The sequence below is a fragment of the Mesoplodon mirus genome (genome assembly GCF_964341445.2).
Source record: "Mesoplodon mirus genome assembly, chromosome: 17".
Classification (NCBI taxonomy): domain Eukaryota; kingdom Metazoa; phylum Chordata; class Mammalia; order Artiodactyla; family Ziphiidae; genus Mesoplodon; species Mesoplodon mirus.
The window spans coordinates 67,468,626-67,724,976 of record NC_138993.1 but is presented as its reverse complement, the minus strand read 5'-3'; the positions used below and the strand labels follow the sequence as shown (position 1 = coordinate 67,724,976).

At 43.3% G+C, this 256,351-nt stretch overlaps 5 protein-coding genes across 9 annotated transcripts in view; 3 read left to right on the top strand and 2 right to left on the bottom strand.

Moving 5' to 3' along the window:
• Positions 1-16,661, bottom strand: part of TM9SF2 (transmembrane 9 superfamily member 2) — a 56,592-nt gene extending 39,931 nt beyond the window's left edge. The window contains exons 1-3 of the mRNA XM_082602504.1: positions 16,312-16,661; positions 2,296-2,363; positions 151-244 (exon numbers count right to left, since the gene is read on the bottom strand). Of these exons, the coding sequence (XP_082458630.1) occupies positions 151-244; positions 2,296-2,363; positions 16,312-16,476 (327 nt within the window). The 5' untranslated portion in view covers positions 16,477-16,661. The remainder of the gene's footprint in view (positions 1-150; positions 245-2,295; positions 2,364-16,311) is intronic.
• A 55,568-nt stretch (positions 16,662-72,229) lies between these two features.
• LOC309792612 (G-protein coupled receptor 183-like) lies at positions 72,230-73,436 on the top strand (the record flags this gene model as incomplete). Its single annotated transcript, XM_082602336.1, has 1 exon — positions 72,230-73,436. One exon carries the CDS (start codon positions 72,230-72,232, stop codon positions 73,298-73,300), a length of 1,071 nt encoding a protein of 356 aa, XP_082458462.1. The 3' UTR covers positions 73,301-73,436.
• A 14,204-nt stretch (positions 73,437-87,640) lies between these two features.
• Positions 87,641-252,513, bottom strand: UBAC2 (UBA domain containing 2). Of its 3 annotated transcripts, XM_082602505.1 has the most exons (10): positions 252,078-252,512; positions 226,441-226,512; positions 225,249-225,376; positions 222,975-223,094; positions 221,997-222,106; positions 152,724-152,847; positions 149,200-149,247; positions 127,305-127,550; positions 99,769-99,891; positions 87,641-88,840 (listed from the first exon to the last, which is right to left on the bottom strand). In XM_082602505.1, exons 1-10 carry the CDS (start codon positions 252,421-252,423, stop codon positions 88,733-88,735), a joined length of 1,425 nt encoding a protein of 474 aa, XP_082458631.1. In that variant the 5' UTR covers positions 252,424-252,512; the 3' UTR covers positions 87,641-88,732. The 3 variants fall into 3 exon arrangements, with proteins under 3 accessions (XP_082458631.1, XP_082458632.1, XP_082458633.1); XM_082602506.1 differs by lacking the exon at positions 149,200-149,247 and having other exon boundaries at positions 252,078-252,513; XM_082602507.1 differs by lacking the exon at positions 226,441-226,512 and having other exon boundaries at positions 252,078-252,509.
• On the top strand, positions 159,090-172,395 carry GPR183 (G protein-coupled receptor 183). 3 transcript variants are annotated; one of them, XM_082602509.1, is made up of 3 exons: positions 159,090-159,135; positions 166,607-166,692; positions 170,589-172,395. In XM_082602509.1, the coding sequence occupies exons 2-3, from the start codon at positions 166,637-166,639 to the stop codon at positions 171,688-171,690; spliced, it is 1,158 nt and encodes a 385-aa protein (XP_082458635.1). In that variant the 5' UTR covers positions 159,090-159,135; positions 166,607-166,636; the 3' UTR covers positions 171,691-172,395. The 3 variants fall into 3 exon arrangements, with proteins under 3 accessions (XP_082458635.1, XP_082458636.1, XP_082458634.1); XM_082602510.1 differs by lacking the exon at positions 166,607-166,692 and having other exon boundaries at positions 159,101-159,135; XM_082602508.1 differs by lacking the exon at positions 159,090-159,135 and having other exon boundaries at positions 166,484-166,692.
• Positions 213,922-217,910, top strand: GPR18 (G protein-coupled receptor 18). The gene is made up of 2 exons (XM_082602050.1): positions 213,922-214,054; positions 216,844-217,910. Exon 2 carries the CDS (start codon positions 216,856-216,858, stop codon positions 217,870-217,872), a length of 1,017 nt encoding a protein of 338 aa, XP_082458176.1. The 5' UTR covers positions 213,922-214,054; positions 216,844-216,855; the 3' UTR covers positions 217,873-217,910.
• Positions 252,514-256,351: the final 3,838 nt, after the last annotated feature.

Below are 256,351 nucleotides of genomic sequence, written 5' to 3'. Positions count from 1 at the left end.
TCTAAACTGTGACTTTTAAGAAATTTTTCCTGGATGCAAAAGAGAAATGAATTCCTTCTTAGCTAAGTTATCACAGGCTTTTCTACAAGGTGGGGAGAAAAAAGAAAAAAGATGCAACTAAATAACTTTTATATAACACTGAATACAAACCTTATATGGTGACGGTTCAATTCTTTCCCCAAATAATACCTGACCTAGATTTTCAGACGGCCGTTTTCCTTCTGATGCTTGGCAAAAATCAAACCTGCAGGCAAGAATATTTGAGTTTTTAAGCATAAAAGGAAGCAATGAGATATCAAACCCCTAGCCAATCTAGAGGACAGATTAGGTACTGATCAGTCCAGCAGCTCTACTAGATGAATAAGAAATATATTCCTACTCCAAGTTCCACGTACCGCATCTCCCCAAAACAAACAAACAAACAATCTGAAAATCATGCCTTAGAATGCTTTGATTTTTAAATAATATTTTATTAAGATATAAATTATAGAATTTAAAAACTGACACATTGTAATTTATTGTTGTTCATTTCAATGATAAAATTATTTACACCCTAGTGTTCAAGGGAATTTTGCGTAACTCACCTCCTTTTGTTATCTTTCTAATTCAAATATTTACTTAATGCCATTTCAAGAAGATGTGTCAACTACATGGGTTGCTGTCTCATCCCAATATACTGGCCAACATGAAAAGCAGGCTAGACAGACCCTCCGAGAACATGGAGCTGTGGAGAAGCCATAACCAGGCAGCTGTAAGCTTCTCTCTGTGCTATAATTTCCTTGTATTACTAACCAAATTTTCATAAAGTTTTGTTTGAACGTTACAGCCTAATTTCAGCCTTGCTATAGAATATTAAAGGGCAGTTCTGTGCTCACCATGGTCACCATGGTTGAGACCAGCACAGTGAGGGCTACAGACTAGTTAGATCCCTAAGAGGAAGATGAATCTTGGGTGATAAAAAACTGGGGCTGGGAAGTCCCCAAATGAAGATTCTCCATCTACTGGACATAAGAGATTCACTGAGTTTTCCCAATAGCCACAAAGATTTAAGGAGAGAGATTTGTTTATTTAACAAAACAAAAACTAGAAAAAGTCTCCAATAGTTACATATATTATGGTCCATTCATTCATGAAATTTGTATTCTCTTCTTACACATGTTTAGGCACATGGATTCTTGTAGGATAGTCAAACTTTTTGTGTGTGTTTTCTACAGTAAACATATTTTCTTTCAAAACTCTTAGATACCAGAGAAATTTAGAAGCCAACTAAAATTTAGGAACATATTTTATACCCAATATAGAATATAGTGCTCAAATGAACAAAGGATATTTATGCGGCATTTTTTTGTAATATCAAAAAATGGAAATAATGAAATGCTCATAAATAGAGAATTAGTGAAACAAATCATACACAGACTCTATACGATCTCTACAAAGGGATAATAAACAGCTACTAAAAAGACTGAGGAAGCTGTGTATTAATATAGAAAAGATGTCCACATAGATTCAGTGAGAAAAACAAGGTGCAAATAAAATATATAAACCCGCTTTCATTTAAAACAAAAATGGGGCTTCCCCGGTGGTGCAGTGGTTGAGAATCCGCCTGCCAATGCAAGGGACACGGGTTCAATCCCTGGTCTGGGAAGATCCCACATGCCGCAGAGCAAATAAGCTCATGAGCCACAACTACTGAGCCCACGTGCTGCAACTACTGAAGCCCGTGTGCCTAGAGCCCGTGCTCCACAATGAGAGAAGCCACTGAAATGAGAAGCCTGTGCACCGCAGTGAAGAGTAGCCCCCGCTCGCCACAACAAGAGAAAGCTCGCACACAGCAACGAAGACCCAACACAACCAAAAATAAATAAAATTTTTAAAAAATGTATAAATGTGGTTGCGTATGTTAGAATAAGTAGAGAAAAAATGCAGGGGGCAGACAACAAAGCAGTTATTTCTGGGGACTGATTATGTGGGACATATGGATTTTGTTGAAAACTATGTGGGTTTTTTTATAATCAAAAAAATTAAAACAAAATGGCTATTTGTCCAGTCAGGTAAAAAAGGAAATCCATTGTTTTCGTTGGTGCTTCTGTTGCATTGCAAAGTCACATCAACAGATCGCATTTCACATTTTAACCCTACCTGAGAAATAAACAATACCCCTTTTAAAAATGTATTCAGGCCCTGTACATTTTTTAAATGCATATGAATTTATCCATAACTGTGGAGAAAGTTCTAAATGTACAAAATTCTGATGAGTCATAAAATTTCATATAAAAACCAAGCTGAAAAACTTACGCTGTATATTCATAAGGAAGAACAGATTCCACCGAGTCAAGCCTGTTCACAAATAGTTCTATTTCAGCCTGAAAATGAAGAAACACAGAATTAGAATATAAACAACTAGAGACCAACTTAGGTCATGCCTAGAATTAAAAGGGAATTTGACTTTTGAAATGAGAAATTTTATGATACCCAACTCACTTTAAAGAATTACTTATAAATCCATTCACTGAGATTTATATGCATTTAAATTACAAAAAAATAATTTTCAGTTGCAAATGTCTCCAATAGTTTCTAAATGCTTTAAGTTCTAAAAATTTCTAAAAAATTAAATAAGTATTTAAATTAAATAAGGTATCACTCACTACATCAATATAGATTGTTTTTAAAAACCTGGTTTTCAAATTCAGTATTTCATTCTGCAGCACAAAGATAATTTTTATTTTTAAACAATTTAAAAAAAACCTTCTCAGGGCTTCCCTGGTGGCGCAGTGGTTAAGAATCCGCCTGCCAACGCAGGGGACACGGGTTCAAGCCCTGGTCCAGGAAGATCCCACATGCCGTGGAGCAACTAAGACTGTGCGCCACAACTACTGAGCCTGCGCTCTAGAGCCTGCGAGCCACAACTACTGAAGCCTGAGTGCCTAGAGCCCGTGCTCCGCAACAAGAGAAGTCACCGCAGTGAGAAGCCCGCACACGGCAACAAAGAGTAGCCCCTGCTCACCACAACTAGAGAAAGCCCGTGCGCAGCAACGAAGACCCAATGCAGCCAAAAATAAATAAATAAATAGATAAAAAACACAAAACATTCTCACAGCATTCAAGGAATGCTGTCAACAAGAAGAAAAAGAGAAATGGATGCATCCACGAAATATTTTGAAAATAAATTTGATAGGACTGATGGGTTTTATGTGAGAGTAAAGATAACACGCCTTAAGCTTAAAGACGAGAGATGCTTTAATTTTCTGATTTTGACAAGTAACAAAAGGGACACTGGAAGAGGATTAGGTTTGAGGGGAGAGATCATGAGTTTGTCTTTAGACATGTTTTGTTTGAAGTGCCTTTGAGATACCTAAGTGTAGAAGGATAAACAGTCATGGCATTTAGAAAAAAATCTGGAGATACGAATTTGAGACCCATCTGCGATTAAATTCAATATGAGACCACTAAACTTTGGCTAAAAGTTTTCCAAAGCTGTAACACCTGTGGCTCTTTGAAATGTGAAGTGGTTACAGCCTTTTGGAAAGCAAAATACATACATTCTTCCACCCAGCAATCCAACTTATGAGAACTTAACTCCTAGGAATAAAATCATGTGTGCACAAGAGATGTATAAGAATATATACTGCAGACGTGTTCATTAAAAGTCTAGAAACATACTGTAGTATGCCTGTTGATAGTAAATTAGCTATTAAAATAAACACCATGGGACCATTAAAAAAAAGAAATGTTGCCAGGTAGGTAAGAAATTTCTAGATCAATTGTACTAGAAACACAATCTCATGCTCTTAAGCAGACAGGAGACAGACAATGACAACATGGTTTAATTCTGGAGGACTGCTTTGATCAATTTGAGAATGCTTAACTACAAAGGTAGTAACAGAGAAGAAATTCATAAAGACCAAATCAAGTTCAACAACAGAGGAGAGGGAGAAAAGCTGTATCAACTTCCTAGGAAATATGGGCTAACTCAAAGCCACACCTTCCTACTGAAGCTCCCAGGATTTCTTCAATGTATATTTGAAGTTCCAAAGGAACTTGTACCCAGGTACCCACTCTCCCAATAGGGGCTCACTGCTACTCAATACAGAATTCTTTAGTTGAAAATGTCAGTAAGTAATCTGTGCCCTGAAGTACTTTTGGTACTAACCAAAAACAACTAAATAGGAGCTGTTTACCTGTATTTTATAGGGTTAGATCACTATGGCTGCCTCTGGATTCTGATCTGAGGCTACCTGGAAGAGCATAAAGCCACACCTGCCATTTCGATCTCATTTACTAGGGCGGTCAGCAGCCCTCTATACCTGTTAATACCCCCAAAGTGAGACAAGATGTTCAATGTACAAAAACTAATAATACACTGTCATTGGAAAAACAGCAAAACACAGTGGGCAAAAGTAGACCTCTGGGGCCAGTTTGCCTGGGTTCAAATCCCAGCTCTACCACTTATACTTGGTCAAGTTATTTAGCATCTCAGTTTCCTCGTGGTGCTTCAGTTTCTTTATCTGCAAAATGGGGATAACAGTAACTACCTCACAGAGGTATGAGGATTAAATGAGTTAACATTTATAAAGTATGTCAAACAGTGCCTAATACATGAAGTGCTATGTATTTGTTAAATAAAGAAAACCAAATTTAATGATATTCAGAATAGGGAATGCCTAAACTACACTGCTCATCCACTAAAATGCTCATCCAATATTCACGATATACAATGGAAGACATTAGCCTTTGCACACGGTACTGAAAACACACATAAAACCCCTAAAACCGTACTAAAATAAAATGACAACTCAATGGTAACACTGTCTCAAACACAAAAAGAGTTTAACTGTGTCTCCTTGTACAAAATATTCAAGACTATATCACTGGTCTTTTTGGCTAAGAAGATAATGGGACATGATATTTAAGCTTACAGAATGCTTGAGTAATTATCACAAACTTACATAACTGTTGTGAAGGCAAAATTCCCCGTTGATAGCTTACTCTGCCAAAATAATTTTCACTAATTATAAGGGGTCAACACTGCTATGAAGATATACCAGAATCCAAGCGCTCTATTTACTGTATTTTTTTTTTTTCCGGTACGCGGGCCTCTCACCGTTGTGACCTCTCCCGTTGCGGAGCACAGGCTCCGGACGCGCAGGCTCGGCGGCCATGGCTCACGGGCCCAGCCGCTCCGCGGCATGTGGGATCTTCCTGGACCGGGGCACGAACCCGTGTCCCCTGCATTGGCAGGCGGACTCCCAACCACTGCGCCACCAGGGAAGCCCTAGTTAATGTTTCTTAATGAAGACTGAAAGTTCCTATAAAGCTAATCCAGTTCACATCTTTAGATTTCTTTCTAGGGAGGAATGCAGCTATTATATTCTACACAACTTTCTATGTTTCGAGTCTCAAAATCCATAGATCCACATTTTCATCACATAAGCTAACTCCCTTGTGCCACAATTAAGCATATTCCTTACTCTCAGTACAAAGAGATTAAGAACATAGACTCTGAAGCTAGGCTGCCTGGGTTTAAATCCTGGCTCTGACATTTACTAGCTGTGTGATTTTGGGGAAGTTTCTTCACTTCCCTGTGCCTTGGTTTTCTCATTTGTAGAATGGAGGTAATAATAATCCCTGTTGCAACTGGTTTTTGAGAAGATTCGAGAACAGTGCCTGTCACAAAGTACTATATAAGTATTTACTATTAAGCAGTAACATCCAATAGAACTTTAAGCAATGAAAATACTCTATCTGTTCTGTCAAATACAGTAGCCACTAGCCACACGGGGCCATTGGTCACTTGAAACGTGGTCAGTGTGGCTGAAGATCTGAATTTAAATTTTTATTTAATTTTACATTTAAAAAGCCACAGGAGGGCCTCCCTGGTGGCGCAGTGGTTGAGAGTCCGCCTGCCGATGCAGGGGATACGGGTTCGTGCCCCGGTCTGGGAGGATCCCATATGCCGCGGAGCGGCTGGGCCCGTGAGCCATGGCCGCTGGGCCTGCGCATCCGGAGCCTGTGCTCCGCAACGGGAGAGGCCACAACAGTGAGAGGCCCGCATACCGCAAAAAAAAAAAAAAAAAAAAAAAAAAAAAAAAAAATAAAAATAAAAAGCCACAGGAGGACTTCCCTGGTGGCGCAGTAGTTAAGAATCTGTCTGCCAATGCAGGGGACATGGGTTCGAGCCCTGCTCCAGGAAGATTCCACATGCCACGGAGCAACTAAGCCCGTGTGCCACAACTACTGAGCCTGCGCTGTGGAGCCCATGAGCCACAACTACTGAAGCCTGCAAGCCTAGAGCCTGTGCTCTGCAACAAGGGAAGCCTCCGCAATGAAAAGCCCACACACCACAAGGAAGAGTAGCCCCTGCTCGCCACAACCAGAGAAAGCCCACACGCAGCAACGAAGACCCAATGCAGCCAAAAATAAATAAATAAATAAATAAAATTTATTAAAAAAAAAAAAGTCACAGGCGTCTAATGGCTTCTATATGGGACAGCGCAGTAATGGAAAAGAATAAAATGCTGCTTAGTACCCTTTATAAACCCTCTTCATATACTTAATATTTTACTCTAGTCATTGCAATCTTCCCTTTACTTGGAAAAATAACTCGAATGTTAGTCTATCCCAGAGGTTGGCAAATTTTTTTCTTAAAGGGCCAGAGAGTAAATATTTTAGGCTTTGCTGGACCAGCAGTCTCTGCCATTGTAGTACAAAAGCAGCCACAAACATTACATAAGTGAATGAGCCCAGCTGTAGCCTAATAAAACTATTTATGGGGATTGAAATTTGATTTTCATGTAATTTTCACTCATCCCTAAATATTCTTCTTCTTCTAATTTTTTTCTAATCACTTAAAAATGTAAACACAGTTCTTAGATTGAGGACCCTACAAAAGAGATAGCAAGCTGGACTGGACTCCTAGTTCATCCGTGAGCTCTGTTTACTAGGTATTTTTCAATGTTCTTTAAATTCATGTCTTAGGAAACCCAAAACAGGGCAAAAGGTTCAGAGATTTGATGCCATTTAAAAAAAATTTTTAGGACACTGCTGAAGAGCATATAAATTTAGGGTAAAAGTTTCTTCCATTTCTACCCAATGGATGAGGCAAGAATTTCTGCTTAGCCTATGATGTTCTCTCTGAAGTTTCATGGTACATCTCTTAGCTATAGGATTGTAAGATTGAAGGAAAACCTTATTCTCATTTTCTGACTTCTCTCATCTCTCCTTTGAGTCTTAATCTTTCAAAACGGAAAGGTCTTAATCTTTTGAATCATCTATCTCCTTGATCATGCCAGCTGCTTTTCTCGGGACCTTGCCCTACTCTCACATCTTTCTTAAAAGGTATAGCACTGAGAATTACAGGCAGAATTCAAGGTATAGACATCAAAGCTTCATATATGTATAGAATGACATTGTTACTTTTCATTAGCCTTTTTGGCCAAAAGCATAAATTCTTCAATGACACTCTTCATCTCTTTCCAATGTTCTGTAACTGATAGTTTAAAGCTCATCACCTCAAATATATAATTGTTAACTGTTTTTCTTCAAATATACTTTAACTTGTCCATGACCAGATTAATTTACTACCTTTTGTTCTCTCATATAACTTTAAGAGAGCTTCTGGAAGTATATTCCCAGTGGCTTTATATTATGTTGATACAAGAGTTTAATACTACTAGCTAATTAAAACATTTCACATTCATTCTTTTTGCTAAATTTAAGATCCAAATTAGCCTCAGGGACTTCTGGAAGTCTGTCTCCATTTTTACTACTCCCCATGGTTTATTCCCTACCCCCGCTCGCCCCTAAGCTAACCCACACCACTTGAGATTCCAATTTAACCTTTTTAAAAACAATCTTGTCAAAACTTTAGACATCAAATTCACTGGCTCCCTCTAAGTCTACTTTAAGTCTCTGAAGCAAACTCTAGAAGCCAGGAAAATTTCTCTTTTAGACACCATGCTAGTCTTCTGCTTATATAATTTAGTATCATTTAAACTGATTATTACCACACTTATTCCATTTCAGTCTAGAGCCCAAAGACCCACACACCCTCCCCTCCCTATTTTCTTATTTGTACATTATTAGTTTTTATCCATCTCACACTTGGCATTTTGTCTACTATCAACTTCCCATTAAATTTACCGTATCTATCAACTTTTCCTGATCTGGTGACGTAGCTTCAAATTCTACTCCTAATGACAAAAACGTTAACGTCACCGAAGAAGCATGTTTCAGCCTTGCTGTGTGATTTATAAGGATGTCTACAATTATCAAGGTCTGTCCACAAAATTTTCCAAAATATTGACGGCAAAATTCAAAAACAATTCTTCTCACAAATCTTTCACCCAAAAACAAAACTAATTTTAGCACACACAACATATAAATAGAGAACACAACTTCAGTTTGGAGGGAGAACAGAGTCAGACCGCTGGGTTCATTTCAAATCCTAGGTCTGTTGCTAATAAATATGTGCTTATGGGCAAGTAATTTTGAATGTGAGCAATGAATGAGGTAATAATAAAACAGAAAACGATACAGAAGCTGGTTTATAGCTGGCACACGATAACTGTAAGTTAAATGTTTAACTGTAAGCTAGATAAAGATAGCTGTTATTACCTGTTATTTCAGAGAAGCTGGACCTTCCTCAATCCAAATATGTATTAGTATAAGGATAACCTTGAGGGGTTCTGTGAGAGGCGCTCCTTCCTCCCTCCCATTAAAGGACACTAAGCACAGTGGCTTCTGATCTACTGTTTGTGCCTCTTCATTACTCCCTTCCTGGCTATCGGTCTCGGGAAGAGGAAGATAATAACTATCAAGCACAATTCTCATAGTAACCTTATGAGCTAGGGATTACTTGCTCTACTTTAAGACAAATAAGTTCAATAAGTTCAAAAACTGGACCGCTGGCTCAAAGAAGTGAGTCAACTCAACGGCTGCTCCCACTTTTACGTTTTGCTGCTCTCCTCCACTTTTCTTCCTTCTAGTCTCTCCTGACACTTTTCCACACTTACTTTTACAGGAAAGTTGGTCCATCATAGATATCACCACTAAATCGTGGACCTTTTTCCATCGCTTGGTGAACTAGTCAAAACACACCTTGGATATTCAGTTCATTTTGGCTATTTCTGTAGCACTTTCATTCATTCTTCCTTTTTTAAACTGTGAGAATTTGAAATTTTAGTATTTATCTCATTTAAAACATGCTAAGAATTGTAAATTTAAACTGATACATTTAACACAGAATAGAGCAATTTACAACGAATTTGCAAATATGCTACATTTACAACACTCTATTTTAAATATTGACCCTTATAGTGAAACAGGAAAATTTCAAAAATATTATAAGTATTATAAGAATAATATTACGAGATCCTCGTACTATGACAGTAGGACAAATGTTAAAAACAAGAAAGAAGAAAGGAAATGAGACTGCTAGTGAGTTTATGTGGTTTCATGAAGGGCAAAAGTATGTTACAAACATGACATTCATCCCTAAAAAATATAAATATACACACAGATAAAACAAATAGAAGAAAATATAAACAACTGTTGGCTCTAAGGGTCTAGGTGGATATACAGGTGATCATTATATTATTCTTCCAACTTTTTGAATTTTGAAAATTGTCACAATTAAAAGTTGGAAAAAGAAAAGGCTTGAAAGATGAGAGTAGACTTTAGTCATATTATGAAGTGACAGAAGCCAAATCAAAGCACTAAGAAATAAAGACTAAAGAGTAAAGTTTAGTGTGGGAAGACGTCAGAAGCAGGAAAGATGACTTCAAAAGAAGTAATAAATAGGGGGAAATAGCAGAATTTGCAATATATGTGAAAACCCAGGAACATTCACAACAACAAACCCTGAAAAACCATGGGAAATTCATTCAATCAACACATTTATTCAAAGCCCATAATGTCCTGTACTAGAGACCGTGAATGCCATAATAATATAAAACCCATGAATGGTTGCCTTTCAAAGAATTTATAATCCAGATGGGGAGATAGGGCACACATTCAAGGAAGTAAAAGAGAAAAGTGGCAAAGCTATTTATGTGTTCTTAGGGTAGCTAGTGGGATTTAGTTTTCTTATTAAAATAGCAATCGCTGTAAGAGAGCAATACTTGATTCATTTTAAGGTCATTTTCCATTCTAAACATCTTCTTTATTCCCCATCCAAGAGTTAATTACGTGCATCTCCTTCTGGAGATAGCCAACTCCAAGATATCACTTACATGACTCAAAAGAGCCTTCCTTAAAGGTTACTTTCTTCACATTCCCACTTTCAACTGTCCCAAAATGAGTTATTACAAGCATGAAAAGTTGTGACAACATTAACCATTTTAAGAAATGTACAGATTAATCCTAAAGCAAGACTGTAAATTCTAAAGCAAGACATAGACAAAACAAGACTGATTACAATACCACCCTAAGAAACCTTTTATGGAAATGCTTTTAATTAATTTAGAGTTCTATCATCTTCCTTCTAAATCCTTCTCCCAAATGTACAATTTTATTTCTAGTCCCCATCTGCCCACTCTACTTCTGATCCCAACTTTGGTCACAACTACACCCTATTTTATTACTTCAAAGCATGCCATGCTATAGGACTGCATTTCCCCCCATTTCCTTGTTCCTTTGTGGGTTTTTTTTTTTTTTTTTTTTTTTTTTGCGGTACGCGTTGTGGCCTCTCCCGTTGCGGAGCACAGGCTCCGGACGCGCAGGCTCAGCGGCCATGGCTCACGGGCCCAGCCGCTCCGCGGCACGTGGGATCTTCCCGGACCGGGGCACGAACCCGTGTTCCCTGCATCGGCAGGCGGACTCGCAACCACTGCGCCACCAGGGAAGCCCTGTTCCTTTGTTTTGATTCTGCTTTTACAACTGCCATCATGTATGTCCCACCCGACACCTACAACTGTTTTTCAAGGTAGAAAGAAATCTCAGTGAAGAAATGTGACTTTGTACAATGATCAAAGCAAGTGACTAGTCACAAAAGTGTCTGAGATACCAAGGTACAGCCATAGAAAAGGAAAACTATGGAAGCTTCAATTACTTTAATATTGGAGAAGCCCACAGTGGGAAAAAGTCCGAAGAAGGAAAACCTTAGCTCAGATACAATTTTAAAATCCCAATAGAAATGCTGGAACTCACAAATGGATGTTCATGAGCTTTGAGTTACCTGACCAACAATGCCCAGAAGCTGATCTCCTAGATACTAAGGTTCTTCCTCCACTTCCCATCAAAAAATAAAATTTCAACTTTAAAACTGTATCAAAGAAAGGAATAAACATAAAATGGTTAAAAACTGATGACATAGGTAAAGAGCTTTCTGTTGTAACTGCAATAACTGTGGAAGTCCAGGATTACAAGCAGCCCAGGATCGGCAGGGCAGGGCAGGAGAAGAGGTACGGCGCTCAGTCTAGAAGATCCAGGAGTACCCCAACGTGGTGAAGAGCCTAGACTTCGGACTCACACACTCCTGGAGTTGCATCTTAGCTTCGCTACTTATGGAGGTATGTTTGGTTGAGAGGGTACTGCATCCTACCCAGCTTCAGTTTCCCTATCTAAAAACCACAGGATTGTTTGGAGGATTAACTAAGATTAATATACAACTGGCACACATAAAGTACACAAATTGTAGTTTCTATCACTGTAATTAGCAAAGGGCACTAAAGAGGTATGAAAAGGTGAGAGTAAGAAGAACAAAGAAAAATATATTTCACAAATTTCTTACAAAGCCTTTCATCAACACGTAGTTAATTTTCATGGCAATGGCCAATGGCCTTGTAGAGTGCATATATTTAGGTAGCTACAACTAACTACAGTACAACACTTACTACGAGGACACTGCAGTAGAAAACTGCAAGGAAGAACAGAAGTAGGGGTTTGGGAAACTGGGCTCTAAGGCTGACTGAGCTCAGACCAGTTTCTAGAACTTATGTGTGTCTGCATGTGGAGCACCTGTCTGTGGTTTTGTTTCAGATGTTCAAGAACACACCTCTTGAAAAGGGCTTCCCTTTGTAGACAGCAGTAGGACAGTATTTTATCTGTATCAACAACGCTTGCTTTTCCTAATCCTAGCTCTCACATCCACTATAATGAACGATCACAGTTTCAAAATAGTTTTATTCGAAAATTTAATTTCTGAACGCAAACCTTCTAACTCAGTTCCATGTACTTTTTCACAGGAACAGAGAACAATCGTTGGAATGTGGATTTATCCAAAGTCGTTCTTTCCAATGACAGATTTCATGCCTGAAACAATATCAGTAACCCTCACACACTGATTACTTTCCAGTAGCTAAGAGTCAATACTCTTCTTCCAGAAAAAAACTATGGGGCTTCCCTGGTGGCGCAGTGGTTGAGAGTCCGCCTGCCAATGCAGGGGACATGGGTTCGTGCCCTGGTCCGGGAAGATCCCACATGCAGCGGAGCGGCTGGGCCCGTGAGCCATGGCCGCTGAGCCTGCGTGAACGGAGCCTGTGCTCCGCAACGGGAGAGGCCACAACAGTGAGAGGCCCGCGTACCGCAAAAAAAAACCAAACAAACAAAAAAAACCTATGAAAACATGAAACTAAATATCGATAAATATATACCAATTATATTGTTAGGTACACATGTAAATTATATTTTTTGTTCAAATATTTCAAAATCTTCAAAATCTCTATGGTCAAGTTAAAGCAGGTAAATAATACATTCATTCCTGTGTTTGTGCAGAGCAACGTTTAGAACTGTTTTCTTAAATTTGACTAATTCCATATTTATAGGCAACTGCTCCCAAAATAATAGACACAAAATTTATTAAAAGCTTCTAAAAGTAACTACTGAGAAAGGAAAGTTAAAATTGTGATTCTGATTTTTTTAATAAAAAAGTTGTTAAACTAATCCATTTAAACTTTTTTTTAACACCAGGGGGGTATATTTGGTCATTTTTCCTTACTGGACAGGAAAGAAAATCTTACTCTTTCATCTAAGAACATGACCTGTCCGTGCACACACATCATCAAACAGTAAAAAAGTGGCAAATGTTTTCCAGAGCTAGTTGTTCATGTTGACAAGCCATTAAATAATTGCTTGAAAGTTAAAAGCAGCAAGGGTGAACTGCTCACTAATCTTCAGTTATCAGCCATTAGAATGCCACTTAGCACACTTAAGACTCAATCTAAAGGTAACTTCACATTTATCTATTCACTTCTGACCAGGGCTTACTCTACTTACTGCAGTCAACATATTATCCCCTTAGCTTAAGAAAGTAAAATGCTAGCAGAAAGGAATACCATGGTTCAATTCTTTAATACTGTGGTTTGAAAAACTAACAAAATAAGACAAATAAGAGAATTGAAAGATGGAGAAACCTCAACAGCAACAAAAGCAATGCAGCATTAAAAAATGTTTAGGTACCATCACATAGCTATTAAATTGATAAATAAAAACTATAAAATACTGTGAAGACACATGGAATCATTCAGCTAATGGCACTGTAAATCAAACCTACTTTTCTTCAAAGAAACCTGGTAATATTAAATAGAGCTATAAAATTGCTTCTTCCCTTTGACCTAGTAATTTGTGAATATGCAATGAATTCCTGCTAAATACATTCTAGCAAAATTATTTACAATATAGAAAAATCGGGACCAATCTAAATGCCCTACAAGCAAGAAACAGCTAAGCAAACCATAGTATTGTAACACTACAATGAAATACTGTACAGTCAATGAAAATGTGCACTATGTTGATACTCAAATGTACCTGTAATGATAGCAAGCTAAAAAAAAAAAAAAGGCACAGAACACAGTCACACTGTTTATTAAGGCTAATGAAGATCATAAATCAGAAGTTAAAGGAATATGAATATGACTGTATGTTCACTGGACTTCTGTTTCTATGTCAGTAAATTGAACATAAAATAATTTTGAGAGGAGAAAATGACCAAATCCTCAGGGTTCTTTTGATTGTCTCTCAATATACATGGTGAGCTAAATACAGGACATGGACTTCACAGGATATGTAAAGATTATACTCCATAAATTACACTTATGCTGAAGATAAACTTGGTTCATCTTTACACTTATGAATATTGTATAATATTGCAACAATGATAAATATTGTACTTTCCCTCCAGGAAAGGCAAAATATCTTTCAAGGGGAATATATAGTAAGCAAATATGATTATCTCTATCTTACAGATGGAAAAACTGATAGAAATAGTATGAATGACCTACCCAATTCATCCAACTCCTGATTCCCTAACCTAAAAGCACCTCTGGAAATAATTATTCCCATTTCACAACTCCCATTTCCAATTTTTAAAATAAGTCCTTTCAACTTTTCTGACAGTGTAGACAAGACTGTCTTCCTTAACAACTATGAAATGGATGAGAAAAAAAGTATTAATACCCTGATTGAAGTAATGGAAATTTAAGTTTACTGTTTGAGAAGCAAAGAGAAGAAATATTAAAGTGTACTTCAAATTCCCTACACCAGTTAGTCAAATTCTAGGGAAAAACTGCTAAAAGTGCCTCTTTCTACTGGTCTAAGATCTGTTTCCACTGACCAAGATGTGAAAGTAGCTGGCAACAAAGATGAAATCCAAACACTTCAGAAAAATGATCTGTCTTGCCTGTTTTATCCCTATACCTGTGAAAACTAAAAATCCAAAAGGATTCCCTGAAATTAATTGAAAGTTAACTAAAAGGTAACTACCTAAAGAAGGACCTGTTGAGGAAACAAAATTATCTAACCAGCAGACCACCTGTAAATTCCACTCATACTCATGTCTGAAGTCCATCTCAAATGTTACTTCCTCTCTGTAGCTTTCGCTGAAGACTCCAATCCGCAGATGTTTCCTTATTTGTGTTTTAGAGCACTTTGGACAGCCATCTTTTATAACATATCAGATTTTGATAATCTGTCATAAGCTTATGACCTTTGAGGTTCCTAGGAGACAGGAATATCTTTTTTGTGTCTAAGGCACTAGTTAGACAATATACGATTGCTGTTAAATTTAAATTTAAAGACCAAATACTAAGTTTTAAAGGCTGATTACTAAAATATTTAATGGAAAAACCTGTGTGCTTGTGAGACTAGCTCTCTTCCACTTGGAAGCACTATTTTCTTTCAGTCAGAACTCTCAAAGAGTGAAAATTTCTTGCACTGCAAGGTACGAGAGTTACAGTATTCAAGCACTAACTGTTGATGTGAGTACACCTGAAAGATTCTTAGACATTTTTAGAGATCCAAGTTTTTAAACAGAAACTGTAAAATGCCATGAAAAGTTTAATAGCTTCTTTAGTGCCCTAAAATAAGCTCAAAATTCACAACTATAGTAAAGCTAGCAGGAATAAAATAAACACCAACTTAAAAAAAACCAAGCTTAGTAAATAAACCTACTTATAGATTGTAAAAATTTGCTGAACGATTATTTGAACTGTTAAAAGTATTGACGGTTTCAAAGAGTTTCTTGCGCCCCAAAGGGTAAGTTTTAGCAACTAAAATAACTGTGTATGTATACTTTCCTGCCCTCTACCTAATAACCTAAAAGCAGGTTACTCTACCTACGTCTCTTTTACTAGTGGTTAAGCTGAAAACCTTGAGTTTAAAGTGGTACGAGATCAAAGTTTTCAAGATCTGCCCTAGGAAGAAAACGCCGGTTTCTCCTGTTGTCTGCTCCTTTTAAGTGTTTAAAACAATCTCAGAGAACCTAGTGGGGTCTTACATATTTTTTGCATATTAATTTTTTTTTTTTTACACTTAAATGGTAGACATTAACTGTCTCAACCATCACAGCGACTCCTTATTAATGCGGTTTACGCGGTTCTGGGTGTTAAATCCCACAAACAAGGAAGCGACTGCTAACCGTGAGGTTAAAACACCTAAGTCCTAGAAAGAACAAGTCCTCATAACCAACCAGGGTTCCAGAAAAGTAGAAGTAATAAATTTACACGTTACTAGAAGACCTGGCCGTCCCCTTCCTTGGAGGCAGGACACGGGGCTGTGAGTGGACACTCGCCCGTGGAACGCTCGCTGACCCGCACGCCTCCAACGCCAAAGCGAGCGCCGTACACACACAGTCCCTGTTCCGGGAAAACTCAGCCCACCTGCTCGTGCTACCTGGCCCGCCGAGTCCGCCAGAATCTACCCCGGTACGGAGGCCGTTCCAGAGCCTGCGCCCCACAGCGCGGCCAACCCCACGCACTTCTGGGGACACCCGACCGCACCCACTGCTACGCCCCCTTCCCCTGAGACGCCGGCTCCCCCTGGCAGGGGGAGGCTTCCTCTTCCGACTGTGCACCGGGGGGTCCGCCAGGCCGCACCCACCTTGCACTCGTCGCTCTTTTTTTCTTCCTCGCAGAAGTTGACGGGCGCCAGGCCGGGCAAGTAGAAGGCGGCGCTCCGACGCGGGCCCGGGGCCGCCCCCAGCAGGAGCAGCGACAGCAGCAACTGCCACCGAGGTGGAGACGGCGCCGGCAGCCTCGCGCTCATAACGGCTGTTTCGGGGAAAGGGCAGCAGAGCCGCGGGGGGTGAAGAGGGAAGGAGGGACGGGGAGGCTCGGCGACGACAACCAGTCCGCCGGAGCTGAAGCAGGCCGGCCCCGCGACGGATAGTTCCGGTTGCGCTAGGAGCCACCGCGAGTTCCGCAACAGACTCCGAAGCGGACTTCGACGGAGCATGCGCAGCGCCGCCTGCACATGCTCAGTGAGAGCGGCCGCAAGCGCCCCGAGGGGTTTCCGGGAGGGAGAGTGGCGGAAATCCACTTGCCAGGTTTTCAGCGGGTCGGCTGGGTGTTTGCAGCGGGAGAGGGTCCAGCGCTCCCGTCCTGTTCCAAATTCCGATCTAGAGGCCCCTTGGGGCGTCGTAGAGCGTCTCACTTGTCCAGCGCCCCGTGCTTGCTGCCTTGCCCTGGTTTTCCACGGTTTCCTCACTACAGTGCCCAAGGCACACCAGCCCCTATTACAGAGGTGGTGCTCCAAAAAGTACTTGCCGATGAAGGCTGAGTTGGTGGAGGGAAGGAGAAGTTTGGGAGACGGTTGGGTGCAGGATAAGGAAACCAATGGGGAGGAACTAGCCACAAATCTTCAAATAGACAGCTACTCAGAGGTGTGTGCACGGACAGGTTCCCAGCATTGGATGCAGTGACTCATTCTTGCGTGGGACAGTGATTGTTTGCATAGACTAAACAAGATCTCTTTAAAGAGGTGAGTGGAAATGAGGTGGGGGGAAAAACGGGAGTAGACAAGTAGGAGAAGGGAGTGTTGACATTTCTTTGCAACGGAAGACGGGAGCACACCTGAGAGCCCAGTGAGAAATGTAGTTCCAGCAAAACAGAAATCTGCTATGATCATCCCTGGGCAAGTTTCTGTCACTTTTCCTATTGAAGTGATGCGATGTCCGTTTGTATATGCACAGACGTACTTGTGTGTGTTTGTGTGGTGCATTTTGAGTATTTTTCAAGGAGAAACTTGCTTTTCGTGACAAAGGAAAACACACAACATAAAAGATGTGAGTTAAATTTTATTCCGGGACTTTACTGAGGACCATAGCACAGGAGACCGCCTCTCAGATAGCTCTGAGGAACTGTTCTGAAGAGGTAAGGGAGGAGCCAGGATATATAGGAGTTTTTTGGCTGGAAAAAAACAGGTAGGCCAACATCAAAAGGCTACTGCTAGGGCCTCCCTGGTGGCGCAAGTGGTTGAGAGTCCCCCTGCCGATGCAGGGGATACGGGTTCGTGCCCCGGTCTGGGAGGATCCCATATGCCGCGGAGCGGCTGGGCCTGCGCGTCCGGAGCCTGCCCGTCCGGAGCCTGCGCGTCCGGAGCCTGTGCTCCGCAACGGGGGAGGCCACAACAGTGAGAGGCCCGCATACCGCAAAAAGAAAAAAAAAAAAGGCTACTGCTAAACACAGAGAACAGACGTCTCAAGTTAAAGGTTTTAGTGCTTTTGTATGTATGAGAAGATGCAAGAATCTGAGTTCACTGAAATTATTCCTTAGATACGCATCTTAACTATCCAGGGCCAGTATATGAAGCACAGAACATTCCTGTTGTTTCCTCCGTCCTGAAGTCCCCTCAGGGTGCACTGTTGGTACACGACTGCAGTAGCGAATAGCCTGATCCTTGTAGAACTGGCCTGGTGGGCAACAGTCTTTATGAAGTCAGTTCCTCTGAGCTTTAGCGTTCAATCGAATCTGCAGAAGAGGGCACCAACTTAGAGTACATAAGCAAGGGATCATAACCCAGAACTACCTCCCGCTCAGAATTCAAGAATTGGCAAGTCAGGACTTCCTTGGTGGTGCACTGGTTAAGAATCCGCTTGCCAGTGCAGGGGACACGGGGGTCGATCCCTGGTCCGGGAAGATCCCACATGCCGCAGAGCAACTAAGCCGAAGCACCACAACTACGGAGCCTGTGCTCTAGAGACCGCGATCCACAACTACTGAGCCCGTGTGCCACAACTACTGAAGCCCGCGCGCCTAGAGCCTGTGCTTGGCCACAAGAGAAGCCACCACAATGAGAAGCCCGCGCGCCACAATGAAGACTAGCTCCCGCTCACCACAACTAGAGAAAGCCCGCACGCAGCAACGAAGACCCAATGCAGGCAAAATAAATAAATAAATTTAATAAATAAATAAAACTAAACTTTCATAAAGTTATTTTTAAAAAAACGAATTGGCAAGTTTGCTAAGTGGACAATTCAGAAAAATGTGGAGACCCGTGCAATCCTATCTAAATTCTTGTGGGGATGTGCACATTTCCCCCCTGGAAAGTTTATAACATTTATTAAGTTTTCAAAGGAATCTATGACCCTGCAAAAAAAAGGCTAAGACCCACTGTTCTATACTGTGGCGTAACCAGAACAATGAAGGAATTCTTCCTTGCAAAGGTAGTCTGCACTATGAACTCCAGCTTTGGAACACTACTATCTAGTTATGTGGACCTTGAGCAAGTTAAAACACCAAGTCCCAGATAATAGGGGAGAACTGGGAAGTAGAGAGAAAAGGATGTCCATCTTCTTTAGTTTGTTGTGAAGTTTAAGGGTGGGGGGGATGCACATTAAGTGCTGGGCAGAGGAAAGGCAGCCATTTTTATAACCCAAACGGGGGTGAGGGTGGGTAGGCAGGTGAGGGGGGCCTGAGCAGTGGGATCGTGTCTAGGTCACTTCTCCCTCGAGCAAATCAACTAGCATATTTGTTGAACTTACTTGGGCCAGGGAAAAGAATTTATAATATCCTATACTTGAAGTCATAGAGATTTCCAACATAACAAGAGGAAGCAATGTTCTCTCCATTTAGAAAGGAAAGGGACAAGACAATTAACATTTTTTGTTCGCTATCTTCTAGTTACCTGGTGCCACTAAATACTTATCTTCACTATCTCACCGCTCCCATCCCAACCTTTTCCTCCTCCAGTGTTCCACAAAGCAGAAAATGGGCACCGCTGCCCACCTGCTTCTCAGGCCAAAAACCTGGGAGGTAACCTAAATTTCTCTTTCCCTCACTCCCCGCATACAGTCCTTCAACAAGTTGTGCTCGCTGGGCCGCTAAACTAGACTAAATCCTTTGAATACTTTCCATGTCCACAGCTACCCCCTAGCCCAAGCCAAAATCTTAGTTCTCTCGCACTAGTACTTACTGCTATAGCCTCTCAGGTTCCACTCTTGACAACAGCGATCTCATAAAATCTTTAAATCCCTCAATTCCACTCTTCTGCTTAACCCTGGTATCCCACAGTACTTATCACTACCTGGAATTAACGTGGTTATCTGTTCACTGTCTCACTCCCTGTTTACACGTAAACCCCATGGGAGTAAGGACCTCTTCTCTACAGCCCCAAGCCTAGAGCAGCGTCTAGCACATAAAGGAAGGGCAAGTAACCGCAAAGCACTACAGGACTGGTACTGGCCGGACCCCATAAATCCTAGATCTGAATTTAGAATCGCGGACTTTCAGCGCCGAAGTAAACCTGAGGTTTTCCACACGCGTTTAACCGCCTCTGTTCACAGAGGAAAGAAGGGGGACTGACTGCCCGCAGTCAAACGGCCACTCATTGAGACCGAGCCCGCTGCAGTGGGGATGTCTAAGGGCGGGGGGATCCCTGACCTTCTTCCTTCCAAACCAAGCCGCCGCCTCTATCGGCCGAGCTCAGCATCAGCAAAAACCCGGAGAAGTGGAGTCTTCCTCAACAAAAATGGTCACCGGACTCCAGGCGCAATCCGGTCCGCCCACTGCGCGAATCGCGCGTGCGCACGGCCAACCAGCCGCACCTCGCCGCTCCTACCCCGGCGACCTCTTCCCCGCTTCCGCCTCCAGAGTTCAGACACGTCATCCCGCAAGGCCGGGCCTAGTGGGAAGGGCCGAGGGGCGGGGCTTGGCCGCGAGGCGGAGCGAACTCCTTACTTCCGGATCCGGCCTGGCCCCGGGTTCTCTCCGTTACCTGGCGTTGCTGTCTGCCAGGTATCCCGGGACTGGCGTGGGAAAATCGCCGGGCTCCTCAGCCAGGCCGCAAAATGGAATCCCTTCCTTGTGGGCGCTTTTACCCTGGGCGCTGCCACGCAGAAAGGCTGAGTGGGGATTCTAGTTCCAAACTAGGAAGAAATGAAGTTTTGCTTCCATCCTCCCCTTGACTGTGACGCTCCCTTTCTTCCAATATTAATACTTCTGACTCGGCTGTAAAACTTGAGGGATAAGATTTTCTCCTTTCCTCTGCTACAGGTAGCATTTGCCGGCTCCGATTTAAGGCTGTTAACAATCTGGCCTTTGTTTCTTCCACCCCTTTACGCCAAAGTTATTTGGACAGTGTGCTTTTCTGCATTTCCCACGTCTTCTGTGTCTTTACTCGCAAATGAAATATACGATGCTCAGTTAAATTTTAATTTCATATGAACAATTAATAATTTTTTAGTCTTTGTACGTCCCAAATATTCCATGGGACATGCATATATTTAATGGTCGACTTTATTGCTCGATACAGTGAGGGAGGATGCACACCATGGGGAACCATGGGGTGTCTCAGTAAGAGGGTGTTAGAAGGAGACTCATTATAGGATTTGGGGCTTGTGCTGCATGATCTGGGGGAGTGTTTAAAGAAGTGGAGCTTGGCTCTGGGTTGGATGCTGCCAGGAAGCAGTGGTAATTCTTAAGACTGGATATCTTAATAAGTCTTATCTAGAGGAGGGCAGACTAGACTGAGGCTAAAGTTATATAACTGGTAAAGAAACAGCAGGCATTACTCTTAGCCAGAGTAGGGGGATGTCTGGTCATTTTGTGGTTTGGACAATGTTCAGGGTTTTGCCTGTTGTTTAGACATAATTACAGAGGGCTCCTGTTTTGTCTTGAACATGATCAGAGAGTCCTTGCTGATGTTCATGTTCTGTGAAATTGTTTATACTCAACAAGGCCTACCTGTGATTACCAGGCCAACTCCTCCTGTCAGGGGCTTCTTTGCACTTTTTCACCAAGATAATGCCATCTAGTGGGCACTTTGTCTGGATAAACTAGCCGCCCATTCACTCCTCTGTGTCATTAGATACACTTGCCTTTTTCCTGAAACTTCTGTGAAAAATATTAGGCCACTGGGTAAACCCCAACCTCAAACTCAGATTGTGATAATTTTTATGGATTTTTAAATAGTTCACCTTCATCTCGTAAGTGAGGCAAGTGAACAATATTAGTACTCTAGTTGTTTGCTTTCTTTCATGACCCTGCATCTTTTAAATGCAATTTAGCAATAGTTGCTATGCATATAACCAACAAAAGTTTCCTATCCAGTACATAAGAACTCTTATGAAAGACAACTAAGTAGAAAAATGGGCAAGAGATAAAACAGATACATCAGAAGAATAGATAGCCAATGGTCAACAAAAATGAAAACATGTTCAACCTCATTAATCATGAGGAAATTGCAAATTAAACCTCAATGAGATACAGCTACACCCACAGCAGAAGAGCTAAAATTTAAAAACCGACAATATCAAGTGTTGACAGGGCTGTGGAACAACTGAAATGCTCATCCACTGCCAGTGGGCATGCAAATTGGTGGAAAGTTGTTTTGCACACATATTCTATAACCCAGAAATTTCACTCCTAGATCTAAATGCCTATTTGCATTCACCAAAAGATGTATTCACCAAGATAGAGCTCTAATGTCCATCTACAGTAGAATGGATAAACACATTGTAGTATAGTTCTACCATAGAATACTACACAGCAATGAAGACAAATCACTGTTAAACACAACAAGGTGTTTTAATCTCGGAAACATATTAAGTAAAAGAAAGACAATGAGAATACTTGTATGATTCCATTTACATAAAGTTCAAAAACAGGCAAAACTAATCTATGATGCTAGAAGTCAGGGTAGTGGTTACCTTTTGGGACCTATAAAGAGGTAGTGATTAGGTGGGCATGTGGTAGGGCTGCTGCAGTGCTGGTAACGTTCTATAGCCTCACCTGGGTGGTGGTTACCTGGGTGCAGTCACCTTTTAATAGTTCGTAGAGCTACACACTTATGATCTGTGCACTTTTCTGTATGTTACACTTGAAAAAAAGCTTATTAAAAGATATAATTATTGTGGACTTCCCTGGTGGCACAGTGATTAAGAATCTGCCTGCCAATACAGGGGACACGGGTTTGAGCCCTGGTCCGGGAAGATCCCACATGCCGCGGAGCAACTAAGCCCGCGCGCCACAACTACTGATCCTGTGCTCTAGAGCGCGTGAGCCACCACTGCTGAGCCCGCATGCCACAACTACTGAAGCCGCATGCCTAGAGCCCGTGCTCTGTGACAAGAGAAGCCACCGCAATGAGAAGCCCGCACACCTCAGTGAAGAGGAGCCCCCACTCGCCACAACTAGAGAAAGCCCATGTGCAGCAACAAAGACCCAACGCAGCAAAAAAAAAAAAGAGATATCATTATTGTGTGCTCGCTTCAGCAGCACATATACTAAAATTGGAAGATATCATTATTGTGAATAATGTCATTATTGTGAATAATATTGTGAAAAAGTTGGTTATCATTGAAGTTGGGTGTTGGGCACAGGAGGGTACCCTTCTCTCTATTTTATGCATTTCAAATTTTCCATGATAAAAAGTTAAATATATATGTATACATATGTTTCTGTGTATGTATATTTGTGTACCTATATATTTATGTATGTGTATATATGTATATATATTTATTTGTAAATGTTTGAGTTGCTCCTTGACTTGCCAATCTCTTCAAAAGTAAATAAGATTTTCCAGAAACCATAGCAATATGAGAAGAGCCATGTAATTCTTTTATACCATGTTGGATTTAGAAATTGGCGTTAAAGAAGTTCAGCATATTTAGACAGTATTAACCAATGAAAGCAATATATCTAATATGTGAAACAACCTGAGTGAACATTTTTATACACATATTAATGGAAATATGTTGAATATATATGTATATTATAGATATACATATAAATGAAGAGAACAGGAGACAATATGACAATGTCTTTTACTACAGGTCAAATCCTATTAAAATGAACTTTGGCAAGGATTACAAATTTTTTATTTCATCAGAATGTTTTAAATATGCTAGAAATAAATGAGATTTGAATGTCATTTGTGAATTGTGTTTGAGAGAAATAAATACATCATTCTGTTCATTTTGCTTTGGGCTCCTGATTAATGATTGGTTTGAAACTTCTGAGTATCACTAGGTATAGTTCCCTAAAGTAAAATGTTGGACAAAGTTTTCAGAAAAAATGTCCAGAAAGGGAAATAAAGAGAAAGGGTGCAGGAAACAGGACATGATTGCTCAACAAACCATATGAGGCCTGTCACCATGATTACTCTTAAGTAGCTGCTGAATGATCCAAAATATACAAGTTCCCCCACAAGAAAAATATTTGAGTAACTTGGGGTTAGAATGTTTACTGAAAATAAAATGTGGACTGAGGGAGTTGGGGAGTGTGGATTGAAGGGTAACTGTATAAAAACAATTCAGTGGAGTCACAGTGTGGTCATGTTTTCTTGAGCACTAACTTTAGAACATAATACCCATGTGGGATGAACCTCACTATTGAATCTTGTTGAACCACCACAACTACCAATAACCACTTCTTTAAACATCTTAGAAGGCTGATACAAAACAGAAAAAGCCTGTAGGCAGACAGGAACACTTTAACATCCTCCCCTTTTTCCTCCCCATACCTACTGACACAAGAGGGAAATGGTTTTAATGACCAGCCATCTGCCCAGGGACTTTTCTCCTATTCCTGAGAGGTTCTTAAAGTCATGGAGCATAAGAATTACCGTATAAGGTAAAAGGCAAGACTCCACGCATTCTGACTTTGAAAGCTACTTAAAGGACTTTTTTTTTTTTTGGTGGGGGGTACGCGGGTCTCTCACTGTTGTGGCCTCTCCCGTTGTGGAGCACAGGCTCCGGACGCGCAGGCCTAGCGGCCATGGCTCACGGGCCCAGCCGCTCCACGGCATGTGGGATCTTCCCAGACCAGGGCACGAACCTGCATCCCCTGCATCGGCAGGGGGACTCTCAACCACTGCGCCACCAGGGAAGCCCTACTTAAAGGACTTTTAAAGCCACTTTCAGCCTTATACAATTTTTGCCAATTGTGCTGACTTTAGAACCCAACACGCAATTCAGCCATGTTCCATGCAGTTTTGACTCTTAGCTAGGGTTGAAGGTAAGATACAGGGTGCCCAGTTACCTTTACACTTCAGATAGTTTTTAGTATAAGTACGTATGTCCCATGTCTATCTGGAGCATATTTATTTAAAAAGTATTTGTTGTTTGTTTTTATTTGCCAAATCCAGCGACCTTAACACTGATGGATCTTTGATTTACAAGGATTTGAACAAGGACTCAAAAGGGGCCTGCACAATTAAGGTACATTGAAATAAAACCAGGGGAAAACATTTGCAATAAAATATAGTTATTATAGAACAATAAGAAAAAGATGAACTACCCCTATATAAAAGTATACATGAAGAGACACTTCACACACACACACAAAGATATACAAACAGCAAAAAGCATTTAAATAAATATTCAGCATTATTTGTAATGAAAGAATAACATATTAGAAAAAAGACATACTTTTTTTTTAAGCTACCAAGGAAGCAAAGTTAAAAAGCAATGAGAGTACCCCATGTGACTTCATATCTGATCATGAGACTTAAATATCCTTTTTGGAGGACAGTTTGCATTGTGTATTTTTTTAAAGCCTTTAAAATGTATATAATATGAAAGAACAATTCTGCTTCTCAGGATCTGTCCTAGAGAAATACTTAGAATGTGAAAAGATTTAGCTCTAAGTATGTTCACCAGTGTAATGTTTTTAAAAGTAAAAAATTTAAAAACAACCTAAATGTTCAACAGAAGAGTTTGTTAAATAAATTACAGTAGTACACCCATGCAAGGCAATACTGTACAGCCATAAAAGTTATATTGAGAAGAAGTAATAACATGGAAAGATGTTTAAGATACATTGCTAAATGAAAAAAGTATATTATAAAACAGCATGCACCTTCTGATTTCAGTTTTGTTTTTAGAAAATATATACACCCTGTTAACAGAATGAAAAGACAGACTATCGACTGGGAGAAAATATTTGTAAATCACCTGGCCAACAAAGGACTTGATTTCAATATAAAGAACTCTCCAAACTCAACAGGAAGAAAACAAACAACACAATTAAAAAATGATGAAAGGCTTGAACAGACACTTTATCAAAGAGGGTGTGTGGCTTGCAAATAAGCACATGCGTTCAACATCAGTATCCAATAGGAAAATGCAAATTAAAGCCATGATGAGATACCACTACGCACCTATCAGAATGGCTAGAATTAAATTCACTGGTAATACCAACTGTTGGCAAGGATGTAGAACATCTGGAAACCTCATATATTGCTGTTGGGAATGCAAAATGATACAGCCACTATGGAAAACAGTTTGGCAGTTTCTTACAAAGTAAACATACACTTACCATATGACTCAGGAATCCCACTCCTAGGTATTTAAGGTCTAGAGAAATGAAAACTTTTGTTCACATAAAAATTTGTACACAAATATTTATAACAGCTCTATTCACAATCACCAGAATTAGAAACAACCAGATGTCTTTCAATCTGTAAATAAACAAACCATGGTACATTCATACAATGGAATACTACTTAGGAATAAAAAGTAATGAGTTGTTGATACATACAACATCTTGGATAGATCTTATACACACTGAGTGGAAGAAGTCAATCTCAAAAGGTTACAGACTCTATGATTCCATTTATATGACATTTCCCCAAACCCAAATCTATAGTGACAGACAAGTGCTTGCTAGCTCCAGGGATTAGTGGTGAGGGAAGGTATGACTACACAGGGATAATGAGGGAATTTGGGGAGTGATAATATTGTGTACCCTGATTTTGGTGGGGGTAACACAATATAAGCATGTGTTAAAACTCATAGAAATAGGTGTTCAAAAATGGGGAAAAAAATCGTTTGTATGTGGAATCTAAAAAAGTGGTACAAGTGAACTTTTTTACAAAACAGAAATAGTCACAGATGTAGAAAACAAACTTATGTTTCCCAAGGGGGTAAGGGGTCGGGAGGGATAAATTGGGCGATTGGGACTGACATATACACAGTACTATATATAAGAGAGATAACTAATAAAAACTTACTGTATAGCACAGGGAACTCTACTTAATACTCTGTAATCACCTATATGGGAAAAGAATCTAAAAAAGAGTGGCTATATGTTTATGTATAACTGATTCACTTTGCTGTACAGCAGAAACTAGTACAGCATTGTAAATCAACTATACTCCAATCAAAATTAAATAACTAAATAAAAATAACTAAATAAAATAAACAGAAAAAAAGAATGGAAGGACACGTGAAAATTCTTAGAGTGGGTTATTTCTATGCAGTCAGAAGCAGCTGATATCCTCCCTCTCAGTTCTGCAGTATTTCCATTTTAAAAAATAATGAACATATGTTTCATCTGTAAAAATATTTTATATAGACAGGTTATATGTATTTAAACACACATATATATATATATTTACATATATATGTAGAAAGATATTTTTTATAGGAAAACTTGAGTGATACCTGCCATTATTTCTTTTTGGTTCAGCCTTTTGGGGGCAAAGAAACTTCACCGTGCTATTGGAAAAATATCTTTTAGATAAGATGTTTCTTTTACTTATGAAAGAACTGGCAGTGCTCTCATCTTTCCCATAAATCCTGTGCACTGCCCTGGGCTATAGCACAGTATACTGGCCTCTGCTGCACCGTTAGGTTTGTCATTAGCATCCATTAACCAACAACTTCCACTTTGTGGTATGAGGCCAGAATTCCTTCTGAAATGGAAAAATGTTGGTATGATGATGTGATCATAGACTAAGTACTGTATTTGTTTCCCTTTCACATCATTCTAGTGTGTCTTACAAATGGATCAGAGTTCTCATCAAGAATTAAGCATTAGGAAGCTGCCAGGCATTCCAATAGCACTTGGCTTATTTGATTTTGCTCTACAAAAGTAACCAAGTTATGCTAGGTGAAGTTTTTAAATGGCTTTATCCAAAAACCTAGAGAGAAGAACTTAAACCAAGTGGATGAGGCCTCCTTAGTCATTATTTACCTCATCCAGGACAGAAGCCCGAGATTCTGACCGCAGACTGAGCAGCAGGCCCCTACAGGGCTGTGGCAATCAACACTGTAATCACTCCTTGAGGGATCCCAGTCTCCCTTATCTATTCCTACCATGGCCACCAGCAGGAAGTGAGGCCACAGTCATCCCACAGGCCAACTTGTTTCTCAAAAATCCACAGCTGTTATCAGACACTGAGCCTCTGTTTGACAGCTTGACCGTGAGCAACTGGCTGTCTTGAGAGCTATACCATACAGGGCAAGGATATTCCAAAAGGCTAGGACAGACAGGTTATAACTTTTTAGGGGTTTGGTCTTGATTCCCATTAACAGTTCTAGAGCTCAAACCAGGACCAAAAATTCTGTATATTTCCACTGCTACTCAAATATATAGGTACATGCGTAGAAAATGATCTAGAAGCAACAATAGTAAGCTTGAGGGGGGTGGGGGGAATTTAACTTTGTAACTATCGAAGTTTTTATAACTTATATTATCTATGTAATTTAAAGTAATTTAAGTCTTAGAATTCTGGGGTGGGTGGGGTGGGGAAAGATTGATAAATTCACCACTTTGTCATTTTATAAGAGCAGTTGTTGGGCTTCCCTGGTGGTGCAGGGGTTGAAGGTCCGCCTGCCGATGCAGGGGACACGGGTTCGTGCCCCGGTCTGGGAAGATCCCACATGCCGTGGAGCGGCTGGGCCCGTGAGCCATGGCCGCTGAGCCTGCGCGTCCAGAGCCTGTGCTCCGCAACGGGAGAGGCCACAAGAGTGAGAGGCCCGCGTACCGCAAAAAAAAAAAAAAGAGCAGTTTTTCTGAAGGAGTTAAGGGCAGGAGAATTTGAGAGAAGTGAGGGTCTTGCATTCTCTCCTTAACTATGGAAATCTGGAAGCGAACACAGCACCTGAAGAAGGAATTGGGCTCTGAGTAAATCTGAATAGGGAAGGTAGCTTCGTAGTTGGGGAAAGAAGCTTCGAGAAATGGGGTTTGACGGTCTACTGATCCAACGGTTCTCACATTGGGTTATTTCTGTTCTAACTGCTGAGTGAATGAGAAGCGGAAAAAGATCCAGAACAAAGAGTGACCACATGACTGAAGGAAAGAGATGACATCTGGAAGGGTGGACATACACTGGACAGTCCATGGAGGCAGGAAGGCAAGCTGGGGACGAGGGGCAGGGGGTAGGTGCCGAACTGTCCACCACCATATTTTCTTGCTAGTTGCATTGGCATAAATATTGTTCATTTTGCAGATTCAAGATCTTTCAGGTTGCAAGGAGCAAGGGCACACTCAGTGTAGCTCGAGTGCTAGGGAATGCAAAACTAGGATGAGGGAAATGTCTCAATAGCAAAGCCAGTAGGTTTCAAAGGAAATCAAAGCAGTACGAAAATCATTTGATAGGAGCTCAGAAGACACGGAAGTTGAGAGTCTGTTGTCCCCTAGGTTAGGGCCCTGTCCCCATGGATACTCATCAGCGTCTCCTCATCCATTGCTCCCGTAACTTTTTTTTTTTAACATCTTTATTGGAGTATAATTGCTTTACAATGGTGTGTTAGTTTCTGCTTTACAACAAAGTGAATCAGTTATACGTATACATATGTTCCCCTATCTCTTCCCTCTTGCGTCTTCCTCCCTCCCACCCTCCCTATCCCACCCCTCTAGGTGGTCACAAACCACCAGGATGATCTCCCTGTGCTATGCGGCTGCTTCCCACTAGCTATCTGTTTTACATTTGGTAGTGTATATATGTCCATGCCACTTTCTCACTTTGTCACAGCTTACCCTTCCCCCTCCCCATATCCTCAAGTTCATTCTCAAGTAGGTCTGTGTCTTTATTCCCGTCTTACCCCTAGGTTCTTCATGACCTTTTTTTTTTTTCTTAGATTCCATATATATGTGTTAGCATACAGTATTTGTTTTTCTCTTTCTGACTTACTTCACTCTGTATGACAGACTCTAGGTCCATCCACTTGACTACAAATAACTCAATTTCGTTTCTTTTTATGGCTGAGTAATATTCCATTGTATATATGTGCCACATCTTCTTTATCCATTCATCTGTCGATAGACACTTAGGTTGCTTCCATGTCCTGGCTATTGTAAATAGAGCTGCAATGAACATTTTGGTACATGACTCTTTTTGAATTATGGTTTTCTCAGGGCATATGCCCAGTAGTGGGATTTCTGGGTCGTATGGTAGTTCTATGTTTAGTTTTTTAAGGAACCTCCATACTGTTCCCCATAGTGGCTGTATCAATTCACATTCCCACCAACAGTGCAAGAAGGTTCCCTTTTCTCCACACCCTCTCCAGCATTTATTGTTTCTAGATTTTTTGATGATGGCCGTTCTGACTGGTGTGAGATGATATCTCGTTGTAGTTTTGATTTGCATTTCTCTAATGATTAGTGACCTTGAGCATCCTTTCCTGTGTTTGTTGGCCATCTGTATATCTTCTTTGGAGAAATGTCTATTTAGGTCTTCTGCCCATTTTTGGATTGGGTTGTTTGTTTTTTTGTTACTGAGCTGGATAGCTACATGTAAAAGAATGAAATTAGAACACTCCCTAACACCATACACAAAAATAAACTCAAAATGGATTAAAGACCTAAATGTAAGGCCAGACACTATCAAACTCTTAGAGGAAAACATAGGCAGAACACTCTATGACATAAATCACAGCAAGATCCTTTTTGACCCACCTCCTAGAGAAATGGAAACAAAAATAAACAAATGGGACCTAATGAAACTTCAAAGCTTTTGCACAGCAAAGGAAACCATAAACAAGACCAAAAGACAACCCTCAGAATGGGAGAAAATATTTGCAAATGAAGCAACGGACAAAGGATTAATCTCCCGTCACTATTGATCAGTCAACTCATTGAGCCTTGTCATTCTAACTCCCTTGAGAGGACTGAACTGATTTAGCCATCGCTGTCCAGTAGAGGGCTCTTGTGGTAGTCAGAGTTCTCGGTTGCATGTAATAAACTGCGTCATTTTCTAGGGCTGCCCTAGCAAAGTACTACAACCTAGGTGGCTTAAATAACAGAAATGCATTATCGCACAGTTCTGGAGACTAGAAGTCTGAGATCAAGGTATCGTCAGGGGTGGTTCCTTCTGAGGGCTGCCAGGGAAGGATCTATTCCAAGCCTCTCTCCTTGTCTTGCAGATGGCCATATTCATGTTCACATGGCACTCTTCTTATATGTGTCTGTGACTGAATATCCCCCTTTTATAAAGACACCAGTCCTAATGGATTAGAGCCCACCCTAAGGACCTCATCTCAGCGAATTACATCTGCAGTAATCTGATTTCTAAATAAAGTCACATTCTGAGGTACTGGAGCCTAGGGCTTCAAAATATGAATTTTGGGTAGACACAATTCAACTGATAACACAAACCCAGATCAAAACAGTTTAAGTTAAAAGGGGCTATTACTTCAGATCTTCAGGAAGGACAGGGGCTCAGGAACAGTGGGAACCAGAGCCTGGAGGACCACCTTGACTCTGGTCTTTACTTCCCTGTAACAGCTTCGTTTACTTCTCTTTCATACAGTTTACATCCACAGGGCAGGGGGTGTGATGATTGACAGCTCCAGAGATCCACATTTCCATCATCAGAGAAGAGATGAACAATAGATTCTCTGGCTGCAAATTAAAACATTTCCGGATAAGGGCTGTGTTGTTCTGATGTGGTTTCAGAGCCCACCCCTCGACTAACTGCTGTGGTCACAGTTCTTCCCAAATACGTGCCACATGGTCAGAAGGAATGTTTCTCAAAAGAAGGAGGATATTGTTCTTGGTGGAATAAACAAAAGATACCTATTACCTCGTCCCTGGTGGGTAGAGTTCTCACAAAAGACTGCCTCCAAAACTGCTTCCTGCCATTGCACCAGGCCCCTAATCATCACCTAATCAGTGTGGCTATGGTCATGGTGAGCTGTGAAATCACCTGGTACCAAGCATGGCATCCTACATACAGGGATCTCTTTAGTAGGGATATATGGACAATGTAAGCTTTTTTTTTTTTTTTTGGCTTAGCCGGGTTCTAGTTGCGGTACGCAGGATCTTTGCTTCCATGTGCAGGGTTTTTAGTTGCAGCATGCGAACTCTTTAGTTGCAGCATGTGGGATCTAGTTCCCTGACCAGGGATTGAACCTGGGCTCCCTGCATTGGGAGCATGGCGTCTTAGCCACTGGACCACCAGGGAAGTCCCAAGGCAAGCATTCTAAGATATCTCAAAATTGCACAATGTAGCAAGAAAGCCCATCATTTAGGTGAATTTTATAAAGCCAGTTTATAAGTCGTTTTCTTATATATTTGCACTCTCTACTTAAAGTCAAATGCAGAGGAAAATATCCTAGTTAATTGAGCACTGCACATGTAAAATTCCCCAGTTCATTCAGGTTTCACCATGTTTTACTTATTCTGAAGTGTTCTGGTGACTAGAGATCACGTGTCAGGTAAAAGAAAAAACCGAACACTACATTTCCAGAAAACTTCTGTTCACACAAAAACCTGCACACAAATGTCTACAGCAGCTTTAGTCACAGTTGCCAAAACTTGGAAGCAGCCAAAATATCCTACAACAGGTGAAAGGATACACAAACTGTGGTCCACCCAGATAATGGAATATCATTTGGTACTAAAACGAAATGAGCTGTCGGGCCATGAAAGGACATGGAGGGATGTACTCAAATGCGTATTGCTAAGTGAAGGATGCCAGCCTGAAAAGGTTGCATACCGTGTGTTCCAGCTGTATGACACAGTGGAAAAGGCAAAACTATGGAGATAGTAAAAAGATGAGTGATGTGAAAGATAAACAAAGCCTGATGCTAGTTCAAGTGATAAGGATTTTGGTCAGTTGCAAAAGGGAAAAGAACCCAGTGTGGACTGAATTAGACCTTGATCCATGCTGAGGTGACTGGGTGTTTAAAGGGAGAATGAAGGTGGGAGGAGGGGAAGAGGAGACTTGAGAAGAGTCAGGGAAGTGAACAGTTACAAAAAGTGGGAAATGGGGTGGGTCCACGTGAAACCATCTGGCTTTGCTAAGTTAGGCTCCTTCCCTCCCACAGAGGCTGGGAGAAGGGGGCCCTATCTTCAGGCGCTGGCTGGAACAGTCACCTCTTTGGGCAGCCTTGAGTTTTCTCAGGCAGGCACCTTAAGAGGGGGTAGGATCATCCTAGCGATACGAACTTGAGATGTTAGAAACCATGATAGTGTTTGACCAAGTCTTCGTGGGCCAAGGTTGAGGCCTGGGGGAGAAGAGGGTTCAGAGGAGCCTGGGTAGAGTTTGGAGAGAATTCAGGTCAGTGGTGACCAGAAGTTTGGTGGAGCACAGGGGACTTCAGGGGTAGTGAAATTATTCTGTATAATACTGTCATGGTGGATAGATGTCATGATACTTTGTCAAAACCCACAGAACGTACAACACCAAGAGTGAAACCTGGTGGAGCAATGGTTAAGAATCCGCCTGCCAATGCAGGGGACACAGATTCGATCCCTGGTCCAGAAAGATCCCACATGCTGCAGAGCAACTAAGCCCATATGCCACAACTACTGAGCCTGTGCTCTAGAGCCTGCGAGCCACAACTACTGAGCCTTTGTGCCACAGCTACTGAAGCCTGTGCACCTAGAGCCTGTGCTCCGCAACAGGAGAAGCCACTGTAATGAGAAGCCCGCACACCGCAACAAAGAGTAGCCCCCGCTCGCCATAACTAGAGAAAGCCTGCAGGCAGCAACAAAGACCCAAGGCAGCCAAAAAAAGAATCCTCCTGCCAATGCAGGGACACGGGTTTGAGCCCTGGTCCGGGAATTTCCCACATGCCGTGGAGCAACTAAGCCTGCAAGCCACAACTACTGAGCCTGCGCTCTAGAGCCTGCGAGCCACAACTACTGAGGCCGTGTGCCACAACTACTGAAGCCCGCGTGCCTAGAGCCGATGATCCACAACAAGAGAAGCCACCACAATGAGAAGCCCATGCACCGCAACGAAGAGTAGCCCCCGCTCGCCGCAACTAGAGAAAGGCTGCGCGCAGCAACGAAGACCCAATGCAGCCAAAAATAAAATTAATTAATTAAAAAAAAAAGGGTGAACCCTAATGTAAACTATGGACTTTTGTTAATAATAATGTATCAACATGTGCTCATCCATTGTAACAGGTATGGCACATTAATGCAGGATGTTAATAATAGGGAAAATATTTATGGTGAAGAGGGGGGTATATGTGGACTCTGTATTTTCTGCTAATTTTTTTCTGTAAAACTAAAACTGCCCTAAAATAGTCTATTTATTTTAAAATGGAATTTTCAGGTTTTTTCATTAGGTTTGAGTGGAATCATTAAATTTGAAGTGAATAACGCTAGTTGTTATTTTAATATAATATGTTACAGACTTGAAGATAACTTTAGTACGTTATGTGTAAAGGAAAAGTTATGACTGAAAAGTTGATTGCTTCAAAAGTATTGCATAATGTAAAAAATGTTTAAAATAAAAAGTAGCTTCTGGGCTTCCCTGGTGGTGCAGTGGTTGAGAGTCCGCCTGCCGATGCAGGGGACACGGGTTCGTGCCCCGGTCCGGGAAGATCCCACGTGCTGCGGAGCGGCTGGGCCTGTGAGCCATGGCCGCTGGGCCTGCGCATCCGGAGCCTGTGCTCCGCAACGGGAGAGGCCACAACAGTGAGAGGCCCGCGTACTGCAAAAAAAAAAAAAAAAAAGGTAGCTTCCTACCCCACCCAGGTGACTTCTCTTAGGAGTTTGAAATCTCCCCCCAACTACCCTCATTATTTTGGTCCTCACAAAGTCTTTTCTTGTGTGTGACGGCAGGGAAGCTATTATAGTTCCCGCCTGGAGTCAGTGAGGCAGTTTTCAGAGTTTGGTTTCCATGAGAAAACACCCAAAAGGCACCTATTCAGTGCCTGGCACAGGGGTCCTAAAGAAATAATATTTTCCCTCTCTATTGGAAAAGGTACCTTTTTATTTGGAAAAGGTACCTCTTTTTATTGGAAAAAGTACCTCTTTTTTTCCTCTTTATTTGGAAAAGGTACCTCTTTTCATTGGAAAAGGTACCTCTTTGAGGTAAAGCATTTTAAAACATGCTCAAACAAAAAGACTGAGGCTCTAAAAGGAAAAAGTTTTTCCCAAAACTGAGACAGGATGCTAAGGAGCTGGGAGACTTCCTTCTCTATTTCCAGGGGTTACTAGCTTTATTAAGGCGCTAGCACACCCAGTCCCAGGAAGGCATAGCCTTTTGATTGAAAATACCCAGTATTCGGTGAACATCGAGAAGGGCTCCCTATTTGGGTAATGACTCAGATTAGATATCCAGCTGTCAGTAATTTTAGCGTTTGCTTGGTTTTATGAAATCTTTTATTGACTTAGGCATTCTGGTTCAGGTTTTGTTTTTTCATTCTCCACCTGTTTGTGGATAGATTTTTATGAGTGGTGTGGAATTCCTTATTTTACACATTTACTTACATTTCATGCTAGATATGTGATGAAGGAAATTGAGCTGTTCTTTCTATTCCCTTATGAGCAGGAGATCCTGGGGTAAACATTGCTGTGTGACAAATCAGGACCAGTAGGAGAACTACGGAAACAAGCTTTGAAAAGAGAGGTAATTACCTAAAATTAGATCAAGCAAAAACTGCCCTATTAGGTAAATCCTGTTGCTAAATTGCTTGCAGCAAGCGAAGCACGGGATAATACTGTGTTGGATGAAAAAAAAATTTTTTTTAAGCCTTAGCAACAGGAAAATGTGTCAAATATCTAGTGTTATCAAGTTCTCTCTTATTTTTCTTTCTTACTTTTCCAACTTGAAAGAAGACATGGGGAATTATATATAGACGACCGATTCAGGGCATGGTGGTGGATGACCCTGTTTTAAAAAATGTTTGAAAATAAGCAAGTTAGTCACTTTGAGATCAAGTGATATTGCTGAGAAATTAGTGATCTTTTTCTAGAACTTAATGGACAGACTGTTTTCAAAACTAGCCATTTGCTCTAGCTGCCCTACTTTCATTAGGGCATTACGAAAGGCTTTGAGGCATCACGGGGATTGAACTTCCTCAACAAAAGGGCCATAACGCAAGTAAGGGACCGGAGAACTGGGTATCTTGGCAAAGCTGCAATTACAGCTGTTTGTGATTTCTACAGGAGTTCCTTCTCCAGGGCTATGAATTCAGCCCAGTAGGAGAACTTTGAGCTATTGATACATACTTTGTCTAGCTATCTCATGCCTGTTGGGGAAATCTACAGGCTGCAGGAGGTCCCAGTAAGTGGGGAGACAGGACACTGTATCGTTCTTTTCTCTCTCCCTCCTGCACCCACCACTTATAGCATAGTCATCTGACTTAAATCAAAGTAAGAGCTCATAAATCATTAAAATCATAATTTTGAAAACTATGTATAAATTTGGGGAAATGCTTATGACATCATATTACACAAAAGAAGCAAGACACAAAAATGAACTTTGCTACACACCACTGAAAAGCAATTATACTCCAAAAAAGATGTTTAAAAAAAAAAACTTTGCTGTGATTACGAATGTGTAATAGTTATGGATACATATGAACATGGTCTCCAAGACAGCAGGACAAAATGAAAAACATCTGGTTTCTGGGAGATTTTTAAAAGATCTTTGAGTCGGGTTTGCTTTAATCTTGCTGTAGTTGGTACAAAAAGAAAAAGAAAGGCAGAGTGACATTAAAACTATTGAATAACTGGTATTATACACCACGGAGGCCACTCCAACAAGCAGCTCCCGTAATTACAGAGTGAGCCAGATGGTGGCAGGTAAACACAGCCTTGAAAAGCCGGGTTGCACTGAGCATTTCCCATTTGGCTGTGTTGGGTCTTCATTAATGCACATGGGATTTCTCTAGTTGCAGCGAGTGGGGGCTACTCTTCGTTGCAGTGCGTGGGCTTCTCATTGCGGTGTCTTCTCTTGTTGCGGAGCACAGGCTCTAGGTGCGCAGGCTTCAGTATTTGTGGCATGCAGGCTCAGTAGTTGTGGCTCACGGGCTTAGTTGCTCCATGGCATGTGGGATCTTCCTGGACCAGGGCTCGAACCCATGTCCCCTGCATTGGCAGGAGGGTTCTTAACCACTGCACCACCAGGGAATCCCCGAGAGCTTCCATTTGAAATAGGCGTTTGTGGCTACTGCTCACAGTCCATTGGCCAAAGCAAGCCCTACAGCCAAGTTGGATGATAATGAGACAGGCAGAGTATACTCTTCCTACAGGGAGGCCACTGCAAATCGCAGGGCAACTGGAAAGGGACTCTCAGTGATAAGGGGAGTGAATAATTAGGAACAATACTATTCATACAGTTTTTCAGAGTCTCTAAGATATACTCTTTCCACTCCGTTCTGCTTAGAAAAGTTTCAAAGAGAAAGTAAGACTTGAGTTGGATTTTCAAGGATGGTTCTAGGCAGGGGTGAAGCAGATGCTAAGGCAGGAATATTTGGAAGCAATAAATATATGAAAAATGCCTCATCTCCATGTTACTATCTTTCACGAAACAAGATATTGTTTGCCTATCAGACTGCCAAAAATTTTTTAAATTGATAATATTCAGGATTTGTGGAAGTGCTATTCACTTATAAACTGCTGGCGGGAGTATATATGGTTTAGCTTGTGTGAACAACAATATCGCAGTATCTACTGAAAATAAAAATGCAAATATCTTTTTTAAAATTAATTTTTATTGGAGTATAGTTGCTTTACAATACACGCAAATACCTTTTGATCCACTGATTCCACTTCTAGGAATCTCTCCTATAAAAATATTTGTTCATGTGCACAAACATATATGTACAAAGGATGCTCAATGAACTGGAGAGCCAAATGTATGTCCATCATGGTGAGAACTGTAAAATAAGGTATAGCACTGGAATACTATGCAACAATTAAAAGATATATATACACATAAAGATATATATATACATTAAATGTATATATGTATATATATGTGTATATTACATAGGTATGTATGTATATATCTGTATGTATACATATATGTGTGCATAGATATATGTATGTATATATATATACACACACATATATATACATATACACATTTAAAGATCATCCAAACATTTTTAAGCACAAAAGGCAAGTCACAACATATAATCAAAAAGCATAACATAATACCGTGGAAACTACATATAATTTTAAAAGAAGTCTTAGCAGGATGCTCATTAAATTGTCACAGTTCTTACAGCCGCAGCAAAATTTGTTGCGATCAGTGGTGACAGTAACGGTGTAGGACCTTACTTTTTACTCTAAACACTTCTGGGTTGTTTGAATCTTTTTTTGTTTGTTTGTTTGAATCTTTTATGAATAGAATATATTCCTGTATTGTTTAGCATAATTAAACAAATTAAAATGCCTACAATTAAAATAAAATAATACCAATTTATTTTATAATATTCATAAAATTCAGAGAAGTAAAAAAGATCATAAAAATCACCACTAGGGTCATTTGAAAATGACTCTAAAGGCAAACTCATTTGAAAGATTGGTCATATACAGGATTCTCTTGTTCTGCTAAGCTTCATTCTGAAAATCAGATAGCCATAAGATAATATTTCATGAAACCCACCTCCAGATAGCTTTAATCAGTTGACTTAATTTTGCTGGCAGCTAATAAAGTCCCATCTCAAAACACTTCTAGTAACCACAGCTGACTGCAAAAGTACTGAGGGAACATTGTGATAGAAGGCTGAGCTGAGAGATGTCCAACGCAAGAGAAATTTCTCGACTGGTATTTAAAAGAGAGTTTGACTAAAACTGATGACTGTACAGCCTGATCCAACCAATCACGTGCGGCATTCCTGCCAAGTTTATTACCTGCTTAAATCAAATCAATAATCTTGGTTATATAAAGCACGGTTCAGTGGTTTCAATTTTCTTTTGTCATCAGAAGGACAGAATAGGAGCTGGAGTAACTAATGGAAATTCCTTTCATTCTTCATCAAGCTGAGTTAGAGGTTTCCTGAAGCCAGATTTTCTACCAACTGTATAAATTGTTGAAAGCCTCGCACCCAGAAAGCTATTCACTGCCATTTTCTTCCTTGATGCGCTTTTCCTTAGACCTACACTGTACTCTTCCTTGTTAGCACTGTTACATTATTCATTTTAAAAGTCCCATTCATTTTAGAAGTGTCCTGGGGCTAGGATGCTTCTCCAATCCATTTTTGTTTGGACGGCTATCCCATTACCGTAGTTAGGCCTCATAAGGCCAAGAAATCATCCTTAATGGCACCAGGTAACAAATCCAATACTATCTGCTAGGTACTTCTGTGATCTTTAGAAAACACCCAGCACTGTCCACATGAAGGAAAGGAAGCCCAGCGAGACTGGGTAATGTATCCAGCTCATGGCAGTCAATGTCTGATGGATCTCCAACTTCAAAGTAATTTTACCCCAGCACCACCTGGATTCTGGTTCAGGGCAGCACGATGCCTGTTATGCAGTGACAAAGGATGGAGCCTGGCTCTGAATCCAGGCACCCGAGGCAGTTTTCAGCCTCTCTACACCACTGACTAAAAACAGCTTTATTAGGGTATAGTTTACACACCACAAAATTCACTAATTTTTAGTGTATGATTCGATGATCTTTAAAACTTATACAGAGTTGTGCAGACATCACCACAATCCAATCTGAGAACACATCCATCAAAAAAAGTCGCCCAGCCCATTTATAGTCACTCTCTGGTTCCCCGCCCCCATTACCAGCCCCAGGCAACCACAAATCTGCCTTCGGTCTCTATAGATTTGCCTTTCCTAGACACCTCATGTAAATAGATTCTCACAATACGTGGTCATCGTTTCTGTCTTTCTGACCTCACAAGGTTCAGATCATCATTTTGACAATGTGCTCCACTGACTGCTCTCTCTTTCGGCCACATAGTCACATCTTGCCTTGTTGAGACTTAAGCTCCCTGGGGGTAGGTAGGCACAATTTCATAGCCCCTGTAGTACACTCTCTCAGCATCCTGTCTCTTTCTCCTTGTTCAAACCATTTCAGTGCATGCCAGCCCAAGTTCAAACTGCTGGAAACTTCCTGTTTCCTTTTTAAGTGGAGGGCTGTTGGGCTATCTTTATGGCAGGGGCAAGGAATTAACTTCCCCTGGGAGCAGCCCTAACCAATGGCTGACTGGACACAGTGTATAAATACCCCAAGTCTCTCACTTCTCAGGAGCCCTTGGAGGTGTGTGTTTTGTACTGACTCTCAAAGAGTTTCCCTAGAGAGACCAAGTTCTCCTTGTCCACAGTAGCTCCTGGCTTGATTGCTGACCCCATATTGGCTGCCTTGCCTTCGGAGTCTCCTTCCACTACTCCCCTTCTAGTGTTTTCTTTTCCCTGAAAATAAACTACTTACACTGGGATCTTTCTCTCAGTGTCTGATTCTGAGGGAACCCAAATTCAGACACTCCCCGCCATGTGCTCAATACATATTGAGCCCAGGGTAGATGTCTGTTCCACCCCAAGCTTCCTATTTCACTACTTTCATCAATTTATCCCTGTTACATAATAGCCAACTGGTATAGGGTAGCTATAATAAAAAAACAGATAATAACAAGTGTTGGCAAGGATGTGGAGAAATTGGAGCCCGTATATACCTGCGGGAATATAAAATGATGCAGCCACTGTGGAAAACAGTCTGACAGTTCCTGAAAAGATTCAACATAGAACTACCATATGACCCAACAATTCCAATCCTAGGTACAAACCCCAGAAAAATGAAAACATATATCCACACAAAAACTTGTACATGCATGTTCATAGCAGCATTATTCATAATAGTAAGAAAGTGAAAACAATCCAAATATCCATCAACTGATAAATGGACAAATGAAATGTATTATATCCATAGAATGGAATATTAGCTATTAAAAAAAATAAAGTACTGATTCATGGAAGTACAAATGGATGAACCTTGAAACAGTATACTAAGTGAAAGGAGATAGTCAGAAAAAGCCATATATTTATGGTTCCATTTATATGAAATATCCAGAATAGGCAAATCTATAGAGACAGAGAGTAGCTTAATGGTGGCCTAGGGTAGAGGGAGTGCAGATAGAGGGTTTTGGAAATGCCAACTAAAGGGTATTGTGTTTCTTTGCGGGGTGATGAGAATGTTCTAAAATTGATTGTGGCGATGGTTGCACAACTGTGTGACTATAGTAAATTCACATTGAATTATATACTTTAAATGGATAAATCTTATAGTATGTGAATTATATCTCAATAAAGCTTTTACTTTTTTTAAGAAATGCTAAGAAGTGTGGTTATTTAGGAAATCTCCCAGGTCACCCTCCACTTACGTTCACAAACGTGCCTTTGTATCTTGGCCCTCAGATTTCTGGCACCAAGATAAGATGGCAAATAAGTACATGAAAAGATGTTTCAGATCATTAGTTGTTACTGAAGTGCAGCTTAAACCATAATGAGATATTCCTACACACCTATTCAAATGTCTGAATTTAAAAGACTGACCATGCCAAGTGCTGACAAGGATGTGGAGGGACTACAGCACTCATGCATTGCTAGTGGGGATGTAATACAGTATAGCAGGCTTGGAAGCACTTCGGGGATTTCCTAAAAAGTTAAACGGACACCAGTCCTGTTATCTAGCCATTCCATGCACAGCTATTTACTCAAGAGAAAAGGAAATATATGTCTATACAAAGAGTTGTACATGAATGTTCATAGCACCTTTGTAAGAGCCCCAAACAGCAAATAACATTTTATGTACTGCATGTCTGTGTACCCACAAAATTCATATGTTGAAACCCCAATCCCAATGGGATAACGTTAAGAGGTGAGGCCTTTGGGAAGTTATTAGGTTTAGATAAGGGCACGAGTACAGAGCCCCCATCACGGGATTAGTGCCCCTATAAGAAGAGAAAGAGAATAGAGCTTCCTCTCTCTGCCCTGTGAGGAGAGAGGGAGCTCTCACCAGAATCAGGCCATGTTGGCACCCTGACCTCAGACTCCCAGACTCCAAAACCATGAGAAATAAAGGGCTTGTTGTTTAAGCCACCCAGTCTATGGTATTTTGTTACAGCAGTTGGAACTGACTAAGACACAGCCCAGTGGATAACAAATGGGTTAACAAGTCTTGGTACATCCATACAGTGGAATGCAACCCGGGAATAAAAAGGAATGAACTACTGATACCCACAACAACATGGATGAATCTCAGAAAAATTATGCTGAATGGAAGAAGCTAGACAAAGAAAAAGTACAACGATATGATTCCACTTATATAAAACTATAAAATGCAAACTAATCTATAGTGACAGCTGATCAGTGGTTGTCTAGGGAGGGGGGTTAGGACGAGAGGCAGAGATTACAAAGGGGCATCATGAGAAGACCTTGGGTGTGATGGAGATGGTCACCATCTTGACTGCAGTGATGGTTTCAGGGACACACACACACACACACACACACACACACAAACTTAAACTGTACACTTCAAATAAGTGCAGTTGATTGTATGCCAATTATATCTCAGTTAAAAAAAAGACATAAACTCCAAGCTCTGGATAGTTTACTATAAAATGTGCTAATCATAATCCTAGATTTCCATATTCCATTTTTCAGGATGAATTTAACTATATTGTTAAAAAAACAGAAAACCAACCTTCTTTTTTTTTTAATTTCTCTACATTTTTTCTCTATTTTTGATTTTTAGATTACTACATGCACAGATTTTCCATGGTTTGCTATACTTAAATAACAAAACAGGGTATAGAAGAGAATATGAGTGAGCTAAAAACCATGCAAGGAAATACAAAGGTCATCTAATTTGAGGAACTATTCAGTTCATAAAAGTTTATTTTAACATTCCACCAAATGGTCACTTCAACTGTGATTAAAATTTTTTTTTTTTTTTTCGGTACGCGGGCCTCTCACTGTTGTGGCCTCTCCCATTGCGGAGCACAGGCTCCGCTCCGGACGCGCAGGCTCAGCGGCCATGGCTCACGGGCCCAGCTGCTCCACGGCATGTGGGATCTTCCCGGACCGGGGCACGAACCCATGTCCCCTGCATCGGCAGGCGGACCCTCAACCACTGCGCCACCAGGGAAGCCTTCAACTGTGATTAAATTTTAAAAGATGAGGAACTCACCTTTTCCAAAGACAGTCTATTCCATTTGGACAGTTTTATATTAAAATGTTATCTGGGCTTCCCTGGTGGCGCAGTGGTTGAGAGTCCTCCTGCCGATGCAGGGGACACGGGTTTGTGCCCCGGTCCGGGAGGATCCCACATCCCGCGGAGCAGCTGGGCCCGTGAGCCATGGCTGCTGAGCCTGCGCGTCCGGAGCGGAGCCTGTGCTCTGCAATGGGAGAGGCCACAACAGTGAGATGCCGGCATACCGCAAAAAAAAAAAAAAAATAAATAAATGTTATCTACATATTGAGCTGAAATCTGCCTTTCTCTCTCTTTTTTTTTTTTTTTTTTTTTGGCTGCACCGGCATGCCATGCAGGATCTTAGTTCCCCAACCAGGGATGGAACCCGTGCCAGAAAACCAACCTTCGATACCTACATTTTTTAATCTTCAACTTCCCACCTGGCTCTTGGGTCTGCTAGCCCCTCTGACTTTGGCCTCTGTTGCGGCCACAGGTAGGAGGTTCCCTTTCCTAATGTGAGCCCCAGAAGAGCTCCACCAGCTGGGCTACTGCTCAGTCTCCTGCAAAGAGCTTCCAGGCTAGAAAGGGAGCAGACTGGTGGTTACAACACGAGTAACAAGTACAGTGATAGAGCTCTGGGGCGCAAAGCCTAGGCCCTGACTCACCCTACAGGCCTGGAGGAAGGCTCTGAAGAGGAAGCGTCAGAACTGAAGGGTAGGAACTGGTGAGGGAGGAGGCTGGGGAGCTACATGGGGTGCAACATAGCCAGAAGAGAGAGGAAGCCCAGTGGGTTTGGGGGAGCTCAGGCAGTGGTTGAGAATGGCTGACAGAAAAGAGAGAGATGGGATGGGGGTGACGATGGGGAGAAGGAAGCTGTGGCAGGAAGAGAGGAGGCTGGAGAGCTGAACGCCCTGTATCTGAGGGGTACCGGGGACCCACTGAAGATCTTTATTTAGGGGAGAGCTATGATCAGAGTTTCAGCTTAGAAGCCAACTTTGAGGTAAGGCAAATGTTAGGATGGTATAAATAAATCCAGCTGAACCTACCTAGTCTTACGTCTCTGTATCCTTCATCACTGCTTGTATTAGTGTTCTGTTGCTGGGTAACAAATTACCATATACATCAGGGCTTCAAACAACACACACACTTACTAGCTCACAGTTTCTGAGTCCAGGCTGGCTTAGCTGGGTCTTTCGCTTAGGGTCTCACAAGACTACGCTGAAGGCGTCTGCCGGGCTGTGTTTCCACATAAAGCCTCCACTGCAGGAGAATCCACTTCCAATTCATTCAGGTTGTTGGCAGAATTCATTTCCTTACAGGTTTAGGACTGAGGTCCCTGGCTTTTGCTGGCTGTCAGCTCAGGTCCTAGAGGTTACTTGCAGTTTCCTGCCCCATGGACTTCCTCAGCAGGGCTTCTCCCTTCATCAAACCACCAAGGACAACCTCCGTAGTTCATGCCGGCAAGGTAACACCTTATGTGTGTGTGTGTATATATATATATCTGTATATACAGTGATATAATTGTACAATGTATATCATAAAGTAATCATGGGAGTGACGCCCGACCCCTTTTACCATATAACATAACCTAATCAAGTGTGGTATTGGTTAGAAGTCAAAGACCCTGCCCACCACTCATCAAGTGAAAGGGATTACACATGGCTTGAACTTGGGGGATCCCCTGGAATCTGTCTGCTGCACTGCCCAGATGTAAGAACTTTCAGCCTCAGGCTCCTTGTCCAGCATGCGGGGAGAGAAGTATATATCTTCATAGTTCTTTGCTGCCACTTCCAGACCTTGCTCCTCCACCCTCCAATAAGAATATTGCTCCTTCAAACTCCACCGTTTGTCTCTGTCCATCCTTTTTTAAAAAAAAAAATATATTTATTTATTTATTTGGCTGTGCTGGGTCTTAGTTGCGGCATGCAGGATCTTCGTTGCAGTCTACAGGATCTTTAGTTGCTTTAGAAACTCTTCTGTGTCATATTATCACACCCTAGGTGATGTCAGGGCTTCAGAAAAAAATAAAAGCACATAGTTGTCCTTACATAAACAGTGGAGACTTTTGCCAGACAGGACTGGGGTGTGGTCTAATACATGTCATTGAGGACAGTAAACTTTGTTTACTTAGAGTCAAATCCTTAACATTTTCTACTCGTTAAAGGACAAGGGAAAATAGTAAGTACAAGATCCCTAACTTGGGAGCTGGTGACCCACATTTACTATGGTAGACACTAAATGTATATATTACTTCATATACTTTTTCTAATTATTTTTAAATTTCTAAAACTATCTTGAAAAATTTCAAAAATATAGCAAAGTTGAAAGAATTTTACAGTGAACACCTATATACCTATCACTTAGCTTCTACTACTAAGATTTTATTATATTTTATCAATATCTATCCCTTTATTCTTTCCTCCACCCATCTACAACCTATTCTATTTTTGGGGGGGGACAAAGTAAATTTCAAACATCAGTACACTTTCCCTTAAGTATTTAATTAAGCAGAGTTCAATATCTGTTTAGTTTTTTATTTTAGTGTAAAATTTACTTTCAATGAAATGCAAATCTTAAGTGTACATACACTGTTTTGAAGATGCACATTTAGGGGTGGGATAGGGAGGGTGGGAGGGAGATGTAAGAGGGAGGAGATATGGGGATATATGTATATGTACAGCTGATTCACCTGATTCACTTTGTTATAAAACAGAAACTAACACACCATTGTAAAGCAATTATACTCCAATAAAGATGTTAAAAAAAAAAAAGAAAATGCACATTTACCGGTGAGAGCCTAGACTCTTAAGCACCAGCGGGGCAAAGTTTAAGGTGCTACTTGCCTGATTTGCTTTTATTTAGGCTAGGTGGCAAGGCCAGGACTCACCCTCAGGGTCCTGCGTGTAAAGTTGGATCCTCTTTTTACTTAAAATTTTTACATTTTGTTCATCATGGATTTTTTGCATTGATTTTGGTTTCCTAAAATCGTATTAAAATATTATTTATCTGAATTATGGAATTTTTTGCACGCTGGCGCCCCTTAAATTTTGCAGTAGGAGTGAATGCCACACTCACCTACCCTGCTAAGTAGGAAGTCCGAAGGGAGGACCTATTTGGAGCAGAAAAAGTCTGGAACAGGAGCTGAATCCACTTGCTAGTCAACACAGAAGCCAGGTGGTTCAATCAATAAAAATCATGGTTCCGGATCACTTCCCTTGCGTACTTGATTACTAACCCCGAGTGATAAGCAAGGCACTCTCCGGCGATGACAGTCACAGACCAAATGCCCATCCACTGGCAACGTTAAGGAGCCACCTGAGGACCAACATTTTCCCGAGCTCAGGAATGGAAGTGGGAGGGTCCCAAATTAGGTGGCGTGGCCTTCTGGTGAGTCTCAAGAATCGAAGACGTTGTGGAAAGAATTGGTTTTGTATTAGTAGGCAGACCACCGGAGCTAGAAACTGGGAGCTAGTGGTGGCGCTCTGCTGGGCGGAGGGCCTTACCTGAGCAGCCCGCTGGGCGTGAAATTGACTCGGAGCCGGCCACACAGGTCAACCTCCCTGCCAGCGGGCGGAGGGCTGCGGCTTCCCGTAGGGCGATACCGCGCGCAGCCCACCTGCCCCGGCTGCAGCCCGGACGCGGGAGACGGGCTCTGGAGGTCTGAGGGGCTGTGCGCTGCTGGGACTTTGTTGCAACGCACTGATTCTTAGCAAACGCCTTTGTTTGCCTCTGGAGCCCGTAGCTTTGTTCCAGGACCCGGGACCTTGATTTTTACTGATTTCACAACCTGGGCCATAGCAGGGTAGTTTCTGTATGATCTAGTTCTAGGAAGTAGGAAATAAAAACGGAGCCCATTACTGCTGCACAGACCTTCAGCGGTAGGGGGGGAAAAAAGTGTATTCTAACGGAAAACGATGCATTGTCTATTAACATACCCTCTGTCTTAGTGGATTCTGATTTTTTACTTCTGATTCTGATTCTGAGCTATCTGACGACTCTAAGAGCAGCAGATAACTGGTAGTCATGTAAATTCCATCCTAACTGGAAGAGGTCCAGCTGACTCCCCCTCCTCAGCTGGTGGGGAAAAAAACAGCTTTGCTTCCTTTACTATTCATTTCAATTTTTCTTTTACTCTCTATATATTTGTGCTTCTTGACTTCTTCATTGAAACAGTCATAAAATCTGCCTGATTCCCTCACTGAATGAGGAGCTAAATAGTATCTTTGACACGTGTCCATTTTTTTATATTTGAATGAGTCATGAGTTTATCTTCTCCTGAAATTGATCTTTAACAGCCTCCACTTTCTAAGTCTCTCTAGGATGATAAAGTAACACTCAAGTTGGTTTGTGCAGCTCCTCCAAGGGGAAAGCATGCGTTTTGGGGAAGCAGGAAGGGATGGGGGCTCACATTGACTGAATATGTTCTGTGCACCTGCTACTTTACAAACAAAATTGAATTGAATACACACAATCCCAGGAAACAGCAATTGCTACTCCATTTTATGGAGAAGACAACTCATGTTCAGAGATAATTTCAGAGGTAAATACTATTCAGAGATAAGTATCATTGGAGATAACTATTATTCAGAGAGTATGTTCAAAGATAAGTAATTTGACCAATATCACTTAAGATTTGCAGTTAAGATTTGAAGTCAGGACTTCCCTGGTGGTGCAGTGGTTAAGAATCTGTCTGCCAATGCAGGGGACACGGGTTCGAGCCCTGGTCCGGGAAGATCCCACATGCCGCAGAGCAACTAAGCCCGTGCACCACAACTACCGAGCCCGCGTGCCACAACTAGAGAAAGCCCATGCGCAGCAATGAAGACCCAACACAGTCAAAAATAAATAACTAAATAACTTAAAAAAAAAAAAGATTTGAAGGCATATCCGTCTAAGCCCCAAATTATGCCACACGGTTGCCATCCAGTGTGAGAAGGTGGCCCTGCCATGTGTAGAGTTTTTAGGTTTGAGGAATATTTCTCTGCCATGTCCTGGGTCACAGGGATACTCAGGATACGGGTCTGGCATACTGAGGAGACCGTTGTTAATTTGTTCAACAGAGGAGAGGCCTTACCAACGTCAAAAGGAGAAATAGGTGGGGTTCACCTGTTACTGCATTTCCCTCATTCTCTGATCCTGCTTCACCAGGAAAACCAGGCAGAAAGCTGTCTGTGAAGTTTGCTGTCTGTGAAGGGCCGTGAGTTGGGGGTTAGACTATTGATGGGAGAAAGAGAAGAGCAAACAGGTCTTGCCTTCCAACTGACCTCCCTGTCAAAACTGTTCTGTAAAATAGGCAACTGAATAGCCCAGCATGCAGTTTGTTGGGATACTTTAACAAATATCAGGGTGATCAAATTCTCCGAGAAAAGACAGTTGGAAAGGGTTTCTTTTGCCAAGAAAAAAATGACTACATTATGTACATTCTTACATTATAAGAATGTCTATCCCCCCACACTGTTACCAACAGAGCATATTATCCAATGTTTTGATCTGGGTCAATCTGAGAGATGAAAATGGCATTTCAATATAACTTAATTTGAATGTTTCTTATAAGAGTGAGGTTGAACGTCTTTTAGTATATGTTTAAGAGGCTTTTGTATTTCCTTTCTGTGTACAGTTAAGTCTTCTTTGACCATTTTTCTTGTTCTTTTTTCTTATTGGCTTGTAGAGCCTTTAGATAATGTTCTAGCTGGGTTGGCCAAAGACCTAGAAGGCCCCTCCATACCATGATCACTATGGATCACAGTATGTGGTATTTTGTATATATTTGTATTCGTAATGTGGTCAGGTTATTCTTTATATTAATTTCCATTTTATGCTCATTGCATTCTTTCATATAGGACACAGAAATTTCAAAGTAGCTCCAGCTATAAGATACAGTTTAAAAATAACTTTAGTACCAACTGTTCATTTAAGCATTTAAAAAACGGTATGGAAATTTTAAGAGTCAACAAAGAAATAGGATAGCAGGCCTGTAAGTATTTCCATATTCTGATCACTGTGCATACATTACTACTATTCTAAAAATAATATGAATTTAAAGAACATTTTTGTTTCTCCAATGGGGGAAAATAACAGTAAAACAGGCAGCATTGTATGTGCAGCTTTGCATAAGTGCTCTAGTGTCTTCTGCTGGACACAGTTGAGTACTGCAGGTGAATCTGAACTATTGGGCCATGGACTCCTTTGGCATTCTGCTCATGCCTACAAGCTCTTTCTCAGGATAATGTTTTCAAATGCATAAAATAAACTAAAGGGAATAACAAAGGAAATAATTATATTGAGTAAATCAACTATAATTCAATTAAGAAATTAAATTAAAAATAATTATATTGAAATATAGTGGTGAGAATATTAAAATAGCTTAAGATTAATTTATGTTATTTATTACTCAATTAAATAAAAATATACAGCTTTGGGTTTAATTACTGTAATTTCAAAATAGTGATGAGCTTAAGCAATATTCTGAGATATTTTTAGCAAACATAACCTTGCATGAAAATATCTGTGACTTCTATTGGTGACAAAGTTTTAGGTAGTGTGTGTATTCACTTCCTAGGGCTGCCATAATGAAATACCACACACTGGGTGGCTTAAACAACAGAAATTTTTTGTCTCACAGTTATGATGGCTAAACATCCAAAATCAAGGTGTCAGCAGGGCCATGTTCCTTCTGAAGCCTCTAGGAGAGGATCCTTCTTTGCCTCTCCCAGCTTGTGGTGGTCCCAGCCTTTCTTTGGCTGATGGCAATGTCACTCCAACATCTGCCTCTGTCTTCACATGACCATTTTCCCTCTGTGGCCGTGTGAATCTCTCTCTTCGTATAAGGACATCAGTAATATAATTAATATAATATGATATAATATAATAGATTAGTCTAATTCAGGACACCCTGAATTCTATCCATGGAACATAGGTTAAGAACCTCTAAAAGTTATTTCCAGTTAATACGTATTTATCACGTTCATACTTTGTTCCCAGGAGAGTCTTAAGTCTTGAGAAGAACGTGAAAGATGTCCCAGCTTCCTAGAAGGGATAAGACTTATATACCTGTAGAGCAACCAGAAAGCAATATAGGGCACTGGGAAACATTGTGGGATGAATTTCATACTTTATGGGCTCAGAGACTGAGAACTGGGAGAGGTCACATGGATGGGACAGCTGGGCAAGTTTTATTGAGGACTTGGGACTTGATGTAGGTTTAGGATGGCCGCAAGATGTGAATCATCAGGGCGTGTGTCAGACCATGGAAATGGTATGAGCTGAAACAAAACCTCAAGAAAGAAAGTCAGACACCCCCAAAAGATTTAATAGTCAACTAGCCTAAAAATTAAGTTTGGAAAAGCTTATCGATTATAAAAACTTATCATTATAATCAAAAGTATTAATTGAATTCCCAGAAATAAAATTGTCTGGTGTGATCAATTAGAGTTGACCCTTAAACAGCTAAGGTTTGAACTGCATGTGTCCACTTGTATGTAGATATTTTTCAATAGTAAATACTACAGTACTACATGATCTGTGGTTGGCTGAATCCAAGGATGTAGCGGAACCTCGGACACAGAGGGCTGACCATAAGTTACATGTGGATTAACAATGAACTATTTACAAAATTAAGTAAAAAGTTTCTGCTGAAATGATTTGCAATATCTATTTCATCACTGACATATCCCATGCAACGTCTTAATTTTCCTAATCTATAAAGAGCTCTACAAGCCAATAAGAAAAAAGAACAAGAAAAATGGTCAAAGAAGACTTAACTGTACACAGAAAGGAAATACAAAAGCCTCTTAAACATATACTAAAAGACGTTCAACCTCACTCTTATAAGAAACATTCAAATTAAGTTATATTGAAATGCCATTTTCATCTCTCAGATTGACCCAGATCAAAACATTGGATAATATGCTCTGTTGGTAACAGTGTGGGGGGATAGACATTCTTATAATGTAAGAATATATTGGTATAATATCTTATACCAGTGTAAGTTGGTGTAATCTTTGTGGAGGTCAATTTGGCAATATTTTATAAACACTGTAAGCACACTTACATTTTGACCCAGAAGTTCCACTTCTTTATCTTACAGATATATTTGCAAGAAATTACTTTTGTGAAATTACTTTTGTGAAAGGTTATTAACTGCTCCATTGTTTGCAAAAGATTGGACATGATGGGAATGTCCATTAACAGAGCACGTTAAATAACCTCTGGCACAGACCTATACAATGAGATGCTAGGCAACTTTGTAAGACAAAAGAATGAGAGTTCCTTAAAAACTACTATGGAAGGACTTCCAAGATACGGTGAAATGGAAAAAGCAATGATGCACGTACATTTTGGCTCATCTATGCGTAAAATATTCTGCAAGGATACACACGGGGCAGACAGCTCTGGTTGCCTCTACAGCAACTGGGGGGTGGGGGGCGTGCATCTCTCTGCACCTTGTGAATTTCCAACTCTGTGGGTGTATGACCTATGCAATAAGCAGCCTGCATTTTGGTAAGATTTTCAAATGACAAGTGTTGATATTAACTTACTTTTGCTTATCCATTCATTCTATTCATTCAGCCAGTAGTTATGCAGGAACAGAAGCGCAGTGGGAAGGCCGCATGCTCTCCTGGGAGAGTTGCTTCCAATTTACAGGTCTTTAGAGCTTCAGGCGTCTCAGGGTGGACAACGTCCCACTGGAAACCCTTCCCTGACTCACGGTGACCAACTCTCAACAGTGCAACCTCAGTGAGTTAGGATGCTGTCAGTCTCCTCTGTGTCTCTGTCTCTGTATCTCTCTATCTCTGTCAGTCTCTCGTGTCTTCAAGTGTCCCCTCCCCATAAGCAGGGGACTAAAAAAAGCAGGGGTTGTGGTGCAAAGTGCCATCCCAGTGCTGTCCCAGTGCAGCACCATGAACCACTGAAGGGCCTGACCGGGGTGGGGCGTGAGCAGATTTTTTGGAGATAAAGTTCTCTGGGGCGGAGCACGTGAGGGCAGGGATACGAGGGAGGTACCTACTGCGATTCTTCCAGTGACGTTCCACATGAGTGAAAAGCAAGCACATGTAGAAAAAGATGACCGAGGTGTTAGCCCAGGTTCTCTTCATTACGCATCCCTGGACAGGGCTATGCGAAACTGCTCTCCCGCAGAAATAAATCAAGCAGATGCCACAACACCTGGAAAACATTTATCAGCACTGAAACGTAACTGCAGAATTCCCCAGGCCTGCAGCGACTCGCCTGCACCGTCCTCCTGCCAGGCCTGGTCTGTCGGTCAGAGGTGTCCACTTGGTTCTATCAGATGCCTTTTGCCCTGGTGATGTCAGCCTCACCTCTGCTTCCAGCCCCAGGGAGGGTGAGCAGCTCCAACAGGCTTCACTCTGCTCGGCCCTGATGGGTCTCACCTGCAGCAAGCGAGGCTCGCCTCTGGCTTCTCACCTGTGGTCGGCTGAAAAATGGCCCCCAAAGATCTCTCCATGTTGCAGTCCCCGGAGTCTGTAAATGTCCCCTTCTTTGGGAAAAGAGTTGTTGCAGTTGTGACTAAGGATCTTGAGATGAGGAGGATGACCTAGGTGGGTCCTAACTGCCATCACATGTCCTTACAAGAAAGAGGCAGGGGGAGGTTTGACACACAGAGGAGAAGGCAACGTGAAGGTGGAAGCCAAGGCTGGAGAGATGCGACCACGAGCCCAGGAACGCCGTGGCCACCAGAAGCTGGAGGCAAGGAGTAGAGTGCTCCCTAGAGCCTCCAGAAGGAGCAAGTCTCCAAGACACCTTGATTTGGGCCCAGCGAAACTGATGGTGGACTGCTGGCCTCCAGAGGCATGAGAGAAAAAATGTCCGTTAGGCACCCAGTCTGTGGTGCTTTTGTTACGGCAGCAGCAGCAGGAAGTGAATGGATCACCCAGGGCATCTCCAGAGGCCGGCACTCAGCAGACAGCCTAGGAAGGCAGGGGTTACTGCGCCCAGGGGCCCCCTCAACCAGTGGGGGGCCAGATAATGAGCTAAGCAAGGGGTGCCACTCTCCCAGTCCTCCCTGGGCAGGTGGACAACTCTGAGGTCATCCCATACCCTCTGCAGAAGCTTCTGGTGGGCAACTTGCACGCCCGCCTTGTATGGTTTTCCCTCTTCTTCTTTCCCTTCACCCGTCCTTCACTGCTGCCTTCTGGGGTCACGTCCCATCAACCAAACTACCTGCAGCACACAACCTTTGTCTCAGCTCAGGCAGAGTCCCCCCAAGGCAAAGGCAAGTCTGTACCTCCAAGACTTGGATTCAAGTGAAATCCAAGAAAAGCCTTACAGGGGCTTCCCTGGTGGCGCAGCGGTTGAGAATCTGCCTGCTAATGCAGGGGACATGGGTTCGAGCCCTGGTCTGGGAAGATCCCACATGCCACAGAGCAACTAGGCCCGTGAGCCACAACTACTGAGCCTGCGCGTCTGGAGCCTGTGCTCCGCAACAAGAGAGGCCGCGACAGTGAGAGGCCCGCGCACCGCAATGAAGAGTGGCCCCCGCTTGCCACAACTAGAGAAAGCCCTCGCACAGAAACGAAGACCCAACACAGCCAAAAATAAATAAATAAACAAATGTGGGGTTAAAAAAAAATTAAAAAAAAAAAAAAAAAAGAAAAGCCTTACAGAATTTTTAAAATATGAGATTAAAGGATCAGCCAATCAGGAACAGTCTTATGAACACTATCAAATGGGCAGTGTGACACCAACCATTTTCTTCTTTACCCACATTCTAAACTGGTATTTCTCGGACTAGGAGTTCATTAAAAATAGTTGGCAGAGTTGATGAAGGAGGGCACATGCCCCTTAAGAATTAAATTTAGCTATGTTTTCATTTCAGTGATAATCTAAAAAAAAAAAAAAATGGATAGGACCAACTGAATGACTCCATCTGGGGAAACCACATGCAGGGGACATCTTTGTGATATGTGGATGGCTGTGATGCGCTCGAGATCACCTGTGCTTACAGGGTTTTACTTGTAATGCAGTTTCTCAGAGAAGTCTCAATTTTCTTTGGTTCACAAGGAAGTCTTTTCATTTAAAGGGGTCCACGTGTAACTCAGGTTTGTGACCTTGGAGTGTTTCCCTTTATACACACACACACTCTCACAAAATCACACAAACACATAAATATATCTGAAGGGTAGTTGGGCTCATCAGCACACAGGTGGAGGGTCACAATTACCAAGGACAGATTTCAGGAATCAAAAGTTACCAGCAGAATGTAAATTGGTGCAGCCACTATGGAAAACAGTATGGAGGGTCCTTAAAAAACTAAAAATAGAGCTACCATATGATCCAGCAGTCCCACTCCTGGGTATATACCCAGAAAAAAAAAAACTAATTTGAAAAGACACATTCAACCCAGTGTTCATAGCAGTGCTATTTACAGTAGCCAAGACATGGAAGAAACCCAAGTACCCATCAACAGAAACTGACTTAAGAAGATGCCATATATATGCACACACCATGGAATATTAGCTATAGAAAGAATGAAATAGTGCCATTTGCAGCAACATGGAGGGACCTAGAGAATATCATACTTCATGAAGTAAGTCAGACAGAGAAAGACAAATATTATACCATATCACTCATATGTGGAATCTTTAAAAAATAATACAGATTAATCCGTATACAAAACAGAAACAGACTCACACACATAAAAAACAAACTTATGGATACCAAAGGGGAAAGGAAGGGGGGAGGGGGAGATTAGGAGTATGGGATTAACAGATACAAACTACTATGCATAAAATAGATAAGCAACAAGGATTTACTGTATAGCATAGGGACTTCTATGCAATACCTTGTAATAACCTATAATGGAAAATAATCTGAAAAAATATATATACCTATAATGAATCACTTTGCTGTCCACCTGAACCTAACACAATATTGTAAACCAACTATACTCCAATTAAAAAAAAAAGTCAGGGCTTCCCTGGTGGCGCAGTGGTTGAGAATCTGCCTGCCAATGCAGGGGACACGGGTTCGAGCCCTGGTCTGGGAAGATCCCACAGGCCGCGGAGCAACTAAGCCCGTGAGCCACAACTACCGAGCCTGCGCGTCTGGAGCCTGTGCTCCACAACAAGAGAGACCACGACAGTGAGAGGCCCGCACACTGCAATGAAGAGCAGTCCCCGCTCGCCGCAACTAGAGAAAGCCCTCGCACAGAAACGAAGACCCAACACACCCAAAAATAAATAAATAAACAAAGTTATAAAAGGAAAAAAGTCACCCACCAAGTCAAGCTTCAGTTATGTGAGAATCACAGCTATGGTTCTGTTTACACTTCCAGCGTGAAATCGTGGACCCTGTATCAAATCAGGAGGATGCGGGACAGCCCTGCTGCTCTCCATAATGTGTTACACCTGAGCAAAATGCTCTTTGCATTGCTATTTCCTAAAAATGCTTTGGATCAGATTAATTTGCCCAGCCTTGCAGGCCCACTTCGCCTCCCGGCTGGGCACCCTGGTTGACCTGCACAGGTGAGTGGTGCAGGGGTGCCGGGCACCAACAGCCTGCCCTCCGATTTCCTCCATGAAACTTTGATCTGGGGAAAGGACCCGGCCAGAGGTCCCAGCAGCTATTTTCTTCTCAACAAGACTAAAACCAAGATGACTGTATTTCTTCAACTAAATAACAGAGCACAGAACAAGAGGTCAAGAAACCCAGGGGAATTCTTTTCTCTAAATCATTTGCCTAACTTAAAAGGCGCTCATCACAAGCTGCGAGGCTGGAAGTATCCCGGCAGCTTTCTCTGTTGCGTTTTTGATGGGAGAGTGATTTTACGTCTGTAAGAAGTGTGCGACAGGCCCTGGTGTATGCAGGCACATCAACTATGGAGAGAGAAACAGCTGTCAAACGTAGCTCTGCTATATAAGTAAGGTCTTGTCTTTGAGGCCTTAGGTGCTGAAGGGTTTCTCTAAGATGCTCGGGGTAAACATTCAGGCAGTTGAGTAAAAGAGACTTGGGTACACATATGCATAGAAAAGAGACTGGAAGGAAAGACCGCAAAATATTAACCAATGATTATCTCTGTATGTTAGAGTTGGCTATAATATTTATTTTCTTCTTTACGCTTGAGTACATATTCCAAACTGAATGCAAGGAGCATCAGTTACTTTTATCAGAAAATCAATTTTAAAGTTCACGTTCTTCAAAGACAATCCCATCTGAGATGGACACAGGTGACAGGTGGGATGTGGATGAGGTCAGGACACCAATTCATCCACACTATTTATCCCAACCTCAGCGTGTGCCCAGCACGGTGCTGGGTGAGACAGGATGGGGAAAAAAAGGGAATGGACTCTTAGTATTACGAGATCCCAAACACAGTCCGTTCATATGTTACTCCCTTAACTCCTGCAAAAATCCGCCGGGTGGGCTGTTATTTTTCTCACTTTACAACGAGGAAACGGAAGCCCAGAAAGTGAAGCAACTGGGCCAGGTAGCAGCAAACCCTGCACCTCCCACCCTGGCAACTCCGGGCCCATGAGAGTGCACTCACCTTGGGCAGAGGGTACAGCAGGAGGCGGCACAACCCAGCGCGGGTCTCTTTCCTGCAGCAGCGTGCCCTTCAGTCACTTACCGACCAGAACCGACCAAAACCGCCTGGACTTTCCCCGGAGGCAGAGCCCAGCTGGCGGCTGTTACCGGCCCCGCAAGTGAAGGCAAACTGAGCTGGAGGTGGGGGAGGGGCAGTGAGCGGTGGGACGGCCACGTGTTCCCAAAGCCCTGGGAGGCATTGCCAAGTAATCAGTGAAGTGCACTTAAAGCTTAAAGACTGGCTGCCAAGTACCTTAGGAAACGGAATTCCGAGTTGTACTTACTTTTATTGTTCTCTTTGTGCTGTAAAGTACTAATTAGTACTAAAGTACTAATAAACCCGGTAAAAGACTAAGGCATGCAGAAGACTTTTTTTTTTTTTTTTTGCGATACGCAGGCCTCTCACTGTTGTGGCCTCTCCCCTTGCGGAGCACAGGCTCCGGACGCGCAGGCTCAGCGGCCATGGCTCACGGGCCCAGCCGCTCCGCGGCACGTGGGATCTTCCCGGACCGGGGCACGAACCCGTGTCCCCTGCATCGGCAGGCGGATTCTCAACCACTGCGCCACCACGGAAGCCCCATAAGACTTTTTTTTAAACAATAAAACCCACTAACCTCCCCGCAGATGTCAGACTTTTAACCTGATTCAGGGTCCGTGGTTCTCCTTCTCTGTGTGTAAAATCTACATGAGCAAACGTCAGCTTACTGCTGAGCGTGAGTCTTCTGACATCAGCAAAGAGCAGCTTGTTCTCCTGGGAAATTCAAGCTCTGAAGCCCTGTTTTTCTTACAGAGAAACAGTAAGGTCACCAAATAACCCAATAACCCATCCCTGAGTCCCGAGGCCTTTCTGACCTATGAGTCTTTGGAGGCACTTCTGTTTATTTCTCCTTTGTGGTGACAGGAGAGTGTGGGTGTCACCTCAGGGAGCCCACTGAAAAACTTCACTGAGTGAGGTCATTTGTATGAGTCAGCCAGGGTTGTCGTAACGAAGCACCACGGACTGGGGGGCTTAAACAACAGAAATTTATTTCCTCACCAGTCTGGAGGCTAGAAGTCTGAGATCAAGGTGTCGGCAGGGCTGGTTTCCTCTGAGGTCTCTCTCCTTGGCTTGTAGACGGACGTCTTCTGTGTCCTCACGTGGTCTTCCCTCTGTGTGTGCCTGTGTTCTAATCTCCTATAAGGACACTAGTTATATTAGATTAGGGTCCACCCATATGACCTCATTTTCACTTAATCACCTCTTTAAAAACCTTATCTCCAAATACAGTCACATTCTGGGGTGCTGGGGGTTAGGGCTTCAACAGATGAATTTGAGGGGGGGACACAGTTCAGCCCATAACATTGCTGGGAGGAACAGAGATGCCATAGAAATGCTCTGCTTTATCCTTTATGGATCAGGGATCAGCCTATGGGAGGCCCCGTGAGGAGGCGACTTTCTCCACCCACTGTGAGCTCAGGATGGAGGTTCCGGTGAGGATGCTCCCAGCCCTCTGCTTCTACTAACTGGGACTCATACTTCCAGCTCAGACCATGCTCTGAGGAAAGGGATCCCTAATCCAGGCAGCTCAGATGCCCGCTAGGACCCTGCAGATCTCTGCGACAACACCTTGCCATCCTGGAAGAGGGCAGAGACATTCACACCAGAGCAGCCCAGGTGATGGGCGCTCCACCTGTCCACTGCCTTGAAGCAATTCTGTATCCACGGGAGTTTGGGGGTGGGGAGGAGGGGGTCTTACAGGTCATCCAGAGTGCAGGGCACCATGGTGATTTGGAGACACAAATGCCACGCAGAGAGGCAGTCAGGGCCGCCCTATCCGGCTGCCCCCCATCAGCTCTAGAAGGCTGCAGCTGGATTTATTCACTCATTCAACTGAAATCTGCAGGGGCCAGATCTGCGCCGGGCACAGGTGCTTGTGATTCATTCACCAGCGAAACAGACGACAACCCGTGAGCTCATGGAGCCTTTATTCCAACAGAGAGGGATGGGAACAGATTCGGGCTGCACCCAGAAGTGTTTCCTGTGAAATGTCCACTCCGTCCCAGGGAACTGGGGACTCCCGGCCTCCTCTGCTGAGGGCTTCTGGGTGGTTTCCTGTTTCAGCCCCACAGCCAGGGGAAATTTCTGCTTTTTGCTCCTCTGAACTCTAAGCTGAGACATGCACACGCTTGATGAGGGATTTTTCTGGTCAGAGGAAAGTTTTATGTCCTGTGTGCACCTCTTAATATATTCTGAAAATCTCAGTTCAAGTGTCACTTCCTGTAAGAAACCTTGTCTGAGCCCACCAGCCCTGCGTCTGCGCTCTTGCAGCTGGAAGAGGGCAGTGTCACCCTGTGGTGCGGTTGTTTGTCTGGATGAGCTGTACGCCTCCCCCAGCCCCTGGGTTCCACCGGGCAGGCTCTCTGCCTTACTGTCTATGTACCTGCCCCAGGGCTACTAGTGTCTGGCACAGAGAATGTGCTGGATTAAATGACAAAACAGAAAACCAGGTGGAGTACCTCCACCCTGCCTTCGGTCTGGTCCTTAGGGTCCAGCACCATCCTACTACTCTTTCTGATGCCCAGATGGTGGGTCTATGATCACGTGATTTCAAAGCAGCAACGAGTATAAAAAATATTTTGAGATATTGGCAACAGCTAAAGTGTGGTGTGAAAATCTGTTATTTCTCTCGGCACGGCTAAACCTTAGGGATTGTCGCCTGTGTTCATAATAGAAGGCAATGCTCAATTTCAGTGAGAGGTTAGGGAAAATAAAGATGTAAATTTTTCCTATTTAAGTTCATGAACCCTCTGAGTTCCAGTGGTAGATTCTTTGAAGGATCCACATACATATGATTAAGATCCTCCAGACCAGAAGCTTCATCCCCCAAGTCGTACTTAGCCTTTTCCCCTTGTAACCCCCAAGCCAGCTCGGGTGCAAGCTTCTGTCACCTCCCAAACCTTGGGTTGATCTAGAAGTCAGATGCCCTCAGCTCCTAGGCTCCACCTGCATGGCATCCTCCAGCTGCAGACAGAAGCTGGCCCTTTTCCTGCTCCCCCACTGGGCCCCAGATGTGCAAAAGCATCAGTCGCAGGTAATTACCCCAAACAACCTATAGCCCAGTAGACAATCCCTTCTCCCCAGTGGCCCTCCTTGGCCGCCCCAATGCCAGGGTTTGCTTCCTTTTCTTTTTCTCCTTTCTCCCCAGCACCGCCCAGTCTCTTTGGCTTTCCCCTTCTACCATTTCTTCCTCTCCTTTTCATGCCAGAGGCAAGTCACCTCTGTCCCAGCCCTGCCCGTCCCAGCAGCTCAGGTTCTCAGCCCAACATGAGGCTCTTCTTGGGTTGACATTTCAACAATTGCAAACTGTTTATCAAAATGTTTCTTCCAAATGCACCTAGAACCCTCCTTGATATTAACTTGGTTGAATACATTTTTCTCCATCTTATTACAACAGGGTCAAAGGTTCTTTGAAGAATCTTGCTCCTTTGGGATTTTCCCCCACTGATGTACTCTTCTTGGAACAAGGATACGATCCTTATCCATCACTATCTCTTCTGTTTCATTAGCCTTTGGCCTCCTGTTCATTTGGGGTGATCTACTATATCTCAGTCTCTACATTAAACACAAATACTTCATGACAAGTAGGTTTATCCAAAAAATACAGGAATGGGTTATTATTAGGGAACCTATCAGTGTAATTCACTGAATTGAGGCATAGTTATTTCAGTAGACACCCCAAAAACAATTGACAAGCTGGGTATTGTTGACAAACTCTTAGCGATGCAGGCACAGAGGCCACATTCCTAACCCTAACCAGGGTCTACCAGAAGCTTGCACAAATCATGACATGTAATAATGAAACACTAGAAAGAAGGGGTACCTGCCGTCACCGCTTCTCTTCAACCTTGTAATGTGGATCCTTGACAATGTAGGAAAATAAGACACAAGGGCCTGAATCTAAAATGAGAAGAAAAATATTGTCACTATTGCAGGTGATGTGATGAACTACCTAGAGAATCCAAGACCCCGAATGAAAAACTAATGGGAGAATTTGGGGAGGTGGTTGGACACAAGACCAACATACACAGATCAATGGCTTTCACATCCATCTGTGTGGATATTTTTAAAAAACAATAGAATATAACAAGTATTGGTGAGGATGTGGAGAAATTGGCTCCCTGTGCATTGCTGGTGGGACTGTAAAATGGTACAGACACTGTGGAAAATGGTGTGATGATTCCTCAAAAAATTAAACAAGGAGTTCAAATTCAAATTCTGGATATATATCCAAAGAAGTGAAAGCAGAGACTCAAACAGATGTTTGTACGCTGAGTGTTCCTACTCTTCACAGCAGCAGTATTCACAATAGCCAAAAGGGTGAAACAACCCAAGTGTCCACTGACAGATGACTGGATAAAACACATGTGACATACACGTACAATGGACTATTATTCAGCCATGAAAAGCAGTGGAGTGCTACATTGTGGACGAAACATGGAGACATTATGTTAAGTGAAAGAAGCCAAACACAAAAGGACAAATATTGTGTGAGGTTCCTAGATCAGATTCATAAAGATAAAAAGTAGAACAGTGGTTGCTGAGGGCTGGAAGTAGGGGGAACTGGGGTGTAAGTGTCTAATGGGTATAGAGTTTCTGTTTGGGAAGATGAGAAAATTCTGGAGCTGGATGGTGATGATGGTTGCCCAACAATGTGAATGTACTTAATGCCACAGAGCCATTCACTTAAAAAGGGTGAAAAAGGTCAATTTTATGCTATGTGTATTTTACCACAATTAAAAATCTATGGTTTTCTTAATCACTAACTCTAACTAATTAGAAAAGGTAAGGGGAAAGGGAACCTACTCACAAGAGCAACAGAATCCATAATATAGCCAAGAATGAAACCATGTTTCCTGTTACAGTCACTATAGCTCTACAGGCAAGTAAATGAACAAAGCTGAATGCAGAGCCCAGAACTCCCAGACATTCCGCTTCCAAGAATCTATCCTAGTAACAAAAAATGTAGACATGTGCATGGGTATATATGTACAAGGAGGCTCACAGAAATGACATTTGCAGGAGTGAGCAATGTTGAGAGCGATGTAGGATAAAACCCATGTTTCAGTGAGGAAAGTCACCTCCCATTTTGCAGCTGTTTCAGAGACGAATCAGAGCTGTGCGTTCTGACATGCAACGATCCTGGTGATATATTGAGAAGCAAGTTTTCACATAATTCCTCAAGCATAATCTCATTTGTTTATAGACAAAATAAAAGCTATGTAGTTGTATATTACCTAGAGTGGTAAATGCATGGAAAAGTGTCTACAAGTATGCATATCAGACTGTTGTGATTTGTCCTAGGGGAACTGTCCTTTATGAATTTTCTATGAGAATGTATTCAGGTAATACTTGGGATTTCTTTTTTTCTTTAATAAAGTAGGAAGAACCAGTTTTCTCAGTCCTGTGACAAGCTGGTCTTGTCCATGCACCTACCAGGTCCTCTCTGTGGAGCCAGCATTAGGGCATTGGTGGAGGAGGTGAGGACAATAGTTACAAGGCCTCCTGCTGGCCTTGCAGAAGAGGAGGTCTGCATGGGGCTGTTAGAGGAAGACCAGGATTCCACCTGAGACCCTCCCTTCTGGTACAGCAGTCGGTTACTTTGGGTGTCCTGTAACCTTTAGCACAGTCATCCTTGACTTTGACCTTGACTGTACATTGGAATCACGTGTGAGGACTGACAAGCTCCTGATCCTAATCTGCACCAGGGGATTCCGAATTCTTTGGTCCAGGGGTGGCCCTGACTTTGGGCCATGCTGATGCGTAGCCCATCTCTCTGAATTCAGGGCTCGTCTGTTCTCCTGTTACAGCCCTCAAGGTGTTATCTAGTCTGGCACTTCTCACTTATGCAAGTGATATTTGAAACCAAAAAGGAGAGGCTTTTTTGACATTTGACCTAACTGGTTTCTGCTCATCACTCTATCCCATTGAGATGTGTTTTAACTTTTTCCATCCAGTGAATCTTTCTGTGTCTCCATCACCATGATGGGACATTCTCTCTGTCTCTTAGGCACAGAAGCCTCACCCAGACCAACCTCTCATTCATTTGGGTCCTTGGAGGAAGGCATGGTTTCCGTAGGACTAAAAATATCTTTCTCCTTCATTAATAAGAAACCAAGACCCAGGAAGACTATTCAGCAACAAAAAGAAACAAACTGCTGAAACATGCATGCCACAACAGGAACCTCAAAATCATTATGCTCAGTGAAAGAAGCCAGATGCCAAAGGCCATATATTGGATGATTCCATTTACATGAAGCATCCAGAAAAGGCAAAAATATACGCAGAGAGAGCAGATTAGAGGCTCTCTTTTTCTCAAAATTTTAAGTATCAACTAAGTATGGCATCAAGTAAAACTGCACCCATGTGTACTCTGTGGCCCAGCAATTCTGCCCTGGGCATGTCCCAAAGGAAATGAGTGCAGATGTTCACCCACAGATGTGCTCAGGAAGGTCTGTAGCAGCGCCATTGGTAACAGCCTCAGCTGGATACAACTCAGACGTTCATCAGCAGGAGAAGGAATAAAGAAGTACTGATCTATCCCAGCAAAGGAATAAAGACAGCAGTGGGAGTGAATGAACTACAGCTATTAACAGCATGGATGAGTTGCACCAAAATACTGTTGAGCAGAAGAAGCCAGAGCTGGAAGAACACATACCATGTGATTCCATTTATATCAAGTTCAAAGCCAGGCAAAAATAATCTAGTGTCGTTACTAACATAGTAACCCTGGGAGGTAGTGACTGGATGGGGCTGCTGGGGTGCATAGACTGTTCTGGGCTTTTTGTCTAGTTGCTAGTACATGGGTGCATTTTGTAGGGGTTCATAATGAACCCCCCCCGCCCCAAATGTGTCACTTTTGCATGAGGATTATTTTGAGCTAAAGGCAATTGATACCCTGCAGGTTCTAGAGAAATTACTGCCCCTCTCCTAACTACCTAGAAGAATTTCAATTGTGGATTTTTCCCAGAAAAAGAGTTGTTACCAGAGTTACATTTTACCAAAGTGGCCCCATCTGTATGTCAGGGAAAGCACATCTAATTACCCAACATCTGCTCTTCTTATTATCCCCACATGATTGATCCTCCCGTCCTTGGAAACCCCAGGTCCTGATTGTATTCCTCAGCTCAGGATGGCGTATAGACCTCATCTTACCTTTATGTCTCTGACCCTCTCATGTATGTGTGGGTCTCTGACCTCCTGTATGTGGGGTTCCTGTATATACGAAACTAAATGTGATTTTCTCCTGTTAATCTGTCTCATGTTGATTTAATTCTTAGACCAGCCAGAAGAACCTAGAAGGTTAGAGGAATGTTTTCTTCCACATCCTCATCGTTCATCTCTGGGAAACCTCCCTGACTACTCGGGACCAGGACAAGCATCCCCTCGGGTGGTCCCTTAGCGCCCTGAACTCACTCTCTCAGCTGCGTCTGTCTCTCCATAGAGGTCGCCTGCCTGCTCATCTGTCCATTTCACCAGAAGGAAGGACTCTGTCGCTGTTGTATCTCTAGCTGGTTCTGGAAGTTCAGCATAATGTAGACATTCACTCCACATGAGGGAATAAATAGGTTAGTCAAGTGTCTAGAAGTCTATCAAGGATTAAATGGATTTTAAAAAGGAGGAAGAAACAAATACATCTGTAACCACTCCCAATCCTTCTCCTCCTCCATCATTTAAAAAAAAAAGGGGGGGGCTTCCCTGGTGGCGCAGTGGTTGAGAGTCCGCCTGCCGATGCAGGGGACGCGGGTGCCCCGGTCCGGGAAGATCCCACGTGCCGCTGAGGTTCCTACCACTGAGGAACTCAACAGCTGGTTGAAATGAAACACCCCTACCCAAGAAATGACTGGAGAACAGCCCCTGAGAGTGTGAGATCCCATGCAGAGTACAGGTGGTAAGCACAGGACGGCGGCCAGTGAGGGCTGCTACTTACACTGGACGAGATCATAAAAGGGCAGGAGAGATGGTAACTTCGTAAGGGACCCGCTAGGCTCCAGGCCAAGCACGTGCTCGGGGACTGAGCGACGTGTTTCTGTGAACACAAGGAGAGCCCACCATGGACTTCCCAGTCACATGTACACACCAAGGGGACCAGAACATGCCACCCACAAGTGCCACTTCGGCATAAGGATTATTTTGAGCTGAAGGCAACTAAGAAAAATAGCAGAAAGAGAAGGAAAAAATATCTCTGCCTTCTTCCTATTTGGCTAAAAGCAGGATAGAAATTTCCATTGTAAAGGCAGTTCACCCTCCTTACCAGGAAGACAGCAACTCTTAATCATCTGAGAGGACTCTAGACTCTTAGTCCAGAGCCAACAGAGAGGAAGGTGCATGATTAACCTTACTAGACAGCCCTCAATCTCCTACTCCTTTCCCCATCTATTACGGCATCCCCACACCCCCTCCCTGCTTTCCTCTGTCTTGTTAGTTTCCACCACTTACCGCTCTTTGTTTTGTTTTTTTTAAACAAATTATTTATTTATTTATTTTTGGCTGCATTGGGTCTTGCTTGCTGCACACAGGCTCTCTCTAGTTGTGGCGAGCGGGGGCTACTCTTCATTGCAGTGTGTGGGCTTCTCATTGCGGTGGCTTCTCTTGCTGCAGGGCATGGGCTCTAGGTGCATGGGCTTCGCTAGTTGTGGCATGCGGGCTCAGTAGTTGTGGCACACGGACTTAGTTGCTCCGCGGCATGTGGGGTCTTCCTGGACCAGGGACCGAACCCGTGTCCCCGGCATTGGCAGGCGGATTCTTAACCACTGTGCCACCAGGGAAGCCCTACTGCTCTTTGTTAAAATGCTGTATAAACTCATTCCTATCCACTTTGGTTCCTCACTTCTTTTCTGTGAAGCCTCGCAGGTCAAGTCAGAGTAAAAATGTTAACATCAGATAAAATGTGTGCGCCCTTCTCCTGTTTGTTCATCCTGTTCGTTAGTCTTTTGTCCAATTAACGGACACAACTGCAGCCACTAAACCCAGGAGGGCAGAGGAAAAGCTTCCCCTCCCAGCACACACAGGTACGTACGTGTTCCTGGCTCGAAGCTGGTGCTCAGTAAACGCTTGTTGAACGACCCATGAGTGAACAGTGTGGGGTGAGGGTATTCCACAGTTTGTTGCCCTTCATAGGCCTCCTAGTCTGCCCTTTTAGTGGGAGAGCCCTAAATGTCTTGAGGACACGAAGGAAGGTTCTCCTGGGGTTTGCCATCTGTGTGTAAGTCAGGCACCTCTGGAAACTGCATTAGTTGTTCCTTCTGGGCCATGGGAGGGAAGTTTACGGTAAAAGGTGCAGGTAAGACAGGGCTTCTTTACCAAACTTCTCTCCAACTGATCTGGAGCTTTGGGGGACATCTTTTAGGGACCAATCTACACAAGGGAAAATGGGGTCCCATGGCCTTCATCAGTGGGAGGTCAGTTAGGGGGGCGTGTTGACCCAAATTCTAGACAGAGGAGGGGTGGCGGGGAACCAAGGCGTGAGGGATGTCACGTCAGAAACACAGAGCTCGGGGGTGGGGCTGGGGTCCAAGGCCGGGCTGGAGAGCCGGCTGCTGACTGAAGCGCCTTCCTTCCGCGTGCAGAGAACGCTCAGAAAGAAGCTCACGCTCACATGCCTGGGGGGGCAACTTGATCTGGGGGTGGGTCTGATGCCTCAGTGATTCGCCAGCTGTGTGGTAGGGAAACGAGGGGGGCACGGGGAGAAGGGGTGGCTGGGGGACACCCTGGTTTCATCTGCCATCCAGCCACCGCCAAGTGCAGCCCTTGGGAGTGCGGCCCATCAGAGCTGCACGTGGGCTTTCGGGCTCCGTTAGAGCACCTCGCCTGGATCACAAACCCAGGGAATCCCGAGCCAGGCCGAGCCTCCCTTCGCTTCCTTACCCGCAGCCTGAGCTTGGCAGGGTCCCCAGTCGGCACTTCTCGCTTTACGCCGCTCATCACCCCCTCATGGCGGGAGGGGAGAGGGGGGAGAGAACGCTGGCTGCTTTTGAAGTTCCTGACTCTGGTGGCTTGGGAGTAACATCTATCGCCTAAATCCCTGCCTGTGGGGGGCATAGAAGTGGAACAGAAGGGAAACCGGTTCCTAGAGCAACATCCCCCTACTCCCTCCTTCTCAGGCGTGGGAGACAGGCCTGCGTGGGAGGCCATGTGTCTGAGCGAGCTTGTCCTGTGGCAGGAAGATCACCTTGGCTGATACCCTGGGTGTTTTTTTTGTTTTCCCTTTCTTTCTTTCTTTTCTTTTTTTTTTTTTCAGCAGGGGTTGGGGAGGGAAGAAGAGTGTGGAGTCTAGTGCGGTGCACTGATTCAATTCCTGCAGAGGGGAGAGTGCTCGGGGCGCCTTCGATGCTCCAGGGCCCCCTGGGAAGGCAGCTGGCCACTGCACGAGACTCCGCCGGGCTCCCTGGCGCCACCCTTGGTGAGCGAGGTAAGTCGACCAGAGGTGAGTCTTTTCAGGCACCGCGGGAAGGACGTGCCTCGCTGGGGCTCAGAGAGAAGGGCTCAGATTGTTCTGCTCTTCACACACCCTCTCTTTCTGCTTCTGCTGGGAACAGGGAGAGCACCCCTATGGACCCCAGCCACCAGCAGGACCCCTGCCGTGCCTGACCGGGCAGAAGGACCAAAGGTCAGTGTCCGTCTCATGTCACGGAGCAAAACCAGCTGACGGAACTGGGCTGCTCTCCCTGGGGTGCAGACCCTTAGAACCTTCTGGAAGCTCTCTGGATCATTCTTCCCTACATGGCTGCACTAATTGATAACCCCTAACAGGGGCACACCTGGCCCTCCACAGTCACAGCTGGGTGAGTCTCAAAAGGCACATACTCCTGTGAGTGGGAAATGCGTCAGTAGCTTCATATTAAGACGTAAAAGACTGTAGGGGAGGGGACATGTCCCTTCTTCCCTTCTGGCCGCTTTGGCTGGCCTAATCACGAAATTGACAAGAGACAGATTAACAGGAGAAAAACAAACAAAAGCTGAATAACGTGTATAAGTGGGAGAGACCCAGGAAAACTGAGTAACTCGCCAAAATGGGCGAAACCATCGCCTCAAATGCTTTCCTCAGCTGAAGACAACAGAAGATGTTAGGAGTGGGGGAGCTAGAGATGAGAGGCGAGCGGGAAAAGCACAGTAAACAAGGGTAAGGTAGCTCTGCAGATGTAAGTCCTTGCCTTCTGCATTGACTAGTTTCTACAGATTGAGTCATTACCCCTCTTCTTGGTACGACAAGGGAGACACTCTTACAAATATAAGTGTCTTTTACAAAGGGTAACTTCTACTTGGTTTTCAGAGCTTCTTCTGTGCCTGTGCTTTCTTAAAAATAACCAGCTTAAAAGAATCCTTAGGCCAAACAGGTGTATTTTGGGGTGGCAGATTCTGCTCCCCTACAAGCCAACAGTGGGTCATTTCCTAAGAGCAGATGGGATGGAGTTGGAGAAATGGGATACTTTGCGCTCGTGGGGGGAGAACCCGGGGGGCGGGGCAGAAAGGGGCCAAGGAGCACACCTTCAGCAGGTGTGGGCCAGAGCCCACAGTGCACAGACCCACCGAGCGGTCAGGCACTGGGCAGTCAGTGCTCCCGCTGGGGAAGGGACGCTCACGCGGAGGTCTGCACCCGCAGCGACAAGCAGGGGGCTGGGCTGGAGCAGCAGGAAGGCCAGAGCGGCAGGTCCGGGGCGTTAGGGTCCCTCTCTCGACGGCTCCTCATTTGGGTCTGATCTCCCCGGACTCACAGCTGTGACTGCACCCGCCTGCCCCTCCTCGGGATGTGGATGTGACTTCTCCGTGGGTGCCCTGGGAAGGGGGACCACGGGGTTCCCAGCATCACCCACCACCCAGACAGCTTGTTTTGTGCCAAATACCAAAACAGGAAGAAGATTCAGAGAGGCCCGAGGGGCACGGGGTTACGGAGGTTGCTAGGGCGCTGAGGGGTGAGTCATGGGGAGCGGGTACCTGTGAGTTGCCCTCAGATGCTCGAGCACCAGGTGTGGGGGCTGCTGCAGAGACCGGAGGTTTCGGGGAGGAAGTGGCGCTTGGTGGGGCCTCGGGGCTGTGCGGTGTACCCGGCGCCCTGGGTTGCGGGCCGGCGTGTGGTTTGCCCTGGGGAAGAGGCCCAGGAAAGTCAGGAAGTGGGGGACGCTTGCTCAGGGTGGGGTTTCCTTAGGAGCCAGTCCCACCCCTGTGCCCAGTGAGTCCTGGACAGACAGGAAAAGGGACACAGAAAGTTCCAACAGGCGTCAAACCGCTGCTCTGTGACTGATTGCCAGTGATTTCAGCGGCTGAGTCGACCTGTGGTTGAGACCCTCCTGAGCTAAACTGGCCCCTTGAGACACCCTCCTCGCCCTGCTGGGGGCACAGAGCCCATCCCCGCAGCTCCCACCTCAGTGCGACCTGAGGACCGGATTGTTCAGTAAAGGGATGAATAAGAAGAGCCTTCCCTCTGGATTCGGAGCTGGCAGGACCCCTGGGAGAGTGTAACTACCTATCTCTATCTAGCTATCTATTCATCTATCTCTATCTGTCTATCTAGTCACCATCTCTATATCTATCTAATCTATTATCTACCATCTATTTACCTACCCACCTATCTAACCATCTATCTATCTAATCATCCTCACTATATCATTTCCATCTATCCATCCATCCAACCATCATCCTGAGGTTCAAAGGACTTTTCAGTGTTCCTCTCTCTACTGTTCAGATGGACTTTTCTTACTTTCCGTTTGAATGGAGGCCCCTTCTCCACCTGTAGAGACTAGACAGAGCTCTCTATGCATAGGTTGCAATGAGGCATAATCTACTGCAGGACCCCTACTAGCTAGCCCCAAACTGGTAAAGGAGGGAACAGCTGTGTCCTGACTCAAGTGAGGTTTTGGGGCTCATGGAGCTGGTGCCCTTCAAGCCAGCATGTGACTGCAGAAATTCAGCACCTCCACCTGGATCTCTGGTCCCGTGAGCTATTGTGGCCCTCGGGTAAACTGCACACCCTCTGCAATCACAGTGATCACGTGTGCATCACAGGGACAGTCACTCAGGCTCCACCTGCCGCACAGAGAGCACTGGTTTTCTCCAGGTATATGCCCAGTGGTGGGGTTGCCGGGTCATATGGAAGCTCTCTTTTTAGTTTTTTGAGGAAGCCCCGTACCGTTCTCCATAGCGGCTGCACCAATTCACATCCCCATCAACAGTGTAGGAGGGCTCCCTTTTCTCCACATCTGGAATCTAGAAAAATGGTATGGATGAACTTATCTGCAAAACAGAAACAGAAACACAGATGTAGATAACCAACTTATGGATACCAAGGGGGGAAGTGGGGGTGGGATGCGTTGGGAGATTGGGACTGACGTATATACACTACTATGTATGAAATAGATAACGAATGAGAACAGACTGTATAGCACAGGGAACTCTACTCAACACTCTGTGGTGACCTGAATGGGAAGGAAATCCAAAAAAGAGGGGATCTATGTATATGTGTAATTGGTTCACTTTGCTGTACAGCAGGAACGAACACAACATTGTAAAGCAACTCGACTCCAGTAAAGATAATGAAACAGATAATGATGGCAGTGGTGACAGTAGTCATAGGTCAGTGATCGTAATAGTAATCACGTCTGACACGTGAAAACAAGAAGAGACATAAATGGCCAATAAACCCGTGAAAAGGCGCTCACTGTCAGTAGTCATTAGGCAAATGCCAATTGAAACCACAAGAAGACACCCCTGCACACCTACCAGACTGGTTCACCTGAAAAAGACTGACCATGCCCAGGGCTGGTGAGGATGAGGTGCCATGGGAACCCCATACGCTGTTGGGAGTATGCAGAGCGGCTGCTTTGGCAACGTGACGGCCAGGACCTACGAAAACGAAACATGCAGAACCTGTGATTCACCAGCCCCACTCCTAGCTGTGTACAGTACTCAGCAAAATAGATATTGATGTGTCACCAAAGACATGTGAAAGAACATGCATAGCTGAACTTGATATAACAGAAATGTTCACCAACAGTAGGATGGATGTAAACAGGTGGTGACGCATACGTACAATGGACTATCATACAGTAATGAGAAGGAACAAACCACAACCACACCACAGTGTGGGTGAATCTCACAAACTAATGCTGACCCAAAGCTCTGTGTGTGAGAATACACACACCCATGGTGTATGATTTCATTAAAGTTCAGAAGCAGGCATACTGAGTTGTGATTTTAGAAGTTAGGATATTGATTACCCTTGAGTAGAGGTAGAGGCTGTGGGGGCAAAGGAGAGCTTCTGGGGGTGCCGGTGAGGTGTCTCCTAATCTGGGGGCTCATCACACAGACGTGTTCACTTTATGAAAATCGTCAAGGTCTACTTTTATGATTTGTGCACATTTTTGCACATGTCGTGATTTGTAAGTGGCTGCAAATTCTTTGACCTTCCTCCTATTGAGAGGTGGGAGCTATGTCTCCTCTTCTTGATTCTGGGTGGGCTGGTGACTCACTTGTAACAGCAGAAGGTGGACGTGATGATACCATACTTCCCAGGCCAGCTTAGAAAAGGTGATGCAGTGTTTCTGAGTACAGTGTGTTCATAGAAAATCTGAGGGTCAGTAAGGCCAACCGATCAGAGGATGATTGCTGTTGAAAAAGAGAGCCTGTTACTTACAGACCCCAAGAAGAGGGGCCATGCCACATCACGGGGGGCCACAGGGGGAGAGCTGGGGTGGGTCAGGAGACAGCCAGAGGAGCAGAAATGTGGGCAAGAGCCTTTACTGTGGTTTTGGTGGAAGGGAGCAGGCAAGGCAGCATCAGCAGGCTTAGGATTATTTGAATCATCTCAGGGGGCTCTGGGACAGAGGGGCTGCCCCTGGTACCTGGCCCTGGGTTGATTAGGGCAGGTGGTGGGAGTGGTTGGTTTGCGTTTGAAAAGTACGCTCAAGGGACTGGTTAACCCAGGGAAGCGCAGCCCCTCCAGGTCAGCCAGGCCCCAGGATGTCAGAGCACCAGAATATAGAAAATAAAAGACATGGTTAACAGATGGAGATTCTACCTAGTTTCCGGGACACTTTCTTTTGGAGCCTCAACCTACTGTGTAAGACACTGAGGTACTTGCAGGCCACCATGTTGTGAGGAAGCCCCCGCCTCACGAGGAGCCCGCGTGCAGGTGCTGTAGCTGACAGTCCAGTTGAGGCTCCAGCCAAAAGTCAGCGTCATTTGAGTAGCATCACCTCCAGATGGTCCCAGCCCCGCCACTGAGGAACCCTCAGCTGCTGATTCTTCCCAGCTGGGGCTCCCAACAGTGGGGAGCAGAGAAAAGCCAATCCCACAGTGTCCTGTTCAAAACCTGACTGTGAAAATAATAAAGTGTTTTAAGTTGCTAAATTCTGGGGGTAATTTGTTACATAGCAACAGTGAGTGGAACGGTATGTCACACTTCCACATAAATTTACTTAAAAAGAGGTAGGTTCTATGTACCACATCTTCTTTATCCATTTACAAAACAGAAACAGACTTATAGATATTGAAAACAAACTGATGGTTACCAAAGGGGAAACATTGGGGGAAGGGATAAATCAGGAGCTTGGGATGAACATACACACACTATATATAAGATAACCAACAGGACCTACTGTAAAGCACAGGGAACTCAATCTGTGATAACCTATATGAGAAAAGAATCTAAAAAAGAATGAATATATGTATATGTATATGTAACTGAATCATCTTGCTGCACACCTGAAACTAACACAACATTGTAAATCAACTATAATCCAATAAAGTTAAAAAATAAAGATATATGCTTTTCACGGGCATGTGGCTTCAGCAAATTATTAAGTATTACTCGATAGAGGCGTAACCCCACGGATACAATATTACATTTTAATTTTTTGTCTCCCCAAGGACCTCTATGACATGGCTTCCTGCATGGCTGACCCAAACAGCCTCGTCCACCACGCCAACTCCTGCCTTCCTCACCACCCACCCCGGGTGGTCAGCCTGATGCTCTCTTTGTTCTACACGGCCCTCTTGGTCTTCGGCAGCCTGGGAAACATCCTTGCCCTTCGCCTTGCTTACCAAAAGGGCAAGAAGATCAACTCAACAAATGTCTACCTGGTCCACCTGGCAGTGTCCGACCTCCTGTTCACCCTGGCCCTGCCCGCAACGATCGCCTACTACGTGCTGGACTTCAGCTGGCCTTTCAGTGAAGGGTTCTGCAGGCTGACGGCCTTCATATTCTACGTGAACACCTATTCAGGGATCTACCTGATGGCGTGCATGAGCATGGACCCTTACGTGGCTGTGGTCCACGCCCACCAGCGTCCCTGGCTCTGCGGACCCGGGTGGGCCAGGCTCATCTGTGTGGCTGTGTGGGTCCTGGCGTTTGTGCAGACGGCGCGCCTGCTCCTGCTCTCCATGCGCGAGCTCATGGCTGGCAGGCTGACCTGCATGGGGCACGACAGCGTCCAGCTGGTGCTCACGCTGCCCGGCATGGCCCTAGTGATCTCCACTCTGAGCTTCTGCGGGCCGGTGGGCATCATTCTCTTCTGCTACGTGAAGGTCACCATGAAGCTGTGCAGGACGGCCCGGGACAACCCTCTGACAAGCAGGAAGGGGCACCACCGCGAGGCCTGCCCGCTCACCCTGGTGGTGCTGGTGGCCATGCTTGTGTGCTTCCTCCCCTACCGCTTCAGTATCACCCAGTTCATGGTGAGAAAGGTGCTCCACCAGCCAACCTGCCCCGAGCAGAGGGCTTTCAAATTGGGCCTTCAGCTCACGGTGTGCCTCATGAACTTGAACTGCAGCATCGACCCCATCATTTACTTCTTCGCATCTACGCGTTACAGGAAATGGCTCCTCAGCATTTGGAAGCTCAAAGCGTCAGCATCCTCCTCCTCCTCCTCCCCTCCGGGAAAAAGTTCCTCGGAAGCACAAAATATCCACCAGACTGGAGGATCCTTGCCCTTAGAGGAGAATGAGGTCTAATAGGTCATGGGCTTTAAGACTGCATCTGGGGGTAGGGGGTCCAGGGTTGCGGGCCCAAAGTTTATATGATTTGGGCGGGTGTGGGTTCTTTAAGAAAAAGAATACAAAACAATAGATGCAAAATTAGGTACAAGGTCTTGGATGGTGAGGAGCCCTGAAGCTTGCACTCATTAGCTTTACGGTGAACCTACCTCTGATGTATCCTAATAAACGCCACTGCGTCCTTGGCCTCTGAAGGGTGTGTGGTTTCTTCCACGAAAAGAGTATTTTCACAGCAAATGCAGTCACGACCAGAAGAATCATTGGCTGAGTACTAGATCCACAATTTAGACAAGGTTTCCAAATTGGGGTGGCAAGTTGTTGTAAAGAGCAAAAATAGTCCCCCCCAAAAAAACAAAATTTCTAAAAGCTTGGCGCTAACGTTTACAAAAATGCCAAGGTTTTCCTGAGAAAGTCCGAAAACATGGGGAGGACGCACTGACTCCAAGTTATTGGCCCAGCCGCTTCTGGCGTCGGGGGAGTGGGGTGAGGGACTGGGTGTTGTGCACTTTTGTAGGAAGAGTCTGAATCTGGTGCAGGGGGTACACATTCCTGTATGACGTGTGTGACTGGGGACATCGCTGGGGGAGAAAGTCAGGAAAGTGGGCACGAGCTTTTCATTTGTTTTGTGTGTGTCAGAAAGCGCTTATCCATGGGAGTGTTGTTTCCATTCGGTCAAAACAAACCTTTCCGGTGCTTTCTTGAGTTTAAAACAAGGCACAGAGCATTTCCACTTGGGCGATTTTGAGTTCTGTAAAATAAAACACACATTTCCCTGCCAACGTGAGGGGAGCACCAGGGCCAGCGTGACGTCTGTCTCCGTGGCACGGGCCCAAAGCAACATGCTCACGGCCTCCGCGGTGCCCCCTTGCCCCCTACCCCAAAGCTCCAGCTCCAGACGGGTCCCCCCTGAGGTTGTCCCTGGTCCCTGACCAACAGCGGCCTCCTTCTGCTCCAGACGATCAGCTGCTTCCACCTCCCAAGTTCCAAGCTTGGGGCACTTGGCTCTTGTGCGCAGAGCTTCACGGTGGCTCTCTTGAGGGGGGGCTGTCTCATGGGGCACCAGACTGTCAGCTCCTGAGACGTCCGGGGCACAGCCTCCTCCTCTCAGCCCCCTGCATCACAGTCCACGTTACACCTGGGACAGGAGTTGGTGCTCAGCCCGCCCTCGCTGGTTTGAGCTGATGAGCATCCTTCCTCTGACGCTGCTGTGTCCCAGGAGAGCTCTCAGGGGCTCACGTCGAGGTTCTGGGCATGCTTTTCTTCCATCCTGCCCCCGACTCTGGCTCCGCTGGGCTTGGGGCAGGGAGGACACTCAGCTCCAGAGTGACCCACAGACATGGGGCTGTGGCCCCTGTGGCCAGACAGGTCCCAGCACTGAACGTCGATCCTGGGGACGTGGTGCTCACGGTGGAGGGTGCTTCCTGCCTGCGGCTGGGGCAGGAATGGTGTTTAAAGGCTGGAAGAATTTGCAAGTCTGCTCTTGGGGCCTGTGGATTGAAGGTGAAGAACCTCAGCTGAAAGGTCCATCTCCGCACCCTGAGTACCTCTCACAGGAGCCCACAGCTCGTGTCCACACCTGGCTGGGGTGAAAAGCTCACACTCACACCCTGTTTGCACTAACCCAGCCCTCATCAAAGGGCATGGAGGTGGCAAGAGAGGGCCTGGCCAGCCTGCAGTTTGCTGCCCTCACAACCAGGGGCTGCCTCCGTGGAGAGCGGCCAGGCCAGCAGGGCTGCAGACCTGTCTGACTCTGGACGTTCCAAGTCCCTCTTGGCCATCCTCCCAAGCATTTCTCATCACCTGTCCTTGCTGCACGCCAGGCTCCTCACATTGGAAGCTGCTTGGGGCTGGTTTGCGCTGAGCACCTGGAAACGGGAAGGAGGAAGTCACGTCCGGAGGGCATTTGGGAACAAAACAGGATCAGGAAAGAGGACGAGATCGTGAGCTCCGGCCGGAAGCAGCAACAATCACTGCCGCAGGAGGAGGGTGACGGCTCTCGATTCAGACAAGGCGATGATGCGTGTGACGTACAAAGAGGGAAATCTGAATTCTGAGGACTGAACCAGCCAGGGATGTTCCAAAGCCAGGCTCAGAGCGCAGACTCCTGAGCTCAGGGACTCAGGAGGGAGAAGTGTCCTGCTGAGGATTCACACCCATGCCTGAGCCTCGTTTTCCTTGTCTGTAACAATAGGGACTATAACATCTACCACATGGGGTCAGCGTGTGTGTGGTGGAGGTGGTGTTTTATGAACCAGCACCTGTGTAAACCACTCAAAACTACAGAAAGCATTTAAATGAAAACTGGCTGTGGCCATGGAAGTTTGCCGAGTGGGCTGGCACAACTCACATCAGCAGGGGTAGACATCTCATCATTACCGGGACCAGAAGGTCCCAATGCCCAGGCCACACCCAGGCCCCTAGAGCAGGGGTTCTCGAAGTGTGGTCCCCGGAAGAGCAGCATCACCACCACCTGGAGACTTGTTAGAAATGCACATTCTTGGGCCACACCGCAGACCTGCTGAACCGCCGGTCTGGGGGAGGGGCCCAGCGCTCAGTGTCTTAACAAGCCCTCAGGTCATCCTGCTGCAACTCAGGCTTGAGAAACCTGGCCTGAGGGGTCCTTGGAGACGCCAGCATCTCTCTCGCCCACGGTATGAGTTTGCTGGGGCTGCTGTAATAAAGTACCATCAACTGGGTGACTTAAAACAACAAAAACCTTCTCTTGCAGTTCTGGAGGCTAAAAGTTCAAAATCAAGGTGTCAGGAGGGCTGGTTCTTTCTGAGGCTGCGAGGGAGACTGTTCCAGGTCACTCCCAGCTTCTGGCAATTTGCTGGCAGTTGTTGGCGTTCCTTGGCTTATAAAGCATCACCTCATCTCTGCCTCCATCTTCACATGGTCTTCTCCCCATGTGCCTCCGTCTTCATGCGGCATTTTCTTCTTTTCCTAAGGACACCAGTCATTTTTTTTTCAACATCTTTATTGAAAGAAAGTATAATTGCTTTACAATGTTGTGCTAGTTTCTGCTGTATAACAAAGTGAATCAGCTATACGTATACATATATCCCCATATCCCCTCCTTCTTGCATCTCCCTCCCACCCTCCCTATCCCACTCCTCTAGGTGTTCACAAAGCACTGAGCTGATCTCCCTGTGCTATGTGGCTGCTTCCCACTAGCTATCTGTTTTACATTTGGTAGTGTATATATGTCCATGCCACTCTCTCCTTCGTCCCAGCTTCCCCTTCCCCCTCCCCGTGTCCTCAAGTCCATTCTCTACGTCTGCGTCTTTATTCCTGTCCTGCCCCTAGGTTCTTCAGAACCATTTTTTTTTAGATTCCATATATATGTGTTAGCGTACGGTATTTGTTTCTCTCTTTCTGACTTCCTTCACTCTGTATGACAGACTCTAGGTCCATCCACCTCACTACAAATAACTCAATTTTGCTTCTTTTTATGGCTAGTCATTTTGGATTAGGCCAACCCTTATGACCTCATCTTAAGTTGATTACACCTGCCAAGACCTCAGCTTAACTTGATTACACCTATTTCCAATTAAGGTCATATTCACAGGTCCTGGGGGTTAGGACTTAATCTTATTTTGGGGGGCAAAATCCAACTTATAACACCACCCATTTCTGAGCACCCCTCTTTCCAGACACTCTTCTTTGAGTCTCATCCCACCCCTGACCCCTCCCCAGCTCTAAGCCCCTATTATACCACATCAGAGCCCCATGTCCAAGGTGAGACTTGGAGGAAGGAGTAAAAGGGGTCTGTTTTAAACACTAGTTGGTCCAAAAAAAGTTGAACTGCCATGGTTTGTTTTTCAGGTCCAATCAAGACAACCTCATGTCAAAACGGAAGCATCATAGTGACCCCCTCGGAGGGCCCCTCACTCTGCGTGTGGGAGCTTAGTTCAGAGGAATGTGTAGGGTCCAGGGCAGCCCTGTAGGTATGGGCTCTACCCATACCTACAGGACCTAATGAGGACCCCCGAGTCCCATTCCAGGGCACGGACAACCAGAGGAGGTGTTGGGGAGATTCTCCCCTTGGGTGGAGGGTCTCGTGATTGCTTGACATTTTAAGGAGGAAGAATGGAGTTTCATAAACTGAGCTGGTAGATACCCAAATGTCCCTATGGGCTCTCGGCATTCTCCAGAAAGCTCATTTTCACTGAGAATCCCTGCTCCCCTGGCATCGCCACACACCACAATTTAACCACGGTCCAGCTTTCACTACAGTTTTCTCTCTTCGCCAAGTGACTGCATAGTGGTAGACACAGAGGCGAAGTCCCTCTGGCGTGTGTGTGGGTTGTGGGCAGCCAGGGTCAGGGATGGGCTGTACCCCCACCGTGGGGACTCCAACCCTGAAGGTCAGGTCACACCTCAGGCCACATGAATCCCTCATGACAGGGATGCCCTGTTTCCTCTGTAATTGTTGAAATCTTGAGGTCTACACCACCTTCCAGTGCTCACATTCTTTGATTCCAAGAAGCCCTGACATGTGCTCTGTTGCCCTAGTAGCTCTGCAGTGGGACAGGCAGGGGAGGTGGCCCATCCCAGGCCAGCGAGGCGCCCTCCTGTGTGTCTGTTTGTGTGCTTAATGCTAATGCCTCACAGTATTCCCTTTGGCCGGCTGCACATAAAGGGTAAAGTCCTAGAAACTGACTGAGGTAGGACATTGCCAGACATTCAGTCCCAGGAACACTCATCAGCTCAACCTGCTGCTGCCCCTGCCAGTAGGTGGCAGCTCAGCGGGACGGGGGAGAGCCCTGCAGAAAGGACAGGCTGGCGACACGCCGCTTCGCTTGTAACTTACAATTCTGTCTCGGGGCCGGTTTCCTCCTCAACATTCACTTCTTCATTAATTCATACATTTATCAAGTATTCGCCTAGGCTCTGAGGATACAGTGGGGATAACGGAGCCACGGCCCCTGAAACTCATGGATCACAGACCAGAAGGTGATACACACACAATTGTAACCAGACAAGGACACACAATGTGCTAAGTGTTCAGCAGAGATTGATGAAGTACAGGAGGAGAGGGTAGGGAGACTAGGACTCCCAGGTTTGGGGATAGACAGTTGGATTGATGGTGGTATCACTCCCAAGGTTGGGAACACAGGAGAAGCTATAGGGAGAAGGTGGGCTTGGGTGCCCCTGGCATGGGCGTATGGAGGTGTACAGTACAAAGCAGGACATCTAAGGCCTGAAGCCTAGAAGAGAAGTCCAGGGTGTGGGCACAGACTTGGGAGCGTGAAGTGGATGTTATTTCCAGGGGGAGTTGAGGGTCTGCTTTAAAATGTAGCTTTTATTATTATTCAGGTGTGATGAGGCAGCTTACCTGCCCCAGCGATCGTCATCCCTGTGGAGTGGGGTGAGGAGGGGCATTTTGTCAGCGTCGTGTCCTTTAATTCCATCCCCAAGGGATTTGTTACTGATGAATTGGGTTCCCCCCCAAATGCATATGCTGAGGTCCCAAGCCCCAGTACCTCCAAATGTGACTGTACTTGAAGGCAGAGTCTTTAAAATGAGGTCGTTAGGTCCTAATCCAAGATGACTGGTGTCTTTATAAGAGGAGATTAGGACACAGACACACACAGAGGGACGACCGTGTGAAGACTGAGAGAGGACGGCTGTCTACAAGCCAAGGAGAGAGACCTCCGAGGAAACCAACCCTGCCGACACCCTGACCTCAGACTTCCAGCCTCCAGAACGGTGAGGAAATTCACTTCTGTTCTTGAAGCCCCCCAGTCTGCAGGACTTCGTGGCAGCCCCCACCAGATGATAGTCTTCATCTCTCCACCCGATTTCAGGGAAATAAGTGGATCCTGCCCTCTTCTTTCAAACTTCACACCTCCTACCACCTGTTGAAAGAATAAGAGAAGCCAAGACACAGTGAAGGCTATTATTCCCACCGGTTTCCTTAGGCACCTGTAAGAGGCCTACTGGGCCCCAGGCAGCCTCAGCGAGTCGCTGGCAGCTCCAGAACCTGGCCTCAAGGGCTTTCGCGTTCCTTCATCAGGATGCCGGCTGATGTCATTTCAGCTCTGAGCACCGGGATTTCTGCGGGCGAGACGGGCAAGACCAGCAAGCACAGCCTGGTTTCCTGTGAGTCTGCGGGGTTTGCCCGCTACCTGTCTTGGTGTATCTTTGGCAGCTTTCGTTTTGACTTCGGTGGGGGGACTTGATTCAATTCAGAGGTTTAGCCTCTGGCTGGTGTCCGCCCTCATCTGGGAAAACAATGGCTGGCGTGGGGCTGGTATCAAACAGTGTTGGAGAGAAACCTGAAAAGAGAGGGGAGGAGGAGAGAGGAGGGCACAGCCAGGGAGGGTGAGGCCGGGGACGCCCCGCTCAGCGTCAACTGCGCCGAACGTCTGGTCGATGCTGTCGGGGCCCAGGGCAGGGGGCCCCCAAATGTGCACCAATGGCATATTGGTTATTTTGAATTAAAGTTACTTAAGAAACAGCTGATGTAAGAGGGACACTCTGACCCTCGTCTCTGTCTCCCTGAAGGCAGGAAATAAACCTCTCCTATGAAAGGTCCACTCCCTGCACCTGGAAGTAGAAGGACACCCTAATCCCCAGAGAGGGAGAGTTCGGGCAAAAAGCCTGTATAAGCAAACCTTGTTACTTATTTCATTGACTACCCCACGCCCAAATTCTGTTTCGATTCTTCACTAATTAAGCACCAAAGCCAAAGCTTCTTTGTCCCGTCATTTCCTCACAAATTTGTTTCTTTGTCTAAAAAGTATAGAAGCCGCCTGCTTTGGTCACTTCTTAGGTCCTGTTTCTATGAGACCTCCCTGAGTAGAATTCATATTTGTTTCTTTCTCTCCTGTTAGTCTGTCTTGGGTCAATTTTATTATTAGTCCAGCCACAAGAGCTCAAGAAGGGTCAGAGGGGAAACCCCCTCCCAAACAGTGCTCCTCCTAGGACCTCGTGGTGGGAGGCAGGGAAGCTGGGAGCTGGGAGACAGGCTTGCTGCGCCTGGGATGCTGAGCAAGAAACCCTGTCCCCTGATCATGGCACTGGAACTGGAGACACCCTGTTACTCATTTGTTCCAGCTCAGTGAGGTTTTGGGGGCCATCTAGGCAGCGGAATAAGAAATCAGGGGCAGAGGCCCCTAAACTTTCTTACTGCCGCCCTTTGGGAGACCTCTTTGGCGGTTCTCCTAATGTGAATGCCTTTCTCGCTATCCTTGATTGATGCTACGATAGAAATTCTCTTAGCAGACCCCACTTAGCCATCTCAGGAGTTGTGTGGGTGTGAGGGTCGCTCACCACTCACAGCCTGCTTGTGGCTGGTGGCCTCTCCCCAGCCCCTGTTCTTCTGTGCCCACAACTGGGGCCCTGTGCACCCCAAGAGACAGCTGTGTTTGTTCCCAAACTTTTTCACATCAGCTGCTATCAAAATTAAATAAGTATTACATAAACCAATAAAGTATAAAGGCAAAAAGAAAGAGTTGTTGTTACAAGAACTCAGTTGAACGCTTTGGAAAGTTTGATAAAGGTGAATTGCTTACAAAACCAAATGCGCTGTCAAAACAGATGTGAGTGTAACATTTATAGGACGTTGGAAAAAATGTAAAAATCCGAGATGATGCACAATCTGATTGCTTTGCTGAGTTCTGGGGCTAACGTTAATTAAAAAATCCAAACTGGGACTCATAAATGATGCAATATGGGTGTGGATTATGAAAGATACAAGTTTCTAATTAGTATAACTATGATTAAAAAAAATAAAAAAGGCCTTGGCGGCATCAACACCAGAAGACTGGTGAATTAATTACATTGACATGTTTTAACTTAAAATATTTAATATATGGGCTTCTGTGTATATATACACAGTACATAAGCATATATGTATGTATGCATGTATGTATGTATATATACAGGTCTTCCCACCGTAAGTTGAAAATATCCTAAGTCAAAATGCATCAATACACCTAACCTACCAAACATCACAGCTTAGCCCAGCCTACCTCAAACGTTCTCAGAACACTTACACTAGCCTACAGTTGGGCAGGATCCTCTAACACAAAGCCTACTTTTCAAAAAAAAGTGTTGAGTACCTCATATAATGTACTGAATACTGTACTGACGGTGCAAAGCAGAATGGCTGTCTGGGTGCAGAACGGTTGTTGACCCTGTGATCACAAGGCTAACAGGGAGCTGTGGCTGCCACTCCCAGCGTCAGGCAAGAGGATCGGACTGAAAAGAACATTGCCAACCTAGGAAAAGATCAAAATCCAGAATTCAAAGGACGGCCTCTACTGAATACGTATCAGTTTCATATGATCTTAAAGTCGGAAAATTATAAGTCAAACTACTGTAAATCAGTAGTTTGTGTGTGTATATATGTTCTGCATTTTACCCAACTTTTTAAGATTAACTGCCTAACTACCAGTTCCCAGCCTAGGATGAGAGGGAAGGTGCCGTTTGTATTAAAAATAGTGGAGGAATATTGTCAGTCATGACAATGATGACATGATGACCAAAATTATTTCTCATATATATTTGGTCTCCATCCGCATTTCCTGGCTCACAGCTCCGAAACCCTTGGAATATCCTAAGTGTAGAGAATGATGTAGGTGTCTTTTGTTATGAGAATGAGGTAATTTTTGGAAGCCTCTAAGGATGGGGGCTGATTGCCAGGAGAACTAACCATCTGATTAGAGGGCTGGAACTTTCTGTCTCATCCCCTGACTTGCAGGGAGGGAAGAGGGGCTGGAGGTCGAATCAACGGCCAATTGCCGGTGATTTAATCAATTGTGCCTATGGAATGAAGCCTCCATAAAAACCCCAAGGACAGGGTTCAGAGGCTTCTGGGTTGGTGAACACGTAGAGATCTGGGGAGAGTGGGGCTCAGAGCACAGAAGCTCCGCACCCTTTCCCCTTACCTCACCCTATGCATCTCTTCATCTGGGTGTGGATTCCTATCTTTTAACATCCTTTTAAAACAAATCGGTAATCTAGTGAGCAAATGAGTTTTCCTAGTTCTGTGAGCTGTGCTTGCAAATTAGCCGCACCCGAGGAGGAGGTTGTGGGAACCTCTGATTTATGGCCAGGTGGTCAGAAGTACAGGTAACAACCTGGGCTCGTGACTCGCACCTGAAGTGGAGGCATCTCGTGGGACCGAGCCCTTCACCTGTGGAATCTGATTCTATCTCCAGGAGACTGTGTTAGAATTGAGTTGAATTCTTGGACACCCTGCTGGCATCTGAGAATTTCCTGTCGCTGTGGGGACACACACACACACACTAGAAGTGGGTCCAGGAACGCTTTAGAGTGGCCACTCCCCCAGATGGTGGAGACTGTATTTTGTTAATTTTTCGCATCCTCACTCACTCACTCGTCGGACCCCCGGGGAAGTGGGCGAAGCTGGGGCAGAGCTGGTGGCGAAGGCTTCCCCACAGGGGGTTTAGGACGGTTATTTCATCCCTTGGTGCACGAGGCAGCCAGTGGTGAATGACCGGCACTCACAGAATCGCTGGTTACCTGTCAGGTTCACCAGAAGCATCACTCAGCTCAGGTCTGGGAGGGTCCCCTGGAGCGCTGCAGCTGGCTCTGGAACGCGGCATCCTGCTCTGTGGGGTGCTGGCCCCAGGCCCTGGGTCCCAGCCCCTTCCTCAGTCCCAGCAGGTCTTTGTCCTGCACCTGAGGCGCTTTTGTGTTCCTGGTGAATTTGAGGTTCTTGATGTCTTGCCTCGCAGAAAGAATTCAGTAGGAGACAAAGTGATAGGTAAGAAGTAGATTTATTCAGAGAGAAACACACCCCACAGAGTGTGGTCCATCTCAGAAGGTGGGAGAGATCCGAAATATGGCGTGGTTAGTTTTTATGGGCTGGGTAATTTCACAGGCTAATGAGTGGGAGGATTATTTCACTTATTTTGGGGAAGGGGTGGGAGATTTCCGGGTGTTGGGTCACTGCCCACCTTTTGGCCTTTTATATGGTTGGCCTCAGAACTGTCAGGGCGCAGGCCGGTGTGTCATTTAGCAGCTAATGTATTACAATGAGCGTATAATGAGGCTCAAGGTCTACTGGAAGTTGAATCTTCCGCCATCTTGGACCTACTTGGTTCTAACCAGTTTTTGTCAAGTCCTGTTGCCATGTCATTCTTTTAAAGGTTGTGCCTTGCCCCCTTCCCTCCTGTTTCAACTGGACCCAACATGGTTAGGCTGGGAGCATAGATGGGACCGAAGTGGATTAATTCCCACCCAAGCCACAAGCCCCACCAGACAGCACAGTCCAGGGGAGGCCTGGGTCTGGCACTCTGAGGATATCCACCAGCTTTGGACAGGTGGGATAAGGTTTGGACCATGTAAGGAATCTCCTGGAAAGTGTCTGAATCCATGCAAAGTCCTGAGGACATGCTGTGCCCTCCCCAAATCTCTACCAGGAGCTCGGCTGGAAGTGTCCTCACTGTGAAATGAGGGGCGCAGAAGTTCCCCAAAGATGCTGTCTTCCCCCCCCCCCATTCTAATGCCCTGGGGCTGCAGCCACATTCTGCCAGCCTGGGCCCTGGGGCCCTCCCAATGTAGGGGATGCACTAGGCCCTCTCAGTCTGAACCTCTGGAAGAAGTCTGCAAGCCCTTAAGGGGGGATGCGAGATTTCTTTGGAGAGTTTCAACTTTTTGTTGAATATTTTGTAATACAGAAGAGTACTGTTGGTTAGGTTGCCTCTAACCTTCTAGGTTCTTCTGGCTGGTCTAAGAATGAACTTGACACGAGACAGAGAAAATACAATTTAGTTTTTCATACGTACAGGAAGCCCACATACACAGAGAGGGTCAGAGACAGAAAGGTAAAATGAGGTCTAGACGCCATCCTGAGCTGAGGAACGGGGTCGGGGCTTCCGAGGATGGGAGGGTCACTCACAGGACGAGAAGAGCAGATGCTGGGTAATTAGATGTTTGTCCTGACACGCAGATGGGGCCACTTCGGTGAAATTTATCTCCGGTAATGATTCTTTCCTGGGAAAAATCCCCAGTTTCAACTCTTCTAGGTAGTAAGGGGAAGGGCAGTGGTGTCCCTTGAACCCACAGGATCTCAACTGTCTTTAGCTCAAAATAACCCTCATTATAGCTCATTCTGAACCCCTATACTACGTACAGCGTCTATGTAAAATATCAAAAACAAGAGTGAAACAGGCACCCTGTATGCCCCATGCCCTCTTCCCATATATCCACTTCCTTCCCTCCTCTGCCCAAAGCAACAGTATGCTCAAATTTGGAGTGGTTTTGAGCTCCGAACTTAGAAATTTCACAAATGTTTAAAATGGCCCCTCATACAAACACTCAGAAACAAGACAGGCTGGGAGTGGGTGCTGGGCTTTACTTGCTGTTTTGCTGACACCGGGGCTGTCTCTGTCCACTCTGCTGAGGGGCTGGCTTTTCCAATTATTTGCTTGACTGTTTTGCTTGAACAAAACAAGTGAGCTTTCCCCCTTTAAACAGGTCCTTAAGGCACCAGCAGGTGTTGATTTATGGACACTTGATTTAGGTGTCACATTTATGTCTGTGTAGATTTAAACTGGACAGGACCCAGCCTGCTGAGGAGGGAGCCCTGACTCTCCATGCCCACTGGGGGGTTTTGAAAGGACCTCTGACCCTGGCGGCTTGATGCACAGGAAAGGCTGGGGTCAGGTTCAGGCTACCGAAATAAGGGTTTCACAGACTTTGCACAGAAAGTACTAGGCTGAGCAATGTTCAGACACAACGCAGTACTTCCGTGGAATGTTACTGCATAATCTTACAATAAAAACTCCACACACACAGCTCTTAGAATAGCAAAAGAGCAGAACCGACCACGGTCCCCTGTGAAGAAATGAAATGGAAATCTTGTAGGACAGAAAAGTCAGCCACTTGGGCTCGGGTCCCCCACTGCCCACCCAGGGGGTCCAGTGCATCTCCGCAGGAGCAGGGGGACCAGAGAGGCCGAGGAGCATGGAGTTGGGACCCCGTTTCCCACCACAACACAGGCCTTCGCCCCTGGGTTCCCTGCGGCCTTCTGGAAACTCCTCCCCTTTACCTTTGGCCTGGAAGTGAGGGGGAAGCGTCACAGGGATTACCTGACAGCCACAACCTTCGTACTGAACTCAAGTGCTAAATTCAGGATAAGGGGTTTACAAAGGCGGTGAGGCGGTACCACAGGAACCCAGGGCCTCTGGTTCAAGAGCCCGAAAGACATCCAGTCCAGTCCGCTGTTTAGCCAGCAAGGCCAGTCCACCGGGCCACTTCTGAAAAGGAGATTTGACCTTAATGCCAATTTAATCTCAGGGGGAGACAATGCATCACCACCAAGGATCCTGCGAAGTCTGGGGGGTCAACATCCTTACCTTGAACGTTGACAGTGTTAGGAGAGCAGCTGCGGTTTCCCAGGAGCCCCGGGTAACTGGGAGCAGCCTGGGGAGAGCTGGGTGGACCTGGCTTCGGGCCCATTTAGTAGTTTGGAAAGACAATTCTGGCCCCATGGGAGGAATCCTGGCCTCGCACAGTAAGAGAGGGTTTCCCCGCAGCATCCCTGGGGGGCCCTCCCTTCTCTGCACTGACAGGAGGGCGGCCACCACAGGGGAGCAGCCCCGGGGCCCTGCGACATGGTCGGAGCTGGGGGGAGAGGGGCAGGAGGCAGGCCAGGCCAGTCCCCAGGGAAAAGTCTGGAGGTGGAACACGTGAAACTTTCCTTCTCTCCTCCCACTGCCCCTGCAGGTTGCATGGGGGGCTGGAATTTCCCAGCAGGGCATCAGAGCCCAGCTCTAGGGCAGCCAGAGGGACAGATGCTAACTGTGGGGACCGGTGACCCGATTCCAGGAGCAGCCCTGGGCAGGGCCTGAGGGACTGGAGCACGGGTGCTCAAGTTCCCTAAAGTGTTCACCTTTTGAATTCCGAACTCAGTCTAGGTTTATGAATCAGGACTTGGAAGGCAGGGTTTCCTTTATTTGGGAAGGGGAGGGGTGGCTCGCTGTGGACAATTTCTTCTTTCTTACTTTACAATCTGGAATCTGCTCACTTGCAAATTAGGCCCAATCTGATAACTTTTGCACAAAATCAAAAGCCTAAATGATCTTTTCTTAGGAACCAAACCGAGTGGCTCGCTGATGCCCCCCCTACGGCATGAGTGCCCATGCATGAACGCAAATGGGGTCCTTTAGGGGTCCCATCAGCCTGAAAGACTTCCGGGTGTCTTGACAAGAGGTGTGGGTGTCTTCAGGAACTCACACTCCGGCAGTGGGTGCCATTTGTGTCAAATGTGCAGGAAGCAAGGGGTGGGAACTGCAGCAACTGGTCCGAGAGTGAAGTCAGACGTGGAGGGTGTGCAGGGGTGTGGGTGGGGTCAGGGACGCCCTAGAAGGTGGTGACAGACGAAGGGGGACAACGGCCTGGAAGCTGCAGGAAAAGGATTTAAAATAACGGGTCACCACTGGGAAGGTGAGACCCTGGCAGCCGCAGGGAACTGGAAAAGAGGTTGAAAGAAGCCAGGACAAACCTGAGGGGTCCTGGCTCTGCCACCGTCGGCGCATGTCCAATGGTCACGCCACCTGTATGGACCTCGATTTCTAGTAAAGGACTGAAGTCAAGGGTCACCGAGGCTCCTTTCAGCTGGACAAGGCTCTCTCATTTAGGAGGGAATCCTGACAAGAAAACAAACAAGAACTTGGGGTGGTGAATCCTCTTTACGCCTCACCCTGTGATCCCAACAGGGGGCTCTCCATCCTCTGGGAGAGAAGCAGTGAAAAGTCTCGAGTGAGAATTTTGCCTCTGGTTTGATTTCGCTTCACTAGGCGCTCTCTGGAGGTGAGAAGGAACTCAGGAGATGGTGTGTTTTTGGATATGGTTGCTCTTTTTCCCACTGGAAGCCCAGAGGGTGGCTTTAGATTTGCTGCAGAGGTCATACACAAATCCACACTCTTCGGCCCTCTAGTCATGCCCTGCCAGTGACCGTGGTCAAGGACGTCCCATCACTGTCAACTGTCCTTACACCTGAGATGGGGACACTCAGATCAAGTCAGGGCCTGTGCTTGGGACCAGCTAGGCTCCCAGAAACTCACCTCAGGCCCCATTCTGAGCAGCCTGACGGCCCCAACAAGCCTCAGAATGGGGCCTCACTTGCACTCACTCACAGGGCCAGTCCTACTTAAAGGAATCAAAGGGCGCCTCTCACCTCAAAGAAAGCACCCAAATCTTCTGAAGAAAGATGAGCAGTCTGATAAAAAAAAATTTTTTTTTTGTTTGGATGGTAAAGAATAGTACAGACTACAACAAAGTTTTATTTAGGTAAGTCTAATAAAGAAACACCAAAAGTAAAACACATTAAAAACTTTATTGTAAGTACCACGCATGTCTAAATTTGCATCAGTTTGCAACACTCCTGCTGGCTTTGCAGAACACAAGAGTTGCAAGTTTCCTTAAATCTTGCTTTAGATCTTTTCAGCCTCATCTGCTCTGGCCACCCCCTCCTCCCCACGGTGGGGCCAGTCTACCCTGCCTCAGGCTGGTATCGGATTACCCCAGGGCCAGGTGGAACCTGCCTCCAGAGGGGCTGGCCCTGCAGCTAGGATGCCCCGTACTGCTCCACGGAGCCCGCTCTTCTCTTTGTCCCATTTTTACTCCTAGCCTCAGTGGCTAACTGTGGATATTCTAAGCAAAATTAACTCCAGTTAAGTTTCATGGAGTATTCCAGAACCTCGAATCGGTACCTGATTATTATCGTTGTTTTTTAATGGAAGCAGGGAGTAGTTGGGAAAAACCCCCTAGACTGGAGCGGGCTGGAACAGGCGGAAGAGGGTTCAGTTCCCTGTCTCTCCCTCATTGGCCGGGTCTGGCCAACTCTGCGTGCGGCAGATATGAACTGCTCATCCCTAGGGAGTGGGGACCCTGAACAGCCACCTGGGGTTTGAAAGCAAATTTGAGGGGGAAAAAAAAAAAAGCAATGAAAAAAGTCCATAAAGAAAATTTGACAGTTCCTTTCTGAGTAACAGTCCCCTTTCCGGCACTTATGATCAGATATAATGTAGGAAGATGCATTATAGTAAAAAGAATATGACAATAGCAGTAATTTCCCATCCGGAGTGCTATTCAACTGCTTGCAGAAATCTGCAATTTTAATGCATTTTAAACACATTAGGAATGGGAGATTAATTCTCCAAACCAAGGAAAATACTCCATAAAAAAATAAAGATAGAAAATACATGCTACCTTAATGGCAAACTTATTTTGGATACTTAAAGGTAATGATCTTGGAATTAAGGGAGGGAGCAGCAGGGACCACCCTTTGCTCAGGAGGACAGCGAGGACATCTCGCCAGAGAGTGCCAGGTCCCGGGGCTGAGCCGGTAGCGGGACGGCACCGCTGGGGTCAGCAGCCCGCCAGCCCCTGTGCTGTCCGCTGGGACCGTCAGTGCTGCAGCAGGAAGTTGGTGGCCACGTTAAGGTCATTATTTGAAGCTCTCAGGGCTTCCAAAGCGTCACCTCTGGAAAATCCCATCTCCATGAGCCGGGCAACCTGAAAACAGAAACAAAACCAGAAAAGCCTGATGAGGCTGACGACACTGCCACGGACCCACCAGCCCCCAAATGTTCCTCGTGTGAGTTCTGTAGGACAGATTAAAGACCACCACCACCACAACTGGTTTTCATTTCAGTGTGGAATCTGATGCTTATAAAATTACAACCGGCTCACCTTTTACGGTGCTCACTACATACAGCCGGTAAGTACGCATTTCCTCACTGAGTCCTCACTTTAGAGACGAGGAAGGGAAGGGGGCTTCCGAGGGTCAGTGACCTGCCAGGATGAGCAGAGGGCGGCCGAGCTGCGGCGCGGGGCCTGGGAAGCAGGTCTGCACCAGCCACACTCCTTCAGGGTCGAATTTGACTCCCGAGGAAGAGCTTATCCAAGCCGCAGGCGTCCTGAGGCTGGCAGGCTCCGAGGGTACACGCGCCGTTGCGTTCCTGGCTTGGCTCAGGCAGAGCACGGCCTTGGGGAGCCCCCCACCCCCGGCGTCTCACGGCAGGTGCAGCGTCCCCGGCGTCCCCGCTGGCCTGCGGGCAGCAGCCGCGCAGAGGGGGCGAAGCCCGGGCAGAACCGCGCGGAGGAGGCAGCTAAAGCCGCCGAGGGCAGGGAGGTCGAGGCCTCCATCTTTCTGACCACAAATCCCGAAATCTGTGAATGTAGAGGTTTCCTGTACTTTTACATACAGGCAGTCTCCAAGGTCAAAACAGGCAGTGTTACTACAATTTATTCGTAACCTGTTTTCCCACTTTTAAAATGTATTGTAAAAACATTTATGACCCTGGACTAGCCGCAGGTGTTTTTTTTTTTTTTTTTTAACTTATTTTGAAATATACTACATTTGCAATAATATATAGTGAAAAGTGATACTCTTACAAATGTTGAGATTTCCAACGAGGTGTGAGTTGACAAGGGGCTGGGGACTTCGTCACCACTTCTAACCTTCCTTCCGGTAGAACGCGATGCCCTGGGGCTCCCCAGTGGTCAGAGCGCCGCGGCCTCTCCTTCCCCCCAGCTGAGGGGGGTGTGCGCGGGAGGGCGAGGGCAGGCGGGGCAAGCGGGTGGCCGCAGGGGTGACTGAGGCCCCGACTCCTCGTCCCTCAGGGGGCCTTAGGGAGAGGCTAACCGGCTGGGAGGAGACGGCCCACTTTTCAGAAGCTGGGGTTCTAGCTGCTGTTTTTGAAACTGACGCTCTGATCCCTCATCAGTGGGTCGTTAAGACTAGGATTAAAAAAAAAAGCACCCAGTGAGGGTCCTCCCTCTAAGGAACTCATTCCAGTTCTCCACCTCCACACACGCCTCCTCAGGGCCGGCCTGGGGGAGGAGACCGCCGACTTCCAGCTCAACTTCCGGGGTAGTGGACTGACTGACTGCCGGCGTGGGCAGCACGGCAGGGATCCCTGCATCCACCTCCTGCTCTGGGCAAAAGTGGCCCTTTCGGGAGTCTCAGGAACACTTCTTCACTCACTGGCCGGGATGGAAAGCTCTTCCTCAAGGGAGCCGAATCTGAGTCTAACTAGTTACCGCCGTGGGACTTCAAAGGCCCTAATTTGCCTTTTGAAGCCACAGGAAACAGCCCCAATCCTTTCTCTGCACGAGGCGCTCGAGTGGCCTCCCCACCTCTGCAGGCATGCAGCTCCTGGTCGGTCCCAGGCCGTGTGGCTCCGTGTCTCCCACCTTTGCTGCCGGTGTGTCCTCTGCTGGGAGGCTCTCCCCTTTGCCCTTGGCCTGATAACTCGTCTTCATCCACTGACCTCGCGGCCTGTGGCCCTTTCCCCTGTTTCCCAGCCTAGGAGAAACCCAGAGTAGGGGTCTCGCGGTCCCACCGGCCTCTGTCCTGTGCTCCTCCCGGCTGTGACTTAGGGTCGACAGCTTCTCCTTACCACCATACTGTAAGGGCCCTGGCTGCCTCCGTTCACCCCTGTGTTTCAGAATCCAGCACTTTCCAGCCTGCCCCTCCCCTTCCAGCCCTCGTCCATTTGTGCTGCTGCAGAATATGGTACTGCTGGCATGGTCTGCCCAGGGCAGAGGGCGGCTAGACGGTGCCGTCCCAGCCCTTGGCACAGTGGGTGTGCATGCATGTGTGTGCGTGTACACATGTCCCGAGTGTGTAGCTACGGCATCCTGGGGTGGTGAGTTAGAGGGCCTGCTATAAACCCTGAGTGAAATGCGCTCAAGCTGGGCCTCCGAGTAAGTTTGTATCTGTTCTTCCAGGGATTGGGAGCATCTCTGTCGAACATCCTCTGATCGTTTTCTAGCCAACCAAAACTATTGTCGGCTTAAATTCTGTTGTTTCCTGTGTTAGCTCCCTCAAACTCTTATCATCCCCACATCTGATTAGCACACTTGCTAAGCTCTACGACGTCACTGAAGTTAAAATGCCAAGCAGACAAGGTCAAAGACAGGGCCCAGAACTCACCAGAGCCCTCCCCTTTCTATCCAAGTGGCTCATCAACAGGTTTTTTGAATTTTAACCAGTTTCAAACTTCATATTATTATCTGTTGCAATGTCACTAACATCTCTCCCGATGTGGCGAGAAGTGCAAATGTCTTGGTGGCATCCTGTGTCAACAGGATCAGTTTGGTGCCTTCAGACCACAAGGCTCTTTACCTCTCACAAGTATCTCCTCGATAATCTATTTCAGGCTCCTGCCACACGTGACACATCAGTTTTGCCGTTCACTGATCAGAATCCACACTCTTGCCTTTCCTTGGGGTCACTTCACACTGAGTGGCACTCGGAGCCCTGCTGGATGTGCGTCAACAGGGAGAGACCAACTCACTGGTCTGGGTACTCTGGCCAGGCTACTTCATACACTCCTGGACTGAAATGGCCTTTTACGATGTTTATTCCAGTCACTTCCAGTTAAGGACCACTATCTTTAGTGGAGTGAACGTGGCCAGTGAGGGGGTGGGCAGCTCTGCCTGCCTTGTCTCTGTCACCCACGGACATGACGCCACGGGCCAACGATGTGGCCGCTCTCAAGGACGGTGAGCAATGTGGCAAATGCTACACTCGCTGTCACCTCTGTCACCTCTAGTACTTCAAGCATAGCTAACGCCTGGCTGCTCCTTTGCGCCCAGCCGAGAGGAACAAATCCACCTGTTTGGCAATTTACGATTCATAACCTGGAGCTGATGCCGTGTGAGCCTCGCCCCGGCGCTGGTACCGGGCAGGGCTGCCGGCCACAGCTTCCAACTGTACTGGAGTTCTCTCTCCACCGACTCCGAGTCTGGTCCGAAATCCAGGAGATGCTGAGCACGGGTTGCTGCACACACAGAGCAGGGCAGCCATGGCACTGCGGCCCCGAGGAAAAAGCGCTGGCCGGGCCACGCCTGAGGGGGTGATGTCTGGCGTGAGGAGAAACGCGTTCTCTGCACACAAGGCTTCCTCCGGGTTCATTCTCTCTTCAGACACACAACCACACATTCCTCACTGGCTTTGACAGCTGAGCTGGGTTTTTCACAGGTCTCCGCTGAAAAGGATGTTTGCTGTTCTGTGCAGGCAGTGGCTGAGTGGCCATGGCAGCCCTTTGCCTAAAGCTGACTTTGGAGCCTTTTGCATTTCTTCAGGGGTGAGAAGACGAGTGTGATTAGAGGATTTTCACTGCTGAATGACCTGGTACTTTGACCAGATGACAAAGCTCACAAAGTAGAAATAGTGTTAACGCTATTTAAAAACTGAACAAGCACTGGAAGAGAGGGCATCCGTAAGTTTCCTTTAGTGTCCAAAACTGTAAACATCTACAAAAAATGAAATGGCATGCTCGGGCGTGGGTATGAGGATAACGATCAGAAAACCAGAAGAAGGACAGAGAGAGGGGCTCCGACGGTGTTTCCCGGCTGCCCCGACATCCTGCAGAGGACAGTGCTGGCTGGGGCGGCCGCAGCCAGGCAGGGGGCTGTGCCTCCCACTGTTGCCCCTCCTCGGGGGCTCAGCAGCTCACGGCCAGGACGGTAAGGGCCGCAGCAGAGAGCTGCAGCCCCCGTGGTGGACACTGAGAATCACCGTCGTGGTCCTCCGTGTTCATCGGCGCCTGACTTGCACAACCCTTGTGCGTTTCGTAACCGTCTGAGTGTGAAGCTTTATTTAGCACATGATGTGGGAACTCCCGTGCTCAACAGTAGCAAGAGAAGACTGAGGCCATGCAGACCTGCGGTCGCGTAAGCAAGACATGGATAGGTTCTAGAGGTTCACAATTCCTTAAAATAAAACCACAGGGGAGCTGGCAGCTGTTAGAGAAGCGCCCCAGCCTCAGCTGCTGGGAGGTGGGGACCCCACCAGGTGGCAGAGGGGGCTCTGCGGAGTCACTGTGTGGTCCCAGGCCGGGGACTAGAGCCTCGGGCTCCCAGCTTCCTCACAGCTTTGAGGGTAGGAGAGACTGGTGTGAAAGGCCTAGAATGGTGACCGGCACATAATAGGTGCTCAGTAAGGGTTACCTCTTGTGACCATTCTGTCCTGAGAATGATCCGAGAAGCCATTGGGCTGGGCGTGGAGGATCACTCCCTCAGAGCCTCCGACGGGACAAAACTGCCCTCGGGTTTTGTTTTCAGCACTCACTTGAACTGTTTCTACTTTACTAGTTTTATACCCTTCATTGGTCAAAGAACTGACGTGTCTTTCACAAGATCAAACACAGGCTTGTTTTCAGAGTGGCTGGAGGGAGTCCTGGAGCAGAAGGGCCACCACCACCCCGTCTCCTAGGACCAGGGTCACTGGCATCCAGGGAGAGGCCCGTGTCCCCAGATGACAGGGACCTGATTCCGCACCGGTCCACAGCCAAGCACACCCACACGCACACCTCCCGCCATGGCTGAAGACAGCCACGCTGAACAACAAAGCAAGGGACCTTTGCTACCTGTTTCTAGCGTTTAAATTGCGTAAACAAGAATTGGCCTAACAAAACTAAGGTGGCCACGGCCCGAAAGAAGGCAGATAGGAAGACAGCAGAGTCAAGAGCACGTCAGTCAGTGCCACGCTGGTGGGTCTGCGGCAGTCTGGAGAACCTTCTGAAACGCACCTCCTTCAACATTCCTTCTCTATTCCAGCCCCGTAGGTACCTTCCTCCTCCTGCCTGTGCATCGCAGGAAAGTTTCTGTCTAAAAATACTCACCACAAAACATCAGAATAGGGTTCATCTTGGTTTCTAGCCTAAAAACTTGAACGATCCTTTTCTCTAACTTCTTCTAGAAACCAGGTGTAGCTGGGTTATTTTCCAAAGAGGATGTGATGCTTTTCCCATTTTCCCCATCACTTACTCATAAAATCTCAAGTGACTCAAATATCACATCTCCAAGGCCTGTTTCTTACGATTGAAAATGCAACTTCCCAGCGACAAGATCAGAGGGACAGGACGGCAGGGAGCGGCCGGCACTGAAACTGTAGCTCAGCCTCCTCACCGGGAGGGAAACACACTGGCACAAGGTCCCTCTGCGGTGACCTCCGACTCTAACAGCTGCTCTTCGTCAGCGACCCCTGAGGCCGGCCCGAGGTCTGGGAGCTGGGACAGGAGCGGGCGCTGTGGGAGAGCCCTGTCACTGTCACCTGGCAGTGCTGCAAAGGAGGACGAGGTGGAAATATGCTTCCCAAGGAGAGAGCTCACCAAACAAGAAAAGAAACCTATAGAGAAAGGAGACAAATCTGGACTGGTTTTCCTTTCCTTTTTCTTTTTGTTTTTAATCCTCTATGGCTGGAACTTGTGCCCCTCCTACCTCAAGGTAATTCTTACTCAAGAAAATGAATAAAACCCCACTTTAACATTCTACTACTCTTTGACACAAGTGAAGTAGGACATTCATTCCAATGAGATTTAGAGCAATTCCTCTCAGTTTGAAACACTCCTTTGCTTGTTTTGTTCAAAGAAGACTGTGGTTTTCTTTACTTCCCTTTAGCTAAGGGTGTCAAAAACAAATCGTTTTTGGGGTTCTTACTTCCCAAATTCTGACTCTTGCAGAAAACAACACCCACCTGAAAGGTAGTCCCGACCAGTCCTCTGTGGGCTGCCCATGGTGGCTGGCCGCTTCCCAGGCCATGTGTGCACCCTGCCGGGAGGAGTGACCCCAGAGAGGCCCTGGGAGGTAGGCTTGCCCTTCCCTGCCCTCATTATAGCTGTCATTTGTCACCAATCAGGGCAAGCTCAATGCCAGACCCCTGTGGGTCAGTGCCACCCGCATTCCCTATCAGCTGACTCCCTCTCTCCTCCTTGGAACTGCTGAACCCCTGTGATCACACGTTGGCTGAGTGGACTGAACCTGCTTATCTTACGCTCCCGCCCGGCCACAGGTGGCTCAGCGGCCCCTCATCTTTGTATTCTCCTGCTTGCTTCAGGGTTTAGTCCTGAGAAGGCCCTGGCTACAGGCTGGGGGGGCTCCTTTGCTTACATCTTTCAGTACGCAGCAGAATTAGGCACCCCCGAAAGCTGGTTTATTTGATTGCCACCCAATCTTTCATTCTAATGGAGAACACGTTCTAACACTAGCACCAGAGACTAGAGGAGGAAAGGCCTGACGAAGGACCACCCTCTAACCCATTTCTAAGTGAAAAGAACTGTTCTTTTGAAAAAGAGCCACACCTTCATGTTCAGCCCTGCTCTAACCACCACTGGGGCACCTGCTGGGTGTCAAGCTCTGTGTCAGGAGGGAAACGCGGAGGAGATGGTACAGGCCCTCATGGAGCGCACCGTCCGCCAGGGAACCAGATGACATGGGCGTCTCTATACCAACACCCAACTCACTGTGGTCCAGATACTCAGAGCAGAAGCACTAAGTTTTCATAAGGTGAGCATTTTGGAGTTTAGATAGGTTTGTCAGAGGCAGTGGTGAGGACTCCGGAGATGAGAAGAGAGACTCACTGAGATTTAGATTCGCTCATACTGAATACATTTCGCTACGTACCCGCCATGACTGAGAGTGTCTGTGTGCCATCTCTCTTGGGCCGATGGATATTTCAGAGGACATGAATGGAATCCACATGACGCGTCTCACGTATTATAAATGTACGAAGTGGTACCATACCTCGAGTGGGCAAGAGTCTCATAAGCACCTGCACTGTAACATGTTCCCTGGGCAGGGATGGAAGACATTACATACGTGGTTATGAGCATAACATGCCCCTTCTTTCACGTCGAATCCGTCCTCCAGGGAAATCCAACAATGGGATTCCCTGTTTAAAATCCTGCATTGTTCCTAATGCCCACAGCACGGAAGCAGAGGTCCATGCCCCGCTGAGGACCACTGGGAAGCCTCCCTACCTCTTCCCCACGTGAGGCCCCTGCCCCCGCAGTCACTCTCTGCTCCCACCTCACCCACCTGCGCTTCCCCCGATCTGATGTGCTTTTCACCAGGCCCCATCTTTACAAAGAACACTGCCCCCCGCCCTCCCACACTGGCAATCCTTCAGCAGCATCGCAAGATTTGATTACGGTTGGCAAGAGCTGCCCCTGAGCCTGGCTCCACACTGGGCTCTGCACCACGTGCAGGCAGGAATCGCTTGCCCTACCTATCTCCGCAGTTCAAGAACCTAGCCCAGGGGTTAGACTGGGCAGAGCGGACAGCTGATAACTGCTGGCTGACTACAAGGAAGGGGAGACGTGACTGGAAGCGAGGAAGTCAACATTTGTGAAGTCCATGCTTGTCCTCCTTTCGTTAAATGCCAGCATTGGCTCAGTGAGTCCTGTTTAACTTCCTTGTCCGATTTCACCTGTGCGTCCCATTAAGCATAAACTGAAGGGACACCTTCTAAGCTTGGGGAGGGCTCAAGAGAGACAAACTTGGGAAGTTTTTTTCCCTTTTGAGTTAAAACAAAAAAATTGAGGCCAATATGACAAAATTTCATTATTTGTTAATTTTGAGTATGGGTGTAATATGAAAATCCCTGGTTAAGAAGAAAAAAATAAAAAGAGACAGAAACGCAATAATGCATACACTTATTTTTAAGATACTAGTAGGGTTTGGGGTGGCATCTGCAAGGGGTGATGAACTGGCAAAGGTGCTTGTTGAAAAATAGTAGGAGTGGATCGTGAAGAACTAAAAATCCAGAAACTTAATAGCAATAGTAGAAAAAGTGGCAAACATTTCTATGGCCGTATGCTAGAGTCTTACTAGACTTAACGGGGGATGCACATTCTTTCTTAGAATGTTCTTTGTTTTCAAAATAGATGGACTACATTTCCTATCTTAAATAACTCTCACTAAAATTCCTGAAGTATTTGCTCACATCAGAAAAAACTCAAATAATCATTTCTCTTTTCCTTGGTTTAGAAAATTACTGTTTCTTAAATGCATTAAAATCACATGACTGATGTTTAAATAAAGTACAGCACATCTAATTGAAAAATAAGCATAAAAAGGTTTTGTTGGGGCTTCCCTGGTGGCGCAGTGGTTGGGAGTCCGCCTGCCGATGCAGGGGACACAGGTTCGTGCCCCGGTCCGGGAGGATCCCACGTGCCGCGGAGCAGCTAGGCCCATGTGCCATGGCCGCTGAGCCTGCGCGTCCGGAGCCTGTGCTCCACAACGGGAGAGGCCACAACAGTGAGAGGCCCGCATACCGCAAACAAACAAACAAAAAAGGTTTTGTTAATTCAAACTATCTTAATGTTACTAACAAATAATTTTTAAAAATTTATTTATTTATTTATTTATTTTTGGCCGATTGGGTCCTCATCGCCGCACGTGGGCTTTCTCCAGTTGCCATGAGCGGGGGTCACCCCTCGTCGCGGTGCGCGGGGCCTCTCACTGGGGGGGCCCCTCCCTCCATGGAGTGTGGGCTCCAGAGTGCAGCCTCAGCAGTTGTGGCAAATGGGCCCAGCTGCTCTATGGTACGTGGGATCCTCCTGGATCAGGGCCCGAACCCGCGTCCCCTGCATTGGCAGGCGGATTCCCAACCACTGTGCCATCAGGGAAGCCCGAAATAATATTTTAGACAGTGTCTAGCCTCCAACTAACCAAGGGATTATATGTAACTATACACTTGTAAATGTTACTGTAAATGTCTTGAGCTAAGAACAACATCTTTCTTCTCTTTTACAGTCTCTTGAGCACCTACCACAAAAACTACTGAGAGTCTACAGAAGTAATGTTGAGGGGGCCTCCGTATCTTACTGCAGGGCAGTCTGTAAGGCCATTTTCGGATAATCAAGAAATAGGAAAGACAAGATTTAGAAAGGTCAATGAATAAGGAAGCATGTTAAAAACAACCTCTCATGTATTTACATCTTTTCATAACAGAGCCAAGAAGAAGTAAATGATATTTAGAACTGATACCGACATTGTGTTAACCTCGCTCTCATCATTCTGGGAGGATCAAGGAGAGTGATTCATTAAAAACAAAAACGCTAAAGACTTCAGTTACACACATTCACCTTGTTATCATTTTTTGACAGTTTTTTTCTCTCAAGTGTCAAAACTAAGAACTATTTCACCTTTAAATACTTTCTATCGTTAACGGCTGCTCTGTTGTTAGGGATGTGACCTGGGTTCTATCAAGGAAACAGTAATATAACAGAACTTTATTTCTTGTCACCTGAATTTGAGAGTATTAGTTTATTTTTTAATCTGTTATTATAAATGCCTTACAAATGCTGAGTTACTCGGCTTTACTTTCTAATCGTGGGGCTAACAGTGTTTTGGAAATTCACTAATGGAGGTGGAAGAGAACTATGGTTCCTTAATCTATCTCTCAACCCTAACGAGTTGCTCAAAGGATGAGGCTGAGCTGAGAAGTTAAGGGCGAGGGGTTGGGTCAGCTCGTCAGGCATATTCCCTTGGTTTCTCTCACTTGTGGTGGCCTAACCCAGAGGTGCCAGTGGGGGACCTGCCCAGAAGCCCCTCCTGAGTTCCAGAAAAAGTCAGGATACATAGAGACCGAGTACCTTGGGTAGGACTGGCTTTTGTTGGCTCTGGGAACAGGGGATGGGGAAAGTGCATGGAGTGACTCGCTATGAAACACTGACCTTGATTTGCTTTTATGAGAAGAAAGCAACATTTGCAGTATGAAATTTAAAAGGGTTGTTACTGAAGTGCTCTCAACCTACTAGCTTAGATTTTCAGAAACTTTCCAGTGTGAAATAATTACAAACTTCTAGAAAAATTTCAAGAAGAGCACAAAGAACCCAATTACTCTTCATCCACATTCACCAATTATTACTTTGCCACAGTTGCTTTCTGTCTACACACACACACACACACACACACACACACACACACACACACACACACACACACACACACACTCCCATTTATTTTTCCTGAGCCACCGGAGATTAAGCTGCATACATCCTGTCCCTTTAGATCATCCTATTTCCCCGTTTCCTCTAATCTACAATACATACAATATAACTTCAGAATTGCTGTACTCATACCACCATGAAAAATAAACCCATGAAGAGTCTGAGGTTTGCAGTTCTTTTTTTTTTTTTCTAAGAGGGCATATTATGTTCAAAAGTTACCGAAATTAATTTTCCCTCTCCCTTTTGATTATCTTATTCACTTAAGATACAGCTGGAACATTTATTTCAGTTTCCTTTTAGTTTTATGATTGTCCCCATTGCTGATTTGCTTTTTCAGTAGGTAGAACATTCACTTGGTTCCTAAGTGAAAACCATACAAACAGAGAAGCTCCCTGTCCTCCTGCCTCCCTCTCTCCCAGCCTGCGTAGTGAACCAACTTCAGTAAACATGAAATATCACAGATGTAAAAATAAGTGATCACAATGCATTTTTTTTTTCAAATTATGCCTTCCTCAAACTCATAAGAACCACAGTAGCCAATAAAGGGCCCATGTATCTATCACTGGTGTAGGTGGTGGTTGACCTGATATCAAAATCTTTGTATTTATATGCTTGATTTCTTTCAAGTCTCGTTCACCAAAACTGCTTGGAGTGTGAAGCATGGGTTTAGGGTAAGTACCAGGTGTTACTGATTACCTGCTCCTCCGAAACCTCTAGAGGAGGGGATGCTTGCTGCTCAGACTGCCGACCATCCTGATAGTTTACGTTTCGTCGCTGACGTAGAGGAGGGAAAAGACGGTTCCAGTTGATCATTCCTCCCTAAAAAGAGATTCAATGCACAGCGATCAGACAGGGGAGGAGCAGAAACATGGTAACGCACTAAAGAGCTTTCTCCTGCAATGCAGTCACGGCTGCAGACGGGAAATAAAATGTCAGATGGACCTGCTGTGTGCGAGCTGAATCAATAGGCTAAAATCGGCAGCCTGCAGTAGGTGCACAGAGAGAAAAGAAGGTAGCAGGAACTGCCAAAGGGATTTGTGCAATTTGACTCCAGAAGGCAGTGGAAGACACACGCAGTCACTCCTAACCTCAGCCCCGTGGTGTCCCCACCGACACTGTCCGAACTCCGCTGGACTCAGGAAGACACGAGTGGAGGCTAATTCAGGGCAGGCAACCAGAAACCTGGAGCTTCCTTCAGCAGCTCTTTAAAATGTTGCTCCCTCCCCTTCTCCTCCAGCTCTTCTCCCTGTTCTTGTTCTTTTTTAAAATTTGAGTAAATTCTGAGCAAGGTCCACGGAGAGAGACTGCAGGTGGAGATAAAACCCAGGTTGGGGGACAGGCTCGGGAATGTAAAGGTAAACCTTACACGCAGGGACAAGAGGTTCACACCTGTCCTCTGTGTGGCTTTATGGATAACTTCACATTGGTGGCGATGTCATCCTTTGCCTTTTCTATGTCATCAATGAAAAAAAGCCACTATGTGAAGAAAAAATGTGCGCTGCATGATGCTTTTAAAAAATTGACGTTTTTTACCTATATGCCACCTTTTAAATTTATCAACTTAAATCTGTTTCTGGACGTCTTCTAGTTCTGGAAGATTTAGAGACTGAGAAAACCTAAAATTTTTCCTATTATAATATAGGAAAATTATAATACCTAAACATGCTAGATAAAATTTAAACATATTTCATACGCACAGCTGAACATAAAGGGAAGATGGAGGCCCCAAGGTGCCAGAAACAAGCTCTGGAAAACCAGGGCAGTAAAGAAGAGAGGATGGGGTGCGAGGGGGAGCACAACCTGCTAATCCAGAGCTACTTGGGTTTTATCACCTATTTGGGTTCAGGAGAGGAGGCCTTGGGACTGAAAGAGGCAGTGACTTTAAGCTCATTACCTCCTTAAAGGCACAGCCTCAAATGGCAGCACCACCAGTGAGAGAGGATGAGAGAAAAACCAACCAAAGAGCAGATCTTCCTGAGGGAGGGAGCAGGAATCTCGGTCTGCCTGAGAGGTGAGAACTGCAGGGAGATTTGGGGTTCAAGTTACACCACATATCTGCTCTAAGAACCCATCGAAAAGTACACAAAATTCGTCCTGGGATTGGAGATGGATACACCTAAGGAGCCAAGCAGAAGCAAATCTAAAGTTATTCTGGAGAGACACTCTCTCATCCTGGAAATAGATGAATTAGATGGGATTCATAGATACAGCTCCAGTGGGGGAAGACTCGGACCCCAAACTACAAAACCCATGAGGAAAAAAACCCATCATGAGCAAGAGTCAGTGTGTACAATAAATAGGAGGATTAGATCCCCAAGGACTTAAATTTACAACATTCTGAAAAAAACTATAAAGTTAGAAGTTTTAAGATGACTGAGATACAGAAGGAGTTTAAAAAAAAGAATAGGACACTATAAAAAAAGATAGTTTTTTTAAAAAATAGGGAAACTAAAAATAGAGATATTATGCAAAACTGTTCTGGAGAGATACTGGTAGAAATAAATTCAACTATATTAATGATCACACTAAATATACATTGACAAACTCACAAGCTGAAAGGCTGAGACTGTCAATTTTGAAATCTCTCCCATTCCCCCAACCCAACAACAGACAAACTGAAAATATAAAGACATAGACAAGTTGATGTAAACAGATGGAAAAAGAAATATTAAAGCAAACTGATGTTGCTATATTCATGTCATATCAATAGACCTCAAGGGCAAAAGAGGCATTATTAGGGATAAAACCACTAAGATACATTGATATTATTTACATATAACATGACGGCATCAAAATACAGAAAGTAAAGTTTAACAAAATTACAAGTGAAGTGGAAACATCTAGACATATAGTTAATTTTTAGCATATACTGACAGATCAAGCAGACAGACAATTAGTAACAATATAGAACATAAATAACAAGTTTGTCTCGACGGACATATATAGCCTGCACTCAATTTTTAGAGAATATACATTCTTTTCTGTTATAAGTAAATTATTTATTAAAAAAGTGACAGTGCACTAAGACCTATATGAAATGTCTGCAAATACCAAAATATAAATATTAGACAGACTATATTCTCTGACTACAATGCAACTAAAAATAAATATCAAAATTATAATTAATATAAAACAAACAAAAATGCACATATTTGAGATCAAAAATGAAAAATCATAATCGAAGTTAGAAGACCTCTAAAAGTGAATAAAATTGAGACTACTACCAATCAAAGTTTGTGGGATATAATTAAGTAGTTGATGGAATTTTAAAATATTGAGCTTAAAGAAAATGAAGACTGAAAAGTAAACAGTTAAATACAATTTAAGAAGTTAGAGAAGGTAACAATGGTCTAAAGAAATTGGTAAGAACGAAGTACAGAGCAAATGTTAATAAAGTGGGAAACAGAGACACAACAGAAGGAATCAATGAAAACCCAATGCTGACTGTTGAAAAAGTCAAATAAAATGAATAAACCTGATGCTTAGTGAAAAGACAAAGAAAGAAGCACAAATTATATTAGGAATAACACAAGGAAGATAATGACAGATATTAAATAAGAATACTTTATTTGTGCTAATAACTTTGATGAAATAGACAATTTTCTAGAAAAATATAACTCGCCAAAACTCAAGAAGGAATAGAAATTGGTAATCAGTTTTAAAAATTGTTCAGGAACATTGACTAAAGCTGCACATACATGGATACCTCAGCAAGTTCCACTCCTGGACAACATAAATGCAAACACACGTTCACCAAGGGCAGGGACCAGAACGTTCTCAGCAGTGTTGTTTGTAAACCTCAAAGACGGGAAACTACCCAAATGCCCATTAAGTAGAATGGATACATTATAGTATATTCACATGATATAGTATTAAATAGCAGTTCAAATGAACAAACTACAATTGTATGCAACAATATGGCTAAATCTCTCAAATAAAATGTTAAATAAAATAAACACCAAAAAGTACATTTGTATGATTACTTTTATATAATGCTAACTTTTCTGTATGTTATACTTCAATAGTAAGTTACACAAAGAAATAGAAAACCTGATTAGACTTCTAGCCATTAATGTAATTGAAATAATACTTAAAAATCTACCTACCAAAAATCTACAGGTGAAGTCTATGAAAAATTTGAGGATCTGCCATCTTACACAAGTTGTTTTAGAGAATAGAAAAGAAGAAGTGCTCCCCACCTAATTTTTTGAGGCCATATAACGCTGTTTCCAAAAATCAGAGAAGGCTATTATGAGAAAGAAGAATTATAAAACAATCTATTTTTCATTTACGGACAGATGCAATAATCCTAAATAAAAGATTAGCAAACTCAATCCAACCATGTTCAAAAAAGATCATCATCTTATCCATTATGATGTACTACATTAGGATTTATCTCAGGAATCTTAGAAAATATAGTCATGTAATTCACACATTAACAGATTAAAGGAGGAAAACCAAAGGCTCACACTCAACAGATATAAAAATAGTTTAATAAAACTTGATGAAGAGACAAGAATGCGTCTTATCACCACTTGCATTCAACACGAGTCATGGCATAATGAGGATGAAACCAACCACTTGTGAAAGAAAAGGCAGGAGGATGGAAAGGGAGAAACTGTCATCACACGTGACGACTGTCTACCTAGAAAATGAGAACCAATGAGTACAAAATAAAAAAAAACGGTAACATTCCTTGCTTGTGATCACTGAGAAAGTATAAGTGCAAAAAATTCCTATTTACAAAGAGAAATAAAAACCATTAGGTACTTAGGAATTAAATCTAACAAAAAATTTGCAAGATCTCTATGAAAAATGGTAAACTTGATTGAAGGATATCAGAAGACCGAAATAAGTGGAAAGACAGCACATTCCTGCCTGGAAGACTCAATACTGTCATCTTTTCACACTCTGCCAATTCCAGGCTGTAGCAGAGACTGCTGGTTGACTTTCAATATCCACATTCCCTTTCCTTTAAAAATAGGACTTTTTTTGGGGGGGGGGTGACGCACAGTTAGTACATTTCTCAGCTTCCCCCACGAGGACTCAGTTCTGCCATTGGTATGCAAGCAAAAAGGGCATCTGGGACCTCCAGAAGAGATCTCTTTATTTCTTTTAAATGAGTTAAAATTAAAAAAAAATTTATCTTATTGAAGTGTGGTTGATTTACAATGTTGTGTTAATTTCTGCTGTACAGTAAAGTGATTCAGTTACACATATACACTTTTTCATATTCTTTTCCATTATGGTTTATTACAGGATATTGAATATAGTTCCCTGTGCTCTACAGTAGGACCTTGTTGTTTATCCATCTTATATAAATTAGTTTGCATCCGCTAATCTCAAACTCCCAATCCATCCTTCCCCCACGCCGCTCCAGAGAGATCTTAAAGGGAGGGATGCACCCTTCTTCATTGTTTCCTCCTCCTTCCAGGAGCCCAGGCGGGCTGAGGACAGGGCAAGAGCCAGAGAAAAGGAGCCTCGGGGCACAACTTCGTGCAGGGGCCCCACCAGCTCGGGGCTATCAACGTCTGACTTCTTTTACACGAGACAAACTTCTGCCTTGTTTAGGTTTCTGTGATTTTGTTTTCTGTCATATGGAGCTAAACCTATTCCTAATGGGTATTATATTCAAAATTCACAAGTGTGTGCATGCGTGCGCGCATGTGTGTATGTGTGTGCGTGTGTTTGGTTGAACGAGACAACCTCAAGGGTCAAAACTAGACCTGAATATTTTCAAGAAGTATAAGGGAGGGGTTTTTATTCTACTAGTTATTAGGACTTACTGTTAAGACTACGAGAATTAAAGTAGGACGGTATTAGCACATGATAGGTAAATAGGTCAAAGAAACAGGAGAGACAGTCAACAAATCAAAAGTAAACACGGGCACTTGGTATATGATGGAGGAAACATTGTAAGTCAGCAGGAAAAAGACACACCACTTAATGAACAGTACTAGGACAAATGGTTATAGAGATGGAAAAAGAGAGGACCTCCCTGGCGGTCCAGTGGTTGGGACTCTGTACCTCCAATGCAGGAGGCATGGGTTCGATCCCTGACTGGGGAACTAGGATCCCTGGGGAACCAGGATCCCACATGCTGTGCGGCATGGCCAAATAAATAAATTAATTTAAAAAAAGAGATAAAATTTGACTTTTACTTCATATCGTATACAAAAACAAATTTATTTTATAATAAACCCCACAGGGACTTCCCTGGTGGTCCAGTGGTTACGACTCCGTTCTTCCAATGCAGGGGGTGCAAGGTTCGATCCCTGGTAGGGGAACTAAGATCCCACACACCGCGTCGTGCAGCCAAAAAATAAACAACAACAACAATGTGATTAAACCAGCCAAGATGACTAAATATAAAAATAAAATAAAATAAACCCCATAGATTAAAGATTTAAATCTGGAAAGCTAAACTGTTAAAAATTTTAGAAGAAATAAGAGACATTCTTTATGTTGCTGGGATAGGAAAGGATTTCTAAAACAAAAATATAAAGGATCAATCATAAAAAAGGATTGCTAACAATTACTACAAACAAGAATTTTTGTATGATTAAAAAAAATAAAGCTAGAAGGCAAAGTACAAATTAAGAGAAAATGTTTGTAACATATAACTGACAAAACAGTATCCAGAATATGTAAAGATTCAATGAGAAAAAATAAATAATACAAGAGAAAAGCGGACGTATATGAATAAATGTATATGAATAAATAATTTACAGAAGAGGAAACCGTGAGTCAATAAACATAAGAAAAGATGTTCAACCCCACTAGCATTAGGAAATGCAAATTAAAACAGCAATAAGTCATTTCATACCTGTAAGACTGGCAAAAATAAAACGTCTAACAATACCAAGGATACGGATGATGTGAAGGAAATAGGAACTCCATATATTGTTGATGAGAGTTTAAATTGGCACAAACATTTTAGAGAACAATGTGTCAAGATCTAGTAAAACTGAGGATGTTCTACGATCTAGGAATTTCATCTCCAGGGAGCTATGAGTGCCTAATGGGGCATTTATCAGGATATTCTGTGAAGCACTGATTATAATATTAAGTAAGCAAATGTAAAAAATTCAACTGTCCCTAAAGAGGGAAATAAATTATTAAGTGGTTCTATTATATATGTGCAGCTAGAATAAATGAACTAGGACCTAATGGATAAATCTCAAAAATACAATGAACAAAGAATGTTATATAAGAATATGTATATACAATGCCATTTACATAAATTAAAAAAATATTTAGAATAGTATACTATTTAAACTATTTTATGGATAGTTTACATATACATAGTATATAAATATAAATATAAATAAATATATATATATATTATATTATATATATATATATATATATATTTATATAATATATATATATATATTAGTGGTGATTCTGCTTCCCAGGGGCTATTTGGCTATGTCGAGGCATTTTTGGTTGTCTTGGGTTGGGGGTGGGAGGTTGGGGACAGGATCGTGGTGCTGTTGGTATTTAGCGAGTAGAGGCCACGGATGCTGCTAAACATCCTATAAGGCACAGGACAGACCCCGCGACAAAGGATGGCCTGGACCAAAATGCCCACAGTGTCCAGGCTGAGAAGCCTTGATATACACTCACAGGTGGTGAAGATACAAACACGCACCGGGAGTGGATACCATACAAAAGCATCAGACCCGACACACCTGCTACGGAACGGTGGGAAGAGGAATGAACCTTTGGCTGATTCTGTTAACATTTTATTCTTCAAAGGCAGTGAGAGTGAAAGAGTAGGCAAAACAAAACTAAACCCCAAGCTGTGATAGTAAAAAAGTGCTTAAAAAGCAGAAAGTTACAGGAGCTCTAGGTTCTGGGATGTTTTGACACTAATCTGCTCTTTCTGTAGGTTCAGCGTGAGCCTCTGCAAACAGGAAACGCTTCCTTCACTTTGTCTTCTTCAAAAGCAATAACCACATATTCAAAAGAGGAAGAAGGAAACAGCTTGCATTTTGAACAGCCATTTTATGTTATTAGTTGTAAGGAGATTTACAAATGAAGTAAAATTTCTTGTGAAAATTAATAAACAACTAATTTTCCAACTGAGAGCAGTAAACTTTTGTTAACGGTTCATCAAGTGGAACTCACATGGAGTAGAACTCCACCTCTAAAGGCCTCGGTGGGTTTCTGAGGGGACGATCAGGTCAGGCAGTGTCTATACCGAGAAGCCTGGTCAGAAGAGCCCCCCAGGGTCCTCTGGGGGCACTTGCAGCTCCCACGGGAGAGAGGAGCAAGGTGCACGGTCTGGTCCTTGCTCCCGTGGAGCTCCTGATCTCCTCGGGGAAGGCATGACATCCAGAAAGGGAAAAGCCAGAAGCAGGCAAGATGGTGTATAACCAGGAAGGAAGCCACAAGGCATCAGTTAAAGGGCACAGCCAAAGCTCGGGGTAGAACTTCAAAGAGGATGGGGGCTTAGCGGAGTTTTAGAGGATGAGGATGATTTCAACAATGGAGAGGAGAACCAGGCATTTTTGTCAGCCTGTTCAAAGACAGGGGACTGAGAATGGGTTTATTCCTACTTCAAGGGCCAAAGCAATGCTAAGGAGAAATAACAGAGGAACGAAAAATAGAGGATGCTGAGTGACTGAGAGGAGTCTCCAGAGCCAAAATACCTGGGTTCAAATCCCAGCTCTGCCACTTATTACGTGAACTTAGGCTTCATTTTTTTTTAACTTCTCTGAACCTCAGTTTTCTCATCTGTATTATGGGAATAATAACTACGCTCACCTCATAAGGATATCAGAAATAAATGAGTTAATATATGTAAAGCATTTAAAACAGAGCTTGAAAACTTCTAAAAGCTTATTACATATATATTAGCTATTATTACTATCTAATATTTGCATTGTATCTTACAGTGGCATTTCTTATCTTCCCAGCTAGCCTATAGCACCCTGGAGAGCTGCATTGGGGGTAAGATTTGCATGAAACTCCCCAGGTGGCCGGCACAGCTCTCAGCTCAGAGCAGCCTGAGCTGACTCCCCAGCACAGAATGATTACAGAGCAGGCACAATGAATGTGATGGTTTAGGACAATTAAAATTCTTTCCAAAGCATCCTCATCTTATTTTTAAAAGGTCAGTCACTGGGGAAAAAAAATGCATCCTTTATTCTCCATCTTTGGTGATCTGAAACCCTTTATCAGAGTGCTAGGTTTTGAACTGTAAAGCAGGCGGGGCCACCTCCACGGCACTGTCTGTGGCTGCCTGCGGACCATGTCGGGAAGATTCTGGGGGAGGGTATGGGTTCATCAGGAAACAGTGACATGACTGCTTAGTGATACCTGCCTTGGGCACAGAGGAGGTGAGGTGGCACCTATACAGGAACTACTAATCCTGCTATAGACCATGGCTGTCCAGTATTTTCCACATCATGGCACACACAGAAAGATACATTTGTGTGACACACAGGACAGAGGAAGCTGCATGCAACCAGCCTGGAAGCTTCAGGCCCTTCCCAGCTGCCCCAAAGGCTGAGGGGGTCAATACCTCATCAGGCCATCTGTGACCGTGACACAGTGTTCGGAAAGTTCTGCCACAGACCCTAGGGAAATACTTGTACATTTTTTTTTTTTTTTTTTTTTTTTTGCGTTACGCGGGCTTCTGACTGCTGTGGCCTCTCCCGTTGCGGAGCACAGGCTCCGGATGCGCAGGCTCAGCGGCCATGGCGCACGGACCCAGCCGCTCCGCGGCATGTGGGATCTTCCCGGACTGGGGCACGAACCTGCGTCCCCTGCATCGGCAGGCGGACTCTCAACCACTGCGCCACCAGGGAAGCCCTACTTGTACATTTAACGTGAGCAATTTACACTGGGTACGGGCTACCATGGAGTTCAGACGCAGAGGAGACCAGACTGTTTCAGGTGCATCAGTTAAGGTAAAATCAACGGAATTATTGAGTGTCTGCTCAAGTACCTGGTAGTACCTGAAGCCATGATGCTAAAAAGAGAACTAAGACAATGTCTGTGCCTTCTCGAAGCTCCCAGTCTGGTATCCTAACCATTAAATTGCTTTTTCTTTTTCTTCCAGGTTACTCGTAACACCCTCTGCTTGATCAGTGGTGCCTCATCTGCTGTCCGCCCGCCCTGACCCCTGGCTGCACTGGGCCCTACCGTGCCCCTCCCGACACCCCTCTCTAGCTTCTGTGGAATCACACTTTCTTGGTCTTTCAAGCCATCTGGTCACACCCTGAGCGCCCCTCAGAGATGCCTTCTCCGGTTCAAGTCCTTTATATGCTGGTGTCCCTGAAGGTTCTGTTAGGATTATTCCTCTTCTCTCTCCACGTCTGTCCCCATGGTTTTAGTCTCCCTGCATGTGGTGGAGACTCCTACCCGCTTTCCCCCTCCAGGTGCTGCCCCTCAGAGCCACACGACCAGCTCTCCTGACGCTTCCCCTTAGGTGGTCCAGAGACGTGTCAAATGGAGCGCATCCCACACAACACTCATCGTCAACCCTGTACCTCTTCCTCTGTCCCCAGTCTTGGGGGGTGACATCAATGTCCTTCCACAGCACAAGCCAGCTCACCAGGCTCTGGTAATTATAACTCCTAAATACCTTTGGAGTCCATCCATTTCTCTCCACCCTGACTCTCACTGTCCTATTTTAGATCGCCATCAAGGGCGGGCATGGCTTCAGAGTGATTTTCCTGAGATACAAATCTCGTCATGTCACCTCTCTACTTAAAAACTCTTCAGTGGTTCCCCGTTGCCTTTTCATTAATCTTAAAATACTTTTTTTCTTCATTAACAGCAATCGCAAAAATCACTACTTGGTAACATACTTTTATAAAAAAACGTTTTCCAAAACAAGAAAAATAATTAATGAGAAGAATGTCATTATTTTCTATTTTTGTAAACCTCTTTTGTGTGACTTAACGGAATATAGTTGGATTCTCGTATCTGCTTCTGCGGTCAATTCTGTTACACGCTACTCTGGCTTCTGATGTATATAAAAAAATCTAGCCACGTATAGATATATAGTTAGAAAACAAATGGGAGTACATTAAGAGCCTTTTCAGATAATCGTAGATATTCTTCTTTGATACTACTCAAGTCCCTACTGGTTTTAGGATGCAGTTCAGGTTTCTCACCAGGGCTTGCCAGCCTCCTGTGTACCGTTCCAGTGGTTCTCCTCACCCCTCCGGCCTCACGTTCTCGACTCCTGCCCGGAAGGCTTCTCTACCCCCCCGAGTCCGAGGTGAGCGGCTCCTCTCATGTACCCTCACATTTCCCTTTGCAAGGACAGCACTCGGTACGTTACACTTCAGTGACATGCTCCCTGGTAGGAATCTCACAGCAGGTGACGAGCCCCACGAAGGCTGAGATTATTCATCTTCTCTCTGTAGACCCAGCCTTGCCTGCCGCCTGGCACATTCAAGTACGTAAGAAATATCTGCTGAGTGACTAAATCGTGGACAAATACTCAGCAAAGCATATTGCTGAGATAAGTTCTATGGGATTTTCCTCAGCAAAGACCTCACAGTTCGTTGTAATGCAGGCCCTAGTGTCAGGATGGACAGGGTGGGAGGGGAGGACACAAGGAGGCTCAGAGAGCACAGCGGAGCACACCACGTGGCTGATGTGATCTTTAAGGGCATGAGGCACCTTCTCCCTCTAACACAGCAGCCAGTAGTTTCAAAGGACCACTGCTGGGAGACTGCAAATGGGGACTCCTCGCAGAAGGGGGCATCTGTAACGCACTGGACTGCTGCTGAGTGCCCCTTGGCGGCTACAGCTCGCAGTGTGACTATGGGTATGCTTGGCTTCATTCCTTTATCTTTTACGTGCAGTGCACTGTACTGGGGCCAGGTAAAGAGCGCTGTGACACACAGAGAAGTGACTAATTTCCTACGGCCCTGGAAGAGCTTAGCTGAGTTGACAAAACAAAGGCACATAAGAAAGTAAACAAGAGGCACTGAAGATGTAGCGTGTGACTAGACTAAGGGCTACGTGAGAGGTATCTTATTCGACTCAGAACTAACAATAAGCACTACCAACAAGAGGAGGGAAACATTGCCAGAGGCTGTTGTCATCAGCGATAGCTTCATGGCAAAGCCCGAAAAAAAGGAAAAGAAAGAAAAACAGAACAAGCCCCATTACCACCACCACTCAGGCAAACTAGCAATACATTCATCACACGGATGAAAGATGGAGGGACGATCACAAGGCCGAGAGTAAATCCTATCACATATGTGGAAAGCAACTCAAGGGTCACGCCGTAGGAATACGAACAGCAGAAGCACGCAGGAGACGGAAGCTGGCCACGTCATGTGAAGTGCCACGTCCTCACGTTTGCACAGACGCCATGGCAACAGTCATTAGAGTATCCTTCTGGGCTGTTGGGCAGTGAGCTGTCTTAGTAGGTGTGGGGAGAAAATAATCAGCCAGAGGGAAACTAGATGGTGACTTGAACACAATCCCAGGCTAGCTTTACAGCTCTCAGTTCCACTTCTTTGTGGTTTATCGGCCAGCTTGGGGGGCTCAGACACTTTGTATCGTATTATCCTTCACAGCAAAACACAAAGCAGTTTGTGCGTGGTGAGGTGAGGAAACAGAAGACGCTGCGGCTCTCTGCCACGGCTCCTCGTCCTCGCTCCGATCGCCAGAGCTCTGGGGACCACGGCACTGTCGGTCCTCCCCATTGTTGGGTTCAGAGGGCTGTGGCCACAGGTGCTGGTCTAGGGATTGAACCGGGGAGGCGGTGAGGAGGCATCTATCAGGAACCTGTGCCACAGCCCAGCACGCGACTTGAAGGCTCGGCCACTGCTGCTCCCTGCAAGGGACACTCCAGCTGTGCACGCCACCAGCCGTGCACCCTGCATCCTCTGTGTCGAGTGATGACTTGTCTCTTGAGAGGCTGGGGCCTCCCACCACAGCTGATCCTACTTCTCCCAAGACATGGGTACGGTTTTCACAACAGGCAGAGGAAAGGACTCTGGAGAAAGAGCAGCAGGCTTCAGATTCTCCCTGGCAATGGGCTCCCCACCTCTGGGGGGCGAGGAAGGAGGGTGGTGTTGGGAACACACTGAGCCAGACAGTGCCTGTGTCTGCCGTGTTTCCCGAAGGCTGGCGGACTCTCCTCTGAAGGAGACCTTCTCCTCCATGGACAGCCAGGATCAAAGGTGTCCCCACCTTCTGGGGGGAGGTTTGGTTTTGATTTTGGTACAGAATGGGAACGCTCAGTCTCCTGTGAGGAGGAAGTGCTGGGGAGGGGCAGTGAGCTCCCCAGGTTGGGGACATCTGCTGTAGGAAGAGGACACCTCTCTCTTGCTGTAAGGCCTTTTTACTCTCTTAATCTCATTTACGTGCTTGTGAACACTGAACACAGGTTAGTAAGAACTGCACGGGATAAGATGCAGCTTCCTTGAAAGTATGAAGGGAAGGGCACCTTTTGGCACAGGGGTGACCAACGTCCACGTTACATCTTTTGTTTCCTCCCTTCTCTGTCGGCCAATTTTCTGGTCACTTCTTCTGCTCCTTAACCTTAGCTCTACGCAGCAATTACTAAATAAAAGTCCAAATTAAAATTAGTTCTGGTACTTGTGACCAGTACATGTTTGGAGAGAAGAAGAGGTGAAACTTGTTATTAAAGAGGAGACTGGGGACCACTCAGGGTTTCCCCTCTCTTCACATCTCCTCCCTCAGAGTGGTCACTCATTTTCGCCCCTTAGCGATCACCTCTCACTCCCTTACTCGTCCTTCAGCCAACACTGGGCCAGGGTGGACAGCATCGCCTGAAAGCCCGGGGACCCTTTTGGACTCAACTCTCTCCCTGATAAATCAAATCCGGCCAATTCTCAAGTACCACTGATTTTTCCCTTCAGGGGGGTCTGCCACTGTTTAAGTCTTTGTCGTTCCCCTCTGAGATTAAGCCAACAGCCTCGTAGATGACCTCACTGCCACTAATACAGGCCTTGGTTTATGGTGATTCCCAGATACTGCATTTGTTACAAACGGAAGGTTTCTGGCAACGCTGCGCTGAGCAGGTCTGTTGGTGACATTTTTCTAACAGCATTGCTCACTTTGTGTCTCTGTGTCACATTCTGGTAATTCTCGCAATACTTCAAGCTTCTTCATTTCTATTGCATTTGTTAGGGTGATCTGCGATCAGTGATCTCTGACGTTACTGCTGTAATTGTTTGGGGGTCACAGCAACACTGGGGCCTTATTTTAAGAAATTGCACGGCCACCTCAACCTTCAGCACCCACCGCTCTGATCAGTCGGCGGCCGTCAGCATCGAGGCGAGACCCTCCACCAGCATAAAGATTATGACTCCTTGAAGGTTCAGAGGATGGGGAGCATTTTTTAGCAATAATGTATTTTTTGATTAAGATATACACATTTTTAAAGATATAATGCTACTGCACACTTAACAGACTACAGTGTAGCGTAAACCTAACTTTTATATGCACTGGGAAACCGAAAATTCGTGGGACTCACTTCATCGCAATACTTGCTTTACTGCGGCGGTCTGGAACCGAACCTGCACTGTCTCCAAGGTGTGCCTGTATTGTCTCCATCCAGCCTGCACGCCATGGCGGGTGAGTTGTGCATGAGTTACCCCACCAAGCCCCTTCACGACACCACTGCCTCAACTGAAAACCTTACTGCCTTACATCTCGATTATTCCATCCTGGTTTGAACGTCCTCCAAAACCAGCCTCATCCTAACTACCTCTTCCCTCTTCCCTGCGTAGTCCTTCCACTGACTGTGTCCCTCGCTTATTCAGACCACATTTGCTCCAGTTGTGTCTATTACCTAAAATGCCCTCCCCTGTCCCCTACGACCATCTGCCGCCCTACAGGTTTGTACAGGGCCCCGTTCTTGTTTTGTGCCTCTAACTGGCTTCTTTCTTGACAATCCAAATCCTTACTGGTCTCCCTGTCCGCTGAACTTCTACAGAACTAGGTCAGGTTGCCAATCGAAGAGAATGTAACACTGAGTCTAGGTTTCCTCATCTGTAAAGCAGAAAACTGGACTAGATGATCCTTAAACTAATAATTATTAGTTGCTTCTTCCTAATCAGTATATTAAAGGATGTCTTGAAAGCCAAGCAGTTCTCTCTCAAAAAGAGACCTTCACTGTTGCAGCAGAAGCCCAGTGGCCTCCTGCCAGAGCTGTTGCAGGAGGGATGCCCGGACAGACACTGGTCTAGACACCCTCCATTTTATAACCTCCAGTACTGCTTATGAGTGTTCCCTGCACTGATCAAGGAGCTCTAACGCGCATCTCTAATGATCAAGGATCCTTGAGCAACCACCCCTACTAGACGGCAGCGATGGACAGTCCACGAATGAGGAATGTGGATTTGTGGAAGTGAAGTGCTGACTCTCACAGTGGTCTCTCACAGCCCAAAGCCCACGTTCTGAACTACCAATGAAACCTGCACCTGCACCCCTCACCCCACCCTGGGAATCCAGGCGCAACCAGGGTGCATACACCACCATCACTTAAAAAAGTATGATTTAAAAAAAAACCTTGGTATCGCTAATCTGTGCTCTAATCTCGGACAGGAGATCATGACTCATGAGTCTGGAAATTCCTGTACTCCTGCTGCTTTCTTCACAAAGCCACATCTGTCACCCACAGCGAAAGACTGCAGGGTCTGAAGCTGGGGTGGATTCCATGAAATTCAAGCCTTCTTGAGATGATCAGAAGGATTCTTGCTGAGACACTCACAGGTGGTCCAGGGGTCTGTCCTGCACTAGAATCGTATTCTAGTTTTTGTGGTACACGGGCCTCTCACTGTTGTGGCCTCTCCCGCTGCGGAGCACAGGCTCCGGACGCGTAGGCTCAGTGGCCATGGCTCACGGGCCCAGCCGCTCTGCGGCATGTGGGATCTTCCTGGTCCGGGGCACGAACCTGTGTCCCCTCCATCGGCAGGCGGACTCTCAACCACTGCGCCACCAGGGAAGCCCCGTATTCTGGTTTTAAAACCCACAGCGATGGCTTTTTTTGAGGAGGAAAAATTTACAAAATGATTATAGGGACAATCTTTCTAATGTTCCCCTGTTTGACATTATGTCTGCTTCAAGGTACATCTCTAAATTCATTCATGGTTTTAAAAAGTGATTAATAAGTGAGAAAATAAAAATTATGAAAAGAATTAGGATTGCTGATAATTTCTATCTCTCCAAAACACCAAGTATGTCATCATCGTTTACTTGTTTCCTTAAGCACCATGGGACTGTACCACACTCTTCTTTCTCATGAAGACCAAGGCAGAATGGAAAATAGAAATGATTTTCTCGAGGTCACTTAATGAGTCAGCCTTGGACAGGGATTAGAATTTATATTGATCCTATCTTTCTGTTCTGAATTTTGTCAAAAAGGTCAGTATGACCAACTACAAGAGCACCAAAAACATAACAGTAGTTTCTGCAAAGGAGGTGCAGATGGAGATAAACAGCTTAGCTTTAATTTCACTTGAAAACAGAGTTCTTGCACCTAATTTTCATTTAATTTGCAGATTTTTATCAACCAAGCACTAGTAACTTATTCCGCACCTGATACTATACACTTCATACTCATAAAAGAAAAAAGTCATAAAAGAACTAACTCTAACTGATTAGATTGCTTTGTTGACAAGGCAGCACAGCAACTTGAAAAGGATGGTTTTTAAATCAAATTGCACCAAAACGTGAAAGAGCAAAGCTAAAAAGGAAAAGTGCTGAGAAGCATGCCACGTGCCCGTGTGCTGTCTTCAAGGCTGCTTGGGTTCATGTTGGCTGAGAACGTGCTCCCTTTGGATTCAAGGTGGACTCCTTTGCTACACACACACAGACACGCACACACACACGTGCTCCCTTTGGATTCAAGGTGGACTCCTTTGCTACACACACACACAGACACACACACATGCACACACACGTGCTCCCTTTGGATTCAAGGTGGACTCCTTTGCTACACACACACACACACACACACACAGACACACACGTGCTCCCTTTGGATTCAAGGTGGACTCCTTTGCTACACACACACACACAGACACACACACATGCACACACACGTGCTCCCTTTGGATTCAAGGTGGACTCCTTTGCTACACACACACACACACACACACACAGACACGCACACACACACGCGCTCCCTTTGGATTCAAGGTGGACTCCTTTGCTTCACACACACACACACAGACACGCACACACACGCGCACTCCCTTTGGATTCAAGGTGGACTCCTTTGCTACACACACACACACACACACACAGGTTTAGGTATACAGTTTTCAGGGCTCCACTCCAGACACACTTCCTTGACCCTCCGTGGCTGGGCGAGGGGCTTCTCCTAGAAGAGGACTCGTGACATTTTGCTGTAACCGCCTCTTCCTACTCTCAGCTCAGGGAGAGGAAAGATTGTGCTGTCTTGTCTGCTGTGGTGCTCCCCAGAGCCTGGCTGAACACTAAATAAATCTTGTGGAAAGGATGCTCATGGAAACTAAGAGGTGAGTAAGCAGCTTCCTCAGAGACCAGATGCAGGGGCGCTGACAGACACCGGCTCCATGGGGTGGCACCCACCAGGAGGAAGGACAATCAGACATGCTGCCACATGGACAAACCTCAAAAACATGAGGCCATGTGAAAGACACCCGTCACAAAGGACCCAAAAGTATATGATTAGATTCAATGTCCAGAACAGGCCAATCTAGAGAGTCAGAAGATAGATGGGCGGTTGCTCAGGGCGAGGTGCGTGGTAGGCCTGGGGAGTGACTGCTAATGGGAAGAGTCTCTTTCTGAGGTAATACCAGTGTTCTAAAATTCAGTGTGGTGATGGTGGGATAACTCTGTGAGTACACTACAATCCCCTGAATTGTACTCTCTTTTTTGGCCACGCCGCGCAGCTTGCAGGATCTTAGTTCCCCGACCAGGGATCGAACCTAGGCCCTGGCAGTGACAGTGTGGAGTCCTAACTGCTGGACCACCAGGGAATTCCCGGAGCTGTACTCTTTAAGGAGGTGAACTGTATGGTATGTGAATTCGATCTCAATAAAGTTATTAAAGAACTTAAAAAAAAAAGAGAACCTGAGAGCACTTTTAATACACTAAAAATATTTTACTAAATTAAAAATCCTTGATTAATAAAAGGAACTCGCATGATTGGCAAGGCAGATGTGACTCATAATAATGTATATGTTAGATGTCACCTAACAACGATTGCTGGGGTGGATAAAGAGAAAATTTTCACAGCCACAGAATGTTTCTAAGTGAGGGTGAGAGAATACACCTCACCCTCGCTTAGAAACTTAGCTAACAATTCAACCAAATGCTGAGAAAATAACTGAAATGCCCGTGTGAATGATGGTGAGCTGCTGTCGGCATCAACATCTTCTCTCCTTGCAGGTCAAATGAGCTGCTCGTTCCTGTAACAGAGGTGATCATCAATCAGGAAACACGGGCAGCCGGAGGAAGTGAAGAGGTAATGAGAAAAATGAGCACCAAACGACTTCACTGCTTTGTTGGCAAAATTCCCACTTGGCTTATACCAAGCATGATGCATTCTTAGTGGGCTTCCCCGTAATTCTACTTCTAGAGTAAATGGAGATTTTCCAGAAATACCTTAGAAAGTCTTATCACCAAGTTTATGTTGTGGTACATGATGGCATTATCACCATCAGCCAACAGAGAGAATGGTGGTCACACAAGTAACAGACGATCACAACTCAGAGAATACAGACTTCCCAGGAAACAGAGCTGCCTGGAATGCTGCTGGCTGCATAATCTTCTAGAGCAGGGGGTGGGCAAAGTTCTTCTGTAAAAGGTCAGGTAGTAAATGTTTTAGGTTTTGAAGACCAATAGGCAAAATCAAAGATATTATTGTAGGTGCTTACAGAGCCACCGAAAATGTAAAAACCATTCTTAGCATTGGGTTTGGCCCATGGGCCATAGCCTACTGACCCTCGTTCTAAAGGTTACAAGTTTTAAAGAGTAGTAACTATCCGGTTAGCTCCGAAATCAGGACTCGCCCTCAAACTTCCTAGAGCCCAAAAACAGATCCCCAATGCAATCAGAATAACTAATATTTGACAGATCTTTCTGGTATATCAAGTAATTCTGCATAAATTATTTTATCCTCATGACAACCCTATTAGATAGACTGTGCACAGATCTCCCCATCAACCCAGTGTTGATTCCTTAACTGCAAATTTCTTCCCCTTTTCATTTATATTCTGCTTTTCTATCGTGATGGCATCGTGACCAGCAAAGAGGGGAATCCATGCTAAGAAGCTGCAGAGACTCCTGCAGCAACCCTGCTGTTCAAATGTTCATCATTACAGGGCATTTCAGTGACTGTTCTGGAGGTGTGAACGCACAGAGGCTCGCAGAGCTTGACTGTGGCCGTGTAGTCTCACGCACTGAGGACATGCTGCCTCACCACCAGGACTCAGAGAATCCTCACCATCTCTCGACTGGTCTTCTTCCTCCAGTATCAGCTTCCTCAAGGGTATTCATGTCATGGCCAAAGTAGTCTTATTTATTTATTTGGTTGCATTGGCTCTCAGTTGCGGCAGGTGGGCTCCTTAGTTGCGGCTCGCGGGCTCCTTAGTTGTGGCATGCGAACTCTTAGTTGTGGCATGCATGTGGGATCTAGTTCCCTGACCAGGGATGGAAACCGGGCGCCACCAGGGAAGTCCCCGAAGTAACCTTTATTAAAGACAAATCTAACTTACTCTTCTGCCTAAAGCCTTCACTGACTCACTACTTCTAGCAGGACGAAAGAAAAAACACTCCTCGGTGTAGCACAAGACACCCGATGTCCTGACCTCGGCTTTCTCCCCAGCCTCTTTTTCACTGCTTCCTCCTTAGGGAAGCCCTGAACTTAGGCAAATGCAATCACTTGTGTTCCCACAGCTGTCTCAAGCCCTTGTGCTTTTTCTCACACGGTTCTCTAGGCCTGATAATGCCTGCCTGAGTGCTGGTCTCTTCCAGATTCCCCTCAACCACATAGGGCTTTGCTGAGTCCCTCAGGGAGAACCAGGACTCTTTTGCTGGTGCAAACTCCAATAGAAACCTAGCACTTCGTATTGACTCATCTCTCTTCCCCCAGGGGCTGCAAGCTTCCTGAAGGCCAGGGCAGTGCCATTTTCTCCCTCAGGGCTGCACACTGCGGTGGAACCAAAAGAGGCATAAATAAGTGGAGCACACAGCTCCTGTCCTTCAAGAATTCAAATGCTACTTGGTGAATGAATAAAGCACAGACCCGTGAAAAGTTACGTAACGGTCCCAGCAGTGGAAAATGATCCGCAGCTGCTAGTACCAAAATGACTCGGCAACGTCGCCGACCATGGAGCCAGCACCCGTGTTGGGGGCGGGGAGTGAACCTGAGAGCAAGAAGCTGGTGGGAGTAGACTCAAAGTGTGACTGACACGCTGCCGCTACATCAACGTACAGAAGAGTGGGAAAGGTCTGCCGTGGGGGGGAGATGAGAGCTGGAAGAAAGGGACCGGGCGTTATTATGTCGTCTACTCAGCCCTCATCACAACGAGTCCATAAGCCAATCAGCCAAAAGCTTCTGCGTAGTGACCACCGTGGACGTGTCCAGAAAGGTCGTGTCACTGTGCCTGATGATGAACTTCAGGACACTGTGCACTGACCCTGTAAGCTCCAGATGAGGCAAGGTCTGCAGAGCCATCACACTGCTCACTGCCCTTTAGAGCCATGGAGGTGTATTTGCTGCAGAGCATGTTACAACTGCTTCAGAAGTGCAACGTCAGAGTTCACTTCCAAGAACCAAGATGTGACTCCCGTGGCAATGTCCTAGGATGAGGCTGGCTGCTCAGGGCACAAGCAATGCTTGCCCTTCCTCTGCTTCCAGACCCTGCACTACTTCTTAACGTGGTGCGTTCCCACTGAAACTCCTTTCAAGAGCGAGCCAGTGTTTGCTGACTCTTGTGATCTTCTCCTCGTCATTGTCTCTGCCTGGCCTTTTTTGGGGGGTGGGAGGGTAGCCTCTGAATCTGTTGAACACCCCCTCTCCCATTCTTCCTGAAACACTCCTCTCCGGGCTGCTGTGCCACTGCACTCTCCCGGATTCCTCCCCGCCCCCTGGAATTCCTTTCTTCCTCCTCTCTGCGCTCCCTAAACATGGGTCTCGGGCTGTCTTTAGTGCTTTGTCCTCTCAGAGGATAGCTGTATACTTTCCAGCCAGGACTACTCACCTGTATTCAGCTGGCCTCAGTACATTAAGAAACTCTGTAAATATTTATTATATACATATCGAGTCACTAATTCTCCAAATGTATGGGTGCCTACCACATGCCAGGCATTATTCACACATTAGAGACACAATGGAAAAGCCCCCCCCCACCCCAAGATACACCACTGGCACAGATGGGACGTGAGTCAATGGTGAGGGGCGGGAGTGGCGAGGTCAGGAAAGACGCCAGGGGCTCTAAGGACAGACAGAGGGTCAGTCCTGCCCGGGAGGCTGGAGAGGGCTGCCCAGAGGAGGGGATTTCAGACAGTTTACTCAAGAGTGAGCAAGAGTTAGGCAAGCAGAGACTGTGTGTGGGGTGAGATGGGGTGCGGTGGGGAAGTTGGTACAGGGGAAGTTTGTTGTTGGCAGAGGGAAGGGTAGATGAAGAGGCAAGAAGAGAGAAACAACACGGGGCTGAGATGAACTGTGAACAGTTCAGCATGATTAGCCCGAGGCTGCTGGGGGCCGGGGGAAGGGACGGGCTAAAAAGCAGGCAGGGGCCTTGTGTAGCGAGCGTGAACTGCCTTGTAGGCTCAGGAGGGCCTCTGAAGGACTTTGGTGGGAGTGAGACAATCAGGTTTGCGTCTTCACAGAGCTCGCCCTGGGGGCTGGAGTGTGGGGCAGGGCGGGGAGAGGGAGGCAGTTGTGACACGACTGTATTAGGCGAGTGACCACGGTGGCCTGAACTAAGGCAGGGGGATGAAGAGAGAGGGAGTGGTGGGTTTAGGGCGAGAAGGTAGACTCTCTGGGGTGCAGGTGAGGGAGGGGACACGAGGCACATGGATGCACAAGGGAAGAGTCCAAGGGGAAGCCACAGTGCTCTGGGTTGGGCCTCTGGGTGGACGATGGTGCTTTCCATCAGGGAGGGAGTGAGAAAGAGAAGCCAATTTAGCAAAGCAAGGGTAAATTTCCGGTGCTTGTGGAGCATTCAAGTGGAGATGCCCGGCAGAGAGTAGGATATTTAGGTCTGGAGCCCAGGAGAGAGGAGGTCTAGGCCATAGGTCTAAGTCTGGGAGCCATGAGCTTAGCACAGAGGGGAGAGCCATGGACTGCGAGTGTGCAGGGGGAGAGATCAGTGGGCTGGACCTCAGGGGACAATGTTGGTTAGGAGCTCAGTGAGGAGCTGGCCATTGTCCCGGTCAGGCATTCACAGAGCCGAGCGCTGGATTTCTAAAATCTCCTGTTGGTCTTTTCCTCCGTGGTCTCTCCTTTCTCCACCCATCTCACATGCTGCAATGAGGGGAAGTTCTCTGAGATACCTGTCCTACCTTTACAACTGACTAAACCACTTTTGACAGCCTCCAATGTCAAAATCCAACTCTGCCGTCGGGTTGAAAAACAAACACGTCCCTCGATTACAGTCGCTGTGTTATACTTCTCTCTGTCACTAGGTACCCCACCACCTCAGCCGCCCATGTCTCCTCGAGGCCTTCCCCTTTCAGGCCTCCTTATCGCCTCCACGCCTCCCTCCCTCTGGCTGGTCCTCTCCTCTGGGATGACCTGCCTCATCCTCTCCGCCCGCCCACATCCTGCCCATCCTTCTAGCCCCTGAAACCTCATCTCACTGTAACAGGACGCCAGTGGCGCCTTCCTGGGTGTCTTACTGACCCGCGCACTCCGGTCTGTATTTCATCGTTCTTCGATGTTTCTCTAATTCAAGTGTATCTGCTGAGCTCCCTGACGTTGATCACAAACTCATTAAGGGAAAAGACATGTTTTTCACTTCTTAGGTGCCCACCGAGTCCCCACCAGTCTTGGTCACTGTCTCAATAACGACCACTGGCTGACTGCAACCGCAGAGCCACGTGCGGACCACAGGCGGGCAGGCGACAGCGAGCAAAAAGCAGCAGCTGCCAGGCGGCGAGACAAAATCCGACAGAGGCAGGCAAAAGACGTACAAAGGAACTACACTCAAACAAGACTTTGGCATTATTCTGGAGTGCTTGAAATTAAAAACTGCCAACAGATCAATCTAATGTACAGTAATTAGGAACTGATTGGTTTTTTGACCGAATAAATTCTGGGTTCTATGAAAAACATGTGAAAACCCACAGTTTATAAACAAGTGAGAGACTTATCTTAAATGCAACAACAGAATTTGAGAAGGCCTACAGTAAGACACAAGGACACTAAAACAATCAAAAACGATATTTTAAAAACATAGAAGATGGAAGCACAAGTTCTAACTTTGATTGAACATTAAACTTAGCACTGAGTTTCCTGACAGCCGAAGCAAAAAAGGAAAGGAACAAACCCAACAACAACACACACACACAGAGGTCCTGGAATCGGACACATCTGGGCCCCTAGTCTGCAGCCCTGCCGGCAGCTGTGTGTCTCTGGGCAGACGGGCATCTCCGAGCCTCAGGGGACACAGAGGAAACAGCTGTGTTTCTCGAGGCCGACGCTGGGAAGAAATGAGCAAGCCCCGGACTAAAGAACCACACGCTCTTCTCTCCAGCACAATTAGAAGTCTGCAGCAAGAGCCCAGGGGCTGGGATTCTGAACTGTGGGCAAGACTGACCTCGGAAAGTGGAAGAGCCTGCCACGCAGCGGGGAGAGCCAGACCAAAGGACGTCACTTCACAGTCGCCCGGCTGGAAGGCCCTCTCCAAGAGGGCGGGGATTTTGGTCTGTTTCAGTCACGGATGCTTGGGCTGTGCAACCCGGCAGATACTATGATATTCAAAGTATCTGTGGTGGGGAAGACACCGGGTGGAGTCTGCAGCGAGCCACAGAGGACCACCATGATGCGGATGTCCAGGTCACTGGAGCAAGGGCACGCATACACAGCAGAGAATTACACACTTTTGAAACACTGCTGCTGGACCCTGGGGGACAGGAAGCCCCTGACCACGGGTACAGAGTGAGCGCGTGGTCAGAAGTGTGAGACCTACCAAGTTCTGTGGTCAGGTGGGACCAAAGAAAGCCATCGTCCGATGTAAGTGGTGTATCCAGGGTCAGCACGAGCAGGGCGGGGGGCACAGGCGAGCTGCACAAGCAGGTTCGCCAAGACCACCATGTCGATAACCTCTGTTGCATAAAAACCTCTTCTCCAGTTCACACCTCCTGCTACATGGGGGTGGGTCCCTAACCACCAAGTGACAAGGAGGAAAATGGCCAAATTCGGTTCATAGATGGGTTGGCTTGGTACACAACTGAAAGCTGAAAAGAGACCATGGCTGCACTACAGCTCCACTCAGGGGTCACCCTGAAGGACAGTGACAGGGACAAACGCTCCCAATGGGTTGAGCTTGGGCAGTGCATTTGGTCGTCCGCTTTGCATGGAAAGAGAGGTGGCGGGAGGTAATAACACCTAGGGAGTCACTGGACGTGGTGAAGGACTTGGTTAGGCGGTCAGGGGATGGGAAGGTAGGGGACAAGGAAGCCTGGGCAGAGTCATGTGGGTCCAGCCAAGGAACAGGTATGAAGCGTGACATCTAGGTTCCAGTGTTTGCTGTGAACATCCAGCACAGAAGAGAGAGACAGAATGACTCGGCAGACTGACGTCAGCCAGCCTCTGTCACCGGCCATCCCAGGGCTGGCAGGTGAACAGAGCAGCCAAGGTGGCCGGGAAGGAGCCCCACTTGCATGGGCCCCACTCACTAAGGTGGACTTAGCTTCCTGAGTAACAGAGAGCCGTGCTGAGCCCTGATACGTACACCACCATCCACCAGGGAGAACCAACAGCCACAGAGCCAGGTAGACTATACTGGGCCCTTTTCAATCTGGAAGGGGCACCGTTATGGACTGAAACATGGTCCCCGAAAACTCATAGGCTGAAGTCCCTAACCCCCAATGTGACTGTATTTGGAGACAGGGATTTTAAAGAGGTAATTAAGGTTAGATGAGGTCATAAAGATGGGGCCCTAATCCAATGGGACGGGTGTCCTTATAAGAAGAGACACCAGGAACACGCAGGCACCAAGACAAGGCCATGTGAGGACACAGTAAGAAGGTGGTTGCCTGCAAGCCAAGGAGAGTCCTCACGAGAAACCAACCCGGACGGCATCTTGATCTTGGACTTCTAGCCTCTAGAACAACGAGGAAAAATTTGTTATTTAAGCTGCCCAGTCTGTGCTATTCTGTTAGGGCAACCTGAGTTGACTATTACAGGCAGCAATTCATTTTACCTGGAACTGACACATTTTCTGCTTATGGGGCTGCCTGCCTTTTCTGTCGCTAAGCACCACCTCTGTGGGTTGGCAGAGGGCATGAGGTACTGACCAGGGTTCCAGATGACATCACATCAGACCACAAGGCCCGCTTCCAGCAAAGAGGGCGCGGCAGTACCAAGACCACGGGATACGCTGACGCTCACACAGCACGACCCAGGCGCTACCAGCTCGCCAGACCAATGGGTAGCCAGGTGAAGGTGGGAGCGAGACGCCGACCTGGAGATGGTACCCGCCAAGGACAGCGCTTGAGGCTCTAGTGTGCAGTACAGACCCTAAATCAACAACCTTCACACGGGTGCTGTGTCCCCAGCAGGCGGAACACACAGCCCTTGGAAACAAGGGATGGAAGGAGAAGTGGCCCTGATTATCCTCCCTCAAGGGGACCCACCTGGGGAATAATCTGGGCTTCCTGTCCCACAACTCTGGATTCCGCAGTTTACAGAGCTCGGCTCACAGGAAGGGAACGCTTCCATCGGGGACAAAGCAAGAATACTGTTACATCTTAAGTTACAGCTGTTGCCCATTCAGGTTGGGCTCTTGTGCCAAAAGACCAGCAGGCAAGGAAAGGAGCCATTATCCCGGCAGGAGTAATTAATCCTGATCATCAGGAAAAGCTACAGCCACGGGCACAAACAGGGGAGGGAAGATCACGGGCGGCCTCAGGTGATCGGCGAGGGCACCTCTTGAACTTCCTCACCCAGTTTCTACAGTAAACAGACAAGTGCAGCAGACACAGCCGGGAAGGGCTTGGGGACCAGGGACCCAGACCCCACAGGGATGACAGCATGTGTCACTTCATCATGTAAGCCTTCCAGCCAAGGGTGGGGACTCTCAAGTGGACAACAGACGAGGGAGATGGTCGTCAGTGTATCCTTGAGACCAGCTTCAGCAGAAAGGGATGCAGTCTGTCCTGCTAACCTTCCTCTTGAAGGTTTCTCCTGGGAAAAGAGCACCACTGCAATCTTGGAGTTGTTGCTCCGAGAACTTAAGTAAAACAAGAAGATCCAAGCAGCACGAGGGGCGGATGCTCTGGACGGATCTGCATCGGGTCTGCGACCCAGATTCTCCCCCTCCATCCTCCTGCTGCCGGGGGGTGGGCACCTGATGGTTCTCAAGTAACACCTGCTCTGTGGATGGCGTGCATCTGGGGAGAGGTGCCTACAATCTGCGCCAACACCTTTCTGAATCTGGGATGACTCGGAAGGTCTCTCGCAACCCCAGGGCTTGGGCACCGTAAGCTTGGCTCGGGCCTTCTTTGTGACTGGGGCTCGAAGTCTCCCTCTGCACTTCACCACCACTCCCCCAAAGATGCTCATGCTGACGGCGTTCTCCGATCCACTTCACACACGAGAGTGTGCCTGGGGACACCAACCTCAGAACCACAACCTCTCATTTTGCTCATGAGCACAAGACCACAGCTATCTACCAGGGAATCTCCCCCCAGGTAGCCTGAAGGTACCCCAGTCAGTGTATTTCCCATCGCCTGCTCTTCTGATGGTGGTGGGAGGGTGCTGTGGTTGATCTCTCTCCTTAGCTAAGCCAGGAACCTCAGAATCAGACACTACCTCTTTCTCTCCCTCATAGCTCTGTCCATTGCATCAGAAAATAGTTACACTCGTTATTACTCAGTTGTTTGGACACTGGTTGTTCTGGGTTCTCATACTTTTCATTCTTCCCTCTGTTTCCTCAAAGGATCTACCACTTCCTCCCGCTAAATACAGGCTTAGCCTATAGCCTACATTCATCCTGGATGTGATGCTCCTACAGGACTCACCTCCCAACCCTACACACTTAATCCACGATCTGCATCTGCAGCTCTGACCTCTCCAAGAGTGATGCCTGTCCTCCATGTTCAACTACACCAGGGGCACCTTTACTGTATGTTCCAGAGTCACCTCAAATTCAAATACACCCGTAGGGAACAGCCTTCACTTCTCTCTTTTACCTGCAGACTCGGCCCATTGATAAGGGGCCCCCTTCTTCCCACGCCAGACAGAAACTCTGGGACCCACCTCTCCACTGACGTCCAGGGACATCACGCCTGATTTCACTTTCCAGACCACACACGATGAAGACCTACTTCTCACACGCAATGCAGGCAGGAGATCGGGAGATGGCAGGAGAGAACAGAACTCTCTCTCATACCCCAGAGGGTAAAGGGGATGGAGACAAGAAACGAGGAACCCAATGCACTGGATCACAGAAGTGCCAAAGAAGGACCAGGTATGAGGTTTCAGCCTGACACAGAGTAACCCTGGAAAGACCAGTGTGGTGTTGGATTGTTTGGATAGAGCAGTTTTTGTGGATAAAGGCTCAGTATTTCCTGACGATTAATGACAAGGCTAAGAAAACACAGTATTTATCTGATCTACTTGTTGGTTGTTCCCTTGAAAATTTTCTTACCTTCATATTCTCTCCGTTTCAACCAAGGAAAATCAAGAAGTCTGACATTTGCTCTTCAGTCCAGAGCACACAATAATAAGCATTTTAACAGGAAGACACTGTGGCTTTTACAAGATGATAAGAACAGATAAAGATCCCGTCTTGTTAACTAGGTTGGTGTTTCTCTAAGAAATCATGCTTATCTAATAGAAGTGGAGCAAGAATGTCCAGTTTGACCAGTCTTTCAGCTGCAAGTTACTTTTTTTTACCTTAAAAAGAAAACACTAAGAATAGCCACTATCAGAGACCGACATTCCACTTGGAAACACGTCAAAGTATCTATGATACAATGCACACATACAGTCTCAGAGGAGAAAATGACGCAGGCCCCTGAGTACTCCTGAATTTCCCACTGTGATTATCATCGCTTACCTGCTGCTGTCTTTGCCGCCTCACTTGTGCAAACTGCGACAGCATGAGCTGCCGGTCCAGCAGCTCCACCCTCTGCTGTCTCTGAATGTCTACCGTGGCCCCCATCCCGATTCTGGCCTCGCTGGTGGGTTCTGAAGATGAGAAGATGGGCTCCAGTGTCCAAGAACAGAACTGTGCCATCCAGCTGGGGACGCGGAGCACCTCATGAACTTGTAACATTTTGCTGTTGTAGCAGAGCCCGGAAATCTACAAGAAAAAGAGTCCAGCTGGATTGTTGAAATGTCATAAAGTGTTAAAGAACATACTTAACGTAGAAATCAATAACCGCAAAACACTTCAGGTGGTGTTTCCCTTCACTGTTGTAGTGTCAGGTGATAACCAGAACTCCTATCAGGTTGCAGGATACTAAGCAGCACAAACCAACAAAAAATTGAATTTACTCAGTAAACAAACGTGTTTTTATTAAGTTAGAAGAGACAGCAAAATCCTAACTATTTAACACGCAAAGTACTGGTACAATATTTAAAAGAACAATGTTGTCTTTAAAAAAAAAAGCCATGAAATATTTGATTATCAAAACACTTTCACACGGTACTAACTCTGTGGTTATTCTTATTGGCAGATGGCCATCAGAGAGAGATACTGAGAGAAAACAACTTTGATATTCGATGATGTGACCCAGCATCAATATCAAATATGTAAATACAATACATTTATCAGAAAATAAAGACTACCTAAAATGTATACAGTGTTTTAATAAAATTTGCAAGTATTTTTCCTAGATTTTAAAATCCTTGCCAATAGTTAGCAATTAAAAATTCTGTTTACGAATAAGGCTATTTTTCATCTTTAAGGCAATTTATACGGTAAGAGAAGTCTAAGGAGTCTCTGTGGTTTCCTAGGTAAAAATGAGAATGGCTATTCCTTTGTTAAAGAGAGATCTTTAATTTTGTGAATTTGATTCTTAGGATAAGTTATTCATACCAAATTAGAACATATTTGACAAATTTCTGTCTAATAAGAGAAGAGTACACTTTAATGTTTTACTAATAAAAGTTAAATTAACTAATTAGGCAAAAATTTATTGAGCATCTGCTATATACCAGGTGCTGTTCTAGGCACTTAAAGTATAGCAGAAGACAAGATAAATAAAGCCCTATTCTTACAGAGGTAATCGTGATCAATACGGAGATTGGACAGTAAACAAGCCAACACACAAAACAATTGCAGACAAGATCTATGAAGGAAATAAAATAAGGTGACTTGGAGCAAGGACCTTCTTTAGGTCTGGTGGAAGTGACACTTGGGCAGAGTTCTTAAGGATAGTGAGGTGCCAGTGATTTGACGAACTGAAGGAAGAACGTTTCAGGCAGAGAAAACAGCAAGTGCAATGCCGGAATGAGCTTGGGAGCATCCATTAGAAATCTTAGTGGAGCTATCAAGAGGGTTGTTGGATATAAAAATCTGGAACTCAAGAGAAAAGTTTGCAGAGATAAAGATTTGGGAGTCAGTGGTATAAGACCGTGTTTAAAGCAACAGGACTACAGGAGATAATGAGGGCGGGGGACGTATTACAGAGGAAAGAAGAGGACTTAGGATGGAACCCAGGGTGCACCAGCATCTTGTGGATGGACAGAGTCGGAGAAGCCAGTAAAGAAATCTGAGGAGGGGCCGCCAGTGAGAAGGAGGAAAACTAGGAGAGTCTAGTACCACTGAAGCTAAGAGAACAGTGTTTTAAGATGGGAATAGTCAGCTATGTCTAATGTAGCCCAGAGTTCAAGTAAGACAGAGAGAGGAAGATGACTGTTGGATTTGGCAAAATTAAGAACAGTTTTGGTGCAGTGGTAGGAGCCAAAGACACACTGGAGGAGGCTGAAGAGTGGATGGAAAAGGACTTTTGGTTTCAAATAATTTCTATGCTACTTCTCTCAAAAATGGTACAAAACGACAAAGAAAACAAAATCAGAACCAAACTTCACATTCACTGAAACTAGACAGCATCTGTAATCCTCAACTACACTAACAAAATGGAAAACACATTGAGTGGTTAGAAATACTTAGCATATGAGAAGCGTAAATCCAAATGAGGGAGAGGGTCCCCCTGACAGACTCAGGGATTAGAGGCACCAGGTACTGTGAAGGTGGGAGTGAAGTGGAGGATCACTGAACTCTGTGCAAGAAGCAACCCCAGTTCCTCCCCTCACCTAGCAGATCCCCCGTCTACCCTCTCCCTTCTCTAGAGGGAGAAGGTAAAAGCTCTGCAGGGCCTGCATCAAAGAGGCTCTGGAGTGGGTAGAGCAGGCCAACAGGGGAGGCCGGGGGCTCTACACATGTGGACTTCATACAGACAGAGAGGCCTTCCGTGTGTGTCTCACAGAACTTCCAGAAGAAGACAACAGAAGAAATATAGGAAGAAGAGGACTATACTTCAAGAGGTAATAGCTGAGTTTTCCAGAATTAATACAGAATACAGATACTCAGATGGAAAGTGCAATAGTCCCAAGGTGGAGAACAGAATGAAATTTATATCTAGATCCATCACAGTGAAACAGAGAAAGAAGTCCTTGAAAGTGTGAACAAAAAAGAACAGAAGAGCGTAGCTCATTATACAAGGGTAAGTCACAACCCACAGCAGTCACCCGCTGACAGCACACCCTGAGGAGAATTCAGGGTGATAAATCCCTACGAGGCACTCTGCGCTTTAGATAAACAGGCCCCTAGAGGGCTAGATGCATATCTCAGGAAGAATTTCAATGACCCCGGATTCTTGCTGCTTCACATACAAAGAAAAGCACTAAAATTAACTTGAGATTCTGCTCTTTCTGACTGGTGGTAATCTTTGACTGAGATGTATACTTGACTAGATGTATTTCACAGCCAAAAAATTCACATTTATTATACTGGCGCCTCCCCTACTTCTTTGGAGCAGTTCCTCAGAGCTACGGCCCAGGCTACAGTCCTCAGTAAGACCCTGAATAAACCTTAAACTCACAACTCTTATGTTGTGTGTTTTTCTTTAAGTCAACAAAAGTAACCAGAGATCAAATACTGACTGCCTAGAGGAAGGAAAAACAATGAGCTGTGAGCAGACAACAGCAACAAAAACAACGAGATACTTAGGAATAAATTTAATAAAAAATATATACGGCTTTTATAGAAAACTAAAAAACTATAATAAGGGACATTAAAAAAACCCTCTAGTAATAAATAAAGATATCATAACATCACATCTGCAAATGGGAAGATGCAAAATTGTTAAGACATCAGTTTTCACCATATTAATATATATATTCAACATAATAGAAAAGAGACTGCTGGGGTTTTTTGGTTGGAACTTAAATAACAATCCTAAAAGTTGTATGGAATATTAAGGTTTAAATGCTTAGAAACATAATGTTGGGAAAAAGAAGCTGGACCCAAAAGATTGCACACATTATGATTCCACTTTGTAAATGGATCAGTCAAGTGGGAAAACCATGAAGCGAAGCATGGCGGTGGTGACCATCTGCGCCAGGAGAGCAGTCACAGAAGGGAGGGGCACCGAGGGCTCCAGGGGCCGGCAGTGCTCTGACCAGCATAGGGGTTTACGGGTGTGTCCACTTCATAGTGAGTTGTTTGGCTTCATGACATTTATAGTTTATGCACATTTTGGTGTGTGTTATGCATCACAATAAAAAGATTTAAAAATAAAGAATAAATGACCCAGAAGAGTCAAGATAATTTTTGGGAAACATAATAAGGCCTATCAGGTTTCAAAGTATGCTATAAAGTCTGAGTAATTAAAACAGTGTGGTCTTTACGAAGAGCTACTCAAATCGATGTAAAGAGCAAGAGCAGAGAAAAAGACTCCAGTACAAGGCACCTGGTTCACAGCAGAAATGGGTGCGTTAAACGGGAAAAAAATACACGGGCCACACATAAGGATAAAGACAAAACAGCTCTCCCTTCCTGACACCACACATAAATTCCCAATGGATTAAGGACACAAATATAATTTATAACACTGTAAATCTTTCTGCACAAAATACAGGAGGAACATCTTTTTGGCACTGGGATGAGGACGGATTTTTAAATAAGAAACATAAAGCCCAAACTATAAAAGAAAACACACATTCATCTACTTTACAATTTAAAAGCTACAGTGGGGACTTCCCTGGTGGTGCAGTAGTTAAGAATCCACCTGCCAATGCAGGGGACACGGGTTTGAGCCCTGGTCAGGGAAGATCCCACATGCCGTGGAGCAACTCAGCCCGTGCGCCACAACTACTGAGCCTGCACTCTAGAGCCCGTGAGCCACAACTACTGAAGCCCTCACGCCTAGAGCCCGTGCTCCTCAACCAGAGAAGCTACTGCATGCCCGCACACCACAACGAAGAGTAGCCCCAACTCGACGCAACTAGAGAAAGCCCGTGCACAGCAACAAAGACCCAATGCAGCCAAAAACAAACAAACAAATAAATAAAATAAAAGCTACAGGGGGCCAAAAGTTACCATAAATGAAGGGAAACACAAGAGCCTGGGAGAAGGTCCTTGTCCTCAACAAAGGTAGCATCAGAACATAAAGAAACTATCCATTTGTAAGAAAAAGACAGTCAACCCAATTTATAAAGCAGATGAAAAGGCAATTTCAGAAAAGGAAATTCAGGCTTCCCTGGTGGCGCAGTGGTTGAGAGTCCGCCTGTCAATGCAGGGAACGCGGGTTCGTGCCCCGGTCCGGGAGGATACCACATGCCGCGGAGCGGCTGGGCCCGTGAGCCATGGCCACTGAGCCTGCACGTCTGGGGCCTGTGCTCCACAACGGGAGAGGCCACAACAGTGAGAGGCCCGCGTACCGCAAAAAAAAGAAAAAAAAAAGAAAAAAAAAGAAAAGGAAATTCAAATGTCCAACAAACACACGAAAGGATGTTTATCCTCACTTGCCTTTAGAGAATTGCAAATCTTAACTGAACAACGTTAAATATAATAAAAATTAGCAAAAATTGAAAAATCTGGTTTCAAGTTTTCGTGAGGATGAGGGGGAACTGAGAATTCTCCCACAGCCCTGAGGGAAGGCAAAGTGGCCCGACCATTGGGGAGAGCAATTTGACAATACCCAGCAGAGCTGCCAAAGGTGTATTTCAGGAAATTCTCAATTGCAACGCTCTGTGTAACAGCTAGGGAACAGTGTCCCAGGAGAGGAATGGTTAAAGAGTGGTTTATTCATCCCACAAAATACTAAACAGCAGTTAAATAAACTCGGTGTACATGTATTAATATGTTTCTAAAAAGGTATTACATATTGTATTCATCTTTTTGTATAACTTCAAAACACAACATGCTAGTATTTACTGCTTATGGACACATACTCATGTAGTAAGTACAGAACCATGGAATGTGGTTTCTTCTGCAGCAGGATGATGAGGGGAGAAGGAAGGGGAGGCGTCCGGGGCAGCACTCTCTGTAACAAACATATATATATGTAATAAAGAAAGAGACAGGAAGTAAATATGGCCAAAATATATAATAATGAATTGGAGGCAAGGAAGTAAGGATTCCTTTTCTGAAGATCTGGATAAAAAGGAAGATAGAAAATGGAGCTGTATAACAGCAAAATCACGCTGATTTAGCTGAAGATAGCAAAATGTTGTTATAACAAAATATGAAAAAAAATTGATCAAATCAGAACTGTGAGATTTGAATTAAGTGAAAAATTAAACACTTGTATTTTTTAGTCTCAAAGCGATTGTGAATTTGTCCATTTGTCCACAGTTGTTTTAACTTCATGTATTTGGAAAACGGTGGTGTATTTGGAAGCTGTCATCAGGCACACATACACTGACCCTTTTGTCATAATAAAGAATCCGTCTTTGTTCTGAGTAATACTCACATAGAAATCTATTTTGTCTTATATTAATATGGCCATTTCAGATTTCTATTTCCATGATTAATCTTTCTTCATTCTCTTTCATCCCTTTTTGTGTCTGTGTTTAAAGTGTGTCTTGTAGACGCCATATAGCACTTTCTTACTTTTAAATCCAGTCTGACAATCTCTGCCTTTTGATGAATGTGTTTACCTATTCACACTTAATGTACTTACCTTGACATAGTTGAATTTTGCTGTTTGGTTCTATCTCATTTGCTTTTTGTTCCTCCTTTCTTACTTCCTTTTGTGTTAAGCAAATATTTTTTAGTATTTCATTTTAATTTGTTTAATGGAATTTTGTTAGCAATAGCTCATATTTTTTTCTTGTGTTTGCTCTAGGGATTATAATACACACATAAGGTGCTTAGAGTTAATACTGAATTACTTCAATTAAAATATAGGAAACTTCAAGAGTATAATTCCATTTAACATCACCCCCATTCACTGTGCTATTTTTCTGTCTTAATTATATTATACCTATATATGTTATAAACCCATTAATACAGTGTTATTTATGCTTTATGAAATCATATACTTTTTAAAGAAATACAGAAAAAAATAACGACAATGTATAATTGTTGCCTGTACTTAAGGAGCTCACAATTTAGTGAGGAGACGGGTTCTTAATGGGGGGGCAGGGTTGGTCATAGATTCCTTCAGGGAATTGAAGAAGGCTGAAGATTTTCATTCTCTTGCCCATATCTATCCCCTCACCATCACATATACAGCTATGAAATTATGTGTTCAATATCAGTAGGAACATCCTATGAAGAATTAGGACATCCTACCCAGTAATAAACAAATGCATGACTGCAAATTCTGGCAGGGATAAAGTAGGGCTTTTGTGCTCACTGGCTTAAAGTTCTATTCTAAGGGTTACTTATTTGAATGTATGCTCTGGAAGGGGAAGAATTTTGGTTGGTTTTGATCACTGTTTGCACCTAGTAGCACCTAGAAGAGCACCTGCTGGGAGAATCGTGAATGAAGGGTCCAAAAAACCCCAAAAATGTCATCTTACATTCTTTTAAAGAAAATTGGAAAGGTGCCAGTAGACACACTTTTTTGGTCCTAAGTTCGTATTTCCCATGTGACAAAAAAGGTAGAATTCACCTGTCCACGCCTCTGATACATCAGCCTGACCTCAAGCTGTCAAACAAATAAAGTGCTACTGTAAAATGTTTCAGATGGTGAAATTAAAATTCATATTTTAAGGCAAGAGAAGAAAAATTCAAACACAAAACTTTCGCTGCCCATGTTGTCCTCCTCCGCCTCCTCTGGTGTGCACTGTGCATCTGCACTATGTGTTAGCCAGACGTCCCCTACGGCAGAAATACCTGCCCAACCACAAAGATCCATCTTTCTCCTTCTGGCGCCACTACGTAACTCCTCAGATGATAACACTCCTTACTCAATCCTGTAAATGGTCACAATGACCCACCACTTGCCTTGTACACACGGACACCTTAGGTGAACCTTAGGTACAATGCCAACATATCATTTTCCTTAGAGATTGGTGCAGAATAGACTGGTCAGACAACCTGGGGAGATACTGGGCTGCACCTTAGCTCTTAGCTTAGGTACTGACTTATCACCTTATTAATTTTACTGGCTATGTTACTTGTATTCTGCCTATTTTACAAGATTATTGTTTTTTTGCATTACCAAATGTGTGGTAAAATAAATGATGATTAGGTGACTTGAAACAACTGACCAAATATACAGTCCTATTAGATCAATGATTGTAACAGTGTGACCCTAGATACGGGAAGAAGCAACAAGAGGGAACCATTTCCTAGACCATAATAGACTAGTAAGACAGGAGGTCCAGAGGCTTTTGGCTACTGTTAACAGGGCCTAGTCCAGTAATAGCACTGAGTAGCCTATCAGTGAAATCCTCCTCTGACCTGGGAATGAGCATTCCTAAGCACAGTGGGAAAAACTGGTCACGAAATGCCTCCCAAACCTTAGTCAATACTAAGACCGAAAGGGAAGGGACTGTAGAATAAACAACGTTGCCCACCATCCAGTTCTCCAAGAAGCAAGCCATTAGCCGCTGCAGTCGCTGACCCACAGCAGCAGCACACTCTGAAAGGACTTCAAGGTGAAGCTCAGGATGCAGCACTTTGTGCTCTGGGAAAACGGACAGAACTGGCTCTTAAGACAGGTATTTCAGGAGAAAATGTTATAAACTTAGTTTCTTGCATCTCTGCATACTTAGAAAAGCACTAAAACCATGAACTAAGGTATCTGTTCCTTGCAAATAGCAGTAACCTTCTACTAAGATGTGTGCTTGACGGCATGTACTCCTTCGTCAAAATCACATGTGTAACGGCCTCCCCCTTCTCCCTGCGGAACAGTCCTCAGAGCTCTCTGAAAGGCTGTCTCCTGGGTTATAATCCTTGGGTTGGCTCGGATAAAATTTTCCATGCTTTTCTTAGATTGACTCTTGATTAATTTTTTGGTCAACACAGGTATTCACACAAAGGATTAAAATATAAAGAGCTTTAAGAATTTAGTTTCCTAAAAATATTTGATAATCACATCACCCTATTCTATGAGAAGATGGGGGATAAGATAAACACATTACATTTTACCTAAGTTATACCTCATTACTCCCAAAAGCCTTGAGAGAGTATCACTTATTTATTATACTACTTTACATTTACACATTACTTTTAACTTTTTTCATTAACTCATAAACCCTTCTTATACTGGGACTTCTGAATGAGAGTCTTCTTGAAACCCAGAGTTTGTGAAAAAAGAGGCTTTAAAAATAGACCACCCGCTGGGATTTGCAACATCAAGAGGCCAGGGGAAATTCTAAGGGAGAGGTCTGGCAGGCCCTCAGAGCCCAGAAGCCCAAGATCAAGCTGAGAGGCCCAATGACAAGGGATGAAGCCGTGGCAGTGATCTCGGGCAGGCCAGGAGTCAGGGCCAGGATGCTCAGATACAGTGGAAATGAACAAGCAGGCTGTGTCTGCGAAGGGCAGGGAGAGCTGGAACCAGAGCATTCAAGCAGCAGGAGCTGGGAATCCCGACCAGGTAAAGGGCCCAGAAGTCAAGCAACCAGAGAGCATTCCGGACCTTGTGCAGCTGAAAGTCCAGGCCAAAGGGAAAAAATAATTTAATTTGCTGGGTGGAAACATGTGAAACTCCCTTGATTACAGAGAGTAAACCTCAACTGTCCTCTGGTCTTGTTTAGTGTTAGCATGAAACCACAGCCAGCAAAGGTGAGGAACCATGACCTGGCACCAGCACTCAGCTTTCTGTTGATCTCTTTCTCCAGTCAACTGTGGCTGAACAAAAACCTACCTGGCAAACTACACTGCCAGGGTCCTGGTGAACCACAGTCCCAACATTCAAGAAACTTGTCATCTAATGGGACAGTAGGATAAACACAAGGGGCTGCTTTCCTGGGGGGAGAGCATTGCCATCCCAAGATAAAGAGGAGCTGAGGGAACAAACGTTCCCTTGTGTCTGGACCCCTTCATGCAGACTTCATATTCACTCAAGTCCTGAGGAAACCAGGCCCGCTGAGGCCTCACGTATTCATTCAACACATATTTACTGAACTTCTATAAGGTGCCAGGCTGTGTTCTAAACACTGGGATACAGCAGGAGGCAAAACAAAGAAAATCCCTGCTCTAACGAAACTTACATTTTCCTGTTCCTTCTCCTTCACTGAAAAACGCTAAAGAAAGAAGGAAGGAACTTTGGAAATGACTCATTTTATTATGCAAAGAGTATGTACACAAGTTAGAAATGCCCGAAGTTATTTGTGCCATTTGTGATTAATTATGAAATGACTGTTGTTTTCATGACAGAATCATGTGGCTTTAAGCACTTATTGAAAGAGTCTTGCTATCTTGTTCTCTGTCAAGTACAAAAGTGATTCACATGAATTTCCCACAGCCCTCTTTGCTTTTTCAATATTATTTTAAAGTATCTATTTAAACACTGGGTATCCTTCTGATTCTTGAAAAGTTGAATTAGAATAGGAACAGAATTAATTAAACTAATAACAGATTATTTGTTTCTAACCAATTGTCTTAGAAAGCTGCTCTAAGCTTTTTCTTTCAGAAAATCATGCGTCAAGAGGATTAGGTTAACTGCATAAAGCAGAAAACTGCAAACAACAGTGGCTTAAATACAACAGAAATTTATTTCTCCCTCATGTTAGAAAAGCTCCAACCATCTTAACTGCATTCCAGGCAGCGGGGAGAAGAAAATGAGGAAGAACAAGAGGACCAAAGGCTACTTTAAGGAGCCTTCCTAGAAGTCCCACCAATATGTCTGCTTATAGCTCATTAGCCAGGATGCCAGGATTTAGTTTGACAGCCATACCTAGCTGCAAAGGAGACCGGGAAATGTGATCGTGTAGTTGGAGGCCTTGCTGCCTCAAAGAAGAGGAAGGTTCTGTTACGAAGGAAAAAAATACATTGGGAGGCAGCTAGAGTCTCTAGCACGTGGAAAAAAGCCTTAATCGAACGCTCAAATGTAAATACCTTTGAATTTCCCTTTCAACAAGGAGACCACCCCCCTTTAAACTTATATTCACGTTCATAAACTGATTCAACAAACTAAAATTGAGGGGAAAACAGGCTTATGTTAAAATTTGCTTCTTACATTGGACTAAAAATAATAAATTAAAAATGAATGTAAAGATCAAGAACAACTTAGGCATTTACAGATAGAGACTCAACAGGGAAAAACGAAATCCTTTGTTAAGACCAGGAACAAGGCAAGGATGTCTATTCACCACTCTTATTTGACATTGGACTAGAGGTCTTAGCTAGTGCAATAGGCAAGAAAAATAAAAGGCACAGATTAGAAATGAAGTAAAACATATAAACCAAACATATTTCCTGATGAGTTGATCATATGTGTAGGAAACCAAAAGGAATCCACAGAAAAGCTACCAGAAACAACAAATTCAGCAAAACTACAGGATACAATAGCAATATACAGAAATCAACTGCGTTTCTATATACAAGCAACAAACATTTGGAACAAAATAACTCCATTTAAAATAGCATCAAAACCCCACAAAAACTTAGGAATACATTTAATGAAAGATGTGTAGGGCTTGTACGTCGAAAATTTAAAAATTAAAAAGGGGAATTAAAGAATTACTAGAAAAATGTAGACACATATTATGTTTATGAATTGGAAGACCCAATATTGTTAAAATAGTTGTACTCGTTATCTATTACTGAATAACAAATTACCCAAAGCTCAGGGGCTTAAAACCATAAGCATTTATTATATGTACAGTTTATGTGGGTCAGAAATCTAGGGACTGCTTAGTTGGGTGGCTGTAGCTCAAGGTGTCTCATGAGGGCTGCAGTTGAGATGTCGGCCTAACTGCCTGCATCTGGGACTCCTGACTGGGGCTGAAGGACCAGCTTCTAATGTGCCCAGAAACACACCTGGCAAGTCAGTGCTGACTGCTGGCAGGATGCCATCATTCTCTGCCATGCAGACCTCTCCACGGGGCTGCTTCAGTACCCCTGTGACATGGCAGCTGGCTTCCCCCAGAATGAATGATCTGAGACGGAGCAGGATAGAAGTAACGTGTCTCTTATCATCAGCCTTTTGGAGTCACGCTCCATCCCGCCATATTCTATTCACTATAAGTGAATCGCTAAGTATAGCCCACACTCTAGAAGAGGGGAATTAAAGCTCCATCTCTTGAAGTAGGAAATAATTTGTGGCCATATTTTAAAATATCAAAATGGCAATCCTTCCTAACTGATCTATACTTTCAGTGCAATCTCAAGCAAAATATTAACTGTATTTTTTCTTTTTTGAAGGAAATTATAAGCTGATTTAAAAAGGCATATGGGAAGTCAATGTTCCTAAAATAGCTTAACCAGTTTTGAAAAAGATGAACAAAGTTGGAATACTTATGTCACCTGATTTCAAGACTTACCATACTCAAAAGTACTCAAACAGTATGGTACCGGCATGAGAACAAACATATAAATCACTGAGATAGAAAAGAAAGTCAAGAAACAGACCCACACTGGTCAACGGACTTTCAACAAAGCTGCTAGGGTAATACGCAAAAGAGAAAAGAGTCTTTTCAGCGTTGATGGAACAATGCTAGATATCTGTATGGAAAAAAATACACCTCAACCCTTAACTTCACAAATATTATACTCAAAGTGGATCTTAGACCTAAATGTAACAGCAAAAACTATTAAATTCTAGATGAAAACATAGGACAAAATGTTTGTGACATCAGATTAACAAATATTTCTTAAGATACCAAAGCACAAACTATTTTAAAACTTGAAACACTGAACTAATCAAGTTAAAACTTTTGCTTATTCAAAGTCATACTTAAGGAAACAAAGAGGCAAACCACAGACTGGTATAAAATTTTTACAAAATATATCCAACAAAGGGCTTATATCCAGAATATAAAAAGAACCCTTTTGATTTAATTATAATACAAATGTAACCCAACGAAAAAGTGGGTGAAAGATTTGAACAGACACAACACAAAGGAAGATATACGAATGGTTAGTAGTCACAGGAAAAGATGCCCAAATCACTAGTCATTAGAGAAACGCAAATTAACACCACAAGATATAATTACATGCCACCTAGAATGACTGAACTTAAAATTACTGACAATGCGAAGTTCTGGCAAGGAGGCGGAGGAACTGGAATGCTCGCGTACTGATGGTGGAAATGCAAAATGGCACAGTCACTTTGTAAGATAATATGGTACCATATATCTTTCATATGATAAATTCTAGCAATTCTACTCCTAGGCATTTACCCAAGAGAAGTAAAAACATATGTCCACACATAAATGTGTACGCAGATCTTCACAGCAGCGTGAAAAACATGTTTAGGGTGATGGGACTGTTTTCTATCCCGACTGTGGTGGTTACAAAACTGTATACAATGACCAAAATTCACCAAACTGTATACTTCAAATTGGTAAATTTTATTGCATGTAACACTTTAATGAACAAAAAAGAAAAAAAATTTTCATAAAAAAGTAAATGTGAAGATCTAGAAAGATTAAGACATTTCTGGATATATAATTCTCCTCTTAAACTTTATAAAAGAGGTGGGATTTTCAGAGACTAAAACCAATCTTTAGCAATAAAAAACTTCTGATATCTTAAAAATATTCCAAGCTAACATAAACTAACATAAGACTTTCTGATAATATGCTGTTGTTTATAATTAATATATTCAAAATCTCATGCACTGATTTTTACCATAGTTCTTTACCAGAGGTTAAAGTCAAGATATAGGAAAAATATCAACACAATCAGCTGCAAAGAGGAAGGAACACTGGACATTCCTATTTTAAAAAATCAGTTTAAAGAGATAATCAAAACTGATTCAAGACTTTCCATCTCCTGATAGGAAAACAATGTAAAGACCCTGTGAGAAAATGCTCTGTGGGGCAACAGCCATGTAATCTACTAGTAATCATCTAAAATGAAAATGTATGCGTGTTTTTCTTGCTAACCTCTTCCTTATCTCCATTTCTTTTTCCTTTGACCAGCAGCAGTACTGACCCAGCTCAATATGTTTTATACTATCCTTTATGCTTTCTCAAAGCCATCCTTTACTTCGTTTTCTTGTACATGACAATGCCAGAAACACAAGACAAAGAGTTTGTTGAAGGTGAGGTTTGAGCTGCATTTTTAATCCATCATATGGAGGACCAGTTAAATATCTTTGATGATATTAGAAAAGAAAGTACAGTACAGCTATAGACAGAATTCTTCATAATAGGGAGAAAGCAGAGGCTGCCAACGGGATCAAGTTTTCTTGGATATTGGTCGGCCCACAAAATTTTTAATGAAGGCTGCAGGAAGTTGCTGTGGATATGTGTCTTTCGGCACCTCTGGGTACTTTTAAAACTTCTTCATGACCAAGATCTCCCTCCAGAATCGTGTCTCCGTTGACGATGATCAGGGCCTCATCTTAGTGGTGTAGTCAAGGGAAGATCTAAGAACAGCTTTGTACCTAAGTGTCTTGTGGTTGAAACAGACATGGATGAGAGCCTTGAAATGTGCAGTGGAAGGCACTGAACCCACTGGACCGCCAGAACACCTGGCCTTTGGTCCTGGCTCTATCATCCATCAGCTGTGCAACCTGAATTTCAGCCTCCTCATCTTTCAAATGGTAAGCCCAGGTTCTCCACCACCACACAGAGCATGTCAAGAACCTAGTAAGGAGGGTTTCCCTGGTGGCCAGTGGTTGAGAGTCTGCCTGCCGATGCAGGGGACACGGGTTCGTGCCCCGGTTCGGGAAGATCCCACATGCCGTGGAGTGGCTGGGCCCGTGAGCCATGGCCGCTGAGCCTGCGCGTTCGGAGCCTGTGCTCCGCAACAGGAGAGGCCACAACAGTGAGAGGCCTGTGTACCGCAAAAACCAAAAAAAACAAACCTAGTAAGGCAGCACACATTGACAGCATCCTAACAATCACGAAGAGTTAGTGTTTTATTGTACAGAAATAATTATTTTGATAATACTGAATTTTGAAACTCAATAATTAGTTATAGAATAAAGATAAAATGCCAGACACTTTGCTAGGCACTGGGGATTATAAAATAAAGAATAATGTATAGTTTCTAAACTGAAAGGGCAGACTCAGAAAAGGCTTCAGAGTGAGAACTTAAATGAATAAGTTTTTTCTAGGAAAAGAAGGCATCTAATGGTGAAGGAATGGATATAGTTGGAAGATACTGCATATGGTTATGCAAAGCCACCTCTTAAGAGCACAGACGCCAAAGCTCCAGTACCTGCATTTGAATGTTGTCTCCACTACTTATCAGTTATTCTTGGCAAATAACTTAAGTTCTCTGTGCCTCAGTTTCTTCATCTATAAAACGGGGACAACAGTTCCTACATCATCAGGTTTTCAGGAGGACTAATTAAATAATATTTGCAAACTGCTTAGAAAAGAGCTGTATTAGTCTGCTTTCTCTAGGTTATACTGTGGTAACACATTATCCCAAATTTCAGCAGCTTATAACAAAGGTTTATTCCTCACTCATCTTACATGCTGGCCACAGCCCTGATCCGTGTGTCTTCTTCATTCTGGGGTCTGGGCTGAAGGAGCAGCTTCTATATGTCACATGCTTTTCTCATGACAAACGGAACAGAGCAATGGCAGAACCACACAATGGTTCTTAAAACTTCTGCTTGTGAAGCATTCATTACTTCTGCTCGTGGTCCAGTGGCTCATGTAAGTCACAGAGGAGAGTCTGATGTTAACAGGGCATGTAGGGGCAGGCCCTGCAGGGAGGGGCCCGTAGAGACGGGCAGCAAATATTCTCAACAAACAAAACAGTTGAACAAACAATATAATCTACCACAAGTGCCTGGTACATAGTAAGTGCCATGTGTTTGTTAAAGAAAAATAAGTGATGGCACAGAATCCTGAGACAGCATTAGATGTCGGGAAGAGTAAGATGCTGTGTCCCTGGAGCACAGGGTCCACAGGGCTGAGAGAGGGACCTGAGGAGGCCTAATTTTGAAAGCCTCTGAAAGGTTTTTTTTTTTTTTTTTGCGGTACGCAGGCCTCTCACTGTTGTGGCCTCTCCCGCCGCGGAGCACAGGCTGCGGACGCGCAAGCTCAGCGGCCATGCGCGACATGTGGGATCCTCCTAGACCGGGGCACGAACCCGTATCCCCTGCATTGACAAGCGGACTCTCAACCACTGCGCCACCAGGGAAGCCCTCTCTGAAAGGTTTTTGCCTAAAAAAAGGTAAGTTAGTAAAAGGTAAGTTACAGTAATGAAAATTTTATAGCTATATTTTATGAGGCACTTCTCTGACAGTTTTATCAAGACATTGGCATGATTTCATCTGTTTTGCACTGAACATTTAAAAGTCTACTAGTCACTCCCTGTGTAACACTTGTCTAGTAAGACATTCTGTCAGCCCTGGACTGAGTTGTAATTGTCATGACAAGGCAGAGGACAGAAGGTTTTGGGACAGGGGAAGGGGGCACAGAGAGGAAGGGAGGGAAAATGGGGGGAGAGAGAAGGTATGAATGAATCAATGAACGAGAGAGAGAGAGAGTTGTACAATGGACTCATAAGCACTCAATTTGGTGTTGGGATTGTAAATACTGTGTTATGCAAGAAGGTGAAAGCACCCTCTAAATATGGCTGTTTCTTAAGGATCCACTGCCATCTTCTACTTCTACACTAGGTTCTTTCACAAGCCCAACCTACCTCACAGCTCTAACCAGCCTTGACCTCCCTCGGCAGCTTCTGTCCTCATTTTCTTTTTCTTTTTATAAATTTATTTATTTTTGGCTGTGTTGGGTCTTTGTTGCTGCACGCGGGCTTTGTCGAGTCGTGGCGAGCGGGGGCTACTCTTTGTTGCAGTGCGTAGGCTTCTCATTGCGGTGGCTTCTCTTGTTGTGGAGCATGGGCTCTAGGTGCGCGGGCTTCAGTAGTTGTGGCCCACGGGCTCTAGAGCACAGGCTCTGTAGTTGTGGTGCACGGGCTTAGTTGCTCCAAGGCACGTGGGATCTTCCTGGAGCAGGGCTTGAACCTGTGTCCCCTGCGTTGGCAGGCTGATTCTTAACCACTGCGCCACCAGGGAAGCCCTGCCCTCATTTTCAGTGAACTGCTAGAAAATCATCTCAGTCCCTAAAGATCAACTGAAAACCCTGGGCATCAGATGAGTTACCTGACCTGCGACACTGTACCCTTCTTTTGGTGAATTGGGAAAAGAAATCTAAGGGAAGCAAGAATAAGGAAGAAGAAAAGGAAGCGTGAAGAGCAGAGAAAGGCAGGAAAAGCAGGGCAAGGCTCAGAGGACCCAACTCCCCATCCTCATTCACCCGAGACGCAGGTCAGGGCTCGAAAACTTACTCCAAAGAAGTTCTGATTTCCATAGTAGATTATGCTAGTTCCATAAGCTTTCTCCTTAATGATATACCATGACTTGGAAAGCCCATCAACATAAGGTTCTGTCTGATACTTTTTCTTTGACAGTTACCATAAGACAACGTTTTACTTTTTTGTCTTCAAAACTCTTGTTGGGGGAAGAGAGACAGACAAATCACAGCCCACAAATGAGCCATCCTGACTCCTTCAAGGTTGCTCAACTCTCTCCTTCACCCCTTCTTTGACTTACAAACCCTAATAAGACTTCTATAATCTTGCACCATTGTGAAGTTTTTTGTTTGAAAAGCTTTAAAGATCCTCCCTGCCTACAGATAAAAATACAAACTCAGACCACAACCAAAGTCCTAACGAATCTGGTGTGAATCTACGTTTCTAATCTTGTTACTGGGTAGGACAGATTTTCTCTCACACTAAGGTTGCTTGATCACAAGATAATCAAAGTCTGACATACTGTACAGAACAGGTAGCAGACGCAGGAAATGACTAGATCGTAAATGGACAGGTTGAAGGGGAGAAGCTTGGAGTCTGAGAAGTACAGGCCTGTCTGTTCATCTGCTGCGAAACAGCCTGAAAGAGGACCAGATGATGATAAAGATGTGAACTGTAAAAAGAGAAAAACTGGCAAAAGCAGGCTATTTTAATCATGCTAGAATCAGCTCAGGCCCGAGACATCAGCTTTTGAGAATCAGGGTACATCCCAGGGGTAATGACTCATAACTATGATTCATAAGATGGCAGAAAATGAAGAAGTGCAAGGATACAGAGGGCCCAAAGACTTTCTGTAGAACCAGAAAAGAACTTAAATAAAGTTCGATAAGAAAGCAACGTTTTCTTTAAGGAAAAAAAAGTACTAATGTGTAACAAGACTGGAGGAACTGTGAACATATAGAGTGGCCTCAATTTTTGAAGGTCTCTCACCAAAGACGTGAAGAAGAGTAGTTAGACATGAGGTGCGAATATGATGAAAGTAGGTGTATACTAACATTCTGAAGCACTCACTTAACACTGAAATATTTCACTTGGCTACTATAGCCAAGCTTTCCAATTACAATTTTGCAAACTTTCATGAAAACAGTCGTATTTTAGATATTAAATGTTGGTGTTGGGACTTCCCTGGTGGTGCAGTGGTTAAGGATCCGCCTGCCAATGCAGGGGACACGGGTTCGAGCCCTGGTCCGGGAAGATCCCACATGCCGCGGAGCAACTAAGCCCGTGCACCACAACTACTGAGCCTGAGCTCTAGAGCCCGCGAGCCACAACTACTGAAGCCCACGTGCCTAGAGCCTGTGCTCTGCAACAAGAGAAGCCACCGCAACGAAGAGCAGCCCCCGCTTGCCACACTAGAGAAAGCCTGTGCGCAGCAACGAAGACCCAACGCAGCCAAAAAAAAAAAAAAAAAAGTTGGTGTTAAAAGCCAGAATTGTCAAAGGAAGAACAACACAACATTAAAACATGTATCAATGGTACGTGTGAATACAGTTAAGTCCCCTACATACAAACGAGTTCTGTTCCGAGAGCACGTTCATAAATCCAATTTGTTTGTAAGTCCAACAAAATTAGCCTAGGTACCCAACTAACACAATCGGCTATACAGTACTGTACTGTAATAGGTTTATAATACTCTTCACACAAATAATATATGAAAAACAAACACAAAAAATAAAGAAAACATTTTTAGTCTTACAGTACAGTAGTACAGTACCACAGCTGGCCTCCAGGCGCTGGCATCGAGGGAACAGGCAAGTACCAGCTACATCACCGCTGCTTTTACGCTTTTGCTTCCTGACATCCTGGGCTTGAGATAAAGATTCTGTACTGCTGTACAGATACCGTATGGAGTACAGTACTGTACTCTATACAGTACCGTAAAGTACACAAAAGCACAACCACTTGTAGAGGATGCACGCACGTGACAATGTACACCAGACACGTGAGCTGACTTGACTGGACATGTGAACGCACACTGCCATCTTTGAAAGTTCGCAACTTGAAGGGTCGTATGTAGGGGACTTACTGTAATCTTAATCTTTACGTAAAACCGAATGACCCTTATCCTTTCTGGCAGCAGCTGGAATCCCTGAGGGATCACAAAACAGAACTGTGGGGAGACAGCTGTCCCGGTCAAATTAACTCATTATTGCTCCTCATAAGCCAAACACACTTCCCCAACCCCGCCTCCACCCAGGAAAAATATTTAGTCCTTATTCTTTTCTGTGACATCACTGAAGACAGAAAGTGCACTCCCACCTAGCAAAATACTGTACTGATGTAATTTATCTCCTCCTCCTCTTTTAGTCAGCAGGACATTTTTAAGCTATGTACTCAGAAACATTTCTAATCATGAAAGAATGGGTGACACAAGGAGAGACAAAAAGCAGTCTAAGCAAAATAAATCCACCAATAACTAAACAAAATAAACCCAAAGCTGGCAGCTTTTCAGAAGGGCATGAGTAAAGGCTTTGGTTTCTATGACAGCAGATAACACATGACTTAGGTTTATACAAATGTCTTTTTATAAAAAAAAAGCTCTTTCTCTTAAAAACACAGATTGAAATAAAATTACTTCCTTACTACATATAGTATGTTAGGAGAACTATTGGTTTCAGAGCTGAAAGGTGATTATTTTATCAACAGGTTTTCTAATATTCCTCCAAAACACTGGAAACCATCTGTGCATTTCTTTCTGGTAATAAAAGTTTTATTTTCTTTTTAGTATTTTATTTAGCATAAAAACAACCCCCCCCCCCCCATACAAAAACAAAAAAGGGAAGTTGCCTGATAAATACGGGGAGAGGAGAAGTCAGGTTGAGCAAGAGACATCTGGGACAAGCTGTGGCTTCATGAAATCTCAGATCTCGATCCCTCAATCAGTGGTGTGGGTAAACCAAACATTCACAAATAATTTGAATATCCTCCTTTGTAATTATCCTTATCTAAAGTATACCATATTATATTAAATATTTCATAACAAAAGTATGATTTTTCTGGAAAAAGTCAGAAACAATATATTCATTAAATTCAAAACAAGCACTAACATCAATGGTATAGCATGAAGGAAAACTGGTGTAATTATCCCTGATATTAATCATCTTAAGTAAACATAGTATCATCTAACTATGGTGGAATAATAATAAAGAACAAGGCTGATATGAAGATTTATCAGATTTGTGTAATGGTAGGAGGTCAGTAATATTAGTTGAATTAGTTACTATAAAGTGAAGATTCCATTGGCTCAAAGGTGTTTACTAATAGTGGGATTATTCAAATGCTAGCTACATTCATCTGGGGATTATATTTCAAATGCTGAGCAATCCTATTCACTCTTCTGAAACTAGGAATTTTAATGTTAAAAATTTGTTAAACTTCTGATTCCTTTAAAAAATTAAATCAAGCACCTTACCACCTGTTAAGCATCTGTATGAGAAAAGACTGATCACAACACACATACTTTAGATTTTAAAAAGACTAGAAAGAGATGAAAAATGCAACCTCCAATTCTAGAGCACTGAATGTCACAAAGTGAAACTTTCTGAGGTGACAGCAAGAACTTATTTTAAAACCAGGAATCTGAAAACAGAATAAAGAAAGAAAATGGGATGCCTTAAAACAAATGAGTCACATAATGAGTTATTAAAGAGGGGTTCAGATAATGTGAGCAAATCAATTAACAGTAAACTAACACAATGAAATGTAACACAATAAGGTACTTTTCAAATTTTTGAATGCTTTAGGAAAATATCCAAAAAAGGGCTCAAGATTATCACTGCTAAGAGAAACAGAACGTTATCATGAACAAAAGAGTGAATTCTCATGCTGCTTTCATTATGAAAGCAATGAACTATCTATTGTCTGCAGGCTGGTTAAGTACCTGCCAATCAAGCTGGCAGTTCAAGTGGGGATGAGATTAGACTGGGCAGAGCCTGGCCACTGTGCCCCACAGGATTAGTATGACCCCAGGCTGTCCTTTAAATCACTACAAGTCTTAAGAATACCAGGTGGCTCAGATGGCTTGAAGGCCCCACAATGGAGTTCAGCTCTGTGGTCCTGAAGCAAATCTGGGCATCTGAGAAAAATGTTTAGGGAGGGGGAAACAAAGTGACTTCAATCCCCAGAATTCTGGCTGGATGCTGTGAGGAGTGAAGGATTAAGTTGTATATGAAAAGAATAAACATAGAAAAGGAATAAAACAGAGAGCATAAAGGAAGGAAAGAAGTGAGCAGGCTTAAAGTAATGACCCAGTGTCTCAAAATACCATTCACCCAGGAAACAAGAATAAGTAGTGATAACTTACTTAAAATGTCTGTAGTGGAATGCAGTTATTTCCAAATCCTTTCCCTTTGATGTTATACATGTTACTATAAACCCAGTCTGTAAGTTTCTTAGTCTTTTCCAAGAAAGAAATTGAAAACTATATTTCACATATACTAGTTACAAACTTATTTTTAGATAAATTTGGGAGTTCAAATTTAAGCCATGGATGAAAAATAAAGCTCAGTTTCATGCTTTAGATTCATTTTCAATACCTCACAGAGTTTATTATAATAAACTTATATGCTTATTAAAATAAAATAAAATAAAATAATAAAATAAAATACAGCAGGGTGGGGATGGGGGAGATGAAGGCGGTCTGCCACACAGAGGAGATGCACCCTCTTCCTTCTCTGGCCACACACCCTGATGAATCTTCCATCAGTTCCAATCCACCTGACTTTCCACTTAACCTTATTTTTCCCCTTGCATGACCATGTCTCTTTCCAAAACAAGCAGAATATCTCTCACTAATTTTGGTAAATCCAACTTCTTCATTTTCTTCTTCTGCCACTTTGTCCTACTATGAGTTCAACTACTAAGTAATTTAAAAATAACACTGACAAACTCAGCTAAAACTTTCATTAAAATTACCTTGAAAACTGAGACAAACTGGCTTCTTTCATCTCAATTATCCATGCAACTGGCTTTTTCCTCACTAAGGAAGTAGCTTTGAGATGCAATCTGACACCTGAATATGACCCATAATCTAAATATGACATTTTTCCTAAAGTTTGTTCAGAAAAGAGGGGGAATTGGGGGAGGGGGGAATCACACTTACAAGTCCACTTATGGCTACAATCCAGATGTAGGAACCAGAGGTGAAAAGCTATAAAAGAAAAAAAAAGGCAACTAAAAATGAAATTCAACTGCCAGTCACAGCATATTTATTTTTACATAACTACAGCCATAACCATTTATATTAAGTCTTAATTATACATATCTTAATATAAACAAATAGAAAATTAATAAATATCAATTCTGTTATATAAAAGAAAACAACATACTAATTTTTCTTTTCCTTTCTTTCTTTTTTTTTATACCAAGACCTAACTCAGCTTTTCAATAGCCTAAAACAGATTGGTTGAACCCAGCCCACTCCCGTGCAAAGAAAAGTAAGTGAAATTGAAGCACATTCTTAATTACAAGTGGACATTAATTGGCTTAAACAAAGTAAAATACTATATAGAAAGAAATTATTAGCATTAACAACATACAAAATATGTAGTCACCACCCAGTGCTTGGTGTTAAGTAATGACATGTAATATTAGTTTATATAATTCTCTCATTTCAATTTCTTGTTATCGCTACTCTAGTTTTAGATGGAAGACATCTGCCAGCATACAGGTCCATGTCCAATGCTGCTCTGCTTAACTGCTGATACTCTCATTCCAGTTTACCCAAGAAGAGCAAACTAAGTAATGGTATCAAAGTTCATTAATGGCAAAAGCAGTTAGAATTGGGTCTCACGAAACCTCTCCCTTTGTTTTCCAAATCATTTACATCCAAGGGTATGCTCAGGGTTTAAAAAAAAAAAAAAGTCACAAGACATCTCAAAGCGTTCCTGCAAGAAAGAAAAGACTTGTAGCCTAATAACAGGATATTACTGGGACGATTGGTGAAATTTGAATAAGATAAAAATTTGAATAAGATTGTATCAATGTTAATTTCCCAATTTTGTTAACTGAACAATGGTTACATAAGAGAATGCCCTTGTTTATAGGAAATATACACTGAAATACTTAGGGAATAAAATAAAGTCACATATATAGATTAAAAAAAGGCTTGTAGCTTAGCACTTGTTCACATTTAGATCTTTAGATGGGGAGTTTAAGCACTTCTGCTTGTGGAGAAAGAAGCGGGTTCATTGCTGACACTGTGCTACATGAAAACCTCAAAGTGGTGCCCGTTTATCAAGGATTCATAGAAATACACAGAAAGAAGACAAAGGTAAGAGATGACAAAGCACAGGTAAAAAAAGAATCTGACAAGCTGTGCTCTTGTGTCAGCTAACGTGGAAATGAGCACTGGCTACAACTTCAAATTTAATCCCTTGATCTAAAATTTAATCCTTTGATCTAGCATGGATGCTTGTTCAGTGTGAATGACTGATAATAACAAGGATGAGAATTATGTGGAAAAATATTTTTCTGTGGTCTTTTTCTAAAAGTATAGAGAACAATAAAACAGCTAATACTTTCACAGCACTTACTGTATGCTTCCTCTCACAGAGGGGCTTCTTGAGGGCAGGGGCCACATCTCATGCCTCATCTCATCCTCCACAGCCCCCAGCACCGGGCATTACAGGACTGGCCCTTGGGCCATGTGCACTTAAATGACCCTTCACAAATATTTTTGCTCTCCTGATAATGATTTAAGTCATTCATTCACTCATCCACTCATGCGTCAAACGTCCCTGGTTTTAAGAAGTTGTTGAGTAAGAGACAGAGGCACAGAAACGTGTGCGAAGGTCCAGAGGGGAGGGATGGAAGGAGAGAACAGAAGTTTGGGGAACAAAGGGTTCACGCTCATGTCAAGGTGGGGAGGGGTGGGGGCTGACAAGGGACAGGCAAGAAGAAACCCTGGATGCCCTTCATGCTAAGGACTGCAGAGTTTATCAAGAAGCCAGGGGCATTTCCACCTCTGCTTCCTGGCACCAACTTCTACCTCACCAACAAAACAAAACACAACAAAAGAAAACAACCCACTGACAATCTCAGAAAAACCAAAGGTGGCAGCCATAGAGACATAAATGATTAATTAATAATAGGAACCAACTGACTTAGTTCTTATTATCTGTTCAGATTACCCTAAAAACTCAATGCTATATCTCTAATCCTTCCAATGACACTGTAAGATAGATATCGTTGTCCCCACTTTACAGATGGGCAAATGGGGGCTCAGAAAAAGTGACAGAGAAAGAAAATAATTACCAGAGCAACTAATTAAACCAAAGTCTACATGGCTCCAAAGACTTTCCACAATGCTCCACTGAATTCCTACTCCACAATGAATATTTACAATTGTTATATCTTCCATAATGAATACAACAATGTTTTTCACCCTCAAAAGATGCTCTATAACTAGAGTCAACAATGAGGCTTAGAGGCTTCCATAACTTGACCCAAGTCTCAAGGTAGTGTGGGCCATGTCAGAACTGGAACTTGGGTCTCCTGCCCCCCCCCATCCAGGGTGCTCTTCTACCGTTGCATTCTGCCTTCTGTTGTAACATCTTAAAAAAAAATTAAACACGCCACAGCAAATCCTAGTAATAACAGTAAAATGCGGAAATGGGCTATTAGGTTATAGGAGTATTAAGGAGAATAAGGGAGAGTGTAACGCTATATAGGTTGAGAGATGAAGAATAAACACATTTCATGAGAAACGGCTGTAAAGTGGTTAGGAAACACCCACCCCTGATGAGCCACTGCTAACACGGGACAGCAGACTAGAGAAGTTAGAGGAAATGCTGAAGGTTAAAAGGGGAGGGAGCAGGGTATTCTACAGTGACACTGGTATCCGGTTCCACGTGCGTGGGGTAAGGAATGTTATGAGCATAATGGTGGATCAAAAGGCCAAGCTACACACGGTACCACAGGAAACAGCAGAATAAAAGCTTACATCAAAAGGTGTGAGAGTGAAAGAAAAGTGACAGGTACTACAGGTTGAAAACTGAAAATCACATGTATCTTCTATTCTTGCGCCTGGAACCCAGCAGAGAGCAATCAATATTCATTGAATACTGGTGAAGATAATCTTTTTCAATTTAAGTCAAACGGTCAGTCCTCTAATGGCCTTCGTGTCCAACCATCTAGTGGATGGTGACAGTGCAGTCAAGCCCGTGCAGCTCGGGAGTTAGGAAGCTGGCAGAGCATATCTGGTTCCTGCTTCAGAGCTTTATCTGTGACACTCTATTCAATAAATTAATTTTGACAGTGGTTCTCCACTTTCCACCTTCTGACTGTTCTCATTTGTTTCCATTTCATACTAGGATTTTTAGAAGATACTTAAACGCAATTGTACAATGAAATTAAAATATTTTCCACTGATACAAATTACAGTGAAAGCTCTTATCAGATTTCTAAAGGCTATGAAAGTATTCTAGTATCTTATATGCCTTGACGTTCTTGTTCTGTAACACTTCCTTTGAACGTTTGATATAGATCACGAAGCCAAACTTATGGGAAAAAAACACATTGTTTTCAAGGAGATCAAATGAGAAAAAGACCGAGAAAAAAAAAAAAAAAAGAGAGAGAGAGAGAGATCTGGTTAAAGAAACATGAACATAAAAATGCATACTGTACCTGTAGTCCCAATATATAAATCAGTGTCTTGTTTGTGATGGACAACGGGCCCAGAATATGTGCCACTTGGACTCTCGGGATGGAGCAGTAAAATGGTACAAACAGAGCAAACACAGGTGCCAGGCTATGCAAACAAACAAAGAAAAAAAATCACTATGGTATAACACTCAATTTAAAATACCAATGGTAAATGTATATTTGAAGTAACACTGCTTATCATTTTATTTCAGTCTGAAAGCACAGTCTTAGATACACAAGTTGGTTTCTATACGTACATCACATCCAAAACAATTTGTACATATATATAACATTTTATGAGACCTCTAATTATCTAACACTTGTCGACCCTCTCAAAGCTATTGCAAAGGGGGCTTCCCTGGTGGCGCAGTGGTTGAGAGTCCGCCTGCCGATGCAGGGGACACGGGTTCGTGTCCCAGTCCGGGAAGATCCCACATGCTGAGGAGCGGCTGGGCCCGTGAGCCATGGCCGCTGAGCCTGCGCGTCCAGGGCCTGTGCTCCTCAATGGGAGAGGCCACAACAGTGAGAGGCCCATGTACCGCAAAAAAAAAAAACCTATTGCAAAGAGGTGGTTCAGCATCTACTACTGTGAGAAAATTTAAAGTTGATGCTATGTTTTCTTCTCACGAATGACCTGCAATCTGACGAAAGAGACTAGATGAACCAAAAGCAAGAAACAGTACAATTCATCACACAGTCAAATCCAAAATCTTCATCTCAGACTCTGTCCAATTACATCTCACATCAGCACTCGACACGGCTCGCCGCTCCTGTCCTCCCTTCCTCAAATTCCTTCCTGCTTTTGTCTTAAACCCTGGGTTCTTGCTGGTCTGCCCATGGGTCTCCCACCACTCTTCTCCTACCCTCTCCAGGGTTCCATTATAGGCTTTTCTTCTGGCTCCAGTCTCTCCTGGTATAATCCTAAGCCCTTCTATGGCTTCAACTAAAAAAATGAAGTGAGTCCCCAAACTGTCCGGCTGTCCCTCACCTTGGCTATGAAACTCGATTTGATACCTTCGACCTGACATATTCCAAAGTCACAAACGTCTGTCTGCTTAAAGTCTTGTTCCTCTCTAATCCATCTGCTAACACTGCCAATGGTATTGTCTTCCCCAAATACAACTCTGATCATGTCACACCCTTGTTTAAAACCCTTCCTTCCACAGGCCGCCAGTATTCAAAGAGGAAATTCAAACAGCACGAAAGAGCAAAGTCCTGCGAGTCTTTCTTAACAGTGTGGTTCCCTGCAACCGTCCTCCTCTCCCGTCCCCTGATCTGGCCCATCCCCTCTCGCCCCGTCCCCACCCAGATGCTCCCTGGGCACCTTAGGCTCTGATGACTATTCACTGACACAGGCTATTGTTTCAACACAAGAGTGTCCGTGCACTTTTCTGCTTAGGAAACTCACACTTACGGTGTATGACAGAGCTCAGCTCCTCTGCCCGGAGATGCCTCCACCCCCCTGCCGGTTAGCCGCCCTCCTTCACCCTCACAGCTACCCCAGTTTCACTGTCTGAGTGAATCTGTGTGAGAGGCAGTGGGCCAGCCACAGCAGCTCTGTCCACATCTCTAAGTAAGAAGCAGCCTCGAACCTCCAGGAACTAGAGCTCCAGGACGGCGAACTCACATTCCTACGAGGGCGAGGCGGGAGACGTGAATGAGGCATGCGGTCTGGACACACACTTACACCCATTCTTCATTAAACTCACGGCTTAATTTAACGAGTCTTTTATTTTCTCATGTTTTGGATAAGTGGCATCGTACAAAGAACGACTGCTTTTACCATAAGAAAAATGCAAGAAGTATTTTTTTTTTTTTTTTTTTTTTTTTTTTTTTGCGGTACGCAGACCTCTCACTGTTGTGGCCTCTCTCGTTGCGGAGCACAGGCTCCGGACACGCAGGCTCAGTGGCCATGGCTCACGGGCCTAGCCGCTCTGCAGCATGTGGGATCTTCCCAGACTGGGGCACGAACCTGTGTCCCCTGCATCGGCAGGCAGACTCTCAACCACTGCGCCACCAGGGAAGCCCTAAGAAGTATTTTTCACTTCCATAAAGAAATGTTCTCATTATCATCTCTGTGGAAACAACAGGTCCCTCTCGTGCATTTTCCCGTTTTCGATAGAGAATGTATGATTAGAAAAACCATTCACTGTCCTCTTGATTCTATTAAAAACCAAACCCAACCCATGTTGAAGATGTGATACATGGCAGCAGCTTCTACAGGCAGCTGTAAGAATGTAGTAAACGCGAGAAGAGGGAGAACCCCAGCCAGCGAGCAGCTGAGCGCCAGGCGCCGGTCAGGACTGGAGACCCGAAGACGGGTAAGATGCAGCCTCCCGCGGGCTCGTACGGAGACGGCAGGGACAGGGCAGCCGGGGTCTGCAGACAGCTCGGCCGAGGGGTCTGGAATGCCCCTCCAGCCCTCCTCCTGGGCCGAATACGTCCCAAGGCAGGGAAGGAGATACATCCTCGTGGTTATCCCAGCATTGGACTCAGCGCTTGGCACAGGAGAAAAGCTCATTAAATGTGGGGCGATGAAACAATTCTAATTCTTGAACAGCTGTATGATCTACATCTTAACTGACTACATAGGGTTTTTTGTTCTTTTTTTCTTTTTCTGGTGGTACGCGGGCCTCTCACTGCCGTGGCCTCTCCCATTGCGGAGCACAGGCTCCGGACACGCAGGCTCAGCGGCCATGGCTCACGGGCCCAGCCGCTCCGCGGCGTGTGGGATCTTCCCGGACCGGGAAACGGACCCGCGTCCCCTGCATCGGCAGGCGGACCCTCAACCACTGCGCCACCAGGGAAGCCCTACATAGAGTTTTAAAAAAAATCTCCCATTAGATCATTCACTTTATGAGAAAGCACCACGTTCTATCTAGCGCTGCATCCCCTAGTGCCTAATGTGGACACTTACCCGTAATCGACCGGCAACATTAACGAAAGCAATTTTAACAGAGCGTTATTTAAATTGTCATCCTAAATATCAATACTACATACAAACACAGCTGATGAAGCAGCTGTGCATGCTTCTCACTAAAAAGAACAAATTAATCGCTCCTGGGCTTAAAATCCTGCCAAGACCCACCGCCAGCCAAGAGTAAAAGCCAAAGTCATGACAAACACGCACAAGACCCTGCGTCCCCCACCCCGACCTGCCTCCTACTCCGTAGACTCCCCCTCCTCGCTCTCACTGCTCCCCGGACACAGGACCGGGCACACGGCGCCCCAGGGTGCGTGCCGCTGCTTCCCCCTCTCCTGGCCATCTTCCCACAGACAAGTGCATCACTCACTCCCTTACACCCTTCAGGTCTTCACTCAAATGGCACCTTCTCCAAGAAGCCCTCCCTGACCACCCCACTCCAAACTGTAGCCCGCGCCCACCTCATCACAGCCCCACCCCTACTCTGCCTTCTCTCTCTCCTCTCCCCATAGCACCAATAACCTCCTAATTTACTACGCGGCTTACTTATCATCTGTCTCCACGACTAGGATGGAAGCTCCACGAAGGCAGGGATCTCTGTCACTCTGTTTGCTGCTTTACCTCCACTCTCTAGAAGCACACCTGGCACAGGGTAGTTGCTCAGTGAGTACTTGCTGAATCAATGAATTTCTCTTTAAAATGGTAAAACCATACAGCAGAATTTGTCTTTTGTTTTAAAGAGCCCCTTTTCTTGTTTTGTTGTTTTTAATGGGATTAAAACACACAGTTTCATAGATATACTCAAAATAGGGCCTGTTGTTCTCTTGGTAATAACAAGAAAACTCTATTTTGGTTGCACTTGAGTTTCTCACTACAGAACATGTCTTTAGGTACTTAACTTATAGAAGGTCTTCTGTTTACATTTAGCAATAAAGTGTAAAGAGTGAAGCTATAATAAAAAATCTGAAGCAGAGTTCTTGCTTGAGGTTACATTCCAATGTAAACTAAGAAATATTGATAGGAATTTTAATGACCCCAGCTCGTATCTTATATACCAATAGAAGAAGTTTCAAAATTCCTTAGAAGTTATTCATCACTGTGTAGTTTTAAATGATGACTAAACACTAAACCACATCTACCCATAACACAAAAGCATATAGTTCAGACCACGGTTATACAGGTTGTTTTGTAGAAAATTTCCATTGCTATTTCTATACACACTGAGTGCTTTTAGTCACTGACCAGTTTTTCTCTTTTCCTTATTTTATGACATTTGTTCCTTATATTGGCAACAATAACTCATTTTGACCTTTTTGTATGGTGAACAGCTAACTTCTGGAAGTCCTGTCTGGCTTAAGCATATAGGGCTGAAGTTCAGAAAAGAGGAACATGGTTTATAAGGAATTCACTCACTAATGTCACTAATATTTATAGAGTATCTACTCTATACTCACAACTGTGCTTTGACAGAACAAATAAAATAGTAGAAACTCTCAGTTCAGGTCACAAACGTCCATCTCTTCTACAGAAAAGGACATGGACTCCACTTTTACAGTACAACTGAAGAAATCCTGGTAACTTTCAACAATAAAAATAAGGTTTGTGAGCTCATGAAATGATCTCACAATAAACCTCAATGGCATCTCAGAGGACAATTACCCTATCACCTCTTCTTTATACACCTGACTACTCTAATACCAAAAAAAAGGGGAGATCCAGTTTGCTAGAACATTTACTTTACCTAGATTTCATCATATAATGATGTTTTCCTTAATAAAAAACTATTTCAAAAACTAAAAACCAAAACCCCACCAGGATGGCTTTTCAACAAATTGAAAGACTTTTTCTCAACAGTGTCTTCTTCAAGGATTCTTCAATCCAAGTTTTAAAGGAACTAGTTCTAGAAGATTTTATCATATTGATCCACCAAATCATAAAATCTCTATATTTCCCCCTCACAGAATTATTGGACTAGGAATTATCTTGGTGATCATTTAGTTCAATACTTTTATTTTATATAATGGGGTGGAGACCCAAAGAATTTAGGTGACTTGTAGCTCTTCCGTTTGACAAGGTTTCTCTACAGATCTTCAGCACTTTAGAGCTTATAAGAACCTAACAAGCCTCTCAATGGAATAACACCACTGAGAGGCTAAAGGTCCTCAGCCACTTTGACAGAATCCTGGAGTGGAAGGGCCTCTGAGGTCACAGGGTTACAAATTCCTACCCAATGATTCAATTCTCTCTACACCATCCCTCAAAATAGTCATCCTGTTTATGCAAGTACCTAAATAAGAGACAACATGCCACTTTTTTATGATCTCAACTTTTGAGATCTACTTTCACATTCTGATTTGAAAGCTGTCTGGTAACCTCCTCTTACAAGGCCTTCCTTCTACTCTCTGGAGTTAGGAAGACTGACACATACAATCTAAACCCTTTACCAGGAGAGCTTCCTAACACGTGAGGATAATGATCACGTCTCGGCCAAGCCCAGACATGCTCAGTTTATTCCATCATTTCTCCCAAGACCTGGCATCCAGACCTCTCACCACCCATGCTCTAAGGTCATCCGTGCCCTGGTAAAACGCAGCCTCCTGAGCTCACTGGGAATGGCCAGATCATCTCTCTTGTTCTGAGCGCTCTATTTCCATTATTTTAGCCTGCAAATCAATTTAAATTTTGATAGCCATGTGACACTGTTGGTTTAAACTGAGTCCATTAAGACCTGAAGGTGAACAGCACAGGTCTCCTTCATCCTGTGCACGAGAGGCAATTCTAGCTGTAGGGTGCCCCCTTCAACTCTTCCCTTGTCACGCATGTGTCCATGCAATCAGCGATCCAGTCAGTTGGTCTCCCGCCTGAAAATACTGACTAATCACTGTACACAGGCAAAAGAGCATTTTTCTCCACTCACCACAGAAATTTGTTTCTTTCTCATTAAGCTGTTGATAAGATACAGAATGAGTGAACTACTCCCTGCACCAAGTTTCCAGGCAGACAGAATTGTCAAAATTGACATTTTTTCCCTTAAAACCTTTAAAAATTCACACTTTACACATAATATGGATACAAAATCATCAATAACTATGATTCTTTTTTTTTCATGGTTAAGGTTTATTGCTTCAGTCTCTTCCAAAGGATTTTTTTTAAACTTAAATCTTTATAGAAAAATTTATAAAGTTCCATAGATATCAAAAATTCATAAATTCCAAGGGGTTTTTGGATAACTCTTTTTTAAAAAATCACTAACAGAAAAATTTCACTTCCCATTAAAAAAAAAAGTGCACACGCACACATGAGGCTAACTGATCATTACTGTGCTCAGTCACAGGGTAACAGGAAAAAAAGCCACCACCATAAAAGGATGTCTGCATAATCTCCCTTAAAACAACGTGCCAAGGTTAACCCACTTCAGTTTGGGCGAATACTGACTGCTACCATACAGAGGTCCCAACAAGGCACTAAGAGGTAAGTACCAGATATTTTGCTTTTTCAACAAAGTCTTGTGAGTTAAGAAGAACTTTGAAACCCTAATTAAGGTTTAAGGTAAAGGTAAAGAATCTATTCAACAAAAGGCTATAAACATTTCTAACAAAGATTTTATCATTAATATAGTTGAGACTCTCTGGTGACTGGCAGTTCTAATAAGCTGATGGTAAGCTGGGTGAAAGCAATGGATCATGCCATAAATATCTTTGCCAAAAAACAGGGCTTACTTTGTACCTCTGTGTGAACTCACAATTACACAAAACAGTATCAAATATTAATCATCAAATACTGCCAGTATTTCAGGATACTTTATGAAGGAAAGGAGTAAAGTTATTTTAAAATGGAGTATTCCTACACTTAAATGTGCTGTACTTATAACAAGTTATACGGCACAATTTAAAATAAAAGAGTTAGTACATGTTACTATTTGACCACATATGTAAGTACATAAAAGTCTTTCCTATACTTTTATTATTTCTCTACTTTTATACTTTCTATTATTTCTCAGGATAGAATCCCAGTAGTAGAATTCCTGGGGCAAAGGGTACACATTAAAAAAAAAAAAAACAAAAAAACTTCAGATATAAATTGATATTTTTCAGTTTACAAAAACATTTTACCAATTTACTCTCCCACCAGTGACAGTCTGGGCCTCACTGCTTCTCAGCCAACATGAGTATTTTAATTCTAAATATAAACTATTAATCTAATAAGTGAAAAAAGAACATCTCTTGTTTGCTTTATATTTATTTGATGATCAGAAAGACTAAACACATCTCCGTATTTTTTTCTAGAACTTCTGTGTGCCTAGAAAATATCACAAAACAATGACTTATATGCAGTGAATTGCCAGTATTTACATCCAGGTTGGGAATGGAGGTAACAGAAACTTGGTAAAATATAAGCTGTGCAGAGACTTCCTCTAAAGGAGGGTGTGTTTTTTTTTTTATTTTGGGGGGGAGGTGGTCTCACTTTAAGTACAATATAGTGTAGTGGTTAAGAGCATGGGCTCTGGAGTCAGGCTTGAACTGGGGCCCCATTATTTACCAGCTGCGTGACCCTGGACAAGTTACTTCTGAGGCTTCAACTGCTTCATGTGTAAAATGGGGAGTAATCATACTGCCCAGGTCTTACAGCACTGGCTCTCACAGTAAGTGCTGGAAAACTGCCTGTTACCATTCTCTCTTCCCTCTGCCCATTAAACCACGGAAGGATGAATCCAATACGCAAAGTTTCCTTGCCCTATCATTTCTATGGGAATTATTTTTCTTGAACTTATTTCTAGATCTTTAGAAAATATTTTACATAAAGACTGAGTCTATGGATGATTATACATCTAACTGTGTTTTCTGTCTGGACTTTGCATTTGCTAGTATTTCAGTGCATGTTTTCTCTTGGGGGTTAATCATAGTTTTTGGACATAATACTGCAAAGAGCACGCCGCTCCAGAAAGCATTCTCACTCACAAGGCTCACCTATCATGTGGTGGTGGGAATTCCTTTTATAAATCACTTTCAACTAGCTTCTGAGAGCTTTTCAGTAACATGACCAGTCATTTAATGGAATAAATATTAACTCAGGTCACTATATGACTTTCATTCATTTATGCTTTCCGTAGGCATTTACTAGATATCTGTTGCTGGCCAGTCCTGAAACACTCTATGGGATAAAATGAGATAAAGCCATCATCCTTAAGAAGTTTACATCTAAAAAAAGAGCTCACCATCCAGTAAAGGAGTTTACTAGTGACAGTCTTCTCTCTGCTATGGTTAAGGGCCTCCTGGAGTTGTTAAAATGCCCTGGTTGTGTATGTGCTGAGGATGTGCAGTATCCTCCAGTCTATATCCTTCCCAGCTTCCCAGGAAGTTTGTAAAATAGTGGGCTTCAATGTAAGATGAAATAACACACGTTAAAATCCTCTGAAAATGACAGAGGTAACAAAGATCCTTGTGGTATCTGGAAAGCCCAAAGAGAAGAATAAAAATATTTTGCTAAATATCTGCAAATATTTAAATAGCAGTATAAAAATAAATTAACAGCATAAGAGCTATCCTAGGTATTCACCATCTTCTCTCAGTGGAAATTTTAGTCCAAACTGTTTTATAGAAATCTTGTTAAAAATAGTAAAAATCTAAATTTGTTTATAAAACTTTTACTTCCCTTGAAATATGCTACAAATAAGTGAATGAATTCCTTATTTATATCGACATATTTCCCTCCTTCCCTCCCTCCTCCTCCCTCTTCCCATCTCCCTAACCCTTCTCCGCTCGCTGGTTGAGACAGGTGTATGAGTTGGTATGCGTTGAAGTTTTGAGATGTCTTCCTGTTTTACTTGTTTCCTACCAAAAACATCAGATCATGCTGGAAATAGGAGCTAGGGCTAAAACATACTACACTGAATGTGATTTCTGGAGCCAAACTGCCTGGATTAAATCCTGACACTTCACAGCTGCGTCTTTAGGCAAGACTCATAAGTCTGTGCCTCAGTTTCACCAGTGGCAATGGATTTGGGAAAGTTTTGTGAGATTCAGTGAGTGAACATACGTAAGGTGCCCAGGGCAGTGCCTGGGACACAGTCTATGCTGAATAATACTGGTTACTATTATCAATCAAACGTATCCTGCAGTCTGATAAGAAACTTTGAGGATCAAGAAAGCTGGGATTCTGCTATTCCTTAATGGATATTTATTGCGCATTAATCATGGGCCAGCTGGAGATGCACAGAATTAACAACACAGCCCCCACTCTCAGGACTTCACAGGCCAGTAGGAAACAGAAACAAAACAAACAGTACAGAGGGCAGTGCCCTGGTGAGGACACCCCACGCTGCCTTTCTGCGGGGCAGGGGGAGGTGCTGTCGGGGGAGCAGGAGAGGATAAAACCAGGGAAGCTTCCAGGAGCAGCTGATTCTGAGCGAAGCCCTGAAGGAAAGCGGGAGCTAAGGATGCAGGACCGGGGAGAGGAGGCTCCAGAGAGAAGGAAGAGGGTCAGAAAGGAACGGAGCTGTGAGAGAACACAGGACATCAAAAGACAGCAAGCAATCTAGTAGGGCCGGAGCCAGGGGGTCACAGGTTGGAAGACGGCTAGAGATCCAGCTGAAGAGGGAAGCAGACCCCGAACACGAAGGAGACCGTGTGGCGTGACAGACGGCTTTCAGTTTGCCTGGGCACCATTTGAACGGCACTGTGCGCGTTGCAACTGCAACTCCACGGAGAAGAGAGGGCGGCCTGAGGCAGGCAGGGCAGTGGGAGCAGCACGCACACAGGCAGACGGACAGACAGAAGGGGACGTGCCGAGGAGAGGCCGGGGGCCAGTGGGCTGAAGGCAGGACGCAGCGGGGGACGAGGACACGGAGGCCTGCACGCCTGCGTGGTCCCTGGCTTGGCAACTGTCCTGAGGGGGGACCCTGAGCCAATGATCCCATCTCTCCCGAATTTTGCTTATCCATAAAATAAGGATATTTAATGTTTCTGACTAATTTCTATGAGGTAATAGAGACGAAAATCAAAATTTGAAACTCCTTTGAACTTTAAGGAGACAGGGTACATAGTGTTTCCAGACATATTTTGGATTCAGAGGATAAAGATTATACTGACTCAGCCCTTCATTATAAGGAGTCTTTGTGTATTATGCAGTTGGTTATCCTACATACAGGTCCAATCATGCCACAGGGAAACACAGTTGTCTTCCTTACACTGAAATGAGTATCACGGTGGGATTGTTTTTCCTTCCAGTTCCTACACATGATGCCATGTATTTCAGGTCCATAGTGCCACCACCTCCTCTGTCTTCATCTTTGAAGACTTTCATACCATCCTAGTGAGTATTAAAGCTGCCAAAAGCCACAAAAGGAATAGATAATCAGTGAAAGGTGAAAGAAAAATAGCCAGACTGTGTAAAACCCCAAATGTGCAAGTGCGTGTTTAAGCAGATAACACAAATGTCAGGCACCTTTCACTTTCCCATCAATTCCAATGTACATGTTTACAGAAGGTGAAGTGTCTTTAGCGGGTGCCCGCTGGGTTCAGGACACCACTGAGGCACAAAGAGGAAAGTGCAGATGGGCCAATGCTGGGTTGTTTTTTCTCTGTTCTGAGGAAGCTCCCTGTGCACTGTCCTGCACATGACCCTGTGCAGACCTACTGAGAGGTGGGCAGGACCAGGCTGTGCCCTGGGGTCAGCCGCAGGGTCACCCTTCCACAAGCCGGAGGATGCAAGCAAGCAAGCGAGCTCCCTAGGAGACAGGGAAGAGAGGTGCCCTCAGACACACAGACCACAGACGACTCGACTCTTGCCATAAACGCTCTGGCACGTGGGAGGTTCCGTCTGAGAAAGTGGGGGCACCTGTCAGTGGTCACCTTTCTGGACAATCTTCCCTATATAGTCTCCCAAAAAATCAACCTTGGACACAGCTATCAACTTAGGACTCAAAGCTAGTGAAAAACAAGAATCACCTGATAGTGGAGGAAGATCTCTTTGACTAGGTTATCGGGGTGTGTGCTTGCTGTCAGAGCGGTTCGGAGCAGTGTAGTAGTCTGGAACGGCCATCAGACCGCACCAGGGGAGGGACGCGAGGCTGGGCCTGTGCTCGTCACTGCCCGTCTGTGCCTCAGGGATGCCTGTTTCGCACCTGCCTATTTTGCAGGCCAGTGGGACACACAGCTGCTCAGGTGATGGTTGTTGAGTCACCTTGAAGCAGGTGGGAAACATGACTGGTTGAGTGCTAGGCCCCGGTATGTGTGACACTGGACCAAACTCAGATGTCCCTGCTTCAAGAACAAGGAGGCTTTTTCAAGCAACTGACAAATACGTACAAAACTAGGTAACAGGAGGAAGCAGCAATGATTTCTTTCTTCCACGGGGTATGTTTGTCCTCAAAGGCAGTAAACAGCCTCAGCCTGCTGTCCTGATCCATCGGTGCTGGCCTGCTTCCCGGGAGACCGAATCCTTGCTGCTCCTTTGAGCCTGGAGCCCTTCTCTGCCCCCTCCTTTCCCAGTGACTCTATTTTCCCACTCCAGGAATTTCCCCTCAATCTTACCCCTCTTCAACAAAATAACCAAAGGACAGTGTAGCAACAGAAATCAGACAAACAATGGGATCAAACAACACCACTCATCATTTAACAACAGACAAGTATCATTTGTATCTGCACGTCCATTCTTCGGGTTGTTTTTGAGAGCACACTCCTGTAACTTCCTCTTTGGTGCAGGCCACTGTGGGCACTTTGAGTCACATCATCTCAATGTGTAAACACGGTCCTGAGCAGACTTCACCTCACAGAGAAGTCACCTCTTATTAATGATCATGTCAGCATGATTTGACCCATTCGATTCATTGCTAAGGTCTGAATTTAAATAAATTACTAGAAGTTTAACCCCTTCTCACTTTTAAGTGTTGATGATTATTAAGTGAATAAATATTAGGGGTAAAGGTGACATTTCAGGAATCTTAAAGCTAAACACCAAAAGTCGGTATTGTAGCATTTACTAAATCTTTGAATATAATGAGGATTTTATTCTGTTTCTGCCACAAATAAAAGCTAAGAAAATCATTATCCAAGCAAGTAAATTGGGATTGCAGAAGTACCCTGTGAAAAATCACAAATGCCTCCAAGTTGCTATCCAGGGTAAATAGTTCTAGAGTACAAATCACATTAGCTCTAAGTTTTCTTTAATACTAATAAATGAGTTTTGAGGGGACCTTTTATTTTTTCCTTTCTGTGGCTAGAAAGAACTTGACAGTTCATGTCAACATGTCTGGTTATGCAAAAATGACACGATAGTGTCTTAAGAAACTCTAGCTACTCTATTAGTGAGGAAATCAATTCTAGAGAAAAGCACACACAGGCCCACTTTCAAGAATGTAAGTGAAAATACTTCGGAGGATATTTTGCTGTGGAAGAACTTGCTGTTTTACACACGTTAGGAGAATAGTAACGTGAAAAGGATCAATACTGCGTTACAGAGACAAACCTGAGAGAGGCTCCTTTGCTTATTAACAAAAATGTTAAGAGAAGTGGAACAGATGGCTGCCCCGTAGTTCCTTGGGTGGAACCTGAATAAGGACCCACACTTCCCGCAGCCCAGGTACTATCTGTGCCCTCAGGGCACAGCTTGCAATCCTCATTCTTGTCTCTCAGCTGTGGGGCACTAAAGGACGGCTTAGGGACATTGTACATCTTTTCATTAGGAAGCATCATGAGGAAATGATAATTATTACACGTACAAGTATTCTAAGGAAAAAAAATTAGAACAAACATTTCTTTATGTTTTTCTTAAGGCAATAAAATGACGAGCCATAGTATCAAAACTTTCAAGTACAACTCGGTATATCTATCCTAAATACCATGTCAGACGCTGTTGTCTAATAATTATGACAAATATTTAAAATATAGTGAAAGAAAGAAAGAAAGAAAGAAAGAAAGGCTTTAGTTATGACTAAAAGAGGAAGGACTAGAAACAGTTAAAAGGGGAATTTGCAATCGAAAGGTTGGTAAAGGAGCACCGTAACGCAAAGAGCAAGCAGAACCCGGGTGTGTGTGTGAGAAGAAACATAGCAAATACTGAGATAACACCTCATTCGGACAACAGCACATTCCCAACATCCATCCTTCAGTTTGAGGTCCTCAGACATTAAAAGGTATCATTTCTGAATTTCCAGGATCTAGCATATAGAGGAGGCACTAAAAACAATTTTTGCTGAATAAAAGAACGGAGTAAGTCAAGGTTCAGGAAAGTAATCCTGAATCCTAAAATGATTAAAGGAAGGGATAAAATAGTATTTCTGAGGGAAGACGATAATAAATTGGGATTGGTTGATATAAGAACGGGATAACAACAGTCAAGTATGTGGAAGTGGCTTTCTCTCAATTTGGAAAAGATAAAATGGACTAAAACTATAGCATTAATAACACAGGATAAGTAACACCAAAGGTAATATACTAGAGCTGTTGACAGATGGAATCAACCTTCCAGAGGTTACTAAATATCCAAAAGAACACATTTCAAAACAGCCCAGATTCTCCTTTACTTGAGATCCTCTGGGTCAGCCCATTTACACATCCACGTTGTGCAAGTGCCTTTCTTGGACTGACTCGGGGCAGGGCCAGGCAGCAAACAGCCCTTCCCCAGTCTCCCCCTCAGGGCTCTATGACGCAGCGTCCACCAGTCTGGCCTCCCACTTGGGAAGGCACCTCTCCTGGAGTGGGAGTCCCGTTGTCCTCTGGAAGAATCGTCTCCCTGCTCTGGAACGGCTAGGCCACATGTGCCCGGGCTGTTTGTGTACAGGTGAGGATGGCCCTGAAGTCTAGACCACTTTGAAACCACAAACTCTCAGTTCTTGAAAGGCAGCATGAAGCAGCTGCCCCTGCCGAGGACTGGACAGAGTAGGAGGCTTGAAGCCAGGTCGGCAGAGAGAAGGATCCAGCATGACCCTTACCTTCTCTCACAGTGGTTTCCTCGAGTGGAGAGTGCGTGCGTGATGGCAACACCTGGCTTGCAGGGCTGCTGGGACGGTTCTTCCAGACATGACTTAAGGTAGGCACCTAGCGAAAACTAAGGCATAAATCTGAATAAAGAGCACTAGCTTTGAAAAGTATGTCAGAGGACAAGGCTTTTGCAAGAAGAGCTGAATTTCAAAAAAGATTTCTTCAGATTCAAAAAGATTATTTACCTATTTACTCATTTCATAGTCAATTCATGTTTGGTGTTAAAAATTTAGAATATATGATGAAACTCAAAAATTACTTGTACTTGTGAATTATGTTTTGGCCTATATATCCATGCAGGGATGAGTGTGTGAATAGTTGCTTTTCCTACCCGCAAAGTGGCCTGTTGTGGAATCTTACTTAACATCGTTCTCTGTCAGGAAATAGGCATCTACATTGCCATCTTCAGTGTCTGCATCGTATTCTACTATATGGCCATAAAATACTTAACCAGTTCCCTAATGATGGACATTTGATTTGGTTGCAAATTTTCGCACTTAAAACTAACACTGTGTTAAACATCTTTTCCTTAACTTAAAATGTTCTGAAAACACTGCCTTTTGTGACTCTACTGGATGCTTTATTTCATTCGGTGAAGCAGCTGGGCAGGCATTTACAACTGGTAGGCAATGGCACATTCTCTGATTCATACATTAGTGTAACTCTCCTAATCTCTACAATAATTATTATTCAGATGGAGGATTAGCAGACTCCACAGTGTATTTTTTCCCCCACCATGTATTTTAAAGGCGGTTCCCAGGAACCTGCTTTGGAAGACTCCTCGAAATAAAATTTACATGTCGAGATTTTCAGAAAAAAAAATTTTTCACAAAAATTAGAAAAATAAAGGCAGCTCTAGATGCCTGTTCCTAAACTGCAACCCGTGCCTGGAATTTCCACCTCTCCCTCATGTCCAGTCTCGGCTCCTGAAAGCCACTTCTCACACGAGTGAAGCCCTTCCCTACTAACTGCATAAAGTTTTCCTACTTTTATTCCACAACTGCAATTTACACAATTTCCCTTTCAAGAATCACTCCATCCCCCCACCCCCGCACAAAATATAAAGTCCATATTTATTGGGTTTTGTTTGTTTTGTTTTCCATTTCATTAATATCTCCAATTAATTTTATTATTCTACTTTTTTGGGGCAAACTCAGTTCTTTACTAGCTTCTTGAGCTGTATATTTAACTTAGCTATTTTCAATTTTTTTTTTTTATCTTTTTTTTTTTTTTTTTTTGTGGTACGCGGGCCTCTCACTGTTGTGGCCTCTCCCATTGCGGAGCATAGGCTCCGGATGCGCAGGCTCAGCGGCCATAGCTCACGGGCCCAGCCGCTCCGCGGCATGTGGGATCTTCCCGGACCGGGGCACGAACCCGCGTCCCCTGCATCGGCAGGCGGACTCTCAACCACTGCGCCACCAGGGAAGCCCTATTTTCAATTTTTTAAGAAATAAATGCATTCAAGGCTTTGCACCAATCTCAGATTAACTCTTTAGCTGCATTCCACAGTTTTGTAGTATTTTTGTCCTTTGGTTCTAAGTACTTCAAATTTTGCATTGTGATTTCTTAACCCACGAGTTCCTCAGAAAAATATATTTTTAGATTCCAAGTGCATCCTTTATCTTTTTATTTTTGATTTCTAACTTAGTTGCACTGTACTACTCACACGGAATGTGAGCTGCTAGCTAATGGTTTTCTGAGAAATCCGAGACACCTAGTACATGGTTAAATTTGCAAATAATTCTAATGTGCTTTCAGCACAAATTCTGTTAGCTTTTGAGTCATGTTGGGTCAATCTTTTTTTTACCTGTCATATTCTAATAAAAATATGTTAAAATCTCCCATTATGGCTGCGGATTTGACCACTTCTCCTTTACATTCTGTCAAACTTTGCTGTTACACATACAATTCATGATTCTTTTTATGTCCTTGGTGAACTGTTCTTTTTAACTTGTGTAGCGACCTTCTTTACCCCTATTAATACTGATTGTGCCTTGAATTCTATTTTTTTTCTGATGTTAATATTGCTACTCTGGCTTTCCACTGGTTGGGGTTTGCCTGGTATGTGTTTTCCCGTGCCTGTGTTTTCAAACTTTCCAAATCGCTTTGAGTTCCCTCTTTTCTAAGCAGCATACAGCTGGATTTTTAAAAATCCAAACTGCCAGTCTCTGTCTTCTAATCGGTGAGTTCAAGCCATTTAAATTTGTTGTGACGCATTTCCTACCCTCTTTTTTTTTTTTTGCGGTACGCGGGCCTCTCACTGTTGTGGCCTCTCCCGTTGCGGAGCACAGGCTCCGGACGCGCAGGCTCAGCAGCCATGGCTCACGGGCCCAGCCGCTCCGCGGCATGTGGGATCTTCCCGGACCGGGTCACGAACCCGTGTCCCCTGCATCGGCAGGCGGACTCCCAACCACGGCGCCACCAGGGAAGCCCCCTACCCTCTTATTTTGTGTTTTCTACCTATCATCCTCATCCTTTGCTTTTTCCCAGCTCCTTTCTTACATTCCCTTGATTAATAAAAAGTTCTCCTTCCTTTGTTGCTTCCTTTTGCTTTAGGTTGTATTCCCATTTTTCATGATTAACCTATCAACACTGTAGATAATGCACACCTATGACATGAGTGCAGTCCTCTCAGAACCCTCCTTGTCCGCCAGCATCACTGTTTTAAGACAGTTAGAACTAAGTTAGCAGAGCTCCAATTCATTTAATACAGCAGTCGGAGAAGTAGATCTGTAGTCACTGCTTTGATAAGGCTAGGGATAGAGTTCTTTCCTTTAACATATAGGACCATCATCACTAGATATACTGAACTTCTCCCTCAGCTTTGGTGCCTTTCAGATTTGTGCCTAGAGATAGACCTATCAGAAAATTATTTTTCTTCTAAAAATAACTTCACAGAATTTGTTGCTCTTCTCTTCCTTAGTTTTATCAAAGTTCAACCTCATATATGGAGTTTTATTGTAGGAGTTTTCCACTTTTCAACTGAGGACTTGAAATTTCATCTTAGACATTATTTATAACAAGAAAAGAATTGGAATTAATCCAGATATTCATAAAGGGAGTAGGTAAGCAAATTATGCATTAACACACTGTAATACTGTAGAATACCTATCAAATGTCTATATAAGATCTACACATATGACAAAAATATAGATTACACTGATCCATGAACATGGTAAATGAATAAAGCAGAACACAGAACACCACATGTGTAATGCTTCCTACAGTGTGTACATGCAGGAACACATACTGCATGCATCAGTGGGGTATCTGCATTAATTTTAAAGTTTCCCCTTGAAGCTCTTACGTTTTTTCCCTTTTTGTTTCTTTTTCTTCTTTTTTGTCGGGGTTGCTGTGGTCATCGTCTTCTTTTCTTTCTTTCTTTTTTTTTAAGAAAACCTAACAAAGGCCTTAGCTTGTTTCTCATAATTTTTGGGTTAACACAAATCAGATCACTGTGGTAAGTTCATATTTCACTACATAAATGTGTGACTGATTTCATTTCCTGGCAGTGATATGCATTTGGCGGAAAAAAAAAGTCCAACTGATATTCAATTTAAAAGCAAAGTTTTACGCTTCCTGAAATGTGGGGTGCTTTACATGATTTTACTCTTAACCAGACGATGATTCAGAAAAAGGAAGGGGAAATTTCTGCCGAAAAAGTTAGTGCATTCCCTCTTCTCACAAAAATACATTTGCCCTATTTAAATGGTTCTATTTCCTTTGCCAGAGCTTTGCCAAAACCACCAAATTGTGAGAGTAAAAACATACATTTTATTCTCTGTTCTTTCTGTTACTATATAGTATGTAACCACATTACGTACCACAGATTTTAAAAAATTGTATCAATCTTGAAATTTTAAAAGTTAGATCTATAGGAGGCAGTTTATATCGCTTTTAGTTAAGTATGCTTTTAAGTAAATGTCCCCTTCTTGGTTTTTTTAGAGACCTTGAACAACTGCTGATGGATATGAAAATGGACAACTTTACTACACCCTCTGCAGCTCCTCTGGAAGGCGACTGTGACCTCTACGCCCACCACCGCACAGCCAGGATCCTCATGCCTCTGCATTACAGCATCGTCTTCATAATTGGGCTTGTGGGAAACTTGTTGGCCTTGACCGTCATTATTCAAAACAGGAAAAAAATCAACTCTACCACTCTATATTCAACCAATTTGGTGATTTCAGACATACTTTTCACCACTGCCCTCCCTACACGGATAGCCTACTATGCACTGGGCTTTGACTGGAGAATTGGCGAGGCCTTGTGTAGGATAACTGCTCTCGTGTTTTACATCAACACGTACGCAGGCGTGAACTTCATGACCTGCCTGAGCATTGACCGGTTCTTTGCTGTGGTGCACCCCCTGCGGTACAACAAGATGAAAAGAATTGAACATGCAAAATGCATTTGCATATTTGTCTGGATTCTCGTATTTGCTCAAACACTCCCACTGCTCATAAAACCTATGTCAAAGCAGGAGGCTGGAAGGACTACGTGCATGGAATATCCAAACTTTGAAGAAACCAAATCTCTCCCCTGGATTCTGCTTGGTGCATGTTTCGTAGGATATGTACTTCCGCTCATAATCATTCTTATCTGCTATTCTCAAATCTGTTGCAAGCTCTTTAAAACTGCCAAACAAAACCCATTAACTGAGAAATCTGGTGTAAACAAAAAGGCTCTCAACACAATTATTTTTATAATTGTTGTGTTTGTTGTCTGTTTCACACCTTATCATGTTGCAATTATTCAACACATGATTAAGAAGCTTCGTTTTCCTGATCTCCTGGAATGTAGCCCAAGATATTCATTCCAGATATCTCTGCACTTTACAGTATGCCTGATGAACTTCAATTGCTGCATGGACCCTTTTATATATTTCTTTGCATGTAAAGGGTACAAGAGAAAGGTCATGAAGATGCTGAAACGTCAAGTCAGTGTATCAATTTCCAGTGCCGTGAAGTCAGCCCCTGAAGAAAACTCACGTGAAATGACGGAAACTCAAATGATGATACATTCCAAGTCTTTAAATGGAAAGTAAAACGGAATTAAATCTTGGATTTATAGCAAAGTAAACGGTATGACAAACTTTGCAGGACTTTTCTTGTAAATCAAAATGATTGTTTAACTTCTAATTAGGATTCTTTTAAATTCCTTTCATTGGGCACTATTTCCCACCTCCGACTTGGAAGTAAATTGATATATATGCATTTTTTTACACTCGAGAACAACATTAAGCGAAGTTCTAATTTGTAAATGAAATACTACACCAAAAGGGAGTGTATTTTGATAACTCACAGTGTAGAAAGAAAAGTTTTGCGTTAATGAAAAATTTAATCATTAATATTTCCTGCCAATAATTTGGCAAAAGAAGAAAAGACTGTTAAAATTGTATATTGCCAGTGTAGAAATGTTAATATTGTAACATATTTCTTTTCTTTTTTTTGATAACATATTTCTTCAGTGCATGTTTCTTTCAATCTTAGACTTTATCTCCTCGATATTAAGTTTTTTTGTTTTGTTTTGTTCTGAGTCATAAATTTTTGTTTCAAAAAACTCTTTTGGAATAAACAGCTGGATGCCACAAAATTAGGAGTATGTCCTTCCATGCTCACTGTCAACTCTCAGCAAAAGTTACAGGGAGGATAAAGTTAGCAGTAGACAGATTTTGGACAACAACATTATAACGATGATGGTGATGAATGCAATGAAAGCTCTTCCCAAACAGCCAGCATAGCATTCGAGGGCCACTGCTCAGGAGTACGACAAGGACTTGATGTGGAAGGAGGCACCACTTGCTAAATTCTTCCTGAGAATAAAAAAATATACAAATAGCCTTGGTTTTTGGGGGTCCCTAGGGGATAGTTTCTTATTTATACAGAAGTTGACAGTACCCTGTATCTGTATGTCAGTGGTCTGGGTTACCAGAAAGGGCAGGGAGGATGAGCAGTGGGGTTTAGTTGTCGCTTGCCTAAAGAAGATGGGGAGTAAAATGCAAAATCATAAACTTCAGAGTAGCCAGGATTCTTTACAACATTATATATTTGCTCAAATAAATACCTTTTTATGAGTGGCATGACCTCTGCAAGTACAGTCACCCATCTGCCAGCTCAAATTTGCTTTATTGAATACCCAAATTACCCCAATACAGTATCCATGTTAGCAATGACACCAAGTTTGATAATGGAGCTAAAGAAATGAAATGCTGTGCCATGAGTCATACTTAAAATTTTTATTAGGCTTTATATCCTGGAAATATTTTCTTTTAAAGTCTTCTCTTACTCATTTTCAACTTTTATCCTGTAAGAAAACTAATCTTAATGGTTGATTCAGCACCATTTACTGAGTGCTTTCTGATTTGTATTTTGTTAATTTCATAGCTAGCTAGCTGACCTTAAAAAGCCACTGTCAAAAATAGGCACTGGTCCTTGTTTCACCTTACGGAGACAGGTGAGACCACAAGGATGTAAGTCAGGAACTTAGGGCCTCTCCTTCACTCCATCTAATAAACTTTTCCAAGTGAAGGAGAAAAAAGGGCAAAACACTAAGTTTTATAAAGGGTGGCACTTATGTAGTCATTTGAGTTGGATCCCAAAAGAGAAACCACTGTGAAAGTTGCTAAAGGAAAACCAGAAACAAAGCCTCCTGAATTTCAGATCATCTTTATGGCACCCTAGCTCTATGACTATGTTCCAGCATAGACTGTTGTACGTATAAGCCAACATGCTGTTGTTTCATAGCAGATAAGAGAGTCCTCTCAGTGTTAACGGTCAGTTCTTAAGATCCTCCAAACAAGGCAGTAAATACCTATGTCACTTGACAAAGGAATGACACACGCTTCTTTCTGAGTAGTTTTCTCCCTCCTTCTTCCACTACACCACAAGTCTGCGCAAATGATTTTATCCAATAATCAGTAGCCATACTGCCAAAAAGGTAAACTTTAAACCTACTTCCAATTAATCTTTTTTTAAAAAAAGGTCTGTACTCTAGTCAACTCAGCTATTCGCTCTCCTTCAAAAGGACCTTACTTCCTATTTCATTCATGCAGCCACTGTTCACACAAGGCCTTGAGGCACGCTCCCAGTGTCTTGTAGTATTAGTTGGCTTTAGGTTTATCTCCCATGCATTTCCCTCAGGAGTAGGTAAACTTGGAGAACAGGGACAATGCTGTATAATTTTGTGTTCTGTTACAGAAATAAGGAGGTGGCCTTATATATAATACATTAGTTGAAAATCACAACCTATAAATATTTTCTCCATCAGTCAGGTGATATGTTATTAACAATTCTAATAACAGGTAGCTAGGAAAAATCATCTAGAAAAGCTGATAGTTATATGGCAGCTAACCATATTTACCTCTTCCATAATTTTATTTTTATTTCTAAAAGAATCATTTGATTAATTTTAAAAAACCTCTCAAAGCTACTTAATTTGAGTCAGTATAAACATGTAGACCCTTCAGTGATAGTACAGAATAGATAGTATAGAATAGTAAAGGTTAGATTTTAGAAATGACATCATGTATATATGAAGGGTGCAATAATTCACAAAAATAGTCCATGCATTATGTAATGTCTTCCTTTTCACAATCCTGTGAAACAGGATGAGCCGATTGTATCACCCACACTTTATAAAGAAACCTGAATTCAGAAACGGCACCTGGTAAACTAGAGGCAGCACCAGGAACGTAACCCTAACTTCATATCCCAGCCATAAAAGAGACGGAACTGAATCACACAGACCCTGAAAAAAGTATTACAAGGCTTGTTTCCTTATAGGCCAGCAGGTTAGCTAACCCTTATGTAGGACAAATAACCAAGAGCAGGTAGATTACAAACTCAGGCTATGAGTTCCCTGAGGATGAGAATGTCGTAGGTTATATACACAGCACGTGGTACAGAGCCTCACCCACAGAAGGCTCTCAGATATCCATCTAATTGAATAGCACCTGTTTTGTACTATTACTAACAAAATACTAAAGCCCTACTGAAATATCTGCGAAGTTCTTAATTTTTCAATGAAATGAAAAGAAACACTCTAAATGCTTAATTACATATGCCAGAGAATATGTAATTGTGTAATTGAAGACAAAGACGCTCTAAGACCCTGCAATATAAACTAGACATATTAAAGAATAGAACTAATTTCCCAAGAAGCCAATTTAAATCTAGATACAGAAATATGTTCTGCTTGAAAACAATTTTATATTTCAAGAGGCGAGGGCAGAGACTCCTACCGATTAGTAAAAAGTACCAGGCAATTTTAAAACAGGAAGCACTGACCTTAAATTAGCCTTTAAAATGGTCTATTTCGGTCACTCTTAGCCCACTGTAATTTGTTATTCTTTGCAAAGCTAAAAACATTGACTATTCAGGTAAGAGTGAAAAAATGAAGAGCTGATCTGGTGACAACACAGCCCACTCTTTTGAATCCAGGGAAGACTAAACGCACTCATGAGAACCGATGTCACTGGAGGTTTGTTTTACGTTAAACTCTGAAGAACTGGTCACTTAAAAAATAATCCTCAAATTTCTACTCAACTAAAAGCTCAATTAGCTGAGAAGGAATGACTACTGACTGTTTACTATGTGCCACTTTTTCGAGCACCTGACAGGCATTATCTCATTTAATCCTCATTACTTTAAGAGGTAGGTATAACTTTTTCTCCATTTTGCTGATGAGGAAAGTGGAGTGCCAGGCCACGGAGACGTGGAGCTGGGGACTCAACCCAGTGCAGTACAGGCACTGGCCCCAGTGCCTGCAGCCTGGCCTGGAGCACGAGGATGTCACCTCCTACAGAAACATGTTCAATGAGAGATGGCTCCATTCCTCCGCTTCCTGTGGCTTCCCAGGCCTCAGACACTTCCCATCACCACATAGGACTTTCCGCTTATCGTCTTTCTCCGCAGGGGCCCCCTAATTTCTTTGCAAACTCAAGCTTCATTCTCTCAGTCACCCACACCTGATCATCCTCTCTCATCCACGGTATTTGACCAGTGAACCCTGCTTGGGTTTTCTCCTCTTGCACTCACTCTTGCCCGTCTTTTCTCTGTCCCAAATCATCATCCTAGTCCAGATGCTGGCATCACACACCTAAATTACTACAACTTCTTTCCCACTGGTCCCCTCAACTGGAGTCAGAAACTTTAGCCTTCCTTTCAGGTGCTACAGTGGAAGCCAGCAGATTAATAATAACAGCAATACTAAATAATTCCTAACAATTACATAGTATAATGCTCTAAGCACTCTCTATATAATCAAGCCTCACAATAATTCTGTGAGGCTTGTCCCATTATTATCCTTGTTTTACAGATGAGGAAATTATGCTCCAGAGAAGTTCAGTAAATTGCCCAGATCCACACAGCTAGTAAGTGGAGAGACAGGCTCTAGACTCTGGCAGTCCGGCTCCAGGGTCTGTCACTCTTAATCACTACATTGTCTCTCTTAAGCAAGTAGAATTATATGCCCAGGTCCTCAGAGAGCCTTGGAAGAGACACTTACTGCTCGAATATCCTCAACTTCCCTCTGGGGGTGCACATGACTGCCTCTGGCCAATGGGTTGGGGACAAAAATGATATCAGTCGCTCACTTCCAGGCTGGAGCTCTGGAGAGCAGTGAGGGATCTTCCATACTGTTCTTCTCTCCTGCCACAGCGACCAGCGAGGTTCTAAATGGTGTGACCTTTTGTCAGCCTGGGTCCCTGAATGAGTAAATGGAGAACTCCCCACCCCTGTACCCTATCTACCTGTGTTGGCCAAGTAGAGCAAATAAGAAATGCATTTATGTATTCAGCCACTGAGATTTCAGGGTTACCTGTGGCCACAACACAGGCTGGCCTCTGATCAACACAGTGTTTAACCTACTTAGAATGCAACTGACCAGTACAGTGGGCGTAAGAAAAGAAAAATACACACACGGTGCAGTTCTCCTGGCAAACAAACATAATCTCCCTTAATCCCAGTCTCATCGTGTCATTTCACGCTCGAGGACCGAGAGTAGTTCCCCACGGTCTAGCACGTGGAGTCCACATTCTTCTCCCACACTTTCAAGCCTCCGCAACCTCATTTCCCTCCACTGCCCAACATGTACCTTTCAAGATAGTATAGTTGGTCTGTGCTGTGAATAGAACAAATATTTGGTTCTCCTGGTTGGATTATTCTGCTTCTGCCGTTTATTCTTTACACTCATAGTCTAATCATACCTCCTCCTTTAATTCTCCTTTGACTACTCAAAGCCACGCATCTTCCCTTTCCTCAACTTACTTGGCTTTTATACAGCCTATGCCACATAGTTTTAACTTTAAACAAACATTATCTTGAAAACAAAGGGAGAGGAAAAATACACTGGCCTGGATACCTGGTTCTGGTTTGACTGCATGTCAGCTACATCACCTCTGTCCAGTCTTTCAGCCTTTCTAGGTTTCCGTTATCTTATCAACGAAATAACGGCAGTACAGAATATGTATGCTCTCTGCTAACCGTCAAACAGCCTATGATCTGTTATTTCACATGCATCACTCTTATGTCCCTCAGCTGAAACATAAACTCCATCAGGGCAGAGACCCTGACTTTTACTTCTTCCTATTCTGGGTAGCTCCGAGCACAGCACCTTGCGTAGAGATAATGCTCAAAAAAATATATGTTGACTACAGGTCATCACATGTTAGCTGAGGACACTTTATGATTAGTACTCTTCAAGTATGTGGATGAGAGGTTTTAGTTTTGTGTGTTGTAGTTTGTTAGGCAGCAACAGATAACTAATACATGCTCAGTTCTGAAATACTAACCCTGGAAAATGCATGAAATCAGAAACTGGAATGACATTTAAATTAGCGAAGATTTCTTTCTCAAAAAGAAAGTTTTCTGTTGAACGTATAAGAGGAGTGCCACTAGCTTTCCTTCTTCTTCCACATACAAGGCAGCTACAGAGGGCTACTCTCATTTGTTTAATTTACCCCAGATAACGCACGTCCAGACTCTTCAAACTTGGAGAAGTCTCTGCAGCACTGTAATTGTTGGAAGAAGCTGCATAAGAGGGTCTGTACATGGGGAAATACATGCTATGATGTTTCAATAGTTTATCTTCCCCACAAATTGTAAAGACCTGCTTTCTCTATTTGCACACTTACTACGCTTCTTGTTGTTCAGTGATCTTCAGCTGTCTTGCCTACTTGAGTGAACTGCAAGTCACTCCTGGGCAGGAACCACACCACCTTCCGTCTCACGTGGTACCTACCGCAATGGATCTGAACCAAGAACTCAAGTAACTAACTTTTGATGGGCTTTTAACAGTTTTCTCAGAGTGTGAGAACATTTATTTCTCTTCCCATATCTTGTAAGAATGATTTTTCCCATGCAGGTTGAGAAGAAAAAAAGTGTGTCAGAATGAAACTACACTAAGGCTGCAAAAGGTTTTAATCCTACTCTAAAAAAAGTAACATTTTGATGTGTTCTTACAGCTTCAGTTCCACAATTTTCCCCTTAAGTCCTACAGTGAAACATCTGCTTTTTTTTTTTTAATACGTAGTGAAAATATATGGGGTTACTGCCTGTGTTAGGGTTTAAAAAAAATCAATGCAAACAATATTATTGGTCTATCATATATTATAATTCAATGCAGTCCCTGTTGTGAGTCCCAACACAGGGTAAGGGCTCTACCTGAGACGGGGCCTAGGATGGTGCCTGAACCCACGCACTCAGGTCCCCAGAGACCCAGGGAGGGGAGACCCTGGGAGGAGGGAGAGACCCCGGGGGGAGAGAGCCACAGAGAGGCCGGTCAACTGAAGGCAGGGGCAGGGCTGAGAGATACTGTAGGTCTTGGCCATGAAGAATTTAGAAAGCAAATAGTAAAATGGAAAAGAGAAAGAAAAAAAAAGTGTACCATTACGGATCCAATTGTCAAATTATTTGAAGTTTGTGTGTTTGACAAAATGCTGATAAGGTGATGGGTGTGTGGTAGTCATTCTATTATTCTCTTTGCATTCATGTATGTTTGAATAAATTTCTGTAATGAATTTAAAAAAATGGTAAGTGCAGTCCCCAACACATTTCCCATACTGCTGTTACATCAGGGGTGGAAGCAGAAATTCAGGAATGGATTCACAGGGGACTGAGAGGGAGAGGCAGGTGGAGGTCACACGGCTGCTGGTCTCCGTCTCTCACCAGTCAGCCGCACAACCCAAGTCATATGGGAGGACAGGAATGGGATACACGGGGCCACATTCATATCCTAGGAGCACAGGGGAGGGTAGTGTCAACAGACCTACAAGAAGTCCTAGTAAGAGATGGCTTTTGGTGAGAAAGTCACCAGCAAAGAACAGGTTATACCAGAAATCTGCATGAAAAGATTGGCAGGTTTTCATAAACACACACACACACATGGGCACAGAGCTGCTTCCTTTCCCTTAAACCACATCCCAGTTCAAATCTGAATGTTTCAGATTCAGGTACGTTGCTTTATACATATACATTTGAAGTCAAAGATAAAAGTTAACGTTCTTTTGATTACCAGTTCTGTCAGTCAAGTTTCACTTACAGATAATAGAAAGCTCTCCAGCTGTTTGGGGCAGAAAAAGATTTAGTATACAGACCTAGGTGTTTGTGAAATTTCTGAAAGGGCCAGAAGGGCAGATCCAGACTTTGCGTCCAGGAACAGGCTCCTGGAACAACACCTAAGGACTGGTCTACCATGAAGACTGCTTCCTCTGCCACATTCAGGATGCTGGGAATCAGGAAGTCATTATGTCATTTCAGCAGAGTCTAGGGATCAGGAAGTTGTCTGAACACTGTAACCTGCAGGGCCCTGTTGGGTCTGTAGAAATGGACCAGCAAAATGGGCATCTCATATGCCACTGCCTTGGCTCACACTGAAATCAAGCACCACACAAGAACCTAAATCACAGGCAGCACTCCGGATGCGAGGGACTTTAAGAAAGACAGCATCCAGCTCTCCAACCTCTGCTTTATGTGGATATATACTAAGAGGACCCTGGAAAAGACAATGAGCAAGCTAATCCAGGCATATTCACTATACCATAAAAAAATATTAAAGTATTCTACCAAAAGGGAGCAAGGAGTGTCTACTTAAAAAGAGAGAGAGAGGGCTTCCCTCGTGGCGCAGTGGTTGAGAGTCCGCCTGCCAATGCAGGGGACACGGGTTCGTGCCCCGGTCTGGGAAGATCTCACATGCCGCAGAGCGGCTGGGCCCGTGAGCCATGGCCGCTGAGCCTGCGTGTCCGGAGCCTGTGCTCCACAATGGGAGAGGCCACAGCAGTGAGAGGCCCGTGTACCGCAAAAAAAAAAAAAAAAAAAAAGAGAGAGAGAGAGAAACTTAAGAGATATCACAACCAAATGCAATACCAAATGTAAAGGGCTTTTTCAAAGAGAAAAAATGAATAGAAGAGAAATTTGAATATAGTTTTGGTAGTATATAATATTAAGGAATTCTAAATAATTTTGTTAGGTTAAAGTAATATGTTTATATAAGCAAACGTTGTTACTTTTTAGACCTTACTTAAATATGGAATATTACGATGTCTAGAAATTGCTGCAAAATGCTTAAAAGTATTTAGTTTTTAGGGGAACAGAATAAGAATAAGGAAGGGGAGCAAAAATGTGAATGATGAATCCTGGGTAATAGGGGCTCCTTTTATTATTCTCTCTGCTTCTGTGATCAAAATTTCTCATAATAAAAATCTTTAACAGGTTATACCAAAAAAAAACAAGGGAAGTACAAATTATTTTCATCAAATGCTTCCTTCAAAATCTTTAATTTTACCACATGACTAAAATAAGTACCATCTTCTATAAAGTAACTAACATACTCTTCAGAATGTCAAGAACACAAAAGACAAAGACAGGATGAGGACTGTTCCAGATTAAGGAGTAAAGGGACATAACAACTAAACATAGGATGTAATTCTGAGATGTCCCGTGGACCAGATTTTTTTTTTTCTTTTTTGCTACAAAACTGGATAATTGCCAATTTTATGGTAATACATACTGATGTATTCAGGGGTAAAGGGGCATTACATCTCCAACTTGCTCTCAAATGATTCAGAAAGAATACCATGGGTACATAGAGAGAAAATGATAAAGCAAACGTAAAAAACATTAATAACTAGGGCATCTGGGTTTAGGGTCCTATTCCTGTAACTGTCCTATAAGGCCTGAATTATTTCAGAATTTTTTAAAAAAGTATAAAACACAGTGGCAGCACTCGGAAGCTCTGAAGAGAAACAGCACAGATTTTTTTTCTGTCTATTAAATTAAAATGAATATTAAGAGCTAAATAACTGGAGTACTTCATAGTGCTTTTTCAGATACCATTCCATGGGGGATTATTTTTGTACTTCTCATTTTAGCAGCAAAATTTGAACGTAATCATAAACATTGTCTTTAGAGACTAACATTTACTTTTATAAACATTTGCAACACTGTAGTTGAAAATCCAAATAGGAAGCCTCAGTTTGATGAGTCTATACACTCAAATTACTTTCTAATAGAATGAACAGGTGACCATTAACTAGATTTTTTTTTACCTAAAAAAAAAGAAAGCGGCATTGAGGCTGTGTTGCACAGAGGGGCATGTCTGTGCTAAAAGTTAGACAGGCATGAATTTCAATCTAGGCTTTGCCACTTAAATAGCTGTGACCCTGATGATTCGATCAATTCTCAGAACCTCCACTTTCTCACAAAGGATACAACCATATCAGTATCTACTCTTGCAAGACTGCTGTGGATGTTCATTTAAATCAGGAACATATGTAAAATAGGGCTCTATGGTACAAAATAGTTGTTCAATATTTATTTGTCAAGATAACTAAAGAAAAAGAATAAGTTTTGCTGCCAAAAAAACTCCTCCCAATAGAATGTATAATATTAACATTTCAACACCACTGTATTTTTTCTCCATGTTGTTGCTGATACTAAAGAACATATCCTCTGTCTAGTAACTTACTTATACAAAAAATGTTTATTAAGGGCCTACTATGAGCTAGGTACTGTTCTAGGTACCAGGATGTGAGGGCTGAAAACAATAAAGACCAAGGTGCCCTCATGAATCTTATGTTGTATAAGCCAACATTAAACATTAAATAGGCAAACAACATCAGCTTATGGGAGGGGATAAATTTAAGTATTAATTATGGTTTTATTGCATCCAAGACTGGATCTTTGCCCTCCCAAATAGTCTCTGAACTACTTTAATAATAAACCTCCTTTCTGCTAAAGAAGCCAGAGTTGGTTCTATTACTTCAACTAACAGGCATGCCTGTGTCTTGTAACTGAGAAAGCCTCTTTTCCTTTGACCTCAGATCAAAGAAGCAAATTAGATACTTCAGAACCCAACATATACCATATACAAAAAACGTCAACCCTAAGATAGGTATGAGATTATTTTTGTGTGTTGTATATTTTGCTATGGTTACCAAGGCGCGGTTAGCATTTTGAATTTTTTTTCTTAGAATAATACAATGATCTGAATCTAAAATCTTTCATAAGGTGCAACTTTCCAACCAATGATAAAAAAAAACAGGAAGTGAATCTTGAATAGAACCAGACTTTGAGTTCCCTTCAGTATTACCTTCTCTGCTGTCATCTAGCCCGATTAACAACATTAAACTTTTCATCATCCTATCCTAATTCAAAGTTATTAACATTTTCACTTCTGTTTGAATAAAACATATTTCCTACCGAACTGGAAAATTTGACATATACTCAAATATTTTAAGTCCTAAGAGGAAGACAGCTAAAATACAGGAATTGAGTAGCAAAGCAACTTACAAAAGCAGAAATGAAAACAGATGTTAAACTTCTTTGAAACAAATTTTTACTAACAGCCTCAACCAAAGCTATTTCAGTCAAGTAACTAGAAATATTCTACCTAGTCAAAAGATCTCAAGCTTCATAGGTCATCGGCTCCTCAAGGGTGTACGCCAACGCTTTTCAAGGTTCTGTTTACCACCCAGCACCATGCATGGTGTGGGATTTCAAAACAGGTGATAAGCTCTGTAAAAGCTTAGTTTAGGGCAGTGGCCCTCCATCAGGTTAATCTTGCGCCCCAAATGTCATCTGGCACTATCTGGAGACGTTTTTAGCTGTTATGACTAGGCTGGGGTGCTACAGGCATCTGGGGCAGAGGCCAGAGGTGTTACTCAACATCCCACAATGCAAAGGACAGTCCCCCACGGCAAAGAACTGTGCGGCCAGAAGCGCCAGCTGAGGCTGAGAAAGCCCTGGTTTAGGGTAACTGTATCACTGCCCCTCACATTCAAATATAAAATCACTGATCGTGTGGCTTCACATACTTTCTGATGACAGCTTACAAAGTCTTTCAAACAAGATACAGTACATTAAATCCGTTCCCTGGAAAGATGCTCTGGCCACTGCAACTGTCAATGAAATCCCTGCAGTGTAAAAAACCTGACTCTCCTTTCACAATCAACCAGCAACCTCCAAGGGTAAGGAACTCGCTATTTATGCCACTTAATTTGATTCGGAAGACACTGGGCTTCAAACATTACTAATACCTTGATCATTTCTAATCATTCCTAGACAATGTCAAATGCACAAGTGAAGTAACAGAAGCCACTTCCTTTCCTTATGCATCTTCTAATATCATCATGATTTTTCTTTCGCCACTTTACAGAAAATGGTGCTCAAGGTTTCTGAGCCTGCTTCCTCAGAGGAGACGACAGTTCCCACCGTACAGAGGGTTACAGTGACATCAGTGTGTGGGCAGAGTGCCTGGACAGGCATGGTGTGTGCTGATTCCTGATGCATGACATCAGACACACAGCATTAGACACCCGGAAACTAGACTGATGGGAAGTTTGAGAACTTTTTGGTTAAGAAAAGAGCTATTCTGAGAATATAAGAATGGATGGATTATATGTTTTCCTTTAGGTAAGATCCTGGGAATGATTTTATAAATCTACAACATTTCAATCCTTTAAACATATCATTGAACTCAAATTTGAAATTCATTTTTTACATTTTTCTTGTAACAGCTTTGAGGTGACTTACAAAAAAAAAAAAAGAAGAAGGAAGAGAAAAGAGAAGAAAGGAAAGGGCATTAGGGACTTCCCTGGTGGTCCAGTGGGTAAGACTCCATGTTCCCAATGCAGGGGGCCCAGGTTTTATCCCTGGTTGGGGAACTAGATCCTGCATGCTGCCACTAAGAAGCCTGCGTGCTGCAAGGAAGATCCCGCGTGCCGCAACTAAGTCCCAGCGCAGCGAAAGTAAATAAATAAAATATAATTTTTAAAAAAAAGAAGAAAGGAAAGGGCATTAGTACAAAAGAAAAATTGAAGTAACTAGCATGTGGCAGATCAAAATTTCCGCCGCAGCCAAGTCTCTCTGGTGTTCAAGAACCCTCTTTTCACTGCTCCATGCCGTCTCCCAGATGCTCCACGCTGAGGGAGCTTTAATAAAAGAAAGTAAGATTTTGTTCCTAAAAGCACTAAGTTGAGAGGGGGGCCAATTAGGTAAACAGTTACAAAACCGAGTAATAAATATTGTACATAACTTGTAAGCATAAAGTCATCTGTGAGCACAGAGGAAGGCGTGAACACTTCTGGCTGGGGTAGGGTTTCATAGAGTAGAGATGTCCAAGGTGAGCCTTGAAGGTCAAGCAGAATTTTGCCAGCCAAAGGGGAGAAATGATGTTGTGCTCAGAACTGTCTGATGTATTAATAAATTGATTCAGAGATGTGAAATGACAAGGGGTGACAGATGGTGGTAAATAATGTGATGAGGCTGGTGTGAGGAGCACAGGTGGGGAACGAGAGTAAACGAGGCTGGAAAGGTTGGTGGGAACTCAACCCCGAGGTGTCTCACTAACAAGTTAAACTTTACAAGACAGCAGTAGGAAGTCACAGCTTTAAGAAGGTGTAAAGGAGTAAGATAAGATCTTTTTGGAGATAAAATTATGGAGGTGGGGGGACCGTGAAGATGATAGCTTTGAGTTGGTGACAGGAAGAACAGCTGGGGGGCTACTGCAATAGTCCAAACAAAAGGAGATGAACTGGAATCCACGGACCGATGGCTTTCCATTCACTTATTTGCTCTATCTGCCCACCCGCCATCCGTTCACCCATCCATCCACCCACCCATCCAACACAGCGCCGACTCTGTGGGAGCCACTATGCTGAGGCACGACCAGTAGGTAAGACTGGCAGGGTCTCCCGCTTGCACAGAGCTTACATGCTAGTGTAGGAGACAGATATTAAATGGTCTATTACACAATTATTTAATCTCTGCGGTGACAAGTGTTACGAGAAATGTTCTAAGAAAGAGCATCACAAGAGACTGTGACCTAACTGCAGGGTGGGGATGGTCAGAGAAAGCTTCTTTGAGAAGTGTCCTTTAAGCCCTTCCTGAAGCCCTGGAGTCCGGGCTATTTATTATCTCACACCTCTCACTCTAAATAAAAATTTGAGAAACTTCTCTTTCATTCGTCAACTTCGCTTTTGTGCAGTCACATTAAAGTACTTACTTCCTAAAATCCCTGGTGGGTCTAACCAAACCGGTAGGTACTGCTGGGAGGGGAGAGGAGGACCGAGGCTAAACGGAGCAGGGTGGGCAGAAGCTAAAAGATACGAGAAGGGGAAAGAGGAGAAAGTGGGGACTGTGGGAAAAGGAGTGGGGCGGGTAACAGGGCTCAAGCTCCAAAGGCTTTGGCTACACAACAGCAGACTTTATAAAGAGGGACTCATTAAGGAAAGAATGTCTAAATCTTTGCTGTGACCAACACTCAGAAACATAATCCTCTGCAGACTGATAAACATGACCAACTAGCAGCCTGTCAACTTCCACTGCTTTATCTTGATTGCGAGGCATTCTATTTTTAGAGTGGAGTAATCTAGGTCAAAATTCCAACTGACTTCTCTGTCAAGATTGGCAGATTTCTTAGTCTCTCTGAGAATCAGTTTTCTTACCAAAAAAATGAGATAATCATACCAATTTCACAAAGTACTTTCTAAAATGGGAATCAAAGGAGATAAGATATTTAAAATATCTATTTGTTCAACTCATCTAATCTATTAATCTAAACACATTAATGTGATCACTTCAAATCCGGAGGCCCTGGCAGCTCTATCTTTGAGAAATATCACTTTACTTCTAAAGTTAAGGCACTGGACATTATTCAAGCTGTGATGATTATTTACATGTTGAATATTTAGCCCAAGTTCAAACCAGAGGGACAAGTAATTTACAAGGCTAACTGCCACTTTTTGTTAACTCTGCCCACAATACCCACTTCCCTTAAAATATCCCAACGGTTGATGTTCAAGATGCCCACAGATGATTATAGGTGTGCTGCTACTCTCCAATTGGCCCTCAGCTGGAGAGAACCCAATCCCTTAGCACTTTTTTTTTTTTTTTTTTTTTACGGTACGCGGGCCTCTCACTGTTGTGGCCTCTCCCGTTGCGGAGCACAGGCTCCGGACGCGCAGGCTCAGAGGCCATGGCTCACGGGCCCAGCCGCTCCGCGGCATGTGGGATCTTCCTGGACCGGGGCACGAACCCGTGTCCCCTGCATCGGCAGGCGGACTCTCAACCACTGCGCCACCAGAGAAGCCCCGCTAAGCACTTCTGAGATTAAAAGTTAACACTACCTCTTGGTGGGGTCCAAATGAAAGCCTCATTTAGAGCAACAAAATTAAGAAAGAATTACATTAAATATCTATGGCTGAGTTTTAAAAATAGGTCTAAATAACCAAGTCCGTCCACCAAATAAATATGGTAGCACCGTAATATTTGTTTCTTAGCCTCCTGAATTGGCTGTGCCCAGTCCTAAAAAGTTTTATCCTTTGCAATGTCATGAGGCAGAATTAGACCTATGTCAAACATATAATCTGATCATCAAGGACATCAGGAAAGGTCCCTCTATGATAAGACTAACAGGAAATTTATCCTGCTGGAAACTGGGTATTTGCAAACATGTGAAGAACAATAAATTCCTGTGGACAGATCCTGAGACTGAGCAGGCCCCTCCCTGCTCCTTTCCCACCAGCACTCCAGCAGATTACAGTGACCCGTGTGGAGATGCCTAAAACACAATTTGCAAAGACACAGAGAATGAGCCTTGAAAAGATGCTCACAGCTGCTGGGATTGGGTGAGAAGAGTAGAGTAGTAACTAACTTGGCAAAAACCTGAGAAAACTAAATACGAAAGCAGCCACAGTGAAACCTGAGATGCAAACTGATTAACACCCAAGCTTCACAAGGGCTGCAGGATCAGTGGCACCGAGTTTTCCCAAAACTGCGAAGAGGCAGTCAGGGCACTGATGCCCTCCCAGCACTCTGTCCACCTGCTGACTGCCCCTCTCCATCCCGGCAGACAACTCGGGGTGGGGTTATTATCTAGAAATGGTAACAAGGAGAGTCTTGCGACTAGGGGACTCCCATGCACGGTTGAGAATACAAATACAATACTGGAAATCAAAGTTTATGTATGAAATGTTGAGACTCCCAGACCTACTGGCTGAAGAGCATGCCCTGAGGAATCTGACAGTTCATGAGGGAAAAAAAGGCATATATTTATAGACCCTGATATTGCGAGTTCACAGTGGAACATCCCAACGAGGGGACCCTACCGTGAAGTCCATGAGGGTCATTCAGCCCCTCACACACTATCCATTTTTTCAATCAGCTTTTTTAGAAACTGGCTCTTAAATATAGACAGATAGCCAAAGGCTCAGAGATATTTAAGGAAAGCCCCTAACATCAAAAGCAGAAAACAAGGAGGAAAAAAGGAACTCAGAAGAAACAAACTGTGTAGGGAAATGAAAACCCTGAGGCAGGGGGAGGATTATCCTTAATATCATGAAAAAAGACTACATCTATGAAACAAAAACAGGATGCCAGCAAAAAAGAATATTGAAAAAGTAAAAAAGAACTAATGGAAATTAAAACTAGAATAGCAAAAATATTTAAAAGGTACTCAATAGATGAAAAGGTACTTAATGTCATTAGTCATAAAGGAAACACAAACTAAAACCACAATAATATATCACTACACATCCACTAGAATGACTGAAATGAAAAGGACTGCTAACTCTCTTGGCACACCTGTGCTGGGGGAATCAGCTGTCAGGTCACGTAGACACTCGGGCAGCTTCATGGTGAGGAACTGAGGCTTCCTGCCAACAGCCATGTGACTGCGCTACCTTGGAAGAGGGTCTTCCAGTCGAGTCAGGCCTCCAAACCACCATGGTCCCTGCTGACATTCTGACTCCAACCACATGACAGACTCAGGGCCAGGGTCACCCGGCTAAGCTGCTCCCAAACTCCTGACCCACAGGGAAACTGGCAGCATCTGCCAAAGCTAAACATATGTACCCCTTACAATTCAGCTTTCAACTCCTAGGTGTACACCCAACAGAAATGTATACATACACACAACAAAAGACATGTTCAAGGGTGTTCACAGCAACAGTGTCTATAATCATCCCAAATCAGAAACAATACCAATGTCCATCAACAATAGGATGAATAAACAGCAGTAATTCATACAACAAAACACACTATACAAGGATAAATAAAGCATGAACTACTGCAAAGTACAGCAACATCAACATGATATTGAGAGAAAGACACTAGGTATAGCAGTCCACATTTCCACTTATATAGAGGTCAAAGCCAGACAAAATTAGACCAGGGCTAAAAGTCAGGATAGACCTAGGGGAGGAAGTAGTGACTTTTAGGAGGCAGGTGATGTTCTATTTTTCCATCTGTATAGTGTTTAGAAGGATGTTGCTTTGTAAAAATTCAGTAGGCTCCAAACTTAGGATACGTACACTTTTCATGTACATGCTGTAGTTCAATAAAAGTTTATATTAAAATGATAATTAAAATTAGAAGACAGAGCCCAAGACATCTCCTAGCAAGGAGAACAAAAAGACAAAAAGAAAAAGGAGAGAAGAAAAAAAAAAAAAAGATTAAAACTAGACTTGTCCAAGAGGCTGAACACCCAGATAGTACGATTTTTCAGAAAGAGAGAACCAAGAAAATAGAAGGGAAATAATCAAAATAATTCAGGAAAAATTCAAAAAGAGAATGTCTGACTTCCCTGATTGACAGGGTCCACCAGGTGTAGAACCAAAAGAGATGAAAGCACCTCATCACAAATTGTCACAAAGTATTAATAAGCAGATCTCCACTCAATCTGTCAACAGCAACACTGCAAGGTTGGTACTGCTGACAAGAGGTAGAATTCCCTCACCTACTTCTTTCTTTACATCCTCCCCTCCCCACTCAGACAAATTACCATATAAAAAACCTGCTTCTTCTCAATATTGTTTATTTCTAAGAGTTTGAAGGTGAATCCCCACCTAACCTGCATGCCTGATGGGATGTCAGCAAACAGGAATGGGTAACAAATGGGCTCTGTGGTGACTGGGTTTTCTATCCTGGGGGGGCTCACTGCCCCAGGGATCTGCTCTGACATTGCCAAAATGTTTAATACGCCTCAGGGGAGCACAAGTTCAGAGGCCAAACTAACTAGGCATCCTTAGAATACAATCACAACGAAAGAGAAAGAACAAACCAAACAATATTACTAATGAAAGCAGAATTTTTATAATAGATGAACCCCAAGTTATAATATGTATTAATATCTATACTAATATAAGAGAAAATATTAAAAATATGAAATCAGACTACATGGAAACATTAAATATGAAAAACTTAACAGATGGGACAAATACAGGTGAAGAACAAATTACCAAGCTAGAAAAATAAACTAAGGGATCCTACCAGAAGTCAGCATAAGAGGCTGAACAGGGAGAAGACATGGAGGTAACACGTTTAAAAAAACCATAAGTCATTTAAAGAAGGCACACATATTTCAACTAAAGGTCTCTTAGCCATACAATTGAGATAAAAATAACCTACACGTAGACACATTATGGTGATATTTAAGAGAGACAAGGGGAAATTCTAAAAACTTCCAAAGGCAAAGAATAAACAACTGACAAAGCAATAAGATCAACCTCAAATTTCTCAAAAGACACAGGGGATTCAATATGATAGTACAGTGATACTATTAAAAATATTGAAGAAAGAGAACTTCAACCTAGAAATTTTGTATATCCAACTTATTTACAAGTGACAGCAAACGAAAAAATACCTTTATGTATACAAGGACTCAAAGCTTTGCCATACACTGTGAAAATACTCGTGGAAAGAGTACTCCACGTGTAAACTGATACAGCCACTATGGAGAAAAGTATCGAGGTTCCTTAAAAAACTAAACATAGAATTACCATATGACCCAGCAATCCCACTACTGGGCATATACCCAGAGAAAACCATAATTCAAAAAGACACATGTACCCCCATGTTCATTGCAGCACTATTTACAATAGCTAGGTCACGGAAGCAACCTAAATGCCCGCTGATAGATGAATGGATAAAGAAGATGTGGTACATATATACAATGGAATATTACTCAGCCATAAAAAGGAATGAAATTGGGTCATTTGTAGTGAGGTGCATGGACCTAGAGTCTGTCATACAGAGTGAAGTAAGTCAGAAAGAGAAAAACAAATATCGTATATTAACACATATATGTGGAATCTAGAAAAATGGTACAGATGAACCGGTCTGCAAGGCAGAAATAGAGACAAAGATGTAGAGAACAAACATATGGACACCAAGGGGGGAAAGCGGGGGGTGGGGGGAGGGTGGGATGAACTGGGAGATTGGGATTGACATATATACACTAACATGTATAAAATAGATAACTAGTAAGAACCTGCTGTATAAAAGTAAATAAATTTTTTTAAAAAAGCAAAGAAAGAGTACCTCACTAAGAATTAAGAGGGAACTACAGAAAGCTGAAGTTAAGGGTGATCAAAAAGGAGAAACAGGGCTTCCGGGGTGGCGCAGTGGTTGAGAGTCCGCCTGCCAATGCAGGGGACACGGGTTCGTGCCCCAGTCCGGGAAGATCCCACATGCCGTGGAGTGGCTGGGCCCGTGAACCATGGCCGCTGAGCCTGCGCGTCCGGATCCTGTGCTCTGCAACGGGAGAGGCCACAACAGTGAGAGGCTCGTGTACCACAAAAAAAAAAAAAAAAAAAAAAAAAAAGGAGAAATAGACAAATCCACAATTGGAGTTCAAGTATTCAACATTCCTTATTCTGTAACTAACAAAACAAGTGGACAGAAAACCACTCAGGATACAGAAAACATAAAAAACACATCAACCAACGTGACCTAATTGACATTCATAGAACACACTATCCAACAACATCAGAATACACACACTTTTTTTTTTTTTTTTTTTTTTACGGTACGCGAGCCTCTCACTGTTGTGGCCTCTCCCGTTGCGGAGCACAGGCTCCGGACGCGCAGGCTCAGAGGCCATGGCTCACAGGCCTAGCCGCTCTGCGGCATGTGGGATCTTCCCGGACCGGGGCACGAACCCGTGTCCCCTGCATCGGCAGGCGGACTCTCAACCACTGCGTCACCAGGGAAGCCCAGAATACACACACTTTTTAAGTGCATTTGGAATATTCAGCAAGGTAGACCAAGAAACAAACTTCAACGAACTTAAAAGAATTGGAATCGTACAAAGTAGGTTCTCTGACTACACAGAATTAAATTAGCATTCAATACCAGAAAAGTATTTAGAAAATCCTGGAAATTAAAAACTTTTTTGAATAGTCCATGAATTAAAGAAGAAGTCATACGGGATGTTGGAAAATATTTTTAATTGAATGAAAATAAAAACAACATAAAACTTGTGGGATGCAGCTAAAGCAGCGCATAAAGAGAACTGTAAAGTATTGAATACATCTAATATTGAATATTAGAAAAGCAAGGTCTAAATCAATGGTCTAGACCTCTATTTTAAGAAAGTAGATAAAGAGGATCAAATTAACTCAAAGTAAGCAGAAGGAAGGAAATAATGATAGGAGCAAAAATCTATGACACTGAAAAGTGAAAGTAGCGAAGAATCACTGAAACTGTTTTTTGTTTTCTTGTAAAGACTATTCTTTCTAGAGCAGTTTTAGGTTCACAGCAAAATTGAAAGGAAGGCACAGAGATATCCCACACACATGCATAGCCTCCGCATTATCATTTGTTAAAAACTGATGGACCGGGCTTCCCTGGTGGCGCAGTGGTTGAGAGTCCACCTGCCGACGCAGGGGACACGGGTTTGTGCCCCGGTCCAGGAAGATCCCACATGCCGCGGAGCAGCTAGGCTCATGAGCCATGGCCGCTGAGCCTGTGCGTCCGGAGCCTGTGCTCCGCAACGGGAGAGGCCACAACAGTGAGAGGCCCGTGTACCGCAAAAAAACCCCAAAAAACTGATGGACCTATACTGACATAACATTATCATTCAGTTCATAATTTACATTATGGGTCACTCTTGGCAGACATTCTATAGGCTTAGACAAATGTATAATAACATATGTCCACCACTTTGGTATTGTATAGAGTACTTCCACTGACCTAAAAATCCTGTGTTCTCCCTAATCATTCCTCCCTTCCCCTTAACCCCTGACAACCACTGATCTTTTTACTGTTCCCATAGTTTTGACTTTTCCCAGAATGTTATATATTTGGAATCATATAGCATGTAGCCTTTTCCAATTGCTTTCTTTCACTTAGTGATATACATTAAGGGTCCTCCATGGCTTTTCATGGCTTGTTTATTTCTTGTTAGCATTGAATAATTCCATTGTCTGGATGTACCACTGTTTGTCCATTCACCTATTCAAGGACATCTTGGTTGCTTCCAAGTTTCTGTAATTATAAGTAAACCTACAAAAAAATCCGTGTGTGTATAAATATCTGTGTGTATATAAACATCTGCATAGTTCTTTTGACTTGTTAATATGTAAAAGAAACTGAATTCATAGAGGAATAAAACAAAAACAAAAACACATACCAAAAAAGAAAACTCCAGGCCCAGATGGCTTCACTGGCAAAATCTACGAAATATTTAGGAAAAAAATTATACTTATCCTACACAAACACTTCAAGAAAATAGAAGGCAACATGTCCTAGACCAGCACTAGCTTCATACCAAAACCAGACGAAGATATTACAAGAAAATTACAGACCGATGTTACACATGAATATACACACAAAAATTCTCAACAAAATATTAGCAAATCAAATCTAGAAATATATAAAAGGGATAATACATCAAGTCGAGTTTATCACAGGAATGTAAGGTTGGTTCAACAATCAAAAATAAATGTAATTCTCCATAAAGCAGTCTAAATAAGAAAAACCATAGACCATATCAACAGATGCAAAAGAATTTTGGCAAAATTCAGTCTATTCAAGGTAAAGAACTCTAGGCAAACTACAAACTAAAAGAGACTTCCTCAAACTGATAAAGAGTATCTAGGAAATATCTCTGCTAACATTTTTAATGATGACCAAATGTTTTCCCCCTAAGATCTGGAACAAGACAAGGATGTCAACCCTCTCTACCTAATCAACATCATACTGGATTGTCTTTGTCAGTGGAATAAGGCAAGAAAATGAATAAAAGGCTTACAGATTGGAAAGGAAGAAACAAAAATGTCTATTCTCAGACAACGTGAATATCTACATAGAAAATCCTAAAGGATCTCCAAAAAAAAAAAAAAAACAGCTACTAGAACAGCTCTGTGAGAAAGTAGAATGCTGGGTACAAAGGCTTGAAAAGAGAGTAGGAAATGGGGAGTTACTGTTTAATGGGTGTAGTTTCAGTTTTGCAAGATGAAAAAGTTATGAAGATCTGTTGAACAACAATGTGAATATATTTAACAAGACTTAACTGCACACTTAAATGGTTAAGATGATAAATTTTATATTATGTGGGTTTTGCCACAATTAAAAAAAAAAGCAATAGAAAGCCAGGTTCCTGTTTTAAGCATGGCCATGACTTGGTTATATCTGAATTGTAAAATGATCATTTTTGCTGCCTTTGACCCACTTATGTAATGAAATACATGATATATGCTAATAGGTACTGATATCTTTACATTGAACTATAACAGTATTCCTGGAATAAACCTTACTTGAAAAAAAAAATCAATTGTACTTCTATATACTAGCAAGGAACCATTGAAAAATTTTTTAAATTTAAATAACATTTGCCGGGACTTCCCTGGTGGCACAGTGGTTAAGAATCCGCCTGTCAATGCAGGGGGCACAGGTTCGAGCCCTGGTCCGGGAAGATCCCACGTGCCGCGGAGCAACTAAGCCCGTGCGCCACAACTACTGAGCATGTGCTCTAGAGCCCATGAGCCACAACTACTGAGCCTGTGTGCTGCAACTACTGAAGCCCGCACGCCTAGAGCCCGTGCTCCACAACAAAAGAGAAGCCACCACAATGAGAAGCCCGCGCACCACAACAAAGAGTAGCCCCCGCTCGCTTCAGCTAGGGAAAGCTCACATGCAGGAACGAACACCCACCGCAGCCAAAAATAAATAAAATAAATAAATAAATAAATTAATTAATTAACATTTACCATAACACCAAAAACTATAAAGTACTTAGATATGAATCTTAAAAAAGTGTGCAAAACTTGTATGCTCTAAACTATAAACACTGAAAAGAGAAATTTTTTAAAAAGCAGACCTAAATAAATGGAGACAGAACATGTGCATGGATTAGTAGACTCAATGTTGTTTAAATGTCAGTTTTCTTCAAATTGATGTATAAAGTCAATGCAATCCCAGGGAAATCCCCGGCAGCCTTTTGGGGTAGAAACCAACAAACTGATTTTAAAATTTATAATGATAGGGGGCGCGGGTTCGTGCCCCGGTCCGGGGGGATCCCACGTGCCGCGGAGCGGCTGGGCCCGTGAGCCATGGCCGCTGGGCCTGTGCGTCCGGGGCCTGTGCTCCGCAGCAGGAGAGGCCGCAGCAGTGAGAGGCCTGCGTACCGCAAAAAAAAAAAAAAAAAAATGTATAATGATAAACAAAAAAACCAGAAGAGCCAAAGCAATTTTGAAAAATAAAAAACTCTGAAGACTCACAATATCTGTAATCTCAATATTTAGAAGGCTACAATAACCAAGACAGTGTGCTATTGAGGAAAGCATAAACATAAATGTCAGTGAGACTGAATACAGAATCCAGAAACAGACCCATTTGTACATGGTCAAGTAACTTTTGACAAAGGTTCCAAGGTAATTCTGTTTAAAAAGGATACTCTTTTCAATAAAAGGGGCTAGAACAACTAGATATTGTTGTTGGATATTCTTATATATCCAAATGGATATTCTTATATAAACAAATGACTTTCAACTCATAATTTGTACCATATACAAAATTAATTCATAATGAATCAAAAATCTAAATGGAAAACCTAAAACTATAGTATTTCTAGAAGAAAAAAATGGAAAAAAATCTCTGTGATCATGGATTGGGCAAAGATTTCTTAGGACACAATAAACATGAGCCATTAAAAAAAAAAAACAGACTGATGGTTTAGATGTCATCAAAATTGATAACTATGCTCTTCAAAGATCACTGTTCAGAAAATGAAAAGACAAGCAAGACAGGGAGAAAATATTTGCAAAATACACATCTGATAAAGAACTTGCATCCAAAACCTAAAGGACGCTCGTAACTCAGTAATAAGAAAACAACCCAATTTTAAAAGGCGGGGGGGGCAAGAGATTTGAAAGAAGATGTACCAATAACAAATAAGCACATGAAGAAATGCTCAACACATCATTAGTCATTAGGGAAATGCAAAGTAAAACGACAGAAGATACTACTGCACATCCACTGGAATGGCTAAAAATTTTCTTTAAAAATTGATACTACCGGGCTTCCCTGGTGGCGCAGTGGTTGAGAGTCCGCCTGCCGATGCAGGGGACACGGGTTCGTGCCCCGATCCCGGAAGATCCCACATGCCGCGGAGCGGCTGGGCCCGCGAGCCATGGCCGCGGAGCCTGTGTGTCCGGAGCCTGTGCTCCGCAACGGGAGAGGCCACAGCAGTGAGAGGCCCGCGTACAGCAAAAAAAAAAAAAAAAAAAAAAAAAAAAAAAAAAAAAAATTGATACTACCAAATGACCTGAGGATGCGGAGTAACTGCAACTCTCACACATAGCTGATCACAGTACAAAATGTTACAGACACTTTGTAAAACTGTTTGGCAGTTCCTTAAAAAGTAAAACATATACTTACCATACCACCTAGAAAAATAAACAAAATCAATAAATAGGAGAGCTCAATATAGTTGCCAAATTCAAGATCAACTTACAAAATCACTAACATTTCTCTACTTCAGCAATAAAATAACTGCACTTGGGAAACATAATAAATAAGTACAATATCATTCACCACAACAAAAATTATATGGTATCTAGGATTACAAAATATCTGTAACATAAAATGTTTAAATCTAATAAACAACATAGATGTTATAAATAAATGGAGAGATCCTTGAGGCTCTTGGATTAGAAAACTTAATAAAGGTATCCGTTCTCCCCCAAAGCTATCTATAAATTCAATACCATATCAAATTCCAGCTGACTTTAAGATAACTTACTCTAAAATTTATATGGAAGAGTACATGACTACACGAGTAGTTAGGTTAATTTTGAAATAGCTGAACAAAAAAGTAACTTGTTCTACTAGATATTAATACATACTAAAAAGCAAAATGATTGAAAGATATTAGAGTATGAGGCACATGAACAGATAAAGAGACCAATGGCATAGAATAGAGAGCAAAAAGCAGACACAGACACACACACACACACACACACACACACACACACCCTACGACCCTATATTTTGCACCTGGTTAAGAGGCCACAGCAAGTCCATCACGGGTTCATTAGAATCACGTAAGTGTGAGTGAAGATACAGATAAAACACGACAACTGTGAGTTGATCATTACCAAAGCTGGGTGATGTTGAAACTTGGATTCATTATAGTGCCCTCTCCACGCTTGTATATGCTTAAAAATTTCTGTATAATAATCCCAAATATCTGAACAAAAAAAGAAATCAAAGCATGTGTTGCTTCAGTGACGCCCCAAGGAGGGTACTAAATACATGCCCTGGTGTTGGGGGCTGAATTTTTAGGCTAAGATACAGCCTAAGATAGGAGACATGGCCTCAAGCTGCTCAAGGAAGAAGAGGAGGACTGAGCACAGATGCTTTTACAGAGAACGCTAAAAATAGTCCGCTCAGTCTGCTGAAGCGGTGAAGACATTTAGCTTACACGAAAGGCCTTGGGAAAGAAAGAAAGAAAACAATAAACAGTCCCAACAAATCATCACAATCCAAGGCCAATATCATACCTAAATTTGTGGTCTAGATTTACCCCACTTGAATGGCATGGGAACACTAACGTAAGAAAATAACATAAAAGCTATTGCAGGACAGCAAAAATGCCTGGGGACCCAGCAAGAGTAAACACAAAGCCCTCCTATAGAAATCCTTTCATGAGCTAGGGCTTGTGAGGGGTCCCACAGCAAACAAAACCCACGGAAAATAAGTTCACTGTGGGGCTTCGCTGATGGCGCAGTGGTTAAGAATCCGCCTGCCAGTGCAGCGGACACAGGTTCGAGCCCTGGTCCGGGAAGATCCCACATGCCACAGAGCAGCTAAGCCTGTGCGCCACAGCTACTGAGCCTGCGTTCTAGAGCCCGCGCTCCGCAACAAGAGAGGCCACCACAATGAGAAGCCCTCACACTGCAACGAAGGGTAGCCCCCGCTCGCCGCAACTAGAGAAAGCCCACGTGTAGCAACCAAGACCCAACGCAGCCAAAAATAAATAAAATAAATAAATTAAAAAAAAAATAGGGCTTCCCTGGTGGCGCACTGGTTGAGAGTCCGCCGGCCGATGCAGGGGACATGGGTTCGTGCCCCGGTCCGGGAAGATCCCACATGCTGCGGAGCGGCTGGGCCCGTGAGCCATGGCCGCTGAGCCTGCGTGTCCGGAGCCTGTGCTCCGCAACGGGAGAGGCCACAGCAGTGAGAGGCCCGCGTACCGCAAAAAAAAAAAAAAAAAAAAAGTTCACAATGAAAAATCACAAACTACAAGATGCAACAACACAATGCCCTAAGGGAGAATTTGGTAATATGAGAACGACAAGTAACAGAACAATGTGTAAATGGGCAAAACGATTACACACTTTTTTACAGGAATAGGAACCATAATTTTAAAAAACCCCAGTATAGACCAATATGCCTCCATCTCCCAAAGAATCATGAAGGGCTCCCTATTGCTCGCCGAGGAAAAGCTAAAGCTGGTACAAAGGCCTGGAAAGCCTGGTGGCCTCTCCTACCCACCCTGGCTTCACCTCCTACTATCCCCTCCCCCCACCCACTCTGCTCCAGCTACACAGTTGCCTGAGTCAGGCCTCCAGCTGAGGGCCTTTGCGCTGGCAGTTCCCTACACCTGGAATACAACGCCCTCCACCCCCAGACCGCCCCCTGCCCCAGATCACATGGCTCTCCCTTTGAGTCCTCGAGGCCTTTCCTGACCATACTGTTTGAAACTGCGACCATGCTTACACCCTGGTATTCCCTTTCCCGCTGGCTGACTGGTGGAATTGTTTTTACACAGCATATATCATCACCCGTCACACTAAATATTATACTATCTTGTTTACTGCATTCTATCCCCGATTATAATGCAGAGTCAATGAGAAAGACTGTGTCTGTTTTGATCAGTGTAGGATCCTCAGAGCCCGGAACACATACTGTCTACCACAAAGCAGGTTCTCAATAAATGTGTTGAATGAAGAAATGGAGAAATCAGAGGAAGCTGATCGTTCTTGTAAGAGATGAGGTAGAATTCTCTCATTCATTCATGCATATATACATGCACGCTCAAACACTACTAAGTGTTACCTTATAATACAAGGGAGTGTCAAGGTATTCCTTTCCTTACTGTGTAAATTATTCCTTCATTTCCATTTTCAAGGATATAACTCAGACTAAAGTCAGACTAAAACTGACTTTTCAAAAAATAACTTAGATAAAACATTAGAACATTTTCTAAGTTATTAAAAGTACACAGACAGTATAGTAAAAATCACCCTTCACAGTTCAGCTTCCCGTTCCTTACTTTTATCCTTCCTTAGAAGGATATTATGTCCACACCATCAACCATCAATTTCTAAATATATATAGAAACTATATAGTTTGTCTTAAGGCAAACTCTTATCTCCTACTTCCTCAGTTTATGGGCTTTGAAAATATTCTATTTGTTGCTGATACCTATACCCTTGGATATTGTATAGAAATGCTAGAAGTAGGCATTAAAATCTACCACTCCATTCTGTGCCCAAGAATCAGCTAAGGTACATTATTTGGGAAAATAAAAGCTGATGACTATAACATAGTATTATATTATCACCTCTGCTAAATTCCAAGTGTTTTCTTATTAACTTTTACATACATGTGCATTCTGGTAAAAATATAGCTTGTGCCTCATATAAGACTTCAGAGAAACAAAACATAAAACAATATTACTGTATCCCTTTGACAAAAATCTCTGCTCATAATTCTCTTTGGTTAGCCCAGATAACAGTATTTTTTTTTCTTATGATTAGCATTGGGACCAAGTAGGGTATTACTTCATCTTGCATAATTATAAATTTGAAATTGTGCTATATTGAGCCCACTCATAATCAGAACCTAAAATTATTCTTACATTTTTATCATAGGATTTTCACAATTGTTATACCAATGGTGTCTGAAATAATTTGCCATGTAATTTAGGAATAAATAAACACACATATACAATACCCATTTTAAATTCTAACTACTGTATACAGGCTCTAAAGACAGTCACAGGGTATCCAAACTGTTCAAGCTGTTTGTATAAACCACAATATCTCTCTAGTATATTTTTATTACAAAACTATTTCACCATTTGAGTCCCATTTAATAATTTTCAGAGTAGATTTAGTTTTTATCAAATTCTGCCTAACACTGCCATCTAATGGTTCACCACGTGACTGCAGGCAAAGCCAATTAAACTGCTTATGTGCTTGCTCACTCAGAAAGGGAAAAATACCCTTAACATGGAAGCTTAAACCGTTCATATTAAAGTTCTATAAGAATTGTTAGTAATATATGAAAAATATAAATTATTTTGGATATTTTATTTTACATACATTTCAAAGATGTCACCCTACTAACTCATTATTTAGGTCTAGTCATTTTACCCTAAATTTTAATTTTGTCAAGATCTTTTTCATTCTGTTTCTCTTTAATTTTAAGTATTTATAAAGTATTTTCTGGAAGTATATACTTCAAAAATTTAAAAATGTTCTTTGGGGCTTCCCTGGTGGCGCAGTGGTTGAGAGTCCGCCTGCTGATGCAGGGGACACGGGTTCGTGCCCCAGTCCGGGAGGATCCCACATGCTGCGGAGCGGCTGGCCCCGTGAGCCATGGCCGCTGGGCCTGCACGTCCGGAGCCTGTGCTCCACAACTGGAGAGGCCGCAACAGTGAGAGGCCCACGTACAGCAAAAAAAAAAAAAAAATTATTTGTTCATAAGCAAAAGCAATCATGTAGATTATATAGGAAAAAAACCTCTTCATTTTACAAATAGTTTATTTCACTAGTATAATAATCTACTGCAGTGAATTATGTTCTTGTTATATTTATTGAGTATAATTGACATGAAAGATTATATTAGTTTCAGGTGTACAACAGAATGATTCAATACTTGTATATATTGCAAAATGATCACCACAATAAGTCTAATTAACATCCATCACCACACAAAGTTACAAAACTGTTTTTTCTTGTGATGAAACCTTTTTTTCTTTAACTAGATTACCAGTTTATTATAAAAGGATATAACTCAGGACCAGCCAGATGGAAGAGATGCATAGGGCAAGATATAGGGCAAGGACACGGAGCTTCCATGCTCTCTCCAAGTGAGTCACTCTCCACTCTCCCTGAATCTCCGTGTGTTCACCAACCCCAAAAGTCCTGATGAGAACTTTTAAGATCTATTCTCTTAGTAACTTTCAAACATGCAATACGGTATTATGAACTACAGCCACCATGCTGTATGTTAGATCCTCAGGAGTTATTTATTTTTATTTTATACCTTTTGACCCCCCTTCACCCATTTTGCCACCCACCTCCCACCTCTGTCAATCTATCCTCTATATCTGTGAGCTTTTTTAAGATTTCACATATAAGTGAGACCATACAGTATTTGTCTTTCTCTGTCTGACTCATTTCACTTAGCATAATGCCCTCAAGGTCTGTCCACGTTGCTGCAAATGACAGGATTTCCTTTTTATATAGCCAATCCGGGTGTGTGTGTGTGTGTGTGTGTGTGTGTGTGTACACGCACCACATTTTTTAAATCTATTCATCCACTAATGAATACTTATGTCTTTTGTTATTTAGAGAATAGGAGAACAAGGTTGCTATACCGCTGCTGGGCTGCACAGAACTTCCTGGGAAACACTGTCCCTCTGCTAGACTCCTATTAATGTCTCTAGTTCTCTAAGCCTACCAGCGAATCCCACAGTAAGGAAGAGCATACGAGCAGAGATGCTCAGAGTTTCAAGGGCTTTCACGGAGATTTCACTCCTGCCACCTGCCCGACGTGTGGATTTACTGGACATCCCTGCCTGGTGCTTTTCCAGCCACTGCTTGAGTATCTTCAGTGTCCGCAAGTCAACACCTCCCAAGGGAATCACTTTGCCTCGAGACAGTGAGTGCCTCTGAGTTACCCCTTACCAAGCCCAATAACCTCCTGCAGCATCTCCGAAGTCTTCCTTCACCCTTGGCCATGCCCCCCCCCCCCAGTTTTTAACCCCTCTGTCGTACTGCAGGCCCTTTCAACAGCTGAAGACTGTTCTCCTGCCCCGTCTTCTCCTCTCCAGGATCAACACTGCCTGCTCTCTCAACTGTTCCTCACATGGCAGGTCTGCATCCCCTCCCTGTTCTGCTGCGGACGAGGACCACCAGAGCCGTGCTTGTTGCCCTGTCATGCTACCTACAGCATCCATGAGCACATCGGTGTCAACTGGTAGTCACATCACAATGCCATCTCACAGGCTTCCCTTAGCTTTTCCAGACACACAGCTACCGAAACAGCCATCCTGATGTTCAGTGACTCTGCAGTTGATTGTTTAGGCTAAAGAGAAAGACCTGATGTTCTCTCTCTTCAGTGTTTTATACGTTGATCACAGAGCCCATAACTCGCTAAACCAGTTAATGTATTACAGCTCTTGGTCTTTGAAGGCGACTGCTAGCAGGTCCCCCCAGACCCATTCTCCCTTATCTCCAGGGACTTGGCTCCCTCGCTAGAGCTAGTTTCCCAGCCTCCCCTACGATTAGGTGTGGCCACGTGACCAATGGTGTATGAGCAGCAGTGACATGTACAACTTCCAAAGTACCTGGTGAAAGAGCAGTCCCTTATCCTGGACTTCCTTTCTGATTCCTCCCTATTGCTAGAAATGGAAACCTTGGAGGGCACATGGTGAGGATGACAGAGCTGCCCTACCAGCTCGGTCCCAATGACTTCCTAGAGCAGAGCCCACCTGCCCACCAGGGATGTTACAAAAGAGAAACAGACACCTGTGTTCTCTGAGCCACTGTGTTCCGGGGTTTCTTTGCTCTACTATTATTAAAATATCTCCCCAAGCTTTTGTAATTTGCAAATTTCATTTGCAAACATGCTACATTTTCAAGGCAATCATTGATACATATTAATCAGGCCCAGCAGGGAATAAGAACACTATAGAAAGGTAAATGTTCTTTCATTTGCATATTATTGTAATAATAGAGACAAACAATTTCCAGAGCATAAGAAGGAAGCACTTGTAAGTGGAAGGCTCTGAAGTGAGCCAATTCTGGGATACAGCTTGTTTCTGTTCACCCTGCTTTACACCCTCCCGGATGAAGGAAAGGTGTTGAGGACTGGAGATAAATACTCTTCAGATTGAGTCATTGGGGAAAGTCTCTAAAGGACAAACGGATTTTACTGAGGAAAATCTATTCTACCCTATCTTTTGTTTTGTTTTGTTTTTTTGTTTTCGCGGTACGTGGGCCTCTCACTGTTGTGGCCTCTCCTGTTGCGGAGCACAGGCTCCAGACGTGCAGGCTCAACGGCCATAGCTCACGGGCCCAGCCGCTCCGCGGCATGTGGGATCTTCCCGGACCGGGGCACGAACCCGTGTCCCCTGCATCGGCAGGCGGACTTTCAACCACTGCGCCACCAGGGAAGCCCTCTACCCTATCTTAACATTTAAAATTTTAAAGCATTTCAATTCATCCTTATCATGAGAATATGATAAATGGGTGGACCTAAAACCATGCCAAAAAACTTCCTTACATCAAAGGAAACAAGCAGAGCAAGAAGGAAGCCTATGGAATAAGAGAAAATATTTGCAAATCATATTATCTGATAAAGGGTCATTACCCAGAAAATATAAAGAACTCCTACGTGTTAAAAACAACCATAAAAACTGATTAAAAAATGCACAAAGGACCTGAATAGACATTTCTGTAAAGAAGATGTATAAATGGCCAACAAGCACATGAAAAGTCACTCAATGTCAATCATCATCAGGGAAATGGAAATCAAAACCACAATGAGATACTGTCTCAAACTCATCAGGATGGCTACTATCAAAACAAAACAAAACAGAAAAAAGTGTTGGCAAGGATGTGGAGAAACTGCAACCCTTGTGCACTGCTGCTGAGAATGTAAAATGGTACAGCTCTATGGAAAATAGTACGGTGGTTCCTTAAAAAATTAAAAATAGAATTACCACATGACCCAGCAATTCCACTTCTGGATATATTACCAAAAGAACTGAAGGACGGTCTCAAAGAGATATCTGTACATCCATTAGTCACAATAGCTGAAAGGTGGAAGAAAGCCAAGTATCCATCAGCAGATGAATGGATAAATAAAATGTAATATATACATACAACTGAATATTATTCATCCTTAAAAAGGAAGGACGTTCTGACACATGCTACAACATGGACGGACTTTGAGGACATTATGCTAAGTGAAATAAGCCAATCACAAAAGACAAATATTGTACGATTCCACTTACATGAGGTATACAGGGTAGGCAAATTCACTGACAGAAAATAGAATGGTGGTTGCCAGGTGCTGGAGGGAGGGATGGGAGTTGTTCAAGGAGCATGGAGTTTCAGTTTGGGAAGAGGAAAGAAGTTCTGGAGACTGGTTGCACAACAATGTGAATGTACTTCAAACATTACTGAACTGTACCTTAAAAATGGTTAAGACAGTAAATTTCATGTTGTGTACATTTTACTACAATTAAAAAACATTTAAACCATATCAAATTTGTCCCAAGGTCACCTTTATGTTTAACTCTTAGTAGAACATCAGGCACAAATAACATTGAAAGTGGAATCTTCTCAAGGCCCTAGCCCAGGAATACATGGTCCTACAGAGGAAAACACTTTCCTAAAAACGACAGAATGCTTCCCATGAAGGCAGAACTGGTCTCTAAGCCAAAACGTTTTAGAGGAATAAGGATATGTCTACTACATAATTCTGTATAATACAGAAATATTGGGAAATTAACATTAAAATATATGTACTATCTTCTACCAATTAACAGCTTTTAAAACATTGATTTCAATCTCAACAAGACTTCAAATCGGGTCAAGGTGAAGAGCTCCACGACCCACTGTCACCTGTAGGTGGCAGTAAAAGCACAGTGTTTATGTCAAAACAACCTTGGAGGTCAATCAGTATGGAACAGTGGAAAACATACATGAGCTTACACATGTGTAAGTCCTCCTACATGAAATAAATTGTATTAACTTTTCTGATACCGCAAATATTTATCTTGCCGAAACACCTTCGCCCTAGGGCCTCTCCTCAGCCAACTCTAATCTATCTCGTTTCACTCTTTTGCTTGATATTGTCTTTGTGATCCTATCTATTTAGAAACATTAGGCGTTCATTCTGGGGGGACACCGTATAGTTTTCTTTCCTTTAGAAAAAGAAACACACAAACACTTGTCAGATCAAAAAGCCTATTTTCTGAGGGTCTACTGTGTGTGAAGCACTATGCTAGGCGCTCTGACACATGTGAAGACGAAGGCACCAGGTCCTTGTCAACGAGACAGACACAAAATATGAAGAATAATACATGAGATGAGAGTACGAGCAAGGGATGAATAAAAACACAACTGTAAAAGAGAGAGCCATGGACACCTCCTACTCCCAAATCTAAAAACCTAGGATTACTGATCCCCAAATAAAGAACTACATTAACATTAGAAGAATAAATCCTCCACTAGACGCAGGCTGAAGCCAAGGATGTATGTCCCTCCGTCCAAATGCACACCAGCAGGCCGCCCTGCAGGTCTCTGAGGGTGGTACTACCCACCCACTTCCTTCCCTTTTCTGTTAAGATACTTATTCAGATAGCACGGCTTGTGGATGGCAAAAGGCCATATGAGTTAAAAGCCATAAACTTCTCGTAAAGAATATCCATGTGAAAAGCATTAGCAATAAGGAGATACCATGGTTGCAAAAATTCAACTGATTTGTCACTGGGGCTAGACTAACTTTTAAGCGTAAGAGGGAGAGTTCTGGTAAACAACAATTCTGAGTAACGCAGACGAGTACAGATTTATTACCAAAGAAACAAAGAGCCCGCACAATTTTTACGTCTTCCTCTGCAGGCGGATTATAATGTCTCAAGGAGGTTCTCCACCACCAAGAACGACAGCTCTCCTGAGAGGGTGGCGGAGGGCAAGGGACAGAGCGGGCAGCCTCGCAGGCTTAGGAGCTGGGCAGCCCTGGGCCCGGCCCATCCTCACAGCCGCACTTCCTGCTTGCCACTTACAAAAGTAATGGTTAAAGGAAAAAGGGTTAAAAGTAGATAGGCAAATTAGCTGGAACAATCTAACAGTCTACTAGAAATGTTTAAATGTCTACAGAATAAATAATATCAAATATGTTAAGATTAAGTTGACTTGGGCTTCCCTGGTGGCGCAGGGAAGTCCGCCTGCCGATGCAGGGGACACGGGTTCGTGCCCCGGTCCGGGAGGATCCCACATGTCGCGGAGCGGCTGGGCCCGTGAGCCATGGCCGCTGAGCCTGCGCGTCCGGAGCCTGTGCTCCGCAACGGGAGAGGCCACAACAGTGAGAGGCCCGTGTACCGTAAAAAAAAAAAAAAAAAAAAAAAAAAGATTAAGTTGACTTAAAGATAAATTTTAAATAAGATTTAAAATACACTCCAAGGTAAACAACAAGGTAGTACTGCAGAGCACAGGGAACTATATTCAATATCCTGTAATAAACCATAATGGAAAAGAATATGAAAAAGAATATATATATACATAATTGAATCACTTTGCTGTACACCAGAAACTGACATTGTAAATCAACTATACTTCAATTTAAAAATTAAAAAAAAATACACACTAAAGAAATCAACACAATAAAGGATATGAAAGGAAGGCAAAGGCCAGGAATTAGTTGGACCCCCACAGGGTTCTGGGTGCTCTGAGTTTCAAGTAGGACCCAAATACCAACAAACACATTCAAGGCTCCCTGCAATGAGGTTTGACTAAATGACTCCTGGACACATTTGGGGTTCCAGGCAGAAGCTGTGAGGGCACAGAGGCCCAAGTACTATCCTATGTCTCTCATCTCCAGTCCTACAAAAATTCAAAAGGAGACAAAGATAAAATACGCACTGCAGTGGGAAGAGTTCCTTAGAAATGTATAATGCCAGAGGTGGGAAGCCCTTTGAGAAAGCCTCATCCCAATTCCCCTTTCTTCCAGCTGGGAAGAGTCATGATCAGAGAAAATTAACTAACTTTTAAAAACAATAACTCAGCTAATTAATGAGTAGCATAGACAGACCTCTTGCACTGCTATTCACTCCCAGTCTGAAAATTCCCATGAAAAATATGATGCAAAGAAAAAAAAGAGATTTCAGGCAGGAGAGAGACAATGAAAACTAGTATTTGGTGTCTAAAACATGTACTTTACACAAGCTATAAGAATGAGATGGGGCTTCCCTGGTGGCGCAGTGGTTGAGAGTCCGCCTGCCAATGCAGGGGACACGGGTTCGTACCCCGGTAAGGGAAGATCCCACATGCCACAGAGCGGCTGGGCCCGTGAGCCATGGCTGCTGAGCCTGCGCGTCCGGAGCCTGTGCTCCGCAACGGGAGAGGCCACAACAGTGAGAGGCCCAATTAGCTAAAAAGAAAAAAAAAAGAATGAGATGATTCACAGTTAAGAATAGATGATTCACAGATGAGATGAGACTCAAGGTGTTTAAAAAAAATTACTCACGGAAACAGCTTAGAAGAAGCAGATACCCTCAAACCCAGTTTTGCCAACTCAAAGCCTAAGCTTTTTTAAAGAAACCTCTTTGATATAAAATGTAACACTCATACAGAAAAACCCAGCATGCTGAAAAAATCCACTTGCTTCTTTTCTCTTCTGCACCCTGCTCTGTTCCTGAGGCTGAGGGTACAGGTTCCACCCAAAGGCTCAAGGGCCCCCTGGCTTCTGCTGAGTTCTGCTGGCGCCTCAGAGGACATCTGGGCGAGGAGGAGCCTGAGGCCAGGGGACTTCCTCCCCTTGTCCCTTGTTCCTTCACACTTACTGTTTCCAAGGCAGCTGACTCTCCAGGGGTGACCCCTCCAGGTTCTAGTACCCTCTCCCTTCCTTAACGTCTTTGGGCCTAAAGGTGGTGGGCACAACAAGGCAACAGTCCTGCCAAAGGTCCCCCTTTTGTCACTCGGTTCCATTCTTTTGTCATTAGATTTTTATACATAAGCCCTTGAATTATTCTAGTTTAAGTGTGCCATCTGTTTTCTATTGAGACCCTTATAGATACAAGGGCAAAACAAAAATAGACAGCTTAATGAATTATCACAGAACAAACACTAAAATAATTAGCACTCAGTTCAACAAACAGAACTTCCCAGCATCCTGGGAGCTCTCCCGTGTGCCCCACGTATTACACGCTCCCGCAACCCACCAAAAGTTTTTATCGCCTATGCGCGAAGCCCTCAACTCTTTATTTCAGTTTGGTCTGCTTTCTGAAATTCATATAAACGGAATCGTACAATATGAATTCCTTCATGTCTGGCTTTTTTCACTTAACACCATATGCACAAGATTCGCCTGTGTTGTTCCATGCGCCTTCTATGTGATTCATTTTGATTGTGAAAAGCAGTCAACTGTTTGTCGACACAACTGATCTATCCACTCTCCAGTTGCTGAACATGTGGGCTGTCCCTAACTTGGAGCGATTAGAAATAATGCTACTGTGAACATTCTTATCTCTAACTCCTGGTGCACAGGAACAGGCATTTCTACCTAGGAGTGGAATGTGAGTCCTAGGGTGTATGCATCTTCATTTTAGTACTTAATACCCAACTGTTTTCCAAATTTAAGCTCCCACCAGCCAGGCTCTGGACCCTCACCAACACTTTTTTTTTTTTAATAGATCTTTATTGGAGTATAATTGCTTCACAGTACTGTGTTAGTTTCTGCTGCACAACAAAGTGAATCAGCCACATGCATACATACATCCCCATATCCCCTGCCTCTTGCGTCTCCCTCCCACCCTCCCTATCCCACCTCTCTAGGTCGTTGCAAAGCACCGAGCTGATCTCCCTGTGGTATACTGCTGCTTCCCATTAGCTATTTTACATTTGGTAGTGTACATATGTCGATGTTACTCTCACTTTGCCCCAGCTTCCCCATTCCCCTTTGTGTCCTCAAGTCCATTCTCTATGTCTATGTCTTTATTCCTGCCCTGCCACTACATTCATCGGTACCATTTTTTTTTTTTAGATTCCATATATATGCATTAGCATATGGTATTTATTTTTCTCTTTCTGACTTACTTCACTCTGTATGACAGACTCTAGGTCCATCCACCTCACGACAAATAACTCAATTTCGTTTCTTTTTATGGACAAGTAATACTCCAGTGTTGGCCGAGTACGTATAATGGAACACTACTCAGCCAGCACTTCTTGTTGTTAGTCTTTTTCACTGTGGCCATTTTGGTGAGTGGGTAGTAACATCCTTATTATGGTTTTAATTTTCGCTTCCCTGATTACTTATGAGGTCCAGCATACTTATACATGTTTACCAACCTTTTGGATATACCCATTTTTGAGTGCTTAAAAGTCTTTGGCTCACTGAATGGCAGAGATCTCCCTCCCAAAATTAAACTTACAGGCTGACAGAATCCAGTTACAAAATCTTTCCTTGGGAATATCAACTCATTAGTGAGAAACAGGGAAAGGAAAGGATGGTCTATTCCCTCAGAAGATTTTTTTGCTATAGATCAAATTACTATTCTGATTATTCTCTATTAAGTAGGACCAACTTCAACAAAATTTACTAAAACAAAGTACAATACCATAGTACAGAAAGAGTACAACACAATCTCACAATCTGAGACTCCTGAGTAAATATCCCTGGGTTACACCATGCATACAACTATTGTGTCCTCAACATACTTTGCTGCTGGCATAATGATTAAATTCAGTGAAGCATGTAAAGCACTTAGACCTCTGCTTAATGATTGTTCACCTCTGATAATACAGATAAGAGTAATGGCAGAGATAATAAAAAATCTTAAGTAACTTTTTAAACCAACAAACTTCAACCTATAGACATGTTGTTACTTTTTAGTATACAGATGCCTGATACTAAAATCCTCCATCACACACACCAGTATACAAGTTTGGATTTAAGTAACTCAATAACACACCTCTCATTTCTTTACCAATCCTGACTCTCCACAATACCTTTTTCTTGTACGCTGCTACTTCACCATATTACTAGATATCTTCCCCTAGAAACTCATCTCCCTCTACATGTCTCCTTTAACTGTGAGATCAGAATCTGTAGGAGGTGGCCATGTACATCACAATAACCAGAGAGTTCCAATTAATTGTCTGTGCCCGGGGACCAAAGAATGGCTCTCCATGCAGTTAGTGAGACGTCACCCTGTAAATTCTTGGCCTGGGATTTTGGTGGGTCCAGGAATGATTTCACTGTCATGTTGATGATGCCTTCTCCTAAGATCCTCTAAGTGAAAGAATCTTTAATATCTTTAGGGAACTCTACTTTGATTGCCAATTTAGATCAATTTTATTTTTAGAATTATTTTTAGAATTAATTATTTACTTTAGTTTTAGAATTATCTATCATTTTGGTTATCTGGGTTCAACTTGCTTGCTGTGAGGTAAGTAATCATCTGATTGTCCGTATGTCTGTGAAGTTGTGAAACTGAACAAAACTTGCCAAGGAAAAGGAGTTTGGGAAATGTTAAATTTATAATACAATTTAGGAAGTCAAGTGGAAAGGGGGAACATACTAGTTTGGCTACAGCTGTAAGTTGCTGGGTTTAAAATAAAATAGATTTAGACAAATAGTATCTCAGTCTTCTTTATCCAGAAACCACTATTCAATATATCTGCCCCTCAAAAAAAAAAAAAAAAAAAAAAAAAGAGCAGTGAGTTCAGATGCAAGCTTGAAAAAGAAAGGGGTATGGCACAAAGATTCCATAAGACCAAAGTGGGAGACCGTCAGGGCCAAATGATAAGATTTTCACCCTAGTTTGGGGCTCCCCCCATGTCCCTCACCACCTCTCCTTTCTGGGGACTGGCTGTCTACCAACTGCTCTGGCTGTGTGTGCTGATGGCCACCTGAGCTGGGAAAGATAAACAGTAACTACAGTGGGCCCCTCATCACAATACTGGTCTGAGGAACTAGGACAAGCTTTACTCACACTTGCTGAGGTACAGAGAAACGTGTTAAGAACGAGAAATACAATTTTATCTGTGGCATAGACAAATCTCTGATATAACATCATGTTTTCCTTTTTTTTTTTTTAATATTTATTTATTTATTTATTTGGCTGTGTCGGGTCTTAGTTGTGTCGCACAGGATCTCTAGTTGTGGTGAGCGGGCTCTAGAGCGCACGGGCTTAGTTGCCCCGCAGTATGTGGGATCTTACTTAGTTCCGCGACCAGGGACTGAACCTGTGTTTCCCCCATTGGAAGGTGGATTCTTAACCACTGGGAAGTCCCAAAGAGCATCTTTTTATAGTGGGGATTTACTGTGTAAGTCTATTAACTACATCCTTTCTGATAATTATAAAATTGGCTTAACTAAATTATAACTAATTATAACTAGATTATATTCACTCTAAAACTGGGCTCGAGTATTAAAATAAAAATTCATTTAGGGCTTTTAGCATCTAAACCAGAATTCAAAAATGGAGCTAAAACAGATGACTTTATAAAGTGAAGAAAACTCTGTGAAATCCCTCTTTTGCAAGGGGAAAAATTTCTTTCACTCATATCCCAAAATAAGTGAGGAAATTAAAGCTGCATGAATGGTCCCCGAATGAGATAAGCTCCTCTATTTGAATAAAAATTTCATTAGGTTCAAGTATTAAAGAGGCAAACCAGACACTATAAAAGTTTAATTCTTGATCCATTGTTTACTTACTTGCTGCCAAATGGTTTGGGGGAATTTCTTTTTTTAACTGTAATTCTTTTCCAACATAAAATTATTGTGTGACGAGCCAGGAACACAGAGAACAATGCTAAGCGCTGCAGGGTCATGGAGAGAAGGAGAGTGGGTCTTGCCTCCAGTCTGCCTTGTGACTGGCAGGTTCCCCTCACATTAGCAAGTCAAAGTGTCCCTGATGCTGACACTGGGCTCAATAATTCGACCCTCCATTTCTTCACCTACTTTTTCAGTCACACATTCAACCAGTATTTCCTAACTGCCTATTAAATACATACATATACAACACATGCAAACCCTTAAGGACCTCAATGTAGTGAAGGATAAAAGGCAAATAAACTCCCAATAATAATAACAAACACAAGCCACTACAGGGGTAAGAATCCAGTGCTAAGGAACCTTACAGGGGCGAATAACCAACCAGCTTCAGGGGTCAGAGAAAGCTTCCTGGGAAAGGCAGCATCTAAGCTAAAACTCTTAAGATAAATAGCAGCCAGCCAAGCCAAGAGATGGGAGTGTGGTGGGAAGGAATGTCACAGCTGTTGGTGGAACAGCCTGTGAAAGGCCAGGAGTAGGAAATCCCGTAAGGCTAAGATGGAGAGAAAGGCGGGACCCACCTTCAAGCTGTGCCCCTGGGTACCTCTCTCTGAGAGACTGGCAAGTCAGGAAGAAGAATCTCCCTGTGTACAAGGGGATTTGTCTTAATGAGATATATGCCTTCCCTGTGCCTGTTGATTTCAGCAGCACAGAGAACACGAATCAATACTGAATTTTAGAAGACCTGTCATAGGCTATATGAAATTAACACAATGAAAAGATTGGATCTGCAGATAAGAGGTTCCTATCTCCAAGTGAAATATCAAACTCCTATCCTGCATATGAAACATAACTCCATGTATAAAAAACTGATTACTGTAATTCAGCAATGAGCAAATCATGTCTAGTGAATAAATCAATGTAATCACCTCACAACGAGAAGTCTTTATAGCAGCTAGGGCAGAAAGGGGAGGGCACTGAACTTGGCAGAGAAGAGGCTGGGCCTGGTTGTCTGAGTTCTGCAGCAAGTCACTGGCCCTCTCTGGGCCTCAAATCCTCATTTACACAAGAAATAGTTGCTGTGGCTGTTGCTTGTGCTTCTAAAACCCATTACTCTGGCATTAACATAATCAAAAGTACTTTAATCACCAAAGGAAAGGATTTCAACAATTTATAAGTCACAGATTTACTACGGTTTTGTCTGAGGAAGAAAAAAAAAAGGAGCATGTGCCCTCAAACTGTCTTAAATTAAAAAACCAGTTAAGTTCATGTACCTTTTAAAGGCTGATAAATCACGCATAACCAAGTATAAAGATAATTAAAATTTTAGTACAAGCAAATGAAATTATGATTTTTTTAAAAGAAAAGAGAAAGTAAAAACTGTAATGTAACTAGGCGGGCAGGCAACGATTGGGGCTGCTCACTTCCCTTTTCGTTGGTCTCACTTCCCTTCTTAGGTTAAAATACTCCTAATAGGGCCTCCCTGGTGGCGCAGTGGTTGAGAGTCCGCCTGCCGATGCAGGGGATGCGGGTTCGTGCCCCGGTCTGGGAGGATCCCATATGCCGCGGAGCGGCTGGGCCCGTGAGCCATGGCCGCTGGGCCTGCGCGTCCGGAGCCTGTGCTCCGCAACGGGAGAGGCCACAACAGTGAGAGGCCCGCATACCGCAAAAAGAAAAAAAAAAAATACTCCTAATATGTAAATTATTCCACTAAAGACTTCCAAAGTTCTTAACAATTTGTAGGGATGTTTTTGCAAAAGGAATTATTTCTAGACGTCCATGTGATAGAAAAGGGATATGAAGCACTGGGGACTTAATAAATAAAGCAAACCAAAGTAGGTAAAGGTATATGCAAAGCAGAAGCAAATAATTGAGGGTCCCAAAATTTCTACCATTTAGAAATGGTTTAGGGCTTCCCTGGTGGCGCAGTGGTTGAGAGTCCACCTGCCAATGCAGGGGACACAGGTTCGTGCCCCGGTCCGGGAAGATCCTACATGCCGCAGAGCGGCTGGGCCCGTGAGCCATGGCCGCTGGGCCTGCGCATACAGAGCCCGTGCTCCGCAACGGGAGAGGCCACAACAGTGAGAGGCCCACACACCACACACACACACACACACACACACACACACACACACACATACACACACACACACACACACAAAAGAAATGGTTTAGCAGTAAAAAGCAGATATTCAGTGATTTTAGGAACTTTGTAGTAAAGGGTTAATGCTGTTTGGAAGTTACCTACTAGGTGCCAGGTTAGCCCTTGGGCTTCTCTGGTTTAGAGTCCTCACAATCTTACCAGATGGGTATTATCTCTATTTTAGCACTATAGAAACTAAGCAGGAACAAAGGCTCAGAGTGCTTAAGTAACTAGACAAAGTCACACAGCTTAGAAACTAAGTTATACTATGAATTCTATTCAGTCAGCATCAAATCTCATTCTCTTTCAACAGATGATGGCAGACTTTAAGCACTAAGTAAACAAACTGAAGACATTTTCTCCTTTCTGTATGATTCTCTTAAATATATGCCATCATTTCATGGGGAGCTTATGCTAAGAATGACTTCATAAACAAATCATTTGTGAAAGAGAAAAACCACATCCAGGGCAAAGTCATAAGTTGAAAAAGCCTTATTTCAGAGAGTACTTCCTGAAAGAGACAAAGCAGCAATTACAGCTGAACAAGTACCAACTCCTATACCGAGTATTATATTTGAAACAACTTCTTAAAGCAACGGAAGAACCTAAAACAAAAGAAATACAGCATTTCTTAAATATACCATTTCTAGAAAGAGCTGTTTTAACACAAGCAACTCAAAGAAATCTTTTACAGAACTGGGTATACCAAGAAATGTTCCTCTCAAACACAGCCTTTTGATGGACAGGAGGTAAGTAGCATTTAATTAACCTCATCACAGATTATCAGAAATAATGCTGTACTTATTTACTAAATCTCAAAATCCTTGTTTTATTTTAATAATATATTACTGAAACTATGTTGGTGAAGGACCCTCAAATGGGATATACTGTCATCTTCCTACATTATTAACATGTTTCATTTATTTTCAGTACTGTTTTACATTAATAGTAAATGTAAATTTTTTCAACTTAAAGAAAATGTTGATACAATAAATCAGAAATATCTTTAGGAGTCTTTGTCACCTGGTTTCAATTACATTGTTTCACAGAATGTACTTAAAGGCTTTTAAGAAAAGACTATAGCTAATCATGGAATCTAAAGTTTGTAAAATGCTGACTTAAAAGCTAATCACTTTTCAATATTTATCCAAAAATTTATCTGTGTGTACAGAGTACAACCTGTATGGTAATGCCTTTAAAACACATACATCACACATATTTTAGTTAACCTTAAGCAAATGAACACAACTGTTGGTGACATAAAGTCAGCTTGAATTCAATGAGGGGAAAAAGATTTACTCAAAAATGGTTTGTAAGTAAGGAATTTCTGTGACAAAATTCGGGAATAAGGACGGGTGGAGGGAGTTCTGATACAAAAGAAAAAAGGATACAAAATGTCATTTACATTACAATTTTTACTATTTAAAAATTCATGGAAAGTTAAAAATGAGTCAAGTTTCTAAAATTATTTTCCTTTGTATGGTAATACTAGAGAGTTAATTTTTCTATGTAGTATTTTTCTCATTTTATAGAAATTAATATTCTAGCCAATACAATATTTGGAAATTTTAATAAATACAGGCTTTTAAATATATAGAATTCTACTCCAAAATCATATTTAACCTAAATATTTGGCAAACTCGCTACAGTCAGGAAGGTAGGAAGGGAAGAAAGGGGGGAGAAGAAAACAAATTCATAGCTTGTGTTTGTCCTCAGCAACTGCTCAAATTAATTTTAAATTACAGCCCATGATGCCACTACCAGATGGCTAACCTCCCCCAGTTTTCACTAAAGAGAGACTCAGGGCTGAATGAGAGACAGACCATTCTGCAAAGTGACATTTTTGAGGGAAACTTTTCTTACACCTCCATATTTCAAGGGGGATGCCACAAGGTTCCATCTCTTTGTAGCGAGTCTATTTTTAAAATCACTGTTGTTGATGTTATATCGTGGGTGATAGAAGTTTCACACTGAGGGGGTCACAGCTAAACTCCTTTCCAGTAGAAATGGGCATTTGGGGGGGGTGGAAATTAGTTTCTGCAAACACATAAAGTTACTGAGTGACTTCTTACTAATAACTATTTGTCTTTGAGATTCCTTTTTTAAAATTAAATTTGACAAATAATACTTACGCCTCTGGATCTCGGTAGAGTGAGGGCGTGAAAGTTACCACACGAGCAATATCTTATTCTCAAGGAGTGTAATCTGCTTCTGGGGCACTGGTAAACACCATCTGGAAGACTCAGCATTAGGCACTCCCAACTGTGCATTAAAAACTAGCCCATCTATTGTTTTTAAGAGTCAAGTTCTTGTGGGACTTCCCTGGCAGTCCAGGGGTTAAGACTGCGCTCCCAGTGCAGGGGGTACGGGTTCGATCCCTGCTCTGCTCGGGGAACTAAGACCCCTCATGCCGCAAGGTGTGGCCAAAAAAAAAAAAAAACAGAGAGAGTAAAGTTCTTGATCTGTATACCATGGCACAAGACACTGCTGTTTCTAGACCTATGATAATCTAGAGAGAACATAATACTATGAAGAAGTGTTTGCCACTTAAAAAAAAAAAAAAAAAAACGGTTTGATGGCCAATGAAGCAAGCCTTCATTGACAAACTAGAGAGTGCTTGCTATGGGTCACCCCGCCAAAGTTTCCTTCCTTCACTTATCCGTCAATTCAGCAAATATTACTTACTGAGTATCTACTATGTCCTCACCAGGCAGTGGGGATTCAGCAGTAAAAAGGAAAAGTTCCTGCTCTCAAATGAGAATTACTGTGAATATTCAGTAAGCAACCAGTTATATGGTTTCTTTATTAGTTTTCTAATACATAATTTATATATTAAAATTATATTTAATGAGTAAAAATTCATTATTTGGACATTACTAATCTGGGTTACCAAATATTTAAACAGAATGAAGACGATAAAAAGTGGCAAGCTATCAATACTTTCTAAGATTCAAAATTCAGAATGGCCTTTCCCCAATTAGTCCCAAACAAAGGATACCTACCATAGGCACAACTGCTACCCAATTTCACACTACAGAGAGAAAATGAATACGTTTGCCAGTGCATCATGACACACCAGACCATCTTAATACACTAATATGTTAGTACATATTAGTAATAATACCTAGGGAGTGTATTTCTTTTTTTTTTTTTTTTTTTTTTTTTTTTTTTTTTTTTTTTTTCTGTACGCGGGCCTCTCACTGCTGTGGCCTCTCCCGTTGCGGAGCACAGGCTCCGGACACACAGGCTCCGCGGCCATGGCTCGCGGGCCCAGCCGCTCCGCGGCGTGTGGGATCTTCCGGGATCGGGGCACGAACCCGTGTCCCCTGCATCGGCAGGCGGACTCTCAACCACTGCGCCACCAGGGAAGCCCTGGGAGTGTATTTCTTAATAAATACTAAGACACATATATTGACTCTATGACATAAAATACTGTCAAAATTAAAATCCACTGATATGCCAAGTCGAGTGTGAGAATGTTAAGCATTTATTTTTTCAACAAAGAGCTTTATTCCTCCTATTCTTAACTATTTTACAGTTTCTAAGTGTCATGCCCACAACAAGCTATACGATGACCACCCCTCACAATCAAGCTCAACCTGGCCCTTCTATCGAGCCATATCCAGAAGAATACAAAATAGCAGCCCTTGTCTTCTACAGCTGTATCTTCATAACTGGCTTGTTTGTTAATGTCACTGCCTTATGGGTTTTCAGTTGTACCACCAAGAAGAGAACCACTGTAACCATCTATATGATGAATGTGGCACTACTGGACTTGATATTTATCATGAGCTTACCCTTTCAAATGTTTTATTATGCAAAAGGTGAATGGCCGTTTGGAGAGTACTTCTGCCAGATTCTTGGGGCTCTCACAGTGTTTTATCCAAGTATTGCTCTATGGCTTTTTGCTCTCATTAGCGCCGACAGATACATGGCCATTGTACAGCCGAAATACACCAAGGAACTTAAAAACACATGCAAGGCCATGCTAGCGTGTGTGGGAGTCTGGATAATGACCCTGACAACCACCATCCCACTCCTACTGCTCTATGAAGACCCAGATAAAGCCTCCACCACTGCCACCTGCCTCAAGGTTTCTGACATCATCCACTTAAAAGCCATTAACGTGCTGAACTTCACTCGACTGATTTTCTTTTTCTTGATTCCTCTGTTCATCATGATTGGGTGCTACTTGGTCATTATTCATAGTCTCCTTCACGGTAAGACATCTAAGCTGAAGCCAAAAGTCAAGGAGAAGTCTATACGGATCATTATCACGCTCATGGTGCAGGTGCTTGTCTGCTTCATGCCTTTCCACATCTGCTTTGCTTTCCTGATGCTGGGAGGGGACGAGAACAGCTACAACCCCTGGGGAGCCTTCACCACCTTCCTCATGAACCTCAGCACCTGTCTGGATGTGATTCTCTACTACATTGTTTCAAAACAATTTCAGGCTCGAGTCATCAGTGTCATGCTATACCGCAATTATCTTCGGAGCGTGCGCAGAAAGAGCTTCCGCTCAGGTAGCTTACGGTCCCTAAGCAACATAAACAGTGAAATGTTATGAACGGTCATTGTTTGTCTTCGATCTCTTTAAATTCACTTTACTAACTTAGGGTCAGTGGATATTCTGTTATGATATCATCACGTCCCTTCTCTCCCAAAAAAAAATAATAAACTTTAAGAACCCTTCCTCCTTTGTGAGATCTTATTATTGTGGCAGCATAATTAAATACACTAAAGTACTTCAATAAATTCATTATCTTTATTTTTAAAACCTGTATAAAACATTTTCATGAATTACTGGGAGAAAAGCATCCAATTCGTGTTTCATATTCAAGCCTTACCTAAATACATAGTTGACTTTTTGGATTTAATTCTATGCGCAGGTGAGTCATGATGTCAATCAGGTCAGCAGGCAAAATAATGGAGCTATTGTTTGAAATAATTTGATTGAATTATTTCCAACTAGACGCAGCTCCCTTTGGTCTAACTTATACTCCGAATTGGTGGTCTAAATCCAGTTCTTTGTATTCTAAACACCAAACTTCCATGATTCCTACACAAACAACTATGTTCAACTCATCACTGTTACTGCTGCAGAGCAAAATCTGCAGAAGCAAAAGCACCTAAAGGTGCTGTAAAGGCCATTGCCATCAGCCCCCACCTACTCTAAGTTCATTTTCCTTTGGAAACAGACAATAGTCATTCAATAAACACTTACTGAGAGCCGAGTATGCACCAGACTCTACTTGAGACTAGTGGGGGGGACCTCCCTGGTGGCGCAGTGGTTAAGAATCTGCCTGCCAATGCAGGGGATACGGGTTCGAGCCCTGGTCCAGGAAGATCCCACATGCTGCGGAGCAACTAAGCCCGTGCGCCACAACTACTGAGCCTGCGCTCTAGAACCCACGAGCCACAACTACTGAGCCCACGAGCCACAACTACTGAAGCCCGTGGGCCTAGAGCCCGTGCTCCGCAACAAGAGAAGCCACCGCAATGAGAAGCCCGCACACCACAACGAAGACCCGTTGCAGCCAAAAATAAATAAATAAAATAAATAAATTTATTTTTTTTAAAAAAGGACAATTAATCCTGCCAAAGGGCAACAGGGTGCAGAAAGAAAACCAGCAGGTACGAGAATACAAATACATAGCATGTTAAGAAAGCTGAATGACTGACGGGGAAGTGGCTTGAAACATTGGATTGGGGTCAGATTATGAGGGCTTTGAAGAGAAAGAAAAAAACAACAATATATGGGGTGGGGAGGCTGCTACTGCTAGGATGTTTGCATAAGTGACCTTACTTAGTTCCCTCCACTGCCCTGTGAATTACAGAGTATGAGCCCCAATTTACAGATGAGGGAAGTTGAGAGAAGTAACTTGCTCAAGATGACACACAAATAATACACGGCAGAGCTGGAATCTCAGGTAAATTGGTCTATGTGATGGCAAAGCCTAAGCCATCTGTACTATTCTAGACGGCCCTGATGCCGCCTTGAAGAAGCTTGATTTTTATTCTGAAGAAAATAAGGATTTAGAGGTTTTTAAAAGGAAGATTAGCATGGTCAAACTTGTATTTTAGAAAGATAACTTCTGAAAACATTGCATGAAATACTTTGGAATTGATAGGAAGACTAGTTGGAGAATTACTGCAAAAATCTAGGCAAGAAAAGACTGGTTAAGACTGGGATAATGACAGAAGGAGTCAAGGAGATGCGATGAAGAGCTGACTTATACAGGACTTCGAATGAGTAAGAGTCAGTGCCCTACTCCACTGATGAGAAGAGGGAAAGGTTTCCAGCTTGGATGACTGAGTAGATGAAAATGCCATTAGTTAAAATAAGGAGTACAGAAGGAGGAGGAGATAAGAGTGCAGAAAGAGAGGTGATCAGGCTAGGTAAGAGCTTCTGATGAATTTTCCTTGAGTCTTAGAAGTCACTAGGAAATACGACTGAAGAAAGATCAAGAAAGCAATACGGACTGGAAATAGAGAGCTGGGAAACAAACAACAGATGCTGACTGTGGTTGAAGTCATGGGGGTGGACGCGACGGCACAGAAAGCGCACCTGGAGTAAGCTTGAGAAAGGAGCTGCACAGAGTAAAGAAGGTCAAAGAGGACCAGGAGAGAGCAGTGTGCTGGGATTCAGGCGAGCAGCTTATTTCATGAAATAATGGGATGTCAAAAGCATATAATGTGCCACTGAAAGGTCAGATAAGACAAGTGAAAACAAGCCACTGGCTTTAGAAATTAGTTGGTTACTGGTGACCTTTATAAGAGAAGTTTTAATAGTGGTGAGGTTAAAAAAAGAGAGAGTGAGAATTAAATAGGAAGTGAAGAATTGCAGGAAGTGCAGGTCAACTTGGCATTGATGAGAAAGAAAAAGGTAACAAGACATTATGTGGAAAACCCTGCAAATTATAAAACACATTGACTAAAAAAGGTTTCCTCTCCTGAGTTTTTGAAGCTCTGCTTACCATCAAATAAAAGATATATTTACAAAATGCAAAGTTTATTGAAGTAAAGATTTAGGTTCCAAGAAGTCTATGTTTGAGAACGCGTCAAGATTCAAAAAAGCCACACTATAATGTTTCACGATTTAAAAGGAAAGAGAAATATATTCTCATTCAGGTGATGTCTGAATTAACATTCACACTGTCTTTCAAAGGGGATCCTATAACTTTTGAATTTACTCAAATTTGCAATTCTTGCTACTAGCTAAGATTTAAATAGGTAAAAAGCCTTCTGGCCTCAAGAATTAGTAAAAACATTGCCACCAACTTCAAAATTGAATCAATCTTCCTTATAGGTACCAGTCACGATTCCATAAAGAAATAAGTGTCATGCATTCAAAGAAATAACTGTCATTCAACTCTATGTGCAATAGAAAAAAAAAAGTCATCACACAAGGGGACGATGTACATAAGAATTAAAAGCTACGTTACTACCCACCCACTAAATTTATTCTAACACAAACATACACAATACACATAACCCTTCTACAACTCAGTAGGCCTTATAAAGAACCAAAAAGAACTGGCCTCAGTGAGAAACGTTAGGGGAAAACTAATGATTTAGTAATGCTACTTCTTTTCTGAATCCACATGGAATCATTCCTAATGACGACACTATTTACCACAGCAGCAGAATAGTCAACTTAAACTTCTTAGTCTAACTGCAATTACAACCCGTAAAACTCCAACACTGCATCATTATGACACAGAACTTTATGGGTCTCCGTTAACATATTATTCAGGATCGTACATTATTAAGACAACTAAATATCAGTACTCATGCCAGTAACTCAGTAAATCCCATGAAGGGTAGCTATTACCATCAATATTAACAATGTAAGTGTGAGAGCCATAAGGTCACTAACCGTATGTTAAACATAGAGATCCAAAGTGAATCTAAATCAAGGTACCTGCACTAGCCTAATAGTTCTCAAAAATATATACTGAAAATTAAAACAAGGCAGAAGTTAGTACACACACATTTTAAATATGTTACCTTTATTGTATAGTATCTCATCTCTTAAAAACAGTCTCAGAAACTTACTTCAGAGATGCTTTAAAGGCACTTATATGTGCCAACAATTCTGCTCCTAAATGCCAATTATTTCATAAACGAATGCATGTTTTCTCATTTTGTTTTTAAAGAAGACCAACACAGTATGAAAGCACAGACACTCTTTGAGTTAGGTTGCCCACTGCAGATTGGCGACAAAGTTATAACCTATATAGTGATTTTCTTTTACCTTTGGTGGAAATATATAAACAATATCATTTAAGAAAAGCATCATTCTTCAGAAGCTTAACTTCAGACAAATAAATGTTGTTCCCTAATCTAATTAATTAAATTTTGTGTTTCTATGTTTAATTAGTTAACAAAGCTACAAAGACAAAATTTCACTATGAAAACACAATTCTATCTTCAGGACCAGAACAGAAAATTCATTAAAAATTCTCTAAAATATGAGATTTGAAAGCTACAAAAAAGAGTGAGTGTAAAACAGATTCCGTTTCAAGAACATAATGAAAATGTTAAGTATACACTGGAATTTTTACATATAAAATCAATTTTACTATATCTAAAAGTTTAAAATATCCTCTTACTGACTTTCATGTATAATCACGCTCTAAGTCAGATTTAAGTAGTTATGAATTAAGCTAATATTTGAGAGGTACTTACAATCCAGAAGGCAGGTTCCTGGCTGCAGTGATACCAGAGGAATACCGCACAGCTTCAGCGAGGATAAAGTCACCCGCTGCTGACAACACCCAGGAGCCCAGCAGAAAGGACTGAAAATAAAACAGGAAGAACATGACAGAGAGGAGACTTCTACAAATAAACTAACATTTATTTAATTAGAACCAGCTCAGGTATATATATATATTTTTAAAGTTTGTTTTTGTTTGAATAGACTTTTCAAAGTGAGGGAGTAAAACCCCTCATTGGTCAAATGTATTAACTTCCATAATTCCTAAGTATGTTGAAAAAAAGATATTTATAGCATGACTTATTTTTACAACTAATACACAAACCATTAAGCAAAATAAGTGATTAGAATTTTATTAAAATAAAAATCCTTATTAAAAGTGTTATGGCTGGGCTTCCCTGGTGGCGCAATAGCTGGGAATCCGCCTGCCAATGCAGGGGACACGGGTTCGAGCCCTGGTCCAGGAGGATCCCACATGCGCGGAGCAGCTGGGCCTGTGAGCCACAACTGCTGAGCCTGTGCTCTGGAGCCCATGAGCCGCAAGTACTGAAGCTCGCGTGACTGGAGCCCGTGCTCCGCAGCAAGAGAGGCCACAGCAATGAGAGGCCCGCGCACCGCAATGAAGAGTGGCTCCCACTCGCCGCAACTAGAGAAAGCCTGCGTGCAGCAACGAAGACTCAGTGCAGCCAAAAAAAAAAAAAAGTTATTGCCCACTCACACTGATATTATTATCTATTATCATCATTATTATTTTATTATGCTAATGGCTTAAATTTAAATATTTTCTTCGGTTAATGTCTATGTTCCAAATCAGACAGAGGATCATGTAATAAAAAGATAATTGTTAATGAAACACCAAGCTTAACAAAATAAAACTATTTAAAAACAAGAAAACAGAAACATTTTTTTCTATAACCTAAGTAGCAAAGGGAAAATACATAAAAACTTACTGCAAATTTTCTGCTTCCATATCTTCTTTCAAATATCCTAAAATTATAAATAAGCAGACTACTGCAGAAAGTATCTTTCAAATCAAGGCAAATTATTCTTCCACAAATCAACCTCCAAATCTAGATGGGGATTTAAAAAAGAATAACAAATAAGAGTAAGATTTGTTCAGGTCTCTTCCTTAGCAAATTTATTACGTTTACTTTATACTGCTTATTTTTAATACTGTAAGCTCAGATTCCCCAGGGTGGAACTGAAACTCTCCATATCTCTGTAGCAGCTCTTAGAAATGCACACTGAGGGCTCCTTAAGAGGTTCTAGCAGGAGAGTGTGGCTATTTGCACTCCTAGACAGAGGGTGATTGTCCTCCATCCAGGCAGGTCCCACCTCTAGAGCACAAATGCCCACAAAGTGGTGCAGGAGAAGGGGACTGCCGCCAACTTAGCCAGGTGAACCAAATTAACCCCCCAAACAGTAAAGGTACCAACACAGGGCCACAGGGCCCTGACATTCCCTTACAGCAGTGGTTCTCAGGGCTGGCCATATGCTAGAATCCCCTGGGGATCTTTCTAAAAAAGTACACCAATGCCCGGGCCCCACCACTAGGCTCCCTGACTCAGTTGGTCTAGGGTGAGGTCTTGGCATCAAAAAAAAAAAAACAGTTTATGTAGGTGATTCTACTGTGCAGACAGGATTAAGAATCATTGTATTACAGCAACTGAAATCATACTGAAGCTCTACCATATTCCAACAGAAAGCAGTAGTATGGGTAAATAACTGAATCACAGGAACTTGGCAAAGCCCACCTAAGCAATGGCATTAATTATATCCCTATGAAGAAAAGATGTCAGTGCTCAATAATGGATTATCATGCTTAAAATGGCTAATCAAGTATTTAGCATAGAAAAGGTGGCAGGTTATAACCATAATTTGCACTAACACTCTCTGATATTGTGATTTATAATAAGAAATATATTTTGGTCTTTGCCCATTGGAATTTCCGAAGTGAAGAAAGCTATAACAGTGTCTTTTGTCATGTTAATGAGGTGACTTCTGGAAGCACCTCAGAATGGGGGCTGGCTTCCAGGGGAACCAACCTTGTGATTAGAAGGTCAGAACTTTCAGTCCCACACCCTGACCTGCGGGGAGGGAGAGGGGCTGGAGGGTGGATCAACTGCCAATGGCCAGTGTTAATCAATCCTGCCTATGGAATGAATCTCCATAAAAACCCAAAAGGACAGGGTTCTGAGAGCTTCCTGGGTGATGAACATGTGAAGATCTGAGGACAGTGGGGCTCAGAGAGAGCACGGTAGCTCCGCACCCTTTCCCCTTACCTTGCCCTATGCATCTCTTCCATCTGGATGTTCATCTATATCCTTTAATAATAAACTGGTAATCCAGTACATAAAACGTTTCTCTGAGTTCTGTGAACTGTTCTAGCACATTAATGGAGCCCAGGGAGGGGGTCGTGGGAACTCTGATTTATAGCCATTCGGCCAGAGGTACAGGTAACCACCTGGGCTGGTGACTGGTATCTGAAGTGCGAGTGCAGTGGGCAGGCCCGTGGGACTAAGCCCTAACCCTGTGGAATGTGATGCTCTCTGGGAAGATGGCATCAGAACTGAGTTCAACTGTAGGACACCCAAGTTGGTGTCTGAGAATTGCTTAGTGTTGGTGTGGGGAAATCCCTGCCAAGTTGGAAATGGTAACGGAATACCCCTTTTGCACTCCAACTCACAGACAAGACCCAGCACCAGCATTTTTCATGTGATCAACCCATAAATCTCAAAAGCCACAGACTTCTGCTCTTCCCAGCAGCAAAAACCCAAGAGAAATTTCCTACTTGGTTTAGCCACCACTGTAAAAGTAATTCACAGACTCTCAATCTATTAGAGCTGAGAGAGAGCTTAGCTCCTCTAACATATTCAAACTGAGGCAAGTTTTTGAAAATGTTAAGTATGCATACTAATCATACAAAAAACAGATTTAACATTGTTTAATTCTCTTGAAATTAAAAATTGCATTTCCATGAGTAAAAACTGAAGCTGAAAAGAGATGTGTAAAAGGAAATACTGCAACTGCTTCATTATAATCTGCTTTGCTGAAATTATCAATAAATACAACTAGAGAAGTTACTTGTTAGTGGAATATTAATAATAAATAATATTTCTTACAAATTTAGAGGCTTTGAGAGACTAAGAATGGCAGGAAGAAAGGCAAATCAAAGAAGAAGGCCTGCCTTCTCCCCTCCCAGAGGCCAGTGGAGCGGAGCTCACCTGGAAGTCGTCCTTGACTGCCTGGAGGTCGTACACAAAGAACCTCTGGCAGTGTGGAAGGAGGAGGGCCAGCAGGAGGGACAGGGCACTGGGGACCAGTAAAAGACCCTTGGACACAGGTGCTTTGTCTGGAGGGAAAAACAAAACTGCTTTCAGAATGACTGTCCCTATGATTTTAAAAAGCACATGATTGAAAAGCAAGAGAATTCACTCCTTTTGAATTAGAATGAAGACAAAGTTCACATACTCTGGAATTTAATTCTTATTAACATATATTTTCAAAACATCTTCCTGCAGAGGTAAGTGATCAAAGGGCACTGGAAAACAAGTGAAATCGGCTGATGGGGGCTTCACTGTCATCTGGCTCTTATACAAGACCAAACCAAGTTTACTTCCATGGAATACCGTTTTAGAAAACGGTCACCAAAGTATAGAGAAATAGACAGAGGAGTATGTTTTCTATCATACTGACCAGTTAGCTCCTGAGCATGACTGGGATTCACGTACATAAACATTCACTTTAAGAAATTTAAGAAGCGGTTAAAAGTGCTAACATTGCTGCCTGCAGTGGTCTGCTGAGATTTTCCACCACGGGCACCCTGGAGCCTTGTCTAAATCTCACGCAGCCTTCAAACAACAGCTCAGTTTCCACTTCCTTACATCAGTCTCTCCCATTTTAGCCTGAGAGGCTCTTCCCCCAACCTGCATCCCCGTTTCCAGGTACTAGTTGAGGAGTCAGGGTCTGGAACCTGTTTGGCCTTGCCGACTACATTAAAGATTCCCGAGGGAGGCCACCTGCCTTCTCTTCTCTGTGTTGGCCATAAAGCCTAGCACAGCTCCTTGAGGGAATGAAACGTCCAGATCATCAACAGGCAAGACCACAGGAAAGCGTCACAGACACTTTCAGACAGAGACATTCTCAGATCGTGTGAGGTGCACTTCCATGGGGAGTGAAGCTACTAGTTATGGTTGGTATAGTGTGGTTATTGCACTTGTTTGCGTATATAAAAATAGCCCAACTACTTCCTTTCTGGTAAGGTCTTACAAACAGCTAAACTGGAACCATCGGTAAAGTGGCTGCATACTATTTGCACGACCAAGATGCAATCAAGGCTCCAGGGAATCTAAGAGCTAACGGAGCTCCCCACCCCCCAGAAAACGGAGTCCCCACTACCTAGTACCCCAAACGTACCGGAAAGCACCGTGGTTGTGAGCCTGACCAACCTAAGTCCTAACGCGAGCAATTTCAGCCTGTTTTCCTCACCTGTAAAATGAAGATAAGAGACGCTACCTCAAGAGTGTTATGAGAAGTAAATAAAGAATGAATATAGGGAAAACTGCTCCAACCACCACAATCACAACCCCAGGAGACTGGGCCTCCTTGGTTAAAGGCAAGCTCCTCCCTTATTATTCCAAAAGGACTGAAGACGGAGCACAGGTGACAGAGGTGCGCCTTGAAGGTTTCCTCCTTCAACTTGGACTTCACTGATCCTTGGGAAATGGGTCCCATCATTTATTCATTCCTGCCTCTTCCTGGCTGCCTGCAAGATTCCACTGTAGGTTCATGGTCTCAAATCTCAAACTGACACTCTCCACGGACCAGCAATGCTCCCGCTCTTCTATAGTAAGTGTGCCCTCTCCTCAAACCTTCCTGCTGCACACTCCCAATGGCTTACATGTCACCATATGAATAAATGAATGGTTTGCTTTGGTATTCTCACTCATATCTCTCCAATTAATAAGCGCCTACTCCTGCACATCATGCATTATCCTAGGTCCTGGGGTATAGCAGCAAATGATGGACAAAGTCCCTCCCCTTGTGGGACCTACAGTCTAGACAGCAGAGAAAAGAAAATACACAAAGCAAGGTAAATATCATGTCAGATACAAACAAATGGTATAGAGAAATTAAGTGGGGTAAAGAGCAAGGCTGTGTTACCCACCATGGACTTCCTGCTCTCTCTTCAGATAAAAGATAGGACTGCTACCCACCCACACCTGCCCCTAACTGAAGTGGCATATGGCAATGTGACTTGCTTTGGCCAAGTCAACATAATAGATGTCACTTCCAGGCAAATATTGGAGAGCCAGTGAATGGCCTTTCCCTTGGCCAATGCTCAAGATGGTGGCTATGCTACGAGCCGGACGTCAGAGTTCAAGACAATACGGAACAGGCCCTGCCAGGCGACTCACCATGGAGGGACACCAGCAGTAGGAAACAAACCTTGTCGTTTCAGGTCCCTGACATTTTAGAGCCGTTTGCTACGGCAGCATAACTAGCCTATCCTGGTTTAGGGGAAAACATAGTGCTAGTGGGGAAAGAAGGGTGCTCTTTTTCATAGCGTGATTAGAAGGCCCTCTGACAAGGTGAAATTTGAGCAGACACCTGAGGATGTGGGCCTTGCAGATATCTGGGGAGCAGTATTCTTGGCAGGGAAAAGAGCAAGTCCAAGTGTTGTGAGACAGGAACACACTCAATACGATCAAGAAACAGTAAGGCTGCCAAGGCAGCTAATGGCAGAATGAGCGAAAAGCAGAGAGGCAGGATATAAGGTCAAAGAAGCCGGGGAGCAAACAGTGTAGAACCCTATAGGCCATAAGGACTTAACCTTTCCTTGGAGAGTGACAGAATGCTCTTGGGGACGTTAAGGAAAGGAATAACATGATCAGACGTGTTTTCAAAGGATCGCTTTGGTTGCTAAGTTGAGAAGAGATTACAGGAAGGCAAGCATAGAAGAAAGGAGACCAGTTAGGAGGCTATCATAATAATCCAGACAGAAAATGAGGATGGCCTGGACCAGGGGGGTTTGGGTGGGGGTAGTGAGAGTGGTCAGAACTGCGGTATGCTTGGAAGGTACAGCAGGCAGGATTTGCTGGCTGACTGGGTATAAGGTATGGGCAAATGGAGAAATCAAAGATGATCCAAAGTTTTTGTTGCAAGCCAGTAGAACTGTTGCCAGCTCCTACGATGGAAAATTCTGTCACCCTCGCCCTTACCATGCCTACAAGATCTGGGCCCACCTTGCAAACTGTTCCCTAACCCCCATCTCCACCCCCCACCTCCTAGGGCTCTACCCTTTATACCAATGCTGCTCAAAGTAACTAGTCCACAAGCTGTTACCAGTCCAGAGTGAGAACAGAATGTGAACCAACACACTATGTCCTGCAGGGAGGAAGTCCTGCTATGAAAAAAATATCACCTGCACTGAACACGTGCTCTGCTCAAATGTCACCTTATCTGTGGATGTCCCATGTAATTCTCTATCCCCTTTGTTCTGGTTTATTTTTTCACAGCACTTATCAACAACTGACTGATTAATAGCGATTCACCAAATCTATGATTCAAACTGACTGTAAGATATACCATTATTTTAGGTGTTACTAAAAAAGAAACACTGTCAAATAACTCTAAGATGGCATCAACTGTAAAGTACAACCCAGTATTAGAAACACTAAAATGTGAAAAAATGCAATTTGGAATCAAGAAATACATTTCTCTGTGTATTGTCCATCTCCCCATCCTCAGTCCCCACTAGAATATAAGCCTCTTGAAGGCAACAATTTTGTCTGCGTATGTTCACTGCTGCAGTATCCCTCATGCCTATAACAGGATCAGGTCCATAAAGGCAGTCAACAAGTGTTTACCTAATGAAAGGTGACTGATAGATAAGAGATGCTCAATAAATACTGGTGAAAGCAACCCAAGAATCCACTGATGGATAAACAAAATGTGGTATATCCATACAGCAGAATATAATGAATTATATTCAGTCTTTAAAAGGAAGGAAATCTTCACATGCCACATCATGGATAAACTTTTTGGACATTATGCTGAAGGGAATAAGCCAGACACAAAACGATAAATACTGTATGATTCCATTTCTATGAGGTACCTAAGGAGTCAAATTCAGAGACAGGAAATAGAAAGGTGGTTTTGAGGGGCTGGGGGGAGAGAAGAATAGGGAGCTGTTTAATGGGTATAGAGTTTCAGTTTTGCAAGATGAAGAGTTCTAGCGACAAATGCACAACAATGTGAATGTGCTTAATGCCATGGAACCATACACTTAAAAATGGTTAAGATGGAAAATTTATGTTATGTGTATTTTACCACAATTAAAGACTAAAAATAAATAAAATATTTGCTGAATTAATAACGGATCCTATTTATACAATCATTTTAATTCTGCCTAGGACTAAACCCCTAAAAACACAGACCTGATTACTTAACTCAGATAACACTACCATTAAGTCCTCCTCTTAAGATGAGCAAAAATCAGATCCCAAAAACCTATGAGGAAAGTAACAGATAATATACAATGGTCCAAGAAGTCCCACATCACAGGACAAGTATACAGTATTACTATGGACAGCAGAATTTACCGATTAACTCAAGATCTGTACATTTCGCCATATGAAGTTTACCGCAAAACAAACAAAAAAAGAACTTTAAATGATTATTAAATTCTAGTTAACAACATGTATGCTTAAGTGTTTAGAGATAAAGTGACTACAACTTACTTTGAGATCCACCAAAAAATAAGACAAATTGATGAAACAGAGAATGGATATTTAATAAAGCAAATATGTAAAATGTTAATTGCAGAATCTAGGTGTTCATTATACCCTTCTTCAACTGTGGAGGTGGGCAAATAGTGAATCACAGAATTTGAGAGCTGAGATAAGACTTCAAAACACATGAAGCAAAAACTTATAGAAACAGATAAATTCACAAATATAGTAGGAATCTTCAGCACTCCTCTCTCAGTAATCAATAACACAAGTAGACAGAAAATCAGTGTCATGGACTGAAATGTCCCCCGCCCTCCTCCAGATTCATATGTTGAAGCCCTAACCCCCAATTCGACTATATTTGGAGATAGGGTCTTTAAAGAGATAGTTTAAGGTTAAATGAGGTCACAAAGGTGGGGCCCTAATCCAATCTGTTCTTATTGGAGAAGGAAGTGGCACCAGGGATGCACACATACAGAGGAAAGACCATGTGAACACACAGGGAGAAGACATCTACAAGCCAAGGAGAAAGGCCTCAGGAGAAACCAAACTTGCCAAGGCTTGGATCTTGTACTTCCAGCCTCCTGACCTGTGAGAAGATAAACTTCTGTTGTTTAAGCCATCCACCCACACTGTAATACGTTGTCATATCAATCAGTAAGAATATAGAAGACTTGAAAAACAATATCAGTCAATTTGACCTGATTGACATTTATAGTATACTCCACCCAACAACAAAAAATTACACATTTTTTTTCAAATGGATAAGGAACATTCCCCAAGACAGACCATATTCTGGGCCATAAAACACACCTCTATAAATTTAAAGAAATTAAAATCATCAAAGTACGTTCCCTGATTACAACAAAATTAAACCAGAAATCAACAACAGAAAGATGGATGGAAAATCCTCCAAATACAGCTGACCCTTGAACAACACAGGTCTAAACGTCAAGGGTCCACTTATATGATTTTTTTTCAATAAGTACATACCATGGCACTACACAATCCATGGTTGGTTGAATCCACGGATGTGGAACCATGGATATGAAGGGCCAACTATAGAGTTATACTTGGATTTTCGACTACATGGGGGTCAGCACTCCAAACACCCACATTGTTCAAGGGTCAACTGTACTTGAAAATTAAACAACATACTTCTAAATAATACCTGGGTCAAAGAGGGAGTCACAAGGGAAATTAGAATATATGTTAAATAGAATAAAAAGTAGTACAACCAAGCAGAATTTGTGGGCTGCAAATAAGGCAATGCTTAGAAGGAAATTTATAGCATTAAATGCTTATATGGGAAGAGAAAAGGTCTCAAATGACAATAAAGAGTACAAGCTTTAAAATACTAGAAAAAGACGAGCAAACTAAACCCTAAGCAAGCATATGGAAAGACAGAATTATGAGCAGAAATCAATGGAATTGAAAACCAAAATATAATACAGAAAAATCAATGAAACTAAAAACTAACTCTTTGAGAAGATCAATAAAATTGATACACCTCTAGCAGGACTGATCAGGAAAGAAGGAAAAGACACAACTACCAGTATCAAGAATAAAGGAGGGGGGCTTCCCTGGTGGCGCAGTGGTTGAGAGCCCGCCTGCCGATGCAGGGGACGCGGGTTCGTGCCCCGGTCCGGGAGGATCCCACATGCCGCTAAGCGGCTGGGCCCGTGAGCCTGCACGTCCGGAGCCTGTGCTCCGCAACGGGAGAGGCCATAACAGTGAGAGGCCCATGTACCAGGAAAAAAAAAAAAAAAAAAAAAAGAATAAAGGAGGGGACATCACTACAGATGCCATAGACATTAATAGGCTAGTAAGGGGTTGTACAACATTGTGAAATGCACTTAATACCACTGGACTGTACACTTAAAAATGGTTAGAATGGTAAATTTTATGTATGTACTTTTATCATAAATAAGATAATTTTTAAAGGATAATAAGGGAATATCGGAAACAACATTTTAGCCACAAATTTGACAACTTGGATGAAATAGGCAAATTCCTTGAGAGATGCAATCTACTTATCAAAGTCAAAAAGAAATTTGAACAGTCCTAAAGAAATGAAGAAACTGAATACATAGTTAAAAGTCTTCCAACAAAGAAAACTCTAGGCCTGATGGCTTCACTGAAGAATTGTACCAAACACCAAAAGGAAAAATACCAATCCTACATAAACTCTTCCACCACGTAGAAAGGAGAAAACACTTCCCAACTCATTTTATGAAGCCAACATTACACTGATTCCAAAAACAAAGATGTTAAAAGAAAACAAGAGACCAATATCTCAGACCAATTTGCTAATATTTTGTTGCAATATTCTCAACAAAATATTAGCAAATTGAATCCAGCTATACATAAACAGGATAATACATCACAATCAAGTGAAGTTTATACCAGGAATGCAAAGCAGATATCAATGTAACTCACTACATTGGTAAAGAAAAATGTACCGCACAACTCTATTCACATCCTGTACAATTATGTGCTTATTCTATGAAGCCAATTTTTGTCCATTCATGAGACAAAACTGGTCACCTACTGCTGTGTAGTTAATGACAGGTTATCCCTTTGATCTAACCTTACTCCTAATACTATCCAACATTTATTGAGCCCTTGGCAAGTGCAAAGTCCCATTCACAGCACTTTATGTGTACCACCTTGCTCCGGAGGCTCCTACCCCTTGGGGCCTTTACATCTGCTACTCCCTCTGCTCAAGATGTTCTCCCCACATCCAGCCTGTCCTCATCACTCGGTCCTCATTTCGGACGGCATCTCAGAGTAGCAATCCCTCGTGACGTTTTGTTTATTGAAGAGCACTTTTCACTATTTGAAATTCTTCTTTGTTTCCTTCTTTGTCTGTCTCCCTCATCAGAATGTAAGCTCAATGAAGGCAGGGTCTTGCTTGTCTTGCTCACTACTATATATTTCTATACCCAGGACAGTATCTGGCATAGAGTAGTGTTTTAGTAAATATCTGGTGAAGGAAAGGATTACATGAGGTAGACGTGACCCTCTCCAAATTTATCATATGAGAAAACTGTGACTCAAAGCGTGAGTTACCTGCCCGTGATCACAAATGACTCAGCCTGGGTTCCACTTAAAACAAAAGGCAAGACAAAGACTAGCCGGCAGGTAGTTTATTTTGGAATGTGGTTCCAGGGAGCAGGAGTGAAGGACACAGGGAATGAAACACAGAGGGAGTCAATACAAGGATTCATTACGAAGCTGGCCACCTCTATGAGTTACAGATGTTTCTGTCAAGTGCTGAGTCCCACAGGATTTTCTAAGAAGCCTTGTGAATGTATCTCAGAAACATCACCCAGGGAAGAAACAGGAAAGCATTTTTATCCATCATCCCGCAAATGTCTAGAGTGGCCACAGAAAAGAAGCCCCAACGGAAGAACAGAGAAATAAGCTTTACCAAATCAGACCAGGTTACACCAAACAAGAGTACAGAAATACATGGAATAAGAGGTGAGGCTGAGGACACAGGAATGCTGTTCAAGAAGAGGTGTCTGATCTAATGGCCAGGGAGTGGAAGAACAAACCCTGACAATCTGACTACAAATAAAACTGCTCCTCATGCTGCGCGGCCACAGAGCTCCGTGGTCCAAAGGGACTGTCACCTGCATGGTGGATTTTAAATGAAAGACATACATAGTCACAAACAGCAATAACAGAAATCCAAGTGGTACCCTATGTCACAAAAGTAAATGCACTTGTGAATGGAGATATAAAAAGACGGCAGTCTGGGAGGGTACAACACAGAGTGGTGGGTACTTATTAAATGTTAAACTGATCAAAAGTTTAAAAAATATATATAAACCCTCTGATCCAAAAAGAAATCTACATCTAGGAATTTAGCCCAAAGTAATTATCACAGATATACACGAAGATTTTTGCTACAAAGACGCTCATCACAGCATTGTTTATAATAGTGAAAAAACTAGAAACATCAATGTCCAAAAGGAAAATAAATTATGTTCTATACATAAAATGGAATAATACTCAATTTTAAGAACTAGGTTGTAGAAAAATATTTCATGCTTTGGAAAGATGTTCCTAAATAGTAAGTGCAATATTTCCAGTAGCATTATTATATATTGAATAATGCTTTTAAAAAATAGTTCATAAATACATGGGTTTTTTAAAAGCACCTATCAAAATATTAATCTCTGAATGATCTGTTCACGGGAGGTTTTAACTTTTTATGAAAATATTTTAAGAATTAGAAAAAATAATTTTGGTTTAACCAGTTACTAACTCAGTTAAAAGTTTCATTAAATCCTTACACTGGGCTTCCCTGGTGGCGCAGTGGTTGAGAGTCTGCCTGCCAGTGCAGAGGACACGGGTTCGAGCCCTGGTCTGGGAAGATCCCACATGCCACGGAGCAACTAGGCCCGTGAGCCACAGTTACTGAGCCTGCGTGTCTGGAGCCTGTGCTCCGCAACAAGAGAGGCCGCGACAGTGAGGCCCGCGCACCGCGATGAAGAGTGGCCCCCACTTGCCACAACTAGAGAAAGCCCTCGCACAGAAACGAAGATTCAACACAGCCAAAAATAAATAAAATAAATAAAGAATTTCTAAAAAATAATAAAATTAAAAAAAAAAAAATCCTTACACTGTGAGATAAGGCAAATTGCTAGCAATCTGCTGGCCCCCCTGTGAGTGGAGCCAGGAAGTGGTTCATACATGAGGAACCCAAGCAGTGATCAAATGGAAGGTTAAAACATGTGACTTCTTTACAATGGGTCCTTCCACTTTTGAAAATAGTGATGTAACAGATTTTGAGAATGACAGACAATGCATTAATCTAAAAATAAAAATGCAAAACATCTATGGTAAAGACAACATAAAACACCAAAGTTTAAGGTGTCTCCTTTTGGGTCATTCACCTCTTTGGTATGATGGCAGTACAAAGCCATCTCTCTGTGGCAAAGAATAGCAATCAGGCTACGGTGACTGCGTATTATCCTAAAATAATTATTACAGTATATGTGGATCACTTTTTGCCAAGCACTGTGCTAAAAAAAGCACTTTCTGTGTAATACCATCTCAGTGAATGCTTATAGTAAGCCTGAGGCAATACTTAGTTATCCGAACGTTCTAGGTGAAAAATAGGCTAAGAAAGGTTAAATAACTGGTTCAAAGTCACAACTAGTTAGGCTGAGATCTGGACCAGTTCTGCCTGACTCCAAAGAAAAAGCTTTTGTAATATATAACAAGGAAATCTGATATCTTTATATCATGGTCCATGGTCCAAAAGGGATTTTCACTCTTACTATTTTTAGTACTTCACTTGTATCTTTTTGGTTGCTCAAAAAGTTAAACATAGAATTACCACATGACCCAACAATTCAACTCCTAGTTATATACCGAAGAGGACTGAAAACAGATATTCAAACAAAAACCTGAATATTCATCGCAGCATTATCCTAAGAGCCAAAAAGTGGAAACAACCCAAATGTCTATCAACAGATGAATAAACAAAATGTGGTATATCCATACAATGAACTATTAGTCATAGAAGGACACATGCTAGTAACACATGCTACAATATGGAAGAACCTTGAAAACATTATACTAAGCAAAAGAAGCCAGACTCAAAAGCCACATATTATGACTCCACATACATGAAATGTCCAGAATTTAAAAATCCAGAGACAGAAAGCAGATTAGTGGTGGGCAGGGAAGGGGAGGGAATGGTGAGGGACTGCTTAACGGGAACTGCGCTTCTTTTTGGGGTTGATAAGAATGGTCTGCAAGTAGAGAGTGGTTGGTGATGACTGCACAACAATGTGAATGTGTTGTTAAGTCAATAATGGTACACTTTTAAATGGTTACAACGGTGAATTTTATGTTATGTGAATTCTACCTGAATAAGAATATGCATCTTTTAGGTACTAAAGATACTAACCACAGGTCTTGCAAAGCTTAGCCATGTGGGCCGTTACAGAAGCATCGTAGCTGAGGAGAGATGCAGGGGGTGGGGATGGGGGGGGAGGAAAAGGCAGTAACCCAGCAACTCTGCCCATCCCCACAAGTCACCATGTCAAAGTGTACCCGTCAAAAACCCCGGTGTGGTTCACACCCCTGGAGGAGGGGCTGCCATATCCTACCAGATCGGTTTTCCTATTTCTGACTACTCAACTATTTGGTAAACTTCTCAGGGGTCCCACAAAAATGGGGTGATCTGGTGTTTTATGAAGTCACTTCCTTAAACTTTTTCATCAAAAAGGGGCTAAACCAATGTGTTTAAGTCCACGAAAATGCAGAAACCCGTGCACTGCGAGGGACACCTTCTGCATCCACCTTGCTTTATTCTTCGGGCCTATGAGCTTCCTGGAAGAAAACCTGATGAAACACACCCTCAGTGACCAAGTGCGTTCTGGTGACCATCTCCACAAAGACGTCCATAAAACTGCCCGAGAATCAAAAGGTCCCAAGTTTATTCTAGTGACAGTCAATTACCTACGATGCTCAGAAGTAAAACACGGTAAGCCATCCATGAACCCGCTGCTGTTCCTAACACCCTGGGGAGAATGTGAAGGCCCTGGACATCTGCTGCACTGACCACTCCTCACCCAACAGGTGGCCCGGGGGCCTGGCCTGGGAGGGCAGCCCGTGAACACTTGTTACTGGACCAACGCTTGTAAAACTCATCAGGAAAATGAACAGGAGAAAAGGCTAGAAAGTTTCCAGAAAAGAATCCCGAAAAAAGGCAAGAAAGAGGAAGATTTGCCCTCTAGAGACCAGAATGTATTCTATATCTAAAATATTCAATAGTATGAATTAGGGGGAAAAAAAGAACGAGCAATAAAATTGAAAAAGGAAGTTCTAAAACAGAGCTGAACACAAAGGCTCGCGACGCCAGAGAAAAGTGTGTCAGATCTGCACATCATCAACAGTGGCAATAGGCTCCTACAGTTTAATTTTAGTCCTGCCACTATGCTGGACACTACTCGGGTTTATCCTTCTTAGGGAGATTTTATACAAACATAAAGCCTTTCCTTAAGTGTAAAAAAAAAAAAGGCAGTCATTGTTAAAAGTGCTAATTAGGGCTTCCCTGGTGGCGCAGCGGTTGAGAGTCCGCCTGCCGATGCAGGGAACACGGGTTTGTGCCCCGGTCCGGGAAGATCCCATATGCCGCAGAGTGGCTGGGCCCGTGAGCCATGGCCGCTGAGCCTGCGCGTCCGGAGCCTGTGCTCCGCAACGGGAGAGGCCACAACAGTGAGAGGCTCACGCACCGCAAAAAAAAAAAAAAAGTGCTAATTAGACAAGGAATGAAATAAAATGAAATAATAATTTTAAAAGCCAAAAGAAGAAAATTATAAATGTTACACATAAATGATAAATTATTCAATGGTAGGAACAGCTCTGAAAAAGTGAATCAGAAAGCTTGTCCAGACAAGCTTGTTCTAGACCCATGAAATAAACTGTAAGAGAAAAGAGAAAAAAAACTTTAAGAGAAAATGTGTGGTTATTGGCAAAAAAAAAAAAGAACTGTTGTAAATTCAAGTGCCTAAGGAGGCCAGGCAGGTAGCAGTGAAACAGGGAAGGTAGGTGGCAAAAAGCACGTTATCAGTGGATTTTTGTCACGTAACAGTTCAGCCCTGGTGTGCCAGATCATCATCTCAAGAGCTAAAAGGAATCTGGATTTCTGTCTCAAAGACACCAATTTTAAAATGTTGGAAGGTGACTCTCCTCCCACCCCCCTACCCTCGCCACCAACACACAGCTCAAACAAAACACATCTGTGTGGCCTGCCAGTGTTCAAAGTCTGGCCTAGAGAATCATCACTGAGGTGAATGCCTGTCAGAGCAATGCTAATTTAAGAGAAGGCTGAGTCGTAAAGACCAAGGCTGGTGAAGGTGCTGCCCTAATGGTAACAGCTGAGGACAAACCAAGGATGGTTCTATATGTTCAAACACCCTATGAATCTTTGAATCAAACAAAGTAGATTGACAAGTAAGGATACCGTACCTATAAAGACATACACTTGAACATCTGAGAAGATAAGCAGGAGAGGGAGTTATCTGTCAGCAGATGTTTAATGTAGACTAAACGGGTCTACAGGGGGGAAAGAAGCAAACAAAACATACATCTGCAAGATGGAGAAAACCAAGTCTGATTTTAGAGTTTGATGATACAAGGAACCTCTTCCACTCCTGTCTGGTGGAAAAGCCTACTAAAATAGAGAAACAAGCTTAAATCCTCTTAAGTTTGGACCTGTACATGGCCTTTAGCACCTAATCCATGTGTGAGTAGAGATGCTACTAAACATCTTTAACCACTGCTGCTGAGACTGGCTGGTTGGTGGGGACAAAAAACCCCACTTAAACACTATAAACACTAAAATTAATTCTAAATGGATTCAAGAATCAAATAAAAGCAATGAAACCAAAAAGACAGCTCAACAAAATTTCAGTTCAAGATGACAGGCTCCTACACCTGTCCACTTTTCCCCCCTCCCAAAGTCATACTGAAATAAAAGGACCTTCAAAACACCAGAGAAATGCCTCCTTCCAAATAGTCCAGGGAACTAATCAATAAATACCAAGACCTGGAGAGGAGCATGAGCAAACAGAATTACCCAACAGAATAATTTACAGTATTTCTCAAACTTCAGTCAGTCCCATTACGGCGCCACAATTTTTGTTATATCCCAGTGTTACCTATCCTATTATTTAATATTTTTCTTTAAATCATCTTACTATGTTTTAGTTAAATAAATGTATTTTAAAGGAAACTTTATATCACTATAATAAGTGCAAAACGAGTGTCACTTTGTCATCAGTAGGTGGTAACTATCAAAATAAACACAGTTTACTAAATTCTAACTAATACTGTTGCTGCAGAAAGATCTGGGCTTGCCTCCTGTTCTCTACGTTACCAGAGGAAACTAGCTGCTATTAGAGAGGTATTTCAGACTAGCAGCTAACTGAGACTTTCTCTTTGTTACAATCAAGAGGAAAAAGAACTGAAAAGGGAATTACTATCTTAAGTTTGTTTCAATGGCCCTTAGTGTTGAGCCCACATCCTGTTTAAACCATCCCGGGTATAAACGGCGCACGTGCCTGCTGTGGCAGCTGGGTCAGGCCCTTCCACAAAACCCCGCCCCCAGACACACTCCTTCACATTTTCTCATACACAACCATTCATTTGACCACCCCAGCTGAAGAAAAGGCTTTGCCCCCAAAATAAAATCCGAGAAATGCTCTCCAAAGAAAGCGGCGATCTACTTAGGGAGGACATTGTAAGGGTCTGAGGGCTGAGAAAGGCTAGAAAAGAGCTCGGGCATCTTCAGACGCCCACAACAGATGCCAGCCTGGGTAACGTGGAACAGTGGGAGGCGGGTGGTAAGAGGAAGGGCGGCTTCACTCAGAGTAAGATTTACACCAAGAGCCAAGCCCCCCCGACCCTGGCCCACAGCAGGGGATTTTCACCGTCTTTGCCTGTCTCCTGCTCCCCACCTCTGCACCCTATATGGAGAGCAGGCTGCTCACAAGCTCTGCAAACTTGAACAGAGCCTACAGGCAGCCCTGCCAGCTGAGGTTCGGGCCTCCTGGGGACAAAGACCTACCCACAAGTAAAGAGGAAACCCACACCAGCTACTTGCAAATCCAGTGTTTCGCTATGTACAAGAATGGTCAAGTGAGCATCCGGAAAGCTCACCCCCGTGTCCTCTGCACCGAAACGTTTACTGCAGGAGGGATGCCAGGGGAGAAAACAGGAGACTCAGAGAAGAAAATGATGCAAGGGTCAAGAAACAGCAATAATTGAGTGTGAACTTCAGTAGTGAAGAAACATTAAAACAAATTAAGAGACTCCTTGAAGTAGCACAGGTTTTCTGACCTAGGGCTCTATTTTCTTCTTTTTTTTTTTTTTTTTTTTTGCGGTATGTGGGCCTCTCACTGTCATGGCCTCTCCCATCGCGGAGTACAGGCTCCGGACGTGCAGGCTCAATGGCCATGGCTCATGGGCCCAGCTGCTCCGCGGCATGTGGGATCCTCCCGGACCGGGTCACAAACCCACGTCCCCTGCATTGGCAGGCGGACTCTCAACCACTGCGCCACCAGGGAAACCCTCTATCTTCTTCTACGACACCAATCACACACCTTGGTTCAACAATGAATACACAATCATAATAATGTAAATATAGCTATTGTTATGATTTTCTATATAAAATCAACCTACAGACAAAGCATGGAAGGCTTAACTATCATTACAGAACAGGCTATAAAAACACACAGCATACATAGAACACAAATTAAGAACTGAGAGACAAAAAAGTAGATGTTCTTGGGCTAATTTTTCTCATTTTCATAGTGTAGTCTACTGACTGTGCCCAAAATTGATGAATCAAAAAATAAAGTGTTTTGTCCATTGTTTAAAATTATAAATGTAACCACAAGGGGTAACCAAACCAAAACTAAAACATGGAGAGGTTGGAGGTAATTCCTCATCTTTCATTATGTGGAATCTATAAGTAGAACCAGTAGTTGACAAATCAATAAAGGCATAAATACATCATTTAAAGCTGTAATAACAGAAGAAACAAAGAAAGAGGAACTTAAAAGCGGCTACTGCTAGTGAAGAGAATTCATATTATATCCTTATATAAACTTTTACCATATGCTTATATTACTCTTATATCACACACACACACACACACACACACGATTCATAAGCAAAAAACAATCTACAAGAATATTCTCCAAACTGTTGGGACTGAGAAGAAAGAATTTCACGTTTCACTTTCTCCTTTTCCGGGTAGCCTGAATTTGTACCAGCAGTATATATTACCTACATAAGATACAAAAATATTGAATGAATATTTAACAGATCTCAGGAGGACTTAATAAAGAAAAGGATGAATTTGGCTAAATACAACTTATGGGCTAAATCCCTTTATTTTAATGACTTATTTAAATGAAAAACTTTATATGAGAAAAATTTCATGAATAAAATTAAAAAGCAACTGACAAGTGGTTAAAATATTCGTAACATATACCATGACAGAAGCTAGTACCCTTAAAGGACTTTTACTAATCAATTTAACAAAAACAAAACAAACACTAATACTCCAATGTAAAAAAAAAGGGCAAAGGACATAGTCAAATCAGTTCAAAAATATATTAAAATGGCCAATAAATATGAAAGATGAAAATAAGTTCACTTTCCCAGGCATTCAAAGAAATGCAGATTAAAACAATGAAATGTCATTTTTCAATCTCTCAATTGGCAAAAATCATGTTAAATTATCATACTCAAGTGTTACAAGAGTTTGGTGAGAAAGATATTCTCCTAAACTGCTAAAAAGTGTAAAGTGACACACCCTTTCTGGAAGGATTTGGCAATACAGATCAAGAGCTTAAAAATGTTCCTATTCTTTGACACTATAATTCCACGTTTGTGATCATTTCTTTAGGATGAAGTCAAAGATGTGATCAATAACTTAAAGACGTTCACCATAACATTGCCTGAGAGAGAAAGAATGCACAGGTAAGAGCCTGTAGAGAAAAAAATCTAAAAGAATGAGCACTAAAATATCAGTGATGATTATTTAGGTGGGAGAGTAATGTGTGACTGTTCCTTTCTATATTACGTATTTGTGTAATATTTTAATTTTTTTGGCAGCAAGCATGTTTCAGTTTTGTAATAAGGCAAAACAAAAAAATGTTAAAAGTCATCTTTGAACATTACTAATAACATGGGGCAAATTCATTTAAGGTTAAATGCAAAAATCAGAATATGAAACTGCACGTAGCTCCAATTTTGCTTTAAATCTGTTTACATACATACATATGAAAAAATGTATAGAACACCAATATGTTAACAGGGATGAAGTCTGGGCAGCACAGTGAAATGGAATTTTAGGTTTCTTCCTTTTATTTCCCAAATTTTCTACAATGAAAACCATTCCCACTAAGTCTTAGAAACAAAGAGTTAATAAAAAGTTAAATTTCCTTGTTGCTGGGCCCATAAGCCTTGGAAGTGCTAATTTCCATTGTCAATCTTTAAAAACAACATTAGGGACATCCTGGCTTCAGGATGCTTTCCAGATATTAATACTGTGCTCTTTCCACTGTATCACGCTGCATTCAAGGGACTAAGGTAACATAAGCATTGGAAAATGTCTGAGAACAGAGGCGATATAACTTATAAAAATCTTAAGAAAAATGTCTGGGAAAGAGAATCATGATTTAAATGAGGATTAAATGATCATTTTCATTTATAATTATAATTTAAATGAGGGCTAAAACTTAAGCAATGTACAGCATGATGACCACAGGTAGGAATAATGTATTGTATACTTGAAACTGGCTAAGAGAGTAGATCTTGAATGTTTTCACCACACGCACACACACACAAAAAGATAACTGTGAGGTGATGGATATTTTAATTACCTTGACTGCAGTAATCATTTCACAATGTATGCAAATGACAAAACATCACATACAAGATGAATATATAAAATTTTTGTCAATTATATCTCCATAAAGCTGGAAAAACTACACTGAACAATAAAATTTGGGGTTTAAAAATAAAACAATTTTTTAATTAAAAAAAAAATTTTAAGCAGCCCTGCACAGTACCAGTGCATTCTAGAAAGCACACCTCAAAAATGCTGGAGTAAATTATTTATGAGATACTCTTTATCAGGTTGTATTTATTAAAATTCCATAGAAATGCAAGTTTTAAAGTAGCTTGATTTAAGGTAGGTTCTGCCTTCATGACTAAAACTGATACTGCCACAAGTTGAGAATGGAAAAAGTTGTAGAAGTTAGATAATAACTTGACTAAAGGGAAGAGAAATATAATAATAATAATAATAAAGGAAAAAGAAAAACGTGCAAATAAAAACAACAATAGTGCATTAGCTCCTACAAAAAGATCCTAATTAGGACATAAAACATGTCTAGTAAAAGCAAAACTGGATCTTGGTTCTGCTTTAGGAAGAAAGAGGGAGACTCATGGACTGAAAGAAGGAACATGGCGGACACATGAGGAACCAGCTGCAGCGGTCACAAGGGGGGCAATAAAAAGCAACTTGCGGGCCTCCCTGGTGGCGCAGTGGTTGAGAGTCCGCCTGCCGATGCAGGGGATACGGGTTCGTGCCCCGGTCTGGGAGGATCCCATATGCCGCGGAGCGGCTGGGCCCGTGAGCCATGGCCGCTGGGCCTGCGCATCCGGAGCCTGTGCTCCGCAACGGGGGAGGCCACAGCAGTGAGAGGCCCGCATACCGCAAAAAGAAAAAAAAAAAAAAAAAAAAAAAAAAAAGCAACTTGCCAGGACCCAGAATAAGTGTTCAAGGGCTGGGAAATAAGCTCCACTGCTAAGCAGAGCTGCTATATTCATCATGAGCCTACGAATAGCCCCGTGGTCAAGAGGGAGAAATGTGAATAAACTTCCTTGTGTCTGAGCAGCAGCAGTGTGCGTTAGTTCAGAAGACACAGTGTGCAGCCACTAGATTCAAATCCTAGTCCTGCTCCTCACCAGCTATATGATGCTGGGAAAGTTACTGAAATACCTGGGCCTCATCTTCCTCATCTGCAAACTGGGGAACAGAATCCTACTACCTCGTAGGGTTGCTCTGAGAATTACAGAGTTAATACATGTAACCTGCTTAGACAGAGCCTAGTAGTGTCACATAAGTAAGTAAAATAATAACTCACACCTATTAGCTGTTGACTGAAAAATTATAGAGAGGTAGGCAGAGCTCTCGTTTACCTTATGATTCTTTTCCCCAGATGTTCCTCCCAAGGCTTAGAAGTTATAGTGCCGTTCCTCCTCCATTTTCCTTAAAGAGACTAAATTCACATCACTTTAGTCTCTTTAATGTGGCATGGCACAATGGAAGGAATACAGGCTTTGGAGGTGGGCAAACCTGAGTTCAAATCCTAGCTCTTCCACATACTAGCCATGTGATTTTGGACAAATTATGTTCTGAGCCTCAACATACTCATTTGCAGAAAAAAACAGAATAACAATACCTAGACTTACTGTGAAAATTAAATGTAATAACTTAAGTAAAGCAATCTTTTCTCCCTTAAATTGCTGGTAAAGTTACAGGTACCATTCTTTGGGGTTAGAATTTGGCAGTATCAAAATTATAAGACAATACTCATCATTTAATCTTCTTTTACTTCTGGGAATATCTGAAAATTAAGATGCTCTCGGTGCTACTACAATAGAAAAAAAGGAGGGAGGCACCAACCTAACTGCAAGAATAGCGTACTAAGAAAACGCTTATGACAAAAGAGAAAAAAGAAGAATATATACAGTCATTAATGATTACATTTTAAGAGTACTGCATGAAATAAAAACAAGTTACAAGATAGTATTCAAGTATTCAGGTGTGATCAATTTATTTTTAATTATTTCTTTGGATATTCATTTTTGCAATGAAAAAAGTATGAAGATAAACACCAAGATATCAATAAATGATATTTTTATTTCTTCCTAACACTTTTCCAGACATCAGAATGTTCTTTGGTGAACATGTATTCACTTTATAATAACAAAATCAGTTCATTTAAAATAAGAACATAAATGTATAAGGGGAAAAAGATGAAGAAAATTAACTGAAATGCTAACTGTGGTTTTTCTCTGTCTTGCAAAGTTTCTATAATGTGGTTAATCTCACTTTTAGGCTGAAAAGAAAAACATTGTTTTAAAAGCATCCTCCCTCAAGCTTGCCTTTCCCTAGTTAATACCTGTCTTTCCTTCTCAATCAAAATTCTTGAATAAAAAGTACTGTATTCTTTGAGAGTTTCAAAGATATACTCCCCCCAAACTTAAGAACTGTGGGAAATAGCTTATCTCCAAGAGTCAAGCATTAAAGGCAACTCTTGCAGGGGTTTGGACAACCCAGGCCTGCTGAGTTAATCCTTTACTACAACAAAGAATGAAATCACAGCAGAAATATATATATTCTAAAGTCAACTCTAAAGAGGCCAGCCAAGTGATTCTTGGCCCCCCAAACAGAAATCCAACTAAAACAAGATGGTAAAATTACAGTTTCCACTGAGGTACTGAACTACAAGGGCTGCTGCACACCAAAGGGAGACTCCACAACAAAATGCAGATTTTACAAAGAAAGAGAACCAAAAGGAGTCCCATGACGCTGAGACTCCTCTCGGTCACATCATGAATATAAACAGTGAGTGGACGGGTGAGAGTTCTCTGCTGTGAAGAGAGGACGTCATGAGGAAGACGCGTGGAGTGAAGCACTGACGTGCTGTGCGTAAATCCAGGCCCTCGCGCCGAGCCGCGCGTGGGGGGCTCAAAGGGCCTAGTGAGTGAGATGAACAGGTGACCCCTGAGAGCCGGGTACCGGGGTTTCTAGAGAGCAGAAGGAGGAGAAGCCATGTTGATCACTGAGATAAGAATGCATGACCAGGGCAAAGAATCAGCAATTCCAGCAAGCAGAGGTGGACCACAGGCCAGAGGCAACAGTGGGGTCATCTTCCAATCAGTCCAGCAGTGTCCTCAAGCAGGCCAAACAGGCCCTAGAAGGAGGAAACTGTAGGTGGACCTAAGTTCCTAGGAGCTATGAAAGGCACCAAATAAAGCTCACCAGCATAACAATGCATCCCTCCAGGTCAGGGGAGCAGCCGGAATGGGCGCCTCCCAAGAGACTCTAAAAAGCCCACAGGACAGAGTCAGCTTTAACCAGGTACCAGGCTCAGAGAGCCACGTAAGAACAATCCTCGTTCCTCACCATTCCTTCCTCCTCCCACCCCACCTTATCTAGAACCCAGTAAGGTCAGAAACAGGAAACTGGGGGGTCAGAGGGGACACAAAAGGACAGAAGCCAACTATACCACCTTCTCTGACAGCAAGTGGTTGCCAACTACAAATCTTAACTGGGAGAAAGAGGGAGAAAAAGTCTTACCTTTGAACGAAGGCTGAGTGTTGATTAATACACTGAACTGGATACTTTTAATTTTTAAATTGAGCCTATGTTTTGTGACTTCTATTCCCTAAGATCACTGCCACTTGAATGCACCTTTTGTCTTTCACTTAATGAGCCATGTTCATTAAACAGCTGTTGAATCAATAACTTGAAGAGTGAATAAAAAGGCATAAGGCCTGATGCCTTCTCATAAAAGGAAAAAGCTTTCCAAGCTGAGTGCATTTTAAAGAGATGGTGAGAGACAAAAATAAAGATTTATTTTAATCATCTCCCACAAGTTATGTATTCAACACATTGAGTACATACCTAAAGAAAGAATATATCAATCAGAACATAGTTTGGTCCTTCCTGGGAGCACAACCACAGCTACACTGGGAAACTGTGGAAGTGTCCATCTCAGGATGATGCTGGGGACAGAGCCTTTGGGCTCCGAGGCTGGACCCTAAAGCTGAAATGAAGGGGGGGTGGTTACAGACCCTGAATGACCCACCAGGCCTTGTGGCTCACCCATCTCTAGAGCGAAATGAATGTCCTCACCATAGGCTGCTACCGCTGGACCTCACATTCATCAACCTCCCCTAACTGCACCTGACTCTAGGCTCCCTAACTAATGTTTTAGATCAAAACGAGTTTCACTCAAGGGAAAGTGCCAGCTCATTTGAGAACTTTATTTCTCACTCTGGTAAGTCTGTACTGGTTCCCACCTCAGGACTGTGTGGCTTGAGTTAGCATGATATCCTGGGTACTGACAGCCATCTGAGTCTTCAGAGGGATGACTCCAGCTGTGCCCTGAGACTGCCAGCTGTCCATCCCAACGGTCGACTCTATTTCTACTCTCTACCTCTGGTTCACTCCGTACCTCAACAAAAATAGGTTTTGGCCTTAATAATCCACTGAAACTACTCTTCTTAAGGTAACAATAACTTAATGCCAAGTCCAGTAGACCCTGAGGATGTGAAAAACTACATAGATGTGGTCAGGAGATATGAAGAAAAAGTCAAAGAACAAGGAATTTTAGAAAGATACAAACTACTAGGTGTAAAATAAATAGGATACAAGGATGTAACATACAGCACAGGGAATGTAGCCAATATTTTATAATAACTTTAAATGGAGTGTAACCTATAAAAATAGTGAATCACTATGTTATACACCTGAAACTAATATAATATTGTAAATCAACTATACTTCAATAAGAAAAAAAGAGTTTTAGAAAGAAGTGTTCATCAAGGCCAGTGTGAGAGAACATTCCACTAAGATAAGGACTGAGAGGCACCCATCTGATCTGTTGACAAGGAAGTCCCCGGTCACTCGTCCTCAGTGGTGTCAGGGGTGGGGGGAGCAGAAGCAGGCTGCAGTGAGCGTCAAGCCACAGCAGGTGACCATCAAAACACAGCTGATTAACTGCAGAGGGCTAAAGAGTGAAGGGAAGGGAGAAAGGGAAAAAAGTGAAGACATCGTTCAAGAAGCTTGGTTGGGAAGAGGAAACAAAGAAACGGTCAACTGATGGAGGGGTTATGCTTCTGCAGTTTTAAGAACAGACCCCAAAGAAGGATCCAGTTAAAAATACTTAACCCTGAGTACTTACTATGGCAAAACTCTAGGAGTTTACACATAGTAAATCTTTTAATCTTCACAAACCACCCAATAAAATAGGGAATAATATTATCTCCTTTCCACAGATAAGGGATCCGAAGTACTCTGGGGGGGGGTCTCTGAAGAGCCACAGGAAAAAGCATCAGCTTCAATGCACTCCAGGCAAAGAGAGGAGGAGGGAGCGTCACTAGAAAAGGCAGCAAGGAATGAGTTAAAAAAAGAATAGGTGGAGAGTGGGCCTCACTTAGAAGGGTGCCTCATTCTTTTAGATTGGAAAACAGGAACTAAGTTCACATGCCTGAAAACCCTTACTCATCCCTCAAAAATCAGCTCAAACATCGCCTACATAACAACTGTTGAAGTGTGGATACAAACAAGTTAGCGAGAGGACGTGCCCAGGTGATGGCCCTTATATTTAGGTTGGGTTAAGAGTGGGAACACTCTTGACCATGACAGGGGAAGTGCACAGGAAGACAACCAAATCCAAGAAATGTAACTGAGCAATCGCACCGAGGACTCAGCTTGGATTGGACACCCCACATCAATACAAGGCTGGGGTTTTGCCGGGTGAGACAGCAGGACAGCCGAGGGTCTTGATGGGAATGCAACGCGGGTGATTAACTATGGTCTCCAGACTGGATGTGGAAGATGCCAGAAATGGGCTGTAAACTGGAGACAAGGGGATCAAGAGTCTGGTGATCAGAGTCACCGTGAGAGAGCGCAAAGAAACTGCAGGAGTTTGTTTACAACGAAAGAGGACGAATCAAATTAGGTTGGGTGGAGACAGCTCTCTGCTAAAGGAACACCCACTTCTGCCTACTTTGCTGTCCGCTCTTTCTCCACCAAGCAGTACATACTGGATTGGAGCTGCTTAAAGTCCTGTCCTTAGCCTTCTAGCTCTACTCGCTGCTTCCAGCGTCCTCATTCACATCCACAGCATAATTCCCACCTAACAACCCATGTCCAGGCCAGCTCCCTCTCTCCAGATGGCCCCTGGGTATCTCCCACTGGACTTTAAAAGCCCCTGGACATTAAACGTCTTTCCCCAGATGAGCTCCTCCCTCTCCACACCCCCTGCCTCTGTGAACCGTAACACCACCTGTCTACCCCAAGTCACCTTCAACTCCTCTCTCTCTCCCCCAGTCCAATGGGCTTGACGGACACAGCCTACCTGCCTGCACATCTTTAGAACCCCTCTTTTCTATCCTGTCCATTCTCACGGCTACCACCTTCACTGGGGCTGTGAGCATCTCCCACTGGACTCTAACTGTTCTCTGGGCCCCTGCTGCTGGCCACCCTGTTGCCTTGACCTAAGTCTGTCCATTAGAAGCTCCCCTCCGATGTTTTAAAAATTCAGATTTCTGATTCCCACATTAGCCCTTCTGAATCTGACTCTCTGGGAACGGGACCCAGGAATCTGAACATTCAGAAAGCTCCATAGCTGCTTTTGTGTGGCCATGCCACAGGCAGCATATAGAAAACACTGCTCACATCCGCAACAATAATCCGTCTTGCCTGCCACAGCAACGTGAAGCCTTCCCGACTAGCGTTCTATTAGATTTTCACCTTCTTCTGCTCCCCGGACTCTGCCCTACCATCTGGTCCTGGCTGTGCTCCTGAACAGGGGCAGCTGTGACCACGCCTCCCCTTCTCCCTCTTCATGTTCCATCCCCAGCTCTCGACTCACCAGCGCTCTGAATGACGTCACTGCACACCTCTGTGCAGAAACTGCTCCCTTCAGCTGTAAGCAACAATCCCCCAGCTCATCACCTCCCGCCTCTCGGCCAGGCCCTGCGCAGGCTCCGTCCCTCATAGAGGCTCTCTCCCCACTTACGTGCCTGACAAACTCTTACTCATCCCTCAACATCAGCTGAGATAGCGCCCACACTGGAAGTCTTAACCATGCCCCTCCCCTGCCCAGCCCACGGCTGCCATAAACCTGCAGCACCCAGTACAGAAGCTGTTTCATTTCTTTTTTTAAGTTTTTCCCCACTACACACAGAACTCCTCGAGGGTGGGACCTATACCTAGAATACAACAGACACACAATTAATGTTGGTTGAGTCCATGTTAGAGTGAGTACACTGTGAAGTGAATAAGTCATGGGAACACTTACTAACAAATGTAAGAAATGATACATCTATTATTCAACACGTAATTGAGTGGTAGCATTCGTCTCTAAGCAAGGGTCTAAGATAAAGCATGAACACAATTCCTATGCACTTTTATCCAGTCATAATTACCTGACAGGGCAGACAGCAATACAGTTTCACAGACATGGTCACAAATGCCCTTCCCTTGATTTACTGCCCTGGCAGCACCAGCTGTCTTCAACACCTTGAAAACGCCCTGCTGTGCCTGTGTGAGAGCCTTTGTGCCTGTTGCTCTCTTTCTGCAAGATGCACACTTTTCAACAAAAACTGACAGGTGGGTTCCTTCACGCCATGTGGGTCACCTTCCCAAACATCTTCGCTGACCACACCTGCTAAAGCAGCATCCTTAGCATTCTTTTAGCGTCCTGCTAAAGCCCTCCATAACCGCAGTCTATGCCACTACCCTCAGATTTTCTTCATGAGGCTTATCACTGCGTGAAAACACATAACTTACTTATTGGATGTTGGTCTCCTTCATCCTGTGTACCACTTTATCCTCTATACATGAACAGTGTGTGGCTTATGTGGGTAGTAAACAGACACTTGTTGAATAAATAAATGAACGAGTGAGAGAGGGAGGAAAGCAAGTATAACACAAACAAACTATCTACTAGTCACAGATGTGGGAAATACGCCAGTGGTAGGAAATGGCCAGGATTTTTCCCTTAAAAAGAGAACGTTATTCAGCATCCCTGGGGGCACTGCTAGGCAGATTATTCATCCTCGGGACACTTACTCAGGATCAGAACTCTGAATTACCAAAGGGCTACACAACTTATCTAAAGGAAATCACTTCCCGCTCGGTGGGGCGCACTGCAAAGAAAAATTTCAAAGCAAAGTAAATTTTCCCACCCAGACTTGCTGAAAGACCAGTCTTGGAAAACCAGTGCCTAAACACCACTGTAAGCTCTGCAAACACTGGCACCAAGACTTGTCTAATGTCGCATTCCCAGCCCTTCACAGTTTCCGAGATGCTCAAAATGTTTGTTAAATGAGCATATAAGACATGGACTTCTGAGGAATGGCCATTCCATCAATTCTTATGCTGTGGATACATTTATTTTAGAAAAAGGGCAAGACAGCTAAGGAGGAGCCTTTGGCCTAGGCCTCTCCCTGGGTAGCAGTTTGGCTCCTAGAATTCAATACTCATCAACCATGTGCCACAGGTAATCACATATTACTACCTTCCCCAGAGTCACCCTGTATCAAATCTGAAACACTTTGCCAACATAATAGCTAATACAGCATAGTAACCAATTACAGATTGTGCTTCCTTTTTAAATTCTTTAATGTGTTTTCGTCAGCAAGGAAGGATAGGTCAAAATGATGAAAGGAAACAAATAAAATTGAAGAATTCTACCATTAATTTCATATCCACCACTGTATGGCTCACAGATCCCAGGAAAATCACACCACCTTTTGACTATCAGTTTCAACAGTCATGTTCTTTTTCTAAAGGGTAGTTTGGGGAAGATTAATTACCTAGTAGTTGTAACATACTCTGAGGCCAATGCCTGAAAGATGCCATAAATCAAATTAAGTATGAAACAAGGGAAATCACAAATATTAAACCCACTTCAGAACCTGAGAAGTTGAGAAGTGAGGAAGATTTATAATTATGCCTGTTGCCCTGATACTAACTTACTCCCAGGCTAAGATATGTATTCTCAGAAAAAGATTCCCAACATTCACAACAGATCACTAATATTTGGAAATGTCAACTGCCTCTGTACTCAGTAAGGTTAACTTCACATGTATAGAGATATGAAGCGTTAACAGTGACAAGCAATTGCAAAAATTATAGCTATTCAAACAATTCACTGTTGCTGTGTCAGTGCCTAATCTCAGTGCTGTTTAGTTAACATACAGTCCACCTTATCAAAAGTCAATTAAGCCATTTCAATGAGAAAAAGAAAGTCGTTTAAAAGGCTATATATATTTCCCTGCCCTCTATCTGCTGACACTCCACAGCTGACACTCCAGTAAAATATAGCAACATCCAGCAGCAATGTCTCTGCTTTCGTGCCAAACTACTTCCAAACTTCCTTCCACTTTCAAGTACTTTAATCAGTTTTTGTTTGTCTAAAAACTCCTAAGAGAGACTGAGGAGAAAAAAAAAATCTAAGTAAAACTAAGGGGTCAGCTCCTGAAGCAGAGGTTGGAATTTGCATCCGGGGGAGAGCCAGTTCGGTCCCCTGTAGCCTAAATGAATGGAGCAAGGTGACTGGGAAGGGAGCAGGCTTCCAGCATCGTTTCCACCCGGACAGCCTCTTCTTTCTAGCTGGCAAACCTACCGCTGAGGGCAGGGGGCCGGGCCATAAGACCAGGGCAACCCAGCCAGACCCTAACTGCCCAGCCCACCTGCAGCAGCCCCAGGAGCATCTGAGCATCGCACCTGGGGCTCACAGGTGGGGGGCTGGCGGCTGACTCAGTCCCCACTGACCCCTCCAGGCTGAAATGGGGGCGGTGTCCGCTGCCCCGCAACGGGCAAGAACTACCAAGGTTCCGGCACAGGGACGGCAGATCGACCCCCAAACCGCCTGCAACCCCGAGGGTCCCCGCTGCCCCCAGCCTCCTCAAGGAGGTACCCAGTGTGGTGTGTAGGGGACAGCCAGGATGGCGGCGTCCGGTACTCACAAAGCCCACTGGAACCGGTGCTGGTGAACATGGTCCCGCCGGACCGAGGCCCCGCGGGGGACAGGGGGAGGGGAAGCGGAGGTGGAGGGAACCCGGAGACCGCGCAGGCGCACTCCTGCCGGGCCGACGAAACCAGTAACTCGACTCCACTCCAGGGGCCGCCTGCGAACGGCGCATGCGATGCTTGTCTGCCCCGCCTTCCCTTCCGGCCGGGGAGGGGAAGTGCGTGCGAAGCGAAAGTGGTCCGCCTCTTCGGGTTTTTCCGACGGCCGCGGGAGCCTAGGAAAAGGAGTGGGATGGCGTGGAAGTAGCGGGTGTAACTCCTGGGAGCCGCACACTGGTGCATTAGCGCCGCCACTCGCCCTGTGGAGCTACCAGAGCAGCTAACTCCTCTGGAATGCCGGCGCGGAAATGTTCCTCGCGACCTCTAACCTCTCCCGGGACTGCACGCCCGGTGCGTTCCACGCATGCTCAGTCTTTCTGGGCCGTCCCGGGAGCTGGCTCCCCGGCTGACTGTTGACAGAACTGTCTCGAGTTCCGGTGCCCAGACAAGTGCAGGAGAGGCAGCTCCTCTGAGGGAAGGGGAGCCGGAGCTGGAAGACCCTCCCTGTCGCGGGGAGGGCCCCCCTCTTTTCCCATGTCGGTCCCGCGCGAAAGCCCCCGAAAAAGCGCCAAGCGCCATGGTCACTGGACCCTCACCCCTCCCCGCCGCGGTGGCCTGTGTCCAGGTGTCCCAGGCGCGGCGAGTCTGTGGCGGAGCGACCCTGCTCCCCAAACTTCTTCCCTGGAGTCCCTCTGGACCCATGTCGTTTAAATTTTTTTCCCTTGCAAAATTTTTACTCCTTGCCAAAGCAAAGTCACGGTTTTTAAAGTGAGTTTGAACTTGAAAACTTTAATGTTATGCAGTAGTTACAGAACGCATATGGGGAAACGGACCAACTCTGAGGCTAAATGAAAAGGATAGGCTACCAAACTATGTACGGTATACTTTTAAAATAGAAAAATTCTTTTTGAGTGCTCATAAGGGCCAGGCAGTATGCTAACTCCGAAATTTGTAGATCAATAAAACACAGTCCCTGCCCTTAAGGAGAGGTGACAGTGGGCCAAAATATTAACACAGTTATTTCTAGAAGACAAAAGTATAAAGTGACTTTTATTTTTTTCAGGCTTTTCTTTATTCGTGAAGCGTGTTCACAATCTTGAAATACGTTTTATGTTTAACTTAAGATTCATCCAATTGAGTTATTTTGCCGTAAAATGGTACTCTCAAGGTCCTTTATGTTTGCAGAAGCTGTCAGCTGCAGCCAACGTAGGACAGTGGTTCTCACGGTAGGTGTGGGGACCGCCACCCACCCTTTAGGGAGTACCAAAGGCCAAAGCTATCTTTACAGTGATATAAAGATATTATTTGTCATTTTTACTCTTAATCGTTCAGGAGTATCCAGTGGAGTTTTCCACTGCACATTCGGAACAGTTGTATAACTTAATGAGCCAGTATTTTCCAGTTGACCAATACATGATGTTACAAAATCATGCATGGGTAAAAGATCAGTTTAAACTGCAAGATAAACCAATAAATTTTGGTGTCAACAGTACAAAAGATAGGGTTTCAGACTTCTCATTGCAGCTAGTCTTTAAGAAACTACCATTTGTTAAGCTGCGGTGTCATATCAAAAAAGAATATCCAGGGCTTCCCTGGTGGCGCAGTGGTTGAGAGTCCGCCTGCCGATGCGGGGGACACGGGTCCGTGCCCCAGTCCGGGAGGATCCCACGTGCCGCGGAGCGGCTGGACCCGTGAGCCATGGCCGCTGAGCCTGCGTGTCCGGAGCCTGTGCTCCGCAACGGGAGAGGCCACAACAGAGAGAGGCCCGCGTACCACAAAAAACAAACAAACAAACAGAAACTATATATAATTTAGATATTAAGAAAAGAAATTGAGAGTACTCAGCTGAATATTTGAAAATGTCCATGCTGGCAACATAGTTTTTTTCTAATTCATGTAGATGAACCCATCAAGACCAAGTGAATATTTTATAAAGAGAGACACAGAGTCGGCAAAGATAGAAACTTCAGAGATTTAAGGAAAGTTTGGAAATCATAGTATTGTCCTTGAGATGTTTTTTGATTCAATCTGAAGGATATGAGGCACCATTTCTTATAGAATAGCACAAATGACACTGGAAATCCAAACAATATAAGGGAAAATTAATTGTAACTGCTGTATAAGAAGTCATTTTTATGAGAGAAAGAAACTTAAATGTTTTCTTCTGTTAACTGAGCAATAATGTTGTATGTAGGAGAATCTATGAGAAATCCAGAAGTAGAAAATAGGCTCTGAAATGATCTACAGTCAAAAGAATGTTGCAAGTGAATTGCAAGAAACTTCTATGATAATGAAGCTTTACTGACCACAAATGTTAAGGTTCATGGGAATAAAAACATTGGGCAGAAAATTTATTTCCATATGTATGGACATTGGATCCTAAGAGTTGTGAAAATTTGAAATTCTTTAAAATTTTTCACAGGAAGACCTTTTTCGTTTTCCAGTGTCATTGGGCAGCAGATGGAGCTGCAGCTACAGTCCGCCAGTAAAGTAGGGTTGTAAACAACTCACAAGTAGCAACAGCCCCATTGGTAAGTCACTGCATTACTCGTTGACAACCTCACTCACCAAAAGCTTAGGGAAAGGCCCACAAGTCAGTGAATGTTATCACTGCTATTAATAAAATTTAAATTAATGCCTTGAGTAAAAGATTATTTTGTAAGCTTTGCAATAACATTGAAAAGGAGTTTGACTGTCTTATCCTACATATAGAAATAAGATGGTGATTCCAAAGAAAATTGTTTTAAAATATTTTATTTATTCTTTAATACTAACATGCATTTTTGTTTTCAACCAATAAAAATTAAATAATGGCATCAAAATATTATGAAGAGATTTGACATATATTGCATATGTATCAGAAATGTTAAATCAAGTCCTTAAACTGCAAGCGAGATTGATATTATTAAAGGGGAAGGAATTAACATGAGATTTTTCAACAAACTTACTTGATTTAAGAGAAGCTCTCTTGCCCAGAATTTTCCCAGTTCCTTTATCCATAGCAGGATAAGATAAGGATAAGACTAGGTCTAAGATACTGGTTTGGGATTATATTGCTAATTTTGATGCTATTTTAAAATAATGAGTAGATCTAAAAGTCAGTATGGATCTACAATATCAGATTTGGTGATTAATCCACTTGAAAATGGTGAAAGATATTAGCCAATGTTTGCAGAAAATGTTAATTGGGCTAAAACATGATTTGGGGACGAAAGAATTATTTAATTATGGAAAGATTTGGATTCAGCTAGGACTTCCATTCATCCCCCTTTAACATGGGAGCTACATTATTTATTATAATATTTCCAAAGGCATATTTAGGTGAAGAGTTTCACTAAACAATTCTGGCAAAAGCAACAAAATGTAACAGAACATCTGAGATTTCTTTTAACAGAATTAGGACATCATTAAATTTCATCAATCAGATTTTTTAAAATATTTGAGATTATTACCATCTGTTTTACTTTGGGTCTCCCCAAAAGCAGACTCTGAGGCAAAGTTTCAAATTCAGTTTCAAGTTTCTCTGGCAGTGGTCCTAGAAAAGACCACTGGGAGAATGGGAAGGGAAGGATGGATGCCAACAGAGATGAATTATCAAAAAAATTAGCACTGTGGGCAACTGAGCCAGCGCCCCACAGTCATGGTGCCAGAGGCGGAGGCAGTTGGGGTATTTATCCACTGACTCCCATGTGTTACTAAGGGCTACCCCCAAGCGGTGCAGTTCCCCAGCACTTCCAGCCCCTGACGTGAGCGGGCAGAGGCTCTGGTGGCAGAGCCAGAGCTGCGGTTGGGAAGTCTGCTCTCACGCTGCTGGGACTCATGACAGGGCACTGACTCTACTGCACCATCCTGCCTCTGGTTTTCTCGTTTGTGTAGCACAATGGTAAGAAAGCCGTGCTGAGAAAATTACATATGGAAATCAGGGTGTGGGTTTTTTTTACGGAAGTGATGGGTTGATGTGCCTTTTTCCCCCCAGTCTTCCTCCAGTTCCCACCTTAGAAGTCCACTGCATCATTTCTCTAGAGTTCCTTCCTTCCTTCCTTCCTTCTTTCTTTCCTTTTTTTCTTTCTTCCTTTTTCATCTCCGTGTTCTATCACATAGCAAAGGATGTGGTCTCCAGGGTCTGAGTTTTAGAGACAGAACTTATGCCGTACCATGTGGTGGGATTTCA

What these genes read in the sequence shown, in the direction of transcription:
- GPR18 (XM_082602050.1), top strand. Translation starts at nt 216,856, where the DNA reads ATGCCCACAACAAGCTATACGATGACCACCCCTCACAATCAAGCTCAA.
- UBAC2 (XM_082602505.1), bottom strand. Translation starts at nt 252,423, where the DNA reads ATGCACCAGTGTGCGGCTCCCAGGAGTTACACCCGCTACTTCCACGCC. An exon ending in ATGGAAGCAGAAAATTTGCA is followed by an intron (nt 222,107 to 222,974) that starts GTAAGTTTTTAT and finishes TTTTATTTTCAG; the next exon opens with TCCTTTCTGCTGGGCTCCTG. An exon ending in GGCGGCAAAGACAGCAGCAG is followed by an intron (nt 99,892 to 127,304) that starts GTAAGCGATGAT and finishes ATCTCTTTTTAG; the next exon opens with GGAGGAATGATCAACTGGAA.
- GPR183 (XM_082602508.1), top strand. Translation starts at nt 166,508, where the DNA reads ATGAAGCAGCTGCCCCTGCCGAGGACTGGACAGAGTAGGAGGCTTGAA. An exon ending in TCTTCCAGACATGACTTAAG is followed by an intron (nt 166,693 to 170,588) that starts GTAGGCACCTAG and finishes TGGTTTTTTTAG; the next exon opens with AGACCTTGAACAACTGCTGA.